The following is a 263,631-nucleotide window of genomic DNA, read 5'->3' as shown; positions in this document are numbered from 1 at the left end:
ACACCAGGGCTTGACATTAACTTTTTGAGGCACTTGTCCTTCGGACAAGTAAATTTATGTTTTACTTGTCCATGCACAAAAGTCACTTGTCCGGATAAAGATTTATAATTTTATCATTTATTTATTTTTTGGTGTTTTGCTAATGCAGAATTCGAACAAACCATTGAAAGCATCCAAACACTATCAATATTAATACAATTCAGTTGAAACAGTAGAAAGGAACGTGTCCCAAGAACAGAGTTCCCCTTCAAGAAATAAGGATCTCCAGACTCCAGATCTCCAGACTCCATAATACAAAGTAATACTTTGCACGCTGGTGTGCAGTGTATCACCAGAGGAAGTGGTGACTCTTGTAGGTATCCTCAGTATTTGCAAGCTAGCTAGACTTACTGTATACTAAATTTTGTAGACATAGAGATGCACCGATTACAATTTTCTAGGCCGATTCCGATTTCCGATTTTTCATTGAGTTTGACCTGCCGATTCCGATTTCTTTTTTTTCTAACCACTTTACAGCACACACAAATATTTATTTTTGTTCTTTTCTTGAACCCTTTCACGCATAAGTTTAAAATATTATAACTGACAAACGTTCCCTTTAATGTTTCCATGGCGACGCGTCACGCGATACACCGCAGCCACAATAATACTTTTTTTTTTTTTTTTTTTATTGAACAAAAAGCACAGGGGATACATGCATCAAGCACAACAAATAAAATAAGATACAAAAAATAAGACAATAAATTCAAAGTAATTCAAGGCAGATATAAATAATATAAATAATTTTCAGAAAATCAGGAGGTAGTTTATAATGAAACCATAATTTTTTTGAGCAACAAAGAAGTTTTAGCAGCTTTCTTATTAACTGATAAACAAAGAGAGTCATAAAATATTTTTAAATCGACACAAAAAAGTTTAAAATTGGGCTTAGAATCAGTAACTTTACATTTATGAAGATGAAATTTGCCACATAAAGTAAGCAGTTTTAATCTGTCATCCATCTCCCTTGACCCGGAGTCCCAAATCAAAAACAGCACATTCATAACCTCAAAAGTAAAGAGTTTGTAATAAGCAGAGAAAATAAGCCAGGCTACTTTTTTCCAGAACTCCTTTGCAAAATCACATTCAAAAAACAAATGTGGTATTGTTTCAAGATTAGAATTACAGAATGTGCATTGTGAAGAGATGTCTAATTTAAACTTAGAAAGAAAAGAGTTACAGGGATAGTAATTATGTAGAATTTTAAAGTAAAGCTCTTTCCACTTATTTGGTAACAGAAACTTATTAACGCCAGTCCATATATTAATGGTAGAAAGAGAAGGATAATTTAATTTCCATTTGAAAAAAGCTTTGGGATGACAGCTGATCTTCCCAATGAGAAATCTTCTAATCCAAAAGTTGTTACATTTGACATTGGAAAGCTCCAAACCTCCAATAGACAACCGGGGCATTTCACAAACGGATACTCTGTAGCTACAGTATGACCTTACCATATGCAAAAGTTTAGGTGAAATAGAGTTAATAACCCAGTTATATACTTTAGGTGAGGAATCCACTCCAAAAAGGTTAATAAATTCATTGTAGGAATAAAAGCTGCCATCCTTCTTCAACAAATCCAAAACAAAAACTACACCTTTGTCAACCCAATCCTTAATAAACACAGATTTTTTTCCACGCAGCACATTCTGATTGTTCCATATAATGCTTCTATGAGGGGAAAAATTGTGGCAAAAGGCAAGATGAATTCATCAGTTTCTCCCGAAATAAATGCAAGAAAGTGGCCGGTGAACTGAGAAGAATAGAGTAAACTTTATAGTTACTTCCACTATGTTTGTCTGATATGAATAACACGTCGGCAAATTATATTTGAATAGATTGTTATTGCTGCTTCCACAGACATCAGTGTGTATTTTACAAACTCCAAATGTATTGTTTTACTCGTGCTTATGTGTATTTAAATATCTGAAACCTAAAATAAACATTATGAGGTTGAAAACACTGCTTAGTTGTGATATATGACAGCGCTGAACGCGTCCGACTCTGGCTCAGCGCCAGGCAACGCGCGAAAGCACAGTTTGAATCTGGCAGTTGTGCGACATCTCAAATCGGTAAAATTAAATTTGTAAAATTATAGACGTAATGAGTGGCACATAACGTGAAGTAACATGGCATTTTATTTTGTTTGAAATTTAACTTGTCCAGTGGGACAACTAATTTTCTCTTCCACTTGTCCTACAAAAAAATCCACTTGTCCCGGACAAGCGGACAAGCCTTAATGTCGAGCCCTGAACACACATAACATGCACATACCACACAACCATTTGTTCACATAAATAGACATATTGCACACAATACAAGAGGATAGGTTCAATTATACTATGGTACAAAAGAAGAAGAAGGTGTGGATTGACTGAGAAAGTCCTGAGTTTACGTATGACAAATAGTCTCTGTTGGCAGCGCCTATGAATGTCTGTGATGGTGGAGAGTTTTTGCCGTGTGTCCAGAATAAGTTCCTTTGTTTTAGTAATGTTAAGGAGGAGATGACTGTCTGTAGCCTACACCAATGAGTGAAATGGGCAACAGATTGGTGATATGCTGTAACTGATTCAGTGTCGGTGAGGAGGGCGAGTATGGCTGTGTCATCTGAGTATTTGAAATACTATAGAGGAAGGGACTAAGGACGCAGCCTTGATGGACTCCAGTGTTGACAGTAATGGTGGAGGATGTTACACTACCCACCCTTACTGCCTGTGGTCTGTCACTGAGAAAATTATAGATCCAGTGGATGAAAAGAGGAGGCACATGAAGATGGTGGAGTTTGGTTATCATGATGTGGCGTTGAATCGTATTGAAGGTGGAACTGAAGTCTATAAAGAGAATCCATGCATAATGGCTGGGAGAATCCAGATGTTGGAGGAGAGTATGAAGGAGGCAAGCAACAGCATCCTCTGTTCCTCTTTTGGCCTTGTAGGCAAACTGGTAAGGATCCAGCTGTGGGCAGACAACCGGAAGGATAGTGTTTAGTACCAGTTTAGTACCACTCTCAGTGAAAGCCAATCTTTGTGATTAAATGTTTGTTGTTTCTTCTTGAGTTTGAGTTTTATTTGGCAGGTCATCCATGGTCTCGATTTAGGATATCTTTTAACAGTTTTGACTGGAATGCTGGTTGCCATGCAAAACTTGATATAATCAGTTATTGTCTCCGTTTTTATATCCAGGTCGCCATCAAAAATACTCCAGTCTGTACGTGCAAATGACCCCTGGAGTTGTGCAGTTGCGTCCTCTGTCCACTGGGTGATGCTGTAGGTAGCTGGCTTTTCTCTCTTCAGCATTTGTCTATATTGCGGAAACAAAAAGACGATGTTGTGATCCGCGGAGCCTGGGGGCTGCACACGAGCAGTAGGCTATAAGCATTGTTTACGTCCCCGTAACACAAATCCAACACATTATCTTTTCTTGTGGGGGAATCAACATACTGCTTAAAGGATGGGAGGACACTGTCCAACTTGCAGCTTGTATAATAAACACCGGAGCCTCAGGATATTTATTCAACATGAACATTCTGGGCCACTAACTCAGCTGCCGTGTTGGTGTTAACACCAGGCGGAATGTCAACACAGTTGATAACCAGCGTGGGAAATTCCTGAGGGAGATAGAAAACGTATGAAATGAGATCATACGAATTTATATGAATTCATACGAAAACGTATAGCCGTCTTTCCACTGCACACGACGTTCGCATGCGATTGTCGCATTTCGCCCCTAGTGTCAGTCGCACGGAACTTTGAAATTGGTTGTGAAGCAACCGTTACTCTCGGCAATTCACAATGGTAAAATTAATGATTTTAATGAATGTAATGCATGCATGAATATATCCACACAAAACAAATGACCCTCAATACATCTAAAATAAAAACATAGTAGATTTTATAGAGCTAATCAATATAAATATTGATTTAATAATTATGAAATATTTTTTTCTAACATGATTATTAATAACCGACATTTTACATAAATAGCGTTTACATAATGATGTTAAAGTGTTAAAAAATTGGTAATTCTATCTTCACGCTCATAGTTTTGATTAGAATACATCACATCCGGTCGACCGGTCGCATACGGTCTAGCCGCAGAGATATTTCAACGCATCTACCGCATACGCATATGATCTTTTTTTTTTTTGGTTGCTGGCACTTTTATCTGCCTATGGTTATGTACAGCGGGGAAAATAAGTATTGAACACGTCATCATTTTTCTCAGTAAATATATTTCCAAAGGTGCTATTGACATGAAATGTTCACCAGATGTTGGTAACAACCCAAGTAAGCCATACATACAAACAAACAAACAAAAATAAGTTCAGCAATTAAGTTATGTGTAATAATGTGGAAAAAAAAAGTATTGAACACATGAAGAAAGGGAGGTGCAAAAAGGCATGGAAAGCCAAGACAACTGCTGAAAACTTACAGTAATTAAAAAGCAATCCAGCCCCCTGTCAGTGGAAATTAATAACAGCTGGTTCAGTCCCAAATGATGGCCTACAAAAAGGTCTCATTGCCAAGGTGTCACACAAGACACATCTCATGATGGGTAAAAGCAAAGAGCTGTCTCAAGACCTTCGCAACCTAATTGTTGCAAAACATAATGATGGCATTGGTTATAGGCGCCATTCTAAGCTTCTGAATGGTCCAGTGAGCACTTTTGGGGCCATAATACGGAAGTGGAAAGACAATAATTTCACCATAAATTTGCCTCGACCAGTGCTCCTTGCAAGATTTCTGATAGAGGAGTGAAAAGAATAATCAGAAGAGTTGTTAAAATTCTTGTTGTTAAACTTTAAAAAAAAACACACAAAAAAACGATGTCCCGCTCAATAGTGCTAAATATAAATAAAAATTGAAAAAGGAGAAAAATGCCTCACAGGTGTGCAATGATAAAATGTTCTAATAGTGGGCAAAGGGTTGTCCTATTTCTCGAGAAAAAAGAAAGTGCAGAGTGCGAAAGCACCAAAGTGACTGAAGGATTGCCATAAGCAGTATCTCTGGTCGTACGATGTGTATGACGTCATTGACATTTTAAAAGACTTTTTAAAGCAAATAAGTGACTCTAAAAAATCTAACACCCAGCAATGTGTAATTTCTTTGCATCTCCTTTCGAATACAACATTCAAATTACTAGACAAAAAATTATAACCTGAGAAAAGTGGATTTTGAGGGGTATAGCTCCATAGACCTCCATTCATTCTGCACTCGTCCTGTGAGCGCCCTCATATGGAACCAGAGTGGAACTGAAACCAGTTCAGAAGCCGGAAGTTTACTGAGAGTGGAAGTTCTCCCCTTATTAGACATTCTCTGGTACTACTGTGTCCAATGGAAATGAATAACTTCAGGTCCGACAGCTGTCGTTTGTCATGTGCAGTGGAAAGGCGGCTTGAACGAGATCATACAAATTCATATGATGAATTTATAATCCACCAATTCGCCATAATGTACCCGAGGAGTAGACAGAGAGAATAGACGTAATGATGACAATGGTCAAATACTGAAATATTCCATATACTTTGGGCATCCAGGCTCCAGCATTCATCTAAAGTACAATGACCACTTTTTACTTTTGTACGAGTTGTATGAGATACCTGAGATACAAAGGTGCTATAGTATAACGAGTGTATTCATATACAAAAGGTTTAATTTCTCAAGAAATGAACCACATTGTCATTATTACTGTGATCACAATCCTTTTGCAGTAATTATAGCTGCTCATTTTAAGGATAAAACATTCCATAATGCAAATGTGTCCCACCTCAGACAAATTCGATGGGTGTCATGATTTCAATTTGATTCATGTCCAGACTGATGCTGTTATGGTCTATGAAACTGAACTCCTAAAAAAGCCAGAAATGCAGGCTCACCCAAGTCACCAGCCTCTGCTTTTCATTATTGTCATTAAAATAACAGCTTTTGTTTTTTTATGTGCATATCATTTGCTCATGGAATAAAGATGTGTTTATATTAAGTTGGTAATGTATTTGCACTTGCAGGATTTCCAAAAAATAAGGAAATGCATACATACGTTTGGCATCGAGTGTGGGCACCCACGGGGAGAAACATGAATCGTTCATATCAAATGAACAATTTACCTGCAGGTGATGAAACGTCAGCCGTGAGGGCAGCTGACGCAAAGACTTCGCAGGTGTGAGAGATTGCTGTGGCCGATAAACGTCAAAATACATTTTTGTCAGGAATCAGAGCAGCTTCTGAAAAAGAGCTGAGTCACAAGGGAAGATGATATGACATTGCATAATTTTACTGATTGCACTGATTTAGCACAGGCGCGTGTGTATGTGGTCACATGATCAGATCACAAGTCTGCTGCACCTGCTGCCCAAAGGAATTTTGTAAAACTGTGCAGGATACTGAAAGAGAAGAGTGTGATAAGAAAAGACACAGACTGCGGTGAAGATACAAGAAGTGATAGAGGGTGAAAATGAGGAAGGGAGATGGAGGGCTAATTCTTGTGAATAATATGACAGTAAGATACAACAAATGATATACACATCACCTGAGCAGAGATAAACACACAGATATCCTTTAGGTGCAGTGCTTGAGGCTTGAGTCTTGTGTGTGTGTGTGTGTGTGTGTGTGTGTGTGTGTGTGTGTGTGTGTGTGTGTGTGTGTGTGTGTATATATATATATATATATATATATATATATATATATATATATATATATATATATACACATACAGTATATATATATATATATATATATATATATATATATATATATATATATATATATATAGTAGTCAACATTTGAAGTGGATCAAAACCTTTCATCAAAGTAATGTATGAATTACAACAATACCTGTTCTTGTCTTAGGACAACTTTGATGAACTTTTTTGATCCACTTCACAATATATATATATATATCAAAATTTGTTTGATGATCTTAATCATTTAAGTTTGACAAATATGCAAATAATAATAAGGAAGGGTGCAAATATTTTTTCCCAACACTGTGTGTATATATATTTATACCTATATACTCTACCTTCCTGATTTTTTTTTTTTGTGTGCATATTTGTCAAACTTAAATTATTCAGATCATCAAACAAATTTTAATATTACACATTTTTTAATATCACTCAAGATTACCCGAGTAATACAAAATGCAGTTTTTAAATGATGGTTTCATTTATTAAGGGAAAAATGCTGCCCTATGTGAAAAAGTAATTGCCCCCAAACCTAATAACTGGTTGTGCCACCCTTGGCAGCAACAACTGCAAACAAGTGTTTGCTATAACTGGAAAGGGGACTTTCACATCACTGTGGAGGAATTTTGGCCCACTCTTCTTTGCAGAATTGTTTTAATTCAGCTAAATTGGAGGGTTTTCGAGTATGAACGGCCTGTTAAAGGTCATGCCACAGGATCTCAACCGGACTTTGACTAGGCCGATCCAAAGCCTTAATTATGTTTAGATAATTGTACACAGTCCGCCATTGTTTCGACACCGGAGCAGGTGTAGTGTCCCCAAGTGATTGAGGTGTTTTTTTTTTTGTTTTATGTAAGAATGAATATAGCGGTCTTCATTTACTCCCGACATCTGAGCCGCTGACGAAAGAGTGGATCACCTGCGGCCGCGGTAAGTGTTCCGTTATGTTTTTAGATGACTAGCCTACTGTTACAGTGCCATTAGCTAGATGTAATGTAACCTTAGTGACACTATTACATGAATAGGGTGCACACTACTATTACAGTTGTTCCCGGGCTCCATGTATCCCCTGTAATGTTAGTATTGTGTTGTCATAAACGTGCTCTATCGCCCCAGTAACAAATAAGCGGCGCTAAAGGTAACTTTCAGCACTGTAGCCTTCAACTTGCTAATGAATTGGAGGGGGGATGAGCAGTTTTTATTTTTGAGAAACGGTTACCTTGTTTATGAAATAGTAGGCTACTCCCGCTCTGATTCTCCCCTCGACCTCAGTCTGTTCGGCATCTTGTCTATCAGCTTCCAAAGTTTGTAACTCCTCGTCTGTGTATTCTGGCTTAAAACGATATGGTTCTGGATCTTGGTGTGATACCAAATAAAAATTCTCTGACAATTCCTCAAAGTCATCCATGATCACGAATCACGTTTGCTACTAGCTAGTTAGTCACGTTGGTTTTGTTGACGGAACGGCGCTTCTCGGGTGCTGCGCTAATCACTCCGCCCAAGTAGCAGTGCTTCGCCTTCTGAGAAAATAGTTCCCAGTATTTAAACGTTTAAAAAATGTCTGTGTCTCATATGACCTTGTTATTTGTACACACTGTGACTATACAAATCACAACATGTCAATAGGAAAATGTTGGCGTTATTTTGTCACTTATTGGGATTGGTATGCTAGCTGTAGCCATTTAGATCTAGTCTTTGTGCTAAGCTAGGCTAGCGGTGGGTGCGTCAAACAGACTTACAGCATGCATGGAGATGAAAAAGGTAAGTATGGACTTATCTAACTCTGGGGGATACGGTGAATAAGCTAAAGTCCCAAAAAGTCGAAGTGTTCCTTTAAATCTTGTAAAAAAAAAAGGGGCATAATAGGTTATTGTGCCTTTAAAGGGTTAGTTCACCAAAAAATTCTAATTCTGTCAGTAATTACTCACCCTCATGTTGTTCCAACCCCGTAAGACTTTCGTTCATCTTCGGAACACAAATTAAGATATTTTTGATGAAATCTGAGAGCTGTCTCACTCCTCCATATGGCTTCTAAGTGATCGAAATTTGCCGGCCCAGAAAAGTTAGAAAAGACATCGTTAAAATAGTCCAAGTGACTACAGTGGCTCAACCATAAGTTTATCAAGTGACGATAATACTTTCTGTGTGCAAAAAACAACAAAAATAACGACTTTTATTCAACTATTCATTTTCGTACAACACAGAAGCGCTGCGCTGTTACACTACGTGAATTAATTTAGGCCCACACAGACGAAAATTAATAGTTGAATAAAGTCGTTATTTTTTATGTTTTTTGCGCACAAAAAGTATTCTCGTCGCTTGATAAACTTATGGTTTAAGTTTCAAGAAACTTCAAGAAAATCAAGAAAACAAGCAATTCAAACAATAAGACTAACAGTGTTGACCTATATAACAATGATTCGTTTTCTGTCTATAAATGTATCCAAACAGTTTTACCCTTGTCTAATAAAACATATAATATATTAAAGTGTCTTTGGTATTTCCATGGTTTCTGTGGAAATCAAGGGTAACCCAGGTATGTCATTGACAGGCAACGCATGGACACGGTCCGTGTCCTGGTTAAAATTGCTTATTTCTCTGGATTTAAACATTCTTATAAACATCTGGGATAATGTAAGTACACAAGTCAACAAAATACACTATATTGGCAAAAAAAAAAGCCATACCCAAACTGTTTCCAAAAAGTTGGGAGCATGAAATTGTCCAAAATGTCTTGGTATGCTGAAGCATTAAGAGTTCCTTTAACTGGAACTGGGGGTCAAGCCCAACCCCTGAAAAACAACCCCACACCATAATCCCCCCTCCACCAAACTTTACACTTGGCACAATGCAGTCAGGCAAGGACCGTTCTCCTGGCAACCACCAAACCCAAACTCGTCCATCGGATTGCCAGACAGAGAAGCGTGATTCGTCACTCCAGAGAACACGTCTCCACTGCTCTAGAGTCCAGTGGCAGTGGCTTTACACCACTGCATCCCACGCTTTGCATTGCACTTGGTGATGTGAGGCTTGGATGCAGCTGCTCGGCCATGGAAACCCATTCCATGAAGCTCTCTACGCACTGTTCTTGAGCTAATCTGAAAGCCACACGAAGTTTGGAGGTCTGTCGCTATTGACTCTGCAGAAAGTTGGCGACTTCTGCGCGCCTCAGAATGCGCTGACCCCGCTCTGTGATTTTATGTGGCCTGTTGCTGTTGTTCCCAATTGGTTCCACTTTTTTTATAATACCATTAACAGCTGACCGTGGAATATTTAGTAGTGAGGAAATTTCATCAATGGACTTATTGCACAGGTGGCATCCTATCACGGTACCACACTTGAATTCACTGAGAGCGACCCATTGTCTCACAAATGTTTGTAGAAGTAGTCTGCATGCCTAGGTGCTTGATTTTATACAACTGTGTCCATGGAAGTGATTGGAACACCTGAATTCAATGATTTGGAAGGGTTTACTAATACTTTTGGCAATATAGTGTATATAACACTGTTCTAATGGTTTTTGGATATTTGAATCCAAAAATCTTACATATTGTGCCATTAAAGTCTTACAGAGGTTATACTAAATGCAATCAGTGATTCTCAGTCTGCAATACTTCTGTGGCACATGAATTTAAAAAAATTATGTGCACGGATATTATTTATAATAAACCCTGCAATATTCCATAAAAACAAGAATTGACTATATGATTTCATAGGGACTTTAAAGCAGAAGACAACAAAAAGAAGATATAAGTCATTTATCCAATCAATCAGCTCATTTGTATAATTTCTTTCAAGCTTTTGCTCAGATCAAACAGTTAAGTTAGGTATGGTGGAGGAGGTTTACCATAAGAATATCAAACTAGAATACAAGACATGATTTTTTTTCAAAATGAACGAGAAAGAGAGAGAGTTTAGTTTAGTCACTGCACTGTAATTATAGCTTACATTTTTCCACAATTATAATTAGTTAACCAGAATAGCTTGACAAGCATTGGTTCAATAGGCCTATACAAGACGTCCTCAGCAGGATTATTATAGCTAACTAAAACTAAAACTATTAAAAAATGTTACTTGAAATAAACAAATAATAAAATGAAAAACTTAAACTTGTTTTATTTCAGCTAGTCCCCAAAGCAACATTTTTCATTACTCCCTAACTAAATTGACATTTTAATACTGCTCTCTAGTGGATGTACACTGCAAATGCAACTCACAATGAAAAAAATCCACCAATGAAGCCACCTTGAACATTTGTTGCCATGATGCCATCGTACACAAAAAGGAAAATGATGTCATTATTTACTCACCCTCATGTTGTTATATATATATATATAAAGAAGGCTGGTAACCAGACAATTGATGGTAAACATTGACTACCATAGTAATTTTTTTCCTACTCTGGAAGTCAGTCGCTGCCGTCAATTGTCTGGTTACCAGCCTTCTTTAAAATATCTTCTTTTTTATTCAGCAGAAGAGAGCAACTCATACAAGTTTGGAACAACATGAGGGTGAGTAAATAATGAAAGAATTTTAATTTTTGGGTGAACTATCCCTTTAATAGTAAATAATAAAAAGCGATCAAATGTTGAAAAGACACAATTACAGTAGAAGCTGAGAGAATAACAGAGTAAAAAACATACAAATATAATATGCTGGTGTTTCTGCACTACAAATTGAGACGTACTATGGCATTTATCTATTTCTTTAATACTGCATTGTGCTTATCCTGTTTATTCACACACTCATAAATTGTACCCATTTATTGAGATTGAGATTGAGTAATCTGAAAACAGATGATACTTTATGATAAACTGACACATATTTATAAAAATAGACACTGGCCAGAACTTTTTCACTATTATTATTCTATACTGTACATACCATTCAAAAGCTTGGGGTCAGTATGATTTTAAACATGTATATAAAAGAAGAGTCTTATGTTCACCAAGGCTGCATTTATTTGATCAAAAATACAGTCAAAAACAGTAATATTGTACAATTTTATACGAGAACCTTTGCACTTAATCATATTTAATTGTTATTAATTTAACGCAGCATGTAAAGTCACCTTTAAAGTGCCATTAAATGGTAAACATTAGGGTCCTGATAGTTCCTCAGTTTTATCTAGGATACAGTAGGTTGTCCACTCCCATTATTGGCCTCAGGGTGAAAATGCCCTGATCTGATCAGTCAAATAATCAGGCCTACAAGTGAATGATCTGACCACTAGTCTGTAGTTCCTCTGTTCACCAAAAGATGGCGCTGTGAAGAACACCAAACGTATTCAGAGTAACGTGTTCACAGTCCTGTAGGTGAAGATGAGGACAAAAACAAACACACACACACACACACAAATAACGAATGACATGAATGATAACAGGTATGAATGAATATTAAATATACGAATGTGATTTTTCTGCAAGTAAAGTCTGGATAGATTTTATATCCTTACTGGTAGAGAGAACCGCTCAATACATCAAGAATTCCACCTAAAAACAAACATTTCCAAAATATTATCCAAAAACACTGAAAGTAATTACATAAAAATATATATGAAAAAGGTTTTGGATCAGCATAAACTATGCACTGAATTTTTCCAAAACGTTGAAACTCTAGCATTAATCGAGTGTCTCCTACCTGGCTGGCAGACGGTCTCACAGATCACCGGACAAATGTAGCAGTATGAACAACCCTGTGGAAGGAGAAATGAAGTGTAAGAGGGTAGTTTGATGCATAACAAGGTTAAAATTAGGTGTATTGTCCGGTTGTCCACATACAGTACTTTTGCCCATGTAGTGTATTAATATAGATTTTGATAATGTTAAGTAGTAACACTTACTTCACAGTGATGGCAGTGTGCTGATGTGTCTCCTTCCTCACAGGGACATTTGTCACAGGTACTGCAGTGCTGAGAGGAAAGAGAGAGCCAGACACAGATAGTGTAAGTTACATCTCTGCCCTTTACTGGGGGAATTTAGGAAGGGATCACACCAGGGCTGTGTCCGAAATCGCATACTCTCTTGAGTAGCTTATTTTGATTAAGTAATTGCTTCACGACCACTAAAAAAGTATGTTCGATATAGTATGAATGTGTGTTGTATGAATGTAATCTGGACGTACTACATTCGCAATGTTGTCATTATCATGTGACCTACCAGCATCAGTTGCATTGCTTCACTGCCATTCATAAATCCTCTCCCGTGACCTCATGGGATAGTAAAGAGTCCATCATATGCACACTTCAGAATCTCATCGGAAGTAGTAGGTCATCCAGGTACTTTTTGCCTACTCTTTTATGAGTACTGTGAATTCAGACATACTTCTTTTGTCACTGTTTTTCACCTACTATATAGTAGGGAAGTATGTGATTTCAGATGCAGCCCAGATCTGTACTTCAGCATGGGTCATGCAAGTGGGTTTGGCATGTGGTAAAAATATATTAATACCTCATGCACTGATCATGGTGACATGTCATGATGTTTTTTCATGATTGTTGAGTTTGTTTGAAACTCATTAACATATGATGAGGCTGTGGAATGTGTAAGTCAGTAAAAAGTGTGGTAGAAGCATGGTTTACCTCACAGACTGAGCAAAGGCCACAGAAAGAGCCAGATCTATACAGTTCATCCTCCTTGGAGACCACCTCATCATTTTCCTCCTCAGCAGTTTCTACATCACAAGGGGTTGGGGTTTAAAAAAGGTCTTCATTAGTAATGGGTAAGGCACCAGAGGTACATTTAACCATAAAGCAAAAAGTATCCATCAGTCAGTGTTAGGCTCAGCTCTAAATGAACAAGTTCTAGTAGTTGATTCTTAAGAGGAAGTGGTAGCTCTCACCGTGTCAAAACCTGCAAATCAGACAACATTGATCTACCCAGCAGGGGTGTCCAATCCTGTGCCTTTCAGCAGAACTTAGCTCCAGCCCTAATTAAAAACACCTGTGATGCAATTGTGGGTATTAGGACAAGCCCACCAGAAATTTCCAGGCAGGCAGGTGTGTTGCAGCTAAAAGGTGCAGTATGTAATATTGACAGCTAGTGGTTGAAATGGGTACTGCAGTCCAAATTCAAAATATTGGAGAGAGTTGTTTCCCCGCCCCCTCCTCCTCAGACTTGACGCTTGCGCAGGTTGCCAGTTTGAGGACACGCAACAGGAACGAACGCAATTGGCTACGGAAGGCGAGAAGAAGTTGATGAGTTGATTTATCCGTGTTTTAATATGCTCCCGTTCATAGAGATATTTAGATGGATGCCGAGGCTTTTTAGGTCGGGTAGAACCTGCAATCTCTGATCCAGTTCATTTGCTGGCTTCCATGGCTGCAAAATGCTGTGTTTTTTGCCAACTGGCAACCTGTGGTGTCGAAATACTATTGGGTAAATTGGGGCGGGATCACACAGACCAATACAAAAAAAGACATCCCGACACAGAACACACATTTCAAAGTAAAATAACTGGCTGTAGTATTGTTTTTCAAAGAATGAGTATGAGCATGTTTCCTAAATATCTGCAAACATTATGGTATTTTTATGCTTTAGTACAGTCAAAAAACTACATACAGCACCTTAAACTCTGCAGCTAAATGCCACTCCAAGCAGTGTGGAAATCTTTGTGATGTTTGCCAGTGGCGTAGGTTTGATTTTGAAATTGGTGGGGACGGGGACATCAATATAAATATATTTTAAATTTTGATCGAAATTATTGCTAAGGATATATCAGTGTCACTGGATATTGGTAGGGACACGTCCCTAGCGTCCCTACTAAATTCTACGCCCCTGATGTTTGCTAACCGTAAAGGTATTTCAAAGTTTGAATAGGAACTAAGCAAAGAATGAAAAAGAACTTTGCCGTGAGTATATCGGGGCCTTTACCCGTAACTATATCCCTAATAATCTTATCACTTCCTTGATTTCTCTGAGCATCACTTTCTCCAGTTATCTGTCACACACTTCATTACTGCTGACTAATGCAATTACTGCAAGTATAAATCCATCATCTCATTCTCCTCCTCCTGTTGTTTCTGCTGCCAAGGTCACTTTGGTACTACCGAAACAAGATCAGCAACACTTCAGACACATGCAAACTAATCACAGGATCTTTAACAAGAGATCTCTCAAACTCCACTCTTTCACATCAATGCATCTCTTACTACATCTCTTAATACTTTCCCACCATATTTAAGCAGGCTCAGGAACAACACTTAACCATACAACAGTTGAAAGCTACAGAATAGTCCTGCCAACTTTCTGTCACAAGCTCTTGAAAGAGTTGTGTTCAGTCAACTCTCAGGTTTCCTGGAGAGAATTTGTGTCCAAGACACATCAGCTAATCACTGGACTTTAAGGTTCAGTGCCGAGTCCTTTCTTATTCTTCATATACACACACAACCGGACAGAGGAAAATCATAAAAGCACATTGCTTCTATCACTCCTACGCAAATGGTGCCAGCTCTACCTGTCATTCTAACCTATCGAAACTCTAATCTCACCTCATACTCTGCATGCCTTTTGGACATCTTCGCCACTTTTCAGCTGAACCTTGCTAAGATAAAGCTCAATCTAAACCATCAGTCAATCATAATGTCATTGTACAACTGGGTTCAACAACTCCAACTCCAGCCTGTAGTCAACATTATTTCATGGTTTATTTGTTCAATAAATTACTTCAGACCATTTTTCTTGCTCCATTCATTGAAACTGCCATTAATTGCCATAAGTTTGGTAAAGAAAATATTAATCGGACAGTAGTTGGTTTAATAGATAATAGGTATGGTTTCTTTGTTCTATGTCAAATGACAGCTAAAACGGAAATGTACTTTGTGCTTGTAAATTTTAACTAAAGCTAAACCCGGATCCTAGGTTTCACTGGTGGCCATACAGTCATGTGATACCATGTAACATATATGCCATTTGTTAGGTGCATGTCAACAGCATTCAACCAGAAAGGACTTAAAGTGGTTGGAATATTTCAGCTGCTGTAGCTGTTCAGATATAGTGAGCTATTTTAGGGCTCATGTGTGACTTCACAGACTAACTGAAGGGTATACACAGGACTTTAGACAGCCAACAATGGCTGTGTTCCAAACCTATGAAATGCCTAGGTAGAGAGCACAACCCTATAAAGCCTACTGTATCATAGATACTGTACAGCAATTTTCAAAGGCCTCTAAATTATCAACATGATCAAAACTGCTAAAAAGCATGTTGTACATAATCAACTTCACAATTATGTCTAACTGATAGTTCTTAAAGGGATAGTTCACCCAAAAATAAAAATTCAGTCATTAATTACTCACCCTCATGTCTCATCTTTCTGATGAAATTTGAGAGCTGTCTGTGTCTCCATTGACAGCTACGCAACTATTGACACTTCAAAAAGAACATGCTTGAGCTTCTGTTTAACACAACTGATGTGTGAGTTGATGAATGTTTATATGTGGAAAAAAAGCCTAAATTCATCATATGGGGCAGTTTCCCAGACAGGGTTTAAATTAAGACAGGAGTAGGCCTTAATCTAGAATAGTTAATTGTGACTTAAAAAATGGCTTTCTGAAACACAGATTAAGTACAGATTACTAACACCTGGACTATGCTAATCTGAATTAGCATGACAGAGGTTGCCTAGGAATCCAAGGAAAACAATGGCAGCTGAAAAAAGACTGCAATAAACTTTTTTTTTTACTAAACAAGAGACAATTCTTTTAAAGCAATCAAAATACAGATCAGCTGTGGAATAAAAGAAAAGGAATGTCTGGAAATCTGTTTTTAATGAATTCTATAGAATAGATAGATTCTAAATATAAGGTACTGTATATGTGTAAATGGTTTTAGTTTAAATTAAATAAACGGTTTTCATTTAAATTGAATTTTTCAAATAATCCTTTAATGCTTCTTGTTTAGTCCTGTGATTTACAGAACAACAAACTAAACATAACTTTTCTTTACACATGTGATGTTCAGTGTTGGCAGACTAGAAGTGATAATGGTTTCATCTAGAGCATTATCATAGTGATTGCTTTATTATTAAAGCAATTAGAAGACTTGTCAGTATAGGTCCTCAACCCAAGCACAAGATCAGCACTTCACCACAACATTAACATAACAGAAACTTTTAAATACCAACATAATAGAACAGTAAACATTAAAAGGTCTCTCCATTTTCTCATCTTGCTAAAAAATGCATCCCAATTCAGCCCTGTGCAAAGCATGATGGGAAGAGAAACTCCTGTTTGATTGGGTTACTTGACTGAAACATGTTATTTAAAAATGAAAACATTTCAGTCAAACAGTAACCGTTTAAAGTCAATTTAACATGAAGCAATTCCATTTGAACCAGAAACTTATTAGAACCAGAACCTTAAAATGATTTATACATACATGTATTACTTCCAAGTAATATGTGTGTGTGTGTGTGTGTGTGTGTGTGTGTGTGTGTGTGTGTATAATGATTTTTTGATGCTGTTCACAACATTAATCTGAAGTTAAATCTGCCTCCTGTATGTTTAATTTAAGTCTCAATTTAGTCCTGGAGTAGCTCTAGTCTTCCTCAGGAAATCATCTTATTAAACGCTGGACTGGACTAAATCTAGGGCTATTTAAAGCAGATTTCTGTTAATCTGGTTTTAAAGCCCATTTGAGTCTAGGACTATAGGCTTAATCTCTGTCCAGGAATCCGCCCCATAAAGCTATCGTGTCTCTTCAGAAAATTTTGACTAAAACTCTAAACTCATATGGATTAATTTTACGATCTCTTTATGAACTTTTTGAAGCATCAAAGTGGTAGTTGACCACTGTCAATAGAAGAATTTCTGTATTTAATATTTTTGGCCATATTTTTACTATATGAACCATAAAAGCCTGATCAAATATTAGACTTAAAAAAGCTTTTCCTAAAATGTTCTGACTATTACCTAATATATCAGGCCTTACAGGGTTAAGGTATAGGTCCGTCCTAAAATGTAGGCACAATAATTATTTTACCTTCACGTTACCTTTGACCAATCTCATTATTCATTGAAACAAACTACTGAAGATGGTAGATGAACAAAGAAATAATGAAAAGCATTGATTTATAAATGGAATAATTTGATTAAAGTAACTGTTACTCAATATTTGTGTTTTTATGCCTGTTAGAGCTTCACATTTTTAGTCTAGCAACATGTTAATGGTAAACTCTACTGAAATCAATTCAATAGTGAGTTGAATCTGAGAAGAGGGCTATTTGTTTGACACACAGAGCTGCTGCCTAAGCAAAGCATTCCAGATCAGTCACTTATGAGGTTCTGTTTCAGTTAGGATGTGGCCTTGGAAGGCAGCTCAATAGGAACCAGTGATTAGAGTGATACAGAAATAAGCATTTGTAAGTAAGAGCACATGACATTGATTCTCTGTAAAGGCTAATTCAGTAGTTACCTTCAGCATCATCCTCAACTACAGTCTCTTCATCCGCAGCAGTTTCCTCATCTGCCTCTTCCTCTTCTTCCTCTGCTGTCTGTTGTGCTGATTTCTCATCTTCTGCTAATCTTTCTACATCCACCTCCATCTGCTCATCCTCTTCTGCTTCTTCTTCATCTGCTTCTTCCTCCTCCTCCTCTTCTTCTGCTTCTTCTTCATCTGCTTCTTCCTCCTCCTCCTCTTCTTCTTCATCTGCTTCTTCCTCCTCTTCTGCTTCTTCATCTGCTTCTTCCTCCTCCTCCTCTTCTGCTTCTTCCTCCTCTTCATCTGCTTCTTCTTCCTCCTCTTCATCTGCTTCTTCCTCCTCTTCATCTGTTTCTTCCTCCTCTTCATCTGCTTCTTCCTCCTCTTCATCTTCTACTCCTCCCATCTCATCATCTTCATCTGCTGCTGCTGGTTCTTCTCCTCCTCTCTCATCTTCCTCTGCTTCTTCTTGTTCATCTACTCCTCCAGTCTCATTATCTTCCTCAGCAGCTTCTTGTTCTTCCTCTACTCCTCCTATCTCATCATCTTCCTCTTCTTCCTCCTCCTCCTCTGTTATCTCAGCTTCTGGAGACGCCTCTTCCTCGGGAGCTCTCTCTTCTTCCCCATCTCCTTCTTCCGATGTGTTTCCACCTTCCTCCTCATCATCCACCTCCTCTTTCCCACCTCCAGTCGTCTCCAGACCTCCCAGCTCCTCGGCTTCCTCACTTCGGAGCCTTTCTTCGGCCTGCGCTCCAGTGCAAAGCAGAGCTATGATAAGCCCTAACAGCCAGCTGCGTGAAACTGCCATCTTGTCTTCACTCCCTCACACAAATGCAACAGGAAAAACCAGACAGTCCAGTCTATAAGAATGTGTTTGTATCCACCTAAGATTCCAAGACTTAACAGGTCCAGGATTCAAGATCACATAGAAGGACACCCTTCAAACCTCCTCGGAGCTGCAGTCGCCGGATCCACCAGAGAGAATTAGTTAGTTGAGTAACAGAGAGGGGGCTGGTCTCTGTTGTGCGGTCACATGTACACTCACACCATTCTCTGCACAGAGGAACATACTGAGATGACTGACAGGGCCATATGCACGAGACACACTCGTAATGCCCTTTATTAATACATCTTTGTCTAGATGTGAATGTGCGAGAGAAAGTGAGATTAATAAAAGGAAGATTACGGGGAGGAACAAATCAACTTTAGGACCAACACAAACATTCACACAATTGAGTGAAGCTGTCCTTAGGCCTGGCTGGGACTGGCGTGTGGAAAGCTATATAAAGAGGTTCTCGATAGCAGCAGTCCATGCATGATCTGACCTTCAGTAGATCACTCAGCTGCTGAAACTCCATCCCTCCCTCACTCACTCTCTTTCCCTATACCAGCTCTTTTTCTAAAGGTCACATCTGTACTCTATTTTATTTCTTAACCATATCGTACCCTTTTAACTCCTCTCTCTGCAGCTGCTACCTTTCGGGCAATGAAAATTTAAAGAATTTGTCATTTCTTTACAGAAGATTTTCACATCTAAAAACCAGTGGAGTTCTCCACATGTTCCTCTACTGTACCATGAAATCAAGATTTGAGTTGTTTTAAACCCAAGTCTTTAGGTCAGATTTATTCAAACGACATATTAGAGTGAAATCGCAATCCCATGAAAGTGCAGAAGTCCTGTGGGTGATCTACTAACAATGCACATATTAAAGAACCGACACAGCCAACTCGTTTTCATATAGGCTAGAGAGAGAAAAAACAGTACTGTATGTTCGGATAACGTCTTCCTCTGGCATTCCAAATAAATGAACATGAGTGGAGAAAATCTCTTTCTTCTGCCACGCGCACTCGGTCTCTCTGCGGATCCTTTTTAGCAACTGTCGCAGCATGTCATGTTGCAGAATATATTCAAATAATTACTTAAATACATTTTGCATCTGAAAGGTAAACTCCTACAAATGCATACGCAATAAGCTCAGCCACAAAAATATCTGTGCAACTGTTTCACAATTTCAGACTGCAGCCAGAGGAGCACAGCGACTACTGGCCTCCGTTACACTAGTGTGCTCTTAAAAGTGTACAAAAAAGTACTTTAGCAGTAGGCTACATACTTAAAAGGGCCATGAAATAGAAAATCAAAATGTCCTTGATATTTAGAGATGGTCCTCACTGCAGAACACAAAATCCAGGGGGGGGGAGTTGGATCCAGATCCAACTCCTCCCACCTTACATATACCTTAACCTACCCATCTCCACCCCCTGATCCACCCCTTAGATCTGGATCCAACTCCGCCCCCTGGATCTCGTGTACTGCAATGAGGTGCTACTGGATATTTAGGCAAAAGATATAAGAGGTTATTCTAAAGACAGATAATAGATATCTCACAAGTTTAAAATATTTAGTTTTACACACTTCTGAAACATCAGGATTTTTCATTTGTCCATCAATCACAACATTATTTCTATTTGTGAAACTTAATAGCAATTTCTGAGTGAAAATTGTTTCAAAGTAAATCCTGCACCATTATTTATTTATTTTTTTGCCTGCTCTTGTATCAGTTTTATAATGTAGATATATTTAATTATGGCCTACACATTTGCATAAAACATAAGTAATAATCAATTGTCTCTTATTGGCCTGAACCCTCCATAAAACACACAAAACAAGCCCTACAAATGAATAAAAGAAGAACTCATATTATATACAGACACTTTAATAGTCTTTGGATGATTTGTAGATCACATTTAATAGAATACATTTTCAAGAAAACTTAGTGTGGTGTACAAGTCCAGAGAGTACATTGGGATTCTTTTAGCTTGTGTTAATTTGTTTTGGAGGGGTGAGGATTAGGGCAGAGAGAACAAAGTGAAGGATCTTTGTTGCTCCTGAAATCTGAGAGGCAAACGTGGACACACAATCTATTTATCTCATCTGCTGAGGTTGACATTACAATCCCTTAAATAGTTACACTTACAATCCTTTAAATAGTTATTAGATACACATATATTAAAATGTAGTCCAATACAAAAACAACAGGAAAATACAATATCATAAAAAAAATAACAATGAAGAACTCTTAACTCTTTCCCCGCCATTGACTGAATTTTCCGGCTTTCTGTGTTTTCACTGTTATACAGTAGGGGGCGCTATTACGCATCTTCTGAAAGAGTACTGAATCTTATTAAAACACAGGCAAAGAAGAAGCAGAAACAAGCAATAGCATATTATGTAAGCAGATGCATATGAAAATTAATGCGATCATCAACATTAAACAGCATATAAATCACAACTGTCTAACGTTCCTGAATGAAATGTCGACCCAGGATGAGCTTTAGGACTGTGAATCTATGGGGGTGTTGATGGACTTGATCTACTCCATCTGTGTTTTGATCATCGTTCTGGATCGTTTGCTCAAAATGTTGCTTTTTTTTAAATTAAACCTACCCACATTCAAATGTTGATTAAAAAAGAATGCATGAGGCTCGGTTCTTTCCTTTGAAATATTGCATGTTCAAATATTTATACAACAAAATATTCTGAGGGCTATGAAACTTCTGCCACTGGCTGGCAACTTTTTCAAAAACGCTGGCGGGGAAAGAGTTAATAAAATGCCATCACAAAATGTAACTATATAAATATCCACAAAAACAAAATAAAGAACATGCAAAATCCAAGAACATTGTTACAACATTTGATCTTACGAAAAAATACAAAATATTTTGCTATATTAAAAATGTAAACATTCACTGCGTCAATCTGTTTCATGTTTGACTGTGAAAAACACTCAATTATAGATGTTTAATTTGTATGTTTTGTCAACTAATACAGTGAGATATAAAAAAATATCGCTGAGTCGCTGAAAAAATGTAAAGAATTATTTAAAAATTGGTGCATTTTACAAAGTGATGAATTTTTGAGAAATGTATTTCCAGATCCTCCAATGATAAGTTTAAAAAAAAAAGTTCAACCTAAGGGGACAAATTAGTTCATAGCCATTTCCCACCGACTCGAGGAAGCTCCTGGTTAGGGGTTCAACCTAAGGGATGTCATCACTGTAATCATTGTGATAATGTTGTACAAGATAAAACGCTTCTAGACAAACAAGATCTATTCTATTTCACTTTTTATTAATGGTCAAACTACTCATGTAATTTATAGACTGGAATGTCCTCAATGTTAAGTATTTTATATTAATATATTTTATATTTTATATTTAGGTTATTAGGTCGATTGGCTGAACATAAATATGCCATCAGGAAGGGCAATGAAGAATATCCTATGGCAAGACATTTATATTAATGCATAACAGTAATAACCCTTCTATCCTGAGATTGTTGATCATGTGATCTGTACTATTAGGAAAGGGAATAGAGAACTTAAACTGAATCACAGGGAGACATTTTGGATTTATAAATTAAAGGCCAATATATATCCAGGATTGAACGGAGACTTGGATTTTACTCCTTTCTTGTGATGCCTTTTTTTTTTGTTGGATTTATGAAGTGGTGTTTCTGAGTTTGAATATGTACTAGTGAATGTTTAATGCTGTAAAAAGAAGTTGATCACATGACAACTGTTAACATGAAACTGCTCGCACCTGTGGCTGAGATTGTTGAGTTGCTCTCCCTGAGGAAGGAGTTTGTAGCCATCTGATAATAAAGGCTTTTTAATTTTAAAGAGTGCCATGGTCATCCTAAAGTTTTCTTTGATGGACTACTAAAAAAACTCTAGACCATAGAGCACCTTGACTGGACACTTCTCCTTTAGATGCACTCTCTTCTATTGGACTTAATATAAGAAATATCCTTTTGAACATTAGGCTTATTTGATGTGCTGTAACATTATTTGCCAAGATTACATAATCAATAAAAGTGTTTTTTTGTTTGTTTTTTGCAACCAATAAGGCATAAAAAGTTTTATGCATAAGTTCTAATATGCTTTGTTTGTTCCCACTGAAGCTTTTAAGCCATGTTGCTTTCTTCTAAAACATGTTATAGCTCTGAAAATCAGATTCTACGAATACAATCACCTTGACCTTTAAAAAAAATAACTACATTTACAGACAATAAAACTATTATTTGATTAATCTATGAATGTAACATGATGACGTAACTGACCTTTCAGTGTACAGTAAGTTCAAAGACATTCTGTGCCCTGTTCTCTTACTCCAGTCATTCCCACAATCAATGGAAAACGAGGACAAGTCATTTGGGAGTACTAAAGTTGAAAGAGCAGCATGAGCCATGGAAAGGCTAGGATGACCAATTTAAAAATGGAAACCAAAACAATGAGGGTAGTTTTTTGACAAGTCATCACCCCTCCTTTAACTGGCTTCTTGCTGTATGTGTCCGTGAGAGTGAGACACAGAAGAGAAGACACTTCATTTCTCAAGGGAGGCTGAAACAACAGCTGATGACAAATGAATGTGACAACATCAGTACATGTTGGAAATTAAAATGTATTCTAATTGTCAGCCAATTGCAAATACATCCACTAAAGCTGTGGTTCTCAACTGGTTTGATTGGACAGTTTTTTTTTTACATCAATAACATCCTTCATTTTAAAAGCTGATAATATGTATAATGCTATCCTAACAATGCATGAGTAGTTACAATTAATTGTATTTTACACTGCATTATTTCCAGACAGAAGTTTATAGCATTTTACAAGTAATGCTCCAAAATAAAAGCTTTATTATTAGAAATGTTAAAGGCTTGAGAGTTTAAAATGTTTGAAAGTGAGGACACTTAAGACATAAAATAGAAATTATTGTTTTTATTTTGCAGTACAATTGTAATTTACAACAGCAATACATTTAATTAATTTTTACAATTAGAGTTGGAACTAATAATAACATTTCAAATCGCAATATATGACAAAATATTATATAGTATTATAAAATATATTAGTATTATAACTGTAAAATAAAAATTTATATAATTAATTTATATTTAATTTGTTATTATTATAATTAAAACTAATAACAATAATAGTTTATTTATAACATTTATTTTAAATATTTTAAGAATTTAAAACAATCCAAATAAAACACTTGGGGTACTAAAAAAAGATTCAATATTTTATCATTGTAATTTCATATCATGTGACCATTAACCGATATCAGAGAACCGTAAACATGAGTATGTGTTGTTAAATTATTGAAATATTACCTTCAAATCTCTCTTGGGGTACTTAAAGTAAATTATTTAAGAGTAAGTTGTTGGACAAACAAAAAACGTTTCGAAGCGCCTTATTTAAATGATAATTTATTATAATTATAAATATATATATATATATTTTTACATGCTATTATTTTTAAATTGTGACCCACCAGTTGAGAAACACTGTTAAAATGTATGTACTGCGACACAAGCAGTTGTACCTTTGCGTGTCGGGTGTGCTTTAGTGCCCTTCGCCGTACTGCTTTGAGATATAGCTTCCATAATCCACTGAAGAGAAGATGTACAGAACTCCATCTGCATATAGATGAGTATTCCTCTTTGAACAACAGCTTCTACAGTCTCTATATACAGTACAATACAGATATCACATCATATGTCTTTACCTCTGATTCTAATGTTCGCAGTCTGCGGTCAACATCTCTGATCTCACCAACTTGTTTGAGGACACCATCCACCCTGAAACATGCACAAAACATCAACATTCCACATTAATCTGAGGTAAAAAGGTTTCACAATCACATCTGTCCCAATGGAAAAGAAGTAGCGACACATGTTTTCTTCCATATTTCGACATACAACTGAGCAGAGGTGTAAAGTCCAGGGGTCAGAAAGTAAAAGTCCTGCCATATGTTTATTCCACCCATGAACTCAGCCAGCTGATTTCAAATTGCTAATTAACAAATCCAGGTGATTGGAACAAGATACTGAGGAGGACTTTTACTTTCTGAACCTGGACTTTACACCGCTGTTCCTGAGTGAAACGGATTATCAAAAAAGAAAAAAATGTATGGCCAGGAGTTGGTTCTATTCATCCACTGTTGATTGGATGTTGAGATGTGGGCGTGGCACTCAAAAGTGTGTCAGCTGTGTATGAGCTTGACAATTTCACTGGAAGGTCCAGTTATGACATTCTGATGAAACATTATGAGGTCAAAACCTTTATAAAAAAAAAAAAGAAACATCCATGGATGAATTGTTCACAATTAAGATGCGGTCATTTACATTGCTTGACGAAATTTTGTGGGTGAAATCCAGTCATTTTAATAGGAATATGTGTGATCTGAAAATTCATGTGAGGGCAAAAAAAGCTTCCAACTCAATGAATTGCGGGGTTGACCAACAGAAAGCTGCTCGATTTGAAAGTGACTTCTGTGTGAACAGAGCTTCATAGATCGCTTCACTACTGACAATGAACAGCGATTTTTGATCTGCAAAATTTCACCTACAGTGAGGAAAATAAGTATTTGAACACCCTGCTATTTTGCAAGTTCTCCCACTTGGAAATCATGGAGGGGTCTGAAATTGTCATCGTAGGTGCATGTCCACTGTGAGAGACATAATCTAAAAAAAAAAATCCAGAAATCACAATATATGATTTTTTAACTATTTATTTGTATGATACAGCTGCAAATAAGTATTTGAACACCTGTCTATCAGCTAGAATTCTGACCCTCAAAGACCTGTTAGTCTGCCTTTAAAATGTCCACCTCCACTCCATTTATTATCCTAAATTAGATGCACCTGTTTGAGGTCGTTAGCTGCATAAAGACACCTGTCCACCCCATACAATCAGTAAGAATCCAACTACTAACATGGCCAAGACCAAAGAGCTGTCCAAAGACACTAGAGACAAAATTGTACACCTCCACAAGGCTGGAAAGGGCTACGGGGAAATTGCCAAGCAGCTTGGTGAAAAAAGGTCCACTGTTGGAGCAATCATTAGAAAATGGAAGAAGCTAAACATGACTGTCAATCTCCCTCGGACTGGGGCTCCATGCAAGATCTCACCTCGTGGGGTCTCAATGATCCTAAGAAAGGTGAGAAATCAGCCCAGAACTACACGGGAGGAGTAGTTCTGGGCTGAAAAGAGCTGGGACCACCGTTTCCAAGGTTACTGTTGGTAATACACTAAGACGTCATGGTTTGAAATCATGCATGGCACGGAAGGTTCCCCTGCTTAAACCAGCACATGTCAAGGCCCGTCTTAAGTTTGCCAATGACCATTTGGATGATCCAGAGGAGTCATGGGAGAAAGTCATGTGGTCAGATGAGACCAAAATAGAACTTTTTGGTCATAATTCCACTAAACGTGTTTGGAGGAAGAAGAATGATGAGTACCATCCCAAGAACACCATCCCTACTGTGAAGCATGGGGGTGGTAGCATCATGCTTTGGGGGTGTTTTTCTGCACATGGGACAGGGCGACTGCACTGTATTAAGGAGAGGATGACCGGGGCCATGTATTGCGAGATTTTGGGGAACAACCTCCTTCCCTCAGTTAGAGCATTGAAGATGGGTCGAGGCTGGGTCTTCCAACATGACAATGACCCGAAGCACACAGCCAGGATAACCAAGGAGTGGCTCTGTAAGAAGCATATCAAGGTTCTGGCGTGGCCTAGCCAGTCTCCAGACCTAAACCCAATAGGGAATCTTTGGAGGGAGCTCAAACTCCGTGTTTCTCAGCAACAGCCCAGAAACCTGACTGATCTAGAGAAGATCTGTGTGGAGGAGTGGGCCAAAATCCCTCCTGCAGTGTGTGCAAACCTGGTGAAAAACTACAGGAAACGTTTGACCTCTGTAATTGCAAACAAAGGCTACTGTACCAAATATTAACATTGATTTTCTCAGGTGTTCAAATACTTATTTGCAGCTGTATCATACAAATAAATAGTTAAAAAATCATACATTGTGTTTTCTGGATATTTTTTTTTGATTATGTCTCTCACAGTGGACATGCACCTACGATGACAATTTCAGACCCCTCCATGATTTCTAAGTGGGAGAACTTGCAAAATAGCAGGGTGTTCAAATACTTATTTTCCTCACTGTATGTGACAGCATCTTAAGATCTCTAACATATTTTCTTGATATTTTCCACCCTCTCTTTATCCACTTTGTAAAATACTAGTGAGAAAGTTGTAAGAGTATGTCTATATAACAGTAAAAAGTAATTTTTCATGCAGATTGACTCACTTAGCGCTCATGCGTTTCAGCCTCTCAGAGTCAGTCCCTTTTTGTTTTTTGCTCTCGAAAGCCAGGAAGTTCTCCTTCTGCAAGGCCTCCCATTTCACCAGCTTGTTAGCCTCTCTACCCTTCAATTCAAGTGCTATTAAAAAGAGACAAATTCATAAAATCTTTATATTACGTCATATTTTTTTAAATCTGCTTTTTGAACTAGAATCATTGGGTGTGTTCACACTAAGCATGTTTAGTTTGATTTAAAAAAATAAATAAAAAAAAAGCACTTCCTGGCATTGTTTGGTTGCGAAATATACATCACAAAAAATATTTAAAAAAATTCATATCATTTCCTTTTTTGGTTTGGACCAAAAGAACCAAGAGAACTGAACTACAAGTGTGAACACACCCTAACATACCAAATTTACCCAAAATGTTTACAATAATTTACCAAAATGTTGGATTTTGGTGGATGGCACTTTGCGGAGGTTTCTTTTGATAAAGAGGTTGATGTGGGAAAGGATGATGAAGGGTGGAGCGAGATTTGGACGAGAATGATACTCCACTATTAGATTATAGCGCTGAAACTTCCAGTATGTGTCACTGCGCTCCTGAACCTTAGAGAATGTATAGCTGCACAAACAGACACAAGGAGAAGACAAATACATGGATGGGTGGGTCATTTGATGGCTACATACACCAGATGGATGAATGAACAGAAAAAGAATACCTGAATGTGGCAATAAGCAGGTTGACAAGTAGGATGTTGGTGACCAGTAGGAAGATGACCAGCAAAATGACCACAAGCCAGTTGTGGCTGGTGTCTCTACATGGCTCTTTCCCTTCATCAATCAATGTGATATTATCTGTGCAGTCCCTATCCCAATACTTGCCAGCTTAACACACACAAATATACAATATAGTCAGTGGATGCTAACAAAAACTTGCAAAATATTATTAATTGTAAAGTGAAGTGTAAATCAGAAGTGAGCATACTGTCTATTTCTTCCACAGGAATCTGTCCAAATATGTGCAAATATGGTCTGTACAATACTCTACGAAACGCTCTAGTAGGGCTTGGATCGTATGTATATAGTAGAGCTTGATTGGCCACTCCATACGCACTCAGCCACACCGCCAGAAAGAATAAGAAGAAGAACGCATCCTTTATCTGTGGTTCAAAAACATTCATACAAAATAGAAAGAGGAGTGATATATAAGTGGATATAATGGTCTCCGGCATTTTTCAAGTATTTTCAAATGTTCTACTTTATTTATTTATTTTAATTTACTTTTTACATCTGGAAAATGTTTGACACAGTTCGACACAGTGGGATATTAGTATCTAAAGAAGTCAATAAAGACATTTTTTGAACAGAATTAATGATCCCATTTTCGACTCAGTCTGTGACATGATGTTGAATACCACAGAACATAATTTCAGCTTGTCCCTCAATTCCTAATATCAAACAAAAATCATGGTAACACTTTATATTAAGGTACACATATTCACTATAAACTTGCATATTACTAACATGCATATTACTAACACATTAAATGAAAACTAAGTTAATGGTCTATTAGTTGTAGAATATGGTCATGCTGGATAAGGCATTAATATTTGCTTTATAAGTATGAATGAACAGCCAATATGCTAGTAATATGCATGCTAATAAGCAACAAGTTAATAGTGAATATGTGTACCTTAATATTAAAGTGTTACCAAAAATTTTAACCGAGCTGTAAAGTTTTAAAAGTCTATCGTCCTTCTACCTCTTTAGGCAGAACCAGTGTTTGTATTGAGGGAGGGTTCTAACTGAACACTTAATTTTATGCTAAACTTAGAACTACAACGTTTTTCTGTTTGTCTCACCATTTTGACAAGTATGATGATTTTGGGACCCAGCTGTCTGTGAACAGCGAAAATGTGAATGAGTCGGAGCGTGAAGACCATGTAGTCAATACACAGTATACCACGTCCCATGCTGTATGACGAATTGAACATCCTGAGACAGACACAAAGGCACACATATACAGATGATTGATTACACAAAAGTGTAGTAGAATGCACACAGGTATGATGAATATTTAGTAAACGATAACTGCTAAATTGTGACACCATAGCCTGCTACTAGAGCCTGCAATACTTGAAAATACTTAATGTATCATGTTTTTAAAATATAAAGGGGAAAAGTATGTGTGTGTGTGTGTGTGTGTGTGTATGTATGTATATGTGTGTGTGTGTGTGTGTGTGTGTGTGTATATATATATATATATATATATATATATATATATATACACTGCTCAAAAAAATTAAAGGAACACTTTGAAAACACATCAGATCTCAATGGGGAAAAATATCATGCTGGATATCTATACTAATATGAACTGGGTAATGTGTTATGAACAAAAGGATGCCACATCGTTTGATGGAAATTAAAATAATCAACCTACAGAGGATTGAATTCAAAGACACCCCGGAAATCGAAGTGAAAAAATGATGCAGCAGGCTTGTCAATTTTGCTGAAATTTCATTGCAGCAACTCAAAATGGTTCTCAGTAGTTTGTATGGCCCCCACGTGCTTGTATGCATGCCTGACAACGTCGGGACATGCTCCTACTGAGACGACGGATGGTGTCCTGGGGTATTTCCTCCCAGATCTGGACCAGCGCATCACTGAGCTCCTGGACAGTCTGAGGTGCAACCAGGTGATGTCAGATGGACCGAAACACAATGTTCCAGAGGTGTTCTATTGGATGTAAGTCAGGTGAGCGTGGTGGCCCTTCAATGGTATCATTCCTTCATCCTCCAGGAACTGCCTGCATGCTCTCGCCACATGAGGCCGGGCATTGTTGTGCACCAGGAGGAACCCAGGACCCACTGCACCAGCATAGGGTCTGACAATGGATCCAAGGATTTCATCCCAATACCTAATGGCAGTCAGGGTGCCATTGTCTAGCCTGCAGAGGTCTGTGCGTCCCTCCATGGATATGCCTCCCCAGACCCTCACTGACCCACCACCAAACCGGTCATGCTGAACGATGTTACAGGCAGCATAACATTCTCCACGGCTTCTCCAGACCCTTTCCTGTCTGTCACATGCTCAGGGTGAACCTGCTCTCATTTGTGAAAACCACAGGGCACCAGTGGCGGACCTGCCAATTCTGGTGTTCAATGGGAAATGCCAATCGAGCTCCCTGGTGCTGGGCAGTGAGCACAGGGCCCACTAGAAGACGTCGGGCCCTCAGGCCACCCTCATGAAGTCTGTTTCTGATAGTTTGGTCAGAGACATTCACACCAGTGGCCTGCTGGAGGTCATTTTGTAGGGTTCTGGCAGTGCTCATCATGTTCCTCCTCGCACAAAGGAGCTGATACCGGTCCTGCTGATGGGTTAAGGACCTTCTATGGCCCTGTCCAGCTCTCCTAGAGTAGCTGTCTGTCTTCCTGGAATCTCCTCCATGCTCTTGAGACTGTGCTGGGAGACACAGTAAACCTTCTGGCAATGGCACGTATTGATGAGCCATCCTGAAGGAGCTGGACTGCCTGCGCAACCTCTGTAGGGTCCAGGTATCGCCTCATGCTACCAGTAGTGACACTGACCCTAGCCAAATGCAAAACTGGTGAAAAACAGTCTGAAAAGATGAGTAGGGAAAAAATGTCAGTGGCCTCCACCTGTAAAACCATTCCTGTTTTGGGGGTTGTCTCACTGTTGCCCATCTAGTGCACCTGCTGTTAATTTCATTAACACTAAAGCAGCTGAAACTGATTACCAACCCCCTCTGTTACTTAACTGACCTGATCAATATCCCAGGAGTTTAACTGACTTGATGCTATTCTCTGATTAAAAAGTGTTCCCTTTATTTTTTTGAGCAGTGTATATATATATAATAAACTTTTAAAAAATAACTTTTCTATTTCAATATATTTTAACATGCAATTTATTTCTGTGATCAAAGCTGAATTTTCAGTATGGAAGTAAAATAATGCCAAATGTTTTTGAAACAAAAAAGCCTGTTGAATTGCACTACTTGAAAAAAATAGGCATTGCATTAACCATGCTTGCATTTTAATGCATTGCATTTTTAGGGCTTGCATTTTTATGGGCTGAAATTCAACATGGTTGAATATTTAAACTGTGAATATTTAAATTAAAAACATTTCAAACACATTTTCATTATTAAAAATTCAATAATCCATATTCACCTTTCATATTTCACTTCCAAAATATTCAAACTGTTTAAAAATACAACCTATAATATTCAACAGGCATTTTTCGGTCCATTTTATTTCGCTTTGCAAATTCGCTTCCACAAATTCAGTGGTTCAAATTCGACAGTAAATTCAACATTGACATCCAGGAACTGCAGGAAAAGCAGTAGATTGCCGAGCATACTCTCCATCTGCTGTTAGTATACCTCACCAAAAAGCGCGTGCAAAAGCGCGTGTTGTTGACGAAGACCAGCAACAGTTAGAACAAGCCATTCATTCATAAAATGAAAATGATTATATGTGTCAGTATATATGCGGAAAAGATGATAAAGACACAAAAGCTGTGTTTATGTTTCATTCAATAACTTCATTGTTACTTTCCCTGTGTAGCCTACATGTCATCAGCTTTCTCTACCATGAACGAGATTATAATCGGTTTCCCTCAATACCTCATATTCAAGGATTCCCCTTCCATCGGGACAAAATGCTTAAAGGGCACCTATTATGCAAAATTCACTTTTACATGGTGTTTGAACATAAATGTGTGTTGGCAGTGTGTGAGCAAAACCACCCTAGAATGATAAAAATCCACCCAGTGTTTTTTTTTACAATCTCAATAAATCATAAGCACTGTCTCAGAACGAGCTGTTCTAAGATTGCTCTCACTGTGACGTAGAATTGCGCAAGCCCCATCGACGTGGTTTGATTGACACTGTGGTTACCCCGCCCTCTGTGATCTGTACACCATCGCCATTGTTTCAACGACAGCCGGTAATGTCTCCTAAGAAATGTAGGTGTTCTGTTGTGGGATGTAAGAATGGACATAATAGTCTTCACTGACATCAGAGCCACTGAAAACACAGCGGATGGATTTTATTTATGAAGAAAAGGCACCACTTAAACTTCCTAAATACGTTTGCGAGAATCATTTTCTGACTGACTGTTTAGTGAACGAGGGTCAAAGTTAATCCTCAAGTGTGGATCGTTGCCTACTGTTCGCGATCCAACGTCACCTCCAGAAGAAGTAAGTGTATTTTATGATTTTTGAGCAAATAGTCATTTCAGTCGATGTCAGCCAGTTCAACAACAAATGCGTCTAAAGCTATTTATTGTCGTCGTCATAGGATGTTTCAACAAACAAAGTCAGACAGTTTAATGTCATGTATCATTTTTTGCAGCAATTACAAATTTAAATAAATTAATACCTGCTCTATCTCCATAGAAAGTATATAAACGTCTATCTCCCTGCAGCATTTGTTTTCTGGTTCTGTATAGCCATCTTCTCACATTTGCCACATAAGCACCTGTAGCCTACGACAAGTAATGTCAACATGACGCAACAGCACCCCTCGCATAAATATAATTTAGAAAACATTAGTACTTAGCAAACGTTATCACAGTATTTGTGTGTGTGTAGTTTCAAAAAATTGCGCGAACGTTATCACAATTTGTGTGTGTGTGTGTGTGTTGCACATCCATGCAAAGGGGACGCAATTAAAACTTTGTAAGTACATAAATGTATCAAATAACCATTCCAAGACGTCTTGGTCCATTCTCATTCGTGTTTCTTCTGCCGGAGTCTCTTTATCATCTGGGTCCAGCAGGGCGGGGATATGCAGCTCATTTACATTTAAGGTGGTACACACCAAAACAGCTCTTTTTAAAACAGACCCCAAAAATGACATTTTCAAATGGTTATAATAAATTAACTGTGGGGTATTTTGTGCTGAAACTTCACAAATACATTCTGGGGACACCCAAGACCAATATTACATCTTGTAAAAAGAGGCATAATAGGTGCCCTTTAATGTAGCTTTAAAGGACAAATCCAGTGAAAAATGAACCTAGGGGTAATTAACACATGGTTACCGAGTCGATCGTTCCCTGCGATGCGTTTTCATGAAAATCGAATGTATAGAGTTTTATCTTTAAAAACAGATTAGCTCATAACACTAGTATATGGGGCACAGAGTAAGTAAAAATAAATCGCTAGTTATTACCACTAACAAGGCTCAAAATAGCCTCACACTAACACGGTAGCATAATGAGGGTCCTTACATACAAACCGAAGCATTGAGAACTTTGTAAGTGTACAGACAGTTTAATAAGAAGATACTTTATAAAGACAGTACATTACGCGTTGACATGCAGGATCCATCTTGGAAAACAGTCTCGACTAATCGAGTCACGAACGCCGTCGATAGGATAGCTGGTCGATAGGAATTACGTTTGTGAAATCTAACGTAGCACGGCGTTCGTGGCTCGATTAGTCGAGACTGTTTTCCAAGATGGATCCTGCATGTCAACGCGTAATGTACTGTCTTTATAAAGTATCTTCTTATTAAACTGTCTGTTAAAGATAAAACTCTATACATTCGATTTTCATGAAAACGCATCGCAGGGAACGATCGACTCGGTAACCATGTGTTAATTACCCCTAGGTTCATTTTTCACTGGATTTGTCCTTTAAGAACTAATACAGTGATATAAAAGACCAAACTCACACCTTATTTGGAATGTAGGCTGTAGGCTACTATATAGGCTACAGGCAAGCAGATGGACTAAGAATATGAACTTAATGCGCTTCATGCTGAGCGTTTCGTGATATAGGCTACTGGCACAAAATCAACACTTGATCAATTAATACTAACACTTTCTCTTCTATTCTATTCTATTCTATTCTATTCTATTCTATTCTATCTCTCTCTCTCTCTCTCTCTATCTCTCTCTCTCTCTCTCTCTATATATATATATATATACATATATACACATATATACATATACATATCACTGTATACATATATGCATATATATATATATACATATATATATATATATATATATATATATACACACACTCACCTAAAGGATTATTAGGAACACCATACTAATACTGTGTTTGACCCCCTTTCGCCTTCAGAACTGCCTTAATTCTACGTGGCATTGATTCAACAAGGTGCTGAAAGCATTCTTTAGAAATGTTGGCCCATATTGATAGGATAGCATCTTGCAGTTGATGGAGATTTGTGGGATGCACATCCAGGGCACGAAGCTCCCGTTCCACCACATCCCAAAGATGCTCTATTGGGTTGAGATCTGGGGCCTCATTTATAAACGTTGCGTACACACAAAAGAAGGCGTACGCCGCTCTCTACGCAATAATTGGTATTTATAAAAAGCAAACTTGACGGGAAAATGTGCGGTCCTTCACGCAAACTCTGACCCAGGCGTACGCACAAACACGGGTGAAATGAGAAATGGCGACACCGTCGGCAGATGGAAGAAACACGTGAAAGTGTGTGAAACTGTAGACCGTTGTGTAAAAGAAATGGCAATACTGCCTCTCATAAATAACATGAAGACTTCACAAAGCAAGTCTTACAATTAACAGCCTACACAAACACTCGTTTGATCGATCTGCAGTGTAAAACAAACAAAATCAAACGAAGATTACAACAGAAATGCAATTTAACACATATTTGCAAAAATATATAAATATGTTCTGCAATAATATTAGCATGTTATGCAATTCATCCTCATAACACATCTGTAGCTTGTCAGATGCAATCAAATGGATGGTAATAAAATGCCATGATGCCATCACAATGCGTAATGACGCACAATGGCTGATCATGTGCTTCACGCTTGCGCGTGAGTGAAGTTACGTTTCTTGGTTTTCCTCTCTGTGTTTGCCATGATTTCGCAATCGATGAATATTAACTTGTGGGCGTTTCACGGACTAGTTATGGGCAACTATGGGCGTGACATGAAGCCGCAAAAGCTGCGCTACATTTAGAATTGATTGTGATTTATTAAGGGAAAACTGCGTAGGATGTGCGTGCGCACGGTTTTAGAAATCCGAATATTTCTGTGCGTACGCACGTCCTATGTTTCATCCGTACGCCACTTCTGACGCAAATCCTACGCAAAGTTTTATAAATGAGGCCCCTGGTGACTGTGGGGGCCATTTTAGTACAGTGAACTCATTGTCATGTTCAAGAAACCAATTTGAAATGATTTGAGCTTTGTGACATGGTGCATTATCCTGCTGGAAGTAGCCATCAGAGGATGGGTACATGGTGGTCATAAAGGGATGGACATGGTCAGAAACAATGCTCAGGTAGGCCGTGGCATTTAAACGATGCCCAATTGGCACTAAGGGGCCAAAAGTGTGCCAAGAAAACATCCCCCACACCATTACACCACCACCACCAGCCTGCACAGTGGTAACAAGGCATGATGGATCCATGTTCTCATTCTGTTTACGCCAAATTCTGACTCTACCATCTGAATGTCTCAACAGAAATCGAGACTCATCAGACCAGGCAACATTTTTCCAGTCTTCAACTGTCCCATTTTGGTGAGCTCGTGCAAATTGTAGCCTCTTTTTCCTATTTGTAGTGGAGATGAGTGGTACCCGGTGGGGTCTTCTGCTGTTGTAGCCCATCCGCCTCAAGGTTGTGCGTGTTGTGGCTTCACAAATGCTTTGCTGCATACCTCGGTTGTAACGAGTGGTTATTTCAGTCAAAGTTGCTCTTCTATCAGCTTGAATCAGTCGGCCCATTCTCCTCTGACCTCTAGCATCAACAAGGCATTTTCGCCCACAGGACTGCCGCATACTGGATGTTTTTTCCTTTTCACACCATTCTTTGTAAACCCTAGAAATGGTTGTGCGTGAAAATCCCAGTAACTGAGCAGATTCTGAAATACTCAGACCGGCCCGTCTGGCACCAACAACCATGCCACGCTCAAAATTGCTTAAATCACCTTTCTTTCCCATTCTGACATTCAGTTTGGAGTTCAGGAGATTGTCTTGACCAGGACCACACCCCTAAATGCATTGAAGCAACTGCCATGTGATTGGTTGATTAGATAATTGCATTAATGAGAAATTGAACAGGTGTTCCTAATAATCCTTTAGGTGAGTGTATATATATATATTGTATTGCATTAGCTTAAACTGGGAAGAGTCATAGCACTTGCGTATTGTTGTCCTCCTATTGGTAGTTTAACTGTAAATCGCTTTGGATAAAAGCGTCTGCTAAATGACCGTCTCCAAAGTTGCATACAACATTGGCATACGTTTCTAACTTCAATAGCAAACTTAAATTTATTTGAATAAATATCAAAAATCCAAAGGGTGCGCATTATGCCTGACACTAAACTAACTTTACAGTTGGTTTTATGACTAAGTTCAATTGAAGTGAGAAACGTGTATACCAATGTTGTATACACTTTAGAGACGGTCCCTAAATGTGTGAATGTCCAACGTCAAGCCAACTTTATGCCAGTCTATCACTGGGAAACGCTCAGCATTTGCGCATTATTCTGAGTCCACCTGCTTGCCTGCAAGTTTGGTCTTTTATATCACTGTAATTAGTCCATTAAGCTACGTTAAGCGTTTTATATGTCCAGCAGGGGAATCCTTAAGTATTGAGGGAAACCCTAATAGCCTGCATGCAGCACATTGCCACAATATAAAGTTAAGGCAACTAAACAACCAAGAGAAATATATGTCAACCTCAAAAATGTAACATTGGATCTGTATATCCGCATCGGGGAATAACATTATAATCTCGTTCACGGTAGAGAAAGATGCATGTAGGCTACACAGGAAAAGTAACCGTGAAGACACTGAGTTTAACATAAAACCGTCTTCATAATAATCACAAATACACTTACATTGCTGTAAATGAGTTTTATGAATGAATGGCTTTCTCTAACTGTTGCTGGTCTTCGTCAAAAACACGCGCTTGCACCTCCTGCCGGTGAGGTAGACTAACAGCAGATGGAGAGTATGCTCGGCAATCTACTGCTTTTCCTGCAGTTCCTGGATGTCAATGTTGAATTTACTGTCGAATTTGAACCACTGAATTTGTGGAAGCGAATTTGCAAAGCGAAATAAAATAGACCAAAAAATGCCTGTTGAATATTGAATATTTTTAAACAGTTTGAATAGTTTGGAAGTGAAATATGAAAGGTGAATATGGATTATTGAATTTTTAATAATGAAAATGTGTTTGAAATGTTTTTAATTGAAATATTCACAGCTTAAATATTCAACCATGTTGAATTTCAGCCCATAAAAATGCAAGCCCTAAAAATACAATGCATTAAAATGCAAGCATGTTTAATGCAATGCCTATTTTTTTCAAGTAGTGCAATTCAACAGGCTTTTTTGTTTAAAAAACATTTGGCATTATTTTACTTCCACATTTCAGCATCATTACTCCAGTCTTCCGTGTCACATGATCCTTCAGAAATCATTCTAATATGTGACCCTGGACCACAAAACCAGTCACAAGGGTAAAAAATTTTTAATTGAGATTTATACATTATCTGAAAGCTGATTAGATAAACTTTCCATTGGTGCATGGTGTAGGACATAGGATAGGACAATATTTGGCCGAGATACAATCTGAGGGTGCAAAAAAATCGAAATATTGCGAAAATCGCCTTTAAAGTTGTCCATTTATGTTCACAATTTAGCTGCATCCACTCACAATTTATTTTTTAATATATATTTACAGTAGGAAATTTACAAAATATTTCTTTATTTTCTTTATTATTTCTTTAAGATCTTTATTTAATATCCTAATGATTTTTGGCATAAAAAAAAACTATAATTTTGACCCATACAGTGTATTGTTGACTATTGCCACAAATATAACTGTGCTACTTGTGACTGGTTTTGTGGTACAGGGTCACATATGCTGATTTGCTGCTCAAGAAACATTTCTTATTTTTAGCAATGTTAAAAACTTTTTTGCTGCTTAATATTTTTTATGAAAACTTGCAGGACTGTCAAGGGCCATTACCTGCAGCACAGACCAGCAATGAAGAGAGCGATGGCAAGAACATCACACTTATTCCACACATCCTGAGCATACAGCATCAAACTCTGAGTAAATGTCTTACTGCCCACAATGAACGCCTGGGAATGAAAGACAGGAGAAAGTAGAATGAATGGATGGATTAATCATTATACTCAACTGAAAATCTCCTTCTCATTTCTTTGTATCACTTGCAGTGCTGGGGAACGTTACTTTTAAAAGTAATGTTATATTATATAATATTGTATTGTATTGTATTATATCATATTAAATTATGCAGTATTGCGTTACTCCCTAAAAAAGTTACTAATTGCGTTACTTAGTTAGGCTACTTATGAAAAGTAATGCTTTTAATTATTAAATTTATTTATTAAAAGCAATTACTTTTGCGTTACTTTTTCTCACCTGGCCTGAGCTCGCTTGTTTGTTTATAAATAACAACAAAAAAGGTTCTATTTTTAGCAAAAGTAAAGGCCCTTTCACAGCAGAAGTCAAATGAATAGCCTCAGGCTGAAGGAAATGCAAATTCAAGCCTGTACAGTAGAGGCTCTCAAACCCATTCTGGATCACAGAAGAATAGGATTAAAAAAAAAAAAAAAGAAACACAAATGTGATGTTTAACTAAAGTAATTTTTTCTGATTTGTATGGTGGAACTGGATCATCAAAGGTCAGTAACAAAGACATTGGTTAATAAAGTGATATTTAATACATAAAGTATATTTGTGTTATTTAACATTTAATTATTGCAGGTTTGCATAGTTTTCTGAGTTTGCATTTCCTTGTTTTATTTAATTAGAACAATACTGTATGTGAGTATATCTGTAGTCTAGAACTACAACAACATGTACTATGAAACTCAAAAACTATAGTATCATGTTTAGTATCTGCGCACAAAAAGCCTCTGCATTTACCCAACATGAAGGCAAGTGAGCTGTCACTCAATAAATGGGAAAACAAAAGTTAATTTAATTATTTATTTGAAAAAATAACTTTGTTGTAAATTTAAAAGTTTTTTTACTAGTCACTTGAAAGAAGTAATCTGATTACGTAACTGGCATTAGTTGTAATGCGTTACCCCCAACACTGATCATTTGTAAGCCGATTTTTTACAAGTGAAGCACCCGTGTCGGCACCTACCTCTCGAATCTCCTCACACACGATAGTGAAAACCCAGAAATACAGCACATACTCTGAAGGGGCAGGACCATGAGGGGGAGGTGGCTTGAAGTCGACCAATAGCACGTAGGCGTACAGAAACAGGAACAGGAAGTACATCAAAACGTTGCCGATAAATGAAGTGACAGGAGCGTACCAGTACTGCCTCCAGCGGGAAACCAGAAAGGGCTGCTTAGGTTTGCCGTGTGCAAGAGTACCTGTTACAGGAAGGAAGAAACAGGGAAAAGTAATAAGGGCAACAAGTTTCGATCAACCCAATCAAATTAAAAGACCAAAAAAACACAATTAATGAACAAATCTCTGTGAAAATTGTTCATTAACCCATGGGTTTCAAACTGAACAGTCAAACCTTTTGTTGGTCGTCTGATATTATTTGAGTCCTCTTGCTCGGCTTCACTGGTAAATATCATAAGAAGATCACAGATAAAGGTATTTTTGTCTACAGAGATCTTATATTTAAGTATGATGTATTAAATAAAAGCTAATTTACTGGTGTTTGATGTCATTGAAGGAGAAGACAGTTTCTGTGTAGTGACAGTCTGTTGCTGAGGGTGGAGGTACCATCACCGATTTGTCTTCCCCGTGATTCTCTTTCCTGTGAGAAATAAAAAATGTAAAAAAATAAACTGAAAGAAGTCTCTTCTGCTCACCAAGGCTGCATTTATTTAACCAAAAATACAGTAAAAGCATATTATATTGTGAAATATTATTACCAATTAAAATAACTGGTTTCTATTTGAATATATTCTAAAATGTAATTTATTCCTGTGATGCAAAGCTGAATTTTCAGCATCATTACTCCAGTCTTCAGTGTCGAATGATCTTTCAGAAATCATTCTTATTTGCTGATTTGATGCTCGGATAACATTTCTTATAATTGTTATCATCAATGTTGAAAACAGTTGTGCTGCTTGACATTTTTGTGGAAGTGCTTTTTTCATAATTATTTGAGACAGTTAAATTAACAGCATTTATTTGCATTTATTTATTAAATTTATTAAATAGACATATTTTGTAACATTATAAATGTCTTCACTGTCACTTTTGAAATAGTTGTTCAGGTCTTTTATGACCCAGATGGGAGCTAAAAACCTTAAAAATGTAATCTTCAAGTTTGTTCAAAATTCTTTCAGTTTCCTCACAACATAGGATCATATTTATGGAATGCCAAAATTTTGTAAACTCGAGTTCTGTTCGGGTCAAATTTCTGCAAATATTAGTAATGGATTGGAATTCGGTGATGATTTGTAACATTAGTTGGTTTGTCTCTTACTCCATCCTGTCACATAAAATGACCAACATTGGTATTAACAATGAAAAATACTTTTAATGCATTTATTAATCTTGGTTAATGTTAATTTCAACATTTACTAACACATTAAAATCAAAAGTTTTATCAGTTAATAATATTTAACAGACCTGTGCATGCTAACATCAACTAACAATGAGCAGTTGTATTTTTTATTCATTAACAAATAATAAATACTGATGATCTGAATTAAAATGATCATTGTTAAAGGTGATCTAAGCAATGTTGGGTGACGTCACTTCTTGTTGACATTTGAAATATTGTCAAACAAAATGGAGGCTAGCTCGACCCTCCCTCCTCCTCATCCCGTATCCCCCCCTTCCGTGCTTCCTGAAACAGTCATGAACGCCAGACTGGATTTACCCACCTGTCCATCAAAAACAGAGCCACTTGAATGTCGGATTGGAAGCCCTTCTGCCGACGGAGTTCTCGCCACCTTTCGAAGTCTTTTCCGATGTAAATTTGGGACTTCGCACGTTCCTTCTCCTTTTCCCTCTTCTTTGCTCTTTGTTCATCGGAACGTCGTTTCTTTGGTCGTGTGTCGGCAATATTAAAATTCAAGAGAATGTAATTCTAACGTTAGTCGTTGTCTAGGACATCTCTCCTCTAGCTAACCTCCCTCTTCATGCTTCTCTCCCCCCCCCCCCATGTGCATGTGCACTAACCCCCCACCCCCAAACCATTATTGTCGGTTATTGGCTGGAACACTGTTTGTTATGTTTCGTGGCCCAGGCTGGGCCAGTTTGTTTTTGTTGCCGTTTGTGGAGCCTGGGCTGTCTACAGAGACCGTGTTTTTTTTTTACAGTGTGTTCAGGGGACAGGCAGCTAGTGGATAGTGAGGAGATGTTTGCTGTATGTGACAAAAAAAACGTGTGACATCGCTTAGAGCACCTTTAACGTTAGTTAATGCATTAACTAATGTTCTCTAATGCAACCTTATTTTAAAGTGTTACCGGAAAGTTACATGGTTGACGTACTGACCTGAATTTGATGAGGTTGGTGTAGCAGAGAGGAGGAATGACCATAGTCAGTGCAAGTTTCCAGAGCTCAGTTCCTCTTTCCATCTCACCCCACCAGATCTGAGACAGCATCGACTAAAAAAAAGAGACTCTTTAAGAAAAATAAAAGAAAAAAACACTTACCAAAACCAAACAAAATGTTATTAATGACTGTTTGCATGTCAAAAGACCTGTACTCCATCGTGGCTGAAGAAAACACGGGCGTCAGCAGCCATGGCCATCTTTAGACAGGTGGCGTCACCCCACATTTTAGACTTGCGAATCAGTAGCTTATAGGAATCACTTGCTTTGGTTTGGTAGCACATGCTAAACACATCTGTCGAAAAATGCCAGGAAAGGAAACAGAGGGTTTAATCACTAGAACGTTTATAGGATGCCAAAAACTGAATATTTTCACCCATCATACCGTGAGCCATATTCTCAAACTTCTGGGCCAAATCCTTAATGGAAAGCTTGGCCTCTGTCTCAATCCCCTGTTTAGACAGCTCCCTCAACAGTTTACATCCTCCCAGAGCCGTCAGTACCGACTCGCCGCACTGAGAGAGAACAGCAGTACAGATCAAAGCAGAGCATTTCCTTTTATACATTTCACTTTTTATATATGGCTGACAAATAAGGATTCCTTACTGTTTAGTAAAACTAAAATTGGTCATTTTAAATGCTAAAAGTAAATTTAGGCATTATACATATACAAATACATAAATAATACAAATTAATTTGTACTGAGCTTTTCTCAATACACATTGTTTCAAAGCATTTCAGAAAATGATGTTAATGTTTCAAATATTTTAATATCTTCATGCCACATAGTTGCATTTAGAAGATTAGAGCTTGGTGATAATATAGTTAATCTAGCAATAATACAGCGATAACAATTTTGCAGCAATCAAGCAGTTGATTTTTGCTATATAGTGTATATTGCTGTACACATACGGATAACATTGGACATACTTTTATATTCAACTTTATATAAAGAGCTGGGTGATAACAATTACATTTTAAGATTAAATAAAAGTCAAGCAGTTGAGATTTGCTATATAGTATAAATAGTTTTATGTGAGTGTACTGTATTAATGCAGGTAAAGTTAAAAATAAAAAAAAGTCAAGCAGTTGAGGTTTATTAAAAAATATATCGCTTTACGCAAGTATAATGTATGTATGTTGATAAAGTTGTATAAAATATAAATCAAACTTTATATGGAAAACTGTGTGAAAATACAATTTGCATTTTGCGACAATATAAAAAAATAATAATAATAATTTAAAAGATTTTTAAAAAAATCACACACCCGAGATGTGTGATATTCATTTTGAGGTTTGCTAAAGATCTTACTTTGACAGTTAATAAATTTGGTTGAATATTAACTTTAAGTGAGTTTTCAAAGACAGCACATGTAATCTAAATATAAAACAATTAAATATCCAATATGACTAATAATGACAGAACATATTATCGATAAAAACTGACAACTCATCAGAAGCATGTTACCATTTCCCAGCAGAAGATGGCCATCTCACTCCAGTTCTGCAGCACTGCCCAGATGAAGAGACATAACCACGCGTGCTGACACTGCTTCTTCCGATAGACACACTCCCCCTGCAGGACCTGGCATGCTTTCTGAAGGGTGGTTTTTAAAGACATTTTATTTTTGGGGACTGAGCAGACATGGAAGAATGGGAAAAAAAATGAATATTCAGACTAGACAGGTCTAAATTCTAAGGTACTAGGTACTAAGTCTGGTACCTTGAAAGCTTTTCTTTTGGTAGAACAAGTGTCCACCATTAGTACAGACTTGTAGAAGGGCTGGCATACATCTCCTAACAGATACTCCAGCAGTTGGGACACCTGGGATGAGAAATCAGTGAAATTTACAACAGCGCATATTCAAAGTTTTCAGTCACATGACTAGCGGGCAAAACATCTAAAGAACTGCAGCACAGGCCTGGCAATTTTGCAACAGTTTCGATCCACAAACATTTACCTCTCAAAAGAAGAAAAACAAAGATATGTGAACAAACTGCAAGTTTTGGGCAGTTATGATCCATATACAGCCCCCATCACAGTATTTCATTAAAAAACATTGAGACATTCTACAATGCTTAACGTAAAAATCGCTTAATATACTTAGTGATTTTAAAAGATCAGATTCAGTGTAAATCTTATTGATGATGCATTATTTTTACAAGCAAGCAGATAAGCCCAGAATATGAACACAACACAATAAATTTCATGTTATGAGTTAACTTTATAATAGTTTTCAAAGGGAAAACCCTTAACATGAAACTTTACATGTTTCGTTCATATTATGGGTTCATCTGCTTGCCTGTAAAGAGTATTTTTATCAATAAGGAGGTGTATACTGAATTTGGTCCTCCAGTATCACTGCCTTAATGCATTAAGCCACATACGCATTTTCTTTATAATTGTTTTCAATGGGAAAATGCTTAACATGCAAGTTAGCGTGTTGCGTTCATATTCTGGGCTCATCTGCTTGCCTGAATATAGTATGTATAAGTATAGTATACAAGTACAAAACTGGTAAGAATAACTTGCAAGTAGCAAGGGAAATCCTAGTTATGCCCTCCAGTGGGTGTTACTATAGAGGGGTAATACACTAATTAACCTGCCGATATTTGTAATTTTGTAATAATTTTAAGATCTCACCTCATAAATGCTAATGCTGTATTTCTTATCATTGCTGGACTCGTTCTTGCGCTCCTTCAGGATATTCTGCAGCAGTTTGCCGACCTGGCTGTTGTCAGGGATGGAGTTGTAAAGATCTTCCAGTTTTTCGTAGGTCAGGTAGTTCAAAATGTTCAGACCATGATCAATGAAGAGACGTACAAACTGGGGTTTATTGTTCATCAGCGCGTCAGTCATGGAATCTTTCAGATCATCGTACTGCATGTGCCAGGAAAGAAATACCAGGTTATCACCACATACCAGAAAAACTCACCAAGGCTGCATTTATTTGATCAAAAATATAGTAAAAACTGTCTTATTGTGAAATATTACTACTATTTAAAGGGGTCCTATTATGATTTCCACTTTTTTAACTTTAGTTAGTGTGTAATGTTGCTGTTTGAGCATAAAAAAGGATCTGCAAGGTTACGAAGCTAAAAGTCCACTCCAAAGAGAGATATTTTATTTAACAGAATCCACTTTCCAAGAACTACAACGAATGACTTGTTTGGACTAGAATGCATTTTTTCCGGGCTTTGTGAAGTCATAATGTTCCTAATTTAAATAATCCCCGCCCTCCGAATAAGCAGAAAAGCGGACAAGGCCTGGTTGAGCTGTGCTAGAGAAGACAGTGTGGTCGCTGCCAAAGAGTTTTTTCCACTCCGTTTACAAAACTCATTATTATATCTAATGCTGACAAACTTAGAGTGGATAAAATTGATTTTAACCACTGCTCCTGAACATTATAACCCCAATGTTTATCTGTGCGCAGAACATGTTACAGAGAACAGCTTCCAGGAACTTATAGAGTACAATGCAGGCTACTCTCAAAAGCTTCTCCTCAAATGGAGCAGTTCCCACTTTGTCAGGACAATCTGTTGTTTGTGGATCACAACATTTAAGTATGTCTTCTATTCTTGAGTTTTCTATTAACAGTTCCAATGCCAGTTACAATTACAATGTTGTTGCCTCAATGTAAACAAAAGGCAAAGCTGTTTGCTCCGCTCACCCTCTAGACAACATAAGTGTTGATATAGACTGGCGCGTTTCCATTACAGATTTGCGCAAAACTTTCGTGATTTTTTCTAAATGTCGATTAAAAACTATTGCGAAATGACGGTGTTTCCATTAACCGATGTTATGTGACTAAAACGTAATTTTTTCCTCTTGCGATAAGTCATTCCAACAATCATGGCAACAGATGTTGGTAGGTTTATACCAACCATCGCATTAGCCATTATTTTCAATCGAATCATTATTATGTTCTCCTTTAGATATTTAAAATTTTGCCACTTTATCCAAATTGACTTTTATATTTTTGACTTTTTATATTTATAATTGAGGTATACCTGTAATCAGTTCAAGTATTCTCTGGAAATCAAACCCATGACTCTGGCTTTTCGAGAGCCCTGCTGTACTGTTTAAAGTACAGGAGCACTCGACAACTAGCCCTTGTTTAAAAGCTCATTTACAGTATATTTCCCACAATCCTCTACCTTCCAGTCGATGTTTCCATTGAAGAGTTCACTCTTGGCAATGTCCACTCTGTTCCATGTTACAGCAAGCCTCAACTCATCAGTATAGGGATTAGAATTGCCCATAGCATGTTTTTTACTCGCTAACACACACACGCAAACAAAGAGAGGGAGAGCAAAAATGATATACAGAAAAAGATTTTATAAATAGTTCCACTGTAGACCGAAGGGGTTCCAAGTTGAAGAGATGCAGAAACACTGTAATAAACAGTTTAAAGTTTACCTTTAACAAGGACTTTAAGCATCACAGTGTCAAAATCATCCGCTCCTTCCTGTTCCACATTATAAATGCAGATGAGGTCTTTGTTTTGGTAGATGCTTAAAACCTTTCAGGTACCAGCCAAGCAACAACAGGAAGAAAAAACAGCACTAAAAAAACAATTCATTTTTAGTATTTTGATGTTTGATCGAGTAAAGAGTGTAACATTTACCCTGTCAACTTGTTTGTCCATCTCCAGCTCTGAAGGAAAGTATATCTTTAGTTTCTCCGCCAATCGTTCTCTAAGCTCCATGTTGGGAGTCCCTTCCTCCTTCTCTGCTCCTCCAGTTGAGGGCATCGGAGCAGATTGCACGTTCTCCACGATGTCACACACAAGATTGGCAAGCCCCCCCGAACCAGCCAAGACCAACCAGGGCATGGAATTCTTCAGAGAGATATCTAATGCCTGAAATGAAGAAATATTGTAAGAGAGAATTAAGAGATAGGACTGAGGACGTTGTGCATGTAATTAAACTGGAATCTGCTCACCTCCAGCAAGGAAGCTTCTCCAGATATCAGCATATTCAGAACAGGAATGTCAATACTTGCACTGCCTGCACATAAGATTGTGTTTTTTTAGTATATAGTCCTGTATGTAAGTATATAGTCCTCGATGCTTTTATTAAACAGATCTTCACCTTAAAATATAATGCACACATATATACTGTACATACATAGGGCTGGGCGATATGGCCAAAAATATTATCATCAAAAAATACTTTTTTCCATTAATGGGGTAGGAAATGCTTTCCAAATATTTGTTAGACCTTGAGAATGAATGTAAAAATGTAAACTTGTTTGTTCACAATTAAACTTCACAGAGTGGCTACCTTTTAATTTAGGCCCCCCATGAAATCAACTTTATTTTTCTCTAAATTCTTTTTTTGGGGGGGATTCTGTGTTTTATGATTTAATACAAATTTAAATAAACTTTACCAATTTAATCATATCATGTCATATCATGTCATAATTTCTTGAAGTTAAACCGAACTTTTATTTTTGACAGTTTGTCGTGAATATCTTTGAGTTTTAGTTTCAGTTTCAGTGAAATTAGCAACATTCACTGACTGGCTGTTGTCGCGTTTATTTCCGCTGTGTGATAGACTGTTTGATTAATCCATACAGAGTAAAAATGTCCACAACTTATCATCGTTATCGACGTAAATTTTATTGCGATTATCACCTAGCCCTAATACACACACACACACACATATATATATATTATATATATTATATATATTATATATATATACATTAATGAATTCATTTTCATTGATTATCATTAATATTTCAGTTCTCTGAATCACTGAACTCTTACTAATGTCATACTTTGTCAAAATAAACCTTCACATGACCTTCTACGAACACTTTCTGAATGGTTCGCCTAGTAGCCTTTTACACTAAAAGTTTGGTATTCTCTTGTAATACACCCAAAATAGCCATTAGGTGGCCAAAAATTTAAGCCTTGGCCTAGATTTTTCATCAACGCATTCTCATCCTTGGGCGTCATATACTGACGCTTTTGACATTTCGTCGACATCGAACGCACATGGCACCCTTTAGCGTCAATATGACACGCACAGAGCTTTGTTCAGTTATGGGTAGGTTTAGGTCTAGTGTAGGGTTAGACCACTAGGAGGCGCCTTCTGGCCCATTTCTATCTGCGTCTCATATTGACGCTAAAGGGTGCCATGTGCGTTCGATGTCGACGAAATGTCAAAAGCGTCAATATATGACGCCCTAGGATGAGAACGGGCTGGCCTCCCTTGTTCAAACCAAGTATTTGCTAGTTACCGTGTTGCACTCCAGTTCAATGAAATAACTGCAATGAAACCATATTATGTAAACTCATCTCTACATCAGTAAAATTCTATTAAACATAAGTATCTCATGAACATCAAGTTTAATGCCGTAAAGCACATAAGCACGTAAAATGCCTATTTGTACCTGTGCGCTGACGTGAAATGTAATCTTCCAGACGCGCTCTGAAAGCGACCTCACCACCTTTACGCCCTATGGTCCCATCATCCACCAGAAGGAATGCCTTGTAATTATTATCCAGATGGCAAGAGTCCCGTGCTCCGTTTTTGACTAAATACTTTGCAGGGAAACTTCCCTAAGAGAAAGAATGAGACACTGTTGTTCTGAAAGACCATATGCAAATGCAGTATGGAATGGTAGTTTATCTTCAAATTGGGAAATTGCATACACCAACTGCTCTATGCAGTACATAGCATGTGGACTTATTGGTACCCCTGGAAATTTTTATGAATAAAATATCTCTGAAGAATCTACCATATTTACACATTTTTAGCACACCAGGGTGACTAGGAGCATGAGATTGTTGAGCCATGAAGAGTATAAATATGAGGTAACACAAAGGCCAAATTCCATAGATCATACATCACAATGATTAAAAAAAAATTAAATAGAAGAATAACTAGTTCAGTTATGAAACTCTAGAGGGCACAGGCTGATAGGTCATTTACCGGCCATCTGCAAGCAATCACACTATTGCCACATTGGCACAAGCTGATTGGCCTCTGCTGATCCTACAGCCAGTAAGATTGCTTGCTCAATGTTTAAATAGTCTGGGTCAGTGTTTGTTGTAAGTTAGTCCTGCATCGCCCTATCAGAGTTCCTCTGAAACCCTCCACCTCCCCCAGCTCCACCTGCCTAGATCTGCTACGGGACATATGCATGTCTATTTATGCAGTAGCAGCAGCAGCAAATCTTACATGCTCACAGCAGCGTGTCTGTGTATCTGTTAGCAGTAGCAAGTCCATACTTGCTCAGCAGCAGCAGTGTAGCAGATCTAGTCCGCCAAGACCAAATGCATCAACATTGCCATATTCAATAACATGCTAAAACTTTTCCGGGATTTGTCATGACTGAAATGTAGTTCTGATGTGCAGCAAAAGATGTTGAGCTTCACAAAATGAAAAGTGGCTGTAAAAAAATAGCTAAAGGATTTAAAATTCCCATTTACAACATCAGGGCAATAATTAAGTTCCAAAACAGGAGATGTTATGAATCTGTCTGGAAGAGAACGCATGTCTACATTGTCTTATACAAGTAAGGAGGACAGTTCGGGTGGCCAAAGACTCTTCAAGGATCACAGCTGGAAAATTGCAGAAATTAGTTGAGTATTGGAAACCTTAAAAAAAACAAAAAACATCACAAGTTGTTTGAGAAATCCTCTGCTCTCATCCAAAAACAAACTCCAGCATATTCAGTTGCCAGACACGACTGGAACAAAAAGAGCTTTTTGGCAGCAAACCCACCAGATGGGTTTGGTGCACACATGCATAAAATGGTACCCCCATGTGTACAATTAAATAATAAATATACTGCTGTGAGCCTATTTTACTTCCGGAGGATCTGGACATATTTTTGAGATACATGGCATCATGGATTCAGTCAAATACCAACAGATAAAAAAAAAATCAAAACCTGACTGCCTCTTATAGAAATCTTATCATGGGCCATGGTTGAATCTTCCATCAAGACAATGATCCAAAACAAACATCAAAACCAACACAAAAATGGGTCACTGATCACTGATCTCGTCAGGTGTTCTTCAACCTCACCAGGATTTATAGGAGAAGAGCTGTTATCTCGGCAAAAGGAGGTTGCAAAAAGTATTGAATAAAAGGGTGCCAATAATTGTGGCTAATGTGTATTGGAGAAAAACATTTCATAATGAGATGTCCCCCACATTTTCCAACTGTTTTACTTCAATGAAAGGTAAAATTTTTGTGATTTTTTTAAAAGAGATCAACAGGATTAATGCAGATTTTTCTTCACAGGCTTCTTTGTTCATTCTTTGTTAGGGTGCCAATGATTCTCACCAGGACTGTTTATTTTTTTAAGTTGCGTTACCTCAGGGTTGACGAGCTGTTCCCGATTCTTCACCAGGCCCCAGGGAGCGATGCCAATAAGTACCACTTTACTGAGAGTGACAGAAGACGTTGCAGTGGCATAATCTTTCACAGCTTGTCCTACACACCTGCCGAGGCCTTCCATCAGCCCTCCGGTTATGATCCATGCACCTATATGTAATGTATAAGGTATTTGTAAGCCACATACAAAATCTACTTTTTTTATTTAATTGATGATATTTACTAGTCATAATTCTTATGAATTATTATATTTTATTGTTTTTTATATATTTTTGCTGCTTTTGTTTTGTAAAACAAAAAGATTTTGTTTTACCTGTCACAGACCACAGACCTGTTAAATTGCAGTAAACTGTTAAACTGTTAAATTGAAACGTAATTTTTTTTTATTATATACACACAGAGAAGAACTTGCTGGGCGACCTTCCAGACATACACCAGGTTGATGAAATAAATAATCCTGCAGGAATTTATGGGTCTTTAATGACTTGCAGTTACTCTAGACATGCATGTATGATTCATATTCATACTTCTTGCATCTTGTCAGTTTACAATAGAAGGCAGAGTTGAAGTTTGCTCAAATCACTGTGGTCATGCAATTTTCGGTTGCTCATCGATCATTTCAGGTATGACATTTACGAACAAAGAGTCGCAAGGCAAACCTTTTCACAAATCACAGTCTGGCAATCAAAACTTCTACTCTGATATCACAACTTTAACACCGTTCTGAAAGTAGCATAATGCAAACCTTTGTATAGCATGGAAATGTATGAAAAACATGAAAACAGATATGAACAATATTAAGTGTGGAGAGAAGACGATACCTGTACTCTGTGCAGCTTTAACCAGCCCCTGCCTCAGCACCTCTCGCACCCAGGTCTTGACCTCTGACTTTTTCTCACCACCGACCACTGACACCACCAGGTTGGGCTGCGGCAGTTTCCAATGCTCCCTCATGATATTGAAGACCCTGGAAGAATCAGCGGTGCTGGAGAGACGCAAAAACTGGGATAAAGAGAAGGGGATTGAGATCAAAACGGGAATCAATGGCGAGAAGCAACTGTAAGATACAGAAACAAGCTACTGATTTGTGGGCAATTTTTTTGGGCAATTTTTATGTCCCAGGGGTTGATTGATATTAAATCTTTTTGTAATATGAAAACCAAATTTAGGGTACGTTTACATGACAATGATGTACCAAAAATGGAAAAGTTTTCCCTTCGTCATGCCCCGTGGAAATCCCTGCTGGACCCTTGAAAATTACATCAACTTTGCGGCGTGGACGAATGGATCCGTGTTCCGTGGGCAAACCAGAGGATAACAGCAGCCTTGTCCAGCCACACCTCACAGACGTCACGTCACACAACCAATTAAACACTTTTAACATAATCTTCTTTGTCATCGTCTGCATCTACAACTATGTGACAATTCTTTCTGTGTGGAGTTTGTATGTTTTCTCTGTGCTGACGTTGGTCAACACAGAATCCAAAGATATACAGGACAGGTGAATTGGAGACTGTAAGTTTGCCTGTGAGTGTGAATATGAATACGTAAATTCAAAATCTAGGCATATAATAGCGTTAATAGCCGTTATCCGATAGATTTTGTTTCTATAGTAACCACTTGATAACTCAGCAGTAAAGACTTACTCTCGCGCCTTATACACAGACTTTACAATGAGCGGGCTTTTAGACGGGAGAGAGTTATTAGGGACAGAAGCAATCCATTGGACATTTACAATGATGAGGAGCTGATAGAGAGGTTTCGATTCTGTCGGAGGGATATATATGAACTTCTTGAAGAGCTGTCACCCGACTTACAGTATGTATCGAACCACAACGCAGCATTGCCACCAGCATTACAGCTGTTAATAGCGCTACGTTTTTATGCAAATGGTTCGTTTCAAAACACTGTTGGAGACATGATTAATGTCCACAAATCCACCGCATGTCGGGCCATCCGCAGAGTGTCACTGGCACTGAGCCGTCGCCTTCCGCGATCTGCTCACCTCCCCACTGAGGCATCCCCACATTCCTGGTATTGTGGGCTGCATCGATGGGACTCACGTCCAGATCCAGGCACCATCTGAGCATGAGTATCTGTATGTCAACCGCAAGGGATACCATTCAATCAATGTGCAGATTGCTTGTGACGCCAATTATAAAATCTTTAATTTGGTGGCGAGATGGCCTGGATCTACCCATGACGCACGCATCCTCCGGGAGAGTGCGTTATACCAGGATTTCGAGGCTGGAAGAGTAAACGGGCTGCTTCTCGGCGAGACCGAGAACTGAGCAAGAACGACGGTATAACACCATCCACACCACCACTAGGTCACTCGTTGAGCGGTGCATCGGAATCCAGGATCCGAGATGATGGGAAAGACTCCAGTCTCCCCACGACCCTACACATGACAAGTGCTTTGGATGGATTAATGGAAGGATGGATGGGCTACTCTTCTTTTCTCACTAATGTGTCTTCCTTGATCCATGTTTCCAAACAAAAAAATCATTCTGAAGCCATCATGATTTACCAAAAGATGACTGAAAAAAAAAATACTACTGTAATAGAGACCAAAAATAGGACACCTGGGTTGGCTTTCAGATGAAATTGCAATTAGTTGTGTTTGTATTAATTATTATTTAATTTCATTGTAAATATTCTGCAAAGATTTTATATTTCAATATAATTCCTGTAAAAATGCACAGAGTTTGCCATCATTCTGATTTGAATGTGCTTATATCAGTTTTGTAAGCAGTGTGTTAGCATTCAAAAATGTGCTGAGAATATATAGTGTTTGACAAAAGTGTTCATGGATTTTAGGAAATGTGGTCATTGAATGCATTTTGTGCGAAAGCAATGAAAAATAATTCACACTCACAGTCTGGTTTGCATAGACTTCTGTTTCATTGAATGTGTGAATAGTTTTGAAAATGTGGCTTCTGTATTGACCAATGCTTGTTAGCAATTGAAAAAAAAACATAAGTGAAAATTATTTATATACATTTTTACACAGAATTCCAGCACAATATTAGAAGAACTTTTTTCCTAGAAGGGTCTGGCTGCAGACAGTCATCTGCGCTTCCTCTGCAAGTGACGTCAATAAAAAGAGCGTGCAAGTCTGAGAGTGTAAGTGCAAGTCTGCAGCCAGCTGCTATTGGAAAGTTGGTTTGCTTGTTTACCAAAGTGTATTCTCTATAATCTCTATTTTCCATGTGATCCAGATCACTAATATCTATAACTTTATAGCTCATACAGCTCATATACAGCCCATCCACAATGGAGAGGTACTCACATAGCTGTGTTTCTTGCCGGCCCCAGCAAACTCCAGCTCTCCATAGGCGTCTGTGGGCTGTTCGGAGGAGTGCTGTGTGCTGTCCCAGTGACTGACCATGGCTGTGCTGAAGTTATCGCCCAGGGCCGCTGAGGGGTGTGTGTCTCGCGTGGACCCACACTGACACAAACCACCATTGCTACAAAACAACAGACGGATCAGAAGGAATCTAACAAGACATACTGAATTCTCACCAAGTCTGACATCTTACCTGAAAGAGTCCTCCACAAATGTTGTGCACACTCTCTTTTTAAATAAATTTGGAATCCAGCTCTAAAATAAAAAAATAAAAAAATAATTAATCAATGCACTAAAAACTAGAGCCCGACCGATATATCGGCGGGCCGATATTATCGGCCAATATTAGGCATTTTCTTAACTATCGGTATCGGCATTTATAATGGCCGATAAATTAATATTTTAAAAAATGCAGCGTGCGGTGATTTATGTAAGGATGGCGCTGCCAATAAAGCACCTAAAAGCTGTCAGCTTATATTACGTTTTGTGAGGATCTTGTTTTTCCCAGGAAAGAAATAGCCATTTATCAGAATCAGTGTTGCCAGATCTCGCGAGACAAATAAGCAACCAGGCCTGTGAAAACAAGCCCAAAACAAGCGACTTTTTTACGGAGCCCCCCTAGGTTCCGGGAAGAGAAAAATAAATAAACTGTGTGCACGGTTTTTAAACTGTGGGTGCAGATTGTCAATTTACATCCATGTGGACAGATTGGTAAACTGTGCGCAGTTTTGCAAAACTGTACACACGGACACGGTACAGTTTATTTATTTTTCTCCCCCCTGAGCTTCAGGACATTATATACACAGTAAACATGATAATTAAAAATTAAACTAAAATTAAAATGTGCACACAAATAAACATCATCCTGAATTCACAAATGCTCTATTTATTATTGCAGGGACTGCAGAAGATCCCATTTTTAAATAACTATAACCCACAAACAGGAGAAATTATTGATAATCTAGTGTGCAGCAATAAAGTGGCTCCTGCTCTGATAAACAAATGAGTGAGTTAGAAAAGACTAAAATAAACTAAACTGAGACACTAAATAAACTAAAACCATTCCAGTCAAAACCATTTGAACAGGTGAGGATGAGGCTTGGTCTAAAACATTTTTCTTAAGATAACACTTTAGCCTCATATATATGAAGAATAACACCACCATTATCTTTCTCTTTCTCCCAGTCTGTTATATTTCTTCCCGTATTTCGCCCACTTTGTCACTGGCATTTTTGTTCCTCGAAAAACTCCTACAGTCCAGTCACCATCAGTCGCGACTCGCGCGTATTTTCAAAACGTCACTCACTGACGTTTCCGAACCAGAAAAAAACAGATTGCCCTACTTTGCCTCTCGTTGCACTCTGCTGTGTGTATGGGGAAAGGGGAGGGAGGGAACAGGCAAGACAAACTCCCACGTTTAAATAACATATCGAAAATTTCTGCTTGACAACTTATTATGGAGCTGGGAACAAGCCCAAATAAGCAACTACACTTTAGAAACAAGCCCAAAAAAACCGCGACCCGCGACTACCAATATTTGTAAGCGACTTTACAGAAAAACAAGCCCAAAGTCGCTTATAATAAGCGGACTTGGCAACACTGATCAGAATAATAAACCATGGGTCACTAAATCGGTTAAAAATACAATTATTCAGAGAAATATTTGTTTTAATCAAGGTGATGTGACTCAGTATAAGGTATTAAAAAAGAACTTAAAATGGCAAGGCTTAATTATAAGGTCAAAGTAGAGGATATGTTAAGAACTGGGAATTCACGTTCTGCATGGGAGGGGGTGAAATCCATGATGGGGATGAATTCCAAAAAACGTAATATTTCTCTTGATGGGAAGCTTTATTTTGATCTTTCTAATGATCTGAATGTTTTTTATAATCGTTTTAATAGTCATGATTTTAGTCAGGAATTGGCAGTGTTTAATAATGGTGCTTCGGATCAGAGTAGGGTTAATGTTGACAAGGATATGGTCTTAAAACTTTTTCGAGGTGTAAGAGAGAGGAAAAGTCCTGGCCCGGATGGTATTGGGGGCCGTATTCTTAAAAATTGTGCGGAACAACTTGCAGATATTTTTTGTTTTATTTTTAAAATGTCATTGAGTCTGCATAAGGTTCCCTGTCTCTGGAAAGAGTCTATTATTCAAGTATATTTGTATAGCGCTTTTCACAATACAGATTGTATCAAAGCAGCTTCACAGTATTAAATTAAAATAAAATAATACAACAAGGTTTGTTTCTAGTGGAATTTATTGATTGATAGAATAAAATTAAATATCCCCAAAATATCCCCAACTGAGCAAGCCAAAGGCAACAGTGGCAAGGAACCGAAAAAAACTCCATCAAGTGGCCTAATGGTGTCCTAAAACTCCATCAGGTGACCTAATGGAGAAAAAAAAAAAAAAAACCTTGGGAGAACCCAGGCTCAGTCGGGGCCAGTTCTCCTCTGGCATTTATGAACTAGAGGCCGGATTGTAGTTTGAACTGTAAGATTAACAATATTATATGAATGCCTGGCCGAAAAGATGCGTCTTTAATCTAGTTTTAAACTGGGAGAGCGAGTCCGAGCAACGAACAGTATCAGGAAGACTATTCCAGAGTTTCGGAGCCAAATGTGAAAATGCTCTCCCTCCTTTGGTTGATCTGGATATCCTAGGTATGACCAAAAGCCTCGAATTTATTGATCTTAAAGAGCGCGATGGATTATAGGGCGATAGAAGATCCGTTAAATAGACTGGAGCTAAGCCGTTTAGGGCTTTATAAGTCAGTAGCAATACCTTGTAATTAATACGGAACTTTATAGGTAACCAATGCAGTGATGATAAAATCGGTGTTATATGATCATATTTTCTTGATCTAGTAAGAACTCTAGCGGCTGCATTTTGGACTAACTGTAGCTTGTTTATTGAGGATGCAGGACAACCGGCTAATAAAGCATTACAGTAATCTAGTCTCGAGGTCATGAATGCATGAACTAACTTTTCTGCATCAGAAACTGATAGCATATTACGTAGCTTAGCAATGTTTCTAAGGTGGAAAAAGGCTGTTTTTGTAACAAACGAAATATGATTTTCAAAAGACAGGTTACAATCGAGTATAACACCCAGGTCTTTTACTGTAGAGGATAAAGTAACAGGACATCCTACGATGTCAGAGTTGTATTGTGAGAGGTTCTGTGGGCGGTTTTTTGAACCGATAAGTGTTACCTCTGTCTTGTCCGGATTTAATAAAAGAAAATTATGCGTCATCCAATCTTTTATATCTTTAACACACTCTGTCAATTTGGATAATTTAGCGTTTTCATCCGGCCGTGATGAAATATATATTTGAGTGTCATCAGCATAACAATGGAAACTAATTCCATGTTTCCTTATAATATTTCCAAGTGGCATCATATATATTGAGAATAATAGAGGGCCTAACACAGATCCCTGCGGCACTCCATAGTTTACTGGAGTTATGATCGATTTTTCTCCATTCAAATAGACAAAATGGTAGCAGTCAGATAAGTATGATCTAAACCAGCTTAATGCTTGTCCTTGAACACCAGTATAATTTTGTAGTCGATCTAAGAGTATTGTGTGATCTATAGTATCGAACGAGCACTTAGATCAAGTAAAACTAATATTGAGATACAGCCTTGGTCAGAAGCTAAAAGTAAATCATTTGTGATTTTAACGAGCGCGGTTTCAGTGCTATGATGCGGCCTGAATCCTGACTGAAACTTTTCATAGATATCATTTTCTTGCAAGAAAGAGCCCAATTGAGCGGACACAACTTTTTCTAGTATTTTAGACATAAATGGAAGATTTGAAATGGGTCTATAATTTGCTAGATTATTATGATCTAATTGTGGTTTCTTAATGAGAGGTTTTATAACTGCCAGTTTAAATGTTCTTGGAACATGACCTAAAGATAAAGATGAGTTAATAATATTGAGGAGAGGCTCTTCCACTACAGGTAACACTTCTTTCAGTAGTTTAGTTGGTATAGGATCTAATAAACATGTTGTTGTTTTAGATGAAGTGATAAGTTTATTTAACTCTTTTTGTTCTATAGTTGTAAAGCACTGTAATTGTTCTTGCTGGGTGATAATTGAGGCTGAATTATAAGGCACGATTGAGGATTGAACGTTTACAATTGTGGTTCTGATGTTTTCTATTTTCTCAGTGAAGAAGTTAATGAAATCATTACTACTAAACTGTAACGGGATATTTTGTTCGGGTGACGTCTGTTTATTTGTTAGTCTAGCCACGGTGTTAAATAAAAACCTTGGATTGTTTTGGTTGTTTTCTATTAGTTTGCGGAGGTGCTCAGCCCTGGCCGCTTTTAGGGCCTTTTTATAACGTGACATACTGTCTTTCCACGCGATTCTAAAGACCTCTAAATTAGTTTGTTTCCATTTACGCTCTAAATTACGGGTTTCTCTCTTTAGAACATGCGTAGTATTATTGTACCATGGTGCTTTAATTTTCTCTCTGACCTTTTTTAATTTAATGGGTGCAACAACATCCAATGTTCTAGAGAGAATGGTGCTCATAGTGCTAGTTAGTTCTTCTAGTTCATCTGTTTGTTTGGGTTCAGGCAGCAGCTGAGACAGATTAGATAAGCAATTTGAGAAATTATCTATGGTGGATGGAAGGATTGTTCTGCCTGGTCGATAACGCGGCGCCGCATGACATATTACAGCAGTACGTAATATGCAAGTTACCAAGTAATGGTCAGTGACATCATCACTTTGTGGAATGATATCTATATCGGTTGGATCGGTTCCATATGATATAATTAAATCGAGTGTATGATTAAGACGATGAGTTGGTCCGGTGACGTTTTGCTTGACCCCAAAGGAATTTAATAAATCTATAAACGCAGCCCCTAACGCATCATTTGAATTATCTACGTGTATGTTAAAATCTCCAACAATTAATGCTTTATCTACATTGACCAATAGATCTGAGAGAAAATCTGCAAACTCTTTTAGGAAATCAGCGTAAGGCCCAGGCGGTCTATATACGGTAGCCAAGGCTAGAGATAATATGGATTTTTTTCTAACATCTAAGAGCGTAACATTTAGTACAAGTACTTCAAACGAAATAAACTTATAACCCGTTTTCTGAGTAACATTGAGAATATCTCTATAGATTGTTGCAACACCGCCGCCACGACCAATCAGACGGGGTTCATGCTTATAGGAGTATCCAGATGGAGTAGACTCATTTAGACCATTTAGACTCATTTATTGTACCTGTACCTAAGAATAATGCACCAAAATCTTTAAATGAGTACAGGCCAGTAGCACTTACTTCTTTGATAATGAAAACATTTGAGAGGATAGTGAGGGACGCGCTTTTGACCGCGCTTTTATATTTGTATAGCGCTTTTCACAATACAGATTGTATCAAAGCAGCTTCACAGTATTAAATTAAAATAAAATAATACAACAAGGTTTGTTTCTAGTGGAATTTATTGATTGATAGAATAAAATTAAATATCCCCAAAATATCCCCAACTGAGCAAGCCAAAGGCAACAGTGGCAAGGAACCGAAAAAAACTCCATCAAGTGGCCTAATGGTGTCCTAAAACTCCATCAGGTGACCTAATGGAGAAAAAAAAAAAAAAAACCTTGGGAGAACCCAGGCTCAGTCGGGGCCAGTTCTCCTCTGGCATTTATGAACTAGAGGCCGGATTGTAGTTTGAACTGTAAGATTAACAATATTATATGAATGCCTGGCCGAAAAGATGCGTCTTTAATCTAGTTTTAAACTGGGAGAGCGAGTCCGAGCAACGAACAGTATCAGGAAGACTATTCCAGAGTTTCGGAGCCAAATGTGAAAATGCTCTCCCTCCTTTGGTTGATCTGGATATCCTAGGTATGACCAAAAGCCTCGAATTTATTGATCTTAAAGAGCGCGATGGATTATAGGGCGATAGAAGATCCGTTAAATAGACTGGAGCTAAGCCGTTTAGGGCTTTATAAGTCAGTAGCAATACCTTGTAATTAATACGGAACTTTATAGGTAACCAATGCAGTGATGATAAAATCGGTGTTATATGATCATATTTTCTTGATCTAGTAAGAACTCTAGCGGCTGCATTTTGGACTAACTGTAGCTTGTTTATTGAGGATGCAGGACAACCAGCTAATAAAGCATTACAGTAATCTAGTCTCGAGGTCATGAATGCATGAACTAACTTTTCTGCATCAGAAACTGATAGCATATTACGTAGCTTAGCAATGTTTCTAAGGTGGAAAAAGGCTGTTTTTGTAACAAACGAAATATGATTTTCAAAAGACAGGTTACAATCGAGTATAACACCCAGGTCTTTTACTGTAGAGGATAAAGTAACAGGACATCCTACGATGTCAGAGTTGTATTGTGAGAGGTTCTGTGGGCGGTTTTTTGAACCGATAAGTGTTACCTCTGTCTTGTCCGGATTTAATAAAAGAAAATTATGCGTCATCCAATCTTTTATATCTTTAACACACTCTGTCAATTTGGATAATTTAGCGTTTTCATCCGGCCGTGATGAAATATATATTTGAGTGTCATCAGCATAACAATGGAAACTAATTCCATGTTTCCTTATAATATTTCCAAGTGGCATCATATATATTGAGAATAATAGAGGGCCTAACACAGATCCCTGCGGCACTCCATAGTTTACTGGAGTTATGATCGATTTTTCTCCATTCAAATAGACAAAATGGTAGCAGTCAGATAAGTATGATCTAAACCAGCTTAATGCTTGTCCTTGAACACCAGTATAATTTTGTAGTCGATCTAAGAGTATTGTGTGATCTATAGTATCGAACGAGCACTTAGATCAAGTAAAACTAATATTGAGATACAGCCTTGGTCAGAAGCTAAAAGTAAATCATTTGTGATTTTAACGAGCGCGGTTTCAGTGCTATGATGCGGCCTGAATCCTGACTGAAACTTTTCATAGATATCATTTTCTTGCAAGAAAGAGCCCAATTGAGCGGACACAACTTTTTCTAGTATTTTAGACATAAATGGAAGATTTGAAATGGGTCTATAATTTGCTAGATTATTATGATCTAATTGTGGTTTCTTAATGAGAGGTTTTATAACTGCCAGTTTAAATGTTCTTGGAACATGACCTAAAGATAAAGATGAGTTAATAATATTGAGGAGAGGCTCTTCCACTACAGGTAACACTTCTTTCAGTAGTTTAGTTGGTATAGGATCTAATAAACATGTTGTTGTTTTAGATGAAGTGATAAGTTTATTTAACTCTTTTTGTTCTATAGTTGTAAAGCACTGTAATTGTTCTTGCTGGGTGATAATTGAGGCTGAATTATAAGGCACGATTGAGGATTGAACGTTTACAATTGTGGTTCTGATGTTTTCTATTTTCTCAGTGAAGAAGTTAATGAAATCATTACTACTAAACTGTAACGGGATATTTTGTTCGGGTGACGTCTGTTTATTTGTTAGTCTAGCCACGGTGTTAAATAAAAACCTTGGATTGTTTTGGTTGTTTTCTATTAGTTTGCGGAGGTGCTCAGCCCTGGCCGCTTTTAGGGCCTTTTTATAACGTGACATACTGTCTTTCCACGCGATTCTAAAGACCTCTAAATTAGTTTGTTTCCATTTACGCTCTAAATTACGGGTTTCTCTCTTTAGAACATGCGTAGTATTATTGTACCATGGTGCTTTAATTTTCTCTCTGACCTTTTTTAATTTAATGGGTGCAACAACATCCAATGTTCTAGAGAGAATGGTGCTCATAGTGCTAGTTAGTTCTTCTAGTTCATCTGTTTGTTTGGGTTCAGGCAGCAGCTGAGACAGATTAGATAAGCAATTTGAGAAATTATCTATGGTGGATGGAAGGATTGTTCTGCCTGGTCGATAACGCGGCGCCGCATGACATATTACAGCAGTACGTAATATGCAAGTTACCAAGTAATGGTCAGTGACATCATCACTTTGTGGAATGATATCTATATCGGTTGGATCGGTTCCATATGATATAATTAAATCGAGTGTATGATTAAGACGATGAGTTGGTCCGGTGACGTTTTGCTTGACCCCAAAGGAATTTAATAAATCTATAAACGCAGCCCCTAACGCATCATTTGAATTATCTACGTGTATGTTAAAATCTCCAACAATTAATGCTTTATCTACATTGACCAATAGATCTGAGAGAAAATCTGCAAACTCTTTTAGGAAATCAGCGTAAGGCCCAGGCGGTCTATATACGGTAGCCAAGGCTAGAGATAATATGGATTTTTTTCTAACATCTAAGAGCGTAACATTTAGTACAAGTACTTCAGTACTACTTTTGGGGCTCATGTGGATGCTGTTTGTAAAAAAGCCCACCAGCGTATGTATTTTTTACGGAAACTCTGTGGTTTTAACGTGGATAGCACTTTTATGAAAATGTTTTATTCTTGTTTTATTGAGTCAGTTATTACTTTTACATTTGTGTGCTGGTATGGATCGCTTAATCTGAAAAATAGAAACAGACTTCAGGGTATTGTTAAAGTGTGTAGTAAGATTGTCGGCACCAACCTGACTGATTTAAACAGTTTGCATAAAGCCAGGACTCTGAGGAAGGCTGAGTTAATAATAAGAGATTCCAGCCATCCCTTGCAGAATCTCGTTACGTTGTTACCTTCTTTACGTAGATATTCTTTACCGTTTTGTAGGACAAATAGATTTAAAAATTCTTTTGTACCAGTTGCTATTGGGTTTTTGAATAACTAATTATTATTATTATTATTATTATTATTATTATTATTTTATTTATTTTTTTCTGTACTGTTTGTTTCTGTGTGTTTGTGATTGTATAGATTCTGCTGGCTGCAAAACAAATTGCCCCTCCGGGATAATAAAGTTGACCTTACCTGACCTGACCTGTCACAAAGAACTGGCAAAAGTGGCAAAAAATAACGGCCGCATCCGGTGTGTGTCTACAGTGTAGACACAGTGTTAAAGCTCATTCTGCTACGTTACAACATCAAGCAATATTCCAATAATTTATATAATTATAACACTTTATATAGGGCCATTTTGCATTGAGAGTAGCCTAGTTTCACGTTTAGTACATTTTGCTTACTACTTATTTAAAATAGTATAAAACCCTAACCCTAACCCTAACCCTAACCAATTGGAAAGTGTGTCCAAACTTACTGTACTATAATACACATAAATAATATTGCTACTGTATTATAATATACACATAAATAATATTGGCCGATATATCGGTATCTGGCTTTTTTTATCGGTATCGGCATCGGCGCCCAAAAGTCCATATCGGTCGGGCTCTACTAAAAACATGATAGCTAGTACAAAAGTGGTTTTGGACAATGTCACTAAGTTAGCAAGATCAAGCTAGTATATTGAGCTGATCATGTGATCTATTGAGGGAAAAATACTGAGTGCAATTTCAAAGCTTGTAACACTTTATCTTATCTAGTGGTTTTGCACAAGGAAGGTCAGAATGAGAAAATCACAAAACTAGGGTAAACAGCTCACTTTAACTCATCATTAGATCCCCACCCATCCCTTTCATCAGGAAAGCAAGACAGACCAGTTTAGCCATTAAGGTGCTTCATCACTGATTCAGATCATATGAACTGGGTTTTGTGTTTAGTTTCCCCGAATGCAACTTTGATTGAAATGATAATGTTTGATTTAATGATAATTTAGATTAACCTCAGGTTGCTACAGGGTGTGACTGTAAATCAGACTAACTTCCATAAAATACTTCTTGTTCCTTTAAAAAATACAACAAATGTAATTGCACTGTAATACATGAACATGAATACATGAAGTGAGGCCATATGACAAAATACGAACATGACACACACATGCACACACACCCCCACATGCACAGTCTTGTTTTATGGCATGTTGTTTTGAGGAACTCCCTGAAGTCCTGCTGCTCATAGCCAACACTGAATCTTAACGACACCGAATGCTTTAAAATACGGAATCTTTAAGAACATAATATATGACAAGCAAACAGCTAAAGCGTGTTTGTAACGACGATACAAAATCAAATGCAAAACAAAAGCGCTTCTGTTGTAGCCTTAGTAACCAACTTTCTGACAGACCTACCAGATCTGTTTTCGGCATCACGGCGACTCCACCTTGTTCAATGTCCCTTTCATTCATCTTGGTTTGTTTATGGACTTTATTAAGTCGCTGTTAGTTTGTAGTAAGTTTCACGTCAGAGCGCTCTGCAGAAGCGCGTAATCTCCATTCGGTGAGAGGAAGTCCGGGATCGCTCGAGACTGTCGGGTTACCTGAGAAAACAGGTGTAACCAGGGCTCGCGCAGGGTGTGGCTACAGAGGAGATGGTGGACGTGTGTGTGTGTGTGTGTTAAAAACGAGACAGTATGCTATACCTGTGAGACGAGACATACCGGTATGCTCATTTATGCTTGAATCAAAATCCGGTTTATTGTTCGCTACACAAAGGTCTAATCACCGTCAACAAAATGGCAGGTTATAGTTGTTATATTTGCTTATTATGTTAGGGATAATTCAAGATAATTGGAACATTTAGATAATTTTGAGTTATCTCAGTGCCAAAAAAGTGTCCTAATTTACCTGATGTACAACGGAACTAAAATGCCATTTGATCTGGTGGCAATCTTGTTTTTCTTTTATAAGTATAAAAATGTTATACATTTTATATTTAAAAAAATTGTGAGAAATGTTATTTATTTATTTCATAAAAATCATATTTTTTATATATATACATATGAGAGAGAAAGAGAGAGAGATCAAAACAGCATTTTAGATATTAAATTACAAATTACATTAAATTAAATATTGCACATTAAATATTAAATTACAATTAAGCAGGTTACATTACATTAACTTTCCTCAATGCTGAAAGACATTTTACTCTAAATGTAAGGTAAAAGATGCCCCTCATCACCTATTTTTAATAATGAGATTAATAATAAATATAATAATAATAAAATATTGTATTATTTATTGTTTATTCAACTATGCCAAACATTTTGAGTGCCAAAATATTTGACAATCAAAAAATATATTTCTTTACACTGAATATCTAAATATTCAAAAAGAAAAAGAAAAAGTATTTCTTTTATTCGACAGATATTTTGGTACTATAATATTTGACATATTTTCCTTTAGTTAAAAGCCTCATTGTACCCTTCATATTCACACGAGCAAAATGAATATGCCAAAGGAAGCTACCATGTTGGACAACACAAATTACAAACCATAAAGTTGTTACGTTTTTTATTAATTATACTTTTGTCACCTTTATATACAATTTTTAAATAGAATACATACAACTTTTATATAATAAGAGCAGCCTAAACAAAGTCTATCAAAGACATGCAATATCTTAGTAAATTAGTTAATATAATATATAATAGTTCTCTTCTTTGAACTCTTTCACATCAGCAATATCCTGAGCAGTACCAGTCAAACACATTCTGTCCTTTGATGAATGAGCAGAAGCTCGTCTGGGATGTTTAGTCTCAGCGTCCGTATCCTGTTGGGTCGTTGGCCTTTTTGGATTCGTCTTTTCCGTTGCTCTGACCCATTCGGTATAACTTGTTGGCCAGGTTGTGTACCTGACATGTTCCAAGCTGACAGCCTCTCTGAGCTGCGCGCTTTCTGAGAGAGAGAAGACAAATGTCAATCCATGGGCTTCTGCATTTATACTGATCTATGATTTAAGATTTACTAATGCATTATTCAAATCAAAGGTTGTATTTGTTAACATTAGTTAATGCACTGTGAACTAGCATGAACAAACAATACATTTTTATTAACCAACATTAACAAAGATTAATACATACTGTACCAAATGTATTGCTCATTGTTAGTTCATGTTAGTAAATACATTAACTAATATTAATGAATGAAACCTTAATCTACCGATATTTGATATGAGGCACACTTTTTGTTTTTGTTAATATTTGTTATTAACTTTAACCCCAAGCAGCAGACAAGGAAAACAAAAATATATATGTTTATATTCTTGCATATAATACTTATACTCTACTGTAAAAAAAAATGCAATCTTAATGTGCATTAAATTGCACATTAAAGGGTGCAATTTAATGCACCCTTTTCAGAAAGGGTGCATTAAATTGATCAAAAGTGACAGTAAATGCATTTAAAAAGTTCAACATTTATTTTCTTTTTTTAAAATAAATGCTGTTCTAATTACCGTTCTATTCATCGTGATCAAAGAATTCTAAAATATTTGGAATAAAGTACATTTTAAAATATGTTAAAATAGAAAACAGTTAATTCAAATTGTAAAAGAATATTTCACGAAATCACTGTTTTACTGATTTTTTTAATCAAATAAATGCAGCCTAAGTTAGCATAAGATACTTTTTTTAACATTTGAAGTGTATATTCTTTGATAAATGTTTAGCTCTGGACAGTGATTCACTTACTCTCTGGCTTTCTGAGGGATGGTTTGTAGAATCAGAAAAAAGGCTGCGTCTGAATCGGGTTTGCTGGTGGTTTTGGTCTCCATTGATGGAGTCTCTCTGTCAGTGCCGACCAAGGTCACGTCCCTTGACCTCTGTATGCCCTTCACTAGTGAGAGGCTTTCTGTCTGTGTCCTGTTTAATACATATGAAAATACTGTGTGAGATTATGTAGCATGTGTATGTGGTCAAAATGTCCCTACGAGGATGGGAATACCAGAAATCCTTTTCCTTGTGGGGACATGTTTTGGTCCCCATTAGGAAAACAGCCTATAAACCAATCTAAAAATGCAAAACGTTTTCTATGATGGGTAGGTCTATAGGGGCAGGGTTATGTAAGGGAATTGAATATGAAGTTTGTACAGTTTAAAACCATGGAAACCCTAAACATGGAAACCCAACATGTGTGTGTGTGTGTGTGTGTGTGTGTGTGTGTGTGTGTGTGTGTGTGTGTGTGTGTGTGTGTGTGTGTGTGTGTGTGTGTGTGTAAATGCACACACCTCTGTGTCTGTCTCACTTGTGTGGCTGTGTTCATCGGTATAGTCAGCAACAGCAAAACAGCCACTTCCATAATGGTATGACCTGTAGGGATGCAAATTACACACAATCAGTCAATCAACCAATCAATAAATAAGTGTTATTTTAGTATCATTATATACACTGTAAAAATATACAGTGACACTTTATTTTAAGGTGTCTGTGTTACATTGTAACTATATATTTAAGTACTGAGTAATAGTAATTAACAACATGTACTTACTGTTGGGTTAGGAATAGGGTTCGGTTTAGGGTTAGTTGTATGCAATTAAGCATAAATTTACTGTTATTATTATGGTAAGTGCATAGGACACTGTAAAACCTTTTCAGTGTACTATTATAATTTTTGTTAATTTATATATATATGTCATATTATATCATATCATTTGTTTTAATAAATAATACAACTATATAGTTTTATTTTTTTTTATTTTTAGTGTTTAGTTTATTAAGTTAACTCAAAAAAAATTAAATATGCTTGCCAAATGTTTTTTTATTTTTTATTTTATTGTATTTTATGTCAGTTAATGTTTATTTTATATGTAAATGCTTTTCATGGTTTTATTTGATAATAAGCCTATAAAAGTGATCAATTGACATTATTTTTAAAAAAAAGGCAGTAAACCTGTTGCCTTAAAATTATTAAGTAAATAAACGTCATGCTTAATTGAAAAAATGAAGTACTGTGGAATTGTCAAGTTCACATAACTTATTTTTTTCAATTAAGCATTTTTAAGTAAGTGACAGATAATATGCCTCGTCACTCTGTTCTCAATTAAATGCAACTATGTAATTAACGTTTTGTTGATCTCTTTAGGAACTCACCTTGCATGGAATGGAGACACTTGGGAAGACTTTTTGTCCTGACCATCAATCCTTAGAAACAGTGTCACACTGTTGAGGAAAACGGAATATGATCCACTTGGTCTTTGTCTATGAGAAAAGCATGTAAGTTCTAGAGTTTCTTCTGCCTCCCCTGAGTTTATATGACAGTGGGAAGGGGGGCGTGGCTACACAAGGGGGTGTGTCCTCACTGCTAATTGTAGTGAATTATAATATATTTGTACCTTTCTTCTTATAGACAAGTCTCCATTTCTGTTTAAACTGGTACAGATGTAACATCTAAATGATAATATATATTTTATGTTTCTTTCTCTAACCCTGACGCAGTCATACTTTCTACCTTCCTCTTCTTATGACTCACAACCTCTTTACATCTCAACTGGCTGCTTGTTCCTGAACGTTTTTTTTACAGCTCTCTCACCTGCCGGAAAGCCATCTCTTAAAATAGCCCCTCCTCTCACACAGCTTTCCTTTATCGCTCCACTTTTCCTGTCATTTTGTTCCCCTAACTTGAGTCACTCTTTTTTACATGTCTTTCTTGTTTTTCTTCTTCATGCCCCTGGCACTTCAGATCCTCTCCTGTTCTCTCAAAACTCCCATCGGTGTTTCCAAGCGAGATTTTTTTTTTTTGACATGAGATTGCACTCTTAACAGTCTCCAAATAAAATCTTTTCAGTTAGTCGGAAACTTTCAGGAATTTTGAAGCGTCATTTGAATTGAGCTATATAAAGGAGATGACTGTTCATTCACAAGCCTTTCCCCTATTCTCATCCTCCTTTCTTGACAACCTAGTTCCCCCCTTGTTCTTGCTTGTTCTCTGTTTCCCTATAGACTCTATTGTGCACTTTTCCTGCTTTGGACATCTGGAGTTGTTTTCCCAGTCGGAGTAGCTGCTGGGATACTTCAAGTTTTCTTAACCAAGTGCCACATGCAAATATTTATGTATGTCATATACAAACCTGCATCATATAGAGATTACTTGTTAGATAAAGGACAGAAAGCCGTAATTCACCTGATTCAGTTTACATATTTTAGTTCATATTTACTTTTCCTGCTGTTTTCTTGTAACCGTAACATGTATATGCAACAGGTTGTGGAATTTTAATGATTTTTTTTAGTGTGGACCCACTAGAGGCCAAATGTGCTCTGTCCCTCTTATTCATTTTTGCAGCCTACAATTAAATGTAGTGGTCTGTGGTTAAAACAAACTCAAATGCTGTTTGATAATTCATACCATTGTAAGCCAAGAAATGTAAGACCTCTATCTCATCTAATTCTAATCATGTTTAAGAAATGCTTACATCTTTTATTAATTTCAGTTTATTCTCAAAAAACTTGCAAGACATTTAAAACTCAAAATCCAAACATTGTTGTTATTCTTTACTAAAAGTAAAACTATTAAAATCAGTTTTAGGTCATTTAAATTAAAATGAAATTAAAACAAAAGTATAAGATGAAAAACTTCAATTTAAAAAAACTTGAAAATTAGAAATGTTGCCTTGGCAACCACTGTAAAATAAGTTGAAGTTGGGGAAAGTTACTTTTAAAAGTAATGTGTTACTCCCTAAAAAAGAAACTAACTGCACTACTTGGTTACTTTTAATGAAAAGTAATGTGTTATGTTGCGTAACTTTTTTTCAGCTGGGCTGAGCTCGCTTGCTTGTTTTTTAATAACTGTAAAATTTGCTTTGAAACAATATGTATTTTATAAAGTGCTATAAAAATAAAGGTGACTTGACTTAACTTGACATAACAAAAAAAAGTTTTCAAAAGTAAAGGCCCTTTCACACCAAAAGTAAAATGAATAAGCCTAATGCGAAAGGAAATGTAAATTCACGCTTGTACAGTAGAGGGTGCAGCTCAAACAAACCTTTCGGCTGTGCTGCCATTCTGGATCGCATGAAGAATAAAACACAGGCAATGAAAGTTCAACACTCTTACTTCAGCAATAAAAACAAAAAAACATGAAACGCAAAAGTGATGTTTATCTAAAGTCATATTTTGCTTCTTTGTATTGCTAAACTGGATCATCGAAGGTCAGCAGCAAAGACATTGGTTAATAAAGTGAGATTAAATACATAAAGTATATTTGTGTTATTTAACATTAAGGTTTGTATAATATTCTGAGTTAGCATTCGCTGTTTTCATTCATTCACTCAGCGAACACAATGCCTCTGCACTCACTCCTGATTTCTCTCAACATGAGGACAGCAGAGCTGTCAGTCAATACATGGGAAAACAAAGTAACTTTTGTTACTTATTTGAAAAAGTAACTTTTTTAAAAATGTAAAAGTTATGTTATTTTACTAGTTACTTGAAAAAGCAATCTGATTATGTAACTCATGTTACTTGTAATATGTTACTCCTATGAGATTTATTAAAAAATAAGCAGAATTTACTACTCAAAGGGTCATGGAGATTTTTGTGCGAACAATTCTATGACACAGACATCTTAAACATCACTTAGGAAGCTTACAATCATATTTATTATTTGTAAGCAGGGCCTGAAATTAACACCCGACCACACGCCAAATGCGGGTGAATTCTGCAATTGGCGGGTAACACTGTAAGAGTCATTATTACTTGTAAGGATCTCGTTAATAACTTGACAGCACTTAAATGTGTATTCTTACAAGTTAAAGAACAAATGTTTGTGCAATTCCTTTTTTTTTCCACCTTTTATGAGGCCAAAAAAAAAAAAAAAAAAAAAAAACTGACTGGTAAAAAGTCACTGTGGCGGGTGGATTTTTAAATCCACCTGCCAGCTGGTGGTCAAAAAAGTTAACTTCAGGCCCTGTTTGTAAGTAATGTAAGATTATAAGTCACTGACTTTAGAATTAATCTCATAAAAATAAAATGAGAAAAACATAAGATGCTTGCTATTTTATTTTATAATATTTGAAGTAGGCTAGGTCACGGTAACAATTAACAGATGTTTGTGACTTTTAATCAGATTCACCTTTATTCATCTTGACTCTCTCTCCAAGACACAATCGCTTTTTGCTGTGAAAGAGCTTGTCAACAGGATGTAAATGGCAGGTGTGGATGCAGGATTTGTGTAACACTTGATTAAGAGTAGAAGAGGAGCTGTTGTTCGAGCACTTACTGTGATTTATGTCTGTGTACGTCAGTTTGTGCAGATAGGGAAAGGTGAAGGGGGTTTATTCTCATATGAATTGCAGTGTATATCATTTCAAACATTCTCCTATCTTTAACAGGCACATCCTGTTGTTGATTGCCAATCAGTGGCACAAGGTGCAGTGTGTGTGTACTGTATGTATGAGTGTTTGTGTGTCATTTCTTTGTCCTGGCCACCGGGCACTGATGTGTATCCTGTCAGGAAACACATTGACTAAGTTACATGACAGATTCACACACACTTCACTTACTAAAATGCCCATTCACACTCACACACACACACACACACACGTCATAATCCATTTCCATATGGACCATATGGGCTAAATGTAGTATATGTGTAACGAAATCCACTGGAGGCGAGATGTAGAGAACCCAAATGCAACTTTAATTATCAAACATAAAACAAAGGCTGGAAACTGGTAACTCAAAACAAAAACAAGAACCTGGACAAGAAACATTCATAACTTGAAACATTCATACAATACTCGACAAAGACACAGGGCAAATATGAGGGCTTAAATACACAGATTAATTACTAGACAAGGGACACCTGTGAACAATGAACATGACAATGATAAGAACAAGAAAACAAAACCCAAACCGTGACAATATGCCTGTAGTATATAAATTAAGTCAAATGTACTTTAACTCATTATCATATTGAAATTCAGAATTGCAAACACAATTTGGCCTTCTAATCTAGAGGCAGAAGGACAGTAGATGATTCATTATGTTGTATTATGTACTGTACATGTAAGTTGGCATCATGTCAGCCAACTGTGGGCCATGGCAATGATGGCACTGCATGCATGACGGCAGACAACATTTGGGCCGATTGTGGATGGGAGGTGTGTGGCCCAGATCATGTCAGCCAACTGTGGGCCAAGTGTGGCAATGATGGCACTGCATGACGGCCGACAACATTTGGGCCGATTGTGCATGGGAGGTGTGTGGCCCAGATCAGTGTAGCGGTTATGGGCCATACTTTGTGTACGGGACAATTATAAGTATTTAGGCCGCTACTATTATATTCAAGGATTGTCCCCCCCACCACCACAATTTTTCACAAGAGAAATAAAACAGTTTAAAGTGTTGTCCATGGATAGTGCAGTTATCAAAACTACGAAAGAGATGAAATGATTTTAATAATTAATAACAATAATAATATTAATTGACTTATGAGTCGGTGAAAAAAGCTATGTCCAGAAAGAATTATAAATAATTATAAATATAGCATTTAGTTTTCAGCAGTGTTCACAAAATTCAATAATCATTTAAAAATTCCCAAATCCATTTGACCTGAACAAAATATACATTTTCCTAACATGACAACTGAGTTACATTTTTAAATTATTTATTTTAATTTGTTTTTATGAATTTCTAATAAAAAAACTTAATTCACATACAAAATAGTCTAAAGTTGTCCATACTCTTTAGTTTAAGAACCACAAAATCATGTTAAAAACTTACTATATATATATATATATATATATATACATATATATATATATATATATATATATATATATATATATATATATATATATATATATATATACACACAGTTGCATAAATATGTACAGTTAACTGTGCAGTGAACTATTGTTTATTTTGTGCGATCTCCACGGTAACAGCAGCTTTCTGGTTGGTGGATGAGGTTCACGTGATGCGTCGTTTGACATTTCTCCCGCTGAAGGGTGACGAAGACGTCTGACAAACCGAACCGCTGTTCAGGTAAGTGAAGCTATTTTGTGCACGACCCTATTTTTTTTACAGTCTATATATTGTGTACGACCTAACATTAAATGCAATACATACAGCAGATATGCAACCACATGAATATTTGTATATGTATTCATTAATTTAGTATTTTGTCTTTTAGCTGCTGTGAGGAAAAAATCGTCTGACACATGCCACTGATCAGGAGAAAGAAGCAACAATACAAAGATGGCTTCAGCTCCTGAAACAGCATCATAGTTTCTGCCGTTTACTGTCTATGGTTTCAGCCCAGATCTGGCCCAAATCTGGTTCATGTGGATTTCACACGGTCCAGATGTGGGCCGGATCTGGGCCGACACAGAAAAGAGGGGCTGCAGAGCTGTACTTCACTTCCTGAGGATAGCATCACTCTCTCCCTCACACATACAAACATTCTTATGTGCAAATTTGTTTTAAGTAATTTTTTTTAATTTGCTTTATGTTTGTTGAGAGTAAAATTACATTATAATATGTTTAAATTTCAGTGCTAGATTAATTGATAGATTAATTTAGTTAGAATTGAAAAATGTTTTTTTTTTTGGCTTGTGCATTACTACAATAAGTAAACTACTGTTTAAGACAGACCAGAACATTTTGAAATTAAATGCACTGTGAGGTGGTAATAAGATGTTAAGCTTTGAATGTTCTAAAAAAAAATAGAACATAATAATAATTTATTATTATTGGCTTGTGCCTATTGTTAAATAAACTATTTTTGAGAATTGAATTTTCTTGTGCCTTATTTGTTCACATGGTTTGGGTAAGATTAGGCTGGGTTATGGCTCAGTTTTGGGGTTTCTGGTTAAAGGGTGGCGTTGATATGGTTAACTTATGGCTGAGAATTGGTACCAATAATAAAACCTGTTTTGGCCCAGTTCAGGGCCAGTTAAGGGTGACTAACTGGCTGAGATTCGGGCCAGTTATGGCCCATGTGTGACCCTTGTCTTTAATCCAGTTCTGGGCCACTTCAGGGCCGTCATTCTTTGCGGTACTTGGGCCGAGGGAAATGTGATAGTGTGGCCCGGAGCTGGGCCAGAAAAAAAATTGCTATGTGGGATATCATTAAAGGTAGCCTACCTTTAATGACATATAGATGTTAAATGTGTGCCTTGGAACAGTTGCTGGTCGTCATGTCACTGTCATCAACTGAACTGCCACCTTGTGGTTACTGTATGCCACTGCACCATTGACTGGCTCTCCTGTGAGGTTATTTATAGGGCGAGTGAATCGAGATGAAGTGGAAAGACATTAAAGGATTAGAGCATAACTAATGCAATGCAGGATTACAGAGAAAAGGGGGCAGGGAAAAAGGCAGAGGAAACAGAGAGTGAAAAAGACTGAGAGAGAAGTGGATAAAAGGCCTGGAGGTAAAGAGATTTAATAGCAAGTGATTCAAATCCAATAGAAATTTAAGATCCAGCACATTGGATCCAGCATGGCGTACTCAGGTGAAGACACACTCACAGGTGAGAGGATGAAGAAGACACTTGTTTTAGTTGGAGTGGATAGAAATCTGAAATTGACTTATATGCAGGCTTATATTTGTGTTTTGCTATGAAAATATCATATTAATGCCTTTTTAGATATTTGAACAGTAGCATTTTTTTTCGGTAAGTACAGTCGGCCAAACGTTTAAGTGCCGCTCGTGGAAATGCTTCTACAGTATTTTCTCATTATATATTGCATTTAGTATTGTTTTATTACAAGTTATATTATCACTGTAACAATTTGAATCAAAAGTTGAATTGAAAACGTTATATGTTTTAGCTTCTGGTTTGTCCCCCTCTGTGCTTTAATAACAGATTGATTAGGCTACATTTATTAATTCTGATTATTGAACTAGCAAATATTTCAGTAACACTTTATTTTACAGTATCTGTTACCCATCTTACATGTAAGCAGCTAACACTAAACCAAACCCTATCCCTAATTATATAGTACGTATGTACTTATTACTTATTACTGTACTCAGTACTTATTTGTATAAATACACCGTAACAAGGGCAACTTAAAATAAAAGGTTACACTTTATTTGGTTACACTTTATTTTACAGTATTTTTGTTACATATGTTACATGTACTTAATAACAGTAAATTATGCATAATTACATGCAACTAACCCTACCTTATATTATACTGTATATTATACCATTTATACCCTAAATTAATATTACTCAGTACTTAAATGTATAATTACACTGTAACAATGACACCTTAAAATAAAGGGTGACACTTTACTTTACAGTGTCCTTGTTACATATGCTACATGTACTTACAGTAATAACAGTAAATTATGCATAATTACATGCAACTAACCCTCAACCAAATCCTAATCCTACCTTAACCCTATAGTAAGTACATGTAATTGCTTAATATTACTCAGTACTTAAATATATAATTACACTGTAACAATGACACCTTAAAATAAAGTGTAACCAAATAAAGTGTAACCCTTTATTTTAAGGTGTCTGTGTTACAGTGTAATTATATATTTAAGTATTGAGTAATAGTAATTTACTACATGTACTATAGGGTCAGGGTTAGGAATAGGGTTTGTTTTAGGGTTAGTTGCATGTAAATATGCATAATTTATAGTTATTACTTCAGTAACTACATGTAACGTGGAATAAGGACACTGTAAAATAAAGTGTTACCAAATAACCAATATTTCTTATTCATTTTACATTTCACTTTCAACATTTGTTTTAGATTTTTCAACCCCCTAAAATTGTGTTTATTTTCTTGTTTAAATCACATATTCTTCATGTGGTCTCAGATTTCTGTACTTCGCCTTTTTTGGAGAATGTTTTAATGTTTGTGCACGTGTGTGCATTTGTGTTTATCTTGCAGCAATGAATGTGGAGAGGATTATTGAGTTTATCAGAGAGGGCGATCAGAAAGGACTCAAGGCAGAACTACAACAATTTAATCGAGAGGTACTGACAATGAACAGTGATTATGTTCAGTCCAGTAGCTTCAAAACCACTGTATTAATAACATTTGCACCAACAATACATGTCATTATAAAACAATCTACTTTGCACAAGTTGTGCACTCAAAGCTCACATTTTATGTAATTGCTCTTTTCTAATCTCTCTCTCTCTCTCTCTCTCTCTCTCTCTCTCTCTCTCTCTCTCTCTCTCTCTCTCTCAGTATGCACAGTGCTTTTTCTATGATTTGGAGCAGCGGGACAGAAGAAAAGTAAGGGATATTTGAGTGCAATTACACATACACACTCACAGGAAAGAACAATGAGGTCTCTTTATATATTTAAATAAGAAAAAGAAGCCAGTAGCTCCCAAGCAATGTCTTAAAAGGTACACTATGTTAACAACATTTAAACAATGAGTCAATACATCATCAGTTCTTCTTCCTAAACATGTTTTTGTCTAACCCTGATTCACTATGTTAAGCCTATTATAAGTGATGGTTTTTGTTGCGTGGCTGGGCATGAGGTAAGATGTCACAACGAGTGAGAAAGGTTGACATGAGCCGCGTTTCCACCGGAATTACCTGGAACAATTTGTCCCAGGAACTTTTTTCCCCCAGACCTGTTGCTGTCTGCGTTTCGGTCTAAAGTACCGTGAAGATTAGGCAAATAGTCCCGTGACATAGGACTGTGCGCGACTTTACAGTTCCCACTGGATTTCATCCTCTGAATTTAAGCTTAATAAAGCCTGAACCTCGTTGTCGGTCCATCGGTCATATTTTTTAAACTCCATTGTTGATTCGAATAGCAAACAACTGTTACTGCAGGCACCGCAACAGATGGTGGTTGAAATAAAATGCTGTGTGGAACCAACCAATCAAAATGTGGCATGAACTCAACCAATCAGCATGTTAAGCACCCAAGTCCCACCCCTGAAAGCTCCTGAACTTTGAAAAAGTACTACCTCACACGCAGGGACTTTCGGAGGGGGAAATATTTACCCGGAACATCATGCAGTCCTGCGGTGGAAACACACCGAGTACCACCACAAAGTCCCTAGTTCCTGGGAAAAGTTCCTGCGGTGGAAACGCGGATATGGTTCACCGGCTAAATCTTGAACCTCCCGAATCACCCATTTTAAAAACTCGCCGAACAGAGGAGAGTCTGCTGGCAAAAAGAGAAGGCAACAGAGCTAGTATTAAAACAAGAATCAACATTGGCTTGGCTTTGTGGAGGTGGCCAGAACTGAGGGATTTGAAATGTTGTAAAAGCGACACTAAGGTGGCGTTTTTATTACTCAACAGGTGAACATGGTATTTTATTTTAAAGATAAATTGCCATATGTAGCTCTCTAAGAGACAGAGTTCACTGTAAAGCACTATCTTTTGTGCAGGGTCATGTCCACACAGTCAAGCAGAGCCGAAGCACAACCAAAACTGTGTTCTTCCAAAAAATGCGTGCAGTTTTGTTTTTAAACACTAGAGGGATGTTAAGTTACATAGTGTACCTTTAAAATGTTCAAGAATTCAATTTCTATGTATGAATTCCAGACCAAATGTTCTTCCCCGATCAAATGGTCTATATGTTATGATATCCACATTTATTTTATACCTGATGTATTTTATACTTTGATTTCTCCAAATAATTTATTTTTCCCAAAGAAACATCTGAGATAAAGTTTATATTCAATTTACAAAGAAATAAGAACTATAAGCTATATGAAATTGTAAACTTTGAGTCATACAAATTTCCTCTGGGCAGGAAATATTTCCCGCATGTCCTCAGTCGTTTGCTGATACTGCAGTAGTTGACTTGATCCCAGGCCGTCAGCTCATTAATATTTAGACCATAAGCTTCCTACTAATTCCATTCCAGGTAGCAAGTCAGTGTTGATGTGTCTACGTTAATTGCATTGAATTAACATTACAATATGATGTTGGTTCAACATCATTTTTACATCCGCAGTGATTGTTGATACAATGTTGAAATTTCACAAAAGAAGATATATTGAAAAATATTGGTACAAACGTTACATTACGAATGTTACAAATGTTCTATTAGAAATACTAAAACATTGTAAAAAACAAATAAGTAATTAAATAAATAAATTAATAAAATCAGGGATGTTTGGAAAAACTTCCAGTCACTGACTGGATGGTTGTGGTTTGCTATTGGTCAGTCTCATGTGAGTGACAGGTTGTTTCCCGAGGGAAGGGAAATGATTTTGATTAAAGATTATGAGGGCAAATATAATAAACACTGCAATATTCCATACAAAATATGAATTGCCAAATTTGATTTCATGAAAACTTTTGGATGAAAACTCAACATTGTATCAGTATCACCTTGCTATCTGGGATATATTTCTCCTTTCCTGGTCCTTCAGCTTTGTTACTGCTTGTTAAAACATGCAAACACAAAACGCACACTTAGGATAGAAAAACATCTTGTTTTATCTTTTGGGTTGGTTTAATGATTTTCATATTTTTCTGTCGTCTGGCTGCTTGTTTAATCTGAAAAGAGGCAGGAGCTGGAAGAGGTATTATTTTCTAAATTCTTGAATTCCCTAAGGTTACCGGCATCCTGATTTGACCATTATTAACCCTCTGGTGGTCATTTTAGACTAGAACAATTTACTTTTTTTTTACTTTATCAAAATGGCAAAAAAAAAAAATTTACCACCATTTTGTGGTACTTCCTATATGAACACACACACACACACACACATAAATTGTGGACATGATTAGAAGGCAAAATAGTCACACTTGTGATCTTCACAGTCCAAACTGACCACATAGGAAATTAATGGGGCATATGAAAAACAGAGCTTTTTACAGAGCAATGATTAAAGGTGACCCTGGACCACACGAGTCACGAGTCGCACGGGTATATTTGTGTACACTGTATGTCAAAATTATAGATTTTTCTTTTATGCCAAAAATCATTAGGATATTAAGTAGAGATCATGTTCCATGAAGATATTTTGTAAATTTCCTACCGTAAATATATAAAACATTTATTTTTGTGAGTGAATGCAGCATAAGCACGAACATAAATGAACAATTTTAAAGGCGATTTTCTCAATGTTTTGATTTATCTATCTTAACAAACCATACATCAATGAAAAGCTTATTTATTCAGCTTTCAGATGATGTATACATCTCAATTTTTAGAAAATTGACCATTGTGACTGGTTTTGTGGTCCAGGATCACAAATAGTTTTTGATAATGCCTAAATATATATCCAAATGCAAAACCTAATAAAAGTTTGTCTGTAATTATGCCTGAAAATACTGATAAGGAACTAAGTAACACACAGCCCCATATGAGTGAACATGATTTCACATCTTCCTGGATCAACATCTATATTTGTGGGGCAAGTTTAAAGTTTGTTTAGTTTAGGCTTACAACCAGGGTTATTTGCTTCTACATTTCCCTCTGATTATAGGGATAAGTTATGGGTAGGGTTAGGTTTAGGACAGCAATGTTGTTCCATGATCAACAAAATATGTTGATCCAGAAACATGTCTTACTTGGCAAAATCACGGTGGCTATACAGTAGCTATAAATAGAGCTAAACAGGTATCCAGTGGTTACACTTTGGTATTACATATGATTTTTTTTTTTCACCAAATGCAATCATGCCTTACATTGGATTTTATATACCTTTACTGTATTTTTTAACTTAAACACTCACTGTATTAAAAATCTGAAATATTTTATTATATATTTATTATTTATTTATTATTATTACCATGAAATACCCATAAAATACAAAATATTAAAGAATAAATATTATTGAAACAAAATATTGAACATTCATTAAATTAGAAAAAAAAATGACACTTATTGTCTTCAGTCTGTTTTGACCACCAAGGGTCACAAGTGTGACCCCTAAATAAGGAATAGAGTGCTGCAGGGATGACATATTTTTGTAGGCCAAACCCGGAAATGAGTTAGCATTTTAGCATTTCCAGTTCTATCGTCCTGACGTCAATTAATTTTTGGTAAATGTTTGAAATAAGGTCTGTGGTGAACACAAGCTCAAGATATTTTCACATTTTGTTCTACGATATAAAATACATTTATAATATCCTCTTGCCATGTAAAATGAGGTTGCTAAAAAGTGGCTAAATGGCACTACAGAGGTTGTCGGGACATTAAACGTTATCACATCAACAGGTAAAATCATCTACTCACTAGTCGCTTTCAAGTCTCGTTGTGTTAATAATCACACTCATACTCTTGCTAACTATTCTAACTCAAACGTTCAGGGAAAGACTTTTTAAACAAAGTCTGAATGAGTTGTCGGACATGGAAGCTTGCTTCCGCCACTGAATACTATTGTGACTCAGAATTTTGACTTTTTCTTGTAATTGCGAGTTTACATCCCGCAATTCTGACTTTTTTTCTCAGAATTGTGTGATATAAAATCGCAATTGCGAGTTATAAAGTCAGAATTGTGTGATATAAAGTCGCAATTGCGAGCTATAAACTGTAATTGTGAGAAAAAAAGTCAAAATTCATAAAAGTTGTTCATTTGTGAAGATTATCAAGATGAACAAAATGTGTAAAAATTTACAAAGCTTTTGTTAGTCACAGACCTTATTTTCTTCAATAATTCAAAAGCCAATCCTATTGGATATTTGTGAAGGGAACCAGGGTGATGATATAACTTCCAAGTTGGCCTACAAAATACATTATCCCTGCAGCACTCTATACCAGAGGGTTAAAGTTGCCATGTACAATTTCTGGATCACTAGCACCACCACTAGCAACACTAATCACTGTTATATCTTAATCTCTATTGGCCTGTCATGTAATGACAAAAAAAAAAACTCCCACAAATTGAATGCATGATTCACAGTATACTCAAAATGGTTAATTCCTATAATAGTTTTTTTTTTTTTGGATCACCGCAGTTCAGACAGAATAAAGTGCGGGAGTACGTGTCAGACTCGGATTCAGACTACGATGAGTCCAGTGACCCAGACGTCATGTTGAGACAGGTAACCTTGGCTTTTATAAAAAAAATACACACATTCTTAAAAACAACGTACGCCTTTGTTCGTTTGCATTTGTTTCTCTCTCTTGCCCTCAGGCTCTGGCTACAGTTATGATCCGGTTCCTCCACACTGAACCGCAAGGGCGTTTGCTGAAAGAATGTCTGAGATCCTTACGAATCCTCTCGAGGGACAAAAAGGTTTTGGGACCTCTTATCACTGACAGAGCACTGCTCACTCTAGCCCACCTGGGCGGCATCAGCAATGCACCTATTCCAAAAGAAGACACTGACAGTGATGTTGACTCCTATGATGACGTCATTTTGGCCATTTCTGAGAGCAAATTTGGCCGAGCAGATGAGGATGAGAACGGTGGTGAGGAAGACGATGGTTCTGGGGCTGTAACCAGTGATGCGGTCTGGGGACCGAGCAATTGGTGTGGTGATCGCAAGCCTAGCACGTTTTCAAACATCAGCCTCGTACCTTCTCGCAGGAGGAGCAGCGTTTATAAAGCTCTCACACCTGGTAAAAGAGACAGCAGAGGAAGCGTTGGAGAAGCGGAGGAAGAGGAAGAAAAAGATGATGATGAAGAAGCTACTAGGAAGGAAGTCATGAAAATATTATGTAACATTGTTTACAATAGTACTTGGGCACAAGAGAGAGCCAGTGAACTCAGGTATGAGCCATTTCAACATACGATTCAAACTCATTTTAACACATGAATTGGCACCCCTGAGTCCAAACCTTAAATTCATTGAAAGTCTTTGGGATGCACTGGAGTAGATTGTACAGAGATAAATGTTATTTCCATGGAGAGGTGCATACATTTTTGGTCAAGATCTTCTATTGACAATGCAAGAGTCCAGCACTCTGTAAAGTCTCCTCAGAACATCCCAAAGACTTTCAGTGAGTTTAAGATCTGGACTTCATGCTCCCTCCTAACCATTCTTTCACAATTTGAGCCTGATGAATCTTGACATTGCCATCTTGGAATATAGCATGATGTGTCTTCCTATGTGGTTGTTTAAGAAACGAAAAGCAACACACTCCATCAAATAGGGTTAGAAGAATGAACTTCATAAACTTCATCTCCAGAGCTGCTCTGAGACTCACTTCACCAGCATTTTACAATTTAATTTTAGAAAAACTATCATCAGATACACAGTAACTCAAAGGGCCCTACTTGTGCTAACCAGAGAAAGCTTGACCCCTGGGTTACAAGTCATTGCAAAAATGGCTAAGTGAAGTTAGTTTTGGGGGTTGGGGGGGGGGGGGGGGTGGGGGGTCAATTGCAATGAAATTCATACATTTCTGTTAATAAAGTGTTTTTGGGGGCACTGTATTCACTGAAATTAAATATATTTGCATGTCATATGCTTTTTTCTTTTCTCTCCCACTACTTGCTGTACTTCAGTCTCCTCCGTGGTCTGACAGAAAAGCTAAATAAGGAGTTTCAGTCTGCATCTTCCCCTTGTGGCCAATTTTACACACTCCGGTTCATGTTTTTACTGACGGCGCTGAGACCTGAACTCAGAACACAGCTGAAACAAGTATCTACTTTTCTCCCTCTATTATTTGAATTTTGAGTTTTTTGTTTTTTTTAAATTAAGTAATACAAATAATATTTTTTTGTTATCATATTATGTATGCTAACATTCAAAAGTTTGGGGTCAGTGAGTTTTTTTTTTTTTTTTCAAGCATTAAATTGATCAAAAATTGTGTTGCAGAAACTGTCTATTTCAAATAAATGCTGTTCTTTTGAACTTTCTATTCATCAAAGAATCCTGAAAAAAATCTTGGTTTCCACAAAAATATGAAGCAGATCACAAATACAAAGTTCTGTAATGAATCTCTAGATGGCGCAAGCTCCTTAACTCAAACGCTTGCAATAATATAATTCTCTATAGGGCACAGCTGATTCCTGCTGTATCAGGAGCCAATGAGCTCGCTGCTCAACTTTCAAATACTTGATTAGCATTTGCCTTAGCAGTGCAGCGCGCTTTCATAAACCCTCCAGCTTCCCCAGCTCCACCTGTATACAGGTAGATCTGCTACGGGTAATTCATATATGACATATTGAAGAGGAGCAGTATGTCTTACTCCAAGACCAAATATATCACCATTGTCATACCCATTACTATGCCAATCACTATGCTCTCTCAAGTTGTCATGACAGAACTGTTTTCAACATTGATAATAATAAGAAATGGAGATGGTGAATGAAAAAAAAAAGAGATGGAGGAAAAATATTTGTCAATGCTTTTGTGTTCTCTTGCAAATGTTTTGTGTTCTGCTGAGAAATTGCATTTACTCGCAAAGAGCTCAAAACGTTTTGCAAGAGCATGCAAAAAAGCATTGACTTATTATTTTTCTTCCCATCTCATATATTTTTTCCCCACCACCAAGTCCCTTTAGGGGCTCCATAGAAATGTTTCTTGGGCAGCAAATCAGCATATTAGAATGATTTCTGAAAGATCAAGTGACACTGAAGACTGGAATAATGATGCTGAAAATCCAGCTTTGATAATAATAAATTGCATGCATTGTAAAATATATGAAAACAGAAAACAGTTATTTTAAATCATAATAATATTTCACAATATTACTGTTTTTAATTAATTTTTGATCAAATAAATGTTCCCTAGTTGAGCACAAGAGATGTCTTTCAAAAATATAAAAAAATCACACTGAGCTCAAACTTTTGAATGGTAGTGTAAATTGTTGTATATCGAGCAACGGCCACATTGCTATCTAGATATTGTATTGGCGTTTTTGGTCATGTTTAGGAGGGAGGAGTGCCGTTGTTGACCACAGTGCTGGAGATGTGTTTAGCAGTACAGTGGAAGGAACAGTATGAGGTCGCGCTGGATCCTGCAGCGCCTCCTGTAAGTGTGGAGGACTCACAGCAGGCTCAGGAGGCTCTGAAGATCCTTTTTAATATCACACACAGCACACACACTCAAGAACCTGAAGAGGTGGGTGTATGCAGACATAATCACACTCATGCTCACTCACCTCCCTTACAAACAATGGTACTATGTGATGTATCAGATGGTAGTACTGTAGTAATACTGTAGTAAACCCACATTGCACTGAATAAATTTATATAAATTGTTAACATCAAGGTTCACATTGTGTCTACCACCAGGAAGCTGCATCTCTCTATCGCCACCTGGCTGCAGTTTTGCGTTACTGTCTGATGGTGTCCTGTGAGGAGGAGGAAGCTACAGATGAATTAAAGGGGTTAGTGTTGATAAATATTTGTATTGCTCTATAATAACTATTCTGGGTTGAAGATTTTAGTAATTATGACTCATTCCACAAGCACAAAAGTGTGCACTAGAGGCTGCGGTTCAAATCCCGCTTGGAGCAGTGTGAGTTATATTGGTGCCGTGACCCGGATGGGAGTGAGATTTGGGGGGTGAGTGTAACGGAGGCAAGCTAGTAAGAGCGGGGCAAATAAACCTCACTCCCCTGGCCTCAAGAGGCGCACTGGCGACTGACGCCTGGAGGCTGTGGACTTTAACGTCCTTGTTAGTGCACCTGCCTCCCATGGGTCATGCTGGAGACAGGGGTTCGAATCCCGCTCGGAGCGATGTGAGTAGAACCAGGTCCAGAGGAAGTACAGTAATGTGGAAGTCAAATATAATTTACATGGGTTTACAAGATCAAGACAAGCACACAAATAATTAAAGATAATAGAAGTTAGTAATAAAATAAAAGTAAAGAATAAAATAAAATAGCATACACTGTTGTGTAGGTAATAAATAGACAAGTAAATATGAGAATCAAATGCACATATTAAGAGTCTAGTGCACATATTAATTTGGCTGACAGATGTATGTACTGTATTTATATGTATGTATATATTGTATATATATATATATATATATATATATATATATATATATATATATATATATAGGTAGGATTTACAAGATCATGACAAACACACACACACACACACACACACACACACACACAAAGTGAAATATAATAGAAAACAGTATTAAAATCTAATAAAAATAAGACTCCAAAATAATTATACAATAATAATTACAATAATAAAATATTTATTTTAAATTGTAATACTATTTTACAATATTACTGTTTTTACTGTATTTTTTATCAAATAAATGCAGCCTTGGTAAGCATATTAATAATAATAATAATAATAATAATAATAATAAAGCAACACAAAAAAATTGCAATAAATAACAAAATATTTATTTTAAATTGTAATAATATTTCACAATATTGCTGGTTTTGACTTTCTAAGAATAAAAAAAAAATCTTACCGACCTTTTGAACGGTAGTGTATGTTACTAATAATTTTATTTATTGTAATATTTTTGTGTATTTCTAATAATATTTAATTGTACTAAATATTTTTTGTGTTTTTATTTATTTTGTAAAACTTGGAGCATTTAATTCTAAGGGTCATGACATAAAAAAAGGCATTAAGCCCACACACGGTGTGCAGGCAATAATTATAATAATAATAATGTAGAGCACATATTAATCTGACTGACAGAGATGCGTGACTGCCTTCCTTCAGTAACACCTGCTGATCTGTTCATGAAAGCTTTAGAAAATGAGGAATTAGATGTGGGGGTTTTTTCAAAGTATTTCTCTCTCATATATTGACCACAGTTCATTCATTCATTCATGTTCATCTGTGTCTGCTTTTCTCCTCATCTTCACTCATATGAATTATGTAATGCATAACCTTCTCCACCTCAAAAGGACAATTTATTTTCTGTATTTTAAATATCCAACATTTATAGACAAATTTATGTAAAATACAAGATGTACAATTCTGCTTTTTATAGACTGATGTTCTGTTTTAATCAACAGTGTTCAACATTCGATTAAAACATTAGAGATTTTAGCACACGCATGACCTCAAATCTCTCTGTTTCTCTCAGGCATGCAGCGAACATGCTGTCTGCTCTCCCGTTGAGTTGTCTAGACGTTCTGGTGTCTGTGCCTCTGGCTCCAGACTCACACCAGATGAATGGAGTCAACATGGACTGTGTGCAAAACCTACTCATGTACATGGAGAGAAAACTGGAACAGGTAAAAAGAGGGTGAAAGAAAGAAATAAGGGAAGGGAGAAACAAAAAGATGGAGACAACAGAGAAATGGATAGATTATCATATCATGAATCATATTGTCCTTGATATTTTGAGATTTAGGGCCAGATTTACTAACAGCGTGCGTCAGCGCAAACCCTCATTTGTCATTAAAGAACTACTGTCAGGATTTACTAAAGACACGCAGTGAAATATTAGCGCTGACAAGGCATGAACAGGGTTATTTTTACGGCTGACCTTACTGCATATGCATTTGTTGGAGTTTACTTATCAGACACAAAATTTATAGGAGTAGAGTATTTGAATCATGCTAGGTGATTTACTAAGGTTTGCGTTCGTCAGTTTACTGGTATTTTGCGCCATTATTTACCACCCAAAAAGGGGCATTGGTCATTATGGAAATGATGTTGTGTTGTGTGAAATGTTGTGAAAGGCAGCAGTTAGGCAGAAATAAGTCTATTTCATGCCTTTAAGAGCCTTCCAAAAATCAGTCAATACTAATATTTACTATACTATAATAAAATATTAGCAATTCACAGTAACGTTAAAAAGTTTTTAAAAAGAAGTCTCTTCTGCTCACCAAGGCTGCATTTATTTGATAAAAAAAATGGTGAAATATTATTACGATTTAAAATATTAAAATAGTTTTTATTTGAATATTTATCAAAGCTGTGATCAAAGCTGAATTTTCAGCATCATTACTCCAGTCTTCAGTGTGTCATGATCCTTCAGAAATCATTCTAATGTGATGATTTGCTTCTCAATAAATATTTCTGATTATTATCAATGTTGAAAAGAGTTGTGCTGCTTTATATTTTTGTGAAAACCATGCTAATTAAAATTCAGGATTCTTTGATGAATAAAAAGTTTAAAAGAACAGTGTTTATTTGAAATGACTTCACTATCACTTTTGATCTATTTTATGTATCCCTGCTGAATAAAATTTGACAGATTTTTGGTAGGCTCTGAAAGGCGTGAAATATATATTACGTTTTCCCTGTCTTCTGCCTTTTAAAAAAAATAATAATAATTTGGCATGTGTTTGAAGGGTCAGAGAGGGTGGAAGAAGGGAGAGGGAATAAATGATCTTTAATAGTGGACCTCAGGGGGAAAAGAAAAACAAAATATATGATATGACTCGCATATATTTTTGCATGACATTGCTTGTCATGTGCAACAGTGGCTTTTCTAACGCAGTGGTGTTTTACATGCAGGGTGAAAAGGTCAAAGAGAGACTGACCCCTGTGCTGAACTTGCTGACCGAGTGCTCCAGAGGTCACAGAGACACGAGACGCTACCTTAGACAACAGGCACGACTGCTATTTTAGATTATTATGAGGCAACATTGTCTAATTAAACACTTGCACTGTTTTGTATCAAATTGCATATGTGTTCTCACCGAGTACAGATTCTGCCTCCATTAAGAGATGCTAGCACTAAACCTGAAAAGGGCAACACCTTGAGGAATCGTCTGGTTAGACTGATGACCAACCTGGATACTGAGCTCAAACACTGCGCTGCCGACCTGCTCTTCGTGCTGTGCAAAGAGAACGGTACTGCATAGAAACACACAAGCATAGAGTATGAAAACTGCACGTATTAAAAAATACAATGCAACACAGTTTCAAAACAGAAAATAACAAAACAACCAATAAACAACAAACACTATATAATGGCTCTTCCTGTTTTCTATCAAGTATAATGACAGAATAAACATATGAATTGCTATTATGATTTTTTTTTTTTTTTAACTATAAACATTGAAAAAATTATTGTACTTAACTTGACATGTCCTCCTACAGTATTAGTCCGAGACGATGAGGGCTTCTGATGAAATCTCATCATAATTAAGTGTCTGTTAGTTCGCATTAAAGGGAATCTCCCAGATTCATTACTTGGTTTCTTGCAGCAGTACAGTTGGGATGTCCAATTTAGGATTTTTAAAGAGGACCTATTATTCCCTTTTACAAAGACTTAATTCTGTTTTTGGGGTCTAATAGAATAGGCTTGAATGCTTGAATGTTCAAAACCACTTTATTTTTCCCATATTCTCCATTGTTGCATCTCCTCTCTTCCCAGTCTGTCAGTAACGCTCTGATTAGTTTTTGTCTCTATGAAGCTCTTCCTTCTGAAATCCACAATGTGCTCTGATTGGTCGGCCAGATCAGTGTTCTGTGATTGGTCAGCCGCTTCAAGCGTGTTTGGGAATGTCATACCCCTTACCATAACTGCGAGTATAAACATACTAATAACTAACTCAACCATTCAGGCCCTGCCCCTTTAAATAATGTTTACCTTGTGTGGGTATTATTTAAATGAGGAATATTGTGACATGTTCGTTCCCGGATGAAAACTCAAGACTACAATGGAGGCGTTTCAGGGAGTTCAGAAACAGTGACACTGATATAGAGAATAACTCCCGCTGGAGGGACTTTGTGAAACTTTGCAGACCTTTTTCATGCTCAAACAGCAACTTTACACACTAAAGAAAGATGAATATGTAAAATAGCATGACAGGACCCCTTTAAAGTATCAGCTGATTGATATTTGCTTTGCCATTTTCAACTTCAACTCCACAAAAGCATGAATCTACTATTACGTCCTTAAGTTCTAAAGATAATGTAGTGGGCGGGACTAACAGAAACTGGCGAATCTTATTTGACTTTTCATTTTGACAAGCGTAATGTATACACTAAAAGGAGAGGGAACACTAGGAAACTGTCTGCAACTGACCATGGAAACTTCCATTTAATTATTCCTTAATAGTGTGATAAGACGTTTATTAATATTATTGGTTTTTTTGGGGGTTTTTTATTACACTTTTCCATTCATCTATTTGGAAAATAACCAACTTTTGATTGGGTGGGCCACATTTCAACCACTGTATTAAACACCCTTGAGTTTTACCCCCAAAACCTAATATGCTGTTTTTTTCTTGGATATTCCAGTGAGACGTTTCGTCAAGTACACTGGATATGGGAATGCCGCTGGGCTCCTGGCCACTAGAGGCTTGCTAGGAGGTCAAAGGTCACAGGCCACATCATCAGGCACACGGTACTCTAGCGACTCCGACTCTGACACCGAGGAGTACCGGCAGATTAAAGACCGCGTGAACCCAGTGACGGGACAGGTGGAAGAGGAGCAGCCTGATCCCATGGAGGGAATGACAGAGGAAGAGAAAGAGGAGGAAGCTCACCGGCTCGTCGGTCTTTTTAACAAACTCTCAAAGTAAGGAACTTAAACCACTTATCAAAACACCAGTAAAGCTTTGTACACACTGCTCTCACACTCTCGCACCTTTTCCTAAACAGGGAGGATGTGATTCAGCCAATGGGATTGAACCAAGCGGGTCAGCTGGTGCCACTGTCAGAGCTCAGGGACTTCTCAATGGAGGAGAGGGAATCGGAGGAAGAACATGATGACCTGGAGAACGTGGAGTAGAATCGACATAAATGTGGTGACCAAAACTATATAACTTAAAATAACTAGTCTTAACATTTTAACAGCTTAAACATAAAAACATACCCTTAAATATTACCTGAATATATCTAATTAAGACACTTTAATTAATTAATACTCTACAGTTCAAAAGTTTGGGATCAATAAGATACTTCACCAATAGACCATATAAAATATATGATTTTAAAAAAAATGTATCACTAATGCTTCAACACGCACGTTTAAACAACAATAAAATCAGAAATGGATTTTCACTTTTCAAGAGTAGGCTACTTTAGTTTTTTCCGTTCAACAGTGTGCTTGATGAATGGATTACACTAAAGTTCTCGTGAAAAGATATGCACAGACTGCAAATACATTACCAACCAAACAAAAGCGCATTCTATTCTTGAGTGTTATCGCGAGTCGTGCTCTCGCTTATATGGCCTACCTGATGATCAGTAGTGGTTCACCTAATAAAATTCAATAAATACCAGTTACAATAAGCACTTAAAGCTGCAGTCCGTAGTTTTTCCTCTTTGTCGCCATCTCTGTTCGAAATCTGCAATTGCAGTTATTCGCGGAATTATAAACTTTACATGGGTTATGCCTCGGCATGGCACAGCGCGGATGAATCCAATGTTTTGAGGAGAATGTGCGGCTGTCAGTCGCCGCCGGTGTGGATACTGGCATTCGGAATCACAGATTCCACTCTTTGGAAGTATGACCAACATAAGAATTTTCACCTGAAAATGTCGTCTGAACAGGTAACATCCACTTTTGTTCTGACCAACTAAGGGAAAAAAAGCATTGCAGTAAAACGCGCTGATTAAATCTAACGATTGCTTATCATATCACGTCAAACCGTGCAAATTATACTTTGTTCTCAAATTGTTAATGTTAACAACATCAGCATTACGTGACTACATTTAATGCCCTTCCGATATTTATCCTTGTTTTCGCATGGGCCGGTCGCAGTCTCTTTTTTTCTGTAGCCAGTCCGAAGTCCAAAGTCTTTTGCATTTTACACCGGGTGAATCTCCAGTTGTCACTGGTGATTGTCGTTTGAACCTTTCTGTATCCGCCATCAAATTGATGAGTTTAATTATATCAAGTGCTGAGAGAAAAGGCTATAAATCTCCACCTCCAACATCCTCACACTCATAGTCTACTAGCCGAGACTCTTCTTTATGTGTACAGATGTGACGTAATGACGCAAAGACATGCTCGAATTTCCAGCGGAAATCCACCAGTAGCCTACCACTGGAATTAAAAACATTATTACAAGCTTACTGTTATTAATCCAGATAGTTTTGAACACTGGCTGGTTAAATATGTACTTGCTCAAAAATTAATTTCGGATCATTTTTAACCCAAAAAAGTTACGGACTGCAGCTTTAACTCAAAAATAACTATTAAATAATAAAATAACTAGAGAACTTGTTGACTAAAATCAACTTGAAAATGCTGTCTCATGAAACAAAGGCGAATCCGTAAGTTCTTTACAATTTAAAGGTACACTGTGTTATTTCATCAATCAATCGTGAAAGACGTTTATAATTTTACAATGCTGTTCTTTTGAACTTAAATAATTCTGACAAAAATGTTGGTTTCCACAAAAAAAATTAAAAAAAAATAAAAAAAATAATATATATATATATATATATATATATATATTATTTTAGAATGATTTCTGAAGGATCATGTGACACTGAAGAAGACCGGAGTAATGATGCTAAAAATTCAGCTTTGCATCACAGGAATAAATTGCATTTTAAAATATGTTCACATAGAAAATATTTATGTTAATTTGTAATAATATTTCACAATAATACTGTTTTACTGTATGTTTGATTAAATAAATGCAGCCTTGGTGAGCAGAAGAGACTTCTTTCAAAAATCTTACAGATCCCAAACTTTTATAATGCATTGGACATCTAAATAATAAAATATAAATCTTAATTTTTCAATTAGTCAATGCATTTAAAATGTGTTGTGATGTGAAGGACACTATATTCTTTAAATGTTGCTTTGGAACGTTTAGAATCAGTGGTACAAACAGTGTGTCGGTTTAATGTAAGTTAGATGAATCCCTCTAGGACATGTTGTGGTCTTTAGTTTTTATTAATGTTGTATAGCACTGGGTAACTCCGCCCACAGTGAAATCTCACTGGTGCAAAATCCCTCCCACGTGGCTGAATATTAAATGTTAAACTGATGTGTGAACCAATTTGATCAGTTCATTGAATACTACTGATTCAAATGATTCACTCACAAATCTGATACCATGGCTTATCGATAAAATATTTTAGAACACAGTATAACTAGAAAAATGTATATTCATTATAGAAATGTATTGTAATCATGATCACAACTTGTAATAATTGCTTTAATGAGATCATTGTTACATGATATTAGCTAACTGCACTATTTGTATTATCTTAGAAATGTACATTTTTGACATATGGACATTACTTTAATACAGTCAACACTGGTAAAGATCACTCTAAATTGAAATGTAGAAGCATGCATCTTTCTGTAAAGCTACTTTGAAACTATATGTATTGTGAAAAGTGCTACAAATAAATGTGAATTGAATTTAAATTAAATGTTTTCAACTTTTCCATGAATTTTTTGAGATTTTATTAATTTGCATGCTTTTTCCATGCCTGGAAAACACGTAAAATTCCCTGATATTTCCAGGTTTTACATGACTGGAAAGTGAAACCATGATACTGAGTGCAAACCTGTTCATACAGTATCAGTTGAAAAAGCGAAAGAAACAGGGCACATCAGTGGAACAATGAAGTCCTGGAGCCCACAAAATGAACACAGTTCACAATCATTTCAGATTCAGTTCAGTCAGAGATATAACAAAAATCAAAATAAGACCATGAAAAGATTTGAGGACATATTGTGAAAAGACATGATTATTCAATCTGACACTATTGTATTATGAGAAATGTAGTCGGGTAAAACCAGACTGAAAGGCACATTAGACTTTTAATGATCGTAAACAACAAATCCCTCCTTTTAAAATCCCCCCTTTGTAAACTTCTTTATGTATTTTTATCTACTGAATCAATGATTATTGTCTTGTACCATTACTGAAAATTTGCTCAGCAATATTAGTCCACACACCTTTAATAAATACAATTAACCATAGAGTCGCCACTAAATGAACAGTTTAAAGTGCCCTATTATGCTTTTTCGAATATAAGCTTTCATGCAGTGTGTAATATAGCTTTTTGTGAATGTAAAATTTCTGCAACGTTTCAAAGATCAAAGTGCACCAAAAAATAAGTTATTATCTCCTAAAAGAAAGAATTGATTCTGAACTGCAGAAACGTGTCAGAACTTCCAGTCTCACTTCCCATCCTGTTACAAACCTTTGTAACAATGAAACAAATTTGCATAATGCCAGTCTATGGTCTTCATTGGCTGAACAAGTTCTACTTTGCCCCGCCCTCAAACACTGTAGTTGTAGGTGAGACTGGAAGAGTTTGGTTCATGTTGTCGACATGTCGAGAAGACGCTGAGAATCCACGTTGCATGCATTTCAAAAGGACGAGAACTCGCGCCGGAATTGATCCGGAAAAAAACAACACCTTTGTTCATATAAAAGTGTATCAAGTGCTGAGGTAAAGCTGATATTCAGATATGGTAATGCGCTTTTCATGTCCGATGCACCGTAAGCTGCCGACCAATCACAACAGACTGGGCCGTCTGACCAATCAGAGCAGAGTAGGCTCTCGGAAAGGAGGGGTTTAGAGAGACTGAATCTTCGAACGAACCGTTTCATACTCTCTGAGAAATGAGGTGATGTGAAATGTATATTATTAGAAAACAAAAGTGTTTTTTGACCTTGGATTGTAAGGTCAAACAATCCAAGGTCAGATTGTATAATTTGACCTTATTGTAGGAGACTCTAAAACCACATTAGAAGCCTTTAAAATAGCATAATGGGGCACTTTAAGAAGTCATTTCAATTCATGCCAAATAAGTATAGAGTCAAGCCTTTTCACTTGGTCAGAGGCGATCTTTCTAACACAACTCCATCATTTGCTCCAGAGAGAGTTGTAGCTCCACTGACTGCAGGGAAGACGCCCCACGTGCAACAGCCATCGTCTTCAAATCCTCCAGTGAAGTCAGAATAACCTAACCAAACCAGAAATGGGAAAGAATCCGGGAAACAAGTCATGATACATTTTTTTTTATTATTTCATATACTCTGACAAAAATCACTACTGGTGCCTCTAAGAAATTGTGAATACAAATGAAGCAGTAAGCCACAAGAGGCATTACATTACAGTCAGTGACTCAACACCAGGTATAGAAGCAGAATGCTTCACTGCAACATATGGCTTTGAGTGGATAGTCACATGTGACTGTGGCCATAACTGCAATATGATGAAAGATACCAATGTTCAATAAACAGTTGAATTTCTCAGCCCTGTAAAGCCTGACTTATGGAATAATCGTCAGGAAAATCAAGCCGTTTATTGAACCTTTAGACTAAGTTTTTTGTTGAGTATCATATTTGATATATCAAGGCTTTTGTTTCTCATTTAGTAACTGATATGAATGTAAATGTGTACCTTGAAATGCAATTTAAGTCACTTTGGATAAAAGCATCTGCCAAATGCATAAATGTAAATGTAAAAATGTAAATGATATAGTGAGAATATGGAGCTCAGACTATATCAGATGTCACTCTGTATCTCTCAATAATATGTTTTAGTTAGATGATTTTTAAATGCTTAGGTTTTATGATCTAATCTAGGTTTTAATTGTGGAAGAAACATAATGTTAATTAATATAATATGTTAATAATGTAAAGCCTGATGCATCATATTTGATAAAAAAAAAAGAAAAAAAAGATGTATGGATAATCAAGTAAACCTAAGTTTCTTCAGTCCAGTTAAGTGTCCATCTTGAAATATTACTAACAATATAAAAGTTATTCTTACATTTATGTGATAAAAATCATTAAACATTTTAGAGTAAAAAGACACATGAACCACGACCTGAAGGTGAACATTTTTAAAATGATACTAAAAGGACTTTTACTTGCTAAGAAAAATATAAAAAAAAAAAAAAACAAGTATAAACTATCAATCAGACGGCAGAAGGCATGTGTGCAACAGATTATTATTTTTTTATCATGTTGATAGTTTGCATACCAATTATGGTACAGTATGTTTTATAGGGTTAATATAAAAAATTGAAATATTACAAATATTTTATACAGTGCTGGTCAGAATTATTTTCCCCCTTGGTAAATATGATCAAAGATGGCTGTAAAAAATATATCTGCATTGTTTATCCTTTTGATATTTTATTTAAAAAAAATGCAAAAATCTAACCTTTCATTGAAGTAAAAGAATTGAAATTGGGTGGTAAATCACATTATGAAATAAATGTTTTTCTCCAAAACACATTGGGAATAATTATTTGCCCCCTTTTATTAAATACTTTTTGCAACCTCCTTTTTCCAAGATAACAGCTCTGAGTCTTCTCCTATAATGCCTGATGAGTTTGGAGAACGCCTGACGAGAGATCAGAGACCATTCCTCCATACAGAATCTCTCCAGATCCTTCAGATTCCCAGATCCATGTTGGCGCTTCTTCTCTTCAGTTCAGCCCACTCCTCTTCGACAGGGTTCAGGTCTGGGACTGGGACGGCCATTGCAGATGCTTAGTTTTGTGCTCAGTGACACATTTTTGTTTTGATTTTGATGTTTGTTTTTGGATCACTGTCCTGTTGGAAGATCCAACCATGGCCTGTTATAAGATTTCTAGCAGAGGTTGTCAGGTTTTGATTTTTTATCTGTTGGAATTTAATCGAATCCATGATGCCATGTATCTGAACAAGATGACCAGGACCTCTGGCAGAAAATTAGGCCCACATCATTAAAGATACAGCAGAGTATTTCATTTTACACGTGGGGTACTTTTTTATCCCTGTATGAACCAAACCCATCTTAAGTGTTTGCTGCCAAAAAGCTCTTTTTTTGTTTCATCTGGCCATAGAATGTTAGAAAAGTAACTGACACTACTGGAACTTCAAACAGGACGGGTTCTATGGCCAGATGAAACAAAAAAAGAGCTTTTTGGCAGCAAACACTTAAGATGGGTTTGGTTCATACAGGGATAAAAAAGTAGCCCATGTGTAAAATGAAATACTCTGCTGTATCTTTAATGATGTGGGCCTAATTTTCTGCCAGAGGTCCTGGACATCGAAGAGGAGTGGGCTGAACTGAAGAGGAGAAGCGCCAACATGGATCTGGGAATCTGAAGGATCTGGAGAGATTCTGTATGGAGGAATGGTCTCTGATCTCTTGTCAGGTGTTCTCCAAACTCATCAGGCATTATAGGAGAAGACTCAGAGCTGTTATGTTGGAAAAAGGAGGTTGCAAAAAGTATTTAATAAAAGGGGGCAAATAATTATTCCCAATGTGTTTTGGAGAAAAACATTTATTTCATAATGTGATTTACCCCCCAATTTCAATTCTTTTACTTCAATGAAAGGTTAGATTTTTGCTATTTTTTTTAATAAAATATCAAAAGGATTAACAATGCAGATTTATTTTTTACAGTCATCTTTGATCATATTTACCAAGGGGGCAAATAATTCTGACCAGCACTGTATATATATATATACAGGGAATATATATATATAAATAATTTGCCCAATCCTAACCTCTATCATGATGAGTTTCTTCTCCCACGGTTTCATTTTGGGGTCCGGCCACTTCTCTCCCAGAAAGAAGTAAAGAGTATAAGAGGGAGATTCACCGCTTTTCCCCATAAACTCCATCAAACCTAATGGAATGGCATCAACAGACATCCAGCACATTATCCAAGGGATATAGAAGAATCACCAAAATATCTGCAACCACCAAAGATCAACCATACCTGAACAAATACATAAAATAAACATCTAATATAATTCACCTGAAATATAATTTCTGAAGAGGAAGATGCCTTGAGGGTTGTTTTTGGAGAGCTCTCTGGTTGTTGGGCTTTTTTCATGTTTGCACAGACCCCAATAGATCCTGCTGTTTCCCCAGCGGTGGCCATAAACCACAGCATCCAATTTCCTGATCTCCAGACCGCCCAGATTCTCCAGAATATCATTCGTAAGCTTGGCCTGGATCTGATCCACGATATCATCTGGAGGAGGAAGCCTCACCACTGGTAGATCAGCACTGGACTCGTCCCTATGGGAGGAAAGGGTGGACTGTTAAGTATTCGTCTATTCTATTAAAACATGATTCAGTGGTGCTAATTAAAAGTTGATCAGTCAATTAAGTACAAAAAAAACCAACATGTTTCCCTGATACATCAGTCTGAATCCAGCATCATTCTCCACCAGCTGTTCTAACACCATCTTCCCTTTGTAATGCACCTTAATCCGAAAAAATGTCTCTGTGAAGGAAATGAATGAATGGAAGAAAAGCTGTGTGAGTAATTAAACACCAGTAATTGATGTGAAGAATATGTCATGGTCTTGGGTTCTACCTACCCAGTTTTGGTTCAGGAATGGCACCCTGATCCCCTTCAGCATGTGGTGGACACGCCGCCGGCTGCTGATACTCTGGAGAATGAGGATTCACAGCCGTCGCCGCATCAGTTGGTGAAATCTGCCCCAAACCACCAACAGCACCCCCAGCTGAAGAGAAGACTCCAGCAGTGTCCACTGTTTGATAATGGGCCATCCCAGTAAACTGGGTTTCTGAACAAGGATTCATTTGGAAGAGTTGTTGTTCCACGTATATCTGATCTGGATTCCAAATTTCATGGACTGAAACAAAAACGAAAAGTGAAATTCACAATTCACTGTCCTTTAAATCATTATTTAACTAAAAGCAATAATCCATGTACATTGTAAATCAAGTGGCCAAAAGTGGTGTCCGGAGGGGATTAAACCATCTAAATATGAAGAAAATATTCTATTTTATTATTATTATTATTATTATTTTTAAACATGAGTGAAGAACCACACACTAATAATGGTTAGGGTCTGACAAAATTATTTGGCATAAAAGCTAAACTACAGCTACAGGTTTTATTTTACTATGCAAATATGAAAATGCATAGAACACAGAAAGTGCGCAGGAAAAAGCAGACACTGTCTACTCGACAACACAATCAGTTGTTAATATCTTGTTGGTTCTCTCTTGTTTTTACATGTTTCTTTGTATGACAGCCAGGCCAAAAATTATGCCTGGATAATATGACGTGTCATTGCGTTATCACGATAAAACAACATGCTTACCAGTTCTTCAATTCATTTTTGGTAGCACTTTATTTTACAGTCCTGTTCCCCAAGTACATACTATATACTTATTATAGTTATTACAATAGTTGGGTAATAACTAGGTACTAACCTATCAGTAAACCTAACCTTAAGACATTTAGTTACCTCATATTACACAGTATTTTATACACGTAAGTGCACATACTGTAAAATAAAGAAGTGCAACTGAATTTTTAATAATATTTGAATAAAGCATGTCAATTTCCTAAGGAGGACAACACTTTTGGCCACTACTGTGTGTGTGTGTGTGTGTGTGTGTGTGTGTGTGTGTGTGTGTGTAATTAAACACTATTTTTTTATCATAACATAACAATAGCATACATTATGCATATAAAGATTCAAATACCTAAAATAATGGTAAAACCATAGAGTTAATCCATATCATATTTTGCTTTGTACTACAGCCTCCTATAATACACTTTTCAATCTACCTCGGGAGGGACTTTCTTGAAGGTTTAGTCCAGTTAATTGTCCCTCTAAACCTTGGGGTGGGTTTGCTAAGAAAGAAAAGATCAGAGTAGACAAAGGAGATAAAAGTAAAACATAATGTCATCACGATTAAAGGCCTACCTCAGCATTATAGATCAAATGCATGACTGGGTATAAAAAAAAACTGCTTACTAGAGAACACGTTTTCCTCCTCCAAATACAGTTCTGGAGAAAACTAAAAAACGGGAAACAAATTTCTCAAGTCAGTGTGTGTACTGTATGTCTTATCCGATGCCACAGGTTGTCTATTTGAATGTGCTTTTTCTAAAACCCAACCTGACAAGCACAGAATAACTGATTAAACAGATACTCACATCAGTCTCTTGAGACCCTTCCGATCCTGAAGGCGGGAAGGATAGAAAGGTTCATAACAATTCAATGAACAATCTTCTTAATGACATCAACCACACATGTATTGTTTCTTACCTGCAGAAAGATGATCAGATGGAAACTGATACACTTTATGCGGATCAGCAGTATCATTCTTGTTGTCCAATACCATCTTGAAGCCTTTGGCACGAAGAGCGCTTCGGAAGTTTCTCTTCCAAACGGAGGGATCTCCATTTATCCTGCCGTCTCCAGAAGCGCTGGTCTGAGCCCATGCCTGACGGGACCCAAAATACAGATATTAGAGGAAAATTGTACTCCTACAATTATAGTGTCCTCTTGTGATGTATTAAATGTGCACTTGTAGTGAGTATGCATAAGAGCTGCACGATTCTGGATAAACTGACAATCACAATCTTTTTTAAATAAGGATCAAGATTCGCCCATGATTCTGAATAGATAATTAAACAAAATAACATGAAATTTACTAGAGGCTCTGACAAAATGTTGCAGCAGACTATATTTAAAAAAAAAAATTAATGAATGATTCATTGATTCACTCATGAAGACTTCACTTGTTTCGTTACTGGATGAATCAGTGATTTTGAACAAATCTCTTGAATGATTCATTCATTGACAAATACATTTTTTAACAGTCACTTCAAGTTGGTTTCAAAAGGTGATTTGCTCTATTTTGATCGCTACCGTAGGCATCAGTGTTTATATCTGAACTATAAATGTTTATCCCAGTACTTCTGGGATCACTTGAATTATTGTAACACAGAAATAATGATACTGTCTGGTTAAAAAGTTTGTCAAGCTGTTTCATATAGCATGAGAACTGCTCTCTCTGCTCTCTACATGACATAAATAGATGTTTCAGTGGATAATATGACATTAAAGTATATTTTAGTTTACCATAAATGCTTGTCAGCACAATTGACGTTAGCCATATTTCACAGACAACATCAGTAATTATGAAATTAGCCTACATATAAAGATCTACTTAGATCTAATGCACTATACACTAATATATCAATAATATACCAAAAGTGCCATTGCATTGCTATGATATTATCAAATTAAATTATTTTAAAAGGATGGTTCACCAAAAAATTAAAAGTTTGTCATCATTTAAAACCAGTTTATGGGGGAAAATACTATGGAAGTGGAAGTCAATGGGGCCCATCAACTGTTTGGTTACTTCTGTGTTTAACAGAAGAAAGAAACTCATATGGGTTTGGAACAACTTGAAGGTGAGTAAATGATGACAGAATTTTCCTTTTTGGGTGAACTATCCTTGGAATATCATGTAAAAAACATGACACATTAATATGGTAATCAAAAGCTTGTATGAATGATAATGGATCTTTAATAATGACAAATAATGCTTATTTTCACCTTGAATATGAGGACATCATCACTGTTTTTGTCCTGTCTCAAAGCATGCTTCCATGGAATGCTAAACTGCTGAAGTTCTTGATTGGTCCAACACACTCCAGGATAACTTCCACTCTGGATTTTTTGGTACAACCAGGGAACGAAGAGAGGCTTTGTTTGGGTCATTATGATGCAATCAGACTAGACTATACAACACACCAAACCATCAATGTACCTGCACAAACAGAAGAATATCCTTACATTCGTTTACAGACTCTCACAACTCCAGGTCACACTGTTTTATTTAAAAATATATCATAATATGATAAAGCAATACACCCCTAAAATACAGTAAAACCTAAAACACCTTTCTTCTAATGTCAATGTTTGACTGAACTTTATAACGTTACAGTATAAACATTTTCTTACATAGGCTATCGGATATCGCCGTGGAGATTTTAATATTAAACATGACATATCTTGGGAATACATTCTGTATAAGGAATAATGTGATCTCGGGAGTCAAATAATAAACCATAAGTATAATAACAAAAACACCATGGCTTTTAATCGTCACTTACCATGTAAGGTTACATCGACAGTGTGTTCTGTGGCCTGTTGTGTTTTTCAGCGAACTCTTCGGATATCAGGGCTATGAGACAGATTCGCTTATCAGTTCTGCATTAATACCGGGCTTTATTCAACAGATTGTCCCTTGAGGTCAGGTGTTACAACATTACTCGGGAAATCCATGTCAGTTTCGATTTACCATTTTGACGTCATTGTTCACGTCACTCCCTGAGTGTTTTACCCTAGATGACCACTAGATGGGGAACATTTTATCATTTATTTTGGAGTTGTCCTCATTTAGTTTGTTTTTGGTCAGATTTCTGTTCCTTTATTAAGCCTCATATCATGCCCAGCTTTCAACTGTGCTTTAAAAATGTGTTATTTGTTTTTTTTATCTTATGACAAATCTTATCATAAGGAATATTACTTAATTAATCGGCTTCTTCTGTTAGCTAAATTTAGTATTCATAAATGTACATTTCGAGGAAACAAGCCTTCGTTTTAATTTTTAAGAGCAGAAATTCAACAATACCTAAACAATATTCAATATTCAACAATTCAATCTGTAAACATTTTCACATTTTTGTTTAACTTTTAAGTTTGTCACTGTTTTTGTATAGGCCTATGTCTTTTTATGTTTGTTTATTTGGTTTACTCATTGTACCCCCCTGACTTTGTAATTTGTAATTCTTAAAAATAAAAAAAAAAATAAAATAAAAAACAAAAAATGACCACTAGATGGCGTAGACGACCAATATCTGCAATTTGGTCAGCTTGGTACGATAACACAATAGGTTTGAACAACGTGAAAATCAACGACATTTTCAAATATAGTCTATCCTCATGAGACTCAGACTTTTGTCCTCTGTAGAAGAAATTATTTCAGTAAAAAACATCTCAGGAAAAATCAGAATATGACTTTCTGTCGATTTCATACATGTCCTCTGTAGATGTAACCAGGACTTTTGGGGAGACAACAAGTGAATAGGGAAAGAAAATAATGTTCTTCATACTAAATATGATATTCTTATGAAACTGTTGCCAAGTTATTACTCCCATTATTACACTTCTTTTTGCATTACATGTTGCCCCAAGAACACATTAATATGCCAATTAGATGCAATGTATAAATTCATTGTATAGAATGGGAATACCCATTTATTGCCATGTTTACATGCATATTGTAAAATAGTATATCAAATCATTGTAATATCTTTCATAACATAGTTGAGAATCATCTTTATACAAAGTTTGCTTTAAAAATTGATTGGTGAACTTTTTTTTCTAGTTCTCTTGATGATATTATTCTATTGACTTTAAAAATTTCTGATCAGTACACCTATCAGACATATTTGTCAGGCATTTTGTTCAGAGGAGCGCTTTCATACTGTAATCAAAACAGCAAATAATCCTGCCATCTGTCTGATCAAATGCACAAAGATTTGGACACACCCACTCCTAGTCCTCATTATTATTATTAAAGAATTATCATCAGAATTGTGAGCAAGAATGTCAACCAATCAACACAGTGGCAATGTACTTTTCGACTGCATATTTTCCAAGTAATTGTATAAATTGTAGGTCACAACTGTACTTTCTGGTTATACTTTGAAAATATTCCAAAACAATTTGGACCATTTTTCATAAAAAGAAAACATTTTCTTTTGTGTTCTAGAAAACATTTTTACTTTTCTAGAAAGTTCCAGGCTGGAAATACCCTGCCGTTTTGCGGCCTAAACCGAAGATGAATAGATCATAAAATGTAAAGCAACAGAAATAATACACAATAACAGCAAAAAGGGGAAGTGTAATGAAGTCATGGTCAAAAGTTCAAGGAAAACAAACCTTTGCATAAAGTCATTTAGTGAAGAAAGTTCTGTTGAAGGATCTAACTTGATTAAATCTCCCGTCACAAAGTTCAAACCCAGAGGAAAAAATCACATTTTATCTGAGACAAAGTAGTTGTTGACGGTTTTATTTGTTTGTCAAATACAGGGATAGTCCATGTACAGAAGAACCGGAGGATTTTTGTCAAGAGCTGTACAATATTTACACAAAGGCTTTACTTTTGAAAGAAGCACAGTATTAGATTGTTCCAAAATAATACTCAGAATACAGACAAAAGACAAACAGATAAAAACAAATTTCCATTTTAAATAGTACTAATACATAATCCCTCCCTAATGGGAATCAGATGCTTCACTCACTTTCAACGCCATTTGATTTTTTTTTCTGTAGAATGCACTGCAATAATACCGTTTGCGTATCTTGAAATAGTTTGTTCTTTCTTTTCTCTTCCGTAACAGATAAAAACGATAAGACATTTTCCATTGTATCTACCACCCACCTTCGATGAGCAAAAAGGAAGACAGCTCAGAATGTGGCAATAAGATCCATTTATAACATCTGAACCAACATTATTTTAACCGTTATGAAGCATTACTTGTTTGTATAGTATGTGCGAAGTCCTGTTAAAAATGTCTTTATAAATAATAAAAATGCATTACTTCAGCTCACTTGTTTCACGCGTGTAGACTAAAGCGTTGAATGTCATCACATGTCGTTGCACGCATCTTCCCATGTCCGCTTTCCGATCTGCACTCGTTTATAAAACAGAACCTTCACTCGCTCTCGCTCTCGTTTCAGAAAAAAAAGCCAGAATAAAACTGCTATAGTCTTAAAAAATTATTTGTGTAAAATTCAGTAACAGACTTGCTCCTAGTGTCGACACGAAGCGAACTCCTCCTGTCAGTTATTTCCCACGGTGAATCAGTCAATTCAAAAAGTATAAAGACTCCACACAGTATATTCCTTGGTTCTGTGTACCATTTCCTTGGGATTCAGTGAATTCAGTAAGGTCAGCCCATTTCAGGTGCTCTCAGTTTAGTCATATCCATTCGTCTGAGGTCTCAGGAGGGATCCTGCACCGGGTCTGCGGCCTCGGTGACGTTTGTGAAGAGTTAATCGAGTTATTGGTTATTGTCATCGCCCGGTCCTCTTCTGTCGCCGCTGCGTAAGAGCCGTTTAAAAGAGAATTTCCGTAAAGCCGAAGAGGAGGGAAGGGGAGCTAGGCAACAGTAAATCCAGCATCTTTGTACATTGAGGCCTCCTCGATTTGCCCCTCCCTTCTCAAGCTTTGGTGCTGAGGGCCATCAGCTCTAAGAAGGAGTTGAAGAGCGTCTCCAGCCAGCTCTGATTGGCCATGCACTGCTGAACAACCTCCTCTTGTCCAGGGTCTTCTGAAGCCTGCTCTATAGTGTTCGTCTACAAGAAAAGACGAGAGAGTTTTAATAGTGCGTTCATGTGTGCGTTTGTTTACTCCAGCTGCTTTTGGGAAATGTAGCTCTTACCTCTTTCTTGCAGTGTAAGAAGGTATGGTATTTATAATGATGCAGTGAATGGTAGAGACTGTAGATTCGACACGTGTCTGTTGACAACTTGAGGTCCTGGAGGAGACAGGGATGGTGACATGTTAGAATCTGAATTCTATTACAGATTCTACATTGTTCCTATTAGTTATGAAGGCTGCCGCACGATTAATCATATCCCAATCGCGATGTCAAGCCTATGCGATTATATGAAATAAATAAATGCATGTGTGGACATGACAACCCATTCTCTCTGAGAGCTGTTTGCCCATTTTCTACACCGCTAATAAAAAGAGCAGTCAGTTTCAGTAGGCAGTGGCACGTGTGGCGCGTATGCTCACGTCGTGAGTTTTCCCAGTGTGCAGCGCAGAGAACAGGTGGAGATGGCCAGAAAACCACTCCCTCTGTTATATGGCGATATTTTGGCTATAATATAACCGACACTGAAGCAGAGGGAGCAGGGCTGCCAACTCTCACTCATTCAGCGTGAGACTCAAGCAATTGACACTTTTCACACACTCTCACGCCACACATCCATTTTCTCAAAGAGCAGCAAAGAGGACACTGACACAGACAGACTAGACAAGAGCAGGTCACTTTTGATATGAAACTAATTCTCAGCTCTCAGATTCTGTCAATTTTATTACAAAATTCAAACAATAGCGTTTTGCCGCTTGTAAATGTGACGTGACAGATCGTGGTCGTGAACCGAACATCTCTTAGCCTACTCTTTACTACTAGTTAATAGTAAATAAGCACGAATGAACAATAGATGTGTTGAAAGATAAAGTACAACTTGCTGAAATGTTTATGCCTCGTTCATAATATCAATCGATCAGTTTTTTTTTTTTCAACCGTGGAAAGAGGTCAATAAAACAGCTGGAGAACAACGTGTCACATAACGTTACATTTACCTCAGGAAAGCCATTTGATGATGGCACGTTAGCTGGCTAGACAAATGATATAAAGAGAGGAGTATTTTGCTAAATATGTGCACTATATTAAATATTTATTATATTTTTACTTATTAAAATATTGTAATGTTGTTATTATAGCCTAGTAAAAACCACAATATATTTAAACATTAAAAATGCAAATGCAAAAATTAACATGCATCTACTGTTAGGCTACCTAATATTTATCCAAATGAATCAATACTGAATCAAGATCGGAATCAAATCGAAATCGTGAAATCTGTGTCAAGCAATAATAAAAACAGTAGCCAACAAGTCATTGTACCATGTAAACATTGTAACATGTTGTCACTAAACTTGACAAAGTTCTGTTTAGTTATCAAATGCTTTGACAATCACAATACACTTACACCAAAAATGATCCACAGACTGAGTTTAGACAAAGCATATGTTACATCATGCTTAAATGTCCCTGCTTGTCTGGACAGAATGTTCAAAATATCTTATTTTCATGAGCATACAAATGTTCTTATTTATTGTTCTATTTATTTTATACTATTGTTCTATTGAGACAATAATAAGTTTGCAGTAATGCAGAGATGTCATTATTTAATTTTGAAAAAATATTATTTTAATTTGAAAACACTGTTTTTTTAGTTGTTGTTGCAAGTTTGAGTTGAGAAATACACATTTCAGCATTATCACTACTCTGTGTTTGCATTTTTCTTGAGAACCAAGCAAGTTGACTCATGAAACCATTTGTTTATTATATCGCAATTGCAATACTGACCTCAATAATCGCAATATGACATTTTCCCCAAATCGTGCAGCCCTACTGCTAATGGATTTAAAGTGTTAAAGAGGCCATATTACAACCTTTTACAAAGTCTTGATTTTGTTTTTTGGGCTCAACTAGAATAGGTTTTAATGCTTGAATGTTAAAAAACACAATTTTTCACATATTCTCCATTGTTGCAGCTCCTCTCTACCTAGTCTGTCAGTAACGCTCTGTTTAGTTCTCTATAAAGCCCCTTCTTCTGCAAAGCACACTGTGCTCGAATTAGTCGATTGGATCAGTGTGTTGTGATTGGTCAAGCGCTTCAAGAGTGTTTGGGAATGTCACACCCCTTACCATAGCCGCAAGTTTAAACACTACTAACTAACTCAACCAGGCCCCGCCCCTTTGTTTTGGAGAATAAAGACATCTCCTTGGGAATTATTTAAATGAAGAATATTGTGACATGTTCATTTCCAGAAGAAAACTCAAGACTAAAATTGAGGTGTTTCAGGGAGTTCAGAAGATTCCCTTTGGAATGGAATATTGTGAGATATTATTACTGTTAAAATAACTTGTTTTCTTTTTCAATATATTTAAAAATGTAATTTATTCCTGTGATGCAAAGCTGAATTTTCAGCATCATTACTCCAGTCTTCAGTGTCACATGATCCTTGAGAAATCATTCTAATATGCTGATTTGATGCTCAAGAAACATTTCTTATTATAATCAGTGTTGAAAACCGTTGTGCTGCTTCATATTTTTGTTGAAACTGTCTATCAGATCTATCTATCTATCTATCTATCTATCTATCTATCTATCTATCTACACACACACAAATTGACAGCTCTATTAATTCAATTTAAAAAGGGGGAGTTGTTCACAGTGAAAGAATCACCTGTGGTTTGGAAACACTCTTTTTAATGCGGTTCAGGGTTTTTCGGTTGTAGCATTCCCCACTCAGTCTGACCCTCACCGCCCCCGAGTCCAGGGGCTCCGCCGTAATCTGAGGGAACGTGTGAAGAGCTTCCTGTGGAGCAGGAACAGAGGGACATTCAGAGAAGAATTTACAGGGTTCACACAAGACACTTAAAGTGCTTGAATTTAGCTTTCAGAAATGTCAGTTCTGGAATACCTGGAAAATGGGCTTGTTTTGTAGAAGAGTGCTTAAGAGAGCTTGAAGTTTAAAAAGAATGTGTAGGTGGTTTAAATGCACAAGAAACAAATATATGTTTTGGAAAAAGTATTTAAAGTCTCATATTCCCCTGCACCTGGTGTTTAAGCGGGTTAACCTCAAAGAACTCTGTAACACAACGTGGATGATTGAAATCCAATCACAGTACGTCACAGATTGCCCAACGTAAAATAGTATTTTATGCTGTAGATGCTTCAGGGCTCAAGCTCTGTTCAGAGTCAGGTGAGTTTAATGCTTTACAGTGCAGTTTTTGCACATTTAAGATTTTATTTCTGGAATTATAAAATGCAAAAATTCATATATGCGAGTCTCTTTCCGCTTTCAAAATACAGCAGCAACGTGCTATAAATAATGCAAACAGTGACTAAAACAAAGGAATAAAGTCTCCAAACAGTAATTTCTGAAAGGCAAGTTATTCAGCATAATGAATTAGCAGTAGAATCCTATTATTTTAAGAGTTACAAGACTGCCACCTACAGGCTGTATTTGTTAAATTTGTATTATATGAATTAATATACAAGCACATTATATAGACATTTAACTTTTATATTTATTTTCTACCCTAACCTTTTCTATTTCTAACATTTATATTCTACCGTTAGTCTGAATTATTTTTGTATATTATATCCTGTTTATATTCTATAAAGGATGAAAAGAATGTGAGAAATAAAAAGTCATTTAAGAAAAACCTATTGTATGAAGTCCTTGAAGAAAATTGGTATTGGAAGCATTGTTTGAAAGTCCTTGATGATGCCTGTTTCTAAGGGACATGAAAGACTACTGAAGCGATCAAATAAAAGAATCAAGCAAGCACAAATACAAAGGTGAATTACCTGGTGCTGGGAGTTCATATTGACTCTTTTCAAAAGCTTCCTCTTCTGCTCACTGAGAAGGCTGTCGATTTTGCGCATTGGAGGAAGATATAGCTCATCTGAAACGGCCAATAACATAAGGAGAAGGGTGAATTTCATCTCATGTTTTGAAAACGACAGCGCAGCAGTTTTTCTGGGAGGTAATCATATTCATTTACCTTCTGTGTCCTCTAGAGCCTGAATCATGTCCGGGTCGAGTGCCGTACTGACCAGCATCTCCACGTAGCTCCGGTACATCTCACGCATTCCACGTGTGTTCAGGCCAGCTTTTACTGACACTGCTGGACAGAGACATATATTGTCAACATATATTCACTATCATAACTGTACATTGCCTCCTAATTTATGTCACATGTCCCCATTTGTTACGTCTAAAAATGGTTATTTTGCATTTGAATAATGTCACAATGTAAAAAAAATCTTAATGTTACAATTCATAGGCTTTTCTTTTCTAAAAAAAATAAAATTTCCTATTTTTTTCCTTTTGATTTTAGAGTTAAATGTGATGTATGATATGGTTTTAATAATAGGGGTGTAACGATACATTGTAATACCGCAATATAAAAACGTGACGATATGTATCGTTGATGTAAGCGATATGATTCGTGATAGAGTTAGACTCAGTTTATAGTATTTATATTTTTGATTTTATAATTTTTATTCCAAATTTTGTGTGCAAATAAATAAAATCTTGATTAAAAATAAAATAGATTCAATAAAACGATTGTGACACATTTCGGCTAATGCATACCATGCACGTTTACTCAAAGTATACTCACTTTCATCCTCGCTCGCTGAGGAGTCTGTTTCTGATGATGAGGGCACTTCCTTCAGCCACTTCCTGCGCTTCTTGGGCGGAGGCTTTGCTGGCTGAGGCTTAGCAGAGCGTTCAGTCTTCCTCTCCTGTCCAGCGCTCCTCTTCTCCTCCTTCACCTTCCCTCGTTCTGTCAACGCTGCCCGTTTCTCAGGTTTCGAAGGCGGCGGAGGTGAAGCTTTTTTCTCTTTTTCCCTCTCTTTCTTTTCTTCCCTGGTTTTAAGCAATTTTTCTCTGTCCCGCAGTTCTTTTGGCCGAATGTTGTTTTTCTCTCTGCTTTCACGTGGTTCCTTTATCTTCTCTCTGTCTTTCTCAACCCTCTCTAAGGGAGTCTGGTTATTGGGGGGCGGGGCTAACTTCGGGACTGGTTGAGACTGCCTCCTAAATAGCAAAAAACAACAGGATGGTTGCAAAAATATGCCACATTGAAATGACCTGCTGTAATCTAGATCATTATGACACCATTATTAAGCAGGTCAACAGTGCACCACAAAACATGTTAAATACCATACCCTAGTAAATAATGTAAATGTTAAGGGCTGTTAACTATTACAACTATATTAGCATCCATACCAACATACAATAATGTTTTGTTTATTAAGCATCCACTGCAGTGATGGCATCCGTAGCTTTAAATGCTTTTGATTGGCTAGCAATGATTTTATCGTTCATCAGCTAGATTAAAAATCCTTTTAAAGGTGATCCCAACGATATTGTTCCACTGTGTTACTGTTATAGTAGTGTGGACTTTCCTCTTCTCATAGAATTAAAACTTTATAGTTACTGTCCTTTTGTAAACAGCCCTTTACACTGCAACTTTTATACTGACATATAGGATGTGTACGAAACCTGAAAAATGCAACAAGGCACATGCAAATGTAATGTTTGCGTAATATCCTGTCAACTAACATGCCTTCATCTTATGAGATATATGTGTCTAGTATGCGTCTATGATATCTCACAATCCTTTGAGTGCAGTTAAAGAACTGGTGGAAAAAATGTAAATACTAGTGTTGAAGGATTAGCTGAAAGGAGTTAAGTCACTCAATGTGAATAAAGCTTATTTGAATCTCTTCTAGATCACTAAACATGATGCTATTCTGCCTAGGTACTCTGTCTGAAACAAGTTTCCTTAGGAGATGCCTTCACACTTGTCTGGGCAACAAGACAGATAAAGGGGTCAAAATACCTCAGGTTGACAGAAGGTCTGTGCCAGGGCTTACAGGAACAGACCCTCACGTAGTCTTTTTTGTTTATGTTTTCCAGAAACTTCACATACAGCCGCTGGTAGCGCTTTTTAGCATCCCCAAAGAAACCAAGATACTAGGAGGAAGTAGAGACATTAAGGAGAAGGGGACAAAAGAACAGACAAAATTTAGAAACATAGTGACACAACTTAAAATGCAGCTTATACAAATGTCAAAAACAAAACAGAATCACCCATAACTTAATGTGCTGATGAATATTGTACTATTCAATATGCAATTATGCATACTTTCCCTTCAATTGATTTTTACAATTTCTGATGAAAAAGTGATGCTCACTGCCACAATTCTAAATTGTTCTGAATGGTTTCCATGATGGTGCTTTGCAGTTACTAAATTAGTTTGAGTAGTAGTTTAATAGGGTGTAATGCAGGTGAATGGGATTATTTAGCCTGTTTTATCAGATAAAAATAGACAGTGATATTTCTAAACACCCTGGGTTAATACAAGTAATAATAACAGTGCCATGGTAAACAGCACTAATAAATAAGAATCATAATCAGATGTAGTAAACAAAGTAGAAATGGCTGAAAATTGGTGTGCTGCTTTCTACAAATGATGTGATGGGTCATGACTCACATTACTAGTGGCACAAAACTGTCTCTGTCCATCCTTAATCTCAGGGGAAAACTTCTGCAGCAAAGCTTTCTGTACACGCCAAATTGGAGGGGGCTCTCGTCCTGTCTGCAGGGCCAACTAGTGAGAGATGAGATTATCACAAAATTAAACCTACCTATCTTGTCACATTATATTTCTGCACATTTGCATTATACATAAAATAATTGCCGTACCTTCAGACACTTGATGTCCTCAATCCGCACCACAAACTCATCCCTCTCTCTGAAAATGCCCTCGCCTCCACTCTCACTCTCATCCTCATCAGTCTCTCCAACAATGGCAGCACCGCTCTGTTTCTGTGCCAAGTGCAAGGGTAGAATCTGAGGCACAGCTGGCTCTTCAGGGGAGGCGGGCTCTGCAATGGACTCCTGTACTGGAGGAGGACTGGGAGAAGGTGGGCTAGAGGATAGAGTGGGCTCTACAGGAGGAGGAGGAGGAGAGAGGACAGGAACAGTGGAAGCCACAGGACTGGGTGGAGGTGAGGATTCTTGTGGTGGAGATTTCTGAGTGGCGGAAGGATTGTCCTCCTGTGGAGGAGGGGGAGATGGGAGGGGGAGGGGAGGAAGAGGAGATGGCGAAGAGGCGGAGGAGGGAGCAGGGGATGATGGGGAAACTGGTGGGAGAGAAGGGGGAGCTTGGGCTTCAATGGCTTCTTGAGGCGAGTCTGCAAGAGAGAAGGGTACTCTTAAATTTTCAACCACCTATAGTTTCAACAATACAACAGCAAACAAGTGTTCAACTGTGTCTTAATAATGCCCCATTTCAACAAAACAAAGTGTGGAGGTGTTTTCTAAGCTGCTTAATTCATACCACTTTCCAAAAATGACCCTCACCTCCAAATTTTGGGACACTTGGCAGCTCCATGTCTGGGACTTTCTCTTTCTCTTCCAGGTCTTGCTCCACTACCTCATCTACATCCTTCACTTTTTCTTCCATTTCATCCTCCTGCTCTTCTTTTTGCAATCTTGCAGGCTCAATAGAGTGGGTATGGGTGTGTGAGGGAAGGTGTGTATGTATTGGTGGTTGAGGGCTGAGGGCTGGTGGCTGCTGTGTTGGTGTAAGTTGTTCAGGAGGAGGTGGAGGAGGGGGTGGAGGAAGTGAAGAAGGCTGCATTGAGGTGATTTGAGGAGTGTCATACAAAGCAGAGATTGCGGAGGAGATGCTCTTTTGCAGGTCCTGGTTCTTTCCAACGGAGTCCTCCTCATCAGATGAGAAGGAGGGCAAAGTCTCAAGGTTCCTTTTCAGCTCTTCATCCAAGCGCTTGCATGGGCTAGGACAGCCACCCAAAGACAGTCCCCCATCACTTTCCCCATCTCCATATCCAGATACAGCCGCAGCGGCTGGCGGGGGTGGAGGTTGAGGGGATAGTGGGCGAATGCCTCCACTTTTCCCAGGAGATGAATCTTCATTTCCACCGCTGTCAGCTGAGCCCGTTGACATTCCAGATGGCCTTTTTCCAGACTTGAGAAAATCTAGAAATGAGGCAACAAAGCCAGTCTTCTCCGACTCTTTATCTTCCAACTAAACATGAAAGGACAAAATTTGTGATTAGATTAAAATGTAAAAATATGCTCACAAACACTACTGTTGAATCTACACTACATTCCAGGGCTGCACGATTAATCAAAATAAAACCGAAATTGCGATTTGCCTTGCAATTATGAAATCACAAAGACTATGATTTTTGATTAAATAAATATTATTATATTTTTTTTAAATATTGTGTTTTTTATTTTTTTATAAACTAAATAGTGACATTTTTTTATTTTGTTTAATATTTCTATTTAGTAATAATAAATAGTAAAAATAATTAATAATAATCATAATTAGGGGTGGGCAATATGACCAAAATCATATAGTAAGTAATCTTAATCTTACTTAATCTTATAAAAAAACTTATTTTATTTCACGATAGTGATGTATATCACAACATAGTTATATACATTCTTATTCTTATAGAAATGCTCTCTTTTTTTGATAGCAGGTCAATTTGGATGCTGATACTTTTAAGACTGAATGTACGGATCCATCGTACTTTTGTGTTTTCTCTCTCCACGTTCACTTTGACACATAGGTATGTGTATTTAACCGTTCAAGCCAATTTAAGTGGTAAAAAACTTCTCACACGCTTTTAAGCAGCAGCTTCAACATACTGAAATGAGTTGTCTTTAGCTATTTATTTCGCTTCAATGGTTTAAAATAAATTTTTAAACCGGTTTAAAAAAAATTAAGTTTTTATACGGCATTGTTAAAAAAATGCATGCAAACCATAAGCTTTCATGACCGCGCAGTACAGCAACGTCACGTGACGTGAGCGTAACCGCAATAGAGACGATAGACCAAAATCTCTACCGGTTTATCATGTCTACCAGTATATCAGCCACCCCTAATCATAATCATATTTATTATTATTAGTCATATTGATGTAAAAGCACAACATTTTGGGCCAAATTGTGCATCCCTAAGTAGGCACAACAAACCTGGTGTTCTTTATCTTTTTTTTTCCGTTTAAAAATAAAAAATAAAAATTGCATTTTAAAAATCGCAACTAGAAAATTTTAACTAGAAAAATTACAATTCGATTTTTCAGGCCTACTATATTTGCATACCTCTTGGGATTTGGACTTCTTGTCTTGAGGTCTGTTCATGTCAGGCACTCCAGGTGTCCCAGGACTTAATCCCAAAGAAGGAGCGGAACCAAGAGAACCATCTGAGAGAGCCGGATCAGTGCCTGATAAGGAGTCTGTCCGCAACAAGGCATCAGAAGATGACATGCTTCCAATAGGAAGTTTAATCTAAAAGAGGAAGATAAGACGTTATAGAAAATCTCCTGGAAAGTGATGAAATGAACATACAAAATTAAATATCCAATGTTACACAATGCTATACAAAAATTATTTCTGATAACTGATATATTTATTCATCTGTAATGACTACCAAAGTTGTACGTTTCATTTTAGACAGTATATTATAAATTGTAACAGTAGCTTTTTCAATTTTAACAGCTCACCTTGATGGGTTTGATTGGCTCCTGATGCTGTGTCTGCTGTTGTGATTGGTGATGCATTTGCTGTTGCATGTGCTGCTGATACATCTGATTTGGATCTTTATTGGCTATCTCCATGTCCATCATGGATTCATCCCGTCTACCTCTGCCTCTGCCTCTTCCTCTGCCTCTGCCTCTTTCAGGAACATATCCTGTTCCATACTCTCCCATCATACCCCTAGAGTGGTGAGGTTCTGGCAATGGGCGTATACGTGGTCGTCCACGTGGCCTTGGAGGTCCATCTCGTTTGGGTTTTGTGGGCTTTCTGCCTCTTTTCTTCGGTCCATCCTGTGGCAACAACTGAGGAGGGGGACCAAGGGATGAGTATCCAAAATCTAGATCACCCATTAAAGGGCTTAAAGTTCCCCCTCCCACTCCACTTGATTTGCGACAACTGGACACAAGGTCTGGTATCAGATCAGGAAGTCGGCTTCGGCTGTTGAGGCGAATGTCAGCTGGGACGTCAGCCTTATCCTCATCATCCTCAAATTCATACTCCTGTGCATAGCTCTTCTTGGGCAAGGAGTTTGGATCAGGTCTCTCCTTCAACAGATGGAAGGAACTGGATTTCAGAAGCTTCTTTGGGCGAGAGGAACAGAAAATTGGAGAGGTAAGACCCCCGGATCCAGACCCAGATCCCCCAGTACTTCCTATTTTGGCACCAGATCCTTCCCCGACAGTTCCAGTTGTCCCCATTCCAAGGCTGGCTGGCTGAGATTGGATTAGTCCAAGCTGCTCTGTGTTGACAGTAGATGGGAGCTCATGAGTCTTCAAGGAGTCAAGATCTAAATGCATGGTTCCATTATCAGTTTCTGAAAGATCATGGCAATACTGCCCATACCCCTGGTCACTGTGATGGCCAAGCATATCATAACTTGGACCTGTATTGTCTCCTCCTCCAGGTGTAGTTTTAATTCCTTCCATTCCTTCCTGCACTGTTTGGCCAGGTGCAACCCCATCTTGACCCTGCCCAGTTCCTCCTGAGCAACTGGATTTGTATTCCTCTGGGCAGAACATATCCTCCATTCCAGGAAAGAACGAGCGGTCCTCATCTGGGAGAAGAGAATCGGGAAAGCAGATGGATGTTAAAGGAACAAACCTCTGGCTCTGTTGGCTTTGATTTTGGTTTTGATTCGATTTTGCGGCTGGATTTCTGGTGTCAAAGTGAGGCTCTCCTTGATGGTCAAGTTGGGATTGAGGAATCTGGGAGGCATGAGAGGGGTGAGACTGCTCTTGTTGCTGAGAAGCTGCAGAGGAGGCCTGTGGAGGAAGATGATGATGGCTCTGCTGATTAGTATGGGAGGGGTGAGGGTGTTGATGGTGGGAGTTAGGATGTTGAGGACCTTGTGATGCTTGTTGCTGTTGGTGGTGATGGTGGGATAGGTGGTGTCCATGTGAGGTTGTTGATAAACTCATGTCTGGCTCAGGAAGATATGAGTGTAACTCCGAGGCATGGTGCTGCGTTGGGTGGTGAGATGAAAGTCTTTGCTGTTCCTGTGACTGCCGTCTTTCTACACTTCCTGCTGTTGCTGCTCCAGAATTCCCCCTGCTTCCTTCACCCCCTGTCCTCTCATCCACCATTGCCCCCTCTTGGCTAGATGTCCGAGAGAGGGAATGCTCTAGCATGTCTAGTGAAGACACTGTGTTAGACTTAGGGCGGCTCTGGTCTTGCTGCTGAGAACCATGACCATAGTGACCAGCTGCTTCCAAAGCTTGGGATTGAAGCTGGAGTTGGAGCTGGGATGTCTGAGACTGGGAATGGGTCTCTGATGACACAACTCCCCCAGTGGCTTCCATTAGGGCCTGCTGGCTTACAGAATGCTGCTGTTGCTGAGGGTCTATTTTGCTGCGAGTATGGGACAGCACAGACTGCAGCAAATGAGAAGGTTGGCGAGACTGGTCAGTGGGAGAGTCCATAAGTGACTGTGACTGAGAATGATGCTGTTGCTGCTGTGGTTGTTGTTGATGTTGTGAATGTGACTGATGATGTTGAGTTTGCTGTTGATGTGTCTGTTGATGCTGATGGTGATGTTGCTGCACATCAGGTGTCTTACGCATGTAAGCCATATCTCCTGAATCTTGAGGCTTTTTCTGAAGATCCATGTGTGGGTGAGAGTGTAGGTGTGGGTGCGTTGGTGTATGTGGAGTGTGTTGATGGTGGGAGGTGGAGTGTTGAGGAATGGAGTGTTGGGAATACGGGTCACCCCGTCCATAGTGCACCACTGATCCCAAAGAATCATGATGATGGTGAGGATGGGAATGTGTTTGTTCTGAACTCCCCCGTCCTCCATCACTTACAGTTCTGTTGCTCTTCTGCTGTGGTTGTTGTTGATGTTGTTGTTGTTGTTGTTGTTTATGCTGCTGTTGATGTTGTTGCTGTTGATGTTGTTGCTGTTGTTGGTGCTGTTTCTTTAGGGACATCTCCAATTGACTGTCCAGTCCAGCTCCACTCCCGGTGCCAGTGACGGCAGCATTAGAGGTGGCACTATGTGTTCGAATAACACTTTGAAGGTGGTACCGCTCTTCTGAGCTTTTGCTCATCTCATAATCAAGCCCCTTATTTTTATCCTGAGCTGGAAGGACTGGAGGCTGCTGGGTGGGCTGTGAGGAATGATGGCTTTGAGGAGTATGGTGATGTGATGCTTGAGGAGTAGGACTCTGGGCTTGAAGAAGGTGTTGGATGAGGAAATCATCATCAACATCATCGTCCTGTTGTGGCCTAGACTCTGTTACACCAAGTATGCTGTTATCAGACTTTGTTTTAGGAGGAACAGATGAGTGGTAGGGTTGTGATCGAGGTCCTCTTGTGTCTGGGTACCCTTGTGGGGAAGGCAAAAACGAAGGTGAGAGAACAGACGATAAATATTTGTTGGATCCTGCTCCAACAGGCGACTGAGCAGGTCGTGAAGGTGCAGGAGAATGCAGACCTGGGCGGATGATTCCAGAATTGCCAGATGGAGATGGGCTGGAATCAGGAATGTGGTAAGATCCACCACCACTTCCGCCACCTCCCACGCTACCACTGCCTCCAGTTCCTGTGCTGCTTCCACTACTACTACCACCAGTTGTTCCACCACTTGCTCCTGACCGTAGAAGGGCAGGAGAGTGTCCTGATGCACCATAACCCATTGATGGACTTCCAGCACCTCCTAGGGATGGTGGCAGAGACCCATAACCTGAATCAGTCCCATATACTGAATCTGCTGAAAACGATTGACTTCCCAAATTCCCATATCCTTTAGCAACTCCAGAGGTCCTAGCTGAAGGAAGATCATGAGTCTGTGGAGAACTGAAGCCCCCATATGACTGGGAAAGGTGTGATGGGGGAGGCTGATTTGGAGAGAAAGACTGAGGTTGAGGTGGGGTCTGGCCAGTTAGACCACTCGATGACTTGACTGGAGCCACTGGGGATCCATAACCCGAGAGGCACGACTTGGGAAGGGTTTGCTGGGTGGAGTTAGAGGAGCTCTGGGAAGGTTGGGAATGTGACTGGGGTGGAGGAGGTACAGTCTGAGTTGGTGGCTGTTGCCGAGAGGATGCAGAGGCAGAAGTGGAGGCTGGAATGGAATTAGACTGACGAGCACTAGCAGACGCAGTGGAGGAGGAAGAGGATGAAGATGAGGATGAAGCAGAAGAGGCAGAGGGTGGTGTGTGGGGGGTTCGGGAAGAGGATGCAGATCCAGAAGAGGAGTAGCCACTGCTGGAGCTGCTCTTTGTCCCCTTTCCAGCCCCACCAGAGGATGTGGATGATGAGGACCCATAAGAAGGTTGGATTATTGGTCTGTACTGTTCAGTCCTAGGGGAGGGTTTATGGTCTGAGGAAGGACTGTGTTCACCAAGAGGACTGCACGAGAGGCCAGCATGGCGAGTATGAGTGGCTTGCTGATATCCTGATACCCCACAGCTGAGGTAGTGCTGCAGGGGGTGAGGGGTGGATGGGGGGGCTTGTGCCGGAGAGGGACGTTGGTAGTGTTTAATTACACTGTCTTGTCTTGATACTGTCCGCTCTTGGGATGATGGCTGAGGTGGAGCAGGGGTAGAGGAAAACACAGAGGCACTGTACAATTGGGAGGACTGGTCTTGAAGTTGAGAGGACAACAAGTTAAACTGATGAGACGGTATATGGCGGGCAGAAACTGACGCTGCAGATGAGGCTTGAGCAGATGTGACCCCACTCACAGAAGGATCATGACTTCCACGGTAAGCCGCAGCTGCACCCTGTGATGACAACAGGCGGTCAAAGCCCAGGCTCGACTGAGAAGGCGTCTTGATGTGGAGTAAAGGATCATGGGGTGACAGGAGGCCATTGGAGGTAGGACTGAAAGTGGGCGTGTCCTGTAAGGACACACCAGGGAAGGAGCGTCCTGAGAATGACGCTGGGTGTTGATAGGCAGACAAAGCAGAAGAGGATGGAAAGGATCCAGATCCAGGAAGAGCACCAGAGATGAAGAGCTCTGCAGGGGCAGGTGTGTGCATGGCTAGAATGTGGAGAAAAGACACAAAGAAAAGATAAAAGCTAAGGCTAAGAAAATGGCTGTGAACACTGAGTTATTACAAGAGAGCAAATTCATATTTTTTAATCGTTGTTATAGCAACAGTGATGACTGCACTTACAATTACCACAATTTCTACCATATACTCAGTACATCGAGGAAGTGACTGTGCATTCTTGATATAATTTTTATCAAATATGTTATTTCAGTTTGTTGTACATTATTCAAATTGAAGAACCACCCATGCAAACCCCATACAACTCAGTAAGCTCAGCTTACCAGTCTGCCATGATGGAGTGCGAAACTGTGATAGGAGGGATGAGGCAGAGGGAGGTGGCTGTGGACCCCGGGACTCTAGTGCAGATATAAGGTTCATAACCGATGGATCTGGGCCTGATGGACTTGCGTGGTGGAGCCCAGCATCAAAAAGTCCAGAAAGGCCTATGAGAAACATGGAAAAACAATGATGTAATGAGAACATTTTGGTAAATATATTACTTCCACACACACACAAAAAACATATACTTTTTATTGGTGATATCAAAAGTACTGGTACTTTGATACCCAGCAAATTCTATAATAAAAATGAAAATCTAACAATACCAGTCTCTCTAAATTTGGTACCCATGTCTTTTCACATGATCAAATTCACTTCTTGGTCAAAATACTTCGGCAGGGTATTGATGTAAACACAGTCAATTAGGTCTTCAAGGGGTCATGAATCAAGAAATAAATTTTTTCTTGATCTTTTGAGATGTGAGAACTCATTGTACTCATCCAAAAACAGCTTTTACTGAAACCAAGCTCCGAAAACGACTTGTTTCAGATTTTGTCACATTATGACATGATAGTATGACGAAAGACCGCCTCTGCAGAATCAAATCAATGCCTACTTCTACATCATTTTCTACATCTTTGGCCCCGCCCGCTGGCACATTAGTGAGATGAGAAAGAGAGATACAGGATCACTGAACTAAAAATAACATTACCTTCCAATGGATCCTAATGCTAGTAAAGTGGTTAATTATTTTCAACTATGTGGATGTCTCAGTAGAGCGTTATTTGTTTGTTCGGTATATTTCACTGTGGATTCTTTGGTAAATCAGTCGCAATTTCGGTGCAGGCTTTACAAACAGACTTTTACTGTAAAATATGAACATGACAGTAATGCCACAACATGTAAGTATCCATGTTAATTCTAATGCCTTATCTGTGATCAGTGATTTCTGAATGATTCATGTACAATCAGATGTTTGTCCCAAAATTGTTTTTGCTGTTTATGCATCAGTAAATCAAGCCTGACTAAAAGGTCAATTTCACATGGTTTCTTTTCGTAACATGAAAACAATCTGTCATTTTAATTGTGATTAAAATAGTTCTGGACTCTCACCAAAACTCCCGTTATATATCAATGGCACCGGTTACACTGCATAATGAATCTTTTATTTACATTGTGTTTGCACTGCCTGGTAATAACCCTCTGTCGATCCAACTGTCTGTGGACAGGGATACAAAATTGCGGAACTATAATCTGTAGTTTTCACAAAAGTTCTGGAGCTGTCAAAAGTACATTGCATGGGATAACTTTTTTAATTGAAAACTTGATCCTGCTGTTAGAATCCTTAGAAATGCAACAACAACAAAAACTACAACTTTGTTTCAATTTATTATTATTACATTGGTTTACTTGTTTTCAATAACTATTTGATTACAGGAATATTTCACTTTTTAAATTATTTTGATGGTATTTTTGGCTGATATTAGAATTGACTACTGAAATTTGGTATTGTGTATGTGACAGGCCTTGTATTGACTAATGCATTCTTTGCTGCAAACCAATCATGGTAGTCAAGGAAGAGAAAATGTGATAAGCTCTATAAAAAAGACTACTATTTGGCACATTGTACTTCAAAACCTCAGGAATGCAGTGCACCCTCTTATGCAAGAGTGTTCACATCACAGCCATCAAATAATAACTACTTAAAAAGACATGTAAAAAAAATGCCTGGCCTTGATGTGATCAACAATTGTGATCAGTTGATAAAAGTGTTTCCCATACATTGATTTAGCCACAATATCAACATTGACCGCCACAAATAGATTTCAGTGCTTCCCATTCATTGACTAGACTGTGGCGGCCTGAAAATATATTTAAACGTCTCATAATAACATAAAAGGTCTTTAATGTCGTGTTTTGCACCATTGCTGTCAAACAAATTAAAATCGAATGCGCGATAAGGCTTTGTGTCCTTATCAAAATACTGTTTGTGCTGCGCAAAGAGAAGTGTGCACTTCAATCATGCGTTTAGCTCCGCGTCTTAGCTCAGTTCACAGTGAATGAATGAATGCAGTGAACTCTTTCTGTGCATGTGCTGAGTTTAGCGTGCATTTGGGAACGCAGTTACACAATATTTTCACATTTGCAAAGTTGGTGATTACAGTATTTCACTAGATTTGTAATGAGATGCGTTTGTAAACTTGGTTTCCGCCAAAATAAAAGCTTGACAGCACCAAAAGCTCTTGCATGGGGTTTATCTCTTGCATGTACAGAAATGACCAAAACTAATTATGAAAGTTTAATTTATTTTTCAGTGCATTTGTTTTACAATATAAGGCTATATTATGGCTGGACGATATGGCCAAAAAAATATTTTATTATTTTTAAATATGTTAAAAAATATATTTATTTTTAGGTTAAAAGGCGATATATAGCATATTGTTTCAAAAAATATATCGATATATCGTACAAACTCGATATACCACCCAGCCCTAGGCTATATTACTGTCATATGAATAATATTATAATAATATTATTATTATTAGTAGTAGTAGTAGTAGTAGTACTGTAATGTAGACTGAGACACTATCATAACTAAAAAGAGGTTTGAGTCCATACACTGACTTTTTCTTTGTTCAATTTGCACACTAAATATGGGTTGGAGCTCTAAATTTCGAACTCTCAAAGTGCACCAGATTTATGAATTTAACTTTAAAAGTGTACAAAATGTTCTTCCGGATCCCCCCTAGAGGGTCCGGAGTCCGCCCACCACAGTTTCAAAAAATCTTGTGGGAAACACTGTGAAATTATCATATATCAATTACTGTATCATTAAATTATCAGCATACATCATAAATAAAATTTAGCTATTCCATTTTCCACATGTGCTGTAGAGCTATACATGTCAACATGATACAATGAACCCAAACGAGATATGGAGTCAAAGTAGTGTCACTCACCTAGGCTTCTTCCGGCTGCACCCCAAGCCCCACCCTGGCCAGATCCACCAGGATGGTGATTGGTAGCATAACCCTGCAGGGGATGGGGAGTGGCATAGGCTTGGCGATGAAGTAGTTCAGACTCCGGGTGTGATGATCTAGAGCTGCCGTACACCAAGCTGACAAGACCAGAAATCACCAGTGACTTTAGCAATAATAAACAATGATACTTAAACAAGGGTAAAACCATAGTAATTAAATAGCAAATAACCTCTCTTTGTACATTAATCCTAAACAAGTATATCTATCAATAACTAGGAAGCAATTTTGTAAAGGGTACTTTACTGCTATATAACTTTTAATTCAACTCCATTAAGTTTGTTTAAATTGCTAATATGGTTGCAAAATAATTTGATTTTGGCTTCCCAACAATAAAAACAAGATAATCAAGGTTAAGCGATTATTGTGCCGCTGCTGCATTCCGTCCCACGCACCTTCCTTTCCTTCAAAGCGGTGCGCCAAATAAATGCAGTCTGTTGCTAAACAGATATTAAACATTATATTAAATGTGGCGTTTTAAGCCACAAAAGAGACACTGGTCCCCAGGCGGCTTTCTGTGCGCGTGCCCCGAGTCGGAGCCGAACGCGGATAGGCAAATGGGCTTCGGATACGAGCCATAAAGCATACACACAGAAATCTCAAAAATGCCTTTTTGGAGAGTATTCACTTGTAAATAGTCGGTTGTCTTAAAGGGATAGTTCACCCAAAAAGTCATCATTGACACACCCTAATGTTCCAAACCTGTAGGAGTTTCTTTCTTCTGTTGAACACAATAGAAGATATTTTGAAGAATGCTGGTAATCAAACAGTTGACAGTGGCCATTGACTTCCACAGTAGGAAAAGAAAAATGGCTACCGTCAACTGTCTGGTTACCATCATTCTTTAAAAAAAAATCTTCTTTTGTGTTCAACAGAAGAAAGAAACCCATACAGGAAAATTTTTGAGGGTGAGTAAATGACAAAAAAATTGGGTTAAGTAAACGTACACATTAGAGAAAAAAAACACTATACTGAATCCGTGCATTACTCAATCTCTTAAAATTACAGCAGCCTAATATACCTGCTGCAGTCTGTTATTACTTATAATCAAACAACAAATGACAAAGGAAAATCACTCACTGATCCTAACTGAATAACTTAAGAAGCTTTAATAAGGATTAATCTGTATTTAATGTGTACACTAAGTCTATGCAGTGTTATTTTACACTTGATTATTCACTTTCTTTGTTGTAGGCTATTACTTATCTGAATGACACTGTTACTACATCTTCCTGAAAAACTTAAAACACTGATTACTTAATTTGTAATTCATTCTGTTGTATTTATTTGTCTGTTGTTTGTAATTAGATTCTAGAGGTCCTTTTTCTTACATTAGTTAACCAAGTATTAGTTTTTGCTGAAGAATCAATAATTGTGAAATTTCAATGATATTTTAAAATTAAGACTTGATCATATCACCTACCAACAATCGTGTTAAATAGTGATTTCACTAACCAAAAATAATCGTGATTATGATTTTTGCCATAATCGAGCAGGCCTAATTGCCAATTAGAACAAAAAACTAATTTGAAATCCATCCTCATTTAAAACTAATAATCTCTTAATTATGCATCAGAGAAAAACACAACTGTATATATGCCTTAATTAGACAACAGATTACTTTTGAAAGACCTGAACATCTATGTCAAAAGCCATAAAATGTGTTGTGCATTACTAAATAAGTGGCCTTTATTATGGTCTGTTGTTTTTCATTGCTTGCTTTTTTCAGGTAAAAACAAATAATAGTTATCCCGCTTTTTTAATACTATTAAAATGTTTTGATGCCTAAATTCAATTGTAACATTTAAATTTAAATTTTTAGAAAACAATTTTTTTTTTTTTTCACATCTGCCATTAGGTATGATTATTTTTAATATATGTGCACCCCTAATATTTATGTTTGGGGCTGTAGAAACACACTTATCTTATCCATATATATCCTTATCTAGCAGCAACCACAGCAATTTCACTTAGAATCTCATTCAGAACTTGTATATTAAGATAAGAAGTTTCTGTAAGGCACCTGGACAGATAATTTATACCTAAAAACAAAACCAAATAAATCTCATATCTTAATTTGAGCTATACCCTCAGAAACCACCCACTGCTCTCCTCTAGTACAATAATATTTTTGTTTTAACCATGTTCTATAGTGAATTATTTTATTTCCATTAACATTATTGGCTTGCATCTTTTCTGTCTCTGTAATCTGTGTAGTGATGCTTTGGCATTATCGATGTAAAACAATCATGCAAATAAACTACTTATGATTATTTATAAATTAAAATAATGATACGCCTTAGTGATTATACCATTTATTTTTTTTATTTTTTTAAAATAAACCTTTTTATTTCTGCAATGGTTTGTTGGCTGGAATTAATGTCCTAATCTGTGACAGTAAGCATAGCATTGGATGCTAACTCGTTAGCACCGCAGGTCGCTCCCATCTTCCGAAGAACGAGCGCGAGAGCTAGCGTATGCATATCTTTACAAACGATATAGATTGCTTTATTTTCACTGCCCTAACGTAAAGATCAATTTTTATATAACATTTTCTAGCTCGAATCAATAGTAGGCCCACATGCGACAACAGCAAGAAGAGGTTAGCTAACGTCAGCTGAATGGGAGGTTTGACTGTGGCTCCTCATCATCAGAGGCCGCGTAGCACTAGTATTGTTTCCACGATTTATAAAACAATGAGGCATTATTGAACACGCGGTTAGAGCAATATAGTATGAATATACACATGCATTTCCATTGCAACTGTAACGTTTGATTTTGAGACGGTGTATTTTTTAAGCAATGTTGCAAATTAAAGAGCGCAGGTAAACTGCAGCATCTCCGATCGCTTTACTTCGCCTTCTTTTTAGCGACCCCGCTCTCAATAGACTTGACCCGAGCCCCTCATTGATTGGGGATGCTGCTAAATGAATCTACGATGGGATCTGTAATAAAATCGTTCGGGCAGACTTCACCCCGCCCCCCACCTTTTTTCTTCCCTCTCCTCCCCAAACCGCACATTAGTCCATCAATCACACTTGAATTTCCAAAGACGCAATCCCTCGCTTATTTGAATAACAATAGCTACACTAATACCTTATGACATCCTACGCAAATGCATCGTCAGAGTCAGATGCAAATGCATAGGTTTTCACAGTCTGTTTAGTGCCAAACAGCGTACACCATTCTGTGTTTTCAGCATGGCTGCATGCTTACCTTGCTTTGGCTGATCTCTCGTAGCTCCATCCGGCTCCGGCGCCCAAATCACCGAACCCAGCGCCCGGGTAATTTCTATCCATTGCTTCGCAATACGCGCGGCTGGATGCGAGCGAACGATTTCGGTGCAAAACTATTTTTTGCACGGCAAGATCGCGGTCCTGTTGTCAGTTTTTAATCATTCTTCCTGGTGAGAGACGACTAAGTCCACAAGAGTGAAAAATAGCATATTGAAAAGGGAGAGGGAAATGGAGGGGAGGAGATGAGTGCGTGCGTGATAGAGGGGGTGTTCACCGACCACCTCCAACGAAATAACTCACCTCTTGTTCAGTCTTTTCTCATTTAAAATCAGACCAAGTAATGCCATGCTCCTGACGGGATGCGAATCATTCGGTTTGACCTGGTTACCGATAAATTACCGATGGACGCATATGACCGTATACGTCCTTTCCCTTGTTTCTCCTCCCCTTTCTCCACTTACTTTAGTTGTATTAAATATGCATTAACCAAGCAAGGGGCATATCGGCCTTTAAACAACTCCTACATTGCATGCAACTATATTGCGAGCGAATTTGGAGGAATATCAAATGCACCCTTTAAATTCCACCCACAATGTTGTTGTGAGCTAGCTGTTAGCCCTGTCGACGCATCAAAATAAGATGGTGTTGCTGCTATTATTTTCAGTAAATCCCGTTCCCTTCACGAGTTTTGTGTTGCATTCGACTTCGACGATATAAAAAAAACTGACGCTGCGTGGTAATTCCGCACAGTTCACTTGAAAGCCGAGCTCGAGGCCTGCGTTTTCATAATATTAGTCATTTTCCCTCGAAGACGCCATTTTTGAAGGCGGCTGTTTCTCTCCCTTCTCCCTCCCCTCTCTGTCTCTGTCTCTCTCTCTCTCTCATACTCGAGCTCACGCGTAGTCTCTAGTTCACCTCCACAGCAGCCACTAACAGAAGCTATTCCCGGAACACACTGCTCCCTCGTATTCAACCAAAATGGTCAGAGCCCAGAGAAGGGGGAGACTCCTTTGACATTCGCAGATGCACGTTCAGGGATGTCTGGCCTTCACGTGAAAAAGGCATTGAGGATTCATTGTGGGCTTCGTGTTTCTATGCGCCCCTCACGACTCCCACACACCTTTGACAATGACCATGAACTGGGACAGATAATTTAACATATGTTTACATATCAACCCGTACTTTGTAGGCTATTCTGTATTAAGTAGGCTAACTGTAATAATAATAATAATGCATTTTATTTAAGGCGCCTTTCAAACCACTCAAGGTCACCATACAACAAGAAGCAGCAACAACAATATTAAAACAAACAAAATAATAACAGTGGCAATAAAAAAGTACTAGCTGTAGGACTTGTAATAACAGAGCTATTCACTACACAGTGAAAATGTGCAGTTAAGCTATTTCTACCTGTTCTGACCTTTAAAGATGAATTTATTACATTTAATTTCAAAATAAAATTTGTATTAAAATAGATTGATGTGCATGGGTAGGCCTAAATCGTTTATAATAAATGTGCCAATATTCCATAAAAAATAAGAATTGTCCATTGATTTTCAAAACTGACAATTCTTGTTTTTTATGGAATATTGACGTATTTATTAAAAGTAATTTATTTGTGCACATCATCATTATCTGCCCTCTATGGAGCTCCTAAATGGGCATGGTGTTGGAAAAAAAATATGGGGGGGGAATAATAAGTCAGTGCTTTTGCATTCTCTCGCAAATGTTTTGCGTTCCCCTGAGAAACTTTGCGTTTGCTTGCAAAACCTTTGTGTTCCGCTGAGAAACTTTATGTTCGCTCGCAAAACCTTTGCGGCACAAGAAACTTTGCGTACGCAAAACAATTGTGAGAACGCAAAAGCCTTGACAAATCATTTTTCCTCCATCTCACATTTTTTAGCCCTTATATTCTTTAATCAAAACAACTTCCCCTCCCTGTACTTTACTATTGGTGGATCTCATGTGAGTGACAGGTTGCCCCGCCCTCATGCCAGTAAACACATCATCAGAGAAGAGATGTCACTGCAAAAGAGGGGGGAAGTTATTTTGTTCAAAGATTATGAGACACGTCTCCATGGATAAAAAAAGATGTGCACGGAGAAATAAACGGCAATATTCCATTTAAAAAAAAAGATTTGTCAATTTCGATTTTATGGTGACTTTAAGCTGTTTATCAGCCTAATTCTAGTTATATGTCCTTCATAACTAATAAGTTGAACAGGGAAAATAGCATTAAACTAATTTGCACAACTAATAATTCTATAGAGAGATAGATTGCGGTATGTATATGCAATGTACACAGCTATAAACAAATTTTACATTCTATCTGTATTTGTTTAAAACTATCATACTATTACATTCTGGAAGTCCAACTGACCTTGTAGGTTTAGGCTCAAATCTTGTGAGCTGGATACTGAGACACTTTTGGGCATCATAGGTGTTCCTGTGTCAGCATCATTTTGGGATATCATCCTGTGGTGCCCAAAAATACTGCACACACCTACAACAAGCAACGCTGCTGTCTAGTTAGGCATCTTATTAGATTCTGACACACAGCCTTGATATTGAGGGAACAGGCCTCTATATGCTATCAAGCATATCCTGTTTTGCTGGATTGTGTTGGAAAGTACCCATTAATGGATGGATTTTTTATCAGTATAGGCCTAGTAATCTCCAACTATGTATTTTAGCTGAGGATATTTTTGAGAATAAAATACAGAACCATTATTGCCAGAAATACAGTAGCCTACTTGTAGGCTATGTAGAGGTACTGGGTTGGAATGATTTGAAATTGTGTCCAAAGTTAATCTATAAGCTTCTGTTTATTTGGAAAACATACAGAGGCACAGCAAATCTATCTGACAAGTTTAGGTTATTGTTGCCTTATTAAAATGAAATGCAAATCTCATCGTCACCGCTGGGAGGCGCTCTAACTCCCACAGGATTACCTGACACTGACATCCAGTGGCGAGACAGCTGAAAGAAAAAGCCCTCTAATCCCCTCCTGGGCATTTCATGTGAGTTTATCTGATTAAGATGCATATGAAACACATACCAGTGTAAATGGCTCACTGGTCAAATTTCCATTAGAGCTGTGAGTAATAAAAAAATAGATATGCATTTCTGAAGGAAATAGAATTACAAAGGTTCTGTGTGAATGAAATGCCAAATCGGATCCACTTCAGCACACACACAAAAAACGATATTTTGCAATTTAGAGCTGACTAAGAATTAAGGCCTATTGAAGGCCATTTTAGTATGCAAATAAATGTAATTTTAGAGGTATAAAGTTTTTTTCTTCTATTTTCTATTTAACTTGGTCCCTCAAGCAACAGTGAAGAACATACAGTTCTAAAATCACAAAATTAATTGTATTTGTGTAGGCCTTATTTTATATCAACACTTCTACTTCTTCCTCAACAACAGATTGTTTCACTTCTTAGTTTACCTGAAAATGAAGGGTAGCACATGATAAAGGTACAGTTTACAGACACAGTATTTACATTTGTATTATTAATACATCATAATATTGTCAATTAATTGTGAAATCATCCCAGAACAATCTGTGGGCATACGGACTGGCTTCTATAATAACTTTCACAAGGAATGACAAATTATATTTATATTCTGTTATTATACTTATATTCTCATATAATTAAGGATGGAAGGAAGCTGATCCATGCCCGTGTTATTCTATTATATTTTTATTAATATTTTGAAATAGTATTTATGTTTATATTTTATGTTTTCATTTTAATTTTAGTTTTAATAATTTCATGCTGTTTTATCTGTCACTTGTATGTTTTTTAATGTCTATACAGTTTTTATTATTATTTGTTTCAGTTATTATCTAGTACATCAACCTAAACTAAATTAGAAATGTTGAAATAATATATATATATATAGTATATAATATTACGAGTAGGACCATATATATATATATATAAATATATAAATAGCTGAAATAAAATAAGTTTAAGGATTTTTTTTTTTTTTACCTTTTAAATTATTTCAGTTAAAATTTCTTTTAATTTGATAGGTTTTTAATGGTTTTAGTCGATTTTCATTGTAAGCAGATGAGATGAGTAACAACACAAAGATGTGGCTATGTTGGTTATTTTTATTGATGCCTATCAAACTGATTACGTAGACCATCCTGTATCCATTATAATTCCCTCTCTCCCACACACACACACGCACACACACATATGCACAATGCATTCCAACTGTACATCCATACACACACACATTTACTTTCAAAGCAGATATACAAAGAACAACGTGGTCTGACATGCAGAGCACTCGCCCATAACCATATGGTTAACCTGTGTGCATTGTGAACAAACACTGTGCACAACCTTCCAGATGCAACACTATAACTCATTCACTCATAGTCAATGAGATGTCAACATATATGCACTGATATATTGTAAAATTCTGTTGAGGGGTTGGAAAGACATTGCACGCATACATACATAACCACAGAAATTGAAGAGTTAACGAAACCTGGCCAGATTTAACATGTTCCTAAGTCGTTTTGTCTTGTTGTTATTCCTGTAAAAGCTGGGGCCCCTAAAATCGTCACCACCTTTCGCCCCACTAGCGACGGCCTATATATGTATATTATAAATATACATTTAAGTAATATTATAAACTATAGGTATATTATAAATATGATAAGATGGTACATATGTCACATGATATAATGAGCAGTTTAGTTCCAACTGATGTCCATAAATAAATAAAAGTAAAAAATGGAAAAGATTAGTGAACTGACACAGACAGACACACAAAACTCTGCGGAATCACATTTACAGGATTCATGACAGTTGTTGAGCAGAAAAGCCATTTATACAGAGAGAGTTTCATAGAGGTCCCTCTTTCAGATATATTATGCTGGATCAGTTGCATAACCGCTGCACGGAAGCACGATGACAAAGCAGTGCTGTACAAAGAGATCAATTTGATGTTTTATACTGTTTCATAATCATAATTAGAGACAAATTGATGTGAATGTACATATTTCGTGAGATGGTGCGAGCAAGGTCCGTGGCCTAGACAATGGCTTATTTTGTTTCGGATACCATTCATTATTCATTTTCCTCTTGGTACAGCATGTCTTCCACATCAGATAATGTCCAGAGGAAGTCTTTCTTTTGCTGTCATTACGGTAATACTGTGCAAAGGAGATTCAAATTCAGGTCCTTTCTGCGATTCTGTTTTCTTCTTAAAGCTGAAGTGTGTATTTTAGAGGGAAATTAAAAATTATTTTGCATGAAAAAACAAAAACAAATTTGAGTCAACCAATAGTGTGAATTTGGGGTGGGGCTATCTGTCTGAATGACAGATGGGGGGGGGGGGGTCCGGAAATCTGTTTGAAAATATTTTTGCAATTCCGTTCGGTGATGATAGTGACACAGAAATTACACTTTTCTTTTTTTTTTTTACACAGTATTTTTTTCCTTTTTACAACCAATAATTTATAAATTCAAAATGTGTATGTTTGCTTTTTTGTTTTTCTTCACAAAGAGACCTTTGCCATACACTCTTAAAAATAAAGGGTCTTAATCAGCATCTATGGTTCCATAAAGAACCTTTAACATCCAAACCTTTCCATTGCACAAAAGGTTCTTTACAGTGGAAAATATTTCTTCACATCATTAAAATGTCCTTTACACTGAGAAAAAAAAAATGGTTCTTTTAAAGTGCCCCTATTATGCTATTTTAAAAGTTCCTTCTACAATAGGTTTACATGCATCCAATGTCAGAAAACACTTTTTCTCATAATATACATTGCACATCACCTCATTTCTGAAAGAGTCTGAAAATGGTTAGTTTGAAGATTCAGTCTCTCTAAACCCCTCCTTTCCGAGAGATGCTCTGCTCCGATTGGTCAGACGGCCCAGTCTGTTGTGATTGGTCTACAGCTTACAGCGCGTGTCAGAAACGAAACGTCCATTACCATATCAGAATTTCAGCTCCAGATCTGCCTGAGCGCTTGATACACAGTGATACGAATAGTAAGGATGGTGACGTTTTTTCCGCATCAATTATAGCGCAAGTCCATGTCCTTTTGTAGTACATGCAATGTGGATTCGCCACACTGAAAACAGGAACTTCTCGACATGTCGACAACATGAACCAAACTCTTCCAGTCTCAGCAACGACAGTGTTTGAGAGCGGGTCAAAGTAGACGTTGTTCGAGGGCAGCCAATGAAGACCATAGGCTGGCATTATGCAAATTTGTTATATTGTTAAGTTGGTTTGTAACAGGAAGTGAGACTGGAATTACTGACGACTCGTTTCAGCAGTTCAGAATCGATTTTTTGAAGGAAAAAATAAGAATTAGAATAACTTTATTCTAGATGAATTTTATTTGTCGTGCACAGCTGTATTACACACTGCATAAAAGATAATATTTGAAAAAGCATTATGGGGCACTTTAAAAACGGTTCATCCAAAGGTTCTTTAGGAAACCAAAAATGTCTTTTGGAATCGTTATTATATTCTCCCAAAATATGTATTTTTAATACCCCAAACATTCCAACACAGATATGTACACCTAATGGCCACTCTTTTTCAATCCCCAGAGTAATATACAAAGAAATTATTTTCGATAAATCAAAATTCATAAGTAAAATAGTCAACGACATTCACTTGGTTGGCTTCAACCAAAAGTCTTGCAGCAACAGAGAATTGGGATGAAAATCCTTTTTCGTATTTTGGAGAGATTCCCGTTCCCTTTGGCATTTAAAAGGGAAACGTTACATCTGAACTCTTGTTGGAGACAACAGTCGTGGGAATCGTCCATTGGTCAGACGCTCTCGCATTTTTGAGCTGACGAAAGGGTGAATCGAGGCCAGATTTCAATGTGTAAAAGCACACAGAATTGCTTTACAATCACATTCAGTCATTGGGGTGACGCTTGCTGTGAGGGGTGATGTCATTTAGCATGCAGCATTTCTGTGGAGAGTGAAAATGAAGTCTATAGATAATGACGAAGGGCTGGTGAGCAACGGTACTATTTACGGTCATAAAATCATCATGAGTCTGTCCGCTCATAGAGGTAATCATGTTTTAAAAGATTCAGCGTGTGCAGCTTTGTTAAACTGAATCTTTTGTAGCTTATTGATTTTTATTGCATATGACTGAGCAGACTCTTGGTGCTGATAGCTTTTGGATCTGGATCTCTAAATATTATTTTTTTTGTTAAAAACATGATTTGGAGGATAAAAATTCAGACTAATTGGACTAAGATCTCTGTTGCTATAATTACTCGATTGCTGAAACAGATAGCAGGACTGTAAGGAACAGATGGTGTGCTACCCACAACCGGAACCTTTCACGAATGTCATTATAAACTCTTAAGACTCAAGTTTTGCACATTACATCCAAATCACATGAGAGAAAATACAGCAGAAATCAAAGCATTGTCCAGGATGACCAATTAAATCATTTTCAGAGGTGTTCCTCGGATCTCAGAAGTTTATGTTGTGTTATTGTTCAGTGGAGATAGATGATTCTTTGCTTCATTGCATCCCGTGTTCTTGCACAAAGAGGCCGTTTACTGTTTGTGTATCAGTATTTGGTTTCATTAGGCTTTCAAAAAGCTCCTTTAAAAACAATTTTACCATCATGCTGTTCTGAAGTGAGAAGGGGAAAAGGAAAGTTTGAGTAGTTTTGGCTAATATCTTGATGGGTTGCTGATTATTCACAATATTTCTCGTTTAGGGCTGTGATTGTGTTCCACTGGAGGAAAGTAGGCGGGTTCTTTCTTTTCCCGAACCCCTGCGCTGGAGTAAAACCCCGCTCTCGCCGCGCTCCACCCATTCACACCGATCGCCTCCGCCCTCGGACCGCCGGGAGTTTTGTCTGGTTGGTGTTCTAGGAGGGCGACCGTTCTTCTCATCTGGCACAAGGCAAAAAAAGGCTACGGAGGAGTGGAAACAGGCTGGAATAATTCATGATATGTGTTCGTTCTTACCTGAAAGAGTTTGCGTCATGGACTGATCATGAGCACCGAGCAACTGGGCTTGAATCGTTTCAACAACTCTTCTAAATCTGCGACTTGGACCTACAAATATAAATTCACACACATCATAAAACGTCAGTGGTGTGTAGTGGACCTCTGAAATGAGGCGGCAAAATCCCCTTTATGGGTTTGAGTGTTGTTTAGTCTATGTTATAAATGAATGGAAATAATGAAAACAATTTCCATGTTAAAGGAACCTTTTTTTTTTACACTTGTAACACTTCTTTATATTATAATTTACATAATCATACTTATTAAAATCAAAGTCTCATGAACATTTTTTTTTTTTTTGAAAATATGTAAAATACTGCTTACTATAAAAAACGTAATGCATTGAAATAGACCAAATTTAATGATTTCCATGTTAAAGGCTAATGGAAAATTGTTTTATCTTACCATTGCTATAACATTTTATTTCAATCATGACAACTTTTGAAAGATTTTCAGCATGGTAATGGATATGACGATGTTAATATATTTGGTCTTGGTGGAATAGATGTGCTTAGGCTGCTGCTGATATTTCTGTTTTTGTAGGTTATTGCTGCTGTGAGCATGACATGTTGCAGATCTATACAGGTGGAGCTGGGGAAGGTGGAGGGTATCAGAGGAACTGTGAAAGCGCGCTGCAAACTGCTATAGTGACGCTCACCGGCTGTTTAAACGTTGAGCAGCAAACGCATTGGCTGCAGATGAACCAATCAGCTTGAGTTTCAACCAGTGTTTCATGACTTGGTATATAATAATTTAGATAATCATACTATTTATTAAAATCCAAGTCTCATGAACATTTTTAAATATTTAAATTAATAAATATATAAATTAATGAAAAAATATATTTAATTTTTTTTATATATTTAAAATACTGCTCAGTGCTCACTAAACAAATAAAAATTATTTTAATGGAAACGATATGCTTGCTAATGGATTTCCATTCCCATAACATTGATACAATGATTTATATAATCATACTTTTTATTAAAATCAAAGCCTTTTTTTTTTATTTAGGATATTGAATACTGCTTAAGCTACAATGATATACTGTAAAAAAACATCAATCAATTAAAAAAAAAAAAAATTATACTGGCTGCAAAACAAATGCTACCTCCTTCAGAAACTTTATCCGCTGGTGTCGCTGCTGGACGTTGTAAAATTGAATGATTTAAACATTATTTGATCTCATGTTTTGTTTCTGTACTACAAATGAAATGCTCTGATACTTGAGCAAATAAATCATTACAATTAATCATTTATAAAAAAGCAGTTCTTACCTGATATGAGGCTAAAAGTTACACTATATATTCCAAAATCCTTCTGTCCATCCCTCTCTCTCTCCCGCTCCTGCTCTCTTTCCCCCTCAGAGAAGGAGATGTCTACCTGGAATTTGACAGGCTTCTGGAAGACAGACGGACCTCCAGAAGTCTTGTATTCTGCTCGGAAACTCGTCTGAGAGATTACGCTGTGACTGAGGGAGGGAATCTGAAGACAAATGCAAGAGAGAAAGAAAAGAACTGACGCGTTTAGGTGTGTACATCATCACTGTTTATCAATCAATCAATCAATCAATCAATCAATCATATTAGAATGATTTCTGAGGGATCATGTGACACTAAAGACTGGAGTAATGATGCTGAAAATTCAGCTTTGCATAACAGGAATAAATACATTTTTTAAATATATTACAATAGAAAAGACTTATAATATTATTTCAGAATAATCCAGTTTTATTGTATTTTTGATCAAATAAATGCAGCCTTGATGAGCATAAGACAGTAAAAAAAAAAAAAAAAACCCTATCTTTTGAACAGTAGTGTGTATGTGATTAATTTAGATGAATCTGATTCATGTCATGTAATACAATTTATTAAAATGTTTAATCCATTGACAAAAAGCTGCACAAATCAGGTAGACTCACAGAGAGGAAGGCATGGACGATATCAGCTTTAATGGAACTAAGAGGTTTGTCTCTGATGACCACAAAAATCTGCTCTTCTTTCTCCAAACTGATGAAATTCCCAAACCAGGACCTTTTAGCCAGCCTGCCGGAACACAAACACAGACAGACAGACACATGGAAAAGCTGTAAAACTCATCAAAATAATGCAGCACACTGAAGAATTATAAACTACAGATTACTATTGTCAATATATTTCTCTCAATAGCACATACAAGTCACCGTGACGTCTATTCAAAATGTGAGTGTTGACATCTGGAGCATTTCATGTTTAGAATCTGGAGGATGTCACTAAAATATTCCCTGTCGAATGTTAGATCGTTAGACATTGAGCTTTTGCAATTTTTCTTATTTAGAATGTGTGGGAATTGAATTTTATAAAGATGCTCAACAGCTTTAATGAAACTGTTTCTTTTTCATATGCTACCTAAAGAAACAGTAGCAAAAACAGTTAATAGCTCAATTATTCCTGTTTTTGGAGGACAAAAACCTTTTCCTAACATTATAAGTGGACCTCAGGGAATAAATGAATGTAACATAAAATGTACAATATACAGTAACCCCTTTAAAACAGAATGCAACTCTATCCAGATGATTCTTTGAGAGACGTCTTGGCATCACACATGTGCTGGGATGGGAAATGTTTCTTACTCTGGGCTGGATTCTGGTGTTAAACTGGACATGTCCTCTGTGGTTGGCACTATTGGAAAGTTAAGAGTAAGAATGAAACATAGCTATAACTAAATTCGATTATTTGACAGTTTTATATTTCAGGGGTTTTCAAACTGAGATCCAGGCACCACCAGAAGGACGCAATTTTGTTATTTTAGTATCATTGATATACTATTACATTATAGTTTTTGTTAATATTTTGAATCAGATTTCATTTTTATATTTACTTTTTTTCACTTTAATTGTTTTTGTTAAAGTTTCAGTCATTTTGTTTTTTAAATTTGTGTTTTTGTCATTTTTATTAGTATTATTATTGTTAATTTTATTTATTTAATTTTAGTAGTTAAACTTAAAGTAAAAGAAAATAAGAAATTTTGAAAAATAATAAATAAAAATAAAATAATGTTTTTCTTAGTGCTCTCAAATCGATTAATCGTGATTAATCGCATCTAACATTAAAAATATAAATGTGTGTGTGTATACTTTGCATATATTATATATTTACAAACGTTTATGTTTTGCGATTAATCGCAAAACATTTATTTTACATTTAATTGTTATCGCAGTTAATGTTTATTTGATTTAAAGTAATGAAAAGTATGTTAGTTAATGATATTAACCCTGGCTGCAAGGGAGTCTGCAGAAAAGTTTGGTAAGTAAGTAAGTAAATAAATACAAATATTATTTAACTTTTACTGTTTCATTCTGGTATCCAAGGTCAGAAATAACGAGATTAATCAATTATTTTATTATTTATTTTATTATTAACTTCATTTACTTCATTTTTCTTCAAGTTTATACATCTAAAAGTACTCTAATAATAGGAAGAAAAAAGATACAGTGTCAACTTAATAAAAGGTAAATATATTCCAGATATAATATTTTTTATTTATCACTAGAAATGGGTCTTTAGGGGTCCATGGCACCAAAAAGTTTGAAAACCCCAACTCTACTTGATTAAATACTTCAAAACGTAAAGATAGCGGCCTGCACCCACCCTGCAGCTTGCGCCGGTGGAACCGCGGCGACCCCAACAGGTTGTTCTTCAGTGAGTTGAGGCGTGTCCTCCAGTGGGCGGAGCTACTGGCCGCCATGCCACCGCCTCCCCCTGGACTAGAGGGTGGGGTCAAGGAGAGTGAGCCCACGCCCACATTTCCTCCCTCGGCTCGGGAGGAAGAAGAGGAAGAGGAGGAGGAGGGTGGGGTAGCGGTGGGGGGGTGGGGGTGATGCACAGGGGTACCCAGGGGGGTTGGCAGGGGAGAGCCCTGAGGGGTGACCTGAGACATGGGATACAAGCTTTTAGTCACCGACTTCAGCACCGCAGATGGAGAAGGAAAGAAGAGGAAACGGGGAATGGGTGACAAGAGGGGAGAAGGGGAGGGAGAGCGGGAAGTGGAGGCTGGAAGGGGGAGGGACTTCATGGACTGGAGTTGGGGGCGTTCAGGTGCATTTTTAGATGGAAGCGTCTGCGTTTTGGGTTCATGCGATCGATTGGGACGAGTGATGGTGCTGCCGCTTCCCGCTTTGGTGGCGGCAACTACCTCTGGCTCGCTGAAGGTAAAGACAGGGCTCTGATGGGATGAGGAGGAGAAGAATCGGGTGGAGGAGTGAAGGCCGTGGCAGATGGAGAGAGAAACAGGAGTGAAAATGAGCAATGGCAGGTGATACGGATTAGTGCACAGTGATGGTGTATGGGGACGTGTGTGTGTGTGTGTGTGTGTGTGTCTAAGACTGACTGATGTGCATGTTCATATTAACTCGGTTCAGAAAATGTGAATGATAAAATGGCTAAATATTCAACTTGTGTCATAAAGATATAAGAAGCCCTTTTGGAAAAATGACAAACAAAATACTAACTCAAGGCATGGTTCATCCAAAAATGTAAAAAAGTGAATGTATAAATCTAAACTTTAAAATAAAGTCCCAATAGTTGTTTAATGCATTGACTAACAATGAGCAACAGTTTTTATTCATCTTTGTTAACATTAGTTAATAAAAATACAACTGTTCATTGTTAATGTTAGCTCAGATCCATTAAAATAATATTAATAGTTAGCTCTTTTGATTGTAATGCATTAGCAAATGTTAAAAATAACATTAACTAAGATTAATATATGCTTTAGAAGTATTTTTCATTGTTAGTTCATGTTAACTAATGTAGTTAACTAATGTTAAACAAAACCTTATTGTAAAGCATTACAAAATTATAGTCTGTTGCTCACACGAGGCTATTATAGGAAGATATATATATTATATTATATATACTTTAGAAGACTTGAAATCTAATACACACGTCATATAGACTACTTTGTGTATTTTATTTTTATTTCGAACAATTTCTAACTTCGATACAATACCTTGAAAAATATAAATTTTCAATACCATTTTCAAAACAAAAAAAATGCCACAACATTAAGGGCATAAAATTGGAACACTAAGTTAATTTACTTTTGACCACAAACAAAGTATTTTCTTATCAACTGAAACTGGCTGTTTGAGATTACTCAGGCCTGATAGCTCTGAGTGGGATTATATGATAAAAACAATAATATATTATTATTATTATTATTAAACATATTACTATTGTAATACAACTGCACTGTAAAATAAAATAAAAAAATATTTCATAAAAAGTACCTTATTTATTTTACTTTACACTGCAGAAGTAAAATTACAATACTTATGTCTAGATATCTTCACTTGCAAGTGTTGAACACTCAGGCTTTTATTTTTGCAAAAAACTTTAGGGAAGCCTTTTACATTTTTGTGACAACAGGTTTACAAACGTATCTCATTACAAATCTAGTGAAATGCTGCAATCATCTGTCCACAAAAATTTTGGAGATTATGCGACTGAGAAATAACCGGCACATGTTGCATTCCCAAATGCATGTAGAGTTTGCTGCATTTATTGTGAATCGAGCCGATCTGAGACGCTTAAACACTGTATCATAACCTGCTAGAATGTAAGAATACAGTGCTGTGCTCTTAAACACACACTTATGAAGAGAGAGTGTCTGCAGAAAATGAGTATCGAAACCATTGCAAATATTTCAGTATCAATATGTATCGGGAAAATTATATTTTTGTCAACACTGCTGCTGAGTAACTCTGTTTGTATTCATAATTACAATATAAGGGTGACTAAATTATGATAGAATTGTCATGTTTGGTGAACAATCCCTTTAATAGAAAAAGGTTGGCAAACAGGCACTTACCCTGGGACTACTCAGAGGACTAGAAGAAAGGCCAGTTGATGCTCCACTAACAGATCGAGATCTGTGGTCGAGAGTCAATATAGCTAAATCAATATTTACAAAGTTCCATATGTGCATTAAAGCGTGTATATGAGTGTGTGTGTACCTTTGGCTGTGCGTGGAGGTGTCCAGCGCTCTGCGTGGGGGTGTTGGAGAGCCCTGCTCCGTCACACTCAGCACCTCCAGACTCTTCCGTTCGGGCCGGCAGCGGCCGTGACGGGTTAGCATGGGTGAGTCTACACGCTTCCGCGGAGGGTCTATATAGAAAGACAAAACGTTCGCAGTTTGCCTGTAGCTCAAACAGCAAAGTATGGCGCTAGCAACGCCAAGGCTGTGCTTTCGATTACCAGGAAAACTGATAAAATGTATACCATGAATGCAATGCACTGTAATTTCCGGAAAAGGCGCACCGGATCCAATTGCATTGTTGAAAGCAAAAAAAAACAACATAAGTCACATTTTATCATTACATTCAGAAATATTGTAAAATACTTGTAAATGAAACAAAACGTTTACAAACATTATAAACAATGTAAACGTTTTTCGTTCCACTCACTCCACAAAAAAATCCTTCAAATGTATACAGAACAAGAATGAAAAATGTACATATTAAAAGAAGATAAATTGAGCTCTTTAACTTTTTATGTTTGGCTGACTGCATTTTAGTTTGATGGTGTATAGGCTGCGATGTCAAATCGTGTGCACTTTGCGTTCTTGATGTTAATTGCATTATTTAAAGCGCCCCTCTTATGCTTTTTCGAATATTAGCTTTCATGCAGTGTGTAATGTAGCTGTTTGTGAATGTAAAATGTCTGTAAAGTTTTAAAGATAAAAGTGCATGAAAAAGAAAGTTATTGGGCCCTATCATACACCCGGCGCAATGCAGCGCCAAGTGTGACTTAAGTGTTTTTTGCTAGTTTCAGCCTGACGCAGTTATCATTTTCACGACCTGCGCCACGTTGTTTAAATAGAGCATTTGTGCCCATTTATGCACACATGGGCTGCTGGTCTGAAAACGAGGTGTGTTCAGGCGTATTGTTGGCGCGTTGCTAGTTTGAGGTAACTGAAATAGACTGCGCCATTGACCAACAAAAGCCTGGTCTAAAGTCAATGGCGCAGTCTATGTTTTTAATTTAAAGAGCACGTTAGTAATGTGCGCCTATAGACGAGTCCACAATACTCTGCTTATTACACATACAGGGACGCGCAGCAACACACAAACATGCCAAATATTAAAAATAAAAGGATTACAACGTAAAAGATTAATATTGTGTACATAAAGATATGGTGGAATCCGGCTTGTCCCGTAGAAGGTCTGCTCGCACGCTTTAACCTCGCGCACGAGCAGATCCGTTTGCTCTCTGGAGACGCGCATGTTCAGTTTTTCCGTTTGCAAATTCCGTCATGTAAATAGCTAATTCACCATGGCGCGAGCGCAACTGGCTTTTAAAGGGAATGGGAGATGAGACTCTGGTTGGTTTATTTCACGTTACGCCGAAAACACACCCATTACTCATTAAGAGAATAGGGACAGCCCTTTTAGACCATGTGCCGCGCACGCCGACCATTTTTCCGTCGTTAAACTAGCAAAAGTGGATTCCGACACGCCCAAACTGCACTTGCGCTGTGTGCTTTAGACCGTGCGCTTAGATCGTTAAAATAGGGCCCTCTGTCTCTTAAAGGAAAGAATAGATTCTGAACTGCTGAAAGGAGTCTTAAGTAACTCCACTCTTACTTTCTGTTACAAACCTACGTGACAAAGTAAAAAAATCCAGCCTATGGTCTTCATTGGCTGTCCGTGAACAACGTCTACTTTGACCCTCAAACACTGTAGTTGTAGCTGAGACTGGAAGGTTTGGTTTGTGTTGTCTACATGTCGAGAAGATGCTGTTTTCAGCGCTGCAAATCCACTTTTTTCCCTGCTTATGAGAAATAAGGTGATTTGGAATGTATATTATGAGAAAATTAAAGTTTCGTTTTTTTTACCTTTGATGCATGTAAACCCCATGTAGGAGACCTCCAAAACAAAATTAGGAACATTTAAAGTAGCATAATAGGGGCACCTTAAGTCGCTTCGGAAAATAAGTCGCAGCAGATTTCAGATGTATTCCGGAAAATACAGTAATTTGCTTTGGATAAAAGCATCAGCCAAATGTATAAATGTAAATGGCCACATGGTTTCACATGAGTACCTGTAACTTGATGCTGACCATTAGTTAAACTGTCATAAATATATGATTCTATAAACTGCACTTTATTTAACCCTTCGTTTAACTGTGTAAATGAACAATCCAGGGGAAAAGACACAAACCAATTTCATTTCTTGGAGGAAGATCCTCATCCTCATAGCTGGGATAGCGCTCTTTACGGTCTAACAGGAGATAATAGATCATCTTCTCTTGGTTATCTCTGAGGAATGGAGCGAGATAAATAATAAAAATGTTAAACATTAAGTAGTTTTCTGGCGAAAATGTGCATGGTACTTGCACTCACTCTTCACACTGCAGGTCTTGGGCCAGTTTAACCCGGTCCCTGAAACAGCCCAGAGAATACATGCTGTCCAGCACATCCGGGTCCAGCTCTGTCAGAGACATGATCCGGCCCATACACACACGCCTCGGGGGCGGCTGCTCCGGACACGGCTCATTGCGTCCAGCTCTTGATCACACACACACAAACAAACACACAGACCAACGTGAGCTGCCTGCACAAATCATCTGCGATTTTGCCAGTTGTGAAAGACACAGGCTGAAATCATTTTAATAGAAATAGAGATCTATTCATAAAATACAGCCATAAACACACAAATAATATGCTTTCGCTACATCTAACCTACAGTGATAGTAAGAATATAAATAATCAATAATATAAATAATCAATACTTACTGATACCAGGCATGTGTCTGGATGGCCTCTAGCTGCAGGGGGAGGACAACAGATGGTGTAAATAGTGTAATCTGCTGACAGGCAGATGGCGCTATAACTCGAGTAGTGTTGTAGTGAAGACCACTTAAACCGAGACCAAGTCAAGGCCAAGACCAGTGTGTGTTGATACCAAAACAACAAAGCTCATCTTGCACTGCAGAGGTGTCTAAATTGGTACAATTACAACTGCATAAATAATTGAATTGAACATTTGTATAAAATAAATATCACATTTGCAATCTTGCTCATATTTGTGAAAACAGCTCTCTTGCTAATAATATTTATTGCTTAATATTATTAAATGTTATAGACAAAAAGCAAGATCTCATACGCATACTTTTTCACAATCATATCTTGAATTTTGTGGGCATTTGTATTCATTTTGGTGACATTTTGACACAATCCCCCATTCATTTCTGACCTGACCAAATTAGAAACAAGTTACTGATTGCATTTGAAGAAGGAAGTATTACATCCAATCACATTAATGATGTTTACAAATAAATTAGGCAATGCACCGGCAATTTAGTAATATCCTTGCAGTTGTTGTCTTGATCGGTCTTATGCCAGACTGTTTCGATTTCGGCAATCCTATAAAATCAATGTACGACATGGATCTAATAAATTTGGTTACGACATGTACGTAGACTGTACAGTGATGACACTTATTAAATCGTAGGCTACGACGCAAGTTAGCATAGAAGAATAAAACGTCATCAGCATGTGCCAGTGGTAAACAAATAGAGCAAGATGAATCGCACTTTGCAATTGTGGTTTTTATGTGTGCTGAAAAAAAAGGAGGAAGTGAAAGAGGAGAATATAGACACGGTCATGGCTAGGGAAAAGCAAATGGAGCTTGAGGTAAGTAGAGTGCCATGTCGCGTTGATCAATACGCCATTTCATGGTGCACTTTTATTGGCTAGTCAGTAGATGTAGGTCGTAGCAGCAAACACACTGTGAGATGATCATGATACATGTCTGGCCGCAAGACAGTGACAACGACCGTCTCTCACTGTACGATGTAGGAGCAACAACCACAGAAATCGCCACGATTGGTCATCATCGTACAATGTGTACCGGGCATTAGTCTGAGACAGAGACATGACTGAGTACAGTACAAATAGGTAAAGACTCGAGACCGAGACAAGACCAGGACCTTCTTGAGTCTTGAGTACTACAACACTACATGATGTTTTATTAACAAAGTTCGGGAGGAGCACGTTCAGATAATTGAACCTGTTTAAACACCTCTGTGGAGCACATTCAGATAATCAAAGCTAATTAAACACTAGGGAAGCACATTCAGTTAATCAACCCAATCAACGAGTTAAGAGGTATATATACAGCAGACTTACCTCCGTTTGTTGACAGTTTAACAGCATCCCTTCACCACCCTATTTCCTCACTTCTAGTCCTAACTACTCTTACAACAACCAGAGGGAGTACTCTGGGTTGGGACAAAAAAAAATTGAGCTCGGAGCCCTCCCCCCGGACAGCACGCCAAATATGCATAATCTTTACTCTGTTTAATTTGATGTAAGTGTGAACTCGTGAAATTGAAGTAAACAGCCAAGTGTAACAACAAGTATGCTTATTCAGAGTCCATAGTACGCCCTCACCGTGAATCTTTTTTCAGGGTCGACCTCTATCATGCCCCGCAGCAGAGCCTGGCAGTCGGGTGGGATGAAATGGGGCATGTGGAACACTCCACTCTTCACCTTCTCCAGCAGCTGCCGCAGGTTATCGTGGTCGAAGGGCAGAGCGCCCTGTGGACGGCAGACAGGAACACCCACATACATAAACACAGATGGTAGTGACATGCAAGGAGTGTTGCATTTATTTGCTTAACAACCTTTGAGCTAAAAATGAATAATAGGTGATAAGTGAGGAAAATGCCCTCTGAGAAGCTCTCCTTAAAACTGAAGCGATTTCCTCCTCACCACTAGCAGAGCGAAGAGAATGACTCCACAGCTCCATACGTCAGCCCGTCGACCATCATATTTCTCACCCTACAGTAGAAGCCAAAGAGGGTGTAGTAAGGTCAATGGTACACCTTCAGACAGAATGATGCTTTAAAACATCTGTTACTTTTTGGATCTATGGACCTACCCTGATAACTTCTGGACATGCATAATGAGGAGATCTGCAAATAGTTTGGGAAAACAGAGTATGGAAGGGTGTGAGAAGGTATAGATTTTTAAAAATATTTTCATTTAAAAAAAAAAAAAAAAAAAAACTGCGGCATTTATTTAAATGGAATTGAAATATAGTTAAGGAGTAAGGAATAGGAATGGTGACTTGATAAAATGCTGCTGCTTCTTCTTCTGAGTCCAAGGACCAGATTTAATAAACAGGGAATAAATACTGATGTGCAAATTGACGAACATAGACGCAGCTGAATAATTTCCATAATGACCAACGCAATCTACGAAGAGCAGCGCAAATTAGCATCCGGTGGTTTTTGGGTGGTAAATAATGGTGCAAATACCAGTAAATTCACAAGCACAAACCTTAGTAAATCACTGTGCATGATTCATTTAAATACTCTACTCCCATAAAATTTTGTGTCTGAAAGGGAAACTCCTACAAATGCATATGCAATAAGGTCAGCCGTAAAAATAACCCTGTTCATGCCTTGTCAGTGCTTATATTTTACTGCGTGTCTTTAGTAAATCCTGACAGTAGTTCTTTAATGACAAATGAGGGTTTGCGCTGACGCACGCTGTTAGTAAATCTGGCCCAAAATTTCTAAAATTAATGCAGCCTTGATCCAGGGTTGGCAAGTTCACGGTTTTCACAGGTTGATTCTGTTGATTCTGTTCTGACTTAGTGTGATTAAACATGCTAAAAACACGCAAGCAATGTGTTAAATCTACTAATTTAACACAACAGGCTAATCTAAGCAACAGGCTAGCAAGGTGTTAAAAATGTTAGCAACATGCTAAAATATAGTAGCATCATGCTATTTATGAGCTAAAACATTCTAGCAACATGCTACAAAAATGCTAGCTACATGTTAAAGCATGAACACATCAAACTTTAAAAAATATTTACAACTTTTAAACAAGCCTTTGTCAAGCCAACTTCAAAGTTTGTACGGAAGAAATCTGACCTACTTCTCTAGTTGCTAGATTGGGCTATATAAAATTACTTTACATTAGCCTATTGAACAAATTCATTTATCAAGTTCTATCCTACTGCAAAAAAATGCCTAAGCTAAGTGAACAAGTGTTCTTATTAACCCTATTAACCTTAATCCTATTCAAGGTGCATTCAGTAGTTCTTTGGCAATCATTATAATGTTTTTTGTATACTTTAAGTACCGCTACCACAATGTGTTAGACGATGTACTGCCATCTTTCGATGTGGATCAACATGATCATATTTTGTCTTTTTGTAGTATATTTTGATATACACGTGAGTTTTAGAGGGTGGTTTTACTGCACTTTTAAAAATGTTAATGTATGACTGTCATTGCATTAGATAACAAAACAAAACAAAAGGTGCAAAGCGCAACATTTCATGTTAAAAATACCCGTTTTTCTAACCCATACATGCTTAAACAATTGCCTGATGGGCTGAATGAGCCCTTCTCTGATCACTGCGATTGCCTCTATAATCCTGTACAGTAAAATAAATAAGAGGGATTCGGGACGGAATGAGCGTGCACACCTCTGGTTGCAGTTTCGCTTGTCGCCAGAGGGGGCATAGTTCTGCAAAAACTCAGAGACTTGCGCAATGCACCTTTAAATCAAATGGCATTTGCTAACAATTATTTTGATTGTGTACTTTAACAAAGCTGGAAAGCTCCATGCAATTTTCACAGAAATATCCATGTCATAAACCATATACTATTGCAATGTGCAATAAAGCAAGCAATAGAATTACAAACCACATGCACATACAAAATACTCACCCACAGCTTGTCTCTAGCAGACTGTCTCCCACCTGTAGTGAGGCCATGCCAAAGTCTGCAATCCTGATATTGTTCCTCTCATCCAGCAGAAGGTTTTCTGGCTTTAGGTCTCTATGACTACAAGAGCACAGAGGACAAGCGGTTCTGAACACGTCACACACCAAAAACCCTCCACAGAAAAAATACTTTGAAATAAATACAGCTCAGGGTACAAAAAATTCCAAAACATTAATACTTTACTCATCCTTGTCTTTATAGAGGCATACACCTGTATCTGCTCAACTTCGAGACTAGAGCTAAACCACCACATATGGAAATGAGTGACTAAAAACTCCTCACTTAATGCTCATGTTGAAAACAAACCATTGTCGATATACATTATCAAACCACTCCACTATTTGAATGAGATTATGTTTTTTATATGTTCTTTATATTTTTATATGTTTCACTTTATATTGCCCCAATTATGCTATTTTAAAGGTTCCTAATGTTGTTTTGGAGTATCCTACAATAGGTTTACATGCATCCAATGTCAGAAAACACTTTTTCTCATAATATTGCACATCACCTCATTTCTCAAAGAGTCTGAAAACGGTTTGTTCAAAGATTCAGTCTCTCTAAACCCCTCCTTTCTGAGAGCCTACTCTGCTCTGATTGGTCAGACGGCCCAGTCTGTTGTAATTGGTCGACAGCTTACAGCGCGTCAGAAATAAAACAGCCATTACCATATCTGAATTTCAGCACCAGATCTGCCTGAGCGCTTGATACACAGTGATACGAAAAGTAATGATGGTGTCGGTTTTTCCACATCGATTATAGTGCGAGTCCTTGTCCTTTTGAAATGCATGTAAAGCGGATTCGACACATTGAAAACCGGAACTTCTCGACATGTCGACAACATGAACCAAACTCTTCCAGTCTCAGCAACGACAGTGTCTGAGGGTCAAAATAAAAGTTGTTCGCAGGCAGCCAATGAAGATCATAGGCTGGCATTATGCAAATTTGTTACATTGTTACGTAGATTTGTAACAGGAAGTGAGACTGGAATTACTGACGACTCGTTCTGGCATTTGAGAATCGATTCTTTCTTTTCTGAGACAATAGCTTTATTTGTCATGCACTTTTATCTTTAAAACGTTGCAGACATTTTACATTCACAAACAGCTACACTGCATGAAAGGTATATTCGAAAAAGCATAATAGGGGCACTTTCATTTTAGTTTTTATTAATTTGCATTTAGCATTATAATAACCTAAAATTATATTTATTTGATTAAATATTGAAGGAGCAGCATAATTTATGACAAAGCAAATGAAAAAGAAGGTTTTGGTTCAAAACAGCTTGGGGCAAAAGGCCATATGCAAATACTTTTGTCACCATATTCAAATACAATTGAAAACCTATTCAAAATAACCACCAGTAAATGGTGTATTTTCCTGTATTATTTTTGCTTTTAATACAGCATTACAATGTGAGTAAACAAACAAATCTCATTTGTGATGCAGTCAATGTGGGACCATTTTGCAAAACGGAAAAATATGTTCATGATTTTCATGATCTAACAAAATATTAGGAGAAAAAAAAAATGAAATGGCTTCGCCCCAGGGCACTGTTGTATTTTATTTATCGTTCTTATTTATATTATTTGTGTATGTGTGAGTATGCACATTTGTGTCTTACCATATGGAGTGACTATGACAGAAGTCCAAAGCAGATATGATTTGTCTGAAGAACTTCCGTGCCTCTTTAGGCGTCAGTCTGCCCTTCTTCACCAAATAGTCAAACAGCTCTCCACCAGAAACATGCTCCAATACCAAATACCTGCATGAATGTGGAGGAAATGTTTTAAGAAGGGACAAATAACAAGCAGAAAGAACAATGTGTTCTGAGTGAAGCCTATACGAATTCATGTGAAAGGGTTCTAACTCACAGGTATTTGTTATTCTCATAAACATCATGGAGTTTCAACACGTGTGGATGTTCGATCAGTTTTAATATAGCAATTTCTCTCTCCACCTGGTTGAATGAAAAAAAAAAAAAAAAAAAACTTTATAAATAGCAAATTCTGAAGCACAATAAAGTAGCTTTTCATTAGCAAGAACATACCAAAAAAGTACCAGGGTGTTCCTGTGTTTTGATACATGTTCCATGGTAATACTATGTTTTTTGGCCTTGGAAAGGCATGTTAATACCATAGTACATGACATACATGAATAATTATAATTAACCAAAACTAAAATCATAAAAAAACTTTTATACTTGAAATGTAACTTGAAATAAAATCATCATTAACTGAAATAACTAAAATTTTTAAACATATTTTAAAACAGCTAATAAAATGGCAAAAACAACTAAAACTTGAACTAAAATAAAAATAAATTCACCAAATGTAAAAATGAAAAACTAATTCTAATTATTAATAAAAACTATAATAGTATCTCAATGATACTAAAATAACACTGGAATATGATAATCATGCAGTATCTGATACCATCACTGCACCATGGTAAAACATAATACTTTTAACAGGTAGAATATTATCATTTAAATTGAATATGAATTTAAATTGAAATGAATTATTATTAGTGACATGTGTGACACTACGAAAACTACAGCAATAAAAAGTACAGTATTACTGTTTCCTTACCTTCATCAACACAGATTCTGAGAGCTTTTCTCGGTTGACTATTTTGATGGCTACTTTTTGACTAGTGATGCAGTGAATCCCAAGCTTCACCAGACCTATTGACATTCACCAGACAATTCATCAGCGATGACTGCTTTAAAAACAATAGAAATTACAGATGAAAACGACGTCTCCTTACCTGTCTGGCCCTTCCCGAGAGTCTTTTCGAGTCGATACGGCCCCACATACTGAGCTGTCTGGGTCACTGACAGTTCCTTAGACATAGTGGCGGCCTGGCTCCTGTTAAACTTGCTACTGCATGCAATATTATCACAGCGTATTGTTTCTGAGCTGAGTTTTTCTACAATAGTCTTGCAGGGGTCTGCAACAACCCGGAAACATATCCATGCTGAGCTTGGGATTCCCTAAAATCTGTCTCGGCAACAGTCACACGGGCCTGTTAATTATTCTGAAATCTTTCAGGCTTGTACTGTGAGTCATGTATGTAGCAGAGTGGAAAGATACAGATGGCAATGTAAAGATAGAGTTAGGTCCATAAAAGCAGCCTAATTCATAGCTTTGCCAATCAAAGTCACCCTTCTCAGACTTTTAATTCACAGCGCATGCCATGACAGAGAGCCAGGTGCAGTATTGATGAGCTGCTGTTAGTAGACTTATGATCAGTGTTTCTAGATGTATCTACCAGCTGGCCATCACCTCATAACAAACACCATTTAGAAAGTCCTCCTTACCAGTGTATACTGTATATACAATATAAGTGGACTCAAGCCTTCAGGACACTTATGCTAGGCCTGAATCACAGGTAAAGGAACCAGAATCTTACCATTTACTGCTAGACAAACAGGTAAATATAATCCCGATTCATATCTAGCAACATATCCCAAAACTCAAGTCCGATCGTGTGTCACTGTAAGGAGATCCAGGTTGCGCTGCTTGCTCTCGCATCACTGTAGCGGATCTACCCGATCTGTTTCATCTGTGCTGCTGATGTTGAGCTCAGACCGCAGCATCCTCATCCTCATCCTTCTCTTCTCCGCCGGTCCCGCGCACGCTCGCGCCCGCTGGCCACTTTTGGGGAAGGGATTTGATGTTTTTAATGCAAATGTATACGTTGCGCACTGATCGCTGATATCTTGTGTGTCTTGACGGTATTTGCGTTGTAAAGCGTTATTTTCTCCGTTCTGGTTCCTCGCATCAGCATCCGGGTCCCACACCCTCCTCCTCCTCCTCATCATCATCATCAACCCTCCCTCTCAACACACTCACCCCACTGCACCTCTCGCTACAGATCTGGACATTACAGAAAAAAATGTACCACAGCGGTACAGTCATGGTAGCCTATCAAATACTCTTTTAAAGTAAAAGGTTCTTTGGATTTTTAAAATAGCCTATTCTAAAAAAAATAAAATAAAAAATTATTTTAAGAACTGATAGGCGTTGGGGAACCAAAAATGGCATCACTGCGAAAATCCGCTCTTGGAACATTTATTCTTTATTTTTAAGAGTGTAGGCTTCAATGCTAGGCTATTTTATACGTTGGTGCACTCAGTGATTTACATAGGCCTATTCTTTTTCTCTATTGTTTTTAGCATACGCTTTTATCCAAAGCGCGCGACTTACAAAAGAGGAGATAAGCAATCAAGTCAACAAAAGGGCAACACTATGCAAGTGCTGTGACAAGGTTAGTTTAACAACAAACAAACAAAATTTATCAAATAGCCAATATAGAGCTCCAAAGAACGCTAACAGGGAATGTTCTCGGGAGTCGGGACTTTGGCTCACGTTCTGTCAAGGTTCTGTCTGTAAAGGTTCGCCCAAAACTGAAAATTCTGTCATTAATTAATAATTAGCCTACTCACCCTCATGTCGTTCCAAACCCGTAAGACCTTCGTTCATTTCCGGAACACAAATTAAGATACTGCAGCCGAGAGCTTTCTGACTGTAACGTTATTACCACTTTCAAGGTCCAGAAAGGTAGTAAAGGCATCGTTAAAATAGTCCATGTGACTTCAGTGGTTTAATCTTAATATTATGAAGCAACGATAATTATTTTTTGCGCAAAAAACCCTAACAACTTTATTCAAAAATGTATACTCTTCCATGTGAGTCTCTGACGCTGTTCACGTGAGCACCACGGTGATGCTGACAGGAGCAGGCCAATACTCTGAAGATGAACAAAGGTCTTACAGGTTTGAAAGGACATGAGGGTGAATAATTAATGACAGAATTTTATTTTTTGGATGAATAATCCCTTTAATAATGCCTTTAACATTCTCAAAATGTCAGCACAAAAACGTTAGCTATTTACAGCTAATTATTTTCTGAAACGTTTTAGTTGAACGTTTGACAAATAGGTCTACTTTACTAGCCTACTTGTATCAGAACATTCAGAAAACTTTTAAAAGTAATGTTCCCATAGGGTTTGCAAAATGATAATGAAAATAGAACAAAATAGAAAAGGTTAGCATACCCCTACCAATTTTTTTAATTTTTTTTAAAAAAATATTTCAAAAACGTGAAGTTTGGAACTTTCAGAGAACATTCAGAAATAATGCTTCCATAACTTAATGAGAACGTTACCAAAAAGTTCTTAAAACATGTTTTTGTTCTTAGAACATGTCCACAAATATGGTATAGGTCATGAAAAAAAATAAAAAATAATAATAATATATATATATATATATATATATATATATATATATATATATATATATTTTTTTTTTTTACATGAGAATATTTTTTTTTAAATGTACCTTTTCTATAAGTATAAAAATAACAAATCAGGCAATATCAAAGTTTTAATATACTTCACCTGTTAAGAGTTAAACAAGGTCACAAGGCTCTGTTGAGTTTATTATTTTTATTTTACGTCTTTGTGCTCATATATTCTGTCACAACCATGATGCATCAATCCAGTTATACAAATTGCATTTTTTTTTTGTGAATCTTTTTCTACTTTTACGTAGGTACTAGCCAGCAGTATACCATAAAATCTACATGGCAACAGCATGATTATTATGTGATGAGAAATATGAAATTTGTTTTGTCAGCACCTTTAGAATTTCTTCAATAGGTAGTGCTGACAGTCAGTTGCACTTATGGCGAACGAGCAGCACTGCAGTGTACTTGGCATGAGTTATCAAGTAAGCAGACCACTGCAGTTCAAGGTAAATCAATCACTGCATACAGTTAATTATTATGAAGACATTTCGTGTCAGTTATTTTATCACTGTTATATACCTCTGAGTGTGTGAGAGTAATGGCAAAATAAATAAACAATTATAGTAATTTATTCAAAATCAGATGAAATGCATTGTGCTTTTTCACAGTGTACATTTGAACAAAAAAAAAAAAACTGGACATGGACGACATGAGGGACACCGAGAGGACTTCTCAGGATCAAAATATACAGTTCCATTGCTTTCCAGGACTTGCACCCCTTTCACTGCCCTTAAAATGGTTCAGTCCAGTACAATGTGAGGGAATGCAAGGACACTGGAGGACCCAGAAAGGAAGGACCTTAGTTAAAAATAGCAGAAGAAAATCAGAATGGACAAATCAATGCATTCATCCAGACTGAAGACATTATCATTTCACGATACTATTGTAATGAAATACTCTATGTCAGTGGTTCTCAATCCTGGTCCTGGGGACCCACAGCTCTGCACATTTTATATGTCTCCTTTATCTGACACACCCAGTTCAGTTCAGAGCTCTTTCCTAACGAGATGATGATCTGAATCTGGTGTGTTAAATGAGGGAGACATACAAATTGTGCAGAGCTGTGGGTCCCCAGGACCAGGATTGAGAACCACTGCTCTATGTGATACGAATAAAATGATCAAGTACTGCAAATAAATTTCAAAGAGTATAAAAGTTCAACTAAAACATAATAAAATACTTACATGTAAAATCATGTCCCCCTCACGAGGCGGCCGTGGCCCCCTTCACACAGGCCTCAAAGGCTTCCAGCAGCTCTTTACAGCCCTCTGCTCCTTTCCCCTGAACACTGCAAATATATATAGTGTGGTTAATATGGTCATGCACCGCTGCTTCATCACATGAAAGAGTCTTCAGAGTTTTGCTTTTTTAAGATATGGGTTGTTGGTTTAAAGCACCCCTAATATGCTTTTTCGAATATTAGCTTTCATGCAGTGTGTAATATAGCTGTTTGTGAATGTAAAATGTCTGCAATGTTTTAAAGATCAAAGTGCATGACAAATAAAGTTACTAGCTAAGTTTCCATCCACTTGTCAATCGAATTATCTGAAGTTCGGTAAAAAAACTCATGCGAATAAACCTGGTGAAAGTGTGTTTCCATCCAACGGCTTTAAAGCGAATAAAAACCGTTATGACGTCACATGCTGTTTTGCGATCAAATTGGTGTATCGAATTGATTTGAGACATTTTAAGGTGTTTCCATTCATTTTCGCACTGAATCGCACAACATTCAAGCAAACATTTGCAAACAAAGTTTTGCTAGACAAAATGGATCGCACTATCTACCAACAAATGATCAATATTGCACAAGTTGTAATAGTGCTTATGTGCCAGCTGATAGCGACATATCAAGCTATAATAAGAAAACAACGACGCTATCAACACATTGCTATGATGATGCAGATGCACGTAAATGCCCGACGATATTCGGCAAATAACGTTTCCATCAGCGTTTATCGCATAAGCCGTATATCAATCAAGATAAAATCCGATGAGACCGAACGTATTTCATTTGAGTCGATATTCATGAAATTCAATCGAATTTTACTGTTTCCATAAGGAATTTTTCATTCGATATCACTTAATTCGGATAAAAACGTGAGGATGGAAACATAGCTACTGTCTCCTAAAAGAAACAATCGATTCTCAACGAGTCGTCAGCAATTCCAGTCTCACTTCCTGTTACAAACCTACGTAACAATGTTACGCATTTGCATAATGCCAGCCTATGGTCTTCATTGGCTGCCTGTGAACAACGTCTATTTTGACCCGCTCTCAAACACTGTAATTGTAGCTGAGACGGGAAGAGTTTGTTTTGTGTTGTCAAGAAGACGCTATTTTAAGCACTCCCAATCCACTTTACATGCACTAAAATTGATAAGGAAAAATCCGACACCATCATTCCTGTTCATATCACTGTGTATCAAGAGCTGAGGAGCTGAAAGTCAGATGGCTGTTAACTGTCGACCAATCACAACAGACTGGGCCGTCTGACCAATCAGAGCAGAGTAGACTCATGAAAAGGAGGGGTTTAAAAAGCTTGTATCTTTGAACAAACTGTTTTCAGACTCTCTGACAAACTAGGTGGTGTGCATGAGAACATTAATGTGTTTTTTGACATTGGATGCATGTAAACCTATTGTAGGAGACTCCAAAACAACATTAGGGACCTTTAAAATAGCATAATATGGGGCACAATTGTTTTTTGGAAAACTGACAAGTCCTGCAGTGTGCATTTAACACTTAACTTATGTTGAATTACACCTTTCACAATTATTCAGAATTAATTATAAAGCCAACATGACAGGTTGTCCCACCCTCACTTTGTCAGTGAAGAGATTTTGCTGCAAGAGGGAGGGAGGTTATTTTGATTAAAGATTGCAAGACACATGAATTAAAAAAAAATTATGATGTGCACGGATGAACCATTCATAATAAATGCAATATTTCATAAAAAACAAGAATTGTCTATTTTGATTCCATGGTGACTTTATAAACACATTTTTAGTGGCACATAAAATCTAAAATGTATACTTTCCCATATAGATTCATATCATGATGTCATTTGAAAAGTCTAATGCACATGTTATGCATCAACTACCCAAGATTTATATGTGCTAAAATCTCAACAAAAAAAAAGATAAGAAATATTTCTTACACACTAGCCGGGTTCTGCACGTGACAGCACCCTTTACCCTCATAAATAACGCAGACATTGCAATACAGGAGATGTAAGGTGAGCTGTGAGCACTCCCTCGCCATTCCATGTGTGAGTCTATTTAAAACTACATCAGAGATATACATTACTTAAAGTTCATGCTAAATTTGGCATCAAATGGAGACAGCATTTCGCTCTGAACGTTTTTGCATTCAGATATAAGACGTATTTATATGTTGGCCTGCATGTGTTTATGCATATAGGCAGGCCTATCTGACTTATCTGACTTAACCTTCATCCTGCAAAAACCCTTGAACGGTGCCGTGTGGCCATTTTTACAGGACAATTTTACGTTTTTTTATTTTATTTTTTTATTTTGGTACGAAACTTGGTAAAGTTTTTGGCACTTGCTATGTGAATACACACACACACACACACACACACACACACACACACACACACACACACACAAATCCTGGACATGATTCAAAAAGGTTAATGGTACTGAAAAAAAATACTTGTAGGCTACTGTTCGCAAATGGCCCCATTGGAAACGACTGGGAAGCAAATTTCATTTAATGGAAACATTTGGTACTGCGCCCAAACAAAATCTTACTGAAAGCTCATTTTTTGAGATACCAACCTCAAATTTGGAACACAGCTTGTTTAGATTTATGGCTTTTATTTTCTCACCGTTTTAGAGTAAAACTTGTTTTGAAAAAAAATATATGTTTCATTTAGAAATTTAAAATCGTACTTTTATGCATTTTTCACAATAATAAACTTAAACGTAACTATAATCTGCTTTCTTTTAAAAGAGACCAAACTTAAGTCTGTGCTCCAAAACAATCAAGAGTTACCATAGTTCATTTTCAGTTCTATGCTCAGGTAATAAATGGATCACAACTTTTCTACAAATATCATTTAGTACCACAAAAGCCTCTAAAAATACAAAATATTAAATAAAAAACATTAATTTCATTTAAATAAAATAAAACAAATCTGTAATTTATACCGCCATCTGAGCAGGACCAGATGGTTAATTGTATTCTTTTTGTAACTCAAATACTGGATTTGCACTGAATGATTATTTAATTATTTTGATACATAATGCAATGACAAGTGCTCTTGACTAAATCAGTTAAGAGATAGTCATGAAGTAGATTGTGAATGGAACAACTTGTGCAACTCACCGTAAAGTTCACAATATTGTGCCATTGTGTGAGTGCATTGACCTCTGACCTTTTGACCTAGAAATAGAGCACTTTGCTTTGTTAACAATTACAGATGGAGGTTAATCATTTGTGCGTGAATGCGTACGATGCGGGGAAAATGACATGAGCTTTATTCAGAACCTATTGTAAAATGCATTACCTAAACTCTGTTGACATCAAATGTACTAAGAGTGTTACAGCCACACTGCTTTAACTTAGCAACATGATGGCTAACATGGGTAATTTTCCACCTCCATCATCACTTCCAAACCCTGCTCCCCCCAGCACATGTGCTCAATCTTCTCTCCTGTCATTCTGTATTCAACACATCTCATTCACAAACCACAAACCTATATACACAGAGGTTTTGTGGTGCATGATAAAAACTTATTTTACAAACAAACACACTCATGCTGAGCTATAAAGCATGTAACAGCTCATCAAAAGAGCACCAGATTCACAATTCAATTCAACTCTAATGTACTTTGGTTTTGATATATCCTTACTGAAATATACTCACCATTTGTCCAGCTCATCTTTGGTAACCTTGCACTGAGCAGGAACTTCTTCTGGCATTTTTCTTTGTTTGTGTGACAAAAGTCAGAGAGCTGAGGAAAACCTTTAAGAACGTACAGGGTGAACAACCCATATATATAGGATTACTTCCCAGACTGTGGGTGGGAAGGAGGAAGAGAGGGAGGAGAAACAGGCTGCAAAAAGTGTCAGAGAGGGCTGAGATATGGTAAAGGTGACCTAGGCAAAATTAACCTCAATGGAATGAGTTTACTGGGTTAGAGAGCAAGTTTAAAAAAACAAAACTATTTGAAGAAACTATTTAAACTATTTAAAAGAGTCGTATTTTTTTTTTATGTGTAACCTTTTTTTCATATAAACTGGCTAGTCTTACATTTTGTGTATTGTTAACACTAGGGTGAGTAAACGATGTCTGAATTAAATTGCAGTTTTTCTTGTTAGAAGTTACTGTATAGTGCCCGGGGAGATTCTCAAATATGATTTACATTTTTAATATTACTTAATATACTAAGAAGACGTAATAGTGAAATAGCTACTGTACAGCAGGAAAGAGCCGAATGGAACAGCACACTCAGCACTGCAGCGCGCTTTCCCTCAATCAAACACTAGATGGCGCAGCGCTCTACAATGGCCACTGCGGGACACTCTGTCCCTGTCACAAACAGGAAAATGAGCGACAAGACCTCAGATACAACAAACAAATGCTCCGACTTTTGAGAGAAAATACATTAATAATAACAAATTAATTTAATATGTTCAAAAACAACAGTTTAATGTTGATCAAAGTCCATTTCATGCCGTTATTTTGTAGTCCTGGCGACACGTTTATCTGACGTAATTTCCTACCTGCTGACGTAATGAGCGCCGTTTTTTTTTTTTTTTTTTTTTTTTACTGACCGAATAAACCTAATCTAATGGATTTTACCATTAGTAGCCCTATAAACTGCGTTCAGTGCCTATATGAACAAAAAAGACATCAAAACATTATCCGACTGGACATTTGAATATAATACAATATAGCCTAATATATAATATAATATAATATAATATAATATAATATAATATAATATAATATAATATAATAAACGTGTTAAGTTAATTAAGTGTTAAGTTACTCGAAATAAGTAGCTAGGCCTACTAATTACATCATCAGCAACCGTTTAATTAGATTAGGCTACTGTAGTTCTCTCTAAAAAGTATTGCATTAGCCTACTTATTAATTACTTTCTAAAGCCCATATTAACCTTGACCAGTTCAACAATACAAGGAGAGACAGGATATAAAATTATAAAATTATTCTTGAACTGACCAAAGTATTTAGGTTACATTAAAAACACATGGATTTACTGTAAAAACTGTAACCATTGTTTTGTGTCAGAAATGTGGGATAATCATATCGTGTTATATTATATTGTATATATTATTAATGTAGACATGTATTAAATAGGCTACATTTGTTATTAAGTTATAGCTAACCATCTACAACAGCACAAGTCAAAAGTTTGGAAACATTACTTTTAATGTTTTTGAAAAAAGTCTTTGAAGACTATTGATTATAGGCTATTTTAAAATATAATTTATTTCTGTAATGCAAAGCTGAATTTTCATCAGCCACGTCTTCAATGTCACATGATCCCTCAGAAATCCTTCGAATGAGCTGATTTATTATTAATCTAGGAAACAGTTACTTTTTTTTAATAACCTGTGATACTTTTTTGTTTCCCCAAAAATATTAAGCAGCACAACTGTTTCCAACATTGATAATAACCGAGTATCAAATCATCATATTAGAATGATTTCTGAGGGATCATGTGACACTGAAGACTGGAGTAATGGCTGATGAAAATTCAGCTTTGCATTACAGAAATAAATTATATTTTAAAGTATATTCAAATAGAAAACCATAATTTTACATTTTAATAATATTTCACAATATTGCTGTTTTTTCCAGAATTTTTGATCAAACAAATATAGGCTTGATGAGCATAAGAGACATTTACAATAGTACTGTTTACAAACTTTTGGCCGGTACTGTATAGTTTTTGTTTTTTTGTGAGTATTGTATTTATACTCAATGTCTTTGCGCTGTTTTTCACAACAAATATATACACCACATACCAAAAAAAACAACAACATTGAAAATACCCAACATTCAGTCCACTCGCAGTCCCCCTCTAGTGGCCAGTCGCTGCGCTGCGGCTCTGCGGTCACTCTAGCGGCGGGCGTGAGAATGTCTCCCGCCTACAGGCTCTCTCGCTACACGCTCTGCATCTGTATTTGTCAGGCTCAAATCCAAGGGAGACGAACGAGGCGCCATCTTTCGTGCGTTTCTCCCTCCAACGATGAGAAAATGATCTCGAAACCGGTGGTCTATGACACCTCAACTCTGTAAATAAAGGCGTATATGAAAATAATTCGTATCTGAGCAAACAATCGATTCATAATATGCAACAAAATATATATATTTGCTATCCATAATCCACTGAAGGGGACAGCAGCAGCAAGGTGTTGTCTAGTATCGCCCATTTCGTGATTCCGGAGCCGATAACGAAAAGGGGTCCTGAAACCGGGTTGTTTTTCACGAAGCGGACACGGATATGGCACAGGCGGCGGGGTTGCCTGACCAAACGGCTTATTTTGTGCTTTGGTGACATTATTGTGCTATTAAAGCCAAAGGTCGGTGGAATAGTTGCCGAAATTCCCTCGGATCGCGCGCCCGTCACGTGGTAGGTTCCTCCTTTTTCTTTGTTAGTGGACGATCTCGAGCAGCAACACTTATGTTACATAAACCTAATCCTGCACACATATCTTAGCTTCCTGTTTAACTCATTTTATACCATTAACTGTTGTATTTGCAAGAATAATATGTACAGTTTTATTTTATGCGGCGTTGAAAGCTTGCATGGTCGCTTGTTCCTTTAAAACGGCTTACTCTCTAGTACTTTGTCATGCAATAAACTCACACGTGTTCTTTTGTATTATTTATTCCCATTTTAAGTGTAAGGGACGCATATATCCTCCCCTTTTTTGATGCTACTACAACACGCGGCCTCATTTTACTACTAAACTTATCAGTTTAAAGCCGGCTCTCTTTCAAATTGGTGGTTAAAATGACTTGCATAACGTAATCAAGGCCGTTTGAGAGCATATTAATGCTCCTGCTTACTGTACGGTGCTTGAGAGATTTTCAGGAATGCATTAAAATCAACTTTAGCCCTTTTACAATGTATTTTATGAGCATCTACGTCGAGTCTAAGCTGAAATGCTATTTAATTTATGCACGGAAGTGGTGTGAATGTTCATGTGGTGTGTTCAGCGGAAAATTAGACTTGTGCGTTTTGGTTGTAATAAGCTAGACAGGCATTCGTGTGTGAACTTTTATAAACGAATTTAACTTTAATTTAATACACATTCCTTATTTATGGCGATCTTAAGTGTTTATTATTCTTATATTTCCTGTATTATTTTTCTGGAGGAGCTCGCTTGTTATCGCAGTCATGCTAAAATCCCGCATTTATTTGATTTTATTTGAAATTACTCGCGCGAACACAGACTCGTGGGTTCTTTAAGGTACGCTCGCTTCGCCCCTTCCCTTTGTTAAACCTTAACCGGATTTGTCATGTTTACTACATTGACATATTAACCTAGTTAGGATCTTCTAACGCGATAACTGCCGGATAATACACACGGCACGGCGTTTTGTTTGAATGTTTATAGATTAAAGGTGCACTCGGTAATTTGTTGCAAATAAAAAAATGCCTTAAGTTCACTTTTGAGAAATATTATTAAAACATCATTGTTCTAGAAAAAGCTGTTTAATTCTACATAGCGCGGGGTCGCCCCCTCATGGGCACCACCATGTTGACATCACATGACCACCAGCCCATTTCATGCCATGTCATGGAATTGAACGAGTAACTAAAAATATTAGCTTTATTAATAATATTATTAAGCGAGTTTTTTTTTTTTTTTTTGTGCTTACAAAGCATATCTGAGAGAGACACATGAAAATAAACAGCTTTTGTGTAAATCTGCAGCAGTTGGTAATTTGTTTAAACAAATATCATTTGTCACCACTGGTAGATCGAATAAAAGCTAGCTTAACTTAAAAAACTTATTTTGAGTGTACTTTTCATGTGAGACTGCTGCCAAGTAATATCATGACATATTAGTAAAATTCTTCAGTCTCTTCTGTCATGTCAGTATACTTCCTTTGATAATGTAAAGGCTATTAATTTAATTATGAAGCAACACTGACATGCTTTATTGGCAGTAAAATGTTATAATGCTAATGTTGAGTTATGGTATTTGTAAGGCAGTAATTCATGAGCAGAACCTTCTACATGTACTCATGGAGAGATAGTCTCTTATCTGTTGAGGCCTAAAGGCATATCCCTAATTCCGTTGACACAGATGGTCTGCTGAGGAGGAGGGGACAATGAGGAGGCTTGCTCTTACATAAGCCTGAATAGAGTAGGTCTTTCCATACTAATGACTATGATAATGGTCCCCTCTCTGTTGAGGTCCGTGAGTTTATTAAGGTGAAGAGCATCAGGGCAAATAAATTCAATTTCAAGAAGTGCTGATAAAACAGAGTCCTGTTTGTGTTCATTCGCTCTGTTATCTCTAGTTATCTTCTGGCCTGTATTTATTTTAATTTATCTGGTGTATTGAGACTAAAAATGTAGTTCAAAGCCAAAATGGCATCACAATTGACCCAATTAATGTACTTTCCTGTTTTTTTGTTTGTTTGTGAATGGTTCAACAGTGCACGTTGTTCCAAGGTGTTTCCCTCAAAAACTATTTCCCTATTTCAAAAACTAATCTTGTTGGGACTAGGCCTATTGGACAGAGGCCTCAGTTATGTTTCTGGTACTTTCCTCATGAATGCCTCTGAAATCTGAGGCTTAAAAATAAGTCAGGTTGTAAGAAAACGTTTAGATAGGAAAACCCCTTATACAATTCAATTTTTGGGGGTGGTCATATCCATTAAATATACTATTTCAAACATAATGAGGCAGATAAAAGAACTGCATTGGGTTGGAAACTATTTTCTACGCAATTCAAGTATTACACATTAAGTGGACTAAATAGCTTGTCTCTCCAGCAGGTTATTATTAAATGTTAATGAATAGTTAGGTTAGGAATGGTGGAAAAAATCTCAATTGGGTTTCAGGTATATTACTCACGAAAGCCTCCACAATTTCAGGCACAAAATGAGGCCTCGAAGCTCTGCGCCTTATAAGAAAACCGTCTGGATGAGAATTTGTAGTTAATAATGCCACATAATTCATGTGGATAAATGGAGATTCAAGCCCCACTCATTGAATATCCTTTTTTAGTCATAAATATGCAGATTACAGAAGTGCAATGAGTTGCAAACCGCTTGTCTGAGTATTTTCTGGTGAAGTTTTAGAAATGAAGTGGACTTATTTAAATAGCTTGTGTCTCCAGCAGGTTATTATTAAAGATTAATTTGACTTGATGTTAAATGCATCCATTATAAAGGTATTCATGATGTACAATACATTATAATGCATTATATATTTTCATATTTAACTGTAATGTAAAATGCATTATTATATTTGATATCTGAAATTGTTTGTTTTTAACTCATACTTTCTAAAGGTGTGTTCAGTGAATAGTATTATAATGTATAATCATAATTTATACAGTTATTCATGAGACCATACAATGCATCATAAGGTTCATTACAAGGCACAATTAATGCATCATATATAAAGGCTTTAAGTAAAGTGTTATCAACAACTCTTGTGATTTATGTCTCAAAATATTCTGCATATTAGCGGTCTCCTAAATGTGTTGTTCTTCCTTTGCAGCCAGGCTGTGCAGGTGGGCTGGAGTGAAGGTTTGGAGGTGCAGGCTGCATGGCTGCGATGGCGCCCGCTCTGACTGACGCCCCAGCCGAAGCCCGCCACATCCGCTTCAAACTCGCCTCTCCCTCGTCCACCCTGTCCCCCGGCAGCACAGAGAATAACAGCAACGCCAGCAACATCCTCATCTCCGACTCCGTCTCGGACTCTGCCGGCGCCCACAGCAACGGCAAGTGTCACGTCAACTCCGACGACGGACAGAACTTCACCCATTACCACAACGTCAAGGGTCAGGAGCAGGATCCCCTGTCGAAAGCCCCATCTCTGGGCAAACTGGCACCGTACTTGTGCTCTGATGTCACATCATTGCCCTCGTCCATCAAAGTCAAGGAGTCACTGAAGCTGCAAGGTGTCCTCAAGCAGTCGGTGCTAAAGAGCCACGGCCTGCTGAGCGGCTCCATATTCCCTAGCGCTGCTGCTGGCAGCGACTTCTTGCTGAGAAAGCGTCACGCCCTCGAGCTGACTGGAGGACAACTGAAGAGCCTTGTCAACGGTGGCGGAGCTGGGAGTACCATGGTGCCTGTGAACGGACTCTCTAAGAAAGTGGCCGTACCTAGTGCTGCCGTGGCTGAGAAAGGCAGTGTGGCCACAGTGAACGGAGACAGCAACCAGCCTTCCACCAACGGGGAAGCGCTGTTATCCGTGTCCTCAAAGTCCGTCGGTACCTTCACAGCCAGTGGACAGAACGGTGATGTGAAGCCACAACAGAATTTGACACCAAGCATTCAAGGTGTGTCATCACATAGGGAGCTCACTGCTTTGTCTGAGGTTAAAGCAGAACTGGAGAGTCCCGTTGGTGGAATGGTTGTCGAAGCAAACAGTAGCAATATTGTTGGCTTTGACAACTGTCCCTCGTCCCTTAGCTCTTCCCCAGTCCATGACGACTCAACCCTACCGACACCCAACCTGGAGGCTCTGCTCAGGGATCGGGTTCAACAGAGCCAACACAGGCAAACGGACATCGAAAGCCGCCTGCTGCGTCTGCGCAAGCGTCTGCAGGTGGTGCAGGCCAAACAGGTGGAGCGGCATTTCAAACAGCAACTCTCTGGTTTTCTGGAGCGCACTCTGACCCCGACAGCAAGCCGTAGGGCGGAGCCAGGGGCATGGAGAGGGCCTCGTGCTTCTGTGGACACGCACGCACATAATTTGAGTCGGTTTTTGAAGGGTGGCAGGGTGGCCTCGGAACTGGAGCGACTGCATCTCAGCGGCACCACACATTTGCTCGCGACGGAGACTCAGTTTGACTCGGACGCCACGGAGAGCAGTTCGGGAGGAGAGAGCGACGTCGAGGAGGAGGAGCTTGTCAGGGTGGATGTGGACCAGTGTCATATTAAACTGTAAGTCAAATGTTTGTTTTCAGAAAGAGCCTACTTTTAAAGTCAGCATGAAATGGAATGTAGATCTTATTGTGAACTATTCATTTTACTTGAGAGTCTCGCCCACACATCTCAAAATCCAATCAACAACAAGTCCATGCCCTACATTGTTTCTTTTCGATAATACGTTGCACTCAGATGTACGTCACAACACTGAAGAAAAAAATCCTAGTAAAAGGCTCTGTTCTAAAACCACGTGAGCCCCCTTGTTTCGTTCTGCGTACATATGCGGTTTTGAAACTGATTTTGTTTAGATAATTGAACTATTTAATCAGTTTTTTAGGTATTTAATTAATTGGATTTGTAACATTCTTTTGCATTCCTGGATTTTTCACTGATCCACGTCACTAGTCCTTCTTGAATTTCCTTTGGAACAAGGCTGTTAGTTGTGTTCTCTAGTGTATTCATTTTATAAATACGCTACATCAGAACAGCTGCGATTTGTTAAGTGCATAAACTGTCCATCATTCCACATGTTATTTTTTCAGTTTCATGTGCATTTTTTCTTTTCGGAATTTTCAGTCTGAACACACTAGTCACTATTTATTCTACTAAATGGTATAAAACAGTGCACAAGTAAGTGAATTACGACGCACCTTTTGAATTAGTCTCATCAAACCATTGTAACTTCATTGCTATCACAAAGCATGTGGGCTTTTCACGGGAGTCCTGAGGGAGCGTGGGGGCATGTTTGTGACTGTAGGCCTGTGTGTTCATGCCCTGAACCTTGTAGAGAGTCACTGTTAATTTCCCCTCCGACCTTGTTTGTACAGTGAGATCATAGATCTTGTTGTCATAATGGAGTCTAGTCTGAAGTCATTTGGGCTGTCCTCCTCGGCTGTGGACTTGTTTAAAAACTTGAGCAAGGTTAAATTTCCTGCTCGGCCCCCGAGGGAGAGTCTGGTTCATCGTAGGTGAAAATAGAGGGGGTGAAACGGAGAACCCTGATGTTTGGGTTAGTACTGAAATCAAAGTAAACCACAGGTGATAAATAAAAAAATTAAAAAAAGAAGTTTTTCTAGCTGTTTCACTTTCATGTGTATTTTCATGTGTGCTTCCTGTTTTCTTAAGCATATACAGACAAGAGCACAGAATAACAGTTTAGGTATTGTGAGCTCTCACAGAAGCACACACATTTCAGACCACTTGTGTTGGAAAATTGGGAAATATATAAAAAAAAAAATTTTTTTTTATTTTTTTTTATATTTGTGCTCAAATCCTGTTGCTTTGCAGATCAGCCCAATGAGCATTTAGATTAATTTTGATCATATTTGATCTGATATTAGACATTTAGGGAAATAACGAAGGAAGCGGATTGAAACCGATGTTAGTTTTTTTTAGGTTGATTTATTAATGGAAGCTGTTTTAAAAGGAGCCGTTTAGCAGCTCGCTAAAGAGTTGGCTTTACACCTTTGACCTAAATAATCAGGCATCCGTGAATGCAGATTTTGGATGTTAAATTTGAACTCACTGAAACATGCCCCAGTTTCACTAAACAGCATGATCACATGTGCCTGAATCTGTTCCTGGTGTGTGTTTGCTGGCTGAACGCATGATGATCCTGCTCTAAATAAGTGTTTGTTTTCATGGTTGTTGATTTTCAGTGCCATTTCATCATTTGCAAGCAACGTTCTCTGACTAATCTGTCTGGGCACATGCTTTTGACATCACAGTGTGACGGTTGGGAAATTGGAGTATGAGGAACTGCTGCTTGTTGACCTCTGACTGCAGTTAAATCAAGATGAATTTAAACTTTGTACATCCAAGGACATTGATCCCAAACATCCACACTTATAATTGGAAGCTTTTAATGGAACACAGCTGCTATGCTAATGGAAGATTTACTATCACTGCAATTAAAGACCACTTTAATCCACCAAGAGCTGAAGTGAATGCTGTTTAGTGCTCTACAGAGATGTTTTTTTTTTTTTTTTTATCTTCCATTTACTGAAATTTTTTTCACACACATTTTGTCTATTTTCCTTTGAGTATGTTGACAGATGGTGGAATGTTTATTGGCTTATGATGATAATAGTGTGGGTGAATCTCACAAAGACATGCCCAGGTCATGTTTCACTTCAAAATCAAAAAGAAAGAAATAGGCTAGCCTAACGTTTTTGCATATTTTACATAAAGTTTGTGGTCATTATGATTTAAAGGGATAGTTCACCCAAAAATGAAAATTGCCATCATTTACTCACCCTCATGTCGTTCCAAACCAGTATGACCTTTTTTGTTTCTTCTGTGGAACAAAATTATTTTGAAAAAAGTCTGTTTTTTAGGGTTAATTTTGTCCATACAATGGAAGTCATTGGTCGACGATTAATCACGATTAATCATATCGCAATTGCGATGTCAAGCCTATGCGATTATATGACGCAAAATGCTGCGATTTTATAGAATAAATAAATTTGGGCTGTCAACGTTATATTTGATTAAATATTGATAAAATATTTAACGCAATCAACGCAGCATCCGTTAATTGTTGTCAATTACGCGCTGCCTGTGAATGTCCTGAGTGACTGCAGTGTATCGTGCGCACAGACTGCACGCCAGAATACAGTTCTCTTTCACGCTTGAACGAACAATAACACACACAATTATACCAAAATGTCCGTTTTGTTGAGTATCTTCATAACATAAGAGCAGTCTTATGATGAACGTGAAGAGTTGTGAGAGAATGAGTCGCGTGTGAGACCCGCGGCTGCTCTTAAAGGGACAGCAGCCAATAAAGCTTTCTGTCAGTAAAGTTAATCAAAGAACAAAGGGAACATAAAATTACTCACTGCTCTTGACTAAATAACTTTTGTAGCTTTAATAAGGATTATTCTGTATTTAATTTATAATTTTTGCAGTGCAGACTGTTTGATAACTTTGTTCAATTTTTGTATACGCCCTACCTGTTAGACAGCAAGTGCACAGGTAAATAAGACATTTATTTTATACTATTGTACTATTGAGACAATAACAAGTTTGCAGTAATGCAAAGATGTCACTATTTAATTTTGTAGAAAAAAAAAAAAATTATTTCAAAACGCTGCATTTAGTTGTTGCTAGTTTGAGTTGAGAAATACACATTTCAGCATTATCACTAATCTGTGTGTGCATTTTAACTGAGAACCAAACAAGTTGACTCTTGAAATCATTTGTTTATTATATCGCAATCGCAATATTGACCTCAATAATTGCAATATGACATTTTCCCCAAATCACGCAGGCCTACAGAAATACTGTATTGCATGATTTCATTTATGGTGTATAAAGAAATTGAGTGGTTGTGAAATATAACCCCACATACTCTCTTGTCATGAGATTCACACATAAATGTGAGAAAAAGACAAGACAAGAAGTGCCTTTTTTTTGTTCTGATAAAGACGAGTATCAGTGTATTTGTTTGTTACGATCCAGATAAACTTTGTGGTTGTCTGACATGTTTATTGGTATTGTGTTTACATTTATGAAAATAGTTCAGTCTTACATCCACAAATCTGCTGTTGGCCTTTGACAGGAGCTGATATATCTTTTGGGGATATGATGTTTGGAAATGTAACCCATCATAAACACACGTCATTTTGTCAGGGCTTTTATGATTTTCCTTTTTTTCTGTTCTTTCTGTCATGTCTTTATCTCTCTCATTGTAGAATCCTCCTTCACTATTGTCTGTTATGTTCTCCTCCCATTCCCGCTGTCTGAGCCGAGCCCACTCGTGTTACGTAACTTTTTCCTCTCTCACTTTTTCAGACGCTCTCTTTTTCCACTTGCATTCCTCCACCCCTTTTCACCATTTCCCCCCCATAATTCCTCTGCGTTTCTCTGCCAAGCCTAACCACCTCACATTCTTTTCTTTTTATCCCCTCTTTCTTTCTCTCCTTCCATCTGTTCCATTCTTGCTTTCGTCCTTGTGCATGTTTTTGCGTCATTACTCAAATATTACAGCTGTGTTTTCGACCCCGATGCTTACATTTTTTCAGATTTGTTATATATAGCCCTCATTCTACAAACTTATGCTTACAGTAAGGACTGCACGATTTGAAGGGAAAAAATCGAATTTATCTAAATAGTTTTTTCTCAAAAATATTCCTGGTTTGCTGTGCTTTTTAGTTGGGTAAGGTTGCTCAATTTGTGATTTTCAAAATGGCTTTATAAATAATTTTAAATATTATTGTTATAATTTTGACTATACTAAATAATTATATAGCTAAACATTTCTAAATAAAATGACAAAATAATAATTATTACTTTTATAATATTTTACTGGAAAATAATTTTAATAATACTAATTTGAATTTACATTACAACTGTAAAATTACAATAATAATATTTATTTCTGTCTTAATTCCTTCATTTTCAAATTTTAAAGGACAATTCCGGTGAAAAATGAACCTAGGGGTAATTAAAACATGGTTACCGAGTCGATTGTTCCCTGGGATGCGTTTTCATGAAAATCGAATGTAAAGAGTTTTATCTCTAAAAACAGATTAGCTTATAACGCTAGTATATGGGGCACAGAGTAAGTAAAAGTAAATCGCTAGTTAATACCACTAACAAGGCTCAAAATAGCCTCACACTAACACAGTAGCATAATGAGGGTCCCTACATGCAAACCGAAGCATTGAGAACTTTGTAAGTGTACATACAGTTTAATAAGAAGATACTTTATAAAGACAGTACATTACGCGTTTACAGGCTGGAGTCATCTTGGAAAACAGTCTCGACTAATCGAGTCACGAACGCCGTGCCAAGTGAGCTGGTCGATAGGAATTACGTTTGTGAAATCTAACGTAGCACGGCGTTCGTGACTCGATTAGTCTGAAGTTACCTATGATAACCGCTTCCTCTGGGTCAGCGCAGGGTCAGCGCAGCGACAGCGTGAACACAGATTGTAATGTTCCGCTGTGATTTTTAAAGGTTTAATCGAAATATCTGAATCATTGACATTTAGGAATAAAATTGCGTGGGTGTTTGAATCGAGATTGTGATCTTTTAATTATTAATCGTGCAGCTCTATCGCATACGCTAAGCATTCATGTCAACTGATTCTGTATTCTTCAAGCTTTAGATTTCTTTATAAAATCACATTCCAGAATGCATTACGCAGAGCTCAATAAAAATACAGACAAAGCAAAAATATACTTGATTATCAATGGAAATGTATTAGTTAATATAGTTCTGTGCAATTTTAAAATGGACTACTTAGCCCAGTTTTTGTGTTAGCTTTGCAAGATGCAATTTTAAAACTCACTTGCAAGTCTTTTATTCAGGTTTTATTTCAGTTAGCAAACTCCTTAAAAGGCAACTGCCTATGTAGAAAGCAGATAAGCTCACTAGACTAGTTACAGAGCAGAAATTCATCCCTCCCTGTTATAACTGCTTTCATTCTCGCTTTAACCTAAACTACAGTGTAACCTGGATCTGTACGAGTGAAAAATAACAGACAGGTCTCCATATAAAACAGTTTGATGAGCCAGCTGGTATTTATCTGTGTTTTGGTTCATCCAGTCTCTTTGTCTCACAGTCTGAAATCCAAGAACAAAGGCAGGAGAACATTCATGCTAAATGACTCTGTCTTTGTACTCCCTCCATCAGCCCAATGTGATTTATGAAACACAATTACGAGATGATTCACTTCACAGCAGGCACAGCGAGGGAGGACGACTCCTTTGTTGTTGCCCTCCCCGTCGTCCAAACGCTCACGTCCATGTGTGGAAGAGTAGATCGACCAATGACAACAATCAAGCAGTTGTTATATAGTGAATAATCACGGTTAAAGGGGCAATCACACTACACTTTTCGTTCCTTTGACTTTCATTCATATGCATGGAAATGCAGGGGACAGGAAAGCGAGTTTCGCCTCGTTCAAGTTTTGTGAACATTGACAACAAATTTGTATATGGGAAGATGTATGACCAATAGATTGATCCGTCTCGGCTTGACCTCATATGCCGGGTTCAGGCTACACAATGTTTTTGTCTATTAAAATAGTCACTGTCAGATTATGCAGATTATGAATTTGTGTCGTGGACAAGAAACGTCAGATTGCTTCCCGACCAATCATCATTTTCTGTTTTTAATGGCGCGCGTGATGTCGTCGAAGCTACAAACAATGGCTACCGAAGCTGCGTGTTAGCTTAATGCTAATTCCGCTGCTCACCGGGTTGCTGTAGTGCCTCCGCTATTGTTCGTCATCATTTTATCTTTTTTCACTCTGTCCTGGTCGTCCCTCGAGAGAACCTAAATCATAAATGCAGGAGTATTGTTGACATAGCTAACAACATTAACAATTTCACCTAGCAGCACCACTACCATCGGCTCTCTTTTCTTATACCACCATGTTTGAAAGCTTCTGTGCGCCTATTCGTCAAAACACATGTGAAGGAACCCCTTATGGAGGACCAAAAAAAATTAAACATGCTAGTCTTTCTGTCCACTATGACACACTATGGGAGATTAAACAATTGATTCTTGTGTCCCAATGCCCATTGTTGTTTACGAATCACCTCGACACCCTACGTCAAACGCGTCGTGCCAAAATCAGGCTCATATCGTGTAGTTTGAACCCCGCATTAGTTGAAACAAAAGAAATTTGTAGGGTTGCAGTAAAGTGGAGCAGAGTATATTTTACCTTCTGGACGTATTATAGGTTGAATCATGTTTTCCTTAGTAATTTTGCATTTAGTGTGGCACCTTTTAAATGGCCTGCAGTCAATAAGCATGAATAATTCAGTCTCTTTATTCGGAGCTGGACTCAACGTAGGCCTGGCTTTTGAAATTATGCTACATGGAAGTGATAATGTACAGTCAGTTGATCATTAACACAAAATAAATGTTTTGTGATCATCCCATTTTTCTTTTTACATATTTACATGTTAATTTATTAAATAAATAGATGTTAAATGTTGATTTGAGTTTAAATTGATGGATTTTGTGAGGAGAAAAAAATGTACAGTCATTATATAGTCGTTCTACAAAAACATTCGACCTCAGGTCAGAACAGAGTAATATTTTTGATTATCCCGTGTGTGCTGGTGGTTCACAGGGCTCAACAGTGCACATGTAAATTTCCACTCCATTTATCTTTCTTACAGCGAGTTGCCGGATTCCACGTGGGCAAATATGACCGTATGAGGCGGTGCTCATACTGAGGCATTAAGCAGTGGGAATGTGCTGAGAGGGACATTTACCATGAGATGCTGGTGTTCTTTTGTGTAGGAGTGTACCGATCACACTACAGGAGTGTCATGAAACCCTGATAGACCAGCATGGACAGCCAGTGTCATGTTTGTAGTCACAATACTAGCCATACACCTTGCTCGAGAACGTTCTCTTTCAAATGTTGACTATCTCGCACTACACAGATTTTTGCCCAATGACTTGACCTCCCCCTAAGCTATTAAACCTTCCAACTAGCAATGGCAAATCATGGGTTGTAATAATGTTATATAAACGGGTAGATGCACACAAAAAATGGTTAAAAGAATGAAATTTTGGATTATTGTCTAGTGCGGTTATGCTCACATGACTCTGTGTTGCGTCGCCATGAGAGTTGATCATTTTCTATGCATTTTTTTAAAGCCTTGCCAGTTTAGACCATTCAAGCACAATAAGATAAATTCAAACAGAATTCAGTTTGGCACTTACATGCCGATCTGACAGACGTTTTTTCACACAGTATAAGTTATGAATTTTTCTTTTTCGCTGTTTATTGTGCTTATCTTTGTGAGTATTGCACTGTTTATGAAAATGGCCGTTTTGGCGAGTATTCGCGTGAACAGTCATAAACAATCGGGATGTGTACCAGTATTGGATCTGTGTATGTTAGGGTCTCAAAGTGACAGAAGCCTCGTTGCTGTCTCTTTAACGTTAACCAAACAACAAAAGAAAAAAAGAAAATCACTCTGCTCTTGACTGAATAACTTTAGTAAGAATCATTGTGTATTCAATTCACACCATAAAGACTGTTTAACATTTGATTATTCAATTTCTGTAGTGTTTATTCCTGCGTTACTAATGTTAGATAGACCACTCTATTTAATTTTTATCTTTATTTTATTTATTTGTCTTATTGCTTGTAATTAGGTTCTTTATTTTGATTATATTTCTGACAGTTTACTTGTCTTTGGTAAGCTTGAACTTACATTAGTTTGGCTAGGTTTGTGTAGAATCTATAATTGTGACATTTCAGTGTCATCGGAAATTTTGGCATCATAACCTTATTTACAATAAAAAATAACTATATCATGATATATATATATATATATATATATATATATATATATATATATATATATATATATATATATATATATGGTTATTGTGAAAAAAATACTCGTATTGTGATATATTTTGGTCTTATTGTCTACCCGGCCTTGTTACGTTATTTCCATTTTCTGCCATCTCTTGGTTGCAAAGGAAGTGGTTGAAATTCAAGGTGGCAAGTGTTGTTTTGCAGGGCTGTGACATAAAGACTATGACTGTATTTAAAAAAGGGATGAACAGTATTGTGGCATCTGTAAGTGGGTTGTCTGTGCTGAATGTATTTAACAGTGCCCTCTATGTGTTATGCATCATTATTACAGTCAAAATGATTGATTAATGTCTGTAATCTGGACCATCAGGGCTGGAAACATTACAGAGAATAATTTAAAGGGTTTCCTGTTTGTTTTATCGGAGTCGTCACAGGCAGTTTCTACTCACTGAAGTAAACAGACCATGAGAACTAACCCTCTAACGACTCTCCCAGTTAGCTAAACAACTAAATGTCTAACTTAAAACGTGTTTAACCGGATTGTTCACTTCTCTCTCTCAGATGGAGAAGAGCAGAAGGCCGGTTTGCCAGGGAAAGAGCCACCATCATCAGTCACTGGACATGGCTGCAGGCTCAGATATCAGACCTGGAGTACCGCATCCGACAGCAGGTCGACATCTACCGCCAACTGCGCGCCAGCAAGGTTAGCAGACGCTTGATATCTGCTGTGTGTGTGTGTGTGTGTGTGTGTGTGTGTGTGTGTGTGTGTGTGTGTGTGTGTGTGTGAGTGAGAGAGATAGAAAAAAGAAATGTATCCAGTGTCACGAGTGTTGGGAATTAGTTTAATGGAAATATCTGTTTATTTAGCTGTATAAAGTTGTAGTTTTTTATTTTTCACATGCTCTCTGCAGGGTCCTGTGGAGCTGGGAGACTCCGCCCCTTCCTGCCAGAGAACCATAAATATAATGGAGGCTAATAAGAATGTCCTGACCTCACCAACATCCCAGAATTTCACAGAATCCCAGTCTCGTTTGACAGACACATCTGAAAACGACATCTCTTTTAGGTTTGGACAAAATGCTAATATTTCATATTGTGTTGGAGTAAATATTTGAATTTACTTTTTATTGTTACCATATGCTAACACATTATTATAACTGAACCCAGTTTATATTGTCTTTAACTACTATGTACTAATATTTAAACTAATCATTGTATACAATGCACTTAATGTGTAGATTAGATTAAACACATTACAGCAGCACCATACACACACACACACACATTTTATACTTTAAGTACATGCCTAACAGCTCCTTTTTAGATGTAAGTACATCTAGGCATCTAATATAAATAGGCCCTAAAAACTTTTAACATTATTATATAACTTTAAATGAACATTATTAACCAGCCATTATTGCAGAATAAACCCAGACAGGGTAAATGCAGTGGTGTCTTGTATCACAATGTCATATTATCCATTAGCTTGGCAAAAACTGCATTTTACATTTTCTAAATTTCAGTAGCGTGGCAGAAATGTCCGACACATGTCCTTCGAGTCTGGACAGCAGCTCTACATCCGCACGAACACGCCCGCTGGTGACCTGCAGAAGACGACGTTTAATCCACCCAAACACTTTCCACAATCTCAATGGCAAGGTGTGTGTGAAGCTTGTTGGTATAAATGAATGTATTAATATTCCAGGAGAACCTTTTTTGCTTATTTTAAAGTGTATCTGAAGTGAGTTTCCTCCTTTTATCAGGTTCAGAGAGCGTCATTTTCACCTCCACTAGGATGTGAGGTCAATGGTTTGTGTGTCATGTGTGGGATTGCTCGTCCTCTCTCCAAACCAGACTTACCTTATGGTTGCCCTCTGCTGGAGAGAGTTGCACATCAAGACCACAGCATCCACCCCGTTCTGTCCATGCAATCGGGTGAGATGTAGACACACACATACATTACATATATTAATAAAACCATTTTAAATGATTTAATATCGCTATATGTAGATTACACATATGTGTGTGTAGTGAAATAAAATAATTAAAAAACTTTTTACTATATAAAATGTGACCCTGGATCACAAAACCAGTCATAAGTCGCATGGGCATATTTGTGGCAATGGCTAACAATACATTGTATGGGTCAAAATTATAGATTTTTCTTTTATGGTAAAAATCATTAGGCTATCAAGTAAAGATCATGTTCCATGAAGATATTTTTTAAATTTCCTACCGTAAATATATAAAACATTTATTTTTGTGAGTGAATGCAGCACAATCGTGAACATAAATGGACAACTTTAAAGGCAATTTTCTCATAACACACAATGCATCAATGGAAAGCTTATTGTATTCAGATTTGATGTATAAATCTCAATAAAAAAAAAAATTACCCATGTAACTGAAGTCACAAATGATTAAAAAAAAAACATTTGAAAGAATTTACCAAGCCTGAACATTTTTTATGCACTTTAATGTGTTCTCTTTGCCAGAAATTCACGATCCACAGATTATCAGTTTTATTAATTAGTTGGTGCAGTCCTAGGCCCTGTTTACTCCTGGTATTAAGATGTGTTTTGGTCTATCGGATCACCAGTGGACAAGGCAGACACATACCCGTGTACACCTGGTGTTTTAATCTGTCTCTTTTGTCTACTTTCAACCACTTCTGTTCTGATTTCTTTTATGATCCGATCGACCAAAACTCATCTTAATACCAGGTGTAAACAGGGCACTAGATGTGATAAATGTCATTAATTGTAACAATTCTGTCTTCTTCTTCCTCTGGTTGGTCTCTCAGATGTGGCTCTCAGCTTACAGTTGCAGAAGGTGTTGAGGTCTCATTGGCAGACTCGTCCCTTTGACAGGATCAAACCGCCGAAGAAGATCTCTCTCAAACACAAGCTCTCCATCACACCACCACCATCATCATCATCATCATCATCCTTCCTCTCTAAACACAAATTCAGACTGTCAAATTCGCATGCGGCCGCAGTCCGTAAGTACACAAACATGTTGATTCTCACAGTCTGCGACAAACTGGCCAAAGTAATTCACTTTTAATTCTCTCTCTCTGTCAGGATTGGCCCGTCACAAGAGCAGGTTGGAGAAGCTGCACAGGCAGCAGGTGGACAACATCTCATGTGTCCCAAAGCCGGACACACTCACACCCTGCAGGGCGGATCGTGTGCTGGTCCGGAGTCACAGCAGGAAGAGAGTCAGAGAGCTCTCACTGGACAGGGCAGACTGTGAGTGCACTGCCTTCCATACAAAAATGACTCCAAATATGTCCTAAAGTGGTGCTATTATGCCCTTTTTTAAAGTCTTGATTTTGTTTTTGGGCTCTACTAGAATAGGCTTTCATGCTTGAATGTTCAAAAAACACTTTTTTTTCCCACATATTTGACATTGTTGCAGCTCCTCTCTTCCGTCTGTCAGTAACACTCTGTTTAGTTCCTTTCTCTGTGAAGCCCCTTCTTCCGAACAACTCAATGTGCTCTGATTGGTTGGCTAGACTAGTGTTGTGATTGGTCAACCGCTGCGAGTGTGTGAAATGTCACTCCACTTACCAATATCACAACACACTACTAACGCAAATCAGCCAGCCATTCCCCTTGTTTTTGTGTATGCCTTGGCCGGGAATTATTTAAATGAGGAATATTGTGACATGTTTGTTCCTGGAAAACTGAAGGCTACAATAGAGGCGTTTCAGGAAGTTCAGAAACAGTCCTTACTGATATTACTGATATACTGACTCCCTTTGAAGTGACTTTGTGCTTTGTAACTTTGCAGACCTTTTTCATGCTCAAACAGTATCATTACACACTAAAGAACGTTGAAAAAACATAAACATAATAGGACCCCTTTAAATAGTCCATTCTAATTAATACTTTTACTTCATCCATACACAACCACCGGCAATCTCATTTCAGTTGAATGGGCTGTATACATTAACGGAAATTAATGGGGGCTTGGGGCAAAAATGGCATCAAAATGAAATTGATAAAAAAAATGCACCTGTACAATTAAACTAAAACTATTACAGTTTTGAAATTAAATGTTCAATAAGCACATATCAGTGTCTTATATGTGTGTGTATATATTTCCTTCTCTCATAAAGCACCAAAAGTGATGATGGATGCAGGCAGTCCATGTCCGTCTCTGTCCAGCCTTCACTCCTCCAACACCAGTCCCTTGACCAGACAGCTCTCCCTCCCCGTTGAGAGCAGCACTCCTCTGGGAAACAGTGTGGTACGTTCATTATTTACAGCCGATAGCACTCTGGAGCGTGGCACAATTCAAACTTTGGGCGACTTCGGAATGCGAAACCCAGCTTGTGGTCCTTTCCGATCCCGTCCCCCTTTCTTGCCACTATATTATCGGGGGGGAAAAGCGAGAGAGAAAAATGCAAAAAAATGAATCTAAATGAATTTAAAGGGTTAGTTCACCCAAAAATGAAAATTATGTCATTAATGACTCACCCTCATGTCGTTCCAAGCCCGTAAGACCTCCGTTCATCTTCGGAATACAGTTTAAGATATTTTAGATTTAGTCCGAGAGCTTTCTGTCCCTCCATTGAAAATGTATGTACGGTATACTGTCCATGTCCAGAAAGGTAATAAAGACATCATCAAAGTAAGTCCATGTGACTTCAGTGGGTTAGTTAGAATTTTTTGAAGCATCGAAAATACATTTTGTAAGACGCTGCTGACGTGTTATCTGGTGCACCCGAGCTTCGTTTACAGTCTGAGGGAGACGCACGCTGTATTCAAGCTATTCTACATTGTTTGTATTTTGGTATTGCTATATTTTAGCTTGAATACAGCGCGGGTCTTACGTCAGCAGCGTCTTACGTCACTGCGAAGTCGTGAACGCGGATTGACAACAGACCCGGAAGAGAATACAATGCTGAATAAAGTCGTAGTTTTTGTTATTTTTGGACCAAAATGTATTTTCGATGCTTCAAAAAATTCTAACTAACCCACTGAAGTCACATGGACTACTTTGATTATGTCTTTATTACCTTTCTGGACATGGACAGTACCGTACATACATTTTCAATGGAGGGACAGAAAGCTCTCGGACTAAATCTAAAATATCATCATTTCAGTAAAATACAGTATTGGTTGACCTCTAATTGGTATGTAATGTATAATTTCAGTATGTAATTGAATAAAACATGCTTTGAGAATTTTAACTGTTGAATGAGATTGTATGGGTTTGTACTGGATGCACATAGAATAATCATTTTATTTGTGCAGGCCTTAAAAATGTTCTTTAAAAGCCTCAAATTTAAATCTGCGGATACACTGTTAGTGAGCAGTATTGTTGTACACTTCAGTTTTGATGTGAATGTTAAGCGTATACTTGCGTCTCTAGTAAATCGTTGTTTTTCTGTCTCATCCGTTTCCTTTTCAACTGTGAAACAACAGGCCGAGCCAGTGTTGCCACCAATTTCCAGTGTGGATTTAAGGTACAGAGTAGCTGTGATCATTTTTCATTTATTACTTGCATTTTTGTTCTTTTCTACAGCCCATACGGAGGAGAAGAGGCGAGAGTCCGTTTGACATCAACAACATCGTCATTCCCATGTCAGTGGCCGCCACCACCAGAGTGGAGAAACTTCAGTACAAGGAAATCCTCACACCCAGGTGTGTCTCCAAATCGCTCACAATTAGGGCTGTCACTTTACGTTCGAAAATCGATTGCACAATCGATCGGACCAACCAACACAAGTTTCGAAAACGAAAATAGGGAATCGATTTTAACGGCTTTCTCTCGGAGCGCGTCCAGCTCGTCACGATACGCCCGCAGCGAACGCGCGTCACACAGCAACTGCAGGCTCTGACAAACACACATAACAGCAAATTATCCTTCTGCATAATGTGTCTCTTTTACTACAAAAATGTGAATTCTGCCAGTATTCAGACAGTCTCATGCATATTATAGATACAGATTCGGGCTATGGTCTACAATCGCCTACGTAGATGAAATTTGTTTGACATTTCTAGTCGTAAACAGCCATGTTGAAGCCTGCAGTGATGTTTTTCAGTGATGTTATGGCAATCCACTCTGCTTTTTGTTTTTCGAGAATGTTGCACTCCTGTTTGTCATTGTGCACGAAACTTCACACCAATAAATCATAAGAAATATTGCTGATTTGTGCGTGTCTTAAGCGCGGCGCGCCCTCTTTACGTTCGCCCTAATGCCTGTTAGTTGTCCGTGGATTTGCCTATATTTGGCGTTTAAAATGGAAACGTCTTTAGACATAGAAAATCGATTTTACAATCGATTCAATGAACACTTATGTCTCAAAAATCGAACGGGATTTTTTTACAAAAGTGACAGCCCTTCTCACAATGTAATCCACATTATAATATCTGTTATACATTATATAATGTATAAAAAAATGTCTACTCTTCTTTCAGATGGAGAGAAGTGGACACCTTAGCCCAACCACTGGCAGAGGAAGACGATAACATTCCGGTAAAACATCCATCTTTTTTTCTCTTCAAGCATTTCCAAATCAAGCTATTGTCGATCCTTATTGGCGATGTCACCTAATGATTCCTCCGTGTAGGTGGAGGACCTTTCAGATGCCATGTTCTCGAAACACCACCAGCCGTGTGAGGACCAGGAACGTTCTCGCTGGCGATGGACGGCTCTCGCGCCCGCCAAGAGGAGATGCAGCAGGTGCTCGTCCTACTTGATTTTACCAAAGAACGGTTTCCCTGATTTTGAGTTAATAGTTAACCATATCGTTCCTCAGGTCCTATAAATCCCTGGACGGGCGAACGACACCATCAATAGTCGGAACGAACCCTTCTCAGCCCTCTTCCCCAGACGCAAGTCACTTCCACCTGCTGCAGGACTACGGGCCCGTGCCGTCCCCCCTGAGCCCACCCAGCCCCGACACGCCTTGCTCGCGGGACGCACACACACCGTACACCAGAGACACACACAGACTGCTGTACAGCGAAGACACGTGCGGCTCCACTTCAGACTGCACCTTTGAAGAGAAGGTAACATACACACGTCCCCAGGCTGTTCACTTCAACTGTGCTCAGCAGTTTAGAAATCATATTCATTTCCTCCATAGAAAAATGCTTATAAAGTGAGAGATACTCTTTTGGTGTACATTCTGCTTTCTAAAGAACAGCCTGAAATTAATCTGGATTATTCTATTGCAATAGTAAAAAAAAAAATCCAAATCTTTCTGGAGTTTGTCTCAACAAATTTTTTTTTTAAATGTAATTTAGTCCTGTGATCAATGCATCATTACTCCAGTCTTCATTGTCACATGATCCTTCAGAAATCATTCTAATTTGATGATTTGCTGCTCAAGAATCGTTTCTGATTATTATCAATGTTGAAAACATTGTGCTTCTCATATTTTAGCAGGAAACCGTGATCCTTTCAGGATTCTTAAAGTTTAAAAGAACAGCATTTATTTCAAATAGAAAACTTTTGTAACATTGATCAAAAGTGACAGTAAAGACATTTATAATGTAATGTGTCCTTGCTGCTTAAAAGTATTAATTTCGTAAAAAAAAAAAAGTGTTACTGACCTCAAACTTTTGAACCGTAGTGTATGTAGTGCTGTTTATATTTTAGCTATTAGTTTTGATTCAAGACTTATGACTCTGACTTAAAAAAAAAAAAATGCCTATGGAGAAAATGCATGGGAAAAACCGTGTGGCCCTTGTTGAGAAGCGCTGAAAATAGATTTGTCCATTGATTTGATTTCATATGCCGTTCTTAACACTCTGCGTGTTTTCCTGGCAGACGGTCCAGCCCTGGGAACTCAGGAGTTTTCCTTTGCCTGAGGACCCAGTTGTGGAGCCTGAGATGGACAAGGATCAACTGAGCTTTCCCACTGTCATCAGAGCCGACGCCCACTGCAGGGCGGAGTCAGAGAGTGACGCCTCCTCGCCGTGACGACGAACTCATTAAACCTTAAAACCACACCTCTTATGGCATTAACTGAGAAAAAACTCATACTAATCAAAAAAAAAAAAAAAAAAGATTCTGTCGGGACTTCTGTTGTTTGATATTCAAACATCAGCCAATTATTTTCACAGTTTTTAGTGAATATTACCGAACATAGTAAAGCTAAACCTGAAAAATGAAAGAAAAATGTAAATGAGATGTATGAAAGTTGTTTCCATAAATGTTTTCATAGTCAGCTAAATATATCATTGGGACTTAGTGTGGTATTCTAACCTGTCAGGTGAACACTATGTAGTGCACTGTGTAGCAGACTTAAAGAGGGCTTGACCAAAGGGTGCCTCTCTGCTGACTTGTTATAAATGTATTCATGTTTTGTGAAGTGAAAAACCAAAACCTGACAAAAATACTTGCCGCATTATTCTCAGTTGATGGTCGTGCACCAAGCAGAGATATTCTCCTCAGTTAAAAAGCACTTCACAGGGCGTCAATATCTTGTTCTCTTCCTCGACCCTCCCCCCTTTTCTCTTTCTTTTTAACAATTTCCCACCAGCATTTGGAGCATGCTAATGTTCATGACATCATGTATCACAATGTAATGGAAAAATTGCAAGCTCTGCAAAACAAAGCCTTTAGTGCACATTAGTTTAGATCTGACACTTCAGTCCTTAAATGTTCCTGGATCTTTCTACATCATCTGTTGAGATTGTACTTTGTATTCCTTCGTAAAGGAGCCAGATGTTTCACGCAGACCTGCCCTTCTCAGGTTATGGAGTTTTACGGAATCTTGTGTTAGCAAGGTGTCTGTTTTTCCTTCACTTAGTCAATGTTTATGTGACCCCATATTAGTGTTCTTACTCAGCACTGTCGCCCCTTCGAGAATCTACTTGCTATGCAACTGGACATTATTGTTGTGGCCCTGTCTCTTTCTTTTTCATACAATCACAATGTCTTTTTTTATTTCTTTGATGTGTCTTTTTCTCTTCATAGCTATTTGAGACAGGTTTCATTGTAATTTGGACTGTTTCAGAAGTTAAATCATTTGCAGAAAAAAGAAAAAGAAAAACACCCTTTTGTAAATAGTACCATTAAATCAAATCAAACTCCATTCAGATTGTACGTCTCATTTGTTTGATGTAACGCTGTCAACATGAATCAGCATTTACCCTTTAATGATTCTGACACTGGAGTGATCAGTCCGACACGACAAAAGCCAGTAGAATCCATTATTGAATCCACCACTGTCCCTAAACACTCGAGGTCTTCCCACAAGTCCGCACTTTCGTGATGTAACACTGCTTTTAATCGCGCTAGATCCCCATAGAGCCAGAGAGGGCGCATATCGACCGCAAAGTGGGCGCTTACAAGCACCCTTCTGAAACCTAAAATAACAAATGGGACAGCCTATGGTCTCATGACCTTAACACATGCACACGCGGCGGCCATTGTAAGTAAACAAGACCGAAAGCGCATATGAAGTGTGCCATTTGGGACAGGGCCTCAGACGTCATGCCCACAGACCACTGGCTGAACATCACTTCAGGAGTTTCAAAGTCGTCATCTAATTGGATGAATTCTACAGGATTTCCGGGAGACGTGCGTCACATTCTTTAACGGTCTGCCTGGAAACAAAGATGCAGTGATGCCAAACCCCCTCATGGAAGAAGAAAGCTGTGGACGGTGTTTAAAACTGTGACAATGAGTGCTTATCGGGATCAACTAAATGCTGGATTTTCATCCGGTCCACACTGGATGCGGCCAAAGACTTTATATATAGAAAGATGGTGCACTTTATTATGATTGGGAGAAAGTGCAACAAGCAATATGGCGGAATAAGCCATCAATAAAAAATATACAATCATCAGTCACTTAAGCTTCCATTGCTTCCTGATGGCCTGTTCTATTTATGCTGTAATTAAAGGGATAGTTCACCCAAAAATGAAAATTCTGTCATTAATTACTCACCCTCATGTCGTTCCAAACCCGTAAGACTTTCGTTCATCTTCAGAACACAAATGAAGATCTTTTTGATGAAATCTGAGAGCTTGACAGTCTACGCAACTACCACTTGACACTTCAAAACATTCATAAAGAGATTGTAAAACTAATCCATATGAATTGAGCATATAGTCCAAATTTTCTAAAAAGACATGATCGCTTTGTATGATGAACAGATTGAATTTAGTCTTTTATTCACATATAAACATTGATCAGCGTCAGCGAACAGACCCAGACAGCAGCATAGTGTCTGTCCAGATCCGGGCCACATCTGGTACATGTGGAATCCACGCGTACTGTAGCAGATGTGGGCCGGATCTGAAAGTCTTACAGGTTTGGAACGAGATGTCTGTGTATTCGGTTATGAGGAAATGAGGCAGGACTTTATTTTATCCCTCAGGAGTTGATTTGATCATGAAGGGACTGCAAAGGCAGAGCCGGACAGTAACGGAGTACATTTACTTGAGTACAGTACTTAAGTACAATTTTGAGGGATCTGTACTTTACTCGAGTATCATTTTTGTGGAGTACTCATGACTTTACTCAAGTACATTTGAGAGGCAAATATTGTACTCTTTACTCCACTACATTTCTATCCATAACTGTGAGTACCCATTACTTCTTCTAAAAAAAAAAAAAAGGAAAAAAGAAAAATCTCGGAAACCCTCTCAAATGTGATTGGATTGTGCAGGCGCCACTGATTGGGACAGCCTATCAGCAATCACCTTCAACTTTCCGCCAAAGTCAACTCCATGGTCAGATTTAGATAAGAGACGAAACCATGGACGAAACAATGGATGAAGACGCAGCAGGTCCATCCCGGGAGCGATATTTTTTTTCCCAGGATGGTAGGGGAAGACTCATGAATATTCATTAGGGAAGTCATCCCTGATTGGTCTTAACCCCAGTGACGGGTAGGTTTAGGGACGGGGTTAGGGGTAGGTCATCAGACCAATCAGGGATGACTTCCCTAATGAATATTCATGAGTCTTCCCCTACCATCCTGGGAAAAAAAAATATTGCATCCCGGGAATGTGCCAAGCCGTGGCCCCACATCGCCAGACTATTTCAATTTCTGAACAAGTTAATGATAGTTTTTGCTTCAAGTGTTTGCTGTGTTTACCAATGTAAGCACTGTGGCAGTAGTAATGCAATATTTAGAAAATGTACTCTTGTACTCTTGATACTCAAGTACTTTTAAAAACAAGTACTTTAGTACTTTTACTTAAGTAGACATCTGACTGTAGTACTTTTACTTGTACTTGAGTAAAATTTAGCAAGGGGTATCTGTACTTTTACTCAAGTAATGTAGCTGTGTACTCTGTCCGCCTCTGTGCAAAGGAGTATGGAGGCAGACCTGAATGTCTGCAAATAATTATGGAGGACTACTGTCCTGAAACCCTTTTGAGCAGACTTTCCGACAGTGACATGGTCAAGTTCACTGCAATGTGTTCCAGTGATAACCATTTTTTATTATTATTATTATTTGAGTTATCAATCTGCTTCATTTACTGAAAATTGATAACTGACAAGATTTTAAGCTTTTAAGGCAAAAGTAGCCCCAAATATGTTTAATTCTTTTCATGCTAACAGATCCATTTATACTCTGTGAGAAAGTCTAATATGAACTGACACCTTTGCAAAATTAAATAAGCTAATAAGCTATACATATATATGTTTTACAAGAACCCCCGCCCCACCCCAAAAAAACAGTCTATTTGACTTTTTCTTTTTGGCCTACTTTTTTGGAACAATGTTCTCTGATGAACACAGTGACACCACGAGTATGTATTAGTATAAGTATTTTGAGTTATAATAAAAAGCATAATAAAAAAAGTAGACATTTGCTTAATATCCTTTATTTCCAAATTCACATGTACATCAACAAGAATATTTGTAAACCAGTTATTAATAAAACACACAAACAATATTGACAACCACAATTCCCAAGCTAAAATTTACAACCGCAAAAATGGTGTATGGAGTCAATGACAACAGGATGGTAAAACTGCGCCTAAAACCACGTCGCAGATGTGCTGCTATAGAGTGAGACATTTAAACCAAAGGACAGACTTTCTTTCCCTCTTCTGTCTGCTACACACTCACTTCCCCCCTCAACACAACATCACAAGCGGAACAAAACACTCTTATCCCATATCCAAGCTCAGCCGACCTTTCCAAAAAACACCCTAGTTAGAAAACGTTCAGAAACGTGTCGCCAATCCATGTAAAAACTTAGCATGCAGGTTAAAGTGTTGCAGGCATGGTCTCTGAACTTCTCTGCTTTTTTTTTTTTTTTTTTTTTTTTCAAGTCCTCATAAACATACAGTCATAAACATACAATAAACATACATTAAATATCTAACGGTAGTTACACAGCTCCTTCTCCAACACAAAGAAACAGGGGTCGCCGTCTGAGTAGTGCTCTTTTCCACTACTATCTACATAGATTCCTAATAAGCACATCAGCGATTACGGGATATACGCAAAAGTAGGCGTGTAAGAGGCAACGCTGTATCTCAGGCTGCTTACATGAAATGCATGCAAGGAGCAAAGATAGTGTGGAGTGGTTCAAAGCTCATTAAAACATTCTGCGATAGTGCAGTGCAGAGGAGAGAATTTAAGCCATATGACTGGTTAAGGTCATTACATCATCATTCAGCAGAATAGAATACCTTGACTTAACATTTTACAGCTCTAAAGTGGAAGTGGAGGATGTGTTCACGAGGAGGTTGTTTAACGGCATGCTTGTGCTCAGGTGGTGGTTTTTCGTGAAGATGTTATCAGTGTAGTGGGCAAATTTACAATACAGTTTGGCAATTCATCTCAAAAATGATAACTCCGCTAGAGCTGGATGTCACGGCAGGAAAAGAGAGGAACTGTTGGCAGTATTATGGGAAAAAATGACAGATGCATAGGTTGTGTTTTTCCACAAGAGATTTCAAATAATGTCCAGATTTCTCAACTGCAACCTGCCATTAATTAACATCAGTTAATGCATTATGACTCAAACAACAAAGAATACATTTTTACAGCAATTTATAATCTAGGTTAATTTATTATTGTTTATTTTTAGTAGGTAAATGAAATGTTAAAAATGTATTAGTATATGTAGAAATGAACATTTACCCATATTAATAAATGCTGTAGAAGTATTGTTCATTTTTATTTCATGATGACTACTGCATTAATAAATGCTGAAAACCTTGAATCTTACTGTAAAGCGTTACCAATAAAAGTGTCCAAAACAGCTGTAAACAAGTAGCTACAATTTGAAGATATTTTGTTTTATGCATAATGTTAAAAATATTATTCCAAAAAAACAAACAAACAAAAAAAAACAGAAGGAGAGGCATCTTCAAAGAAGCACTGACATAATTCAAATCAATAATTTAAGACTGCCAGTAGGCACACAAAAAGAGTGTTTTCATATCATAAACATCTCATATCCGCAGAATAATACTGTAAGAAAGTTTCTTTATGAATCACTCTGAATCTCATGGTTCACTGCAGGAAGTGTAATCTCTGACCAACAGCACAACAGAGATCCCTTTCAGCTTCTGTTATGCACCTGTTTTTCTTCACGTAAGCCTTGCAAATCATTTCAGAAATGGACTGAGGGGCTTTAAGCTTCTTTCAATCTCAAAGTCAAGATTCAATGCTCTAATTTTTATTTTAAGCACTGCTAAGCGACTTATTCATAATCTCAATCTAATTTTATCCTGATTCAAAAATGAGAACAATCCTCTCTGAACGTGAAAAATGGGTTCTGTCTGAACTGTCCTAAATCCAGTCATAACTAAAAGCCAGGCATGCCTAGAGAAAATATAAAATGGTCAACAAAAGGCATTCAAATACATGAACGTCATTTTGTGCTGCTAAATATAGTCAAGGGAGGGCTACTGGAAGAAATTCCCAATTGTTAAATTCCCTGCCTTAGAGCAAAGGATGAGTGAACAGGCAAATTCATACACAATTCACAGTTAAAACAGCTTCATTGGCCTATAACAAATCTGAAGTATTACAAAATCGAACAGTGATTGCCAAACGTTACTTGGCGTTGTTTTCTGGGCCACAAAATGACTTTCAGAGAGAGGTTAGAATACCATCAGGCAGGTGAAAGTGTGTGTTCTGTTTTTCTGGGGTGGGGTTTGGGGGCGTGGCTTGGTGGTGGTATGGTCCAATCACAAGCCCTGCTTGGCCAGTGATGCAGACACCTGGTCGGCGAGGGTGGAAAGCTGCGGCGGGTCTGCCATGTTGAGGCTGCCAGAAGAGGAGACGGTGCTCAGGCCGTGTGGAGACTCGTCTAGAGACACGATTTCTGCGCCGTGGTCGGTCCGCGCTTTGGCCTGCTCGCGGAACAACAGTTTGTGCGACTCAATCTGGGGAAGGGAAATATATGAAAACTAACGAGAGCAAATGAAATGCCTGAGGTGAACTGGATATTGGTTCAGAGGGGACCTGGGATTCTTGGATGGAGATTAACACAGAATTCTCGAGTGAAAACACCCATAAAACCACCATGCATAGGCATCCAGGATCATTCTGTACTGGAAACTCCCAGAAAGCAAATACTAATCTAAGTCCTGTGTTCTGAGGGCCATTCCATCATTCAACATCACTGTTGCTCTCTAGTGGCCATTAAGCTGCAGGTCAGGACTTGGATGTTATAAAATCTGAAATATTTGTTTTGTACCCTCAAAATGCTAAATAATAATAAATGTAAAAATAATCAATTTGTCAAACAATAAAAAATGTGAAAGGTGGTGTTAAAAGGGATAAAGCAGCATAAAAAAGCTTAAAATAAAGTTATCATTTGTTGGGCAGTTGCTCATTTGTACAGTTGATTTCCCATCACTCCGTGCCAGGAGATGGCACCCAAGATGCATTTCACAAGATACTTGTGAAAGCTTATTATAAGCAATAGGCAAATTATTTTTAATTCATTTGTATGAAATATTTTATCTTTGTTGATTACTGATCCATCTACAAATGTGATTCACTAAGTGGTTTCTTATTTGCAAATGGATTTATCAAGTGATTATTTGATTGTTTTAAGACACTACAGACAAAACCATTGTTTTTCAGGCAGTGGCACTGGTTTGTTTCCGTATTTTATCTTCTTTCAGATTAGTGTAAAGAAAAAGAAGAAAAAAACCCCCCACATTTTACACTTTATCTATTTGTATCTGTAGATTTCAATTACAATACATGTCTTTATTGAGATTTTCTCTTCGACGGAGCCAGAAATCTTCACATCTTTCCAGTTTTACCCCTATATATTCTGAAGGTTTTTACAGATGGGTCTGTTAATAACAATTTATTCATAAAACATAGTGAAAATGTATTTTATTCTGACTGTTGACAGTACTTTCAGTGTTAAAAAAGAGACATCCAAAGTCCCCTTTTGGAATATATCAACAAAATAAAAAGAATTTTAAACCTGGCTTTATCCAATGTTCAGATTTCAATTCTGGAAATGTATGCAAATTAGATAATGAAATTATTTGCATATTTAAACAGTACATTAGGGAAAATAATTGCCTCACAAGTTTTCTGAAATGTTATGTGATTCATCAACTGAGCTTCTCTAACATATTCACCTGTAGTGTCTGTAGTGTCTTAGAACAGTTGAAAATTAAGTCCATTTACTCACCCTGGTGTTGTTCCAATGTAGTATGTCCTTCTTTCTTTTTTAGACCACAAAGGACAATAATAAAAATAAAAATAAAAGTATTTGTAAAAAGTATTGTACCGTGCAATGGCAGTGATTAGCGACCAGCATCAAGCTTTTCTTAAAAAGATGATTGAATGATCCTATGCGACATGTGCCATAAATTCCAAGTGTTCTGGGGGTATACGACAGGGTTTGGTGAAAAACAAACCGAAATTTAATGTATAATTAAAGCAAATCCTGACCTTGGCCGTTCTGTGCTCGACTGTGCGTTCGTAAGACTCTATTAGTGCCTCAGTTCACTCAGACTCACCCAGAAAAACACACAAAATGCAACATGAAGTGTTGCATTTTCTGAAGTGAATATATCCATTGTGTTCGTCGCAACAAACAGTTCACATCTGTCAAGTGTCATTCGGACAGTCATGAGACAAATGGAGTTCCGGTCCAGAGATATTTAACTCAGTGAAGAAAGAACACGCATACTTAGGGATTTCTAGGCATTGTTATTAATCTTGATTTCTCCCAACTTGTGTGCTTCAGAGTCTCATGAACACAAGCACAGAAGACCAACAGCCAACACTCTTAAAAATAAAGCTTCCAAAAGTTTTTTTTTTTTTTTTTTTTTTTGCAGTGATACCATAGAAGAACCATTTTTTGTTCCCCAAAGAACCTTTCAGTGAACAGTTCCTAAAATAACCTTTTTTTGTGTGTGTGAATTTTATTAATCTGAAGAACCATCACTAAAATAACTTTTTGTGCACTTAAAAGTCTCCATGGATGTTAGCATCTAAACTCCTATTTAGCACCAAAACTTTGGAACAGTCTTCCTAACATTGTCCGGGAAGCAGACACACTCTGTCAGTTCAAAGCTAGACTAAAAACACATCTCTTTGACCTAGCATACACATAACACATTATCAATTTCTATAATTCAATGTTAGGCTGCATAAACTAGGTCAGCCGGAACCGGGAACACTTCCCATAAATCCTGATGTACTCGTTACATCAAAAAAAGAATGGCATCTATGCTAATATTAGTCTCTCTATTTATCCCGAGGTTTACCGCAGTCCGCCGGATCCAGGCCGTATCCAGATCTGATGAAGGACCTGCCTGGACATGACGACAACGCTGTCCTGAAGTGTCAACTAGTCTCTCCCCTGTGAAGGCCTCCCTCCCCTCCCTTTACCTCTCTACAGATAATACGTTGTCAAAATGATTCCAGTTCACATGGATGCGCGGAAGCGACAAAAAAGTCTTGCAACGGAAGTGAATCAATCAAAAATAACTTTAGCTGGACAATAACTTTATTCTAGAGCTGCTGTAAAGCCAAAACTTTAATTGCCTATTATCACTGTAAAGCTGCTTTGAAACAATCTATATTGTTAAAAGCGCTATATAAATGAAGGTGACTTGACATCTTAAAGGTTCTAGTATACTCCCAGAACACTTTGAATATATGACATGTGTCACATTGGATAGCCTACTTTTGCATATTTTTTTAAAAACCTTGATGCTGGTCACCGTTCACTGCCATTAAGAGGAGTGTGAGTGGGACAATTTAAAAAAAATCTCTTTTTGTGGTCTGAAAAAGAAAGAACGGCATTAGAATAACGCCAGGGTGAGTACATTTAATTTTAGGGTGAACTATCCCTATTAATAGTAATGTGTCCCCATATTTGAGCACTCTCCAAATATTATATTATAAAATATATGAGAGTACAGTGATGGTTAATTTGATGTGGATATCTCTGTCTATTTCGGGCACGTTGCCTCTCTTTAAATACTTACTGGAGTCCTCAATCTTTATCTGGGGGTTGCTGAGGAGGATGGGCTCTGGGGACATACTGGCAGATGAGAGGGTGGGGGTATCAGAGGGGTCTGGGGTGAGGAAGCCCTCATCTTGGGGCGTATCTGCCCCTCTCCCCTTCTCTCTCTAGAGACGGACCCCAGGGTGGCCAATGAGAGGTGAAATGAACACCATGGTCAACCAAAACAGAAAGAAACACAAAATGATATGGGTTCAACAAAAAAGGAAAACGATGGCAACACAAATGCAAATAAATTAAAGATGAAGTATGTCATGTTTTCTCTTAAAATACATTTTTAATCACAGTTTAATATGCAGAGACAAATAAAAGCAAAACATTATCTCCTCTTTAAATTCTGAAGCTCATGGAATCAAAACAAAGGGCAATGAGATGAGAATTTAAAGGAGTTAAATTAGTTCAGGGGATTTTGTTAAGCCTAGCCATCTAAAGAATTAAACGATTCAAACCCAGAGAGCACCTGAGACAGATTTACACAGACATGGTTGTAAAATGATAAGGATTTATAAACTTTCATATTTAACTTTAGGGTGTGTAGGTTCTACAGTAGAGGTGGAGAATGAATAGTTTGAGTATCGTTTCCCATCAGTGGAGGACATGTCGTCTTACCCTCCTGCTGCCTCCTCCAGCCACGTGTTTAATGTTGTCCAGAGATCCAATCTTTGACTGAGCCTTGAAATCAAGCTTCTCAGACCTGATCTCAATGTTTCCTCCACCTTGAAAAGGCAGGTGAAATTCCTCATGACTTATATTGAATGGCCAATTATGTACATGCATTCAAAATGCTGAGAAAACTGAGTCCAAAGCTTGAGCTTCGATTGTCGGTGGCATTTAAAATCCAAAGTGGATGTCTACGGTTACCTGGTTTGTGACGTAGGTTGTCTTTCGATCCACACTTTGACTGCACATTGCTCAGGTCAATCTTTTTGTGGAGGATTTGGACCTTTTCAAAACAAAAAACAAGGGTTTTAATGTTTTTCCAGGCAATTATAAAAAATTCTAAATTCGTTAAAAACTATCCAAATTTACATTTCAAAGTATGTTTTCTTATGTAAACACCTCCATTTACATAAGAAAGAGAAAAAGCGGTCACGCTTTATTTTAACGTGTCAGTATTACAGTGTAATTATGCATTTAAGTACTGAGTAATAATAATTAACTACATGTACTTACTCTAGGGAGTTAGTAGGATTAGGATGAGGGTTTGGTTTAGGGTTAATTGCATGTAATTATGCATTATGTATAGTTATTACTACAGTAATTACATGTAACATATGTAACAATGACACTGTAAAATAAAGTGTTACCGAAAAAGCTTGAGAAAATGCCAGACAGGTGCTAAAGTGCAGTTGGTCAGTAAACTTTTCAGTCACTTCAATGCAACACTCTCTTGGTGGTTTAGTCATCTCTGAGAATTTTTAAAACCAATTTGTATTTATAGCAATGTAATCTAACCTCAAAGTATGATGAACCACAACATTAATTATATAGTTGGTCACCGGTTTTAAAAAGATATGTTCTTCAATGTTCTTCATTTTAGACTATGGATTGAAAACACAACATGAGAACGGTACAATTGTGTACCATTCCTGCTCCAAAAATAGAAGCAATGACCTCATAGCCACAGCTGTTGGGGTTTTTCTCTGTATAAAAAGGCCTCAGTGTCTTCAGAGTGAGGTCAACTTTTAGCTCGAGCCAACTGCTCACCACAAAGACAAGCTCTGCTGACCAGAGCGCTACAACAAGACCCCTCTGTGCCTTCAACAGCAGAGGAGTGCAACTCCTCTTGAGTGCATGAGGATCTCTAGGGATCCCTCGCTGGTACTTTAATAAGTGTAATGACTGCCCGTAATGACAAGCCGGTCGGCATTAAGGCTTAGGATTTCAGTGGTGGTCATCTGTTTTTGTAAGGATAGAGGTTTTCCTAAAAGTCAAAAATCAAAGTCTTCTAATTATATGGAGAATTGTTTATTACATGCTTAACTTTACTGAAGTAAGGGAGGTTTCTGTTTTTAACATGTCTTGCAGGAAATGTAATTCCCCGGAATGTCAATGCCACAAAACAGCCTGTATGTTCTTCTGAGTTACGCTTAAATGTATCGAGGGTCACAATTAATTGATGTTCTTGTTCTTGGAGGTTTGGAAAAGAAAGTGTGAAAAAGCTAAGCAATTAAAAAAACACCACAAAAACAGTAGTTATGCGTACATCCACCCAAATCCTCCATTTATAATCAGATTGATGGACTGAAAAGCCTTCATGCAAACACCTGGATCGATTCAACTGAGCTTGATCTGAATTAAATTTCAATCAGATTGGAAGGGATGGTGTAGATCTGAAATAATCCGATCAACAGGAAAGAAGAAAGCATGTAAACTATTAAATCCGACTATTTTCTCAATCGGATTAAAAAAATACCTTGCGCACGTTTAAATATGTTTTACGTCACACATATGTGCGTTTATGTCTCGCGATCATGAGTACGTTTACCTACGTCTCATGTCCTACACACTGTTCAGTGGAATGAGACTGAATATTTACTAAATATTTGCAAAAAAAACCTCTTCTAACATAAATGTCAGCTTTTTTAGATATGTCATCAAGGCAAAAACGACAACAGACTCCACTGACATTTCAGTGGCTTTCTCTGGTTCTGAACGCTTTGTTTGGAATAAATGCAATGCACATGTAGTCAAATATATGAATCGGATTGCAACATTTAGGGTTTGTATAAAATAAAGATTACAGACTCTGAAATCATATTGGATTCAATAATGGATAATCATATAATCATAATGGATATTGGATTTTTGATTTACAAAAATTAGTGCATGCAAACATTCCCGTTTATGAGTTTTAGAGGGTGAGTGGTCATACAGTCATAGCTAAGAAACCAAGCAGGATTTACCATGCATTCATTTAAAATAGGGAAACACATTAGATCGGTTCTATGACTATTTAATTATGAATGCTCATTTCCCATATGTTTACATTTAGATTATCCCAAAAATAGTTTAGTTTATTTCATCCAAAAATGAAAATTCTATCATTAATTACTCACCCTCATGTCCAAACCTGTAAGACTTTCGTTCATCTTTGGAACACAAATGAATATATTTTAATGAAATTTGAGAGCTTTCTGTTCCTCCATTGACAAGTCTACACAACCACCACTTTCAAGCCCCAGAGACATCATTAAAGTAATCCATGTGATTCCAGTGGTTTAACCTCAATTTTATGAAGTGACGCGAGTGCTTTGTTTGCGCAAAAAAACATAATTTACTACTTTATTTACAAAATATGAACACATGTTCACACAACGACGTCTGCTTTCTGGGGCTTGAAAGTGGCAGTTGCGTCACTGTCAGTGGAGGGACAGAAATGTCTCAGATTTCATCAAAAAGATCTTCATTTGTGTTCTGAAGATGAACGAAAGTCTTACGGGTTTGGAACGACATGAGGGTGAGTAATTAAAGACAGAATTAAAAAAATGTAGGTTAACTAACCCTTTAATTAATGCTCACTACAAGTTATACTCTCTCAAAATTAATATCCATCTTTTATATTGTACATTATGATGTTGAGATTCACATTTTTTTTAACAAACCATTTTAACATTTAACATTTTAACATTTATCGGTTATCGGATATTATAATCAGGTTATTAGTATCGGCCAGAAATGTAATATCAGTGCATCCCTAGTATTAAAGTCTCTTTAGTATGATTTTTGGTTAAGACAACAAAAAACGGTCCTCTGTTTACTCACTTTTCCACCTCCGGGTACATGTTTGATATTATCTTTGGAACCACACCTAGGCTGCACAAAACTTAAGTCCAACTTCTGATCGAGAATTTGAACCTGAAAGAGTGAACAGGTTGGGGAAGACAAGGAGTTATCTGTCTTTTTAGCTCAGGACCAGAGAGGAACCCAGAGAGCAACCAGAGGAAACTAACATAGTTCATCATTAGGAAAGGCTTTTTAGAGCAGGACTTTGACGGGGTGTCCAAATTGTTAATCTCAAAGTTTCCACAAATGAAAATAACTTCAGGAAGAACCAAGACTGAAGGTGTTGAGTTCAACCCATAGTTACTCACATTGCCACCTCCTGGTACATGTTTCATATTGTCTTTGGAGCCACACTTTGACTGGACATTACTAAAGTCCACCTTCTGATCCAGTATTTTTACCTGGAAAATGAGAAATTTGGGGAAGAGCAGGAGTTATGTTGCTAATTATCTTCGAGGCAGAAAGAACTGCTAGAGAGGAAGAGCCATGAGTTTGTGAATGGTAAAGATAAAACATGACTTCACTATAATGGCTTTGTCTCCCTCTCACTTTTGACTGTCTTGTAGTTTTTAACAATCAACTCAACAGTAGTAAAGACCCTCTTTTTCAGTTCATTATCGATTTAAAAGTGACTGTGTAACAGACAGACCTACTAAATTGAATGAGATTGTTTTTACAAGGTTTTCACAAATGGTCATAACTTCAGGAAGAACCAAGACAGGGCGTTGAGTTCATCCTATAGTTACTCACATTGCCACCTCCAGGTACATGTTTCACATTGTCTTTGGAGCCACACTTTGACTGGACATTACTGAAGTCCACCTTCTGATCAAGAATTTTTACCTGAAAGAGTGCAGAGATCTGAAGTCATACAGTGTTTCCAACTTCATGAGGAACATTTCAGGAACATCTTGAGTCAGTAAGGGATGGTTGGGAGTTTGATTAGTCTTGACTTCTTTCCATCAGTTGGAAAAGGAGCAGGTTGTTATACTTTTTTTTGGTAAGGAATAAATGGCTGATGGTAAATTTAGGAGTGAACCGGGTCTGGATAATGGTTTATCTCACAGTAACTCACATTGCCACCTCCAGGTGTGTGTTTGATATTGTCTTTGGAGCCACACTTAGAAGGGACATTACAAAAGTCCAACTTCTGATCAAGAATTTGTACCTGTTTAAAGCAAACGTTTGGAAGTTTTCACGAACGAGAACATCAAATGCTAAAGGTTCCCCGATTCTCATGACGCATTAAGACATATTATTTGGAACGGCATGCATTTTAGTTTGTTCGGACAACTGGATAGTTACCATTCTTGGATAGATAATAATGATAATATATTAGTCAATTCTTACCATGGTTATTATAATGAACTGAAAACTAAAACTATAACCATTAAAACATTTTCTGAACTTAAAATAAAATAAACATTAACTGAAATGAAATATATAAAAAACTTAAACTAAATGAAAATGAGAAATGTTTTCTTGGCAACTAGCTGTAATGCAATGTTTAAATTGATGTACTAAAATAACAAACTGAAATAAATATTGATGAAACACTATAGACACTAAAAAAATCTGAATTGCGAGTTTATATCCCGCATTTCAGACATTATAACTCGCAATTCAGATTTTTTTTCTCACAATTAAGATTTCAACTTGTGAGATATAAACTCGCAATTTGCAAAAAGTCAGAATTGTGAGATAAAAAAAATTGCAATTACATGTTTATTTTTTATTCAGTGGCGGAAAAAAGCTTCCATATTTTACTGATAATGTTGGGATAGCCACTGATAAATACTGTTTGGTGATCATAAATGAAGGAATGAAACTTGTGTGTTCGAATCATTCCGTAGTTACTCACATTGCCACCTCCTGGCGTATGCTTGAGGTTGGCTTTGGAGCCACACTTTGCCTGCACATTACTGAAATCCACCTTCTGATCAAGAATTTGCACCTGTGAAACACAGAACATTGGGAGAGTTAACTTAAAAACTATTGTTGTAGGGAAGAGAGAGATGTTTGAGTAATAAACAGGTGAATTTGCATTAGCTGATGAGATTGAAACAATATGCAAAGACGTAACATTGTGTAATATATCAGCGATTTTGCAACTACTGATAAAACAATTTCAATCATGACAACTTTCAGAATAGTTTTAGCATATTATTGAATATGGCGATGCTAATGTATTTGGTCTGCTACACTGCTGCTGCTGAGCAAGTATGGACTTGCTACTGCTAACAGATACACAGACACGCTGCTGTGAGCATGTAAGATTTGCTGCTGCTGCTACTGCATAAATAGACATGCATATGTCCCGTAGCAGATCTAGGCAGGTGGAGCTGGGGGAGGTGGAGGGTTTCAGAGGAACTAACTTACAAACACTGACCCAGACTATTTAAACATTGAGCAAGCAATCTCATTGGCTGCAGGATCAGCTTGCATGCCATGTGGTAATTATGTGATATGTGACTGCTAGTAGATTGCATGTTAAGGACCTATAAGCCTGGGTCGAGTTCAGGCACGTGCACAGGTAGGGCTCAACCTGTGCAGAGCACATGCCCTTTTTGCCCTTACGCTCCAAAGTGCCCTTTTTTTGGTGGTGTTTTTTTTTTTTTTTTAAATCAATGCTATTGGTCACCCTTTACGTCTGTCTGTCTGTTTTACAAATATTTAGCCAATGAAAGTTCTTAAAACGAGCTTGTGTAAATCTTATTCGATCCTCAAGCTGTCAGTAAGCTGATAACTCCGCCCCCTCTATATTCAATGAATCAACTGAAGTTCCACAGCAGCCGCACAGTAGACAGCAGCTGAACGAAGTTTTGCGAAGGGTAAATAAATATCTTGTTGTTTGAATAAGTACTACTAAACACTATGTCTATAAAGGCTCATATTTAATTTATTTGATGTCTGACTCACTGACTGAGACTGAGCGCCCGGCCTATATAGCTACAACACACTAGTTTGTAACCTGTTGATGAAAATGTAATGTGACGCCGGCAGGCGCCGGCGCCGTTTTAATGACGGACAAAAAAAATGCACATTTGCACACATTCGCTGGTCAAAAACTATATATATTGATAAGTAATACAAATCATAACAGGTGCGCCCCCGCGCTGTTTCGTACTGGAACTTACACAAAGTGATGAGTGATCCTCGTCACCTAGGTAACATATATTTCTAAGAAATTTCTTCTTTGATTTATGATTGCTAATACACTTAATTTATTAACATTTAGGCTAATCATGTTATGGTAATAATATTAAATTATGGTTAATTCAAGGCTGTTAATATACACATATTCGCTCTCTAGCTAATTTTTTAATCTATAGTATTCTATACTCTCCGCTCGTCCTCACATGTATAAAATGTAGTAAAACATGGTTTTACTACAGTAATGTTGTAGTTGTAGTAGTAGTAACTAAAAAAAAATTACAGAAGATCACTGTGAAATCTTTATATTTTATCATGCAGAATGTAATTCATTATTTAATTCAATCCAAGGCTTCATTTATTTGATCCAAAATACAGCAAAAACAGTAATATTGTGAAATATTTTTACAATTTAAAATAACTGTTTTCTATTTGAATATATTTTAAAATGTAATTTATTTCTGTGATCAAAGCTGAATTATGGTTGTTATTAATCGTGAATAAATCTAAAGCTTTTGATACTATTATTTTGTGTTATTGAATTTGTCATGAAGATGTGACCATTTCTTCCTTTTATGTAGGCTTACTAAATAATCTTGATATATATAAAAAAAGGGAGGGGGGTGCCCTTTTTCAGTTTCAGCACATGCCCCTCAAAAGGTCTGTGCACGGCCCTGGTCAAGTTTCAACTAAATATATCTACATAACTGTGAGATTATTCAACAATAAATACTAACAACAAATTGTCTTTCCCATACACACTCATTCTTTGACCACACTGTAGAAAAACTATATGATCAATAAGTCATGGCAATATGTTTTTCCATTACTTTAACTCATCATAAACAATTTCAACTTCATTTTTTAAAATTATACATAATTCAACAGTTTAATATAATGCAAGTAGAAATGACTTCTACAGCCAATTTGATTTTGATTATTAAAAACATCAGGTGAAATGTTCAGTTGCTGGCTTAACTTTTTAAGTTGAAGTTGGCGGAAATGTTTCCACTGTGCAAAAATATATAATATATATATATAAAAACCGAAACATCTGATTTAAATCTGATCTCAAACCCAACTGCAAACCGAACATTGAAGTAAAATAAATCAAGATGAATTACCCGGCCACCTCCAGGCTGGTGCTTCAGGTTGTCGGTGGAACCGACTTTTGGCCGCACGTTCTTCAGATCAGGGAGGGGGGCAGCGGTGGACAGCGATGTAGGAGAACGGTTCTTCGGAGATTTAGGGGTCGAGCGAATCACTGCGACCTTCTTGATTTCATTTCCTGTGCTTGGAGGCTTGCCACCCACAGCTTTACTGGCAGGGGATTTGGAAGTGCCAGGGCTGTTGTGCCCACTGGTCTCCGGGGTCTTTGGAGAGTCTGGGAAACAGTATAGTGTTATGATAATGATGACAATTATTTCATAATGAAGAACAATATACAGTAGTGGCCAAAAGTGATATCCGACTAGGGAAAATGGCTTCTTTGCACTTTATTCAACTAAATATTTATTAAATATTTTGTATGCATGTTATGAAGTTGAGCCTGTAGTAGTGTAAAACGAATGTATGCATTCCACATTTCAATTGTATCTTTTGTCATGACGCAATGAAACATACCAAATTGTGCGGAAGTCATTTTTGGCAAAGTAGTCTCATTATTCCCAGCCTACAATTCAATAAATCACTGTGCGGAAAGGATTAGCTATATTATTAGATGTTGTTTTGTCGGTTTTAGTGTAAACGGCCAAATGGAAGAAGCTGTCCTCTGCAACCAAGGAGAATATTGTTGAATATTCAATCGCTCGGTCAGTCGCTTTTGGATATTGCTGATGTTTAGGATGTGAATTGTCACAATGTCCACAGAAAAATTTCAAAGCACATTGAGGCCATTGCCATGCAGAATGTAACATGCTGTGGCTGGTCAAGGAAGACTAGTGAGCATTTTTGCAGGAGAATGAAAATCTGGATGATTGGAAGAAGGAAGATTGGAGCATGTTCTGCAGTCCGACAAGTCAAAACTTGACAACCTAGAATTGGATGGTGTCAGGTATGTTCGTAGGAGAAGACTGGAGTGTTTTAATACCAAATGCAAGCGTGACGCCATTAAGCATGTAGTCAATGTATGCTTTATTTCCTGAGCTTTTGTTTTTCTATACCTTTTTTTGCATAATACAATAAAACCCATATTTATGCTGAAGTTTGCCTTTCTTGCCAAATAATTTTGTCATTTTGATACCTTAATCAAGTTTAGGGTATTCTTCTTCCCAATATAACATAGGCCTACTCCTCATATTTTGAAAGTGTCAATAAAAGCTAATATTGTGCAAATATCCATTCTGGACATCACGTTTGGCCACTACTGTATATAACACATTTATATCTATAAACTCCTTTGTAAAAGAAATCTTACTTACCTTTTCCATTTTTGGCAACTGCAGTCATGGCAGGAATCTTTGTACCAGCAGCATGAGGTCTACTGCTACTAGGAGCCTAGAGATATACAGAAAAAAAGAAAGAAAGTAAGAAAGAGAAACACATTAATAATTATATTCCATGCAATTATGGATAACAAAACAACTGCAAATGTCTATACATGTCTCTATTATGACCCTTTTATGTCCCGCTTTTATATAATTAAAAATAAGAGATTCATTTTTTTCTTCATTTTGTTTTATTGTTTTATGACTAATTTTTAATTACACTTTGGTAATATTATTTTGTTCTCAAATTATCCAAAAAGTGTGAAAATATTTTTTAAATTGTGGATACAAATGCTATATAACATTAGCATTAATAAGACATACTTAAGAGTTTGCCATTTTTATTCCAAAAATGTTTAAATGATGTGTTGGAAATGACATTAAATGATGGTTCAGAAAATGACAAAAATAACAAAATTCTCCAGTGATACATGCATGCCCATTGTTAGACATTGTTAGTAGACAACTAAAAGGAACTACTCAGAGTCCAGAGAGCCAAACCCACTCAAAGTTGAAGAGGCACTCATAAATAATCCTTATGACATGTTTGCCTGCTCAAACATAGAGTTTGAAAGCACTTTCAATAATTATGAACCCATCCACAGGAAACACAAAAACTTTGCTGCAGCTGAAGTTTAAGTCTAAAAGCCTTTCCAGATGTCAGTGCTAATGAAAATTAACACCAACAATAGAATATTTGTGCGAATGAGATGCTTGTCAGTTAGCAAGAGGAGAGATGCAGATACTGTTAATCACACCAGACAGTGGGCAGACTGCCAGTAAAACAGAGGAGTAGACCATTCTCCACAGAAGCGGCAGGACATCGGCAGCTGTACTCACTCTTGGCCTGGATTCTCTTGGCCCAGCACTGGTGGCAGGTACTGAGGGAGATCTACTAGAGGAGGCCAAGGACTTTTTTGGGAGGGAGGAAGGTGTTTTATGGGAGGAGGGTCTGACTTTGGTCTTTATATAGAGAGCAAAACAGTAGTGGATGAAAACCCCATGGTGTACAAATAAGCAAAATAAAAGGCAAGAAAATGAAAGTGGAGGAGAATAAAAGAATAATGCAAAATAGCTATTAGCACTCACCCTCTTCTCAGCATCACCATTGGTCTTGGACTGAGCTGTAAAGAACCAAAAAATGCACCAATGTGAATACAATCAATATATCAATTTGAATGAACTTGAAAAGTGAAAAAACTAGACTCTCTACATGTGTTGTTAAACCTAGTGACCTGCCTCATTGTCTAAGCAATTCTAACCATTATTAAACCTCACAAGAGACTAATTTGGAACACTGGAGACTTGACACACAATGGAGTTTGACGATTCAAATGACGCTAAATATTTTTATGAATTCTTTTAAGTACTGCTGAATAGTTTCGGTTGATAGTCAACATTTCTCTCATCTGGCCTGCCATCTTGGATTTATCACTGAGTTCAACGTAATATATTCTGAGACTGCCTTTTTCGTAAAGGTTATATGTGATGCTACTTTAGAATCTGAAGGCATAAATAAGATAAGAATGCACATATGCTTTCTTAAAACCCCAGTACACTCTTAAAAAAAGGGTTCTTAATTGGCTTCAATGGTTCATTGCAGAACCTTTAAAATCTTTACATTGGCCAAAAGTTTCTTGACAGTGGAAAAGGGTTCTTTAGATTATTAAAATGTTCTTTACTTTTTCTTTTTTTTTTTGCTATAGAATTTGCTGTGAAAACCTCTTTATTTTCAAGAGTTAGGCAGCTAACTAGGTTGCAACTATGCTAACAGTGCGGAAATACCTTCATTAAACTGACTACAGTTTGCTAAATGTATTGCTAATGTTTTTCAATTGAGAATTTCAACAAAACTTTGTATAATTTATGCTCTAAAGCAGGGATGCCCAATCCTGCTCCTGCCGATCGTCTGTCCTGCACAGTTCACCTCCAACCCTAATCAAACACACCTGAAGCAACCAATTAAGGTCTTCAGGATCACTTGAAAATTAAAGGCAGGTGTGTTTGATTAGGGTTGGAGATGAACTGTGCAGGACAGTCGATCGGCAGGAGCAGGATTGGGCACCCCTGCTCTAAAGAAACATTTGAGAGAAGTAAGGCTGTAAATAAAAGTGAGGGGATCTGTTAAAGCGGTGCTGCACCAGATGATGGTGTTGTGAACACATGCAAACACACTCATGCACACAGACATGCCAGACTGAAACACGGCCAGCAAACATGGATTTCATCAATCAGCGCAAAACAGGCTGCAAGAGGAAACAAAAGAATGACAGAGTGAGGCTGAGTGCTCAAAAAAGAACGACTTGTAGCAAAAAATTGCAGGACAACAGACCGTTCTCCTCAGCACGCCGCTTATTTTGTAGGATGTTCGTTATAGACAGAAAGTGGTGCATAGCTAAGCCGCTCTGTAAAACATAGGTGGAGGCAAACCAAGGAAGAGACACTGCACTGGGATTCTGTGAGCTTAACAGCACAGACCTTTAAACTGAGCCACCGGCACCAGGGATTTTCTTGCCGGGGAGCCGTGGACACCTTTTGGAGAGCCACTTGTGCTAGCAGGAGGATGAGTCTCTGCATCTTCAGCAGCAGCTCTAACCTCTGATAACGTAGCATCAACTTTCTCCTCCACTGCGCCCACTGTGTCCATGTGTTCATGAGGTAAAGTGCTCGTAAAACTATGTTCTTTGGTTTCAGAAGGTGCATATATAGATTCAGCGTGAGTTGTCTGAGCCCTGCTGGCCCATGCTGGAAGCTTTTTTTCTTCAGCATGGCTCTCATTGTCGTAAAAGGACAGTTCTTCCTCTTCCTGAAGGGTCTCACTGTAAGCAGCCCTGGCTTCTACGATCCTCTCCCCGACGGATGTCAGGTCCTCCAGGGCGGCACTGCGAACCAGGAAAGTCACAGGTTGCTCGTTCTCCAGAGAAAGGCTCTTGGTGCGGTCTGGACTGACAGATGTCCGCCGATGATGGGAATGGTCTGGTTGTCCAGCCCAGCTGCTTCTGAGGAGGTCTTCGTCCTGCTCTTGTATTCTCTGGTGGTCAACACAGCTCCAGTCCGAGTGTTGATCATAACCATCAGATGAAAACCCTGCTGCTAAAGCTGGAAACAAAGCCGCTTTTGCCTTACACTTGCACTTATAATAATGCATGTCCCATTCACCATGGACACAGACTGGTCAGATGTTTTATAGAAAGCAATGACAACTTCTCCATTACTTTTCCTTCTCTAAAAACACAAGGTGTTCCAAGAAAACTGTCACATGTTAAGGAGGGAATAAAAACCCGTAGAGGAAAGATAACGAGCAAACATATCAAACTGGTTTGCTGGCCTTTGCTAACATACAAAACAAACAGTAGTGATGAAACCGGACTTGACACTGAACACAGAAATATGAGCCGATAGGTACAACTGAAGAGCATGATTGCTTGCAAAAAGTTTTTTTTTTAAATAAAACTGGACATAGGTGACATGTCATTTCTGGGCTACTACCCTTGTAAAAAAGTACACTTGAGCATACTTTGAAAAATAAAATACTTAAATTTCAATTTCCTTTTTTATTGTCATTGCATATATTATGATTCCCCGGTTTCACAGACAAGGCTTAAGCCTAGTCCCAGACTAAAATCCATGCTTGAGCTGTTTTAACTGAAAGCAACTTATCTGAATGAATTTGTCAATGCCATTGTTTTGTCTCAAGATACACACCAGTAATGGTTTTTCTAAGGCACATTTAAAAAATGTCCTAATTGAATTAAGGCCTAATCCTGCCTTAAGCCAAGCCCTGTCTTTGAAACCAGAGCTAAGTGTGTATAAATTTACAAATTTATTTGTAATTAAATGAAAATGTATTATAATTTAAATTTATAATAAAAACAATTAGCTTTTTTGATGCTTTTTTTCAAAAATGCTTTTTTGACTTAAGTGAGACTGATTTCATAATTACTTCTGTTATCTTTGAAATATGGTTAAAGTGTACTGCCGAATGCACTGACAAGCATTTATGGTAAACTAAAATATACTTCAAAGTTATTTCTATTGAAACTTGTGTGTCATGCATTTAAATATATGTGTGATTACACATCTGTAATGATTCAGTTGCAATTTAGAATATTTAAAATACAATAACTTTTAAAATAATATCAAATATCAAATACAGTTACATTTATAATAAAGTACTTTACATATGTTTTGCATGTGAATCAAGACAGTCAAATGTTAAAGCACAACAAAAGATGATTTAAAAATAAATGTACTTTAAAGTAACACTTTTAAATTGACATTATTACAAAATGCACATTTTATTCCTTTTTATAATATCAGCAAGTTGATTTTTTTAAATTATACTAATAAGATTTAGGTACACTACAGTGTACATTCAAGTGCATTTCCTTTTCACAGGGGTAGCTCAAAAAATCTATATAAACGAATTAGGCTTCCCGAACACTCCACCCTTCTGCCATTGGTTGAGCAAATGTTACTTGATAAACAGAGTGACAGTGTTTGCACATTTGTGTCTGCTCTTTAGAAGTACCTAGTTGCTTCTGATTATTCAAATAAAATAAAATGGACAAATCTGTGTATTCACAAAAACCAAATAACCAATACAAGATAATGATCAGTGAGGTGGAGTACTACCAAAACATGACAGAAAAAACAAACTGTAATATTTAAAAATATATATTTTTTATATATAAAAAAAAAAGAAAGAAATCTACTAGATCATATTTAATGTAGGATAATGGCTATTCTACAAAGCATGACACCAATGTGGTACAATCTGAGAATAAGTTGTGTAAGAGTAAAAATAGTGTTTTACCTGTGGGCGCCGTTCCTCCAGCTTAATAATGGTCAGGATATGCAGCAAACAGAGAGAAAAACATAAAAGACAAAAATTAGAGAATTGTACAGCATAATATCTGGCAATTTCATCTGCAGGGATGAATGAATGAATGAGGTATTTATATAGCACATTTCCTATGTACTACTTTACACCCAAAGCGCTTTACAATCATATCAGGGGTTTCTGCTCAACCACCACCAGTGTGAGCATCCACCTGGACCATGCTCACCACACACCAGCTATAGGTGGAGAGGAGAGAGCGTGATCGAGCCAGTTCAGTGGATGGCGACTGATAAGGGCCAATGGAGGGAATGTGGCCAGGACACCGGGGTTACACCCCTACTCGTTTACGTGAACTGCCATGGGATTTTTAAGTCCTATTTACTCCTGGTATTATGATGTGTTTTGGTCTATCAGATCACAAGTAGACAAGGCAGACACATACCCGTTTACACTTGGTGTTTTAATCCGTCTCTTTTGTCTACTTTCAACCACTTCTATCCTGATGTCTTCGAGGGGAGGGTCTTTGGGCGGGTAAATGTATGGGTTTTTTTCAGATCTTTCTAATGCTCTGTAATTTACATATGAACATGCCCGAGGACGACGGAAAAACATACGAAGAGCAGTAGCTTTTGTTTCTGCACTGACAGCCGCAAGACCAGCCGAACGCTGTGAGTGTGTGTTAGAAATCAGAAATGGAGAGAGAACATTGTGCTTTGGACATCTTCAAACCAAACTTGGGTCTTCAGCCGACAAAGTTTAAATCCCGTCTGGCTAGAGCGCTTCCCATAATGTTTACGCATTAGGTCAGAAGGCGGAGAGACACATTTGATCACGTGAGCGTCTAGACTACAAAAGCAATCTGGTCTAATGCGTTTTTAACTACCTCTGGAAGTGGTCGAAAGTGGACAAGCTCAAAACTTTTTATACCCCGTTTACACCTGTATTTAGTGTCGTCCATTTGTGATCCGATCCAAAAACTCATCTTAATACCAGGTGTAAACAGGGCCTTAATGACCACAGAGTCAGGAACTCGATTTAACGTCTCATCCGAAGGACAGCAAGGCAAACACTATTACCTAGCATGAAATCACACCATCAAATTATACACAAAAGCAAAGCAACAAATACTTGCAATTTAAAGCACTGTGACCTGTGAAAAAAGGAGCTTTGGCTAAAATCGTATTTGGCACAAGCCATTAATTCCAGACTTGGCAAAACATCACACCTAGCGTGTCAAAGACAGCTGAGCGGAGGTCTCTGTGACTAATCACATGGGAAATAAACTGAAAACAGGGCTGGAGTCTCCCTTGAGTTTATTTTGATTTAAAAGCCTGAAACCTCTCAGCATGCCTTTGCAGTGGTATCAAAATTAATATGTGTGTCCTCACTGACATACATATTATCTTACATATATTATCTTTTAAAATCACCCCATTGTAAATGCAACATGAAAAGGATTTTCAAAGCAAGAAAAGGCGATAAGTCCTGTTACCAGTATGCCCAGTTCAAAAAGAAGCCAAATGCAAACCAGCAGGCTTAAAATATGACAAAACACTAGAAAATTAGAAACATTAGGTTGCAAGGCATAAAAGCATCCACAAAAATGAAGGCAGAAAAGGGCATTCGGGCAAAGCATTTCAATCAAAAGAGGCAGCAGTGTTTGAGCAGAAGATCCATACCGCTCGCCACTTCCACAACAGACAGGGGCTGATCTTCATTCTCTTCTGCTCTTGAATCCTGCGGGCCCTCTATAAAACATCATTTCAACAGCTTTACACACTAAGCTACCAAAGGAAGTCCAGGTTTTCATGTGAAAGTGAAGCAGCTGTTAACATCACAAAAGCAAGCCAGAAATGAAAGGTTTAGCTCTACAGCTCAGCTACAGTGAGACTTTAATTGAGTTCTGAAGCGCTCTGATTTGCTCTGAAAGCAAATAACTGGTTGATAAACTGGATGATTAACATGAACACCATGACACAACATAAATCATAAAGGAAAAAAGAAGGTTTTGACATTTTTACTGTGTTCCAAATCAGAGGCTGCATCCTTCAAAGGCCGAATGCATCACAGCGGCGCAATAAAGGCTGTCCCAAATCAAAGGCTCCTTCAAAAACGGCCTACAAGCGCACTCTTCTTTCGCTGGGCCGCAAAGGAGAGAACGAGTGGATCCTTCGCAGCGTAGCCAATCCCAAGATTCATTGCGCGCTGGTGACGACTGGAGTTTTTTTGAATATTTAAATAAAAGATTTGGTTTTTAGCTTACTGGAATATCTAAAGATACAAGTGTTTAAAAAAACAAACATATTAAAGCGGTTCAAATGTTGACATATCTTTCCAAGATTTTACAGATAATTTATACTCTTTATTATGTACATAAATTGACCAAAGTAAACATATTGAGACAGGTTGTGAACCCTGTTTTGTTTTCAGACAGACATTTTCAAAAAACTCCAGTACAAACATTGCTGCCAGTCATCAATGTCAGCTGTCACAGTTGCAACTAACTAGGTGACAAGAGCAGTCCCCCGTAGGCTAGAGCATCCCCTTTAACAACGCTCGTTCTGACCATCGTGAACTTCGAAGAATGCAGCTTCTGTATATTTAACAAGGCAAAGTTAGTAAGAGGCATTTCATTCCATCAATAAAAGTAAATAAATAAAAAAGGGCAAACTGACAGAGAAAAGGGGGACAAACATTTCAAAGCATCTTTATTAGAAGGGCCGCAATGCATACCACATTGCTTCTCCTCAGAAGAGGAGGTTCCTTCAGCCTTACTGAGCTCAACATCCAGCTGTTCTTCTGAAAACTCCTCTGTGGGAGAATTCCGGTTAAAAAACACAAATAACATTAGAGTTGTTTGGGACAATCTATATTTATAAAGACATGTTTAACATATATATACTATATATAGCAAAGAATAATTCAGTTTTTTAAAGGTTTAATTTTAAGAAATTAAAGTCAAACATCACACATCCTGGAGCAATCAGTCACACTGTACTGTGACATCAGTGCAACCTTAACATAGTTTCCCCAGCTGCAACTGGATCCCTGAACTTAGCTAAGTGAATTAATTCAACAATGTTTGTTGTAAAGACACGTGTAAAGTTAAAAAGACACACTAATTTTACTGTCAAATAAAATATAAGGACAGAAACAGATGGCAGCTGAATGTACTGGCAAACCATAAAAGCAACAACCTGCAGTGCTGGAAAGTAACTGCTTTAACTAACAAGAAACAAACTTTGTGCAAAAGATCTAAAAGGAATTTAGTCAATATTTTAAATCGCTTTTAAAAACTTTGGCACTCAAACAGTATAAATGCTAAATCTTTGAAGAGAGATGTGGAGTGCATTAGACACTGAGGTCAACACTCAGCTTTACTGAACTTTACTGTTTGAATCCATTGTGTTTTTGTTCTTGTAATCATACTAGTATTGCTTTTTTCCCAGTATATAATATGCATATACCATATGGGACAAGACTGGTGATAACATTGGTTTGAGCATTCATGACATTCGGAAACATGACAATTTCCTATTATTAACCATGCATAAATGTGTAACACTATGAATTTACATTATGTGTACTTACAGTGTACTTACCTAAGAAAGTACTTAGGAATAAAAGGTACCAAGTTATTGCCCAGTTATTGTAACTTTTATTACTATTATATTATATTATCCTGTTTAGTAACTATTATATTACTATAATAAGTACATAGTATGTACATGCGCAACAGGACTTTAAAATAAGTGCTACCGAAGTTATGTTATTTGTAAATAACCATTTTCATGCTATGTGTGAACAAAACATTAGATTGTCATTATAAGCATGTATGCGGTCAGTACACTGATGAAAAAAGTTTGGTTTGGGCCAATCATCAGTTCTGACAGAGATGACGTGGTTAATCCATGCTGTTTAGTTTTAAGGTTAAGGTTCAAATGAGTTTTTGTGCAGTTTTTTGTCATGTAAACATGCACTAGATGGACATCTTTGACCATTCCAGTCTCGCTGTTTTTTTCAGCATCTCGCACATGAGCAGTGTGTTTATGCGTTTCGAGACTCTCTCTTTTTTTCCATTCATCAGTGCTGTGGCTCTACAGAGGATACTATTGTGTGGCACCTTGCGCTTACAAATGCAAAAATGTGTTAGGGTTGTTTTACGGGCTATGTTCACACTGTCAGTTTGTGTGATTGACAACCGCATTTACTTACATGTGCGAGTCTCGAAATGTCCCGTTCACACAGTAATTTACAGTAGCGTCTGGAATACTGTCTGTATGAACATGCAACGAGAGTCAAGCCCATATTCTCTTACCAGTAAGCATAACGACAGTGACCAAAGTAATAACAAAGATGGCGACATTCTTAAAACTGAGAAGTCTTATCAATCAAACTGAGTGTGAACATGAACGTATTAAGGACTCAAATACAGGACTGACAACCGTATTGTGCTGCTGTGTGGCCACATTTTACATGTGTGAAAGTGGCTAATGTTTAATACTGTGCTTCTACAGTCACTAATGTACTAGTTTTACTATCTATAACATACTCACTCTCTGCTGTGCCATTGCAGTATGTGCCATTTATTTGTGGAAGATTCTCTGAGTAATGTTTCCTCCTTGAGTTGGCCATTACAGGAAGAGCAAACGGGGAGAAAGTGTGCACTAGTGAAGGCTGTAAACTAGGGAAATATAAGCTACGCACTAAAAAATGCAAAGGGGTCGCAGAGGAAAAAAGAGAGAGTGTTATGGTCCCATTTAGGGTATGTGAATACATACAATACAACAGAAGACTCTGCTGCAAGCTGGCACCTTTACAAAAGACTGTCAGTCAATACAACGACTGTGTTTGTCCTTCCCCTCCTTACACAAGCTTGGAGTTCAATGATTGGCAGTGGCTTTAAACAAGCCACTACATTTAGAAAAAAAGAGAGAAAAGCCGGATTTTCCCAGGGCTTTCAGACAGCATCATTTATTTAAAGTGTTGGTTCACCCAAAAATGAAAATTCTGTCATCATTTACTCATCCTCATGTCATTCCAAACCCATAAGACTTTCATTAATCTTCGGGAAAAACAAATTAAGATATTTTTAATGAAATCTGAACCATTTCTGTCCCCCCAATAAAAAGTATATTCTATGCTTCAAAATGTTCATAACAAGATTGTAAAATAAATCCATATGGATTGAATGGACTTCAACATGATTGATTTATAAGATAAACACATATAATGTAGGCTTTTATTCACATATCAACATTGATCAGCGAATGTACATAGAGCACTCGAATTTGGTCACGGATGCTCAAGCATGCTTACTTAACGCATGACAAGGTTCATTCTCGCATGTTTCGCTAGCACATATATGTTTGCTGATCAATCTTTATATGTGAATAAAAGCCTCAATAAATCTGTTCATCAAAGCAATCAAGTCTCTTTATAAGACTTTGATTAAACCGCTCGATTCATATTGATATTTATTTTATGATCTCTTCATGAACCGTCAGAGTTTTGGGTGAACAGACTTTCAATGGAGGACAGAAATTCTCAGATTTCACTAAAAACATCTTCATTTGTTTCAAAATAAAACGAAAGTCTTATGGGTTAGGAACGACATGAGAGCGAGTACCTCATGACACTATAGCTTTATGAATCTAGAATCTAGTTGACTAGTTCAGATTACACTATACGCTAGAACAACTGTGGCAATCACACTGAAGTACGCCAACTGTGCAAAGTTTCATTGGTTTAATTCAGTTACTGACAACTGTTTATACTTTTGGTAGAACAGTGAATGAGGGGGTTTCAAACTTGCTCAACATCCATCGATTGTGTCTTTACATGCCTTCATTTATACACTGTCTCCTTACATTTTCTGTAACCCAACTGAGAACCAATTTCATTACTGTGTGCTTTTCAAAAAGCCTCAATGGTCTGTAAACAAAAAACACAAAACCACACACACATGCAGAAGAAAGCAGGTTGTGTGAAGGCGTTGAATTAGTACCAGCGAGCGTCCTGAGAAGAGCGTGACCCACATGCATGGATTACAGCACGACGCAGCTGCAAAGCCTGGATTGAGGGCCCAGTCAAGCACAGCCTTTGGTTTATGTAAAGGAATTAATACACAAGGCTGTATCAAAGAGTTGCAGCCAATGCGGCCACATTCATAATCTGAAACAACACTAAAATATGTGTTAAGATCATACGCCCTGCAAAGCCTTTGATCATTTAATCTCCCTCATTTGATACGTTTATTTGCTCATGACAGGAGGAAACACACGTTAGCTGTCATGCTAATTAATATTCGGTGGGATAACACATCGACATGCATGCAGTATCACGGTGAATTCATGTGCTAATGAAATCATTAATATAATCTCATTATTTAGTAGGAACATGCAAATCTTTCTCTGGTGTATTATCCAGAATCATACAGCCTAATAATATCTTTCCCTGGCAGCCATGAAATATTTGATTATGTCTGTCATAACATTTGCCCTTGTAATATTTAATAGTGTGCACTACATATTAATAGATACAGTGCTATGCATAAGTTTAGACACCCGTGGTAAAGTTGACTAAAAAGAGGAATAAAAAATCATCTTTTGGAAATTGAACTTAATGCCTTAATTAAAAAAATTAGGAAAAATCCAACCTTTAAGGACACCAATTTTCTTTGTGAATGAATAATGTATCGTAAATAAATAAATGTTCTTCCTTAAAGGAAGAGGTCTAAGCATAAGTCTGGACACCCCTATGTTAAATTCCCATAGAGGCAGGCAGATTTTTTGGCATGGAGTACTTTCCATAAGATCATCTCTCAATGCAAATCAAACCAGCTATTAGGCTAACTGAAATAAAACCATGCCAATCTCTAGGTATGGTGAAGGCTATGTGATGATGTGGGGCTATTTTAATTCCAAAGGCCAAGGGAACTTTATCAGGATGCATAGTATCCTGGATCCATGAAGTAACTGGCCTTTAAAAAAAAAATCTGCCTGCCTCTATGGGAATTTAACATAGGGGTGTCCAGACTTATGCACCCTGTATTTTAAGGAAGAACATTTATTTATTTACGATACATTATTCACTCACAAAGAAAATTGGTGTCCTTAAAGGTTGGATTTTTCCTAATTTTTTTAATTAAGGCATTACGTTCAATTTCCAAAAGATGATTTTTTATTCATCTTTTTAGTCAACTTTAGCATGGGTGTCTAAACTTATGCATAGCACTGTATTATTTATGAAAGACAGTAATTATATCTTCATCCTTATTGGCTGTGGAGGAAAAAAAAAGTCTTTTATACAGTCTAAAAACAAATATTTAGGCTCAACAAAACAACAACAACAGTGTGCATCAATCTTTTTGAGTTATGATAACGACTAATAAAATTATGTTCAAACAACAAACTACAGTAGTCAACATTTGAAGTGGATCAAAAAGTTCAGCAAAGTTGTCCTAAGACAAGAATGGGTATTGTTCAAAATTCATGTATAACTTTGATGAAAGGTTTTGATCCACTTCAAATGTTGACTACTGTACATTGAGTTAGAGAAATTTGCAGCATAAACAATTTTTTTGAAGCTGGTTACTCAAAAAACTAAGATGTTCCTACTAATTTCAGCACAATCGAGTGGTGGTCCTCAAACCAATTATTCTTATTTCAAATCAGAATAACAGCAAATGTATATGCTAAATATTACTTGTCACAGGCATTAGTGCAGTCACTGCTCATAAGGCCAGAGTAGTTTCAATATAACATTAACTCTTTTAAATGTCAAACATAACAGCAATAAACACTAACAGGTCTTTCTTTTTACTAAAAAACACATAAAATAAATAACACTCAACTTCAACATTAATTCTCCTTCTAAATTCCTATGCAAAGCATGCTGGGAACTAAAATTCTAGTTCTGCCGCTTCTGGGAATTAATTCTGGGAATTAGAACTAGCCCAATTCTCAACGTTATCAAGACAATTTCATTAAGTTAATATTTCCTTTAAAAAAAAGAACACAGAAATTTCAGTTTAAAGCTGTAACTTTTGGCGCTCTAGCAGCTAATAAACAGAACTGCGTGCGTCTTGAGGAAGAACATTGTAGCCGGAGCTCCTTCTCTCTGTGTATGTCCATGACGAGTCACGCAGGTACTGGACTACTCCACAGCGGTACGACCCAAACCAGTCTAAAATAGTCCCAATATAAACACTTACTACAGGTGTACCATTGTGATAAAACACGGTTTGGAAAATGGATTCATGATGTACTCATTCATTATATATTTTTTTTTTTTACATTTTGAACACAAAAAAGTTACAGACCGCAGCTTTAAATTACACATAATATAACATTGATGTAATGTAAAGTTGATTATTATGTCAACATAACCAGGTCCCCTGCATTTCTTTTTAGACTGTAGATCATATTCCACACCAGTACGTCCTTCAAGAACAATTAAACTTGTCCTTTAACTATATTTGAACGTGTCATGATAACATACACACCCTGTTCACACTGCAGAGCTTGTTTAATAGTTCTGACTAATCAGGTAATCGTATGTATTTATTTTGACTGGCTGTGACACAATGAACCTGTTTTCCCACAGAAGCAAGCTCACCTTTCATTGGACAATCCCCTGGTCTCACAAGCCCCACCGCAATTCCATTCTCCTTATGGAACTGGTTGCCATGGTGATGATCATTGATGGTCATTCCAGAAAGGGAGGTTGCCATGGTATCGCCAGAGTTGTAGTGAGCTGTGTGGCTATTGGGCGAGGAGCTCAAGAAATCGTGCTGCTGGTCCATAGCAAGTCCAAATGCGGATACTGGGTGGAGTGGGAGGGTGGGGGATAAAGGTAAGGGAGAAAGGATAGAGTAAGAAGGGTAAAAAAAGCATAAAGGGAAAAAAGAAAGAATAAGTTAGTGGTTGTACAGCAGTTAAAAATGCTTTTGCCAGGCACTGATTGTTTTGCTCTGATTCCTTAGGGCAAAAATGGGTTTTCAGTGCTGACAGAAGAAAAAAAAAAGGTTCAAATCCACTGAAAATCCACAATCCATTAGCCGAAAACCTCCAAAACAACTCTCAGTTCAATGAGTCCACAGTAGTGGCGTCTTCCAGTAACTTTTCCAAGGACAACGTGGGTTGAATCAATAACCAATCGTCAGGATCCGTCCCTTCCGCTGGCTTCACACAGGGCTGTCACAAGCTCAGTGTAAACAGAGCCAGAGTGCCGGTGCAAACCTGGATATTTATACTGCCAAACATGCAGGACTAGCTTAAGGTTACTGCCATGTGGCTTAAAATAGTGCAGTCAAGCCAATGTGTCCCCATGCACCTCCTGCAAGCCTTTCTGTAGCCACTTTATTTAAACCATTGTAACACACAACATAACATAGTGCACTTGCAAAAGTTCTCATTTTCCAGGTTAAAAAAATCACGCCTTACATAATGACACGATGTAATTAACAATCACATTGTGAAATGATAGAAAACACCCCTTTTTGCCACCGAAGGCAACTGTTGTTTCTACACGGGACAATCCGGCTCCAAAGAAGTCCATCTGATTAGTGATACATATTTAGTTAGCTACCCAGCCCAAAGAAAATTATACATGTTGAAAATTTCACAGCCATCCTGATGCACAATTCATCCAACGCATTGCACAGCGCCCAGCCCTGCAGACATCCTGACAGCTCATTCTGATGTGTACGCTTGTAGCACTTGGGACAATGGGAACAGTGCAACAATGGGAAGGTAATGACTTTTCAACATGATATAATTATATACACTGTCCGGCCAAAAAAAAAAAAAAAGAAGTCGCTGTTTGGATTTAAATAACCTTGGCTGTATTCCAAGATGACAATGTCTGATTCATCAGGCTCAAACTGTGAAAGAATGGTTAGGAAGGAACATGAAGAATCATTTTCACACATGAATTGGCACACTGAGTCCAGATCTTATATTCATTGAAAGTCTTAGGGATGTGCTGGAGGAGACTTTACAGAGTGCTGGACTCAAAAAATTGAAGCACGTCTTGTGTAAAAATGATTCTTCATGCTCCCTATGTATATTTAAAAGAGACTATATACTATATATTATAAATGAGACTATATACAGTAGGCTCCAAAAGTCTCCGACCACTACTTAATCAAAATTGACCCTATTTACTTTGTTAGCGCATATTACTAGTCTTGTGGTGAACAATTAATCCGTGCAAGTTAATACACAGAAAAAAATTTTTGCGGGCCGTGGCAATCTTTAAACAAAATCTGAAAAGTTACTTCCGGTCTAGAATGCCGTTCCTTTTCTGATGATGTCAGTTTGACGGCTTGGGTTGAAAACGCTTAACCACTCCCCTCAAACCGTTAGTCTGCTATGAGCAGAGATGGAGAGGAGGAGCACTAAAGTAAAACGCTGCCCTCTGTTCAATATTCTTTTTCACTTGGAAAAACGTCACAACACTGGAGAAAAGTCGTTTGCAACTTCCAGTTCACGGGGACTTTAAAATACTTCACTTTTACATTTAGAGCACAACCACACTACATGTCAGAGCACTGCTCACACGAGGCCATCGGCTTCGACTCCTTTATATGTTTATGTTTCTTGTACAGTCGCAGAAAAAACTTTCATGCATTGCTTAGTTTTTAGGAGCTTATTATAGTAGAGAAAAGAGAAATCAAGTAATGCGCCAAAGAGGTTGTTTACACAACACCGCTTTTAACTAAAACTGAAAACTTTTTATGCGTTTTGGCCCTTCATTTACACGACAACAGAGTTTTGGCGGCCTGAAACCGTAAGCTTTTGAAATCGAGTTTCTAAGAGCAAGTTTATGAAAATGATACCGTTATTGTCTCCATGTAAACAACAAAGATGCAAATTTGTGAAAACGGTGACGACATGCGCATGCGTATTACGTGTTCAGTCGTGTTTCTTAACAACGTGACATCGCCAAACTGCTGTACGTGAGAAACGTTTTGTTTTTAGTGCATCGTTGTTGTGTAAACGTACCCTAAGACTGCTGTAGAGCATTAACAGCACCATTACTGCCATAGCAAGCAGTGTGACTGTACAACACACAGCTGTTGTTCTATCCCATTAGCATTTATTGAATACTTTCCCTGTTATATCAACAAATTGCACTTCTCTTTAATCTTATGAGTTTTCCTGCCATGCTTACTCTACTAAAATCCACAGTTCCCAACAAAATCCTGTCTGGAATCTCCATGGCACTGCATGTGGGCAGTGGGAAAAATCTCACCTGTTTTATGCGCATCTGGCACACAAATTGTCTGGAACACAGTGTTTGCACAAGCATTCAGGAACTTTGCTCTCTCTTACCTTTCCTCAAAGCTTTTTGTTCACTGGGAATGTGATGACTGCTCAACATTTATTACCATTTACCTAATATATATCATCAAATGGAACAAATTAATTCTGCAGTATAACAAAAAAGACAGTAGGATCCACAAGTCCTTTGCACTTTTCTAATTCATATACAGTATATTATTTTCAATTACAAATAAAATTATGATCATCACACTTGCATCACAAAAAATTGTAAGTTTTCCAGAATGTCTTTTTTGTCACGGTTTCCCATTAATTACAGCAAGAAGCCATGATCATGTCATCCCATTTAATAAAGACCATCTGTCACATTGATCAATGCAAACTTCTTTGTACAAATTTACTTTGATTAGTGACCTAAAGAGTACAGGATCTGAATATTTTTATTATTTATAACATTCCAAATTTAAATTTAAATTTGAATTAAAAACTGTATGTGCACCATAACGCCACATGCCTCCAAGGGCAGTTGAAGAGCCCGTCTAACCAGGCACTAACATCTGTTGGTTTTTGTGTAGCGGTGCCTTGTTGTGAGTGTTAAAGCATAAAACACATGCACAGTTGGCTCTCTAATGAGTGTGTGTGTGTGTGTGTGTGTGTGTGTGTGTGTGTGTGTGTGTGTGTGTGTGTGTGTGTGTGTGTGTGTGCAAAGAATGAGAATGATGAACTTGGCACGCTCATGGCCGTTCTGCAAACCAACCTAAAAGCGGTAATGCAAGGGTGGGTGCGACTACAGAACACACAAGATCAACATAGATGTTTACACAGCACCTGGGATACTATGCAAAGACATATTCGCCACAGGGTACACATATAAAACCATCAAAAGTGTCAGTAACTGAACAAAGACATTCAGTTTGGATTCCTGCATTCAAAGGTGAGGTGAGGGTTAACACGGGTAGTTGCCTGGACACAAGATCAGATCGCAGCGGTCTTTCCTTCTTTATAGACCTTATTCAAAGCAGCGCCATGACAGGTATGATAGCGAGGCTGATTACAAAAACAAAAGTCTCACCATTGTTCTCATTATAATTTTATGTAGCCTATTTGACAGACTTGCGCTGAACATGTTGCACTTTAAAGTATTTTCCTTTTTGAAGTGATTTCAATCATATTTCAAGCAATTCAAAACCATCATTGCGAACAGTGCACATCTGAAGAGTCTCAGCTGAAGGAAATAATCCATTTATCGGCTTTAACATATCGGCCAAATGTTTTTATCGAGCCGATAACGATAACATTAAATATCGATACCGATACGGTGGCCGATATAACGTGCATCCCTAGTTAGTATGCTAATCATATAGGCCTGGCCTCACATAAAATCAACTAAATTGATTTACTTATTTTGATAATGCGTTGCTGCTTTCTCCAATACACACATAATTAGCATGACACTGAAGCTGAAGTTTAAACCGAGATGATTCAGACTGCAAACTAGACTGTATGCTACAAATAGATGCAGCTGAATGCTTCCTTGTAAACATACACTTCCTCTTTCTTTGAATTCTGTGAAACCGATCGTTCAAATAGACGTGGGAGCATTTGATTCTTCCCATGGAGTGTCAAGACGTCTTATGAAACAAAGATCCCACTGTTACACTGAAAGGATGTCAACAAACTTCTGGATTTTTTTGCTGTTCTGTTCTTGTCAGTGTCGTGTTTGTAGTTTTGTGGGACATTTCAATAGCCGTGCTTAAAATGTCGCTTCTAACACCAAGACATCTAGAAAACATTAGAAATTCGAATGTAAAAACAACAACAAAAATGTCATGTAAAAACCTTCTATTCTTGCAGATTGCAAAAACATACATATACTGAGGCAAGGACACAAACATGTTGTAATTGTCCTTTTATTTAAAGGAATTTAATAACTATAGGATTTAAATGGATTTGAGGGGATAAAGAAAAAAGAAGAACAGTTAAAGGACAAGAATAAGAATTATCTGTAAATTAATCAATTTGAATTCATATTTTTTATTTTAGAATATGCACACATTCACTCTAATTCATATGCCTAATATGTTCAAAATGCAAAACAGCTAAATATTTCTTTTCCTGCCACATTCAATTAGATTTCTATTGTAAAACAATTGTCAAATATTAAATGTTAACACCATGCACTCTTTCACAGTTAAAAACTGAAGCACTCAGTATGTGTAAACAGTAAAGCACAACTTCTTTGATTTCGTTGGCCATCTCAATTATTTTGACACTGACAAGTGCTGTTAAGGCCCGTTCACACCAAGAACGATTACGATATTAGCGTCCACACAAGTGGACTTTATCGTTCTGGGCTTAAGCCAAAGTAGATCGTAGAACCATTGCCACCAATGGTCTCTACAATCAACTTGGCTCTGCACGATGCTTTTGAGAAATGCAGCCCTGTATATTCTAAGCACACGCTGCAGTTTATGAATGCTTGAGCTCTTTAAAGCAGGACGGATTCTGATTGGCTGTCAATGTTTTTTATCTTTCATCAGCTAGAAAAAATCGTTCTGAAAGTGATTCCAACGATAGGGTGTAGGGTGTGTAGGGGCCTTTAGACCGCTAAGGCAGATGGTGGTTATGGCCATTCACTGAAATCCTGTAGGCTGTCAATCTATCTTAAAAAAAAAAAAAAAAAAAATCTGTATATTGCCTACCAACTCAGCAGGTATTATTTGTTATGTAAGCAGGCAAATCTGTAATCAGTAGATCTGACCATGTCAAAAACTGCTTGGTTGGAATTAGCAATAAATCTATGGATGACACCAGAAAAAGTCAGAGTGTATCTCCTTAGGCAATATTGCTTGTTTATCTGGCACCAAACTGAAAATCGCTGCTCTCCACTGGCTCGCACTGAGTTTGTGCTTTAGAATAGCTGAAAGTATCTGATGCTCTCATCACGGTTGACTACCCTTGTATCCCTGACCTAAATTTGCTCAGCATTGCTATGAAGCACAGTTACTCCTCTCTCATATTCTCTCACTGCTTTCAATCCCCGCCTCCTTTCAGGCAGGGCCAGTTATGTTCTAATTCAAACACAGTCCCATAACATAACAGACGTATCACAAAATGACTCATTTATGAAATCAACCAAATCAAGATTACATAAGACCCTGGCAGTCTAGTATGTAGAACCCAATATTGGATTAGATGACAAGAATACAGACTGTAAATCTGATGCCAGAAAATGTATTCTAACTGCTGTGATGACATAAGCAACTTCCATTATCCCGCTAGCATGCGAAATAACTCTTATGATGAGTCACTCCCTTTATGAGCAGGGTGTAGAATGGTTCCACTGTACTGTGGTGGAAAGACAAATATTAATTTCAGAAAATTATGCACTTTGCTAAATATATTATCTGTCTATTATTATTGCAGAACACACCAATCAGTTAAAAATATATTAATTTTGCACAAAAAAGAAATTACATTTATATGCTAATATTGAACATTTTTATATGTAAGGAATAATTGACAATGGACCGTTGAATTATTAGAAAATAATGCACACCCAAGGTGGTAATGCGGCCACGACGCGAAACAGAGTTACACTTCAGGTGTGCATTATTTTCTAATAATTCAACGGACCGGAGTCAATTATTCCTCTTATAATACGGTTACCACACAAAAGCCAAGTCATTTAAATGAATAATAAATATTCATATGTAAAAAAAAATTCTTCCAATGTAGCTCACAAAATGCTCTTGACATGCTGTATATTATGGATCATCAGGTTTTGCATAAACTTGTTCGAGTGCAGCAGACGTCATTAAAGCAAACGAACAACGCGAATCAATATGCTTTTCACCGTATCATTTGTAGTGATTTTATTAAATTGCCAAAATAGAATATAGAAACATTTTTATTAATGGTCTCAAACTCTTGTTTGACTAGCAGCATTCCAGAACAGTCATGCATAAGTTCTCAGGGCATAGGACCATGTGGATGCATGTAGAAGTGGAATTTTGGAATTCTGCTCATCACGCTTCTGTCGGAGAGGTAATGGCCTAAGTCTCTGCAGCTGCAAATTCACCTCAAATTACACAAATCACTTGGTCTGTGGCAGAGATCCCAATCACACCCTCTCATGCCAACTACTCTGAGGAGACTGATGTTGCAGCAAGCTAAACCCCTCTGTCAGTGCCATGCCAATTAAGCACTCATACTGGTCTGAGAGACTTCATATGGCATTATGTCAGAGACGTTATGCTCTTTGTAAGCCTGTCCATATCACTAAACCACAACAGTTTGCTCAGATGTTTCCATGGGGCTTAGTGACCATTAAAAATAATAAGCTCACATGGCAAATATCTATAATGCTGGGGCTAAACATTTATCATTTTTGCAACAACATGTTTACACAAATGGCACAAAACATTAATCAATGCAATGTTTTTTGTTCTTCCCCAGAAGAAAGATCATAGATCTGTCTAATTATATGTGATTTTGATATATTTGATTCAGTGGCCGCAATGTTTTATGATTCTACATATTCTGTAATGGCTTCTGCTGAAATTCTCCATCAGAAATAGGTTACCCCTAATTAGTCAATTTAATTAACTAACCATTTTATGAATTAAATTATGACCGCTTCGACAGATGATTTTAGTGTGACTTTTGGGACACTAAAGGAGTTGTAACAATGTCACAGCTGCTCTTTTTCATACAACAAAGGTGCATAATGCCTGTGGATACACCCTATCTAGGGTTCTTTGCAGGGTCTCTAAACCATGAGAGTGGCTCGACTTATTCTATTATGAAATAATTATTGAGATTCAGTCATGACAATTAAAAACGTCAAACAGAAATCGGACACTGGCAATGGCGGTACATTCATGTAATCGATATAAAGCTGTAAAGAGGGAAAAAGGCGAGGCACCTTAAAACCCTCAACTCAACCCCCATTTTAAATCGGATTACAGTCCACAAGGGATGCAGTTTAACACAGTGATTATATACATTGGGTACCGCTACCAAAACGACCCCGTGTGCGAAGCGCGCATTAAACATGAAGAATAATGCTGGTTACTAAATTAACCCATGCATCCATGAATAGACAACTGTACAGTCGTTGACGAAAGGTGTTGCAATAGCATTATTGGAACACATAATCAGCACTCGGTCAGCGACGAAGCGTAACCATGAAATGAATTAAAAGCGAGTCGCCTATAAATTCGACAGACCTCAAGCGTGATATCAGAATCAGAGACACTGTGATGGCTGAATTCAGACACATGAACACAGACAGACCAGACGAAATGAAGAGCTGGAATCATGGCCGCATCTCTGTTCTGTAGAGATGGAGGGAGGTGGTGCGTTCCAACAAAGCATCCTTCAACAAGAATCGTTTTACAATGTGCTCGAACATTCCGTTTTTGGAGCGGAAGAAACAACCTCGCTTGAATACAGTATTTCTTTTATTTGGAATTATTCGCATTCTTTGTAGCAGTCCGTAAATATTTTGCTAGAATAAAAATGACACATTGTGCGTAATAGCTATAGCGATCTGCGTTGAACTGATAATATGAACATAAAGGTAACGTGCAGGGGAAAAAAATATTTTACACGTCTAAAGGTCTATTCTTGAACATGAGCACGTTAACAGATTGGCATTTGGTGAAAAGTCCCATAAATACCGTTACACGTACGCTCGGTTTAGTCTGAATAATCTTGTTAGTCACTTAACGTATTTTTCTTATGAGACCGGGCATTTTCTCCTAATATTTGAGCATATTTCATATACATTCTATATTCAGAGCATTAGTTTATTAATACGTAAGCTGCACAGGCCCGATTTAACAACATGACTTGACCAACGACGATTTAGAATTGCGACAAGGACACGCGCATGATGTCTGTTTGATTCAAACCTTCTTCGAATACAGTGCATAAAAACCAGCATACATACACAAAGAAATCGCATTTAAAATCACAAATGGCAGCTTTGACAGGTTCTGCTTACCTGTGCACGGGTCGCTGTTATTGTCTCTCCAGCTGCAGTCGCTCACTGAGCGCAAGACTAGAGCTCGAGAGCTGCTGTTCCTATAGCAGCCTGTTCAAGAGACGATAGCGCTAGAGAGACATCAGAGAATCAACTGCTTTTCTTCCTAATCTTTCACAAATCGCCGCGCTCAATATGAAAACTTCTTCATTCGAGGAAAATCGAAGACGCGAGCGTTTAAGTTGAGTGCATCTGTTTACTATAGGATAATGTGCTGCTGTATGTGGATGGGACCAGTAGCCTACGTATTTGGACACTTCAAAATGTAGCCTACGAATAAATTAAAACAAATTTAATCGCCATTTATTTTAAATAAAGATATATTATAATAATAGGTTTATTACAGAGTGTGGATGAGTGTAATGTGGGACACCTAAGATTCAGTGCATTTAGGGGAGGTTAACACTTTTTGTTTGAGCATCAGTAATGCAGTAGGCCTAATGTGGTTCCCATAGCAGACCAACACTGAATCAACATTGAATCAATGTTAATGCATTAACCAAAAGATCATTGAATCAAATGTTGAAATTTAACATTGATTTTTCATCAGGTTTGCACCCTGAAATAATGTTACTTCAACGATGAAAAATCAATCAAGATTGATATAAAATCAATAATTTTCAACCTCAATCAAAATGATGATTCTGAAGGAATTTCAACATTGAATCAATGTCACCTTGCTATCTGGGTTGGTTGTGCTATAGATCTCTCAAACTTTGATATATGGTTGCCACATTTGTCTAACAAAACTAACTTGGACATGTACACGTATACGTCTGCAAGATGTTTGTTAAAGATCACTTTATCTGGAAAGCATCTGCTGTTTATTGACATCTGATAGACGTCTTTAAGATGTCAGTTTTACATAGGCTACATTCTAAATCATAAACATCTTCATTTTCTAAACGTCTATTTGACATCTGGCTTGGAAACGTCCTAGACGTAATCGCAGATGAGCAAACACTCTAAAAAATACGTCTTCCAGATGTAAACACACAAATCTATCAAATAGATGTCTCCGTGATGGAGGCTATGTGCTATCAGTTAATGATACAAAGAGTTCCATTGTTACAACCTGGGTGAGTTGTAGGCCTAACACTAGTTGGGGATAGATGTCACAATGAGAGGTGATTTGTTGAAGTAATATCCACATTCCACACCATCTAATTTATGAAAGAACTTTATTGAAGAACAAAGAATAATCACTTTTGAATAAAGTGAAATATTTAAAATGACAACAAAAAAAAACAACAAAAAAAAACATTGTATTTCTTTTAGGACTTTAAACTGTTTTATATCACAAATGTTACATGAATACACACAAACACTCACGACAGTTGTTTTTGTGTTCACTTTAATGTTGTTATAGGTAATGTGTCCCTTATCCATTAGGTGGCGACCAAGTGCTTGCTAAGAGTTAAGTTGCGTGTTCGAGGGATTGAAGCAAGTCTGCCAGTGTTTCTGAGTAGTCACATTTTAATCTTAAAATATTTTATGACTCATTGAATACAATTACTAAAAATAAGAAGTGTATAAAAACATCTCTCAAATTGAAAAAAAAGTAATTTGTAGAATTTATTGTTTTACTTTGTACAATGTAAGATCAGTTATACCTTTCCCCCAATATCTGTTTGGCTTATGTTTGATGTTAAATGTCATTGTATGTTTTTCTGAAAGTTAAATAAAAAAAAGAGTAGTCACATTTTGTGCTCTTGTGTAGGCTACAGTCAAAAACTTTGATGTTAATAAATCTTGGATGGAAATGAAACTAAGTCACTTTATTGACACATCACAACATTCAGTCACTAGCTATGTTGCTATCCATCTATTTTTATTATAATTTTATGATATCACATGGATTATTTATGATATCTGAATGGAAATGCCAGGATGCACATAAATTCAAAAACATGTATGCGCTCAAATGAGGCAGATCTTCATAGGTTGTAACATTTTTAAAGAACTGTTTGATACAACCATCCCCATTCCAAACAGCCATAACATAGCTAACTGTTTTAGCATGTGGGTTTGAGAGAAACAGCTAGCCTACTTTAGGTTATGCAAGCCAATGTATAATAAAATAATTGCTAGGCAAAAAATAATCTTGATAATAATCATGTCAGCAACTCCTAGCTAGGCTTAATTTATTTTATTTTTTTACACAGCAGGGTTAGTTGTAGGCTGTAGCACAGTGTTACAACTAAGCCGCCAAGTGTACAAGATAATGAAATGAAAACGGAGCCACACAACTTTTCAGGTTTGAGTATTTATTTATATATTTATTTAGCCAGATTTAACTTTGTTGGACTCTCACAAACAATCTTGGAATTTAAATGTCAAAGTATGATTTTTTCACATTTGTTCACTATGCATTGATCACTTGTTTATTTAGCCTATTAAAAAGCCTGTTTTTCATGCAATAAACCCTTTAAAATGTGAATTTGAGCGATGAGGGATGGATGTATGGATATCTGTACAGATGTACAAACAATATCAAATTATACAGATAAAATAGTACTGAATTATGTGTGTGACACAACTGTTACAACTAACCCCTCTGTCTGTTACAGTTAACCCCGCATATGGGGTAAGTTGTAACATTTGCACTTCTGTTACTTTCAGTGCAACTGTACGAAAATGGTGTTCATTTGTAGCACCAGAGATGTATATGTTGCTTGTTTTTTACCATTACAATTTGCTTAACACCTGCTTCATATTCTCACCATGTGCAGAGTATAGAAGTTTAACAACAGTTTTTAAGACATTCCATGTTCCAAAGTTTAAATATTTTTAAAGATCTTTTATGGAAATGTTCTATATTTATTAACTGAAATTTTACATTTTTGACTTCATTACATATTTATTATAGTAGTTGCTGCAAGAAATCTGACATATTTGTAATAAATTATTTTCAGTAGTATATGATTTATGTGTTATATATTTGTATTTTACATTCCACATGTGAACATATAAAACAAGGGCATGCACATTTAACCATGTGTGTGTTTTTGCAAACACACACATTGCTTTGTACAAATAAAACAATTTCTAATCCAAAAATTAAATATAGTGTCCCAGATTTCAGCGTAAGCTGTCCCACTATAGAAAATCCACAAATTCTTAAACGATTTGGCACAAATAGCACTAATATATGCATAATTTTCCCTTTGAGTATACCATATCTGGAAAAAATGTATTCTGATTTAATAAGGGAACTGGCTGGCACTGCCTCAAAAGAGAGTGGCCGTAAGTGACCAACAGGAGCTCAATGAAAAAAAACACATGGTAAAATCTATGGTACACTATTAAGAAGTGGTAATCTGCAATTGATATCTTTACCTTTGCCTTTTCACATTCAGTATCTAACACCAGTCAGTAATATTCATCAATGATTCTAAAAGTCATTTTCAGATGAATATTTTCATTGCTTAGGACCTCTTTAATATAATTCCAACAATCAAAAACTATTTTACATATTCAGTGATGTAAAACACTTAATGGGAAAATGACTTAAAATGAAAACATTTCATGTCATCTCAGAAGACAAAATTGCTTTGTCTCAGATCTCAAGGCTATCACAAAGGTAACACAAGCTCACTGGAAAAACGTACATCTTCCTACATTTTGGCAAAAAGCAAAAAAATACCAATACATACAAATCACTGCAGTTTCCAACTGAAATGAACACTAGAGGCAAAAAACAAAACAAAAACAAATTCAGCACTTTTAATCCTTTTCACACAAAATTACGATTACAGGGGCAGATTTTTGGAAAAAGACTTTTTACGTGCTTCCTTGCACAATATTATGTCAAGTCACCTTTATTTATATAGCACTTTATATAATACAGATGGTTTCAAAGCAATTTTACAGTGATAATAAAATATCACTTCCGTTCCCGCGGCGGTAAATTGCGGGTGTGTATTTGCAGCCTCTTACCGCTAAGAGGCGCTACAATCACAGACTTTGCAAAGTGTCAGTTTATTCTCTCTATTGCGTAATCTGCCGCCGCGGCGCGGCTCATAGAGAGCGGTTGAAAGCTGGTAGCAACTCAATTCAAAAGAAACATTGAACGAATTCATAATCACAATACTGAAATTAAATTGAATAATGAAAAAAAAAAAAAATCAACATAAAACATTGCAATAGAAAAATACCGTATATACCCGAATATAAGACGAGTTTTTTTGTCCTAAAAATAGGCTGAAAAATGGGGGGTCGTCTTATATTCGCGATATAGACAAAATCGCGGGGGGAAAGGGAGAAGGAACAACGGAATTAATATGAAATAGTGACTGAAACGCGACCCATTAAGACAAATGATTTCAGCTATACTTGCATGTAAAATTAGAGAAGCAACATATCTGTGTTTAACTGAATTAAAACGCTGCTCCCATCTGCCATGCGAGACGCAGAGCGAGCGAGCGAGAGAGAGAGGTGCGCGCGCGAGATGCAGAGCGAGAGAGAGAGAGGTGCGCGCGAGAAGCAGAGCGAGCGAGCGAGCGAGAGAGAGAGAGAGAGAGAGAGGTGCGCGCGCGAGATGCAGAGCGAGCGAGAGAGAGAGTATGGCGTTCCGATATGAGGTGTGATTTGTGCATTTACTTTGCAAACTAAGCAATCATCGTGTCAATCGTCGCGTACCTTGCCGTGACCAATGACGTATGATATCGTGCGTGTGAATGAACGCCTGGATAACGTACGTGTGGATAAACGTGTGGATGAACGCCTGGATAACGTACGTGTGGATAAACGTCTGGATTAATTCTTAGGCTATATTCTATTATCTTTACTATTGTACCTTTTTAATTTTGGATATAATCATAACACACACGTTTTCATGTTTTTGTGGGTTGGGCAACAGTGTAGACACAATTATATTTACCCAAGATTTAATATAGTAGGACTGCAGTATATTTTATTATACTGTGAAGCTGCTTTGATACAATCTGTATTGTGAAAAGCGCTATACAAATATACTTGATTTGATTTGATTTGATTTGACTGCAACAAGTGTTAGCTATATTACTTAAGGCGGCCAGTCAGAAAAAGGTAAATCAATTAATTAAATCTTGCAGTTGGTATATGACAGATTTTACTGCCTACAGCAATTTTATAAAACTAAACATTTAGTAAACATGTCTAAATGAAATGCCTAGGTTAAAAAAGTGTTAAAAATGACCCAGAAACTAACCCAGTGATGTGTTAATATCACTGAACTATTGCTATGTTGTTGTGTTAGTATAGTTTTGACCAATAAATTTAACACAAATATAAATCGTTGGATTATTTGGCTAAAATTTTGCATTAACCAGTATGTTATTGTTGTTGTTGTTGTTGTTGTTATTATTATAGTCGTGTAAATACTTTTCAAGTTCAGTGCACTGACAATATTTACATTCAGTAAGAAGTAGCAAACCATTTTTTTTTTTCAAATTGTATTGGTTGCAATTGTTTTAATTTACAAACCAAGCAATGAAGACACAAAAAGAAACACGCTGAAGTCAAGTAGGCCTAAATGTAATTACAAACTCTGACAGTACAAAAGCTGACACTGTGTTGAGGGAACACCTCTAGGAACAAACAAACACAGGATGAACGCCCAAAATGTAACAAGGCAATAGAACAGGTAGCAGTCTTTAATTGGGCTTGTTAGTACGGTGACGCATTGCTGCCACATATATATATTTTTTTCCCACTCAATTATGTCGTAATAACGAGATCTTATGTCGTTTTATCTTTTCTCGTAATAACGATATCTTATGTCGTTTTATCTTTTCTCGTAATAACGAGATCTTATGTCGTTAAAACGACATCTTTTTCTCGTAATAACGAGATGCTATGTCGTTAAAACGACATATTTTCTTGACCTTATAAGGACATGTGTAGTCATGTACAAAATATGCCTTTATCCACATAAAATTTATAGCCAATCATTTTTTATCACTTCAACGTTCAAAAATCTGAAGCAATAGCAGCCCCCAGTGGACATTCATGTTAAAATTTCAAATTCTGCACACACCTTATTAATAAACCATACTATCCTACAGAAAAGCAGATGAGCCCGAATATGAACGCAACGCATTTAATAACACGTTAAGCGTTTTCCTCCCATAGAAACCCTTTATTATAAAGAAAATAAAGGTGTCTCTTAACGTGTCTTTCGAAGCCGGTGCACAGCAAATCCTTTAAATGGTATTCAATGTAAAAGAAAAATGAAAAACATAAGTAGGCAATAAAATAAACAAATTATTGTGGCATTTATTAGCCCTCAAACAATATTTATTTTAAAGCCTAAACAAATTTGTTTAAAGAAAAACACCAGCGTTGGGCGTTTATGTATAGGCTAAGTGTTTCAGCCGCCCTTTTCAAACTGGCGCAAGAAAATGCAACATAATTTGATTTGTTAAACATGAAGAGGACTTATCCGTTTGGCATGGCCGCTCGCTCTAACTTTAACCTATAAATGTTCGCTATTATTAAGCGCATATCCGAGTGTTTGTGCGGAGTGTGGAGCGCGCGCTGCAGAAATAGAGGCGCCGGTGCCATCACTCACATTTTCCTATCAACAGTGGAAACAACTTAAAATACTCCATCATTTATGGTCATACAGAAAAGAATAATACATCAGTCGCCACTACTTTTATTTGTGTAAACTCACAACAAGAAGAAAACGTTGTGCTTTTGTAAAATAAAATAGAACGAACAGGGCGCGCTTTCATGATCTCCGTGAATTGGAGCGCGTCTCAAAAATAAACTGAAAAACAGTGTATAGACAAGCCTCACAGACATGAGAAATAGCTATCTATATTAAGCTTATGTCTACCAACGAAAAAAATACTGTACCATCTGATTATAATCCTGTCCGTATGAAAGGCGCATCTAGGTTACATTACAGCGGAGATGTATGGAGATATGTTTGCTGGCAGCCTACATTGATCTAGAAAAGACTAGTTTATTAATAAACAGTTAAAATGCTTCGTTATTTTTTCAGACACATTTATTATCATTAGCCTACTTTTGCCGGTGCATTGCGGCAAGTTTTATGCATGCGCTTGAGCGCGGAATATAGGCTATAGCTATGCAGCCAGGATTGAATATAAACGTGCGATTAGTCCTAATTGCTTAAATAAATGACTAGTCTAGACAAGTCTAGGGCAACTCTAATCAATAGCCTACTATTTGACATTATTTAATTAGTAGGTAATTAGTATCCAGCTCTTTACATTAAATTAGTTGAGTTAGCATAATTAGTTAATGAACTAATAAAATAATAAAATAAAGTTTAAATTAAGAAACTAACAATATATTTCTATAGCATTGCTTATTCCACCACACAAAGGACTGTTTAAAAGGTGACAATCCGGCATGTGAAGACTGTAGGCTGTATCTTGAAGATTTTTGTATTGTATTTTCTGTTATAAAGACGAATATTGACATTTCGTTAATTAAACAAAATAAGAACATAATGTTGTAAAAAATAAACAACTTAGGCTATGTTCTGTTAGATGACTACTTTTTGTTTAATTATATCTCTAGGTAATAAAGATAGAGCATATTAACAAAAATAAATCTTATATATAATATATTATATAAAAAAACTTATAGGCCTATATAAAATATATATTTTTAAAAGGGCCTCATTGATTAATTTGTTTAATTTGATTAATTGTTCGCCTCTGATGGGGGCTGCTACTATTTGCTTGAGCTTTTTGAATGTAGAAGTGTGGTAAAGGCGTGATAGGCTTTCAATCTTATGTGGATAAAGGCATATTTTGTACATGACTACATATGTCCTTATAAGGTCAAGAAAATATGTCGTTTTAATGACATAACATCTCGTTCTTACGAGAAAAACATGTTCTTTTTGTATAAAGTCCCTATTAATGAGCTGATCTGAATCAGATGATTCTGATTGAGGAGACATGCAGCATATACAGAACAGAAAGAGAAACCCATAAAACATTACGTTTAACAGGTAAATTAAAATCAGTCAATGACCAGTTAAAAAATAAATTAATAGGCTACCTTTATTTTTTTAACCTTACTTCTGTTTTTATATTTACAATATTACCTTTAAACATACACATAAATAAATATATAAACATATAGGCCTATACATGAGATATATTACTAATAGTGTGTAGGCCTACACTTTTGGACAACCCATAAAAACATGAAAACAGTGTGTTATGAATGATCATATCCCAAATTAAAAAGGTACAATATTGAAGAAAATAGAATTTAGCCAGTGTTATCCAGACGTTTATCCACGCGTACGTTATCCAGACGTTTATCCACACGTACGTTATCCAGGCGTTTATCCACGCGTATTATCCACACGTTTATCCACACGTACGTTATCCAGGCGTTTATCCACACGTTTATCCACACGTACGTTATCCACACGCAAAGTAAAAAAAATCCTTACACAGCTACGTCGCCGCCACGTCACCGCGCACTTTGAGCGCAGCTCCAACACGTGGCCGTGACGTCTAACGTCTCATATCTTACGTCTGACGCCTGATTACTATGGGATTTTGGCCAGACGACTGGCGAGCGTATACACGTTAGTTCACCTCTCAGTTTGCTTAGCGATCGCCAAAAAGTGCACAAATCACACCTCATATTCCGATCGGCTCTTTAATATGACTTTGCTACATGCACTCGTCTCAATGAACGTCTCACTTGCGTCTGTCTTATAACGTGACGTCTGAGTCTGTGATTTATATATAGGATATTATGTGTGTGTTTGTGTGTGTGTTGTTTAACCCACATTTTGAGGGCCAAATGCCCCCACAAAGATAGAAATATGAAGAAACAAACTTGATATAGGCTATTGCATTTTTATAGCTTATTGTTGGGGTTGTTACTGTGTTTTTAATTTTTTATAGTTTTAAAAGGCCTAGGCTACAGCACTTTGGTAAACTAGAAAACGCGCAACCACTGTTTAGATCCTTTAAATAGAAGAATAGAATTGAAAAATAGGCTACTATTTTTTATATATAAGTCACCTGTGGTGAAAAAAAAACGACTGTAAACTTTTTTTTTAAAATAGTTTGTAAACTATTATTTGACTTTTTGTTTATGACGTTTTGCCCCTTTATTAAACATTTAAAATATTCACAAATTAATATGGATTTTTTTTTTTTTTAGATTTTACTGGTTTTCTAAGGCCAAATTATTTTCCCGCAGTGCTGAATGAGAAGAGCCATCTCTGGAACCATACAGAGCACTAGCGGCGCCAGGATTTTGATTGTAGGTGGGCCTCCAGAAAACTGGATGGGCCAGTTAAAATAAGCCAAAAAAAACAAACAAAAAAACAGGTTCCCCTTCATCTCCGTTTCAGCGCTTTTCTGCAGCACTGAGGACAGCGACTCACTAGCCTACCTGAATTTAATGCGTAATAGGTTTAAAAAAACAAAAACAAACAAACCGGAATTTTTTTGCTGCTTTTTTTTAATACAATTACAATTTAATTTAATTTATTGTTTAATAAAATTATAGGCCTATTATTTTTAGTTTATTAACAGCAACAACAGCTGTAAAGATGAAGTTGACGATCGCCATCTCCATATAGTGAACGCGCCTATAGAGAGAAATGCACATCCAGGGGTGCGTTTGCAAGCATCGTTGGCCAACTATGGCCGCAAGTTCCGTCGTTATCAATAGAGTTCAATGGACATTGCGATCATAGTTGGATAATGATGCTTTCGGGAAACGCACTCCTGGATTACATAATCAGAGAGTAGCCTTTTTCTTTTCGTTTTAAATTGTTAAAAAGACATTTCAAGCTTTCTTAAGATATATTTCATGTCTGTGAGGCATACGTTGAGTTTTGTTACGTTAGGATGAGATGCGCTCCTGTTCACGAGCAATGCAAGTGACCGCGCGGGCGCCTCCATGATTTTATTGTCTGCTATATTTTCTTCTTATTTATTAAATCCAATTGGCAATTGGTTGATAAAAAAAATATTAAAATTAACATACAATTTATACAAAACGAAATTCACTTAAAAAAAGGTTTTCTACAAAACAAAAAGTGGTCAAAATCATGTCTGACCCACATCTCTCGATATATTGCGCATCCTATCTTACTTGTGCCGTGCGTTCACTTTTCATAATCAACATAGATGAAAAAATAACATTATAATATTTTAACAAATATTAAACTAAATGAGCTTATTTAATGGCTACAACACATATAGTAGGCCTACAGACTCTCTATTTGTACAAATTGCTGCACATTCATTTTATTCTGAATTTTGCACGCATAAGTTGAAAGGCATAGTAAAACATATCTGCAACATTTATCAAGTTCACTGATAATTATGCGTTATTAATTATTATCTTAATTAATAATGTAACAAGGACGAAGCATGTAAACTGCGTTGTTTGTTTAGAATGGAATGGATCGCAAATAGATCCGAATGAAGAAACGTACAAAACCATAGTAGAAAATGGATGGGCCCGGACCTAAAATGGGTGGGCCCAGGCCCACCCGGGCCCAATGGTAGCGCCGCGGCTGATACAGAGAGCTGATTTATAGGTGGTTTATAGGCTAATGATAATAAATGTGTCTGAAAAAATAACGAGGCATTTTAATTGTTTTTACTAATAAACTAGTATTTTCTAAATCAGTGTCGCGGCTGCAAACATCTCCATCTCCGCTGTAAAGCGGATGCGCCTTTAGATAGATATGCACCGTTCATGCGGATTATCAGACAGTATTTGCTTTCGATTCGAATTTGTTCGTTTAAAATTGGACATTTCAAGCTTTATTTTGTTTCAGTTCATTTTTGAGACGCGCTCCAGTTCACGGAGATCATGAAAGCGCGCCTGATTGTTTTATTTTATTTTACGAAATCAAAAGTTTTCTTGTTATTGTGAGATTACTCAAATAAAAGTAGCGAATTATGTATTATTTTCTATATGACCATATATTATGAGCATTTTAAGTTGTTTCCACTGTTGATAGGAAAATACAAGTGTTCGCGCCTGCGCCTCCGCGCCACGCAGTGCGCGCTCCACTCCGCACAAACCATTGGATATGCGTCAAAATCTTGTTTATTTGTGATAATCAAATAAAACCCTGTATTATTATTGTCTAACCTGTATTATGACTGACATATGACGAATTGCTTTGTTCCTTTTTTCGATAAAAGCGTCTTGTAAATATTGTTTGTTCTTTATTTTTTCTTTATTTTTTGTCATTGTTATAAATAACAACGAAATAACATCAGAGAATCCTACAATATAAGTGCAATAAAAAGTCCATAAAGTGCAATCCGTTATATTACCAGTCGACAGGGAAATAACAATTGTATAAACAATATACTATGGATTGTGAGATGTAGTAAATAGTACAGCAATGCATTCACAACTATTAAAGTTGTGTAGAGAGAGAATTGTGGTGTATGTGGTGGGGTGGGTATAAATTGGAGGAATATTTTTTTTCGGCCCGTCCTCACTAGAACAGCAAGCGGTACGTTGTTCATTATTGTATATGTTTTATTGTGTATTAAGTGGAATACTTCAAATTGTCTTAGCGTGCATGCTTAAAGTGATTCTCAATTGTAGCAGGTCCAGGAAAAATTAGGCCCTTTAAAAAAGTTATATTTATATATATATATATATATATATATATTCATATTCATATTCATATTCATACTCATACTTCGTTATCTAGAGATAAAATTATACAAAATACAAAAAGTAGTCAAAACACATAACAGAACATAACTTTTTTTTTTTCAATATTATGTGCTTATTATTTTTAATTAACGAAATGTCAATCTTCATCTTAACAGAAGATACAATACAACAATCTTCAAGATACAGTATAATCTTCACGTATAAAGGATTGCCACCTTTAAAACAGTCCTTTTCGTGTAGGAACAAGCAATGCAGAAATACATGGTTAGCATATTAATTTAATCTCTTTTTATCGTTCATTTACTAATTAGGCTATATATGTTAACTCAACTAATGTAATGTAAATAACTGGATAATTACTATCCAATAAATAATAAGTAAAAAATGTCAAATAAATGTATTGATTAGAGTTGCCATAGACTAAAGATTTTTGTAGTCAACTATTAGTAATTTATTTAAGCAATTAGTCGACTAATCGCACGTTTATATTAATTAAATACTGGGTGCATGCATGGTAGGTTATAGCTCAAGCGCACGCATAAATCTTGCTGCAAAGCACCAGCAAAAGTAGGCTAATTATAATAAATGTGTCTGAAAAAATAAAGAGGCATTTTAATTGTTTAAAGTGTTTTTTTAAAATCCGTGTCTGCAAACATATCTCCATCTCCGCTGCGGATGCGCCTTAGAGAGAAATTAACCTTTACGGATTACATAATCAGACACTTTCGATTTGAACTTGTTCATTTAAAAGTAGCCATTTCAAGCTATGTATATTCCTCAAGTCTGACTGTGAGACAGTAGGGCCTACACTGTTTCAGTTCATTTTTGAGGCGCGCTCCAGTTCACGGAGATCATGCGGCTGATTGTTTTCTTTTATTTTACAAAGGCACAATGTTTTCTTGTTATTGTGAGTTTACAGCTATTACAGGCTATTTTAAGTTGTTCCCACTGTTGATAGGAAAGTGTTCGCGCCCGTGCCTCCGTGGCATGCAGCAAGCGCGCTCCACACTTCGCACAAACACTTGGATATGCGTCAAAATCTTGTGTTTATATGTGATAATCTTATATTATGACTGACATTTGACGAATTGCTTTGTTCCCATTTAGGATAAAAGCATCTTCTAAATATGTAGCCTAGACTAGCCTGAATTATTATTATTTGCGTTTATACCTAACTATAAATGAGTTCAGTAGGCTAATTTTTATCATGAAATAATTTATGAATGTTTTATTTTAATATAACCTAACCTTTTACAGTTTTGGAAATGTTTAAGAAATTCAAATAATAAATATACACACCGTTTTATGACTCTATACTGTCCAAGCAGGACATGAACTGATCGATTATCTCTTTTAGTTACAGCACATGAATGAATATCAGGATATGTTGACAAGAAACAATGGCAAACAAATATTTTAACATGAACATTTGTGTAAATTCATATTTACTATTTGGAATAAAAGCTATACATAAGCAAGGTAAAATCACTTAATTGCTAATAAAATACAACTGAAGATCAGTGGGAAAAAATAATAAAGAATGAGTGTGTGGAATGTGCTGGAAACCGCCCTTGCAGCAGACTATGGCAGACGTCACGTTCGGCACACGAACGAGTGATGTGGCAGACGCAGACGAGACGTTCGGCAGACGCAGACGTCACGTTCGGCAGACGCAGACGTCTATGGCAAGCCAAAGTATTCATAAACGCCTGGTCAGGCGTCTGATTGCACACTGACACGTCAAAAGCGTGCGTTTTGACAGACAAACGCGCGTCCCTGACGCGCGATTTGCCATAAAAGCGCGCGTTCTTAACGTGCGCTTTGTGGTCACTGAAAACGCGCGTCAGAAACGCGCGGTTTTTGCATCAAAACGCGCGTCCTCGACGTGTGATCTGCTATTTAAAACGCACGTTTGCAACGTGCGATTTGGGGTCACCGAAAACGCGCGTTTTTGACGCGCGTTTATAATAACAAAAATGGGCGTTAAAAACGTGTGTTTTGACTAGGACAAAACGCACGCTTTTGACGTGTAAACAGTTAACCCAAACAGGCAGTACAAACGTGTGTGAAGTTTCCAACCAGGCGAAAAGGACGCGTGACATACGAGTTAAAATCAGTTTGAACGGGTCAGTGTCATTGGCTGCTGAAGGCTTGGGTCTAACCATTTCTGTGGGCTTAGGGGGGTTTAGCTACTGTTCATAGACTACCACCATTTAACATGCCATAGATCAGGTTATTCAGACAATCTATTTTGTCCTTTTTTTGTAGAACTTATAGAAATAATATATTTAAATTGCAGTTTTATCAAAATTTAGATAAAAATAAAATTGCCTTGTTTTTCTTCGCTCATGCCTTTGTCCCTATGTGGTTTAGGTCTCTTGTATTATCATTAAACCCAAGCAAAACAGCATGGAATTATCGATGGCAAATTTTACAGAGGAGGGGATTATAATTGGTGAGTTATTATAATCCAATAGTTATCATTTAAGTTAAAAAAAGAAAGAGAGAAAAAACACAGTTTTTTTTATTTTCCAATTGTAATTTTGGTAACATTTTACAAAAAGGTTTCATAAATTATTTAAGTACATTAGTTCACATGAATTAATAATGAACTGCACTTCTACATGTTAATTTCAAATTTCATTTCAACCTTTACTAATATTTATTAAAATCAAAAGTTGTTATTAACATTACTTAATGCACTGCGAACTAACAGGGTACTAAAAGGGTACACTTCTCAGATTAGTAAAGTAAAACAAAGTTGTTAAAGTAGTTTAAGTTTATGAACATTTTAAATGTATACAATACATAATGTTGTTTATATATATATATATATATATATATATATATATATATATATATATATATATAATTATTATTATTTATTTTTTTTACAAAACATTTTCAACCCTAAAACAAGAAGATCAATGTTAAATATCTGGACAAGTTCTGGGCCAGATTTTAGGTTGATGTCTCAATAAATGAGCTTTAGGAAAGATTGTATTGTGCGCAGTACCAAAATTTTCCACTAGATGACATCCAGACTCCACCGATGAGATCTTCGACTTCCATGTATGGTTTTTAGTGATCTGAACCTTATATTTCCATACTATTCCAAATATGTATGAAGTAGACATCCTATTCAGGAATAGTTATGGCAGTAATCTTAATATTTGATTTGAATTCAATCTCTAAAACACATATAAAAATGTACGGAAAGAATCAAAGCCAGAGTTATAGTTTGCCTCCACATCACAAATGAAGAATCTATTGGTATTTATCTACTGCTGTCATTTCTTTTGATAATTACTTGTTTGGGGTGCTCCATTTTTTATTTAATTTAATTTTAATTCTGTAATGGTAATGTATGTACAGTATTTTAATGTACAGTATGTCATATTACACCTCTTTAGATGCTATCTTCAGTCTAAAAATGTATTTGATCAAGTAAGAACATTCAAATATACAGAAATACAATCCAGATATACATCAAAATAACTTGAAGGTTGCAAAAAGTAATGCAATAATGATTTAATGTAATTTCAGAACCGTTCTGAGATAGTATTTTTCATGTTGTGTATGTTGACATTTAGTAGGCTACACTATGATTGCCCAAAGAATTCACATTTAACTTTTTAATGTTAACAAATGTATAGGTAATGCAGAGGAGTACTGTGTGCTTTGCAGCATGCTGCAGACGAACCCAACGAATTGAAATGGTATACAACTTACAATACACACACCCAAAAATCATTAGTTTAACTTTATGTGCCATGTTTTTAGGCCCTGGAACGGGATCCGAAAACTTGGTCCATAAATCAAACATGCTTGCATGTAATCATATGAAACTCGGTACACATACAGATCTCATCGGGCCGAACAACTTGTGTTATTAGCTCCGCCCAACAGGAAGTCGGCTATTTAGGGTTGTTTGGAAAACACATACAGTGGAATATGAAAGACTTCTCCTAGGGAACCTATCTATCGATCTAGATGTATATGACTATCTAGAGATGTAGAGATGGATTATCCATGTTAATGGGTTGACTGGTTTTATTTGGTGCTAATTGAGGTGAAGACTTCACAACATAAGCCTTATAACATAGACAGTATTTATTTATATTTGAAACCTGGTAAGATGCATCACATTTGTAGAAAATAAATTGGATAAAAAATATAATTGATTGATCCCAGGATGTAAATTAGTTCTGTTACCATTGCTCACATTTAAGAAAAGAAATAAAAAGCATATGTTAAATCTTAAAAATTAGGATGACTTGTGCATGTTTGAAATAACATGAGGGTGAATAAATGTAGACAGAATGTTTTGAATTTTGAGTGAACTATCGGATGTTTCTGTAATTTGGTCCCTGTAAAGGATCTTGATGGCACCCTGCTCGCAATAGTGATACATTTTATAGTCATTTTATATATATGTAAGGAATAATTGACGACAGGCCGTTGAATTATTAGAAAAATAATGCACACCCGAGGTGGTAATGCGGTCACGACGCGAAGCGGAGTGGCCGTTCACCTCGGGTGTGCATTATTTTTCTAATAATTCAACGGCCTGAAGTCAATTATTCCGCTTATACTACAGTTACCACACCTCGAAACATTGTTCAGATTATGTATTTCAAGACGTTTGTAAAGTTTTTGTCATTAAAACGCTCTTGTATGTAGGACTAATTTCTTACGCATCTAATCCCATGCCTCCGTTGCTAATTCCAAAACGTCATTTTAGAGTTAGTGACGGAGGTTTGAGCCACTGATAGCAGACTAATGCTGGGACACCCGACTAGCGGACACATTCTCTGACTGTTTTCATCGCAGCATATTTTAAACACCGACTTTGAACACAGACTGAATGCGCTGAACACGCGTTTGGACATGATCAGTCATAAGAATCAAATAACATTCATAACCGGCCTTAAAGTGTGTCCCCGGCTTTATGCAGTTATTAATGCAGTTATTAGAGAGAGATGTGCAATAATGAGACAGAAAAGCATGTGCGTCAATATTATTATTTATTTATTAATTCAATTCGTTTTAATTAATTCGTTCATTCTTTTGTTTCTATTATTGACAGATGACAGTAGACTAGCCAAATAAATGAAACACAAAGCCCTTTTAACAAGTAGGCCAATCAATAATTATTTATTTGTTAAATTATCTGCAATAAAAATCCGTGCTGCAGGACTATCCATTTATTTACACTGTTAGACCTTACCGTTTTTTTTTACAGTAAAATACTGGCAACATGTATTTGGGAATATGTAAGTGATTGTTGAGCATTAGTGATGAACACCTGCTGTTAGAACAGAAAATAGAGAAACACAAGACCTACAACTGACTTCCAGCCATTACACATTATTACACTTATTATTAACCAGTATGACTTTATTTCATACATCTACAGAAGTTGTTATTAAGATGTTTAATTGAAAATGTTTGGTTTGAAGTTACCATTATAGAGATCAGTGCTTGCTTTAGTTGGGATGCTGATGCTAAAACATTTGTTTTTCTTTTGCAGCTTGAGCTGTGTTTTTGCAAGTCACACTTGTGCATACACACAGTTTATGAATGATTATGCTTATGTTGATTATGGCGATAAAATCATCATATTGCCTGTTCATTCACTAAGGAATTCATTCTCACTCATTAGGAGTTTAATCCTCAATCAAAAGTGTTAGATTAGCACCACTGTGAAACCACAACAATAAATTACAATGATTCATTTTTTTTAACACATCATGCATAACCAGAGAAACAGAGCTACACTGTCTTCTAGAAACATGGAGATATCACAATTTAGCACATGAATCTCAACAATGGTGGCAATATATATTTTTTTATTCATGCAGCAGTGCATGCTGGGAGTTTTATATTATCCTGGAACCCAGCATGCATTGCGACATTAAACTTTTGATTGTCACCATTGTTGAGATTCATGTGCTGATTGTTGATGTCTGTGTGTGTCTGAGTCAAGCAGGAGTTTTTTTTAATGCACTATATGATTACGATATTCTTCACAAGACCTGATTACAGAAATATTGATTTTATGTTGTAGATTTACAGATATAAGCTAAACATGAAATGCCCATAAATTCAAAGAATAAATACAGAAAAGATCAGAGAATCAGACATGTCCAGGATGATTGACATCATCACAAAAGCCATAAACACCTGATCATCTTCCTCTTGGCTCGTTCTTGCCATAACAAATGTGTTTTATAAACTCACTGTTACAGCAGTCAGAGAGAGATGAATGGTAAGAAGTCCAGGGACAAGTGACCAACTAAAGCAAATACTGATCTCCATCATGGTGACAACAAACTTTATTATTAACTATATCTCTGTTAATTCTCAACAAGAACTTTTGTACATGTATGAAATAAATAATCGTAAACTGGTTTCACACTCAGTGTTGCTGGAAGTCAATTGTAGTTTTTGTGTTTCTCTTTTTTCTGTTCTTGTTTCTCTGTCCTTCAGTGATTCTGCTTATCAGGTGTTCATCAGTGTCTCAATTCACTCACTTATTTTCATTCATTCTGTCAAGTGGACTATATTAGTGAACTAATGTAGGGAATAGTGAATGAGGGTATAGGGTGTGATTGTGAAAACAGCCTCTGAGTGTTGATTTTGAGCGCTGTTAATTCACAGTATATTCCTGTAGGCTATTTTTGCTTTATACAGTATATTACTGTTTTAATGGAAAATGGTATGATATTGTCAGAATTAGGCCTTTTTTTACAGCAAGGGTTAACAGTGTAGCCTATATTCAGTTTAATTTTCTATTGATTATATAGGACTATATACTTTATTTATTAAAATTAAACTGCATGTTTCCATTGATTGTGAAGCTAGACATTGAAAATTGCAGATCAAGCGCATGGGGCTAAATGTTTTTTCTTGTTATGAATTGTATCCTATTTTCCGTTATTACAGTTGACTACGCGAAGTGATATGGAACTGTAATGCGGTCAAGACCTGCCTGGAACTACTTTAGCTGTGCGTTTCCCTGAAAATAATGCACACCTTAGAACGTTCGTCAACCAATCAGATTCAAGCATTCAACGGCCCTGTAGTATAAATATATATAAAGGTTATGTTGCTTAACAAATTTTCATTACAATTGCATCGATCAAGAACCACGTCTGTACACTTTTCCCCAATCAAATGTTAACTTTTAAAGTTTGAAAACTTGAGGTATAGATATACAGCTAGAATTGTATTAATGTGCAAAAGAAGGCAATCTTATCTTGGTAAAAAAAAATGTTTTCATAAAATTGCAATCTAGATATTTTCTTTGGCCTACACAAGAAAAAGAAAATGGAAAAAATATAGGGACAAATTAATTAAGTTCTTATACAGTATATGTCCTGCCCTGAGCACAAGCTCTCATTCTAATCCTGTAAATCTTAATACTACTATACTACTACTTCTACTTATACTACTTCTATAAAGTATAAAATACCCTATTTAAACACTAAGTCTTAAAAAAAATTAATGGATAATATCACCTGTGTACTTAATTACTGTTTGTCTGTGTTGAGCGCACAATATTTGAACAAAAAGGTTTCAATAAGCGCCACCTGCTTGTGATACCTTCAAATGTAAGCACAACAAAAGTCCACGTTGTTCTCTAAAGACAGATATTGATTAACCTGCACTGATTGCTTACCTCCACCATAACTGATTTTTCCACACAAATGTTAATGATTTCATGTTAGAGCTAGAATGACCACTAATGTGTTTATTTACAAAAAGGCATGAGCGAAGAAAAACAAGGCAATTTTATTTTTATCTAAATTTTGATAAAACTGCAATTTAAATATATTATTTCTATAAGTTCTACAAAAAAGGACAAAATAGATTGTCTGAATAACCTGATCTATGGCATGTTAAATGGTGGTAGTCTAGTCTATGAACAGTAGCTAAACCCCCCTAAGCCCACAGAAATGGTTAGACCCAAGCCTTCAGCAGCCAATTACACTGACCCGTTCAAACTGATTTTAACTCGCGTCCTTTTCGCCTGGTTGGAAACTTCACACACGTTTGTACTGCCTGTTTGGGTTAACTGTTTACACGTCAAAAGCATGCATTTTGTCCTAGTCAAAACACACGTTTTCAACGCCCATTTTTGTTATTATAAACGCGCGTCAAAAAGGCGCGTTTTCGGTGACCCCAAAGCGCACGTTGCAAACGTGCGTTTTAAATAGCAGATCACACGTCGAGGACGCGCGTTTTGATGCAAAAACCGCGCGTTTCTGACGCGCGTTTTCAGTGACCACAAAGCGCACGTTAAAAACGCGCGCTTTTATGGCAAATCGCGCGTCAGGGACGCGCGTTTGTCTGTCAAAACGCACGCTTTTGACGTGTCAGTGTGCAATCAGACGCCTGACCAGGCGTTTATGAATACTTTGGCTTGCCATAGACGTCACGTTCATTGAGACGAGTGCATGTAGCAAAGTCATATTAAAGAGCCGATCGGAACGCCATAAGAGAGAGGTGCGCGCGAGACGCAGAGCGAGAGAGAGAGAGAGAGACAGAGAGGTGCGTGCGGACACGCGCTGGAAGAGAGAGAATGAATTATCACTGCAATTTTCAAATACAATTATTTTCTGTTAAATCCAGATTTTTTTTCCACAAAAATCTCCTTTTGTCCATTATATTCAGGGTCGTCTTATAGTCGGGTATATAGTATAACAGTGTTCAGACGATAGCTCTGTGGTCAATGCAATAACATGTACCTCTCGGAGCTTCAAGCGATCTGAGATCGAATCTCAGTGTAGCCGACAGTGTTTGTTTTTCCGTTCTTGATGCTTAAATATGTATCTATTCTGTTTATTAAAGTCAAGCATCTTGTTTAATTATCAATTGTACATTACAACATAAATTTGCTACATTCCAGTTGAGCCTCTGCAAGGACGACACATCTGATGAAGGAAGACTGTCAGCCAATCGCACCAGAAAATGAAGATGATGAAGCTTGTCTTTAATCTGCTAATTATAATTTTTTTTGTGAATCATTCACGAAATTGAGATTTGACAGTTGAGATTTGACTGACAGTGATACCCGGCCATAGCAACAGAAGACATTTTTCAAAACAGATCGAACAAATCAGAAAAAATACTTTCAATACAGTATTGCTTTCAATTAAAAAAATAAACAATGAAAATTTAAAATAAAAATAAAATTAAGTTTGAAAACCCATCGCACATTTCAAGGTATAAATAAAGGTATAAAACAGGGTTGCATCGATAGAGTTTATTCCCTTTGCGATGCAAAATAAGAAACAGAATCTTATTCTTGCAACATTTTAAATTTCTATTGTCAAAGAAATTGCAGCTAAGTAAAAAAATTAAAACGGTAGGCCTACAAAACACAAATAGTTCAAAGCAACATAAATTAAGAACAGGCGTTTTTCTTTGCCTCTCTCTCTCGCTGGATCTTTTTTAGTAGGCTAAGTTTCTTTTGTCTCCCTCGCGCGCCGGGTCTTTCTCGGAATGAAACATTTCAGGGTAAAAACACATCATACAGCTGATATATATGTCGCTGCGTGTCATCGACACAAATCACGAAAGAAAAAACTGTAACAAATAGCCTTTTGCTTCAAAAATACAGCATGCCTTGCTGAAAACACCTTAAAACGAGATTGATCGCGAATTAAAGAGCTATGTATCTGCTAAATTGAAATTGTGTGTGGAAATTAAACCTTTAAATACAATAAATAAAAGTACAATATTTATAATTTAATAATATACAGGGCCTACATATAGACTTTTGGAGATTTATCCTTAAAAGAATTTTGCCTTTGCCTGGTCATCAGGCTGCTATCCGACACTCTCCATATGAAAGACGGAACATTAACACCTCTTGTCCTGCACCCCCACGACAAAGCAACTATAGCCTACTGCGTTCTCTAAACCAGCCTTTCTCAAACTTTTTTCAGTCAGGGCACCTTTCAAAAGTGCATAAAATCTCAAGGCACCCCAGTGTAAAATATAATTTAAAAACACTGCATAACCCAAATGTAAATGCAAATTTTATATATATATTTATCTAAAATGAATTTACAATTTTATTAATCCGTTCATATGTTTAACCCTTTCACACGTAAATTTAAAATATTCTGGCTGACCCCCCAGTGAGTTTTTCAAGGTGACCGTTATCAGAGCCCGTCTTACGGAGAGCCTTGGCACTTCCTATTAGCCCCATTGTATCGATCTTGGTTGCAGTTCCATTAGAATTCCACTGGAGGTGATCGCGGGCGAGTGCAGACTGAATGGGAGTCTATGGGGCTATACGGCTAAATGTGTCTCTTTCACCCGATTGCCGTTGAGAAATCTCAGATTTTATTGTAGGTTTTGCAAGTTCAACATGGGTTATAGGTCGAAAGTTGAATGAATGAGTACTTATTTCTTTTCGATTTCTTACAGGTTGAGTTGTTGTTGCCCATAACACGCTAGCATTCTGCTAATGACGTCAGCATTCTGACGTCATTGACATTTTAAAAGACTTTTTAAACCAAATAAGTGACTCTAAAAAATCTAACACCCAGCAATGTGTAATTTCTTTGCATCTCCTTTCGAATACAACATTCAAATAATGTTTGTTTTAGCATATAGTACATTTTATACACAGCAAAAATTGCCTGTGTTTGACCGAAATTAGAAGCGTCAGCAAGCTATCTAGATAGTGCAGTGAATGTTTGTATGGTTGTCAACGAATGGGATGCTACATTTTATTCAAAATTAAATCTTTACATTTTGACTTCAATAAGATATCCTTAAGAATAATGTGTCCTTCCTCTTCCTTCCAAGAACAAAACACTTGGAACGCGACAAGCTCATAATCACAACTTCAGATTCAATAGCATGTGAAGGCAGCATAACCTTTTAGCACCACTCACAGGACATTTCAGTTAAGAACTGATGTGATACATCCACAAATTCATTTGGTGCATGTGGCTCATAGCATTGGTCAATGTCAGTTAACTGTAATGAGTTGTCTGAAGCTATTAATGTGTTTTACAGTCGCCTATAACAATGCATTCACTATTTAGATTTGAATGGACACCAGTCAAATAATCTTTCCACCAAAAACACGGTCAAAAGGTGTGTTCACGTCACCTTCTCCTAATTAACGGCAAATAAGTCATAAAAAAAAGAAAACTTTCAATTTGATAAATTCTAATATTTTTCCAGGAGCATTAATATGCATTCTGCATAACATTACCAAATACAGTGAGGAAAATAAGTATTTGAACACCCTGCTATTTTGCAAGTTCTCCCACTTAGAAATCATGGAGGGGTCTGAAATTGTCATCGTAGGTGCATGTCCACTGTGAGAGACATAATCTAAAAAAAAAAAATCCAGAATCACAATGTATGATTTTTTTTAACTATTTATTTGTATGATACAGCTGCAAATAAGTATTTGAACACCTGAGAAAATCAATGTTAATATTTGGTACAGTAGCCTTTGTTTGCAATTACAGAGGTCAAACGTTTCCTGTAGTTTTTCACCAGGTTTGCACACACTGCAGGAGGGATTTTGGCCCACTCCTCCACACAGATCTTCTCTAGATCAGTCAGGTTTCTGGGTTGTCGCTGAGAAACACGGAGTTTGAGCTCCCTCCAAAGATTCTCTATTGGGTTTAGGTCTGGAGACTGGCTAGGCCACGCCAGAACCTTGATATGCTTCTTACAGAGCCACTCCTTGGTTATCCTGGCTGTGTGCTTCGGGTCATTGTCATGTTGGAAGACCCAGCCTCGACCCATCTTCAATGCTCTAACTGAGGGAAGGAGGTTGTTCCCCAAAATCTCGCAATACATGGCCCCGGTCATCCTCTCCTTAATACAGTGCAGTCGCTCTGTCCAATGTGCAGAAAAACACCCCCAAAGCATGATGCTACCACCCCCATGCTTCACAGTAGGGATGGTGTTCTTGGGATGGTACTCATCATTCTTCTTCCTCCAAACACGTTTAGTGGAATTATGACCAAAAAGTTCTATTTTGGTCTCATCTGACCACATGACTTTCTCCCATGACTCCTCTGGATCATACAAATGGTCATTGGCAAACTTAAGACGGGCCTTGACATGTGCTGGTTTAAGCAGGGGAACCTTCCGTGCCATGCATGATTTCAAACCATGACGTCTTAGTGTATTACCAACAGTAACCTTGGAAACGGTGGTCCCAGCTCTTTTCAGGTCATTGACCAGCTCCTCCCGTGTAGTTCTGGGCTGATTTCTCACCTTTCTTAGGATCATTGAGACCCCACGAGGTGAGATCTTGCATGGAGCCCCAGTCTGAGGGAGATTGACAGTCATGTTTAGCTTCTTCCATTTTCAAATGATTGCTCCAACAGTGGACCTTTTTTCACCAAGCTGCTTGGCAATTTCCCCGTAGAAGATTCTCACTGATTGTATGGGGTGGACAGGTGTCTTTATGCAGCTAACGACCTCAAACAGGTGCATCTAATTTAGGATAATAAATGGAGTGGAGGTGGACATTTTAAAGGCAGACTAACAGGTCTTTGAGGGTCAGAATTCTAGCTGATAGACAGGTGTTCAAATACTTATTTGCAGCTGTATCATACAAATAAATAGTTAAAAAATCATACATTGTGATTTCTGGATTTTCATATTCTTCATATAATTGAAGACTTCATATAATAATTGGACTTCATATAATTAGTTATGGATAGTCATCCCATTCACTACTTTTTTGGAAACATACAAACTCAGTATACGTTTAACACCAGATGTTGGTATTTGACATTCTGTCATTCTCGGTTAATGGGCTTTCTTAGCAGCTTTATCTGCCTGTTCATTATAAGCCAGTCCCATATGACCCGGTATCCGATAAGATTAAAATCCTCTTTAAATATTCCACTTTTCCTATTATACTGGCAATTATGAGTCAGTCTGCAGGGACTCGATTGCTTGTGAGAAAAATTAAGAATGTAAAAAAAAAAAAAAAGACTTGGCTCTTCCTTTTCTATTTGTTCTACAGATAAAAGCAATGCATAGGCCTCAACTGTGAAAACGGAACTATCTACACTAAAAAAAACATGATCATGATGTCATTGCAACATATGTTTTACATTAACTGAAAATAATTTAGTTTTAAGAGATTCAACTTGCTTTAAGTTAGTTTAATATAATTTAAGTTGAAGTGACTTTTCACAAAGTTTTCTGCTTAAGTTGTGGTGGTGTTGATTCACACTGTTTCTAGATGTGCAGAGTGATCAGATGCATTTTAAATAATTGCAAAAAGCTTAATTTGCTCCGAAGACCCCTTTAATCCAATAGAGAACCTGTGGTCAATCCTCAAAAGGCGACTGGGCAAGCTGAAGTTCACAAATTGCGATCAACTCCAAGCATTAAGGCAAGAATTGACCGCCATCATTCAGGATTTGGCCCAGAAGCTGATTTCCAGCATGCCAGAGTGAATTGCAGAGTTTATGAAGGGTCAATACTGAAAATATTGACTATTTGCATATGTTGAATGTTTTTTGCCAATAAAGCCTTTAAAACTTATGAAATGCTTATTTTCCAGTATAAAAGAAACATGTGGACCTAAACATGACACCTAAATCAAAACAAATTTAAGTCGAGAACAGTGAAAATATTTTATTCATTTAATATAGTGACATTTTACATAAAATATAAAAGACATTTTCAAAATACTATTTGGAGTAGCAATCTTTAGGGAATACCACAAGACATTGTCACTATCTCATTGTCATCATCTCATTGTTCTTCATCTGCTTGTCTATCTTGTTAGAATTGGCATTATCAATGCTGTTCTTGTTCCTCAGATACAACTGCAAAACAAACATAATTAGTTCATTAAAGGTTATGTTGCTTAATATACTTCACAACATGAACTCAACTGGTTAGTTGACCCAGAAAAATATTTTGGGACAACATGAGTGAGCAAATTTGTCTTAAGAAAAGAAATGAACAAATTTCATTTTGTCCATCCACTGAAATCACAATCAAACTTGTGCATTTCAGCTTCCGTTCACCATATTTGATGTGCTCCGTGCATTACATTTACATTGATGTGTGAATAAATCAGTCAGCTTAGAGCAATTTTCCCTTCAACAATACTGAAGAGGATTAAGCAGCTTGGTTCAAATGGATTACTTATGTCTTTAAAAAAGTCAATATAATCTTTGACTACAAATGTTGATTAAAGGATGGCCAAAAAATTGAGAATATTAAAAATCTTAATTTGTATTCTGAAGATTAACAAAAGTCCCAAGGGTTTGGAACCACATGAGGCAGGTAAAATACATTTGAAAATGTAAAGCATCAAAAAAGGAAAGCATCCCTTTAAGGAGAGCAGGAAAATCGTTTAGTAAGTGCAACCTGCATAGAAATACTGCATACTGCTTAAGATATGAACAGTTTTTGTATACGGTTCAGCTAAATTAAGGCTCCGATATACTTTAAGCGAAATCGAAGAACGAACTGATGTGATGTCATTTCAAACAAAATCAGGCCAAAACTAACTTGCAAAAAACAGCTTGCGGAAAAAAAAAAAATTCACTACAGCTGGTAAACATCTTTGTACTACCATTGGTCTGTGCAGATTATGTAATAGGTAGGTGCGCGCGGAGGCTCCACCTTCTTGCTCATGCCGTCGAGGTCAGACATCCGCGATTGAAAACATGAACACACTGAAAAGCAGCTTTACAGTAGAAAATGGTGTACTGTTTTTCATGTTTAATACAGTAAAGCTGCTTGATTTTTAGCAATCTATTGTATAAAGTGCTTTATAAATAAACGTGATGTGACTGCACAAATTCTGCAATTTGGCACTCTAGTAAATATAATTATGCTTTTCTTATGCTTTATTAAAAAATGCTTGCTGTTTTCTCAGTTTTGTTGTGTCTCAGTATTGATTTCAGTAGTAGCCAATGTAAACAAATTAAATCTGTACAGTTGTCTCCAAAAGACTTACCTGAAAATAGTCGCATAGTTCATTACATCATACATATTTAAATCTGCAATCCATGACGGCCACAAGGTAAACATCAAATATTATTCACCTGAAGGAACAAAATAAATGTTATTTTTTTTAAATGGACAGATGCAATAATGTTGAAATTGTCCATAAGAAAATTAGATGAAAACTTTGCATTAAAATTGTCAAGTCGAAGTAGAGACTGCTGTAGAGAAATCTTAGACAATATTATAAAACTGGTTCGAGTTAGTTAATTTGTTTTATTTCAGTTGAAGCTAGAAAAAAAAAAAAAAGTGCAATAGTGCTAGTTTCCTGAGTAACAGTACTGCAAATACACATCTCCCTTGCTGATTTTTAAGCAGAGTTTGTTTTATCTCCTGCTGTCATTACAAGTGAGGGCATTTGTAAAAATTCAGATGTAAAACTTACAACTTCAGTTGTGGAAGCAGTTGTATATACAGCTGTGGCTTCAGCAGTTGCAGTTGATGGTTTTGTGGAAATGTTTTAGCTGCTGTAGTGGGCCTTGTAACCCTACTCTTCTTAAGATCATTACAGCTGTAGATGTTTCCAAAATTCCCACTGAACTAACCGAAGTTGTTCCAGCAAAAGTGGTTCATAGGGCAGTAGTAGTTTTCAGAGTGATTGTAGTTTCAAAAAAGGTAAGGCAGTAGCTGAAAGACTAGAATTCCTGTTGAACTGTGGATTGGATTCAACAGCAGATATTATGGCAGGTGTAGTTTCAAGTGAGGTTGATCCTCCAGAAGCTGTCATTACAGGTGTGGATGTTTCCAATACATCTCCCGTTGAACTAACTGTGGGTGTTTTTTCTGCTGTTGTGCCTAAGGAAGCAATTTCTCATGAAGTAGAAGTTTTCAGAGACGTGGTTTAAAAAGTTAACCTAGAAGTAGTTTCAGGTGAAGTTGTTGTTCTCAGTTGTTATTACTGGTGTGGATGTTTACAATACAACTCCTGTTGATCTAACAGTGGGTGTTTAAGCAAAAGTGGTGACCAGAGTAGTAATTTCTACAGAAGTGGTACCTAAGGCAGTTTCTGCAGAATCAGTGGTTTCAGGTAAGGTTGTTGCTCCAGCAGTTGTCATTAAAGGTGTTGATGTTTCTAAATTAATTTCTGTTGACTTAACTGAATGTGTTTCTGCAGTAGCTGGCCTTGTAACCCAGCCTTTTGTACTGTCACTGCAGTTGTACCTGTTTCCAATATGGTACTGTCTACAGAAGTGGTGCCTAGGGTACTTCCTGCAAAAGCAGCAGATTTCTTCAGGTGAGGTTGTTGCTCCAACAATTGTCATTACAGGTGTTGTTTCTAAATTCATTTCTGTTGACTTAACTGAATGTGTTTCTGCAGTAGCTGGCCTTGTAACCCAGCCTTTTGTACTGTCACTGCAGTTGTACCCGTTTGCAATATGGTACTGTCTACAGAAGTGGTGCCTAGGGTACTTCCTGCAAAAGCAGCAGATTTCTTCAGGTGAGGTTGTTGCTCCAACAATTGTCATTACAGGTGTTGTTTCTAAATTCATTTCTGTTGACTTAACTGAATGCGTTTCTGCAGTAGCTGGCCTTGTAACCCAGCCTTTTGTACTGTCATTGCAGTTGTACACATTTTCAATATGGTACTGTCTACAGAAGTGGTGCCTAGGGTACTTCCTGCAAAAGCAGCAGATTTCTTCAGGTGAGGTTGTTGTTCCAGCAGTTGTCATTACAGGTGTTGATGTTTCTAAGTAAATTTCTGTTGACTTAACGGAATGCGTTTCTGCAGTAGCTGGCCTTGTAACCCAGCCTTTTGTACTGTCATTGCAGTTGTACCTGTTTCCAATATGGTACTGTCTACAGAAGTGGTGCCTAGGGTACTTCCTGCAAAAGCAGCAGATTTCTTCAGGTGAGGTTGTTGCTCCAACAATTGTCATTACAGGTGTTGTTTCTAAATTAATTTCTGTTGACTTAACTGAATGTGTTTCTGCAGTAGCTGGCCTTGTAACCCAGCCTTTTGTACTGTCACTGCAGTTGTACACATTTTCAATATGGTACTGTCTACAGAAGTGGTGCCTAGGGTACTTCCTGCAAAAGCAGCAGATTTCTTCAGGTGAGGTTGTTGCTCCAACAATTGTCATTACAGGTGTTGTTTCTAAATTCATTTCTGTTGACTTAACTGAATGTGTTTCTGCAGTAGCTGGCCTTGTAACCCAGCCTTTTGTACTGTCATTGCAGTTGTACACGTTTTCAATATGGTACTGTCTACAGAAGTGGTGCCTAGGGTACTTCCTGCAAAAGCAGCAGTTTTCTTCAGGTGAGGTTGTTCCAGCAGTTGTGATAACAGGTGTTGATGTTTCTAAATGAATTTCTGTTGACTTAACTGAATGCATTTCTGCAGTAGCTGGCCTTGTAACCCAGCCTTTTGAACTGTCATTGCAGTTGTACACGTTTCCAATATGGTACTGTCTACAGAAGTGGTGCCTAGGGTACTTCCTGCAAAAGCAGCAGATTTCTTCAGGTGAGGTTGTTGCTCCAGCAGTTGTCATTACAGGTGTTTCTAAATTAATTTCTGTTGACTTAACTGAATGCGTTTCTGCAGTAGCTGGCCTTGTAACCCAGCCTTTTGTACTGTCACTGCAGTTGTACATGTTTCCAATATGGTACTGTCTACAGAAGTGGTGTCTAGGGTACTTTCTGCAGAAGCAACAATTTTCAGGTGAGATCGTTTCTCCAGCAGTTGTCATTAAGGATGTTGATGATTCCAAATGAATTGCTGTTAAACTAACTAACGGTGTTGTTTCAGCAAAAGTGATGCCTAGAGTAAAATTTTCTGGAGAAGTCGTGCTTATGGTGTTGATTTCTATGGTTGTTTTCAGAGACATTGTGGATTCAACTGCAGATGTTAAGCCAGGTGTAGTTACAACTGAGGCTGTTTTCACAGCAGTTGTCATTACAGGTGTGGATGTTTCCAATACAATTCCTGTTGAAATAACTGAAGATGTCGCTTCAGTAGAAGTGCCTAGGGAAGAACTTTCTGGAGATGTGGTTCGTAGAGTAGCACTTTCTGCAGAAGTTATACTGACATCTGAGGTTGTTTTCATAGCAGTTGTCATTACAGGTGTGGATGTTTCCAACACAATCCCTATTGAACTAACTGAGGGTGTCATTTCAGCAGAAGTAGGACCTGGGGTTGAGGTTATTGGAGAAGTTGTGCCTAAGGAAGTAGTTTCTGCCAAAGTACTGCCTAAGGTTCTACTTTTTGTAGGCAACGCAGGTTTAGGCAACGTAGTTTCAACAGATGTTAAGCCAGGTGTAGTTACAACTGAAGATGTTTTCATAGCAGCTGTCATTACAGGTGTGGATGTTTCCAATACAATTCCTGTTGAACTAACTGAGGCTGTCGTTTTAGTGGAAGTAGTCCTCAGAGAAGTTTCTGGAGAAGTGCTGCCTAGAGTAGTACTTTCTGCAGAAGTTGTAGTTTGAGCCAATGTAGTTTTAACAGGAAAGGTTAAGCCAGGTGTAGTTACAACTGACGTTGTTTTTTGAGTAGTCATCATTACAGGTGTGGATGTTTCCAATTCAGTCCATGTTGAACTAACTGAAGGTGCAGTTTCAGCAAAAGTAGAGCCTAGGGAAGTAGTTTCTGGAGATGTGCAGGGTGGAGTAGTACAATCTGCAGAAGTTGTAGTGACATCTGAGGTTGTTTTCACAGCAGTTGTCATTACAGGTGTGGATGTTTCCAATACAGCCCCTGTTGAACTAACTGAGGGTGTCGTTTCAGTGGAGGTAGTCCTCAGAGAAGTTGTTTCTGGAGAAGTGCTGCCTAGGGTAGTACTTTCTGCAGAAGATGTAGTTTGAACCAATGTAGTTTCAACTGCAGATGTTAAGCCAGGTGTTGTCCCACCTAAGGTTGTTTTCATTGCAGCTGTCATTGCAGGTGTGGATGTTTCCAATTCAGTCCATGTTAAACTAACTGAGGGTGTCATTTCAGTCGAAGTAGACCTCAGAGAAGTTGTTTCTGGAGAAGTGCTGCCTAGGGTAGTACTATCTGCAGACGTTGTGGTATGAGCCAATGTAGTTTCAACTGCAGATGTTAAGCCAGGTGTTGTCCCACCTAAGGTTGTTTTCTTAGTTGTCATTACAGGTGTGGATGTTTCCAATACAATCCCTGTTGAACTAATTGAGGGTGTCGTTTCAGTGGAGGTAGTCCTCAGAGAAGTTGTTTCTGGAGAAGTGCTGCCTAGGGTAGTACTTTCTGCAGAAGATGTAGTTTGAACCAATGTAGTTTCAACTGCAGATGTTAAGCCAGGTGTAGTTACAACTGAGGTTGTTTTCATAGCAGTTGTCATTACAGGTGTGGATGTTTCCAATTCAGTCCATGTTGAACTAACTGAGGGTGTCGTTTTAGTGGAAGTCCTCAGAGAAGTTTCTGGAGAAGTGCTGCCTAGGGTAGTACTTTCTGCAGATGTTGTAGTTTGAGCCAAAGTAGTTTCAACTGCAGATGTTAAGCCAGGTGTAGTTACAACTGACGTTGTTTTTTGAGAAGTCATCATTACAGGTGTGGATGTTTCCAATTCAGTCCATGTTGAACTAACTGAAGGTGCAGTTTCAGCAAAAGTAGAGCCTAGGGAAGTAGTTTCTGGAGATGTGCAGGGTGGAGTAGTACAATCTGCAGAAGTTGTAGTGACATCTGAGGTTGTTTTCATAGCAGTTGTCGTCACAGGTGTGGATGTTTCCAACACTATCCCTGTTGGACTAACTGAGGGTGTCGTTTCAGTGGAAGTAGTCCTCAGAGAAGTTGTTTCTGGAGAAGTGCTGCCTAGGGTAGTACTTTCTGCAGAAGATGTAGTTTGAACCAATGTAGTTTCAACTGCAGATGTTAAGCCAGGTGTAGTTACAACTGAGGTTGTTTTCATTGCAGCTGTCATTACAGGTGTGGATGTTTCCAATGCAATCCCTGTTGAACTAACTGAAGGTGCAGTTTCAGCAGAAGTAGAGCCTAGGGAAGTAGTTTCTGGAGATGTGCAGGGTGAAGTAGTACATTCTGCAGTAGTTGTAGTGACATCTGAAGTCATTTTCATAGCAGCTGTCATTGTATGTGTGGATGTTTCCAATTCAGTCCATGTTAAACTAACTGAGGGTGTCGTTTCAGTCGAAGTAGTCCTCAGAGAAGTTGTTTCTGGAGAAGTGCTGCCTAGGGTAGTACTTTCTGCAGAAGATGTAGTTTGAACTAATGTAGTTTCAACTGCAGATGTTAAGCCAGGTGTAGTTACAACCGAGGTTGTTTTCATAGTTGTCATTACAGGTGTGGATGTTTCCAATACAGCCCCTGTTGAACTAACTGAGGGTGTCATTTCAGTAGCAGTAGTACCTGGGGTTGACGTTATTTGAGAAGTTGTGCCTAAGGAAGTAGTTTCTGCCAAAGTGCTGCCTAAGGTACTACTTTCTGGAGACGTTGTAGTTTGAACCAATGTAGTTTCAACTGCAGATGTTAAGCCACGTGTAGTTACAACTGAGGTTTTCATTGCAGCTGTCATTACAGGTGTGGATGTTTCCAATGCAATCCCTGTTGAACTAACTGAGGGTGTCGTTTCAGTGGAAGTAGTCCTCAGAGAAGTTGTTTCTGGAGAAGTGCTGCCTAGGGTAGTACTTTCTGCAGAAGATGTAGTTTGAACCAATGTAGTTTCAACTGCAGATGTTAAGCCAGGTGTAGTTACAACTGAGGTTGTTTTCATTGCAGCTGTGGATGTTTCCAATTCAGTCCATGTTAAACTAACTGAGGGTGTCGTTTCAGTGGAAGTAGTCCTCAGAGAAGTTGTTTCTAGAGAAGTACTGCCTAGGGTAGTACTTTCTGCAGAAGATGCAGAAGAAACAGATCTTAAGCCAGGTGTTGTCCCACCTAAGATTGTTTTCATAGCAGTTGTTATTACAGGTGTGGATGTTTCCAATACAATTCCTGTTGAACTAACTGAAGGTGCAGTTTCAGCAGAAGTAGAGCCTAGGGAAGTAGTTTCTGGAGATGTGCAGGGTGGAGTAGTACATTCTGCAGAAGTTGTAGTGACATCTGAAGTCATTTTCATAGCAGCTGTCATTGTAGGTGTGGATGTTTCCAATTCAGTCCATGTTGAACTAACTGAGGGTGTCATTTCAGTGGAAGTAGTCCTCAGAGAAGTTGTTTCTGGAGAAGTGCTGCCTAAGGTACTACTTTCTGGAGACGTTGTGGTATGAGCCAATGTAGTTTCAACTGCAGATGTTAAGCCAGGTGTAGTTACAACTGAGGTTGTTTTCATAGCAGTTGTCATTACAGGTGTGGATGTTTCCAATTCAGTCCACGTTGAACTAACTGAGGGTGTCGTTTCAGTGGAAGTAGTACCTGGGGTTGACGTTATTGGAGAAGCTGTTCCTAAGGAAGTAGTTTCTGCCAAAGTGCTGCCTAAGGTACTACTTTCTGGAGATGTTGTAGTTTGAGCCAATGTAGTTTCAACTGCAGATGTTAAGCCAGGTGTAGTTACAACTGAGGTTGTTTTCATAGCAGTTGTCATTACAGGTGTGGATGTTTCCAGTACAGCCCCTGTTGAACTAACTGAGGGTGTCATTTCAGTAGCAGTAGTACCTGGGGTTGACGTTATTGGAGAAGTTGTGCCTAAGGAAGTAGTTTCTGCCAAAGTGCTGCCTAAGGTACTACTTTCTGGAGATGTTGTAGTTTGAGCCAATGTAGTTTCAACTGCAGATGTTAAGCCAGGTGTAGTTACAACTGAGGTTGTTTTCATTGCAGTTGTCATTACAGGTGTGGATGTTTCCATTACAATCCCTGTTGAACTAACTGAGGGTGTTTCAGCAGTAGTTCCTATGGGAGAAGTTTCTGCAGAAGTGCTGCGTAAAGTGGAACTTTCTGAAGTAGTTTGAGCCAACGTAGTTTTACCAACAGATGATAAGCCAGGTGTAGTTACAACTGAGGTTGTTTTCATAGCAGTTGTCATTACAGGTGTGGATGTTTCCAATTCAGTCCACGTTAAACTAACTGAGGGTGTCGTTTCAGTGGAAGTAGTCCTCAGAGAAGTTGTTTCTGGAGAAGTGCTGCCTAGGGTAGTACTATCTGCAGACGTTGTGGTATGAGCCAATGTAGTTTCAACTGCAGATGTTAAGCCAGGTGTTGTCCCACCTGAGGTTGTTTTCATAGCAGTTGTCATTACAGGTGTGGATGTTTCCAATACAATCCCTGTTGAACTAACTGAGGGTGTTTCAGCAGTAGTTCCTATGGGAGAAGTTTCTGCAGAAGATGTAGGTTGAACCAATGTAGTTTCAACTGCAGATGTTAAGCCAGGTGTAGTTACATCTGAGGTTGTTTTCATTGCAGCTGTCATTTCAGGTGTGGATGTTTCCAATTCAGTCCACGTTGAAGTAACTGAGGGTGTGTTTTCAGTGGAAAAAGTCCTCAGAGAAGTTGTTTCTGGAGAAATGCTGCCTAGGGTAGTAGTTTCTGCAGAAGATGTAGTTTGAACTAATGTAGTTTCAACTGCAGATGTTAAGCCAGGTGTAGTTACAACTGAGGTTGTTTTCATAGCAGTTGTCATTACAGGTGTGGATGTTTCCAATACAGCCCCTGTTGAACTAACTGAGGGTGTCGTTTCAGTGGAGGTAGTCCTCAGAGAAGTTGTTTCTGGAGAAGTGCTGCCTAGGGTAGTACTTTCTGCAGAAGATGTAGTTTGAACCAATGTAGTTTCAACTGCAGATGTTAAGCCAGGTGTAGTTACAACTGAGGTTGTTTTCATAGCAGTTGTCATTACAGGTGTGGATGTTTCCAATTCAGTCCATGTTGAACTAACTGAGGGTGTCGTTTTAGTGGAAGTCCTCAGAGAAGTTTCTGGAGAAGTGCTGCCTAGGGTAGTACTTTCTGCAGATGTTGTAGTTTGAGCCAAAGTAGTTTCAACTGCAGATGTTAAGCCAGGTGTAGTTACAACTGACGTTGTTTTTTGAGAAGTCATCATTACAGGTGTGGATGTTTCCAATTCAGTCCATGTTGAACTAACTGAAGGTGCAGTTTCAGCAAAAGTAGAGCCTAGGGAAGTAGTTTCTGGAGATGTGCAGGGTGGAGTAGTACAATCTGCAGAAGTTGTAGTGACATCTGAGGTTGTTTTCATAGCAGTTGTCGTCACAGGTGTGGATGTTTCCAACACTATCCCTGTTGGACTAACTGAGGGTGTCGTTTCAGTGGAAGTAGTCCTCAGAGAAGTTGTTTCTGGAGAAGTGCTGCCTAGGGTAGTACTTTCTGCAGAAGATGTAGTTTGAACCAATGTAGTTTCAACTGCAGATGTTAAGCCAGGTGTTGTCCCACCTAAGGTTGTTTTCATTGCAGCTGTCATTGCAGGTGTGGATGTTTCCAATTCAGTCCATGTTAAACTAACTGAGGGTGTCGTTTCAGTGGAGGTAGTCCTCAGAGAAGTTGTTTCTGGAGAAGTGCTGCCTAGGGTAGTACTTTCTGCAGAAGATGTAGTTTGAACCAATGTAGTTTCAACTGCAGATGTTAAGCCAGGTGTAGTTACAACTGAGGTTGTTTTCATTGCAGCTGTCATTACAGGTGTGGATGTTTCCAATGCAATCCCTGTTGAACTAACTGAAGGTGCAGTTTCAGCAGAAGTAGAGCCTAGGGAAGTAGTTTCTGGAGATGTGCAGGGTGAAGTAGTACATTCTGCAGTAGTTGTAGTGACATCTGAAGTCATTTTCATAGCAGCTGTCATTGTATGTGTGGATGTTTCCAATTCAGTCCATGTTAAACTAACTGAGGGTGTCGTTTCAGTCGAAGTAGTCCTCAGAGAAGTTGTTTCTGGAGAAGTGCTGCCTAGGGTAGTACTTTCTGCAGAAGATGTAGTTTGAACTAATGTAGTTTCAACTGCAGATGTTAAGCCAGGTGTAGTTACAACCGAGGTTGTTTTCATAGTTGTCATTACAGGTGTGGATGTTTCCAATACAGCCCCTGTTGAACTAACTGAGGGTGTCATTTCAGTAGCAGTAGTACCTGGGGTTGACGTTATTTGAGAAGTTGTGCCTAAGGAAGTAGTTTCTGCCAAAGTGCTGCCTAAGGTACTACTTTCTGGAGACGTTGTAGTTTGAACCAATGTAGTTTCAACTGCAGATGTTAAGCCACGTGTAGTTACAACTGAGGTTTTCATTGCAGCTGTCATTACAGGTGTGGATGTTTCCAATGCAATCCCTGTTGAACTAACTGAGGGTGTCGTTTCAGTGGAAGTAGTCCTCAGAGAAGTTGTTTCTGGAGAAGTGCTGCCTAGGGTAGTACTTTCTGCAGAAGATGTAGTTTGAACCAATGTAGTTTCAACTGCAGATGTTAAGCCAGGTGTAGTTACAACTGAGGTTGTTTTCATTGCAGCTGTGGATGTTTCCAATTCAGTCCATGTTAAACTAACTGAGGGTGTCGTTTCAGTGGAAGTAGTCCTCAGAGAAGTTGTTTCTAGAGAAGTACTGCCTAGGGTAGTACTTTCTGCAGAAGATGCAGAAGAAACAGATCTTAAGCCAGGTGTTGTCCCACCTAAGATTGTTTTCATAGCAGTTGTTATTACAGGTGTGGATGTTTCCAATACAATTCCTGTTGAACTAACTGAAGGTGCAGTTTCAGCAGAAGTAGAGCCTAGGGAAGTAGTTTCTGGAGATGTGCAGGGTGGAGTAGTACATTCTGCAGAAGTTGTAGTGACATCTGAAGTCATTTTCATAGCAGCTGTCATTGTAGGTGTGGATGTTTCCAATTCAGTCCATGTTGAACTAACTGAGGGTGTCATTTCAGTGGAAGTAGTCCTCAGAGAAGTTGTTTCTGGAGAAGTGCTGCCTAAGGTACTACTTTCTGGAGACGTTGTGGTATGAGCCAATGTAGTTTCAACTGCAGATGCTAAGCCAGGTGTAGTTACAACTGAGGTTGTTTTCATAGCAGTTGTCATTACAGGTGTGGATGTTTCCAATTCAGTCCACGTTGAACTAACTGAGGGTGTCGTTTCAGTGGAAGTAGTACCTGGGGTTGACGTTATTGGAGAAGCTGTTCCTAAGGAAGTAGTTTCTGCCAAAGTGCTGCCTAAGGTACTACTTTCTGGAGATGTTGTAGTTTGAGCCAATGTAGTTTCAACTGCAGATGTTAAGCCAGGTGTAGTTACAACTGAGGTTGTTTTCATAGCAGTTGTCATTACAGGTGTGGATGTTTCCAGTACAGCCCCTGTTGAACTAACTGAGGGTGTCATTTCAGTAGCAGTAGTACCTGGGGTTGACGTTATTGGAGAAGTTGTGCCTAAGGAAGTAGTTTCTGCCAAAGTGCTGCCTAAGGTACTACTTTCTGGAGATGTTGTAGTTTGAGCCAATGTAGTTTCAACTGCAGATGTTAAGCCAGGTGTAGTTACAACTGAGGTTGTTTTCATTGCAGTTGTCATTACAGGTGTGGATGTTTCCATTACAATCCCTGTTGAACTAACTGAGGGTGTTTCAGCAGTAGTTCCTATGGGAGAAGTTTCTGCAGAAGTGCTGCGTAAAGTGGAACTTTCTGAAGTAGTTTGAGCCAACGTAGTTTTACCAACAGATGATAAGCCAGGTGTAGTTACAACTGAGGTTGTTTTCATAGCAGTTGTCATTACAGGTGTGGATGTTTCCAATTCAGTCCACGTTAAACTAACTGAGGGTGTCGTTTCAGTGGAAGTAGTCCTCAGAGAAGTTGTTTCTGGAGAAGTGCTGCCTAGGGTAGTACTACCTGCAGACGTTGTGGTATGAGCCAATGTAGTTTCAACTGCAGATGTTAAGCCAGGTGTTGTCCCACCTGAGGTTGTTTTCATAGCAGTTGTCATTACAGGTGTGGATGTTTCCAATACAATCCCTGTTGAACTAACTGAGGGTGTTTCAGCAGTAGTTCCTATGGGAGAAGTTTCTGCAGAAGATGTAGGTTGAACCAATGTAGTTTCAACTGCAGATGTTAAGCCAGGTGTAGTTACATCTGAGGTTGTTTTCATTGCAGCTGTCATTGCAGGTGTGGATGTTTCCAATTCAGTCCACGTTGAAGTAACTGAGGGTGTGTTTTCAGTGGAAAAAGTCCTCAGAGAAGTTGTTTCTGGAGAAATGCTGCCTAGGGTAGTAGTTTCTGCAGAAGATGTAGTTTGAACTAATGTAGTTTCAACTGCAGATGTTAAGCCAGGTGTTGTCCCACCTGAGGTTGTTTTCATAGCAGTTGTCATTACAGGTGTGGATGTTTCCATTACAATCCCTGTTGAACTAACTGAGGGTGTTTCAGCAGTAGTTCCTATGGGAGAAGTTTCTGCAGAAGTGCTGCGTAAAGTGGTACTTTCTGAAGTAGTTTGAGCCAACGTAGTTTTACCAACAGTTGATAAGCCAGGTGTAGTTACAACTGAGGTCGTTTTCATAGCAGTTGTCATTACAGGTGTGGATGTTTCCAATTCAGTCCACGTTAAACTAACTGAGGGTGTCGTTTCAGTGGAAGTAGTCCTCAGAGAAGTTGTTTCTGGAGAAATGCTGCCTAGGGTAGTAGTTTCTGCAGAAGACGTAGTTTGAACCAATGTAGTTTCAACTGCAGATGTTAAGCCAGGTGTAGCTACAACTGAGGTTGTTTTCATAGCAGTTGTCATTACAGGTGTGGATGTTTCCAATTCAGTCCATGTTAAACTAACTGAGGGTGTCGTTTCAGTGGAAGTAGTCCTCAGAGAAGTTGTTTCTGGAGAAGTGCTGCCTAGGGTAGTACTTTCTGCAGAAGATGTAGTTTGAACCAATGTAGTTTCAACTGCAGATGTTAAGCCAGGTGTTGTCCCACCTAAGGTTGTTTTCATAGCAGTTGTCATTACAGGTGTGGATGTTTCCAATTCAGTCCATGTTAAACTAACTGAGGCTGTCGTTTCAGTGGAAGTAGTACCTGGTGTTGACGTTATTGGAGAAGTTGTTCTTAAGGAAGTAGTTTCTGCCAAAGTGCTGCCTAAGGTACTACTTTCTGGAGACGTTGTAGTTTGAGCCAATGTAGTTTCAACTGCAGATGTTAAGCCAGGTGTAGTTACAACTGAGGTTGTTTTCATAGCAGTTGTCATTACAGGTGTGGATGTTTCCAGTACAGCCCCTGTTGAACTAACTGAGGGTGTCATTTCAGTAGCAGTAGTACCTGGGGTTGACGTTATTGGAGAAGTTGTGCCTAAGGAAGTAGTTTCTGCCAAAGTGCTGCTTAAGGTACTACTTTCTGCAGAAGATGTAGTTTGAGCCAATGTAGTTTCAACTGCAGATGTTAAGCCAGGTGTAGTTACAACTGAGGTTGTTTTCATAGCAGTTGTCATTACAGGTGTGGATGTTTCCAATACAATCCCTGTTGAATTAACTGAGGGTGTTTCAGCAGTAGTTCCTATGGGAGAAGTTTCTGCAGAAGTGCTGCGTAAAGTGGTACTTTCTGAAGTAGTTTGAGCCAACGTAGTTTCAACTGCAGATGTTAAGCCAGGTGTAGTTACAACTGAGGTTGTTTTCATAGCAGTTGTCATTACAGGTGTGGATGTTTCCAATTCAGTCCATGTTGAACTAACTGAGGGTGTCGTTTCAGTGGAAGTAGTCCTCAGAGAAGTTGTTTCTGGAGAAGTGCTGCCTAGGGTAGTACTATCTGCAGACGTTGTGGTATGAGCCAATGTAGTTTCAACTGCAGATGTTAAGCCAGGTGTTGTCCCACCTGAGGTTGTTTTCATAGCAGTTGTCATTACAGGTGTGGATGTTTCCAATACAATCCCTGTTGAACTAACTGAGGGTGTCGTTTCAGTGGAAGTAGTCCTCAGAGAAGTTGTTTCTGGAGAAGTGGTGCCTAGGGTAGTACTATCTGCAGACGTTGTGGTATGAGCCAATGTAGTTTCAACTGCAGATGTTAAGCCAGGTGTTGTCCCACCTAAGGTTGTTTTCATAGCAGTTGTCATTACAGGTGTGGATGTTTCCAATGCAATCCCTGTTGAACTAACTGAGGCTGTCGTTTCAGTGGAAGTAGTACCTGGTGTTGACGTTATTGGAGAAGTTGTTCCTAAGGAAGTAGTTTCTGCCAAAGTGCTGCCTAAAGTACTACTTTCTGGAGACGTTGTAGTTTGAGCCAATGTAGTTTCAACTGCAGATGTTAAGCCAGGTGTAGTTACAACTGAGGTTGTTTTCATTGCAGCTGTCATTACAGGTGTGGATGTTTCCAGTACAGCCCCTGTTGAACTAACTGAGGGTGTCGTTTCAGTGGAAGTAGTCCTCAGAGAAGTTGTTTCTGGAGAAGTGCTGCCTAGGGTAGTACTATCTGCAGACGTTGTGGTATGAGCCAATGTAGTTTCAACTGCAGATGTTAAGCCAGGTGTAGTTACAGCTGAGGTTGTTTTCATAGCAGTTGTCATTACACGTGTGGATGTTTCCAATACAATCCCTGTTGAACTAACTGAGGGTGTCGTTTCAGTGAAAGTAGTCCTCAGAGAAGTTGTTTCTGGAGAAGTGCTGCCTAGGGTAGTACTATCTGCAGACGTTGTGGTATGAGCCAATGTAGTTTCAACTGCAGATGTTAAGCCAGGTGTTCTCCCACCTAAGGTTGTTTTCATAGCAGTTGTCATTACAGGTGTGGATGTTTCCAATACAATCCCTGTTGAACTAACTGAGGGTGTCGTTTCAGTGGAAGTAGTCCTCAGAGAAGTTGTTTCTGGAGAAATGCTGCCTAGGGTAGTACTTTCTGCAGAAGATGTAGTTTGAACCAATGTAGTTTCAACTGCAGATGTTAAGACAGGTGTAGTTACAACTGAGGTTGTTTTCATAGCAATTGTCATTACAGGTGTGGATGTTTCCAGTACAGCCCCTGTTGAACTAACTGAGGGTGTCATTTCAGTAGCAGTAGTACCTGAGGTTGACGTTATTGGAGAAGTTGTGCCTAAGGAAGTAGTTTCTGCTAAAGTGCTGCCTAAGGTACTACTTTCTGCAGAAGATGTAGTTTGAACCAATGTAGTTTCAACTGCAGATGTTAAGCCAGGTGTAGTTACAGCTGAGGTTGTTTTCATTGCAACTGTCATTACAGGTGTGGATGTTTCCAGTACAGCCCCTGTTGAACTAACTGAGGGTGTCATTTCAGTAGCAGTAGTACCTGGGGTTGACGTTATTGGAGAAGTTGTGCCTAAGGAAGTAGTTTCTGCCAAAGTGCTGCCTAAGGTACTACTTTCTGGAGACGTTGTACTTTGAACCAATGTAGTTTCAACTGCAGATGTTAAGCCAGGTGTAGTTACAATTGAGGTTGTTTTCATTGCAGTTGTCATTACAGGTGTGGACGTTTCCAATGCAATCCCTGTTGAACTAACTGAGGGTGTTGTTTCAGCAGTAGTTCCTATGGGAGAAGTTTCTGCAGAAGTGCTGCGTAAAGTGGTACTTTCTGAAGTAGTCTGAGCCAACGTAGTTTTACCAACAGATGATGAGCCAGGAGTAGTTACAACTGAGGTTGTTTTCATAGCAGTTGTCATTACAGGTGTGGATGTTTCCAATTCAGTCCATGTTGAACTAACTGAGGGTGTCGTTTCAGTGGAAGTAGTCCTCAGAGAAGTTATTTCTGGAGAAATGCTGCCTAGGGTAGTACTTTCTGCAGAAGATGTAGTTTGAACCAATGTAGTTTCAACTGCAGATGTTAAGCCAGGTGTAGTTACAACTGAGGTTGTTTTCATAGCAGTTATAATTACAGGTGGGGATGTTTCCAATTCAGTCCATGTTGAACTAACTGAGGGTGTCGTATCAGTGGAAGTAGTCCTCAGAGAAGTTGTTTCTGGAGAAGTGCTGCCTAGGGTAGTACTATCTGCAGACGTTGTGGTATGAGCCAATGTAGTTTCAACTGCAGATGTTAAGCCAGGTGTTGTCCCACCTGAGGTTGTTTTCATAGCAGTTGTCATTACAGGTGTGGATGTTTCCAATACAATTCCTGTTGAACTAACTGAGGGTGTCGTTTCAGTGGAAGTAGTCCTCAGAGAAGTTGTTTCTGGAGAAGTGCTGCTTATGGTAGTACTTTCTGCAGAAGATGTAGTTTGAACCAATGTAGTTTCAACTGCAGATGTTAAGCCAGGTGTAGTTACAACTGAGGTTGTTTTCATAGCAGTTGTCATTACAGGTGTGGATGTTTCCAGTACAGCCCCTGTTGAACTAACTGAGGGTGTCATTTCAGTAGCAGTAGTACCTGGGGTTGACGTTATTGGAGAAGTTGTGCCTAAGGAAGTAGTTTCTGCCAAAGTGCTGCCTAAGGTACTACTTTCTGGAGACGTTGTAGTTTGAGCCAATGTAGTTTCAACTGCAGATGTCAAGCCAGGTGTAGTTACAACTGAGGTTGTTTTCATAGCAGTTGTCATTACAGGTGTGGATGTTTCCAATACAATCCCTGTTGAACTAACTGAGGGTGTTTCAGCAGTAGTTCCTATGGGAGAAGTTTCTGCAGAAGTGCTGCGTAAAGTGGTACTTTCTGAAGTAGTTTGAGCCAACGTAGTTTTACCAACAGTTGATAAGCCAGGTGTAGTTACAACTGAGGTCGTTTTCATAGCAGTTGTCATTACAGGTGTGGATGTTTCCAATTCAGTCCACGTTAAACTAACTGAGGGTGTCGTTTCAGTGGAAGTAGTCCTCAGAGAAGTTGTTTCTGGAGAAGTGCTGCCTAGGGTAGTACTTTCTGCAGAAGATGTAGTTTGAACCAATGTAGTTTCAACTGCAGATGTTAAGCCAGGTGTAGTTACAGCTGAGGTTGTTTTCATAGCAGTTGTCATTACAGGTGTGGATGTTTCCAATTCAGTCCACGTTAAACTAACTGAGGGTGTCGTTTCAGTGGAAGTAGTCCTCAGAGAAGTTGTTTCTGGAGAAGTGCTGCCTAGGGTAGTACTATCTGCAGACGTTGTGGTATGAGCCAATGTAGTTTCAACTGCAGATGTTAAGCCAGGTGTTGTCCCACCTAAGGTTGTTTTCATAGCAGTTGTCATTACAGGTGTGGATGTTTCCAGTACAGCCCCTGTTGAACTAACTGAGGGTGTCATTTCAGTAGCAGTAGTACCTGAGGTTGACGTTATTGGAGAAGTTGTGCCTAAGGAAGTAGTTTCTGCCAAAGTGCTGCCTAAGGTACTACTTTCTGGAGAAGATGTAGTTTGAACCAATGTAGTTTCAACTGCAGATGTTAAGCCAGGTGTAGTTACAGCTGAGGTTGTTTTCATAGCAGTTGTCATTACAGGTGTGGATGTTTCCAATACAATCCCTGTTGAACTAACTGAGGGTGTCGTTTCAGTGAAAGTAGTCCTCAGAGAAGTTGTTTCTGGAGAAGTGCTGCCTAGGGTAGTACTATCTGCAGACGTTGTGGTATGAGCCAATGTACTTTCAACTGCAGATGTTAAGCCAGGTGTTGTCCCACCTAAGGTTGTTTTCATAGCAGTTGTCATTACAGGTGTGGATGTTTCCAATACAATCCCTGTTGAACTAACTGAGGGTGTTTCAGCAGTAGTTCCTATGGGAGAAGTTTCTGCAGAAGTGCTGCGTAAAGTGGTACTGTCTGAAGTAGTTTGAGCCAACGTAGTTTTACCAACAGTTGAAAAGCCAGGTGTAGTTACAACTGAGGTCGTTTTCATAGCAGTTGTCATTACAGGTGTGGATGTTTCCAATTCAGTCCACGTTAAACTAACTGAGGGTGTCGTTTCAGTGGAAGTAGTCTTCAGAGAAGTTGTTTCTGGAGAAATGCTGCCTAGGGTAGTACTATCTGCAGAAGATGTAGTTTGAACCAATGTAGTTTCAACTGCAGATGTTAAGCCAGGTGTAGTTACAACTGAGGTTGTTTTCATAGCAGTTGTCATTACAGGTGTGGATGTTTCCAATTCAGTCCACGTTAAACTAACTGAGGGTGTCGTTTCAGTGGAAGTAGTCCTCAGAAAAGTTGTTTCTGGAGAAGTGCTGCCTAGGGTAGTACTATCTGCAGACGTTGTGGTATGAGCCAATGTAGTTTCAACTGCAGATGTTAAGCCAGGTGTTGTCCCACCTGAGGTTGTTTTCATTGCAACTGTCATTACAGGTGTGGATGTTTCCAGTACAGCCCCTGCTGAACTAACTGAGGGTGTCATTTCAGTAGCAGTAGTACCTGGGGTTGACGTTATTGGAGAAGTTGTGCCTAAGGAAGTAGTTTCTGCCAAAGTGCTGCCTAAGGTACTACTTTCTGGAGACGTTGTAGTTTGAGCCAATGTAGTTTCAACTGCAGATGTTAAGCCAGGTGTAGTTACAACTGAGGTTGTTTTCATAGCAGTTGTCATTACAGGTGTGGATGTTTCCAATACAATCCCTGTTGAACTAACTGAGGGTGTCGTTTCAGTGGAAGTAGTCCTCAGAGAAGTTGTTTCTGGAGAACTGCTGCCTAGGGTAGTACTTTCTGCAGAAGATGTAGTTTGAACCAATGTAGTTTCAACTGCAGATGTTAAGCCAGGTGTAGTTACAGCTGAGGTTGTTTTCATAGCAGTTGTCATTACAGGTGTGGATGTTTCCAATTCAGTCCACGTTAAACTAACTGAGGGTATCGTTTCAGTGGAAGTAGTCCTCAGAGAAGTTGTTTCTGGAGAAGTGCTGCCTAGGGTAGTACTATCTGCAGACGTTGTGGTATGAGCCAAT

General features: G+C 37.6%; 9 protein-coding genes and 2 long non-coding RNA genes across 28 annotated transcripts; 2 read left to right on the top strand and 9 right to left on the bottom strand.

The window, feature by feature from the left end:
* Positions 1-11,660: 11,660 nt before the first annotated feature.
* LOC311096705 (uncharacterized protein) lies at positions 11,661-19,135 on the bottom strand. The gene is made up of 6 exons (XM_084136024.1): positions 18,127-19,135; positions 13,296-13,387; positions 12,558-12,626; positions 12,356-12,410; positions 12,171-12,207; positions 11,661-12,024 (listed from the first exon to the last, which is right to left on the bottom strand). Exons 1-6 carry the CDS (start codon positions 18,938-18,940, stop codon positions 12,003-12,005), a joined length of 1,089 nt encoding a protein of 362 aa, XP_083992150.1. The 5' UTR covers positions 18,941-19,135; the 3' UTR covers positions 11,661-12,002.
* A 3,213-nt stretch (positions 19,136-22,348) lies between these two features.
* LOC311096681 (transient receptor potential cation channel subfamily M member 4-like) lies at positions 22,349-63,852 on the bottom strand. The gene is made up of 28 exons (XM_084135983.1): positions 63,649-63,852; positions 53,743-53,804; positions 53,493-53,670; positions 51,022-51,202; positions 50,181-50,350; positions 48,246-48,414; positions 46,788-46,852; positions 46,471-46,704; positions 46,263-46,365; positions 46,001-46,122; positions 44,487-44,723; positions 43,566-43,667; positions 43,311-43,439; positions 42,228-42,357; positions 41,992-42,137; positions 41,784-41,896; positions 39,984-40,088; positions 39,843-39,889; positions 39,455-39,690; positions 38,302-38,417; positions 29,147-29,279; positions 28,270-28,444; positions 28,004-28,169; positions 27,725-27,906; positions 27,289-27,421; positions 24,699-24,771; positions 24,516-24,609; positions 22,349-23,542 (listed from the first exon to the last, which is right to left on the bottom strand). Exons 1-28 carry the CDS (start codon positions 63,703-63,705, stop codon positions 23,514-23,516), a joined length of 3,687 nt encoding a protein of 1,228 aa, XP_083992109.1. The 5' UTR covers positions 63,706-63,852; the 3' UTR covers positions 22,349-23,513.
* A 942-nt stretch (positions 63,853-64,794) lies between these two features.
* LOC311096455 (uncharacterized protein) lies at positions 64,795-67,517 on the bottom strand. The gene is made up of 4 exons (XM_084135595.1): positions 67,386-67,517; positions 66,524-66,605; positions 65,988-66,158; positions 64,795-65,193 (listed from the first exon to the last, which is right to left on the bottom strand). Exons 1-4 carry the CDS (start codon positions 67,429-67,431, stop codon positions 65,055-65,057), a joined length of 438 nt encoding a protein of 145 aa, XP_083991721.1. The 5' UTR covers positions 67,432-67,517; the 3' UTR covers positions 64,795-65,054.
* Positions 67,518-73,571: 6,054 nt separating this feature from the next.
* On the top strand, positions 73,572-90,445 carry LOC311096589 (chaperone Ric-8A). The gene is made up of 14 exons (XM_084135848.1): positions 73,572-73,768; positions 75,153-75,238; positions 75,456-75,503; positions 77,753-77,770; positions 80,154-80,240; positions 80,333-80,910; positions 81,649-81,784; positions 83,021-83,209; positions 83,383-83,477; positions 85,163-85,313; positions 86,545-86,640; positions 86,739-86,883; positions 88,279-88,558; positions 88,642-90,445. Exons 1-14 carry the CDS (start codon positions 73,738-73,740, stop codon positions 88,769-88,771), a joined length of 2,070 nt encoding a protein of 689 aa, XP_083991974.1. The 5' UTR covers positions 73,572-73,737; the 3' UTR covers positions 88,772-90,445.
* Positions 90,446-91,143: 698 nt separating this feature from the next.
* irf3 (interferon regulatory factor 3) lies at positions 91,144-100,068 on the bottom strand. Of its 2 annotated transcripts, XR_014609057.1 has the most exons (12): positions 99,869-100,068; positions 99,309-99,522; positions 98,007-98,184; positions 97,895-97,920; positions 97,713-97,755; positions 97,523-97,588; positions 96,297-96,575; positions 96,100-96,199; positions 95,726-95,991; positions 95,472-95,593; positions 92,681-92,926; positions 91,144-92,632 (listed from the first exon to the last, which is right to left on the bottom strand). XR_014609057.1 is itself a non-coding variant. In XM_084135850.1 (11 exons), exons 2-11 carry the CDS (start codon positions 99,471-99,473, stop codon positions 92,813-92,815), a joined length of 1,359 nt encoding a protein of 452 aa, XP_083991976.1. In that variant the 5' UTR covers positions 99,474-99,522; positions 99,869-100,068; the 3' UTR covers positions 91,144-92,812. The 2 variants fall into 2 exon arrangements, 1 of the variants encoding a protein (XP_083991976.1); XM_084135850.1 differs by having other exon boundaries at positions 91,144-92,926.
* A 1,748-nt stretch (positions 100,069-101,816) lies between these two features.
* On the bottom strand, positions 101,817-124,632 carry prr12a (proline rich 12a). 3 transcript variants are annotated; one of them, XM_084134998.1, is made up of 16 exons: positions 124,070-124,204; positions 123,750-123,950; positions 120,456-120,613; positions 117,498-117,659; positions 112,690-117,203; positions 112,289-112,474; positions 110,513-111,200; positions 109,853-110,343; positions 109,641-109,757; positions 108,986-109,119; positions 107,762-108,177; positions 107,141-107,263; positions 106,944-107,041; positions 105,814-105,945; positions 103,208-103,303; positions 101,817-103,121 (listed from the first exon to the last, which is right to left on the bottom strand). In XM_084134998.1, the coding sequence occupies exons 2-16, from the start codon at positions 123,830-123,832 to the stop codon at positions 102,987-102,989; spliced, it is 7,533 nt and encodes a 2,510-aa protein (XP_083991124.1). In that variant the 5' UTR covers positions 123,833-123,950; positions 124,070-124,204; the 3' UTR covers positions 101,817-102,986. The 3 variants fall into 3 exon arrangements, with proteins under 3 accessions (XP_083991124.1, XP_083991123.1, XP_083991125.1); XM_084134997.1 differs by having other exon boundaries at positions 123,750-124,632; XM_084134999.1 differs by having other exon boundaries at positions 107,141-107,260; positions 123,750-124,632.
* Positions 124,633-129,240: 4,608 nt separating this feature from the next.
* On the bottom strand, positions 129,241-148,377 carry brsk1a (BR serine/threonine kinase 1a). 8 transcript variants are annotated; one of them, XM_084135302.1, is made up of 20 exons: positions 147,353-148,377; positions 147,175-147,269; positions 146,458-146,543; positions 146,208-146,348; positions 144,527-144,643; positions 142,720-142,753; positions 142,551-142,619; positions 142,230-142,376; positions 140,571-140,602; positions 140,178-140,342; positions 139,996-140,093; positions 138,056-138,070; positions 137,791-137,941; positions 137,646-137,706; positions 135,425-135,998; positions 134,407-134,455; positions 133,717-133,840; positions 133,073-133,280; positions 131,757-131,846; positions 129,241-131,681 (listed from the first exon to the last, which is right to left on the bottom strand). In XM_084135302.1, the coding sequence occupies exons 1-20, from the start codon at positions 147,435-147,437 to the stop codon at positions 131,500-131,502; spliced, it is 2,523 nt and encodes an 840-aa protein (XP_083991428.1). In that variant the 5' UTR covers positions 147,438-148,377; the 3' UTR covers positions 129,241-131,499. The 8 variants fall into 8 exon arrangements, with proteins under 8 accessions (XP_083991428.1, XP_083991429.1, XP_083991427.1 ...); XM_084135301.1 differs by having other exon boundaries at positions 131,363-131,702; XM_084135305.1 differs by having other exon boundaries at positions 131,363-131,702; positions 135,425-135,704.
* Positions 148,378-150,469: 2,092 nt separating this feature from the next.
* Positions 150,470-154,945, bottom strand: LOC311096017. The gene is made up of 3 exons (XR_014608938.1): positions 154,787-154,945; positions 151,080-151,183; positions 150,470-150,693 (listed from the first exon to the last, which is right to left on the bottom strand). It is a non-coding gene; the product is annotated as an uncharacterized lncRNA (long non-coding RNA).
* A 2,098-nt stretch (positions 154,946-157,043) lies between these two features.
* kansl1a (KAT8 regulatory NSL complex subunit 1a) lies at positions 157,044-179,373 on the top strand. Of its 2 annotated transcripts, none has more exons than XR_014608937.1 (14): positions 157,044-157,526; positions 160,641-162,031; positions 170,877-171,018; positions 171,227-171,381; positions 171,839-171,974; positions 172,079-172,250; positions 173,119-173,316; positions 173,399-173,566; positions 174,439-174,569; positions 175,751-175,969; positions 176,747-176,804; positions 176,899-177,011; positions 177,088-177,340; positions 178,104-179,373. XR_014608937.1 is itself a non-coding variant. In XM_084134931.1 (14 exons), exons 2-14 carry the CDS (start codon positions 160,689-160,691, stop codon positions 178,254-178,256), a joined length of 3,141 nt encoding a protein of 1,046 aa, XP_083991057.1. In that variant the 5' UTR covers positions 157,044-157,526; positions 160,641-160,688; the 3' UTR covers positions 178,257-179,373. The 2 variants fall into 2 exon arrangements, 1 of the variants encoding a protein (XP_083991057.1); XM_084134931.1 differs by having other exon boundaries at positions 175,851-175,969.
* A 3,314-nt stretch (positions 179,374-182,687) lies between these two features.
* Positions 182,688-219,460, bottom strand: mapta (microtubule-associated protein tau a). 7 transcript variants are annotated; one of them, XM_084134685.1, is made up of 17 exons: positions 219,334-219,460; positions 210,655-210,861; positions 206,592-206,741; positions 204,769-204,846; positions 203,715-203,783; positions 202,009-202,029; positions 199,671-200,291; positions 198,282-198,316; positions 198,033-198,155; positions 197,127-197,202; positions 195,831-196,090; positions 193,415-193,507; positions 192,304-192,396; positions 191,862-191,954; positions 188,629-188,710; positions 188,377-188,483; positions 182,688-184,645 (listed from the first exon to the last, which is right to left on the bottom strand). In XM_084134685.1, the coding sequence occupies exons 2-17, from the start codon at positions 210,839-210,841 to the stop codon at positions 184,448-184,450; spliced, it is 2,286 nt and encodes a 761-aa protein (XP_083990811.1). In that variant the 5' UTR covers positions 210,842-210,861; positions 219,334-219,460; the 3' UTR covers positions 182,688-184,447. The 7 variants fall into 7 exon arrangements, with proteins under 7 accessions (XP_083990811.1, XP_083990812.1, XP_083990817.1 ...); XM_084134686.1 differs by lacking the exons at positions 191,862-191,954; positions 206,592-206,741 and adding an exon at positions 191,533-191,625; XM_084134691.1 differs by lacking the exons at positions 191,862-191,954; positions 198,033-198,155; positions 199,671-200,291 and adding an exon at positions 191,533-191,625.
* Positions 219,461-244,736: 25,276 nt separating this feature from the next.
* LOC311096611 lies at positions 244,737-246,522 on the bottom strand. The gene is made up of 3 exons (XR_014609062.1): positions 246,440-246,522; positions 246,008-246,095; positions 244,737-244,862 (listed from the first exon to the last, which is right to left on the bottom strand). It is a non-coding gene; the product is annotated as an uncharacterized lncRNA (long non-coding RNA).
* Positions 246,523-263,631: the final 17,109 nt, after the last annotated feature.

Source organism: Abramis brama (assembly GCF_963993115.1).
Source record: "Abramis brama genome assembly, chromosome: 14".
In the NCBI taxonomy this organism is placed as follows: domain Eukaryota; kingdom Metazoa; phylum Chordata; class Actinopteri; order Cypriniformes; family Leuciscidae; genus Abramis; species Abramis brama.
The sequence above is the reverse complement of the archived record's forward strand: the minus strand, read 5'-3'. Positions and strand labels throughout refer to the sequence as shown.

Excerpts from the sequence above, each read along its gene's own strand:
- LOC311096455 (XM_084135595.1), bottom strand. The coding sequence starts at position 67,431 with ATGGTCAGGACAAAAAGTCTTCCCAAGTGTCTCCATTCCATGCAAG. Across the intron at positions 66,606-67,385 it reads GTGTCTCCATTCCATGCAAG|GTCATACCATTATGGAAGTG; the intron begins GTGAGTTCCTAA and ends GCATCCCTACAG. Across the intron at positions 65,194-65,987 it reads ATCCCTCAGAAAGCCAGAGA|AAAGCGCGCAGCTCAGAGAG; the intron begins GTAAGTGAATCA and ends TCTCTCTCTCAG.
- prr12a (XM_084134997.1), bottom strand. The coding sequence starts at position 123,832 with ATGGATAGAAATTACCCGGGCGCTGGGTTCGGTGATTTGGGCGCCGGA. Across the intron at positions 105,946-106,943 it reads ATATGAACTCCCAGCACCAG|GAAGCTCTTCACACGTTCCC; the intron begins GTAATTCACCTT and ends CCTGCTCCACAG. Across the intron at positions 103,122-103,207 it reads TCTTACACTGCAAGAAAGAG|ACGAACACTATAGAGCAGGC; the intron begins GTAAGAGCTACA and ends CTTTTCTTGTAG.
- LOC311096681 (XM_084135983.1), bottom strand. The coding sequence starts at position 63,705 with ATGAATGAAAGGGACATTGAACAAGGTGGAGTCGCCGTGATGCCGAAA. Across the intron at positions 51,203-53,492 it reads CCGGCAAGAAACACAGCTAT|TTTTTGCGTCTCTCCAGCAC; the intron begins GTGAGTACCTCT and ends TCTTTATCCCAG. Across the intron at positions 38,418-39,454 it reads TGTGTGAGGAGATTCGAGAG|GCGTTCATTGTGGGCAGTAA; the intron begins GTAGGTGCCGAC and ends TTTCATTCCCAG.
- irf3 (XM_084135850.1), bottom strand. The coding sequence starts at position 99,473 with ATGACCCAAACAAAGCCTCTCTTCGTTCCCTGGTTGTACCAAAAAATC. Across the intron at positions 96,200-96,296 it reads CATTCCTGAACCAAAACTGG|AGACATTTTTTCGGATTAAG; the intron begins GTAGGTAGAACC and ends TTTCCTTCACAG. Across the intron at positions 95,594-95,725 it reads CTTCAGAAATTATATTTCAG|GTTTGATGGAGTTTATGGGG; the intron begins GTGAATTATATT and ends CCATTCCATTAG.
- LOC311096705 (XM_084136024.1), bottom strand. The coding sequence starts at position 18,940 with ATGGCAGTTTCACGCAGCTGGCTGTTAGGGCTTATCATAGCTCTGCTT. Across the intron at positions 12,411-12,557 it reads CACACTGCCATCACTGTGAA|GGTTGTTCATACTGCTACAT; the intron begins GTAAGTGTTACT and ends CTCCTTCCACAG. Across the intron at positions 12,025-12,170 it reads TTGAGCGGTTCTCTCTACCA|GACTGTGAACACGTTACTCT; the intron begins GTAAGGATATAA and ends CTTCACCTACAG.
- kansl1a (XM_084134931.1), top strand. The coding sequence starts at position 160,689 with ATGGCTGCGATGGCGCCCGCTCTGACTGACGCCCCAGCCGAAGCCCGC. Across the intron at positions 173,317-173,398 it reads TTCGCATGCGGCCGCAGTCC|GATTGGCCCGTCACAAGAGC; the intron begins GTAAGTACACAA and ends TCTCTCTGTCAG. Across the intron at positions 173,567-174,438 it reads CTCACTGGACAGGGCAGACT|CACCAAAAGTGATGATGGAT; the intron begins GTGAGTGCACTG and ends TCTCTCATAAAG.
- brsk1a (XM_084135301.1), bottom strand. The coding sequence starts at position 147,437 with ATGTCTAAGGAACTGTCAGTGACCCAGACAGCTCAGTATGTGGGGCCG. Across the intron at positions 147,270-147,352 it reads TCTCGGGAAGGGCCAGACAG|GTCTGGTGAAGCTTGGGATT; the intron begins GTAAGGAGACGT and ends GAATGTCAATAG. Across the intron at positions 135,999-137,645 it reads GTCCTCTGAGTAGTCCCAGG|AGCCCTGTCTTTACCTTCAG; the intron begins GTAAGTGCCTGT and ends TCATCCCATCAG.
- LOC311096589 (XM_084135848.1), top strand. The coding sequence starts at position 73,738 with ATGGCGTACTCAGGTGAAGACACACTCACAG. Across the intron at positions 81,785-83,020 it reads TCAGAACACAGCTGAAACAA|GAGGGAGGAGTGCCGTTGTT; the intron begins GTATCTACTTTT and ends GGTCATGTTTAG. Across the intron at positions 83,478-85,162 it reads GCTACAGATGAATTAAAGGG|GCATGCAGCGAACATGCTGT; the intron begins GTTAGTGTTGAT and ends TGTTTCTCTCAG.
- mapta (XM_084134685.1), bottom strand. The coding sequence starts at position 210,841 with ATGGACCAGCAGCACGATTTCTTGAGCTCCTCGCCCAATAGCCACACA. Across the intron at positions 203,784-204,768 it reads TTCTGAGGAGAAGCAATGTG|AGGGCCCGCAGGATTCAAGA; the intron begins GTATGCATTGCG and ends GATGTTTTATAG. Across the intron at positions 198,317-199,670 it reads GCCGGTGGCTCAGTTTAAAG|CTCAGTCCAAGACCAATGGT; the intron begins GTCTGTGCTGTT and ends GGTTCTTTACAG.